This window comes from Gopherus evgoodei, chromosome 8 (assembly GCF_007399415.2).
Source record: "Gopherus evgoodei ecotype Sinaloan lineage chromosome 8, rGopEvg1_v1.p, whole genome shotgun sequence".
Classification (NCBI taxonomy): domain Eukaryota; kingdom Metazoa; phylum Chordata; order Testudines; family Testudinidae; genus Gopherus; species Gopherus evgoodei.
Genome location: NC_044329.1, coordinates 12,358,510 through 12,646,867, shown reverse-complemented (window position 1 = coordinate 12,646,867; position 288,358 = coordinate 12,358,510). Strand labels below are relative to the sequence as shown.

General features: G+C 43.8%; 1 protein-coding gene across 9 annotated transcripts; it reads left to right on the top strand.

The window, feature by feature from the left end:
- Nucleotides 1–83,160: 83,160 nt before the first annotated feature.
- JADE2 (jade family PHD finger 2) lies at nt 83,161–227,989 on the top strand. 9 transcript variants are annotated; one of them, XM_030573631.1, is made up of 13 exons: nt 84,004–84,789; nt 90,886–90,951; nt 96,886–96,943; nt 100,661–100,746; nt 123,931–124,088; nt 161,217–161,386; nt 179,509–179,720; nt 184,617–184,784; nt 186,319–186,435; nt 193,766–194,227; nt 204,733–204,850; nt 210,530–210,658; nt 222,400–227,989. In XM_030573631.1, exons 3-13 carry the CDS (start codon nt 96,886–96,888, stop codon nt 223,284–223,286), a joined length of 2,565 nt encoding a protein of 854 aa, XP_030429491.1. In that variant the 5' UTR covers nt 84,004–84,789; nt 90,886–90,951; the 3' UTR covers nt 223,287–227,989. The 9 variants fall into 9 exon arrangements, with proteins under 9 accessions (XP_030429492.1, XP_030429491.1, XP_030429490.1 ...); XM_030573630.1 differs by having other exon boundaries at nt 90,886–91,018; XM_030573632.1 differs by lacking the exons at nt 84,004–84,789; nt 90,886–90,951 and adding an exon at nt 83,161–83,995.
- Nucleotides 227,990–288,358: the final 60,369 nt, after the last annotated feature.

Here is a 288,358-nt window from a genome sequence, read left to right as displayed (position 1 = left end):
GCAGGATCAAGGCCTTAGGCAGTTGGATGTGATGAAATCACAGTTTGAGATGGCACATCCATGTCTTGTGGGAGCAGGGAGGTTTTGAAATAATAGTCAATGAGTTCAATGTGTCAAACAAATAAAACTTTAGATATTTACAATTAGAAGCTCCCTAAAAAAACCTGACTGATCCATCAGAATGATACTTAGATAATCTGGGCATCATACAAATGCCTACTAGATAGGATTAGATACATAGATTTTAAAATATTTTTGCACTGAGCCTGTAATGAAAGCAATTGAGGGCCAGAGAGTGTAGTTCTTGACAAGTGTCCAGTAAGAGGCAGCATAACCCTCTCATGACTACTCCACTATGGATTCAATACTTAAATTGTTATTGAATTGGTTAGGCACCTGACTGGGAGGTGGGAGACCCTGGTGCAGTTCCTCTGCTCCAATCACTCATTTGTCCACAGGGGGGGGGCTTCAGTAAGAGAGATTAGGGGCTTGTCTACATCAGAAAGTTGCAGCGCTGGTGAGGGAGTTACAGCGCTGCAACTTTGAAGGTGTACACATCTGCAGGGCATCACCAGCGCTGCAACTCCCTGTTTGCAGCGCTGGCCGTACTCCCGTTTTGTCTCAGGTGTAGAGGATCCTGTAGACACTTACCCGCGCTTTTCTTGACCTCCGTGGAAGGAGGAAGCCTCTGTTAATCAAGCTGGTCTCCTTTCCCGGTTTGCTCTCTCGTTCCCCGAACCCCGAGCAAGCAGGTCTCCTTCCCTGCGGTTTGCAGGGTGGCTCCGGGAACGCGAGAGCAAACCGCGGCGAAGCTGGTCTCCTTTCCCGGTTTGCTCTCTCGTTCCCGGAACCCCGAGCAAGCAGGTCTCCTTCCCTGCGGTTTGCAGGGTGGCTCCGGGAACGCGAGAGCAAACCGCGGCGAAGCTGGTCTCCTTTCCCGGTTTGCTCTCTCGTTCCCCGAACCGCCGAGCAAGCGGTTCTCCTTCCCTGCGGTTTGCAGGGTGGCTCCGGGAACGCGAGAGCAAACCGCGGCGAAGCTGGTCTCCTTTCCCGGTTTGCTCTCTCGTTCCCCGAACCGCCGAGCAAGCGGTTCTCCTTCCCTGCGGTTTGCAGGGTGGCTCCGGGAACGCGAGAGTAAACCGCGGCGAAGCTGGTCTCCTTTCCCGGTTTGCTCTCGCGTTCCCGGAACCCCGAGCAAGCAGGTCTCCTTCCCTGCGGTTTGCAGGGTGGCTCCGGGAACGCGAGAGCAAACCGCGGCGAAGCTGGTCTCCTTTCCCGGTTTGCTCTCTCGTTCCCCGAACCACCGAGCAAGCGGTTCTCCTTCCCTGCGGTTTGCAGGGTGGCTCCGGGAATGCGAGAGCAAACCGCGGCGAAGCTGGTCTCCTTTCCCGGTTTGCTCTCTCGTTCCCGGAACCCCGAGCAAGCAGGTCTCCTTCCCTGCGGTTTGCAGGGTGGTTCGGGGAACGCGAGAGCAAACCGCGGCGAAGCTGGTCTCCTTTCCCGGTTTGCTCTCGCGTTCCCGGAACCCCCCTTGAAGCCGCCCAACAGCGCTGCAGTGTGGCCACATCTAACACCACTTGCAGCGCTGGTTGCTGTAAGTGTGGCCACTCTGCAGCGCTGGCCCTATACAGCTGTACTAATACAGCTGTAACAACCAGCGCTGCAAAATTTTAGATGTAGACATGGCCTGAGGAATATAAATCAGTGTATCCTGTAACTCAGTGCTTAGAGCACTTTCTTGAGAGGTGGGAGGCCCCTGTTCAAATCCTTTCTCCCTCTCAGGCAGAGGGGGTAACTGATTGTGGGTCTCTCACATCCCAGGTGAGTGCTCTAACCACTGGGGTAAAAGTTATACAATGGGCATTTGGACCACTACTTCATCCTCTATCAGGTTTTGAATGGGATCCAATCTGGTAGGCAGCCTACTGGATTGGGCCTCACACTCAACGAATGCCTACCTTCTTGTGGTTTGTGAATTGCTCTGTGGAATAGGTGAGATATACAAGTTTGGAAGCCCACTGGGAGGCAACAGTGCACATGCTTCTCTCTCGGCATGAGGCCCAAGGGAATTTTTATTCTGAAAATTTAGGTGCCAAGTGAGTTTAGGCATCTCCAGGGTTTGACAAGAGTTTTGTGGTTTGCAGTGGAGCTTAAAGTTGGGATTTAGGCACCTAAATCTCAGGTTTAGGCACCTAAATACCTTTATGAATCTCACCGTAAACTCCACAACATTTTGACTAGTTAAAGAAAAGTGCTGTGTGAGGAAAAGGAGGAAGGAGCTAGACTCAGAAATAGGCAATTTAAAAAAAGACCTTACTCCCAAACATTCCCACTTCTCAAATTATTGTAAACGTAAAGGACAGAGCACTTCTTTTCAAAACAGAATATATGCTGCACTATGAACTTCAGTCTGACTTCTCTTAGTGAAGATGTGTACTAGAGGTTTGGGGAAGGCTCTTTGAACTGGATGTTATGGAATTTTGAAAAGCTTTAGCAAGTTTGGATACAAGTATTCAAGATGACATTCAAACTTTGGACTATTCCCCCCTACCCTCCAACGTTCCTCTTGCATCTTGAGTCTCTGTCAAATCACAGTTATCGTGAGCAGAGACCCCCCCCAACTTTAAATTATCTGTCATAACAGTTGTAATTTACATCAGAATGTTATGGAAATTGCTATATTCTCCAGAGATTTTCCATCATTCTTCTATGTTTCTGCAGTACTAATAAAGATTTAAAAACAGGCTATCTTCTGTGTTTAGAACTATCCTGCCAATGATAATTAATATTCCAGTTTCCCATGTCTGTGTCAATCTCTTATTTATATTTGTGATAGTATGACATTTCTAAGTCAGATTCTGTGAAAGCTCTAGCCTGTTTCAAAGTAAGAATAAGACTCTTAAAAATAAATTATGTTCTTCTGTGTCCCAGATGGGGCAAATTGTGCCTTTTCCTTCTGACCTTCTGGTTGCTTTTCCAATGTATGCAGCATTCTTTTTGTTGGCCAGTGAAAAGGCCAGTAAAATAAATAAAATACTTTTGTCAATTCCAGCATGGAATTTTACAGTCTGGAATTTGATAATGTCTAATGAATTATTGCTGCCTATAAACACAGCAATGTCAAGAAGAGCTGTTGCATACAGGAGTTGGTGGGCTGGTGAGGCCATAGATTGGAATTCAGTATACCTGGGATTCTACTCTTGATGCAGTCACTAACTTCTGTGATCTTGGGCAAGTCATGTAACTGCTTCATGCCTCAGTTTCCCCATCTGTAAAATGGAGTAATGAATCTTAAACTCATGATGTTAAAGGGATGTTAACTGTGTCTTGTCCAGTTTGAGTGATTGTGACAACTACCATCTTGGATGACACACTGGGCAGGGCCGGCTTTAGGCCAATTCCACCAATTCCCCTGAATTGGGCCCCGCACCTAAGAGGGCCCCGCACCCAGTGAGAATCTCTTCCCTGGCTAGAGGTGCCTTTTTAATTTTTACTCACCTGGTGGCGCTTCGGGTCTTCGGCGGCACTTGAGTGGCAGGTCCTTCAGTGCCACCGAAGATCTGGAGCAAGTGAAGGACCCGCTGCCAAAGACTCGGAGCACCGCCTGGTGAGTACGAGCTCCATGTATTTTTTTACATTTTTTTTTATAGTCATCCCTGCCGGGGCCCCATCTAAACTATTCGAATTGAGCTCCGCACTTCCTAAAGCTAGCCCTGACACTGGGGACCTGTAAAGTTAAAAGCATGAACTACTATATCTTGAGCTAAAGTGCTGTAGCTGGTGCTGTAACATGCTCCTATCTTCTGTGGATTGGACACAGATGGGGACTTGTAAATATGCACACCAGTGAATTACAAACTGCTTCCTCTGATTAAACAAAGTTCATCCTGAGCATATGAATAATTCAAATCTGATGTGATGTCTTCTATCTTGGTCAGTATGTCCACAAAGCCATTCAAAAGTTCCATTAAGGGTTTTTGAAGCCTTACATTAAGTAATGAATGTTTTATTGACTTAATATTTCTTTTGTTTTCATTCAGATCTCATTGGGTATGGAGAGAAGACCATAGGGTTGGGATTGTGGCCAGAGTTCAATCATTCAAGCAGGTGTCTGGTAAATGCTAAGTATTATTATTTGATATTATGGTGGGAGTAGAGTTGGGGGAGTTTAGACTTTGAATACAGCCCTTTTCATATTTCTGGAGGGGCTGCCTTGTCTGTTGTTACTAAACAAAAAAGAAAATAGAAATGCCATCTCTTTTGAATTAATTATGAGTGACACAGCTCTTGCTATTATCTGTTTACACATTACTGACCTTGTGATGTGCTGGTGAGAGATTTTCTTTAATCATCTCTAGCTTTCTGATTATGTCCAACTTCACTTAAAAAGGCTGCTTACTTTACTTCTTGAATGGGTCACTGCACGGCCTATTAAAGTGTTTTTATTGTGCTAGTTTCCCCTGAAACCCATTAACTATTTTGTAAACTGAACATTTGATGCTTGTGCAAGTTGCTTTACTGACATCCTTGGAGCCTGAAACGTATTGTCTACAGAGTTCTTTAAAGTGATCTTGGGGAATTCAGGTATTTGTGGTTAAATGCTGCGGACCTCATGCTGTTCCTAAATGAAATCTAAAGGAGTTTGCCAATGGGAAATTCAGTGGGAGTAAGAGCAGGACGTTTATTCACTGGGGAAGGACAGGAGTAGAGAAGTCATATCAAGGTGAATTTGTTGTTTCTGTTTTTTTGTTTGCACATATGTGCATGTGTGTTTCTCCTTGGGTTGTTCTGTAGTTTAAACAAAGAATGGAAGAGATTGAAAGCATTCAAATTAAGATGAATCTGCATGGCACTTATCGCAGGGCAGTGTCTTGAGGGGACAAATGCAGGGTCTTCTCTGTTTGATTTATGGCCAGTGTCTTTCCCTGAAGTGTCTGTGACATTTCAGGAGGCCACTGAATATCCCTCCTAGGTGCTAAAGGTCAGCAGTGATACAGTCACTACCTCTTTCTGAGAGTTGGGTGCCAGGTGTTCTCAAGCAGGTAAGATCTCTAGTCAAGAAATGGATCCATAATTATGATGATTTCACCAGCTAGCTATCAGGTAACACTGAATCTCCTGGCTTATGGATAGATAATCAAGAAGGTCCTGGTAAAGCAGCTATGGTAATATCTGCAGTCTTCAGACTCCCTCCCTCAGGGTTTCACAGGTTGTGTTTGGACGCACCGTCTGGTTCAACGCCTATACAAAGCTGTGAGGATGGTTAGTAAAGAAAAATGGGATAAAGTATATAGGTTATGCAGATGATACTCAGCTGTATAACTCAATTGTAGATGAGTCAGTGCCTACAGGAGGTTGGGGTTTGGCTGAGGTCTAGCTAGCTGAGGTGTAATCCAGATAGGAGAGATGTTAGTAGGTTAGGAAAAGTTACAGAAAGAATTGGCTATAAATGAATCCTCCCTCAGTTAGTGATGATTGAAGCTGGTATTTATGAAACAGGTTTGCAGTGGAGGGGTTTTGGTAGACTCATTTTGCTGCTGAATGTGGTGAAGTGCTTAGTAAGAAGAGTGTGACTTTTTGGTTTGGATGCATATTGTGCTACACCTATTCGTGGCTGTCATTGGTTCCCATGATGCTTTCAGGAAGGTGTTTTGTTGACTCCTCTATTTTAACCTGCTTTTGCAGCACCACAAACACTGGGTGGAAGGAGCGTGCTTTTGAAATGTTGCTATGATTGTAAATTCTTTGTACATTTAGAAGCTTCTCTGAACAAATTTTACTGTTAATATGGTATACAGCCTCTAGTTCTGTAGTGACCAGAGTTCTTCCTTCACCATGACCTAAAAGTGAAAGTTCTGCTGTTACAGGTGACCTTTGAGAGCCTTGCCTGTGTGTTTATGGCAGGGGTGAGCAAACTTTTTGGGCCAAGGGCAACATCTGGGTGGGGAAATTGTATGCAGGGCCGGGGCAGGGGGTTGAGATGTGGGAAGGAGTGCAGAGTGTGAGAGGGGGTGCATTGTGCAGGAGGGGCTCAGGGATAGAGATTTGGGCACAGGAAGGGTGTGGGGTATATGAGGGGGCTCAGGAAAGGGGGTTGGAGTACAGGAGGGGGCTCAGGGCAGGGATGCAGGAGGGGTGCAGACTGTGGGAGGGGGCTCAGGGTAGAGGGTTGGGGTGCAGGAGGAATGTGGGGTGCTGCAGGGGGCTCAGGGCAAGGGGTTGGGGTGCAGGAGAGGTGCTTGAGAACACAAAGGTGCAGGTAGGGGGCTTAGGGCAGGGAGTTGGGGGGCAGGGTACAGAAAGGGTTTGGGGTCTGGCCCAGCACCGCTTACCTCAAGAGGCTCCGGGGTGGCAGCGGTGCACACCGGAGCCAGGGCAGGCTCCCTTCCTGCCCTATCCCCAGCCCCATGCCACTCCCGGAAGCGCTGTGGCCCCTGGCAGGAGTGCGGGGCAGAGGGATCCACATGTGCTGCCCTTTCCGCACCTCCAGATACCTCCCCCGAAGCTCCCATTGGCCGCGGTTTCCCGTTCCCCGGCAATGGGAGCTGCGGGGGACAGTACCTGGAGGCAACACATGGAGCCCTCAGCCCTCTGCCCCCCCACCCAGGGGCCACAGGGACATGGTGCCAGCAGTAGTTTGTCACCCTGGTTTATGATTTAGCATAATAGAGTTATGGTCCAATCCTGGAGTTCTTGCATAAACAAAACTCCCATTGACTTTAATCAAGGCCTAAACATTGTAGCAGGGTCAGCTGCCTCCAGAGCCCTCCCTCACAGCTAGAGGTCACTCTGCAGGACCCTGCTTCTGTTCCCCTCTCCAAGGCCCCCTAATACTTCACTCAGTCCAGAAGTAATTAAAACATTCCCCTTTTGGGGGCCAATTTATTGAGTCCTTATGCACTGGGCTTCCAGATCCCAACTCCAGTTCAGTGTGTTTCTCCACTAAGCCCACGTCCAGACTACCCTGCTGTATCGGCGGGTTAAAATCGATTGCTCGGGGATCCATATATCGCGTCTAATCTAGACACGATATATCGATCCCCGAGCGCGCTTACATCGATTCCGGAACTCCATCAACCCCAACGGAGTTCCGGAATCGACACTGAGAGCCACGGACATCGATCCCGCGCTGTCTGGACGGATGAGTAATTCGATCTTAGATATTCGACTTCAGCTACGTTATTCACATAGCTGAAGTTGCGTATCTAAGATCGATTTTCCTCCCTTAGTCTGGACGAGCCCTTAGGTAGAGAGTTCCCAGCCCTACTTCCTAGACCTGGGTCACAATTCAGAATCACTCCCAGGCTTTACCTGGTTTGAATTAAGACTCCTGGCTCTGACTTAATTCCCCTACTGTCTAGGTCTTCCTTGTAGGAGCCAGTCCCTCTTCTATTTCCTGCTGCCTTTTTATAGGGAAATCAGTTTTCATCCATCAGGCCCAATCAAGGCTGTTAAAGTGGCACAGGTGGGCTGGAGCAGTGTCTTCAGTAATCAGTGTTGGCTGGCCCCAGGCCTCTAGCTCTTAAGTGGGAAGCCATCCAGTTACAATACTGAATATTGTTCTTCTAATTGAGATTTTAAGGTGAAATCCTGGCTCCACTGAAGTCAATGGAATCATTGCCATTGAGTGGGGCCAGGATTTTACCCATAATGAAGATCTTCCTTTTTTTGGACCACAGTGAGATTTCTCTTGTTCCTTTTATAGTGCTTTTTGACATTCACTCCCTGAAGTAGAGGATGATTAGAAATTATAATTTCATAGTCACTTTTAAAATATTTTCCCCTTGAGGACCTTCTAGAATGACTCCTAGGGGAAATTCTTCATTTAGATTTTGCTATTTATGTATAAACAAATCTGAATGTGGTTAGGCTTTGAATGTTCTGGATTGCTTGCTGTTTTCTTTGTAAAGATGTATGAGTCTAGAGAGAGAACATGACTTTAATTTAAAATGGAGCTAGACTTTACCATCGCAGGGGACTTCTTGTTGTAACTGTCTCCCTCGACACATGTGCATTAGTAATATCAATAGGATCAAAGAGTTCTGATTATTGCAGTTTTACAGCAGGCTGGAACCTAGTTTTCAGTGTCTGACACTGGGTTCCCTCACTCCCTGTTTCATAGCAAGGCCAAAATCCTGTTCACATTTTAGTTTATTATTACTATTTTAATATTTTATTTTATTACTATAGTGCCTATGAGCTTTATTCATGGACCAGGACCCCACTGTGTTATGTGCTATACAAACACAGAACAAAAAGATAAACCCTCCCAGACCAGGTCTAAAGAGTGAGGTGGCTATGAGGAGGAGTTCCTGGCTGCAGGTCTCTGGCACCCCATATGAGGTGCAGCAGGCAATCCAGGGTGTCCCCTTTGAGGGTCAGTTTTTGTTTTCCTAGAAGACTGACCCTCATCTGCACAGCCTCAAGGACTCTCATGCCACTTTGAAGTCCCTGGGCCTCCACACCCCTGCAACTCAATGGAGGCACTTAAGACCCCAGCCCCCTCAGAGAAATTATTGACCTCAGGGTAGGCAGGATGGGTCGCTTAGGAGAAATAGGAACTCAAGAAAGAGACCTCACCCCATCTCTGGCCAGGGGTCTGGCCAGTCTAAACCCTCCCCAGGCTCAAAACTGGCCTTTTGAAGATGCGCCCAGGGGCAAACACACCATTGCAAAGACTGGATCCATCCTGCCCTACCTTTTCGTCTCATCTGCCCCCTTTCTACCATGCGTGGGCCCATAATATGTCAGACCTATGGGTACTCTGCACGGTAAAGAGGGGATATTCACGCCAATTCTCTGTCCTCCGCCCTTCCACCTGCCATTCCCCCTCCCTCTTCAGGGACCTTTCTCATGAGCAAATCCTCACACAGGAGGTGCAATCGCTCCTTTCGCTGGGGGCAGTGGAAGAGGTTCCTCAGGAACAGAAGGGCAAGGGCTTCTATTCCCGGTATTTCCTAATACCGAAAGCCAAAGGCAAGCTCAGGCCCATCCTAGACCTGCAAAAGCTCAACACGTTCATGAAGAAACTGAAATTTCACATGGTCTCCTTGGCCTCCATCATCCCTTCCTTGGATCCACGGGACTGGTATGCTGCCCTCGACTTGAAGGACATGTACTTTCATATAGCAATCACACAGTCCCACAGAAAATACCTCAGGTCTCTGGTGCACAACAACCACTCCCAGTTCACAGTCCTTCTGTTCAGTCTCTCAGTGGTGCCTCGGGTATTTACCAAATGCCTGGCAGTCATGGTTGCGTTTCTGCGCAGGTGCCGGGTTCAAGTGTTCCCATACCTTGATGACTGGCTGATCAAGGGCCGCTCCAGGGCTCAAGTGGAGATGCAAGTTGGATTCATCATTGCAGTGTTCGACGAACTGGGCCTTCTCCTGAGTGTGGGGAAGTCAGCTCTGTCCCCAGTTCAGCGGATAGAGTTCATGGGGCAGTGCTGGTCTAACCCAGGCCAGGGAGTACCTACCGGAATTGAGGTTCCAGGCCCTGGGCGCCATCATTTGGAGTCTCAGGCAGTTCCCCACCATCACAGCAATGAATTGCCTCAAACTCCTGGGACACATGTCCACTTGTACCTATGTGGTGCAACACACCAGGCTCAGACTTCAGTCGCTCCAATCATGGCTAGCCTTAGTGTATCGGCTGGTCAGGGACAGGACAGGGTTGTGACTTCACTTCACCCGATCCTCAACTCTTTTATGTGATGGCTCTATCCACAGCTAGTGTCTGCAGGAGTCCCTTTCATCAGCCGCCAGCCGACTCGTTGCTTACGGACGCATTGGACTTGGGCTGGGGGACGCACCTGGGAGACCTCAGGACACAAGGTCGCTGGTCTCAGATGGAGCTCACTCTCCACATCAACGTCAGGGAGCTGAGAGCAGTATGCCTGGCATGGCAGACTTTCCAAGCCCACTTTAGTAGGAGATGTGTATCAGTGATGACAGACAACCACAGCGATGTTCTATATCAACAAACAGGGGCACGCATGCCCCTCTCCCCTGTGCCAGGAAGCCCTCATGCTGTTGGACGTTTGTATAGAGCAGTCAATACACCTGCAAGCATCGTACCTCCCTGGGGTACAAAATGAGTTAGTGGACTATCTCAGCAGGTTGTTCCATGGCCACAAGTGGTCCCTACGCCCAGACATTGCGAACTCCATTTTCCATCAGCAGGGCTTTCCCCAGGTAGACTCCTTTGCCACAGGGCACAACAGGATGTGTCAGCAGTTCTGCTCCTTCCTGAATCACAGCCTGGAATCCATAGCAGACGCATTCCTCCTTCCCTGGGAAGGCCATCTCCTATACGTGTTCCCACCTGCCCCTCTCATTCACAAGGTGCTCCTCAAGATATAGAGGGATTGGTGGTGATAATTTTGATAGCCCCAGCCTGGTCCCACCAACATTGGTACGTATTGCTACTAGACACATACGTGGAAGCCCCAGTAACTTTGCTGCTCTTCCCAGACTTGATAACTCAGGATCACGGCCATCTCCAGCACCTGAATCTTGAATTGTTGCACCTCACAGCGTGGAAGGTCCATAGCTAAACCCGGTGGAGCTTTTCTGCTCAGACCAGGTTAGACAAGTTCTCCTTGGCAGTAGGAAACCCTCCACCTACCTTGCCAAGTGGAAGAGATTCTGAATCTGGTCAGCACAGCATTGTTCGTCCCCAATGCTCATCCCTATTCCACTCATATTGCACTACCTTCTCCGTCGCAAGCAGCAGGGACTGTCCATGTCGTCAGTAAGAGTTCACTTGGCTGCTATCTCTGCCTTCCATCCAGGCGCAGAGGGCCGGTCAGTCTTCATCAACCCTATAGTCAACCATTTCCTCAAAGGTCTCAAAAGGTATCCACAATTTCGACAGCCAGTCCTGGCCTGGGACCTCGGCCTGGTCCTTTCCAGACTGACGGGGCCACCTTTTGAACTGCTAACGACATGCTTCCTGCTCTACCTCTTGTACAAGGTCTCATTTCAGGTAGTGATAAGCTCAGCCAGGAGGGTGTCTGAGCTCAGGCCCCTAACATCAGAGCTTCCTTACATGATGTTCTATAAGGACATGGTTCAGCTCAGGCCCCACCTGGCTCTCCTCCCAAAGGCTGTCTCCCATTTCCACATGAACCAGGACATCTTCCTCCCAGTGTTCTATCCTAAGCCACACTCAAGCATCTGGGAGCAGAGGCTTCACTTGTTGGATGTCCACAGAGTGTTAGCTTTTTACATCAAGAGAGCAAGGCCGTTCTGAAAGCCTGTGCAACTTTTTGTGGCTGTGGCAGACAGAATGAAAGGTCTTTCAGTCTCTTCTCAACAAATTTTGTTGTGGATCACAGCCTGCATCCAAGAGTGTTACAAACTGGCAGAGATGCCTGCCCGTCCACTCCCTGCGCACTCCACCAGAGTGCAGGCTTCTTCAGCAGTGTTACTAGTGCAGGTTCCCACCCAGGAATATGCAGACAGGTGACGTGGTCTTCCATACACACTTTCACCGCACATTATGTGATTACCCAACAGGCCAGAGACAATATGGCCTTTGGTAGAACCGTGCTCCAATCAGTGGACAACTCCGACCCCACCTCCGTAACTTAAGCTTGGGAGTCACCTGACTGGAATTGACATGAACAAGCACTCGAAGAAAAAATGGTTACTCACCTTCTCGTAACTGTTGTCCTTCGAGATGTGTTGTTCATGTCCATTCCAATACCCACCCTTCTGCCCTGCTGTCGGAGTAGCTGGCAAGAAGGAACTGAAGGGGGTCGGGTCAGCAGGGCACTTTTTTGAGCACCATGAGGGCGTGACTCCAGGGGGCGCCCAGGCTGACCTTACGGATGCTGCTAGGGGAAAAATCTTCCAGCTGTTGTGCATTTGGCACGCACACACATCTGATTGGAATGGACATGAACAACACATCTTGAAGAGCAACAGTTATGAGAAGGTGAGTAACCATTTTTTCATCTACGTGGGCAGCACCATATTAGCCAACATGTACCTCAAGAAGGAAGTGATATCAACAATAGGAAAGGTATCTGCTGCATTCAGTAAACTCCGCAACATATGGACATCAAAGTTTTACAGCACCAGAACAACACTGAGAATTTTAAATTCAAACAATCTCGGCACTAACATATGACTGCGTGCAGGGGTAAGCAAACCCTGCACTAGGCAACGGGGTTAAGGAGCTGCCCTGAGCTCAGCCAGCTCTGCCCCACCAGGCCTGCAAGAGATGCACAGACTGGAGAAGGAGTTAAAAGGGAGAAGAACAGCTCACTTGTAGGTCAGGGAAAAGAAGACACCTTCATCTTGCAGCCCCAGAAGAAAGGACTCAGTGAAGGCAGAATCTCTCTTATCCACAACAGCCTGAAGGTCCTCCCTGAGGGAAGGGAAGACCTGCTTTAGATGGAACCTGAGGGAGACATTTCCCCCTCTCATATGCTAACCCAGTTTATTTTTGTTGATTCCCTGTGTTTTGTTTATGGACCCCTGAAGGAGAGAGACTTGGAACTGACCTGGCTGGAAGGCCAAGGCATGAGAGGAAGCAGCCACTGCCCCAAGAGGGAGAGAGTGACAATGTCGCTTCCGGGCATGAAGCGGTGTCACACAGTGAGCTGACCTCCTTCACGCTTTCCTGTACAGACTGCAAACTGTGGACAATAGCAGGGTGGTAGGAAGTGGCCCAAGAAGGGCAGCCCTAAGGCACTCCTGGGTGTCAGACCCTTTTGTTGCTTTCATAGGACTTTGGGCTGGACCCCAGTGGAGTGGGAAGGCCTGTGTTCCCCTACCAAAAACCTCTCTGTAGGTCAAAGGGCCTAAGCACTGTCCGTGAGGCAATGCTCCCCATGATTTAGTTGGTGTTGGTCCTGCTTGGAGCAGGGGATTGGACTAGATGACCTCCTGAGGTCTCTTCCAACCCTAATAGTCTATGATTCTATGAGTGCAGACCATCACAGGCTGCAAGAGCTGGAGATCTACTAAAATTTTAGAAAAACTAGGCACCTTCAAAAATAAATGCCTCCAGAAAATTCTGGGCATTGATCGGAAAGCCTCTTCATCATCATCAATGATACTTGAAAAATGACCAACCAGCACTTGTTTTTACCAGCATCAGAAGGAAGCCTGGACACGTTTGGGGCATGTACGCTTAATGCCAACACAGTCTCCCACATGAAGCTGTCAAGGGAAACCAACTGGTGTAAGGAAACGAGGGCACCCAAGAGAAACCTTAAGAAGACTTATCAGCAGTAAGGTTAGAATCATCGATCTCAACACCACACAGCAAATGGAGGCAGCAGCAAATGAAAGAGGGGAACGAATGAGACTGGTTTTCTCCCTGTGCACCAAAATTGGCATGGGAACGATGTTAGGAGAAAAAAAAAAGTAACAAAGAACGTGGGAATACTTACAAGATGGGGGACACTATCCTGGGAAGCACTGACTCTGGAAAAGATTTGGGGGTCATGGTTGATACTCAGCTGAACATGAGCTCCCACTGTGATGCAGTGGCCAAAAGAGCTAATGCAATCCTTGAATGCATAAACAAGGGAATATGAGTAGGAATAATGAGATTATTTTACTTCTGTATCTGACGCTTGCGTGAACACTGCTGGATATTGTGTCCATAATTCCAGAAGGGTGTTGATTTATTGGAAAGGGTTCAAAGAAGAGCCAGGAGAATGATTGATTAAAAGATTAGAAAACATGCCTTATAGCAATAGACTCAAGCAGCTCGATCTATTTCACTTAACAAATAGAAGGTTTAGGGGTGACTTGATTACAGACTAACGTATCTGCCTGGGGAACAAATATTTGATAATGGGCTTTTCAATCTAATAGAAAAAGGCATAACAATCCAAGGGCTGGGAGTTGAAGCTCGACAAATTCAGACTGGAAATAAGGTGTACATTTTTAACAATGAGGGTAATTAACCATTGAAACAATTTATCCAGGGTCATGGTGGATTCTCCATCACTGACCATTTTTAAATCGTGACTGGATGTTTTTCTAAAAGATCTGCTCTAGGGATTATTTTAGGAAAGTTCTATGGCCTGTGTTATACAGAAGGTCAGACTGGATGATCACAATGGTCCTTTCTGGTCTTGGCATCTATGAATTGCAAAACACAAAAGGAGTCACTGCATATCTATCACCTTACTGAACTGAACTGTCTTCCCTGCTGACTGCACAGTACAGACCATTTTTACCCTCATTTTTAAAGACAGATAAGAGTGTTTCAACTATATAAATGATCAAAAGAATATTTTACTGTGTGCACAATCAGAACTTGCAGCCTATGAAACATTCCTTCAAACGAATGAAATATCAAGACCCGATGGGTATATCCAACTTCACTGAATAAGCATGTTAGCTGGAGGTTTCTAGTACAAACAGTCTAGTGGTGAGATAGATCCATTAGAAATACCATAATATAAATTTAATAGCTAGATTAGATTAGGACTCTTATTACTGTAATTTAGGGAATCATAACAAATCTTGAAAATTAACATCCTATAAATATGAGTGGGGGGAGGTGAGGGAGAATCTGTTGCTTGATGTTGTTAACAATATTCTTGCGGTCCATGGAGCAAAGGAGAAAAATAGAAGTAATTTTTTTTTTAAACTCAAAATCTTAGATTGTAGAGAATTGCATAAGAAGACAATAAGTCCTTGGAACTCACCAGTTTTACACTCCTAGATGAAGTTTTCATTGCAGTCTTACTCTTCTTTATTGTTTGTGTGTGTGCATTTTATTCCAGTCTTTTTCACATTCTTTTGATTTTCGGTATATCTATTAAAATGATACAGATTCTCTCTGCTAAGTTAAGTGGTTAGGAGCTCTGAGACCTTAGACTGTAATTACACTGCTTCAAATGTCAAGTTCTTCAAAAGCATATTATTTTTCATGATATAAACCTAAGCAGCTTAGGTGATAAAAACCTAAGTAGCTTAATAACTGCATGATGCCATATAATAGACTGGGAATGTCCCCGCACAGGGAATCTGATAGGAGAAATCTGATGGTGACAGCTTTAACAAACACGAGGACAGTTAAAGTGGATATGTGATGAGCTCAGAATAGGTGAGTTGATGATTTTCTATTTATAGACTCACTGAGAGGCTCAGTGACAGGAACTCGAGACAGGGACAATATTTGCTGCTGTATGTAAATTATTCCTTTCTAGACTTGCAAACAAAATGGAATTCATGATTCATATAAAAGCTCTGTTTGAGGGGGAAAAAAACAGTTCTGAGTCTATGAAGCACACAAGTGCCTCCCAAGCAAGAACTCTGCTCTTCGACAAGAGCCTGAAACACGATAGCAACCCTATTTTGTTTAAACAAAAAACCAAAATAAAACAAAAAATGATGCTGTGCCTCCTCCACCTCTCAGCAAAATAGGCCCTTTCACACCATGCAGCCCCATTGCATTGTTATGGGGCCTAAATCAGGGAAGAATTTGACTCACCTTATTTACTGAAAATCCCGCTGTGCTGACCAAGTTTGGAACAAGACTTATTGAAGAACCCAAATGCAATAAGAAGCTTTGTTTCCTCTTCTTAATGGACTGAATGACAGGAGCCAGCAAACAAGAGCTGTAGACAGGGGAATCTGAGTGGGAGTTCTGTGGGAGGAGAAGGGAGGAGGCATGCCTATGTTCCTGAGGAGCAGTGAGTTTTTGTGTGTGTTGTGTGTTTTTTCTGTTTTGTGTGGGGCGCTGGGGGGAGGGGGCAGAAAGATGGGGGAGGTTCCTGTTCCATTTGCAGAGGTTGGTAGGGAACAGTGTGCTGTGAGAGAAGCAGAGCCCTGATTAGGGGGTGGGGCTGCCCTGACTAGGGGTCCTCCTATAAATGCAGCCAAACAATGAGTCAGCAGCACAGGACCTAGCCAACAGATCTAGTTTGTAAGTAGAGTTTGGGGGAGGGGGAGTATGTAGTGTTTGTTTGATTTTTATTTTATTTTGTTTTGCTTGTTTGGGGGTTTTTTGTTCTTCCTTGACAGGACTTTCAGTGGAAAGTCTATGACAGATACAGAGGCAGCAATGGTAGTAATCCAAGGAATGGAAGAGACAATGAAAATGGCTAAGGCCAAGTCTACACTAGAATGTTTACAGCAGCAGCTGCACCACTGTAAGATCTTCCGCGTGGCCACTCTATGCCAAAAGGAGAGAGCTCTCCCATCGACATCATTAAACCACTCCCAACAAGCAGTGGTAGCTATGTCAGTGGGAGAATGTCTGCCGCCAACATAGCGCTGTCCGCACTTGCGCTTCTGCCGATGTAACTTTTGTCACTCACGGGGGTGTTTTCTTTTTCCACACCCTGAGCAACATAAGTTATATTGAAAATAGTGCTAGTCTAGACATAGCCCAGATGTGGAAACTGCAGGATGTACATGATTCTGGAGCGGGTACCTGAAAAGCACTTCATTTGTTTGAAGTGCCACCTGATAGAACTGATGGAAGAGAAGATCCAAGGTTTGGAGATACAGGTGGAAACTATGGCTGAGTTTTGAAGGGGATTTGAGCAGTTGAGGGAGGGAAGGCAAGAGGAGGCTGAAGGGGAAAGTCAAGACTTGTAGATGCAAGCTAGACTGAAGAACTCTGAGGGGAGACTGCTGGGTGAGAAAAGTGGCCAGTAGAAGCACATGCCTACTAAAACCAGGCAGAGAAAAAGACCAGCTAGTGAAGGAGAAATAGTACTCAGGAACAGGTTTGCTGAGTTAGAAAATGAAGAAGGGGCACAGCAGGCAGTAAATTAAGGGGGGAGGGCAAGGAAGAAGAGAAGAGCAGCTAGTCCTACAGGAAGAGGGGAAGAGTCAATGGAGATACACAGAGTTCAGAGCCCCAGGGGGATACAGGATGACTTGCAGAAGATTGCTAGGGGGAATAAAAGACAAGGGGACTTACAGCCAGAAAAAATGGGAGGACTGCCAGAGAATCACATCATTACCAGGAAAAGGCAGGTTTGCGTGATTGGTGACCCCCTACTAAGAAGAACAGATAGGCCTATTACCAGAGCTGATTTGGAGTACAGAAGGATGTACTGTCTACCGGGAGCTAAGATACGGGATGTGGACCTGAGGCTGAAGAGGATCCACATGAGAGAAGGAAAAAATTCACTGACTGTCCTTCATGTAGGAACAAATGATACAGCTAGATTCTCACTGTAACCTATCAAGGGAGATTATGCCAGTCTGGGGAAGATGCTTCAAGAAATGGAGGCTCAGGTGATCTTCAGTGGGATTCTACCTGTCCCTGGAGGAGGAGAATAAAGGCAAAACAGAACTATGATGATCAACAGATGGCTTGGGCAGTGATTGTATAAGGAGGGCTTGGGGATGTTTGACCACTGGATGGCATTCATGGACAGAGGACTGTTCTCAGGGGATGGACTCCACCTGAGAAGGGAGGGAAGAGACTTTTGAGATGGAGGTTGGCACAACTCATTAAAAGAGCTTTAAACTAGGAATTCAGGGGAGATGGTTGGGAGATGCTCATGTAATCTCCATGCCCAATTCTAGCATTGAGCGGGAGGAAAATCAAGTAAGGAAGGTTACAGCAGTGTTTCTCAAACTAGGGTTGCCACTTGTGTAGGGAAAGCCCCTGGCGGGCCTGGCTGGTTTCTTTACCTGCCCCGTCTGCAGGTCCAGCCAATCGTGGGTCCCACTGACCAGGGTTCGCTGCTCTGGGCCAATGGGAGCTGCTGGAAGCGGCGCGGGCCAAGAGACATACTGGCCGCCACTTCCAGCAGCTCCCATTGGCCTGCAGCGGCGAACCACGGCCAATGGGAGCCGCAATTGGCCAGACCTGTGGATGGGGCAGGTAAACAAACCGGCCTGGCCCGCGAGGGGCTTTCCATACACAAGCTGCGACCCCAGTTTGAGAAACACTGGTTACAGCAATGGACAAAGGAACAGCAGTGGGTAATAGAATGGATATTAAGGGGAAAGATAGCTTCATTGGTATCTGCACTAACAGGTAGGCAATACTGCAGTAAAATGACTGTACCCAGTTGGGTGAGGAATGTGGGCAAAGCTAAGCAGAAACAATTAAGATTTTGTACACCAAGCTACTGGAGATTCCCCTGGGATACTGCTTGAGGTATGCTACAGACCCCTACTATCCAATTTGGATATGGATAGAGACCTCTTTAATGTTTTTAAAGAAATAAATACTACTGGGTATTGTGTGATTGGAAGACTTTAATTTCCCAGATATAGATTGGAGGACAAGTGCTACTAATAATAGTAGGATCCAGATTTTCCGGGATGCTGAACCAACAAGAAGTGATGCCATTTTAGATTTGGTATTGGTGATCAGTGAGGATCTCAGAGAAGAACTGGTTGTAGGGGACAACCTTGGTTTGAGTGATCATGAGCTAATTCCATTTAAACTAGATCTGAAACTAGGGTCTTTGATTTCAAAAAAGCAAACTTTAAAAAATGAAGGGAATTAGAGAAGTGGACTAGACTGAAGAACTCAAGAATCTGAATGTGGAGGACGTTTGGAATTAAGTTTGTCAAAGTTGCAGAAACTATCTGAAGCCTGCATCCCAAGCAAGGGAAAAAATTCATAGGGAAGGATTGCAGACCAAGCTAGATGAGCAAGCATCTCAAACAAGCAGGGGCAACTCTAGGGATTTTGCCGCCCCAAGCACGGCTGGCAGGCTGCCTCCGGTGGTTTGCCTGTGGAGGGTCTGCTGGTTCTGCGGCTTCAGTGGACCTCCCGCAGGCACGGGAGGCAATGTAGTTCTATATTGCCTACTTACATGGGGAAGCTTGTATTGAGGTTGTCTGTTTTCCCAAGCAGTTAGTTTACCACCTTTTGTAAGCAGGGGTGGCTCCAGGCACCACCGCAGCAAGTGCGTGCCTTGGGTGGTAAGCCGGGGGAGGAAGGGATAGGGTGCCGGTCGCTGTGAGGGCAGCAATCAGGGAGCCTTGGGCAGTGTTTCTGTGGAAGGTCCGCCAGTCCCACGGTTTCGGCAGCAATTTGGCGGTGGGTACGACAAAAGTGTGGGACTGGCAGATCACCCGCAGAACCACCGCCGAATCCGCGTGACCGGCAGCCCTCCCACAGAAACGCCGCCGAATCCGCGTGACTGGGGCAGACCTCCTGCAGAAACGCCACTAAAGGCTCCCTGACTGCCGTGCTTGGGGCGGCAAAAAACATAGAGCCGCCCCTGTTTGTGAGTATCATAGAGGGGAAACCCTGGTTTTTAAAAAAAAGACACAAAATATCAGACATTGTTATTCTATGGCCAGTTTAGAACCTTTGTCACCAAATATTTCCTGTCTTTCTTTAAATCATAATAGGAAGCAAATTTGTATCTCTGAAGTCAATGGATCCAATTCTGCCTCTACTGAGGTCCTAATCCTGCTTCTATCAGAGTCAAAGTCCAAAGTCCCATTAACTTCAGGGATGCAGGATCAGGCCCTTAGGGCTCAACCCTGCAGATAATGAGCACCCTGAGTTCAATGGGTATAGAAGGTGCTCTACACCTTTCAGGGTTGCACTCTTATTCTGCTCTCATTGAAGTCAATGTGAGTTGCATCCTTATAAGGGCCTGATCCAGCTCCCGTTGAAGCCCATCGGAGCTGGATTGGGCCCTCAGTGATATTACATTGGATTTAATGGATGTGTATGCAGCTTACAAGAAGTTCTTTCCTGGCACTGTAAAATTCAGACATTTTTTTCAGGTGTTTTTGCACAGCATTAAGCTAGCAAGCTGACCTGTATTCCTTTTCTGCATAATGAGACCAGTCACCAGTTTTGTAAGTGGCAGATGGGAAGAACTGCCACATTGAGAAATATTGGCCCTGTTTATAGGGTCGATTTTAAGCACACTGTCCAGCTCCTATTAACCAAAGTGAGAGTTTGTGAGTCTAACATGTATGTGTCTAACATTCTGTGCAGCATGCTTACAGTTATTTATTCCATGATGTGCAGGAAGGAAGGAGACGTGTGCAATCTCCGTTCTTGTTAACAGGAATTGTGCACCTCATTCTCTGTGCATTGTACTGAAAATGAACCAATAAGCCGTGTTCTGAATCAGCAAAAAGATTACCCTATTCAGCTGGGATGAGAACATGCCGGCTATAACCTGGGAGGCAAAAAAAAATCACTGGAAATGATTTTATTAAAAGACAGAATCTGTTTTTGGGGGTTTTCCCAAAATGTTGCTGAGACTGAAAATTCTGAATCATTTTTCCTTCTCCTACTCAGTTGTTAACCTTTGTGTTGCATGCAATTCAGCTGTAACCAGCACTTTCGCTTCAGTGGCAGTTTTTCATCTCTTTACTAGTTTATGGCTAAAACTGTCCTTGTAACAGTAATTTTACAGTTACTCACTGTCCAGTATAATTATTCTGTGCGCTCTTGCTTTCTCTGTCTCTCAAGTTTCCCTAGGGGAAGGGCTTCCTGCTGTGTCACCTTGATAGAGTCAGCCTCAGAATTCCTCTGCTTAGTATAAACATCTTCACTGCAGGTGTAAAATCAGATGACAGCCCCTTTATGAGGCACCTTTTCAAGCTGTAGTGACTCCTTATTCCTAGCTTTAAGTTGGTTGCATCACTGTTGAAACTTTACCAGCTGGTTACTCAACTGGTAAGTGGACAGTAACATATATTGGCTTACACACCCTTAATGGTGAAGATACTTTATATTTCTGTGGTAGGTTCTGTCTGATGATTCCAATGCACGTTGCAAACTCTGAGGAGAATGGGACTGAGCCTTTCTTTTACTCCACAGCATGTCCTGACCCATCTAGCTCCTTTTCAGTGCTGGTCATTACCCTTTCTCTCTTGCCTGGAAGGTTTATGGGGGCTCTGAACCTGTATAAAATGCTTATTTGTCTTTATGTACTGCGAAGAATGCACTCAGGAGCAATACACGGTGAGTGCATGCCTTTTCTCCTTCTGTGGGCAGAATGTATGGAATTTGGAAGTACTGTAAGATATGAAGAACAGTATGACTTACATTGATATATCACATGAACTGTTTTGGCAATATTTATGTCCCTTCCTAGGGATGTGCATACAAAACTAAAACATAATGTTAAAAATACAAAGCTCGTGGTAAAGAGGTTAGAAAACCACCATATGAAAACAATGATGAGCTGCCCTAGGAGAGATGATTCCTGTGACTTCCTCCAACTTTTTTAACATTGTATTTGAAACTCAATAACTGTGCTTGTCATCAAGTATCTGGGGCAGTATAAGAAACTGAATAGACTTTTGTCGAAGTCTTCACTTAAAACCTTGACCTAAGTGGCAGTTTTACCTGAATAAAGGTTGTCTAAAGACTTCAGGATAATAATGATGATGATGAATAATTAACAGCAATAATCAACACCACCAGAAGTGTCTGCACCTGTCCAGCTGTAAGAGAACCACCTAGGCAGAGTGTGACGTTAGCAATGTATGAAGTTACACTCTGTCCATGCTCTATTTACTGTTTGTAAAGAGAGTTCTAAATGAGGATGTAATCCATAGCTAGCTGAAGAGTCACATCAGTGAGGTATGCCAAGTAAAGCAGACATTCCAAGTATCAGGTTTTCTCAAGGAATGTAAGTCCCTCCCACTATCTACTTGACTGCAGTGAAGGTGTTAGAATCATCAAGTGATGTAAAAATCTCCTCCTCCTCAACCGAAATTATGCTGAGCTTTGCAGGGAATAGGACAGGTGGCAATAGCTCCATATCTCTCAGACTCTTCTTTGCCTCATCAACACTTTTCCTTGACTTAATGAGAGACAAGCTGCCACAATCCCAAGTCATCTGCCTTAGCTATTTTGAGACTTTTGGTCCTGATGAGATAAGCCTCACAGACTTTGTGTGAGACTCAGGAAAACAGGACACTATCCTTTCTCAGTAGCTTTTGGGGCTCCCACAAGGGAGGAATAGATTGACCATGAATTTTGGCATCTTCAGGACAGAACGAGAGTCCTGTCTCTGCTGTAGCATTCCCACAAAATGACATTAAAGAAAAGGTAAACCTTTCCCTGCCTTTCGGGGGAAGAGGCCAAAGTGCAGCTGTGATTAAACTATGTAGTAAATCTATGTAATTCTGTAGGGTGTTAGATATCACAGAGGTGAATGTTCTATAAATGCTTAGGCAGACTAGACTAAGTTCAATTATTATTCAGTATAAGAATAGATTTTCCATAGTACTTTGGGATCTATAGTGTAAGTCATGCCATGTCTACTCAGTAAGACTGAACTATGTTTTAATTATGTTGGAGAACTACTGGGTTGTGAACTGGATCCCTTAACACAATAATCTAGATGGGACTGTTTTCTTCTTTTAGCTCCTCTGTTCTTGGCTTCCATATAACCTTCAGTCTAGGAAAGTCTATACTGCAAAGGGAATATATTTACTGCAGTACGTAGAAGCTGACATTTCAGCATATTTACACTTTCCATTTTGTAATGTGAAAACAGAAAATGTTGAGGAGGCTGTTCAGCTGTAGAGGAGACTCTGGACTCTCTTGGCTGAGGTGACACTACAATGTTTTTTTATTACTAATTACCAAATGGCTAATGCAAATTAAGTATTTTTTATTTTAAAGTTTGAGTTCTGCAGAGGTTATATTTGCTTGTATGTAAAAGTGATTTATTTTTTGTGACTTGATGTCCATTTTTGTTTTTTCTTTGTACTTTCAGTTTGCAAAATTTAGGGTCACAAGCTTGGTTTTACTTTGTTTTTTGTTTTTAATAAGTGTAGGGCCGAACTTTCACCAGCTTCCAGGTTTTCACACAGCTTTTGCAGGCTTAATATGTTAGGCATGGAAAAGTGGGGCGCACAAAATGTGGAGGCTTAAGCTGAAAATGTGTCCCATATTGCTCAGAATTCTGTCTCCCGTGTCAAAGTCTGTATCCAAATTCAACACCCAGGGTCCCGTAGTATGGTGGGAAATTAATAATTCAACCCAGATCACGAAAAAAGATAGAGTGCACAGACTGCCTGTAAGTATGCCATTTGGAAATGCGTTAAATTAATTTCCCCAGGGTGAAAACAGTCAGTAATCACCTTCCCATTACCCAGAGATGGGTGTGGGCATGGAGGAAAGGTACGGAGTCAACAGAATACCAACTAGATTTCATGATGTTCTGTTTTAATTGTGTGCAGAGAATGAACCTGCCATTTTCCCAGGAAGAGGCAGATCTTCTAATAAGGAAAGCCTTTTCCTCTTGGTAGAGGAATGTGTGCTAGTGCTGGGTGTGACGTTGCGTTGGCAGACGGAGATGTATGTGTTCAAAGTTTATAGCAGGAATGGCATTCGACTTGGAATTGCAATTAAACCTTTAAGTGACCTCCTAAAACACCAGAAAAAGTCAGTCGCCTTCTAAATTGGTCTTTAACTACTGTTTGACCAAAATTGCCCTAGAAACATGGAGACACTTTAAAGTGAAATGGGATTATTGCTTATTGTAAGAATTTCTTAGTTTTGGATTCATAGTGTATTATTATGTCTTCTGTTTATTCTAATCTGCATGTGATACTCAGTTATATGTGGTTACTGGTGAATATAATAAGCCACAAAACCTTAACCATCCATTGTAAATAAAACTGAAAATAGAACAGATATCTTGTCCTGGATAAAGTTTGTACCCTTTATGGCTAGTATTTGAGTGAACCTTAATAACCTGTCTTCTAACTAGGAGAACCAGATAATACAGGCACCTATAAAATATCTCAGGAGTCAGACTCCTTCTGGCTGCTGAATCCGTTTTTTAAGCCCCTTTCAGGTGTATTAGGCCTTTTCTACATAAGGCTGCATTTTAGCCAGGAGATTCTGATGGGATCAGACATTAAGAAATGGATAAAATGGTATATGGACAAACAAGAGCCAACCAGAACCTTCTCCTATAACGAGAGATGCTCAAACGAGTGCTTTGAGAATCCAGACACCCCCAGACTTTGGGAAGGGAGAACTCAGGATTCAAAGCTGGATCTGGATGTAAATTTCACAGTGAAACCTCTGTCATCAGACTGGGCGGAACTGAACCAAAATTCTGAAAGTGAAGGCATGCTGTTGGCACAGTGTGGAGAAGCTTGTATTGCTACCATTCATGCTGTACTAATTCTGTAGACAAACAACTGACTTCACTCTCAGAGACTGTCAAAATGGCACCTATCCCCAGTGCTGAATGCCCTTTAGACAAAGAGTGCTATACACCAGGACCATTTGGGAAAATATGCATGAGAAGGTATTTCATCAATGCCTGTGGTTTGCGATCTAACATCCATGCAGGTTAAAACATGCATACTGATTAAGTCTTTGATTAATTATCCAGTATCAAAAATATATATATTTAGGGCTTGCAGAATCAGATATTTTCTCCAGATGTGGCTTCAATTTAGTTAAGTAGAGATGAATGGAAATCAAAGTCTCTGATCTTTTGCCTGGCTGAAACTTGCTGATGACATAAGGCCCTAGAAAATTATACATCAGAGAGCAAGTGACCATTCAGAACCTTGATACAGAGGCAGCAAAAATATAAGAAAAAAACTCCCAAGAAGTATAAATACATCATTAGGTCCCTACTGGTGTATATAAATAGCAATCTTCCAAGAAACTTCCTCTTAAAAAACACATTAAACACATTGATTTTATGTTCTAGCTAATGGATGATTTTCAACACATGAACATCCTCCTCGCTTCATGGAACTGGCAGAGAATGTCACCACGGGCAAACCAGATTCTGGCAACTGATAAGGCTGTTTCCATTGTTCTAGCAGTGTAAAGCAGACAAAGCTGACTTCCTGTGGTGAAATCTTCAGGGCATCATAGGGTCAGCATCAGCAACTCTGTACCAGTCTCCTCACAGCCCTGAGGAAGAAGTAAAGAATAGACAGAGAGATGCAAATTCTGGCCGATCCTGGCTACTGTAATGCCTTATGGAGGTGATAGGCAGCTGGGTGTAACATATAGAGCAGTGTCACACAGTTTATACAGACAGCACTCCTGAAATACAGCCAGCTCTGGTGGAGGGCAGCACCAGGAGCCAACAGATGCACAGTGCACTGCACAGCAAAAGGGGAAATGCTTGACTTACATTAAAAGTGCTACAGGGTCTTTATCAGCACAGAGCTGACAGGACCTTGGTTTTTAAGGTCTCCTCAGAAAGATCTCCCACACAGTAAGCAACATGGAGCGCAGTTTATCTGCTCTGGTGGGATGATGGCCTGTGGCAATGATTCTGGGATTTAAAACTGTGGATGGCTCTATGGAAACAAGATATGTTAAATTAGATGATTTGTCCATTAAGCCATTCCCCACCCACTTTAGGTCATAACATTAAGAAAAAGAGAATTTGTTCACAAGGATTCTTCAGTTATAATATAATACTAACAAACTACATCGAGATAATAGGCCCAAATCAAAGCCCTGCACCCAGATGCAGTTGAGATCCTCTTTCTAATGGTTTGAATCCAAACATCCTGACTTTGGGAAAGTCAGACACCCCAATTTGGTAGTGTTCAGACCCGTCTGTATTTAGAGGTACAGTCAAATCCATAAGTTTACTTATTGCATTTTATGAAACATTGTTCTATTGCCAGAACAAGATAGGCTGCAGGGTGCTACTTCCCCAAGCGATGTATATAGTTTGCTACCAAGACATGCATGTTGTGCTTCCTCAGATATTTACAGTGCATATTTTCTTATGTATAACTTCCGTGATGAATGTATTGGAGCGTGGTTCCAAAGTGACGCACAGCTTAAACATTAAATCTAGCTTAGAGAAACTTCCAGAGCCATTGGCCCAAAGTGAGGATTTCCACTCTGCTCCCTGTTGCAACAGGCAGCACATAGGTTGCTGTTCATTTTTATTTGCTTTTATTGCCCCTCAAACAATTCCTCATGGAATTTGTTTGAATTTTACATGTAATTTGCACAGATTTAATATGACCTTACAGTAATCTTTGGAAAGCCAGGGGATCTGATATTTTGACCAAGACATCCCATTCGATGTATTATCTTTGCTGTAATGTAGGTGTGGTTTTAGCCATGAGAACTAGGGAGCTGGGCTATCATATTACACACCTTCACCACTCTAAATTAAATTATTCTGAACCTAACAACTTCTGCTTCAACAAATATGCATCTCAGCAATACCATATGACAGTGGACAAATAATTTTATTTTTTAAAACAGAATTGGCAAACTCCTGAGCCACGCTGAACTCCACATTAGCTCCACTTCGGGCCTTCCATTTTGTTTTATGATCATTTGATACTGCAAATATTTTTCTACGGCCCTAAATATCATTTTACACAGTGGACCAGGTAATTCTTATTAAAAATATGAATATACTTTCCTAGTGGAAATACATTTTTCATTCTTTTTCTGTCTGCATTCAAGCTACTGTACCACGAAAGTCGTAGGGCACTAAATCTCAGCCTCACCAAGTTTGTTTCAGGTTCCTAGTATAAATCACAGTTTCGTTCCATATTGAGACGACTTCCCTCTACAGTAAATTTCTTCAGTTTGGCAGCATCACTCTTATTGAGGCTATTGTAAAATACAAAATATAAAATTTCCTGTGTTGAAAATTTCAAGTTTCCCGTGTTTTTATAACCACTTCATCCATGTCAAAACACTAGGGACTGAATCATATTGAATTTGCTGAACCCAAAATATGAGACAATAGAGCTGTTCAAAACTGTGAGACAGTGGCACACATACAAAGTCACTTGGGATCTACATGATCTGAGCATGAACGACAGGGTCCAGCAGAGGAAGTTTCATTTTCTACAGACTAACTAGTGTTTCTTTTGTTTCCTTACATTGCATTTCTGCTGCAATTTTTCTTTTTGGACCTTCAGAACAGCCACAAGGATGAAAAGCTATAGTGACCAAAACTGTGCCATTTGAAAAAGTCAGTAAAAAGTAAACTTTAAAAAGAAAAAGTGTTGTTTCTAAGAACAGATTAAAGTAACAAGTATCAGGCATGTAGTTTTGTTGTTAGAAATAACATTTTTGCAGTGGAAAGCAATGAGAAACTCCAGCAAACATTGCCCTTTCTGCCCTCCCCTGTTCTGCATCCAGCAGTGAACTGCAGCTTCAGGAATATATATTGCAACTCCACTCCAAAACTAATGCTTCTCCCTAGACTGTATTTTGGGAAACAAAAGATGAACAATGAGAATGATTATGGTAAACACACCTAGCTAGGCAATGTTGCAAGTATAATTTCCAGAGAAAATTTTGTTACGATAGAGCTAAATTTATAATTACAGATTAATCAGAGATAAAAAGCAGATCAGAAAAAGCCCTATATTATCATAGAATGTTGTAGTTACTTGAGAAAAATGCCTGAAAGCAAAAAATTCTAAGATAAAGGGAAAGGGCCTGAAACTTAGCTGCTATAAATCTTTGTAGCTCCACTGAAATCAATGGATCTATGTCAATTTACATCCACTAAGGACCTGGCCCTGTCTTAAAAATACTACTACTACTACTACTACAAGTAAAAAAATAAATTGCAGAGTGCCCACATCACATACATCACAAAAATGTCTTAAGTGGCACCACAGCTGATGTCAAAGACTGAATGGATTGTGGAAACTGAGTGACACTCTCACCTTGAATGTGGTACCTTCAGAACAGAACTGAGGCAAAAATATTAGGGAGCCTGACATTAGAGATAACAGCAATTAGATGCTGCAGTGATGGGCACTATATTAGCGTCGTGTCCAGTATGCGGTACTTCAGCCAAAATACATCCCCTGGTGTTCTATCAAGTGGCTAGTGATTTTACTCTTTAATATGTAGGAACAGCCTTGGAAATGTGCAATGATTTATTTTAAATTAAATGGATGGGGTGCTTGGCTCAAGATGTAACATGCATTCTGAGACCTGTAGTCTGCATTAGAGATGAGTGCCCACAGTGTATTAGATTTTATGCAGATTAGGTATTGCTTAGGCTCTTGGCCAGTTTGACAGTATGGCCCTCAACAGGGCAAAGTTTGGGCACCCCCATTGTAGTATTCCTGCTGCTGATGTGGTATCCATCAGATGCATTAAATACAGTAGGTTCTTGGAATAATATAATAAGCTCATATAGTCTAGTGTTAACATTCCCTGTTGCACTCTCCCATATCAACTTCAAATTTCCTTGGTTAACCTTATGCAGCTCCTGAGCAGAAGGCTGAGTCATTGCACAGGTCATTAGCTTTATCTGTAATAAAAAAGTTTACAGTCTCGAAAAGCCGCAGGCCCATATGGTTTCACATCTGATTTGTTTCAAGTCATTTAGGTAACAAGTTGAAACACTCTCCCTTTGACATATGTTTGGGCACGGGGATGTGTGTGGATTTCCTTACTAAAGGCATCTTCCACCAGCCTTTGAAGACAGTGATACTGTCTTTGATCTACAAGCAAAGAAGGGGCTTAGTGTCATGATGATAATATAACTGTATTTCTTTCACAAATACTTTGACTGTAGGATGTTATTTATAGTTTGTCTAGGAGACTGGGGGCAGAGCCTTGCCATACATTGCTAATCCTGATCAGGCAGAATTGATTATAATTTACAGTACAGTATGTGTACTCTCATTCATACATTTTGTTCCTGCTTAAACTAAGGAAACCTTTTTGTCTTACTAGATAGAAGAACTTTTAAGTCTTAAGTCCATTTGCTTTAAAGGGGGGCTTTGTGAGATGAGTCATGACAGGGATTCAAGGTTTTAATAAAAATGGATCTTTTGCAGGGACTGGGTACTTTTGGGAAAGAGAGGGAGACACTCTCCCGTCGACACAGCGCAGTGTAGCCACCGTGGTAAGTGGTCTAACTACGTTGACTTCAGTAACATTATTCACGTAACTGAAGTTGCGTAAGTTAGATCGATTTACTGCGGTAGTGTAGACCAGAAATGAAGGACTCAACATATCATCCTTTGAATCATTCTTTCCTTTCTACAAATTTCTGAATACAGTGTGTGCATCTTAATGTAGACAGAGAGTTCTGCATGAGTAGAGAGAGAGAATCAGTTTCAAAAGACTGCCCTCGGGATGGTGGAGGACAATTTCTCCCTAAACAGAGGTCTCCTGATTTAGACTTTAAAGAGATTTAACAGCTATGCAACTGTTTGTGGAATATGGATAACTCCTGCCCAATGTTAAAGGCAGCCATAAATATTCATGCATGAAGGAGGGGGCTAAAGCCCAAGTAGCAATCACTGGATTTGTTTGCCTTCTTCATGGAACATATAAGCCTCATTAAGAGGAATGTTATTTAGAGGCTATGCTATTCATGTTTATTCTGTCTGTGACTTTCGAAGGGCTGACAGTGGTTTCTCCAATTCAGTTTTGCCAGACAAATACATTTAACTCTCCCTAAACTTCTCCTCCTTGGCAAACATTCAATTCCAGGCCAGCTCAAACCTTTTTATAACGGGCTGAACCAAAACCTTGGATCAGGGCACTGCAGTGGCTGCATTGGGGAAGCTTATATACCGCCCTCTAGCTGAAGGCACTTGGGAAAATTAACTGACTCTTGATTAAGGCACCTGGGTAGTGAGAACATTACCAAATCTTCCTGTATTTCACTGAAGCTACAGAACCTTTGTCTTGTCAAGTATTTGTTTAAAAGGGACACTTGTCAAGGCTGAAAAGCTTAAAATTAGCCCCTTCAGCTGTGTTGTAGCTCACGGGTGTGTGCCTATGCTCACTGCCCATCCCTTCCCTCTGCCTCTCTGCAACCTTTTGTGAGCTGGCCAAAGTATAAGGATCCTGCCCTTTGAGAGGAGAATGCATTGCTTGCACAATTCAATCCTGTTCCTACTTAAAAAAGATTGGGCTGACAGAGTCTAGGGAGGTGCAGGACGACCTGCATGTGCTCACATCATATGTACAGTTGCCATTGGTTGCACTGGCTTAGTTACTGTTGGGAGGCTGTACTATTTGACAGCCTTCAGTGTGGTGATGCATTTTCTTAGATTCAAGAGGAAAAGTTTTTAAAAAACAGACCAAAGTTGGCTGTTGTTTCGGCATCGTTCCTCATCTGGATGCAGTTATGTTACTAGCCAATACAAGACGAATTACAGATTGTTTAGGTGAGTATAAAATCCTGTTGTTGCTATTGCTATTTTATTTATTTTAATGTCTCTATTGTGGTAGCACCTAAAGGTTTGTTGTAGACTTTGAAATTTGCATTTGGTGAATATATAAGCTTATCGTAGCTTTCTGGGGCAGTGGCTGTATTTTCGTTCTGTGTCTATACAGCAACTAGCTCTCCTGGTCCATGATCAGAGTGCCTAGGAACTACATTAATAATAATAATAATAATTAATAAAAATAGCAATCAGTGATATTCACTATCTTAAATCCTTTATTTTTTTATCCTTCTTACATTTTGTAACTGTACCATCTCCTGTGCATGTTCCTAAACTGACTAACCACAAGGTCATATTGCTATAACCCCCCTCTTTCCTCGCTCCATCCTTTTCCTACTGTTAATCACACTCATTTCATCCCATATAAAATTTAGGTTTGGGGTAGGAACAGTGTCTTTCTGTGACTTCTGAGAAAGGTTTAACACACTTTTAAATGCTGTAAAGTAATAATAATCATTAATTGTACTTTAAATGTGCAAAGGCTGTTGTGGGGGATATTTTTCTGTTAAAGAATCTTTGCAGGTGTTTCATCCTGATTTTACTGGAGACCAGCAGAAACAAAAGCTGGTTGCAAGCACCTGCACACTTTGGGGGTGGGGGTTGAAATTTGGATCCAAATGTTGTAGCTGAAACTTACCTCCTTAGAAGCCAAAAGAAACTAGCCTGTTTAACTTTGGGAGCAGATCCTGGCCTGAAAATTTTATCAGCAGTGTTATTGGGAACATGCGGTAAGGGACTTCACCTTGAAGCAAGTCTAGTTTGTTAAGTTTTAGTTGCTAGAAAGTGTTTTATCTTTATTTCTCTTTTAACCATTTCTGACTTTAATGCCTTATATTTGTGCTCACTTAAAGTCTCTCTCCTTGTAATTAAACAAACTTGTTTTATTCTTTAATCAAAACTAATCCAATATTGTGAAATGTGTGGGTAACCCCATTTAGGGTAGCAGACTGTTGTATATTGATCCCTGTAAGGGGCAACAGACCTATTATATCTGGACTGTCCAGAACACATTTTGGGGGAAATCTGGGACTAGGAGTGCATTAGGGTCACCCTGCAAGTGGTAACCAAGGCTGGTGGAAGCCAGAGCGTGACTGGGGTGTGGCTAGCAGACTGCAGCTGTACACAAACGTGCAGAGTGTTACCTGCAGGCTGGAAGGCTGTCTGTGAGTGGCCCAGGAGGGAGCTACAGCAGCAAGGCACCATGAGGTACTCAAGTTTGTAGTGCAGGGGTGACATATAGCCCCTCACTGGTCTAGATTGCACCCTGCAATGTCATACTGAGCCAGCACCAACCATCTCATTTTATTTGCAAAGTGAAAAAATGTGCTTTTCAGTTTAAGCAGAAAGAACAAATGTAAAATCTCCATCATATACAAAGCAAAGTGTGTGTCTCAAACTCTAGAAGACCCCCCATCTAAAATTGCCTCCAAGCACACTGCCCTCCCAGGAGTCGGGTACAGAGACAGCTGGTTTAAAGGGGGTAATACACATAAACTAAAATTATAACATTGTTTCAGTTACATAGCCATGTGTGTCACACCCCAAACTTTAGGTAAGATCAGCTATAAATCCAGTGTTCTGTCTTTGGCCCTATCTTGAAAACTGAGCAACAATTCTCTGTATCATAACCTGGGCAGGGAGCTATTGAATGTAATGTGTCTGGGAAAAATCTGTTTTCTGCCATTGAACCATTTATCTTGGGTGGAATAATGGGTTGCAATGGAAATGCCAATAAAAGCTTTATATGCATAGCTGCTGATGCAAAGCTATAATGCCTGTTTCGTTTGCTGTCACACAGCATATCAAACAGTTACCGCTTGTCCTTTGATCAACATTTTTTGGTATAAATTGAACCTGCTGACAAATTATATCACCAAAAAGAAGTTCAGCTCTTTGATTAAATAAAAGGAAACAAGCAAAAGCTGAGAGTTTAAAAATGTATGTAAATAGAACAGAATTTCATTTTACATAGATCCCTTCATGCTCAGGATATCTCAAGGTGTCTGAAAAAGTGATGGGTTAGACAATTATGGGAGAGGGTCCTTCTGGAATGGACTGATGTAGTAGCCCCTACATGCTTGAAAGTGGCTCTCACGTAGCCCCCTTTGAGTGGGATGTTAGCCAGAACACTAGGGTTTTAGCCAGTCTTTTTTGTAAGTGCCATTGACTTTTTAACATCTACCTGGGGCAGATGCCAGAGATGGTCATCAGAAGGATGGCACTTCAAACAGTGCTGCACCTTCCAATACTGCACTGTGGTGTCAGCAGTAGGTACAGGGTGAGACTTGAACATATGACCTTGGGATTAGAGCACTGTGACCTTTAATAATACATGTTGAAAGCAAAAACATTTGAGGGATTCGTCCGCGTTTAGCTTTGATTTGGGGGGGTTAATTTGAAGCTGAAACTCAGAGTGAAATTCTGGGCCTGCAAACCCCTCTGCTCAGAATCTCCAAAAAGGTCTGCACAAGCCCCATTTAACTCATACCACTGAGTTTCCCACAGCTTTGCATTTTGCCCAAAAGTGAGAGGGTTACCAACTGCACTGAGCCATCATTAATGGCCTCAAAATGCAAAGTTTTGATACAAATCTGGAACCAAACTTTTCCAAAGTGTGAGGTTGTTCAGGTCCAGGCTTTTCATTCTGTCCATTATGGAGTTAGGGGCCAGCCTTATAGTTTGGATCAAGATCAGATTTCCTCAAAGTTTAGAAATGTTTTGATCTGGAGCTTTGGTCCCTTCTGAGTACTGCGTAAATAAATGTCTCTTTGGAATCAGGACATATGAAAGAGTGTGGGTCCCAAAACACACCTAAGAGGTTGAAAGATTTGCCTCTGTGTAGTAAACAGGAACTGCGAGATTGGATCAGGCTCATGGTCTATCTAGTCCAGTAACTGTCTCTGATAGTGGCCAGCCTCAGATGCTTCAAAGGAAGATTCAAGAAATCCGCGGTAGACAGCTGCACAATAATGTGTCCCCCATGAAGGTCTCATGCTACTCCAAAGTAGTTAGAGATTGGCCTTAAACCTGAACATGAAATTTTATATCCCTTCCAGGTTTTTTTTTAGCAAAAAATATAGTTCTAGATATTCTATTTATCTGTATAAATGTCTAATTCTCTTTGAATCATACTAAGTTCAGGGCTTCAATGATATCTTGTAGCAGTGAGTTCTACATTCTAATAACAATATGTGAAAAAACTATTTCCTCTTACCAATTTTGAATTTGCCTCATAATTCCAGTACACTAATTACATTATCATTCTTCATTTGAACACATTATCCACATTAACAGAAATTATGTTTTGGTTAGTTTAAGGTTATGTGAAGATGTGGCATCAAGGACTTCAATAATGTGAGTAGGTATCTAGGTTCTGGGCAGGCTTGTACAGCCTATGCTGAAGCCCATGCTACCAGATCTAAGCTGCTATTTTTAGCCATGCTAGCATGCCTAAAGCTAGCGCAGGTATGTCTACCCAAGATTCATAACACATTGGATTTCAGTGTAGACATAATCTAAATTAAAGATGGAGGTTTATAATGCACCTTATCAATGGTTCATATACATGATACATCAAAGAAAAGCAGCATAGCTAGGAAAATACCCAGTGAATACAATATGTAAAATAGAGGCAATGAGAGGAATTATGTCATGGAATCATGATTCTACGTCTTGGGCCAATCTGTACTTGTATGCATGCAGCTTTGTATGGGAAATCACTTGGGTGCACATTTTTTCACGTGCAAGGGATAGAATTTGCACTGACAAAATGCCATTTACAGTTTCTGTACAGAAATGGGGCTTGTGCTTCTAGATTGTCCATGTGGGTGACTACACACCAAAAGTTACATATGCACAAAATGGGTCTAGATTATGTATGTGTGCCTTTTGTGTCATCACAATTTGATCACAGCAAACAAAATAAATGAGAAAAGGCAAGACGTGTTCCTAGAAGGACTGATGATAGCTAAATAAAGAAATGAGAATTGGAATAGATGCCAAAGATTGGAAAGTGCCATAGTTGTAGACAAAATACCAGATGAGGAATCAAAATATTTCAGCTGGAGGACTGGAGAGTAGATATGATTTGACAGGAAAGGCCTTCATTCAGTTGTTGAATGAGAATACTAATGCCTAGCACTCATACAATGCTTTACATTTTCAGAGTCTTCAAGTGCAGATTGATCTTTACAACATCCCTGGAAGATTGGCAAGAAAGTATTATTATCCCCATTTTACAGATAGAGGAACTGAGACACAAGGGATCTGATTGGGAAAGAAAGCTACTAGAGTCTCCCCTGGGATAATGATTGGGGTGTGCAAAAAAACCCTGGGATCCGATTTGGATATGGATAGAGACCTCTTTAATGTTTTGAAGTAAATATTAATGAGAATTGTGTGATCATGGGAGACTTTAACTTCCCAGATATACACTGAGGGCAAGTGCTAGTAGTAATAATAGGGCTCAGATTTTCCTGGATGTTGCTGAACCAACAAGAGGGGATGCCATTTTAGATTTGATTTTGGTGAGTAGTGTGGACCTCATAGAAGAAATGGTCGTAGGGGACAACCTTGGTTCGAGCGATCATGAGTTAATTCAGTTCAAACTAAATGGAAGAATAAACAAAAATAGATCTGTGACTAGGGTATTTGATTTCAAAAGGGCTAACTTAAAAAAATTAAGGAAATTAGTTAGGGAAGTGGATTGAACTGAAGAACTTGTGGATCTAAAGGCGAAGGAGGCCTAGATTACTTCAAGTCAAGGTTGCAGAAACTATCAGAAGCCTGCATTCCAAGAAAGGGGGAAAAACTCATAGGCAGGAGTTGTAGATCAAGCTGGATGAGCAAGCATCTCAGAGAGGTGATTAAGAAAAAGCAGAAAGCCAACAAGGAGTGGAAGATGAGAGGGATCAGCAAGGAAGACTACCTTATTGAGGTCAGAACATGTAGGGATAAAGTGAGAAAGGCCAGAAGCCATGTAGAGTTGGACCTTGCAAAGGGAATTAAAATCAACAGTAAAAGGTTCTATAGCCATATAAATAAGAAGAAAACAAAGAAAAAAGAAGTGAGACCGCTAGACACTGAGGATGGAGTGGAGGTTAAGGATAATTTAGGCATTGCCCAATATCTAAACAAATACTTTGCCTCAGTCTTTAATGAGGCTAACGAGGAGCTTAGGGATAATGGTAGGATGACAAATGGAAATGAGGATATGGAGGTGGATATTACCACATCTGAGGTAGAAGCCAAACTCGAACAGCTTAATGGGACTAAATTGGGGGGCCCAGATAATCTTCATCCAAGAATATTAAAGGAACTGGCACATGAAATTGCAAGCCCATTAGCAAGATTTTTTAATGAATCTGTAAACTCAGGGGTTGTACTGTATGACTGGAGAATTGCTAGCATAGTTCTTATTTTTAAAAAAGGGAAAAAAAGTGATCCAGCCTGTTAGTTTGACATCTGTAGTGTGCAAGGTCTTGGAAAAGTTCTTGAAGGAGAAAGTAGTTAAGGACTGTCATAGTATCTTTCCCCAATCTGAATCTTAGAGTCCAGAAGTTGGGGTACTAGCATGAATTCCCCTAAGCTTAATTACCTGCTTAGATCTGATAAGCTGCCACCAATCAGGAATTCGAGTGCCTGATACACTCTGGTCCCCCCAAAACCTTCCCTGGGGACCCCCAAGACCCAGACCCCCTGGATCTTAACACAAGGAAAGTAAACCCCTTTCCTCACCATTGCCTTTGTCAGCCTTCCCCTCCCTGGGTTACCCTGGAAGATTACTGTGATTCAAATCCCTTGAATCACAACACAGAGAAATTAGGTCTCCTGGAGAGAGAGACAGATTCACGCTCCGTGAATCTAAAACAAAGGGATTCCACCCTACCCCTCCCTTCTCCTTCCCTGTTAAGTACAGACTCAATTCCCTTGAGCCTCAACAAGGGGAAAAAAATCAGACAGGTCTTAAAAGCAAAACTTTTAATAAAAAGAAAAAAGTAAAAGGTCTGTCTCTGCAATTTAGATGGTAAAAAGTTACAGGGTCTGTCAGCTTAAGAAATTGGAGAAACAGCCTCCTCCAATAAAAATACAATTTAAAATACTTCCAGCCAAATACACATTTGCACATAAAGGAAAACAAATAAAAAGACTATGCCGCTTTTCTACCTGTATACTTACAAAATTGGAATAGAAGATTAGAGAGCCTGTAGGTACGTGTGGTCACTCTCAGAGCCCAGAGAGAACAAAGCAAAATCCAAAAAACACAAACAAAGGCTTCCCTCCACTGAGATTTGAAAGTATTTTGTCTCCTGATTGGTCCTCTGGTCAGGTGTTTCAGATCACTGTTTGTTAACCCTTTACAGGTGAAAGAGACATTAACCCTTAGCTATCTGTTTATGACAAGGACATTGAGGACAATGGTAATTGGGACAAAATACAACTTGGTTTTACAAAAGGTAGATCATGCCAAACCAACCTGGTCTCCTTCTTTGAGAAGGTAACAGATTTTTTAGACAAAGAAAATGCAGTGGATCTAATTTACCTCGATTTCACTAAGGCATTTGATACGGTTCCACATGGGGAATTATTAGCTAAATTGGAAAAGATGGGGATCAATATGAAAATTGAAAGATGGATAAGTAACTGGTTAAAAGGGAGACTACAATGGGTCATACTGAAACGTGAATTGTCAGGCTGGAAGGAGGTTACTAGTGGAGTTCCTCAGGGATCGGTTTTGGGACCAATCTTATTTAATCTTTTTATTACTGACTTTGGCACAAAAAGTGGGAATGTGCTAATAAAGTTTGCAGATGACATGAAGCTAGGAGATATTGCCAATACAGAGAGGAACTGGGATATCCTATGGGAAGATCTGGATGACCTTGTAAACTGGAGTAATAGTAATAGGATGAAATTTAATAGTGAAAAGTGCAAGATCATGCACTTAGGGATTAATAATAAGAATTTTAGATATACATTGGGGACACATCAGTTGGAAGCAACAGAGGAGGAGAAGGACCTCTGAGTATGGGTTGATCACAGGATGACTATGAGCCGCCAATGTGATATGGCTGTGAAAAAAGCTAATGTGGTTTTGGGATGCATCAAGCGAGGTATTTCCAGTAGAGATAAGGAGGTATTAGTACCGTTATACAAGGCACTGTTGAGACCTCATCTGGAATATTGGGTGCAGTTCTGGTCTCCCATGTTTAAAAAGGATGAATTCAAACTGGAACAGGTACAGAGAAGGACTACGAGGATGATCCGAGGAATGGAAAACCTACCTTATGAGAGGAAACTCAAAGAACTTGGCTTGTTTAGCCTTACCAAAAGAAGGCTGGGGGGAGATATGATTGCACTCTATAAATATTTCAGAGGGATAAATACCAGGGAGGAAGAGGAATTATTTAAGCTCAGTACCAATGTGGACACAAGAACAAATGAATATAAACTGGACACTAGGAAGTTTAGACTAAGGTTTCTAACCATCAGAGGAGTGAAGTTCTGGGATAGCCTTCCAATGGGAGCAATGGAGGCAAAAGACATATCTGACTTCAAGACTAGTCTTGATACATTTATGGGAGGGATGGTATGTTGGGATAGCCTAATTTTGGCAATTAATTGATCTTTGACTATTAACGATAAATATGCCCAATGGCCTGTGATGGGACACTAGATAGGGTGGGATCTGAGTTACTACAGAGAATTCTTTCCTGGATGTCTGGCTGGTGAGTCTTGCCCAGATACTCAGGGTTTAGCTGATCGCCATATTTGGGGCCATGAAGGAATTTTCCTCCAGGGCAGATTGGCAGAGGCCCTGGGTTTTTCGCCTTCCTCTGCAGTGTGAGGCCCGGGTAACTTGCTGGAGGATTCTCTGCACCGTAAAGTCTTTAAACCACAAGTTGAGGACTTTAATAGCTCAGACGTAGGTCAGGGGTTTGTTACAGGAGTGGGCGGGTGAGATTCTATGTCCTGCGTTGTGCAGGAGGTCAGTCTAGAAGATCATAATGGTCCTTTCCGACCTTAAAGTCTATGAGTCTATGATTCTGATCTTACTTCCCTCGGTATCAATAAAAAATAACTCCATTCAAATCACTGGATTAAACTGGTGTAAATGAAATCAGAATAAAATACAGAGGTTATGTGATTTACTTAATATCACAAAGCAGGTAAGCAGAAGAATTGGGAAATAGAACCAAGCAATATAGCCCCCCAACAGGCCAACGGCCTGACCACTAAGGTTGTTCTCCTGCGATCATTTCTATATAGCAATTTTGGTTACAGAGTAACTTCTGATTTTAAAAAACAATAAAAACTGCTAAGAATAACTTTAGGTATAATTATTATGGAGAGATGCAGAGTTAAAGCAGAGATGGGTCTCACCCACATGTTCAGGATCTAAGTGATTGCCATGTTGGGGTTTGGATGGAATTTTCCACCAGGTCAGATTGGCAGAGACCCTGGGGAGGTTTCACCTTCCTCTGCAGCATGCGGCACAGGTCACTTGCTGGTTTGAACAAGGGTAAAAGGTGGATTCTCTGTAACATGATGCCTTTAAATGAAGATTTGAGGAGTTCAATAACTCAGCCAGAGATTATGGGTCTATTACAGGAGTGGGTGGATGAGGTTCTGTGCAGGTCAGACTAGATGATCATGATGGTCCCTTCTAGCCTTAAAGTCTGAGTCTATATGGTATGTTACTGTAACAAGAATTTTAGTAATGAAAAAGTAAATTTGATTTATGCTTAATAATTTTCCCATGTAAAAGCAGCAAAGAATCCTGTGGCACCTTATAGACTAACAGATGTTTTGGAGCATGAGCTTTCGTGGGTGAATACCCACTTCCTCAGATGCATGTAATCATGCATCTGAGGAAGTGGGTATTCACCCACGAAAGCTCATGCTCCAAAACGTCTGTTAGTCTATAAGGTGCCACAGGATTCTTTGCTGCTTTTACAGATCCAGACTAACACGGCTACCCTCTGATACTTGACAATTTTCCCATGGAGCATCTCAGGCAAATTACACGTAACTAAGGGCCAGATTTGTAAAGGTATTTAAGCACTCTGAGATGCAGATAGGTGCCTAGTAGGATTTTCAGAAGCTCCTAGATGTCTAATGTCCATTGATTTCAATAGCGCTTTTGAAGATCTCACTAGGTGTCTATCTTCATCTTTAGACATCTAAATACCTTTAAAAATGTGGTCCTAATGTTCAGTGTAAATTAGTTTATACTGATTTTTCAAAAGTGCACAAAATCTATGATATTTCACTGAAAATAATTTCAGTTTTACTGGCTATAAATAACAGATGGCACAGAGAAGACCAGTGAGGAACAATGTTATAACCCAGTCTTAAAAAAATTAAGGGAACTGTCACAGGGCAAGTGTACTCAGTCACCCTTTGGGAAGGAGTGTTATAGGCTTGTGGCTGAGTCCAAATAACTACCCTTAGCCTCAGAGCAGTATGGTCTAATTGCCAGAGTCAATAAGGCTGCCCTCTTTGGTGAGGCTGCAGGGTCTACGGGCCAGAGGAGAGTGGGCCACCACCCAGGGGTGGGTGGCAGCCAGGGTAGGAGGACCAAGGCCCTCCGTATTTCACCAGGTCCCTGCTCTGTTCATTCCCTCTGGGGCATGTGGCATTGGCCGCTGTCAGAAGAGAGGATACTGGGCTAGGTGGACCTTTGGTCTGACCCAGATGGCCATTCTTATGTTCTAATTCTTCACTGCTGGGCACTGTGGGTGTGCAAGATACCCTTCTGATCCGATATAATTTCACACCCACTTTGTACATGCATAGGGCTGCGGCAATGTATCTGAGAGGAGAGACTGAGGACTTGTCTACACTGAAACGCTAGTGGCTAGGGTGACCAGATGTCCCAATTTTATAGGAACAGTCCCGATTTTTGGGTCTTTTTCTTATATAGGCTCCTATTACCCCCCATCTCCGTCCCGATTTTTCACACTTGCTGTCTGGTCACCCTACTAGTGGCACAGCTGCAGTGCTACAGCTGCCTCACAGTAACATTTCAGTGTAGACACTGCCTACCCCAACAGGAGGGCAAAGCAGGTAGCACAGAGCTGCCTTTTGCTAAAATTAAACCTTGGACCAGGTTCTGCTGTCACATACACTGGTGTAAATCTGGAATAAGCAATGTTCTTCTGGACTCACCCTGGTGTAAGTGAGAGCATCTCTAACACACTTGCACTAGTACAGGGACCCCTGCTCTGCTGTCTATCTACACTCTGCCCTCTAGCTTAACTGATTGACAGAGCATGTAAAACTCCACACCAGGCAGTAAGGCAGCCTCTTCCACAATAAACTGTACAGCTGCACAATTCCTTTAGGCCCTCTGACTATCTCACACTTAGGGCTCAATAAGTGCTTTTGATCCAGATTTTGATAAAGCTGCTACAGCGACGGGGGCTCTGAAAATCAATGCATTTACTCAATACATTTTAACCTGCACGAGTACCTAGCAAGACGGCTTTCATTCCATTTCCCCAGAAAAACAGCTGCATTAGAGAAATATTGTTTGACAAGGTCAGGGTTAGCAACCTTCTTTCCAGCGTACTTTGGGGCCGATGGCTTCCCCCTTTTCTGCCCTAGACTCACCTCTTCACATAGTTGGTAGGACTGGGGTGGTGGTAATAATAATAATTAATGGTAAAGTAGTCCTGATTGCCCCCTCTCTCCACAAGGTTCTCCTCACTGAGTTTTCTCTGAGTTATTCCACTCGGGATGAGGGGATGCCCTGGAAGAAAAAGGGGTTCAGACCCCCAAAAGCAGCTGATTCCCTGAGATCTACATGGACCTCGGGGATCCTCCAGATGCACAGATCCAGCTTTGGGAAGGCCCTGTCCTTCTGCTCTGGCTTCTGGCCTCCAGCCCCTTCCCTTTGTCTCCCTGGCATTGGAGCCAGGTTGGCAGGGAGTCTCCAACTTCAGCTGCCCCTGGACTCCTTACCCTAGATGGGAAGGGAGGTTCACCAGTGCAGCACCAGGCTAGGGGATGATGTATGTACTTCTCATCCTCCCCACCCCCTCAGGATCACCTCTCTTTGCCCTGTCCACACATGCATATTCTGGACCTTGCAGAGAGGCCTCCCTAAATCTCAAAAAGAAGGGAAAAATCTCAGGAAGGTGCTGTGCGGGCAGCTAAGCATCCTCCCAGTGCAGGTGGAATGAGAGCCGTGCCAGGTGAGTGATTGTTCCAGGAACAGGGAGCCTGATTCTCACTCACCTCTGCCTCTTTGCCCCTCTCTGGCAGTGTGAAGGGGCCTTAAAGTAGCTTTAATGTAAATGAGAATCAGGCCCAGGAAAAGCATGGTACAAAGTAAGAAGCCACAGAGTAAAAACTGTTAATCATCTACCTCCGATATTTCCAAAATGACCTAAGCTGGGCTCAGACCCAGGCTCCCACTGATGCTCTCATTTTAAAATATAACATTTTTACTGTCCATATTTTTACTACTTGTGACCCAAGGCACTCTTGATACCAACTGGCAGAGGGCACAGGGGTACAGAGATTCCCTGCGTTCACTGAAAAAGTCATGTAAAGTCTCTAACGAAAGCCTGAGTCTCACTGGTCATGATAATCATTGGGAGATGTTTGTATGGAAAATATGTGAGAAGCTATGTATATAAATTGAGAAGTATGTTCTCTAGGTCTGAGTTAAAACAGGTTACCAACAGGTAATGCACATATTCCTGGCAGGTGTGGGGAAGAGATGCTTATCTCACTCTGGCTGGTCATATGCAAACTGAATATTGTATCACTCACAGTGGACAACTGTTTACAGTCTGAGGAAAAGGTTAATCAATAGATTGTGGGGGCTGGAGGAAAAAACAGAAAACAGCAGGCGCTATCCTGTTTAGGGGTAAGAGAATGAACTTCAGAACGTACAGATGAACTCCCAGATATTCCTTCAGTCTGTGAGGACAAGCTGCCAATGGGTTTGATCTTATGAGAAGGGGTCTCAACAAAACTGGTTGTAAATGCTGGGGAAAGAACTTGGGGTAAGCTATCTAGTGGGAGAGAGGGGATTGTCTCGTTAGTTAAGTTTAGGTTTTAGAAAGCATGCTATAATTTCGTTGTATATGTAGCCATTTCTTTCCAATATTCTTCAATATCACTTGAATCTCTGTTCTTTGATAGTAAACTTATTCTTGTTTTCACTCTGTGTGTGTGTGTGTGTGTGTGTGTGTGTGTGTGTGTGTGTGTGTGTGTGTGTGTGTGTGTGTGTGTGTGTGTGTGTTAAGCAAAGTGGCGATCCTGAGTTAAGTCTGACAAGCTGGTGAGTAGTACAGTATTCTTTTGGGAATAGCAGATCTAAGAGTTCTGGGAATGTTCACTGGAACGGGCTGAGCACCCCAGAGGATCACTTGGAAGATTTGGGGGTTGCTGTTTGCCTGTCACAATCCCGTACAAAGAGAATGAGGCTTGCGGAGGTCTAGAAGGCAGTGCTTGTGCTGCCAGAGGCAGGTGGTTTCAGGGATCTGATCCACAGCAGGAATAGACAAGACTCTCTTACACTAAGGGCAGGTGGTAGTGAGGTGTCTTCCAATCCTGAGTGTCCCTAGGAAGTGTCACAGTGTTCACTTAAGTGCCAGACTGAAAAGAGCTCTGGAGACCAAGTCCCCATCTGTCCAAAGAACAGACACAGCACAGGCAACAACAGTGCAAATCTCCCCAGCATATCTTTTAAAAGAAATCCAATCTTTATTTAAAATTTGCCAATGATGAAGAATCTATACAACCCTTGGTAAATGGTTAATTACGTTCACTGTAAAAAATCTACACCTTATTTTCAGTCTGAACTTGTCTAGCTTCAACTTCCAGCCCTTGAATCTTGATATATCTTTGTCTGCTAGCTTGAAGAGCTCATTATTAAATATTTGTCCCCCAGCAGCTCCCACAGAAATGTCCAGCACCTTTGAGGATTGGGCCTTTGTTGATGGACAACTTTTCTGGCCCAAGTGCATTGCACTTCCTGCATTCCATTAAACTATGCACATTCTAACCTGGCATAGAACTTGGGCTGCTTCAACCCCTAGTCTTGCTGGTGTATGATGAGGGTTTGGAGCTCCTCGGGCTCCCTGGTAGTCTAGATAGCACACAACTGAATAGAAGATGGTGGGACTGGCTCATAGAGCTGGGGTCTTAGTCTAGAAAACTGGTACAGGTGGCTGAAAAGGCAGAGAACCACCATTTCAGGTGTTTCCAGCACCCCGGAGGCAGAAGATCTGCAGGAAAGATGAAGCAGCAAGGATGGAAGTAGAAAAAAAATCAGACTATCAGCCACAGGAGGTTTTATTGTATTGATTGGTTTCTAATGCTCTAAGTGTAGACATTGAATAGAATGTTAAAGTCCTTTGAAATGAAGCTACAAGTATTAGCCCATTATACTTTATCTATGACTTTTCTAACATTAAAACCACTATATTATTATTAATATTATTTTATTATTTTATTTTATATTTGGAGATTTTTATTAGGCTTCCAAATGCTGCTGAAGCTTGATTCATTGGCATTAATGTTGTATTGTTAGTAAAAGAGCTGCTCCTTTGGGGTTTTTAACAGAAGCTTTTTAATGCCAAGAAACAGCCATTGCCCTTGACAGATCATTGAAAGCTGATGAAAGCTCCCTACTGAGGAATATTACATCTATTACAATATAACTTCTGATACTGCTGCAAATAAAATCTAAAGCCCCCTGCAAAAGATATAGGTGAATAATTTCAGAAGCTCAATTGATGGGAGGAAAAAATCCCCTTCAATTAGTTGGGTCAGATTTACTTTCACATAAAAAGCAGCCTTTTCATTCAATGCTCCTTTCATGAGAAATGTCCTAGTTTTAGGGTGCTCATACTCCTGTGAAGTTGAGATTCAGGTTTGAGGAGAAGCAGTCTCATTAACTGATGGAAGTAATGAAAGGCATGGAAACAAGCGCACTGTGGAGCAGATTCTAAATCTCATGTGATTGGGATAGCACATTACAGTGTGTCTAAAAAGAATCTCCTGTTGCATTTTGCACATACATGCCTGGTAGTGGATCATTCAAGAGATACACCAATATGTGCCACTTGTCTGAAACTAGAATTCAGCTCTTGGAACATTTTCTTTTGATTCCCACAAAATACTACAGCCATGTGAATTGTTATTTTGGACTCAATTCTGCTTACCGCATATGAGGAATATTGCTTGCTGCAATGGAATTACTCACATGCTATTCTGAGTAAAGGTTGTAGTCCTGCCATTTATAAGCAAGGTGGCTTCAGCTGGATTTTATATGTAGCAATGCAAAGCCAGGTTTATCAGTCTGATATTATCGAAACAGGCCAATTACAAACCTGCTCTGTATTATTATTATTTACTGAGCAGTGTCTGAGCTAGACTCTGTCCAAACATAGAAAAAGTCACTGTCCCTACCCTTAAGGGCTTCTATTCTATATTAATGTAATAGTTATATGTTGTCCGCCATCTTTCTGTACACTATCCCTACTGTGTTACCATTGCAAGCTGTGCTGTACATACAATCCCTGATTCTCGCATAGCTGCAACCTGCAATCCATTTTCCTTACTGATGCACAACAGACTGAGAAATGTGGTATAAACATTTTCAATCCCACTTATTTAACAATAATCTGGGTTACAGTTGGTTTTAAGAATCAATTAAGGAAATGCCACTTTTTGTGGCTACCCTACTGATATCCTTGTAGCTCTAAAAGCTATGTTGGTTCAGTAGTTTAGTCTTTAATTTTATTCACTTTAGACTGCAACACTTTCAGATATTTTCAGGAGGCTCATGGAAGGAAAGCAATGATTGTGTTTGACACAGTCTAAAAAGTATGAAGAGTAAAAAGTCCTGTGAAAGTAGAATGAATTATATAGTAAGAATAGAAAGGATTAAAGAAATGCTGTCTGTACCTTTAAGCAAAACTGTTGGAATGCTGTAATCCAGGTGTCAGGAATACAGACATTAACATAGAACAATTGCACCGTTTGAGGGCAATTGGTGAAGTATTAGCCTTAAATCGATAACAGTTAGTAAGGAAATAGGATATGCATGCTGTGCCCCAGGTGAATTTTACTGTTTTGCTTTCTTTGTCCCTTTGTCTAATTCCCGCTCTTTTATCTGTATAAATAAGACTGTTTGGGCCTTGCATGGCCGCTCACATATTCTGAATGTTATTGGCAGAGCGCTGTGCTAATAAAACAGAGTGGTCTGACAAATTGTGAGTCCTGATTCTAACTTTGACAATTTGGAGGTTCCACCGAGATGGCAACCGTCTTCACTGGGGCTGTGTGATTCCTGACTGTTTTTGTGGGATGACCGTGGCAGCCGGCACCTGGGCATTTGGCCCAAGCGGTCCCCCACTAGAGCGGAAAGGCGCACAGCCACAGTGAGGTCTACGCCATCGAACCTGTTGGTTCCCACTCTGTTCTGGTAGGGATCCCGGGATCTGACATCAGGAATCTGGTCAGGTAATTATTTCTGTGTTTTGTCCGGACTGAGGACTGTCCTGTCTCTGTGTCTATCTGTCCTCTTGTGGAGTGTTTGAGTCTGGGTGCCGTCTCTGTCTGGGGATCGGCCGACCAAGGGGTTCCTGTCCCTGCGGTCTGAGTGAGTGAAATCTGCACAATTGCAGCCGCACCACACCTTGGGTAAAACCCTTAGTGTGAAAGCAAGGGCAATTGAGGCAGTAGCCTGTGGGCTCCTTTTATGTGTTGCAGCAGGCATCGCTCTGACGAACCTGAATTTCCTTCTTGTGTGATTGGTGTGTGAAAGTCCTCCTGTACTGGTAACCAGACGTCTAAGTCAGGACAGTTCCCTAAATGAACGCCGGCTCATTTTATGTATTTAGGATGGGTCCAGACTCCTGTAAAAAGGGTCCAGACTCCTGTAAATTTTTGGGAAAATGGTCTAGGCTAACTCAGGAGGATCCCAAAACTCAGTGGCCACTGTTAAAATCTTGGAACAAAGTCTGAGTGGACGTCTTAAAGGACAAACTCGGCCAACCTAAAACTAAATTGGCTAAAGGAGAGGTTAATTGTTTCATGCAGTGGTGGGAAGAGGCAAATCATAGGTGGACAAAATCAAAACTGGCTTCTCTCACTTATTCAAATAATAAGTTAAAAGCTTTATTAAAAGCCTCCTCTCCCACCACTAGACCGAGCGCTCCCCTTTACCCCGTTCTCCAAACCCCGGATCGATCCAAACCCCTTCATACTCCCATTTCATTGTAAAAAGGACAAAAAGTCCCTTGTTCTGTTCCCCTTTGTTGTCTGCCTCAGAAACTGATTCTTTATAGTGTCCCACTACCAATTCAGCAAGGTTGGGGGCGGGGGGGGGGCTCCTCAACTAGCCCCCACCCTTTCTGGTCCCTTTCCTTGAACATTTCTTTCAAAATTGTGAAATAACCACAATATCATTCACAAACGGTTCATTGAAAAAAGCAGGATCGGGCCCAGACAAGCAGGCAAGCAACAGAAAAGAAACAGGTTGAAAGCCCTAAGGGAATAGTGTCAGGAGTAAAAAAAAAAAAAAAGTAGTAAGTGCAGGCATGAACCCCTGGAACAATACTTAAAAGGGTGAAATCTAAGGTGATAAAGGTGTCATTTTGGAACATAAACAAGTGCTTTAAGAAAAGAGAGTGAAAAGTTAACTATAGAGGCTGGAGAGAATTAAGCAGTTAAACTTTGTGAAAAATGTTAAAAAGGACCATGTTAAAGAGAGAGAATTCTTGGTTTCTTTGCAGACATTCTGAAGGGAAAATGGGCCCTTTTCCAAAAGAGTGCCTGTAAATAATCCTTATATATATACAGCTATGCAAAAACAAAGCAGTGTAAAAAAAAAATGTTAAGGAAAAGAAAATGTGTATGTATCTATTTGTCTGTGTATGTAAAGTTCTAAGAATCTAAACCAACACATCTGGTTTGTAAAACTACTGTTTTGTAGGTGTAAGATAAATTGATTTTGTTTTTGTTTTTAATGCCACTAAAAATTCATTTGACTCTTTGATTCAAAGTTGCAAAACTGACAGACCTTTTTGCAAGACACAGGTAATTAGTGTTGTTTGGCTTTGGGATTTAGCATTTAACCCTTAAGGGGTAACTTGATTCTTTACAAAAATTAAAATGTTTTTAAATGAAGACCAAGTCATGGCTGCAATAGGGCAGTCAGAATCAGGAGAATAGGTAGAGATTCTGGAGTCTTTTTGTTTGGTTGGTTTGTTTTTTGTAACAATAGCAGATAAGAGCTGTAATGACAGAATAAGAAGTTAACAGTGACCCTCTGAAGCAACAGCAGAGGTGAGGTGCACAAAACAAAAAGAAGCAATGTTAAAAACACTGAGCCTTAAAATGACTATGTGTAATCAGACTGTCACTTTAATAAAAGTACATGAACACTCTGAAAAAAACAAAACAAAATTATACCTTATGTAAAAATTAATATGGCTAATGTTTTTGAAAAGTTATAGTATAGAAAGAATGTGCATTTTCCGTAGGACATGTGCAGCGTATATTGTAGAAAGGGATGTAAAAAAAAAAAGCAAATGAAACATGCTGCTGAATTAAAATCCTATTAGGGCTCCAAAAAGAGCCGCAATAGGCTGTGTTTTCTTTTTCAGATCCCTGTGTGTTAAAACAGAGTCTCTGAGCTCTGCTGATGGCTTTGAATCCAAAAGCCTAGCCTGGGTTGATGCAAATTACCTAACTGATAAAGAAAGGTGAAAACTGCCAGCACAAACGAAGCTGCAAATAAAGAACATACCTGGTCAGCAAACAAACTGCCTACATAAAAGGCATGGTATAACAAGATACCTTTAATAAATTTGATGCTAATGTTACTGTTAATATTAAACATTAAAATAACTTTAATGTTAGTGAGTACCCCTGTAACAACTTGTAGTGTGTATGATTTTTGGAAAAATCCTTTAAAGTAATATGGTAATGATTCTTCTCAGCTATTACCTGTGAATAAACTTAAAGCTTAACACAGCAGGGAAAACATTACAAACTTGGTCTGCTATATAAGAGGCAAAACTTGAGGTACACCACCTCATGAATTTAATAACTAAACAGTGAAATAATTCTTGCATAACCCTTAAAATGTAGAAGCCATTAAAACCTGGCCTGCCTATTTTTAAAACAAAAAAAAACCAAAAAAAAAACACAGGAAAATATGGGGGTAATTCCTCTGTTTTGCCTGCAGTCAGGAAGGGTATTTGTAAAAGAATGAAATCTTTAAGCAATAATCAATGCCACCCCAAAAGGGGTAGAAAACTGTTCTTTTTGTCTTTCAGATAATCCAAAGTACTGTATAATGGACTATGTGTATGTGTTAATTCTTGGGGGAAAAGTGTTTAAAAAGTGCTAGCAACCCACCAGAAGACCTTGGCATTAAATGGCAAACAGTTACCAATCATCTGTTAAAAGGTAAAAAGGTAACATGGCTCCTAAAAAAATAAAAACAAAAATGTGGAAAACTGAACTATTCATATTATACATGCAAATGGGGACATGTTAAAAATTGCCACTGCATAAAAGCATAACAGCTTACCATTGGTATAACATTTTCTGGATGGTCTCCCACAACTACTGGCATACTAATATTACTACCCTAATTGTTTTTGGTTTTACATTGTATGTGTTTAATTGAAATGTTTAAAATGTGCTGGTGCATAAAACAAATGTATGTAAAGCTAAAGCCACAGGCCCAAATCACCTCCCAGTATTTTCTATTACGTGGACTAAATAAGAAGTGACACTGGCGATTAATAATCTTAGTGTCAAAAGGGGGATATGTAGGAGCAGGATTTTATAATATCCCATAAGAATTAAAGTATAATTTGATTTCATCCTGCTAGTCACTATTTTTAAATAGCAGAAAGAAATGACCCCCTGGGACTATAGGATTCTGTTTTCCCATATGCATTACAAATTGGGCCCTCTCTAACTCTTTGTTTTAAGATTTAGGTAGTAAGAGACAGGATTCTCTATTGTGTCTGTGTTAAGTAAATTAGAGAAACATTGAAGGCCTGGGTCTCAATGTAAATTGTCTTAGTTATCAATTGTAAAACTTAGCAAGGTTTAATTTGCAATGTTTTTTTTGTTCAATATAAAATAGTACTGTTTGTATTCTCAAATCTATTTGTGTGAATGAGGAATGTATGCATCAGGAAAAGATAAGGTGTGAAGGCCATTGTTACAGCCAGAGTCAAGGGACGGCTGTTAAACTGTCTGGCATCTCAGAGTGGATACATGCTTCGCAGTGTAAGAATGCACAGACCCCAGTGAACCAACCACCACCTCAGGACCACGCAGAGTCAATTTTTTTGACTCCAGAAGAAGACGTAGAGGAACAGCCTGCAATACCTTACAATCTACGCTCTCGTAAGGGTTGCCAGAAGCAGATGACTACATAAAGCAAGGCCCAAGAAGAAGCAGTAGTGAGCCGAGCGCCTGCTGCCTGGTGGACTTAAAACTGTGAGTGCAGTTCCCTCAGTTGAGGTTGTCAGAACCAGAAGGGCCTTGCCTCCAACATGCAGCTCTGGTAGCGCCTGTTCTTCAGCTGCTGGTATCTTAAGGTCTGGGGTGCACACAATGACAATTCTTTTACCCAGCAGCAAGTGTGGATAGCTCAGACCCTTATTATTTCTAAATGCTGGCACATCCCAGCCCACTCTCAAACTGGTGTTCCTGTCCTGGCTATCCCACTCAATTACCCAGACCTCACTGGAGGACCTTGTCTGTTTAACACAATATGGAACAGTAATGACACCTGGGAAGAGGCTATTGGCAGTTCCTTTACCCCACTTGGGGGAGCAATACACCAGGCAAAAAGGCTCCTAAGTAGTTAAATAATGGCAAATAAAACCAGAGAAAGTTTAAGAGCCCTGGCCAAGGAAACAGAGGCAATCGGACAGGTGGCCCTCCAGAACCGTCAGGCATTGGACATAGTGCTTGCGGCCAAAGGAGGGACCTGTGCTCTCACTGGAAAACAAGGTATGTTTATACAATACCAATAAGGTAATAGATCGCTATAGCCACTTAGAACAAATCACATATCTTCCTCATGAAGAGCTGAGTTCTTTATGGAAGTGGCTAAGTAACCTGTTTAATTTCTCTGGCATAGGAAACTGGTTGTTCAGGGAGCCCTAACTATCCTGTTTGAAATCTTAGTGATTTTTGTATGCTTTCAGTTAATCTGTTGTATCCAGAATTGTGTCACCCAGATGGCTGCCCCAAAACAGAGTGCTAATATAATGATTTTGAATATCACTGATGAACAAAAAGATAAGAAATGGTTAATTTGTGGAACCCAGTAATGGTTGGTCATGGCGTGCGCTTGACCAAAAGGAGGGATTGTGAAAGTAGAATGAATTATATAGTAAGAATAGAAAGGATTAAAGAAATGCTGTCTGTACCTTTAAGCAAAACTGTTGGAATGCTGTAATCCAGGTGTCAGGAATACAGACATTAACATAGAACAATTGCACCGTTTGAGGGCAATTGGTGAAGTATTAGCCTTAAATCGATAACAGTTAGTAAGGAAATAGGATATGCATGCTGTGCCCCAGGTGAATTTTCCTGTTTTGCTTTCTTTGTCCCTTTGTCTAATTCCTGCTCTTTTATCTGTATAAATAAGACTGTTTGGGCCTTGCATGGCCGCTCACATATTCTGAATGTTATTGGCAGAGCGCTGTGCTAATAAAACAGAGTGGTCTGACAAATTGTGAGTCCTGATTCTAACTTTGACAGTCCTAAACTACCAAAAGGATTTGAAAATAAAGGTTGGGTTTTTATTTCTTTTCTGTCGCGACGCCTTTGTTTATTTTGACATTTTTTTAATGACCTTTGCTCCTACAATACATATTGGTGACTCACAGTGAAAGGTCTGCAATAATGTTTCATTGCTATGAAGTCACTCTATAACCACTATTCATTGGCCAGTCTATCACTGTTACAGATATTTTAGAATATGACCAGCAGTGAGCTAGAATCAGTGGAATTATGTGTGACAGAATCTGAATCAAATAAAATGAGCAATGGAAGAGCATAACGAAACACGTACCAGGGGCTTATATACATCCTGCCTACAGTGTTAGAATGTATTGTAGTACATCACAAAGGGTATGTGAAAATTCAGTGGCATACTATGTCATGTGATAGTTGTCGTTAAAATAGATTATTTTCTTCTTCCTCCAGTTCAGATCCTCACAGTTTGCCCTCAGTTACATCTGTGCAGTCCTGTGCTATGATTCGCAGTGACCTTTCACCCTCAATTTAGCTTTGCATCACAAACTGTCTTTCTGACATCTCTTTTTTTGTGTTGTATACATTGTAAGATAATATGGTTTATCAATGTTTATAAGGCGATGTAGATTTACAGTGCTACAGAAATGATTTTTAATAGTTGTGGCCCCAATTTTCCAAAGTACTCATCAGGTCCTGTTGTCTCAATAAGAGCTTTTGGGCATACAGCACTGTTTTGAAAATCTGGCAGTTCATTTAGGTTACCTAACGTGAGATGTTGGATGCTGCCCAATAATAATAATGAGTCCAATCCTGAGGGCTTTTCTCAGTCTTTACTCATTGTAGGGACATCCCACAGGACTAAGTTCTGAGTAAGGAATTTGGGATTTGACCCAACAATAACCCCAGTGACTTTGGTCAGAATTTGATTCCAGGTTTTTAGTTAGAATTGGCATTTAGTGAGCCTCTCACTATGAGGAAGCGTCTCTCATAGCAAACATTGGCACTGGACAATGCAAGAGAGAGTATCTGGAGAATGAACGCTGGCTTAGCAGTGTTACACAACCCCCTCCCAAATCTCATCCATTTCTCAGCTGTTGCCTGCCTTAGATCTTAGTAAAATCATATTTATTTACTTGGCTGCATTGCTTTAATGAAAAAGCCACTTAAAACAAATAGAAGAAAGGACATTTGCAACCAATTATGTTATTGCTGATCAGTCAAATTGCCTTGGAAATTACATGTTAAAGATCATTTTAGGCAGCTGATGAATTAAGTAGTGGTCTGGCACCAATATTCAGTATCAGATTAATAAATCAATTTAGTTTCAGTCAGAATGGCAGAGGGAAATATATATATATATAAATAAAATAATGGCTAGTTACTGGGCCAAAATCTGTGCTCACTTGTATACCATGCTACTCCACTGAAGCCAACAGAGTTGCAACAGTGTGTAAGTCAGTGTGGAATCTGGCTAGCTAGTCTGTAAATATACCCTTGGGCACATTTAAAATCATGGTTTTTAAACCTTTATTTCTCACAACCACAAGGGAAGTTAATACTCCAGCTTCTAATTCAGGGTTGATCAAATTGCCAGCTAGTGATCTGTTTAGGGGAATACTTGCTGTACACTGGCTTCTGGAGAGGATTGTAGCAAAATTGCTGCTTTCTCTTCCATGGCAGATGCACTTCTTTGGTGTTTTATGCACAACGCTTTTTTCTTAATGAGTTCTGACATTTCAGCTTTCATGTTATAGGCTTGTTTTAGAATAAAGGACTTAAAAAACCAGTCTCTTCTGAAAACAAAGTTTGATTTAAATCAATTAAAACAGAGTTTTCAGATTGGTAGAACCTTCTATCACAGAGGGCTAGAACCAAGATTACAAAGACTTTTGAGCTATGGGATCTACGTGTCACTCACTTCTCCACAAAATATCAACCATTTATATTGCCTGTGATCTCATATTTAATTCTTGTTAGTGTTTCTGTGCAGTGTTAAGCAGCCCATGTGCTTTGCACCAGTGGTGACTGCATTCCAATTGTGGGCCCCTGTCTGCTCCTTTTCCACCTCACAAGCATGTTATGAGGCTTAATTAGTTAATGGGACATATGTGTTACCCAGTTTGAGTACAACCTTGAGCCCAGTGGGGTTTCAGACCTGAACTGAGAAAAGAATTTGTCTTACTGTGTGAAAAGTGCTTCAAAATCCTCATAATAAAAAAATGCTACATTTTGGGAGGTGTTATTGGGCCCAATCCTACCATCCCTTTTCAGTCTTTACTCATCATCATTATTAGTAAATATTAATATAACAGTAGCTCCAAAAGGCCCTACTTGGAAGCCTCCACTGTGTTTGGCACTGTGCAAATGCTTGGAAGGGCTTGCCGTCTAAGGACGCACAAAGTCAAGGGGTAGGAGATGGGGATACAATATACAAGCAGTGAAGAATTGACTTAGCTTTATTAGTTACATGGATGGTAGTTTGTTTTTTTTTAATTGAGGGCAGAAGTAGAATGTAAGAAAAGGAAAGAACGTAAACAGGGACAGTCACAGCTCACCATCCCAACCATGCTCCACCCTGGGTTTTGTAGGCATCCCAGCAGAGGAGACTGTTAAGGAAGGATTTAAAGGAGGATAAAGCAGTGGCTGCTGGGATTTTATCAGGAGTTCTTCCCACATATGGGGCAGTGTGGGGGAAAATAGAGAGATGTTTAAGGAAGAAGCTGGTCAGTAAAGGCTGGTAATGCTGGCGGAAGCAAGGCTGTGGTTGATGGCATGGTACGTTAGTGGATCAATTAGGTAGGGGGACTACGTTATGAAGGGGGATAAAGACAAGAAGCTTGTGTTTGATGCAGAGGTGAAGAGAGAACCAGTGGAGGGACTCTTAGAGTGGGCTGATGATGTACTTGAGGGTAGCAGGTTTGCAGTAGTCAAGGCCTGAAAAGAGGATGCTGTAGTAGTCCAGTTGTGATGAGAGCTCTGGCTGTGTATTGTGATAAACTCAGGACAGACAGCTGCAAGGGAGGGGTAGAAATCAGTCTCAGAGGGTTAAAAGGCCCTCCTCCCTATCAACTGGGGGGTAACTACGGGTCAATCAGGTTCAGCTGAGAAGGGGTTACCAAGGTATCAATTAGAATCAGCTGAGAGAGAGCTACATGAGGTTAATTAGGATCAGCTGATCCCAACTAAGGGCTGCCTGAGACCTTTTTAAACCCTCCCCTGGGAGGAGAGGAGAGGAGAGGAGAGGAGCCGAGCCCAGCCCAGCCCAGCCCAGCCCAGGCCAGGCCAGCCCTGCCCTGCCCTGCCCTGCTGCCAGGAGGTTAGGAGCAGCAAGACAGTGAGCCTCACCAGGAGGAGAGGCAGTATTCTCTCCCACAAGGGAGAAAAATACTCTAAAAAGGACTGGTGGAGAAAAGGAAGAGACTTCCCCTGTGTCCCAAAGGGGGCCACATTACCCAAGCCTGTCTCACCAGGGCTAAAAGCAGTGGAGGCTGGGAAGACCGAGAAGGTGCCTTGCCACAGTATACAGAGATGAAAGTCTGGATTTTAGGGATGTTGTGTAAGAAAGAGTTGCAAGATTTAGAAATGTCCTGAACATGTTGATCCAGTGAGAAGGCTGAGTCAAAGATGGCACCAGATTATGGGCCTGAGAGACTGGGAGGATGGTAGTGTTGTCCACCATGACAGAGAAAAATGGGGAAGAGGAGGATTTGCAGGGAAAGATCAAGAGCTGAGTTTTGGCCAAGTTCAGTTCATGCAAGGACCTGTTGAGTCACGTGGAGTGGAAATACAAAGGCAAGGGTCCATGGCACACTGCCCCTTGTGTCCAAACAATCTGCAGGAGTGAAGAGGGTCAAGCCTCTCTGCCCCTGCTTTGTGGGGTCAAACCATGCCAACCCGTGACAGAAGAACTACAAGGTGAATCTCTGAGTTTCCTCTTCTGTATATTGGAGTCACCAGGAGTGCCTCTAGAATTCATTCTTTGGGGGTGGGGGTTTGACACCTTTGGAATAGGCCAATATTCTATCTCCTAAATCCATAGATCCTCCATGATCTATTTAGTTCTCAGCAAAGAATCCTGTGGCACCTTATAGACAAACAGACGTTTTGGAGCATGAGCTTTCGTGGGTGAATACCCACTTCCTCAGATGCATCTGAGGAAGTGGGTATTCACCCACGAAAGCTCATGCTCCAAAACGTCTGTTAGTCTATAAGGTGCCACAGGATTCTTTGCTGCTTTTACAGATCCAGACTAACACGGCTACCCTCTGATACTTAGTTCTCAGGGATGCCTCAGAGGAAAAGACCATCCACACAGAGATCCCTTATCTTTGTTCTGCTGCTCATGTTCCCAATCCCTACGAGAGCTGTGCTTTTAGAGACTTCTCTGGCCGCTTCTGCTCCCCGAATCCCAATCTGGGAAGGAAGGTAGTTTTCCATGACTCAGAGGGGGAACTGTGTCTGTGGGTTTGATTAGGGGGAATCCAGCATACACAGATTATAATTCTTTAAGGGGTACATTAGGGTATTTTCAATTCCCTTTTCTTTCCATTCTGTTTGACATTTCTGTTTGACTTTTTTTTTCCTGATTCCTTTTTTATGAAAGAATATTAATTTTTTATCATTGTTTTTCTCATACCTTCTCTTGTGTAATGAAATATTAACAAAAGTGGGTGGCATTCAGGGTCAAAACAAGAACCCAGACTTTCCAGTTGATCCAGTCCTTTACAGTCTGTAAATGTGTGCAGAAATCTCACACAAACAAGCTTTTTCTTGAGATTTCAAGTGCTACAGTTATGAAAGAAATACTATGAGAAAAGTTTTTCTTGTAGTGTTTCATCCCTTCCGATTCTGGTCAGCACTCAAACCATAAATTGCTGGGGTGTGCAGAAAAAAATAATAATTAAAAATAGATGTGCAGTAAAATGTTACCAAACCACTGAAAAAGGTTCCATTGATCTTGAATTTTGCAGAAAGTCTGGTTCTTATTTTCAAACTGCTTTGCCCATTCTTTACAAAATACGCAATCTAATAATATCTTCCCAGGATACAGAATGATGAGTAGATTTGGAATTCAGATACGGTTCTTCATATCTGTCCTATCAACTGTAAAAGATAATCATCTGTTTGCTCTCCTCCAAATCTTTACATCTAGAAATGGCACAAAGTTAATTTGTTTCCCTTGATTAATTTATTGGTTTTTTTTTCCATTTAGATTTTTGGTTTATTTCTAATCCAAGGAGATGGTGAAGAAGAGATGTGTGTAGCTATGGTGAGGAAATGGGGGATGTAGCTGTAGAGGCATGTTGTATTTATAAACCAAAACTCAGTGGGTGAAACTCTGCTCCAGTTACACCAGGGCACCTTGTAGCTTTGGTATGGTACAACACGGAGAGAAGGTGAAATCCTGACTTCATTGAAATGAATGGCAAAACTCCCATTGACTTTAGTGGGACCAGGATTTCAGTCAGAATGTTTAAATTACTACTGCACTCATCATATGCCTCCAAGAGCAAAGACTGACTCCCATCAAAAATACATCGTTGCCTTGTGATCTTCTCCAAAACTGCCAAGAAATGTATTTCATTTTACTACTCAGACACATTTACACAAGCTGTGGCTTTCTCTCTGGAGAGGATCCTGAATCAAATGGGGGAGGGATAGCTCAGTGGTTTGAGCATTGGCCTGCTAAACCCAGGGTTGTGAGCTCAATCCTTGAGGGGGCCATCTCAAAGTCTCAGTTCCAGCTGTATGACCTCCTGCATGCACTTCCATGTGGGAATTCCTGAGCTCTTCAGGGAATGGGGCTGTAGAGAGGCACTGCAAATATTACCCGCCACCCAAGGTCTGCCCCCTCAACTCTTCAAAGCTCCAACCAACAAGGGGACAAAGAAGGGAAGACAGTGGTTGCAAAGGCAATACTCCCCAATTCCTGTGGACAGCAGAAAATCTGTTTGTGGAATGTGCCTTCCACATGTGGATCCTCTGGGATAATCTGGCAAACAGTTAATGCATAAAGAACTGCAGGAAGGGAATGGCTCTGCCCACTGGAGAGCTGTCTTCTGCTGCAAGTTCTGTGGAAGGCAGCTGTGTGGCCAAATGATCTCTTGAATCTGGTGTCCTCTAATCAGTGAGGTTGTCCATTGTCAATACTTCTGGAGACCCACAAACTCAGAGAAGGAGGTTCTCTTCCTCCCAAATCAGTTAATGGAGTTTCTGGCTAGCACCAATAAGTGTGAGATTAATGCCTAATGTCTGTTGCCACTGGGACAGCCAAAAGCATTGTTAGAGCAATTTCAGCTAAGGCCAATATTTGGGCTAAAAAGGCCTGTGCGATCAAATAAGTCCATTAGACATGACACTGTGTTTTAGTAAGAATACTTGGCAATGTATAATTCTTTTCATGCCTAGATTTCAGTGTTTTGTAATGGTAAGTACCTACCAGTTTAGTGCCACTGGTAGTCATAGTTATTATCCCCATTTTACAGATGATGCAACTGCGGGACAGAGGTGAAATGACTTGCCCAAGGTCACACAATGACTCAATGGCAGAGCCTGGACCCTAGATCAGTGTCCTGTCCATTGAAATATACAGCCTCCAATGTTATAATATTAGAAGTCAACTGAGAGTTCTGTAAGAGAGTTGTCTGCTGCATAATGAGAGTGGCCAGATCACTGAGCTTCAGTGTGCTCTCATGAGGTGACATATTTATACCAGGAGAGGTATCTGAAACAGCCTTTGATTCAAAACTTTTCACACTCCTAACCCAGAAATACTGTATTTGTGTAAGAAGCCAATTGAGTGAGCAATATCTGCTTCTGCAGAGACATCAAGTGCTAGAAGTATTTTGTGGTCAACCTGCTGCTGATCCTGGGCAGGGAAGATACACCTTCCTCAGAAAACTAACAATGAAAGCTTTTGTGGTAACATCTGTTCTTTGAAAATGATAAAGCCGAATCCTCTGCACAAGCAACTGTTCTGCTATCAGGCTGAGTGATCTTTCAAAAGCAATTAACACCATAGCACAGAAAAAAACTGCACCAACCCAACTGGAGTCTTAAACCCTCTTTGTATGATTATCCCAGGTCTTAATCTCATCCCCATCAAATTATAACTGTGAGTTACAGAGAAATTTTCTGGAGATTAGTAATGGGTTAAGGAGACTTTCACCTTCAAATTGCTGATTTGAATCCAACCCAAGTTGGTAGTGATCAACAGTAATTGCCATCAGATGGCCGTTCAATGATAATGTGAATGGAGTTGGGGGTGTTGGCCCAATTCCTAGTGGACAGGAATGCACATTACAAAAACATGACAAGTGGCACTAAACTGAGGCTATGATTGTCATCAACAGTGAGGCCAAGGATGGACTAGTATGGACACTGAACACCCCTCTGCAGGAAGGACCTCCAGCTCAGGGTTAGGATACATTGATTGGACAATGTGTAGAAACTCACAGAGCTCCTGCTTGTGCTGTATGCGTTCTGGGTTTCCACCAAAACTACAAGCATTTGCAAATATATATATATATATATATATATATAATATATATAAAACTGTAAATTTATAGGTCTTTCAGATGTAGTCTGAGGAAGTGGGTTACCAACAAAACACTGAGTTAATATAGCTTCTTTATTTACTGTGTGAGAATCTGAACATCACACTAATTTTCACATCACCTAATATTAAAACCCAGGCGTTTGGGTAAACTGGTAACTTAATGCCCCAGGGATTTAATTACCACTACTCTGTAATCAGAACTAAAATGTGGAGAAAGCTGTAGCTCTCAGCTTCAACAAGAAATGTCACTCTCTGCAAAGCAGTCAATAAAAAAGAAGATATACAGCATACACTCAAATTTTGTGGTCCTTCCCATAGCTGAACTTGCAAGTCTTCTAATACTAACAATTTTATTTCAAAGCTCAGATTTTTTCTTAGCTATTAGCAAACTTCACAGCGTCTTGTCACTATGTTTTAACTTTGCTCTGTCTACAAGTTCAATCTCAACATGTGTGGTATTGAATTAAAAGGAGCTTGCACAGCTGGAAACTGAATTCCTGTTTTTCCAATATTGGCAGAAAGCATTTGTCTGAACTGATCCAAATTGTCCTTGATGATTTAAGCTTTGACTGGTGGCCTTGGAGAAAGAAGTGACAAAAGGCTAAATAGTCTCCTTCCACAAGAAGGCAAACAGAGCTTGTAGATCTTGGCTACAGGGGTCTGTGTCATGTGACATTGTTCTCTTTTTTTCTTGGATGCTTGTCTGCTGGAGCTCCTTAGGGTCAGAACTTGGTAGTTTTAAGGCAAAAGCCAGGAGGGAGTTGATTAGTGAACCAGCATGAGGACTTCAATAGCTCAGACATAGGTTAGGGGGTTATTACAGGAATGGGTGGGTGAGGTTCTGTGGCCTGCATTGTACAGGAGGTCAGAATAGATGATCATAATGGTCCCTTCTGACCTTAAAGTCTATGATTCTACGATCATCCCATGCTGACCCTGCAGATATCCCACAGATAATGCTTGAAGTAGCATGAACTCTATTCTGTCCCATCCACAGCTACTATTCCTCAACCATGGAGCGTGCTATTCTTCAACCCAGGAGCGTGCTGTCAGGGACAGGGGACCAGTAGGGCAGCACACAGGGGGCCAACCCTCCATTTGCACTCTTGTCTCCATAGTTATAGGGTTTCCATTCCTCACAGGGGCCATAAGAAAGAAGGTGAGGATCCACAGTGTTCAGAGAATGTGCTCCAAAATGCCTCCCACCTGACGGAACAAATGGCTATATAGTGCATCTTCTGGAGGGAGTTCCTTGGCCCTTTGCCCATCGTTGTGGGTCTCTCCATAAGTGGGGATGATCCAGCTGTAAATTCTTATGTCTTGCAGTTAGGATCAGAGGGATGACTTGGTTCACTTTTTTTTCCTGTTAATTTCTTAATAAACTAAGAGAGAGAGAGACTTGGGTCCAGTGTTGTCTGCTCTCTCATTGCCAAAGGAAGGGTTAACTGGTTCCCTGTTAAAAACAACCCAAGTTGCAACCCGCCCCTATCTGCCAGAGGAAATAAGAGATGCCCTATTAGCAGGCCTTGTACAAACAAAGCATTGGCCTGGTTAGTGCCAGCTATTACCATCCAGTAGCATTATTTGTTTTTCCATGCTCTTAATCTTATACACTGAAATGAGAGGCTAAAAGGGACATCCTGAATGTTGTGTAATGTTCTGTATGTGTCAAGGTGGAAGACAAACAAACCTGACTTTGAACTTAGGAAAGTTTTCATAGGTCGGGTAGATGCCTGCAGGAGTCTTTCCAGGGAGATTTTGTGCTTTCTCCCTTCATGCCTGCAGCCTGCAATGGGCCTTCGCTGGCAGTTACACCCTTTGAGAAAGACCCTAAGAAGGATGAGATTTGGGTCTTCCTAAGTGTGCTACTCTTTGCTGTCAGTACTGGAGAACCCCCAGAAAAGAGCTGCAGCAGTAATAGAGGGCTGATATCTCACCATGAAAAGGAGGGGTTCTCTAGTCTAGTTCATGCATAGAGAAAGGGGCCTAGTTGTGCTCCAGTGATGAATTAAAGGCTTTAACAATTCTTACTTTGGATCACCATGCTCATCTCTCCCTCACTGTAGCAAACAGCTCCAAATGAAGAGAAACCAGATTGCTTTCGAAACCGTCACTAAGAATCCCCAAACTGTTTCAATTCTTAGCTGTCACAAACGGTGTTTTCCTGGTTGGGAATAGAACAGAGAGGCCAGACTTTGCTCTCCTCAGCAGCAGACTGTGTCATTGCTAAGAACAGCCCCTTCAGTGCATGCAGCCAAGAGGCAGCAAATTCATGTAATGTAAGATGTCGATTCTGTGGTGATGGTTGCATAGCTAGCTAGCAAGTTAAATAGAATCTGGGGTAACTGAAGTCATAAGGTGCTATACTATTTATCTGTCATATTTTCTCCAGGTAGCCCCCCTTCCTAATATTTCTTTTAGTATTTTATAGGTGGTGTTTTTCAAACAGGTTTTTATTTAGCCAATGACAGTCCTGGCCCTAATCACAACAAAACAGGTTACCACTCTTTGGCCTTCATCTTTGGGGCAGCAAGCTGGACCCACATCCCAAGAAAATTTTGCAACTCACAGGCCATCCTGGTCTCCCTCTCCTCCAGCAGGACTAGAACAAGCGGAAACAACACCCAGCCAGACCTCCTTCCCCTGTTCTGCAGGCATGACCAAAGAGTCTGATTTTACCTGCACATGGGTGCTTGAGCCCCCCACTTTTGCCAAGGGCACTGCAGATCATAAGGCCAGCCCTGGCTGGTGTATTTGTATTCTGACTCTATTACCTATTCCAGTTTGGATTTCTGCTGCTTAGACTTGATTATTGTAAACCCCATAGATATGTGATTATTAGCAGCCCAGCCAGACCAGATACAAAGCGTCCTGGAGGATCCCCAGCAGCATCACAGAGGGATAACTTTCCTGACCTTAATGCAAGTATGCATGGAGGGGGAGGAGAGAGGGAGCATGCACATTATGGAAATAACAAAGCAGTATGGGCAGGAGGCAGCCTCTACTCTCCACTGCTGCAGCCCCAGAAAACAGAAAAACTTTTCTACCCTGACTGTGTGAATATCTAGCTGCTGTAACCAACCAGGATATGGGGAGATCTGCAATGGCAAAAGTTTGCCATCCAACAGGACGTATCAGTAACTGGCATCCTAGTCTGTATTAACCCCACGCAAGCAGGTGAGGATGCTTCCAAAAGCAGCAGACTGAAAAAAGCATAGAGCTCTGTTCTTTCCAGTACTGCTCTTGTCCAGGGTTGTCCAGCATACCAGCCTGTTCGCTTGCAGTGAATTTGTAATATAGCAAGACAGTTGGTGCAGCCCTTCATGGCTGGTTTTGCCCGTACCCTTAGGTTCTCTGTTGTTGTCATAAGGCTTTTTCTTCCCCTCCTCCCCCAGGATGAAGAAGCCTCCAGCTGGACTAGGAGGCTTATCTCCTCTGTCTGTCTTGGTGTTAGTCTATTTGCATAAGTACCCGTCACTATCACATGCCATGTTTCCTTTGTGTATTTGTTTGTTTTTCCTCTCAGCAGTTTGGCTTCAGGCACTCAACCCTCCCCGGGGGACCTTACGCCAAGGCAGATGCAGAGACAGTGCCGGATGATATAAACATTAGTCAGGGTTCCCAACCCTTCTTTTAGGTCACTTTTTCTCTTGGAAATGAAATGTGTAACTAATGGGATCTTATTTTCTCCTGATTACAGAGATAAAAGTGAAGTCAAATCTTCCTCCCACAGCTTAGCAGCTGCCACCCTCAGTGCCCTGAGGCTGGGGTGTATGGCCTGGGAAGGTGAATCTAGCTTTCGGGGCATGGATGGAGGTGGGAGGGGAAGCGCTACTGAAATGACACTAAAGTAGGGTGGATAACCCACCGCTCCTTCCCACAAACTGTTAACAAACTCAGCTTTATGTGATCCGAGGAGGGGGGAATCCCAAAGTCCCTTCTGAACCCTGATTTCACATATGACAGCATAGAGTGCTTATTGTTAGGCCACCAGGCTTAGATCCCATGAGTTGTTATGGTAAAGGCACCATAGCTACAGTTCTGCTCAAACTGATGGTGACCCTGGACTCACCTCCCAAAGTAACAGCTAAACTCTCTTTTTTTCTGGTCATTAGGTCTGAAAGGTTTTTTCTCTCCGTAATAAGAAAGTCATTAACATTAAACTTTAGCTACCGGGTATAATTGATTTTAAAATTATAAACCTCCATAAAACGTGTATGTACTGCATATCCAATGTGTTAGAAGTCTGACATGGAAGAATTGCCTCATTGATGGTTGTCGGTCTATCGTATGCAGGGCCGGTGCAACCATTTAGGCGGACTAGGCGGTTGCCTAGAGCGCCGAGATTTGAGGGTGCCAAAAAGCACCCCCAAATTTGTTTTAAATGGTTCAGCAGCCACTGCTGCTGGGACAGAGAGGGAGTCTGAGCTGCCGGCAGCAGCCGGCAATCCAGGGTGTCCCCTGGGTCAGGGCGCCTCCGCGGCAGCCTGCAGACCAGGGTGTCCCCTGGGTCAGGGCGCCTCCGCGGCAGCCCGCAGTCCAGGGTGTCCCCTGGGTCAGGGTGCTGCCGCGGCAGCCCGCAGTCCAGGGTGTCCCTTGGGTCAGGGCACCTCCCCGGCAGCCGGCAGTCCAGGGTGTCCCCTGTGTCAGGGCGCCTCCGCAGCAGCCCACAGTCCAGGGTGTCCCTTGGGTCAGGGCGCCTCCACGGCAGCCGGCACCCCAGGGTGTCCCTTGGGTCAGGGCACCGCCCCGGCAGCCGGCAGCCCAGGGTGTCCCTTGGGTCAGGGCGCCGCCCCGGCAGCCGGTAGCCCAGGGGCGGGGGTCCCCTGGCCCAGGGAAACCCCGGGGTGCCGGCTGCTGCGGAGGCGCACTGACCCTGGGTCAGGGCGCCGCTGCGGCAGCCGGCAGTCCAGGGTGTCCGGAGGGGGCGGCAGGCAGCTCCCGTGGAGCTGCCGCAGTCGTGCCTGCGGGCGGACGGTCGGCTGCTCGCGCGGCTCCGGTGGACCTCCCGCAGACACCACTGTGGCACATCCACCGGAGCCACGGGACTGGGGCAGCGAAATTGCCGTCCGCCTAGGGCGCTCAAAACCCTAGCGCCAGTCCTGATCGTGTGACAAGATTTCCAAAATGTATGTACCCCTACTTCAGGCATTCCTTCGATGGCAGAATTGAGCAGCATGAATGCTGTTACTGTGGTCTATTTCTTACAAGTAGTCTCAGTTTAATATCTGATGTGTCCTCTCTCAGGGCCTCTGTCCTGCCCTGGCAGGGAAATTGACTTGATGATCTAATAGGCCCTTGCCATTTCCCACTGCTGTGATATTTTACAAATATGGGGCACAAGCTAGAATTCCTCATAGTTTTCATGCAGGCCTGACTCAGGTAAGCACCCATTGATTTCATTTTGCCTTCACTGAGGGCTTTGTCACCTTATGGAGTTTGTGATAGCTAAGCAAGGTCTTTAGAATTTGGCCCAGATATATTAACTCTTGAGGTTACGCTATACCCCACTGGCAGAGTGTCTATGTATGTAAACCATCATCATACTATCTAGGTGCCAATTCAGCAGAATAACCACCATTGTGTGCTATCTATACAGAAATTCAGCAGAATAGTAACTTTTTGCTGGTTTTGATAGTGTAATATGTTCACTGCAATAGAGACAGAGTGTCTGGAGAAGAGGGAGGGTTTGGGAGAAAAGATAAGGAGTTCAGTTTTGGTCATGTTTAGATTAAGCTGCTGACATGACATCCAGGAGGAATTGTCGCAGGCGCAGACTGAAATGTGAGTCTGGAGGGAGGGAGATGAGTCGAGAATGAGAAGATGGATATACAGATTTATGAGACATCAGTGTAAAGATGTAGTTGAAGCTATGTCAATGCATGAGACTGCCCAAAAAAGGAGGTAGAGTGAGTAGGGGAGGAGGAGAAGCTGTACGCACTAAAAGAGATGCTAAAGACGTGACCAAAGAGCTAGGAGAAGAACCAGGAGAGGACAGCAGCATCAAAACCAAAGACTTTGACAAAAAGAGATTAACTGACTGTCAGAAGCAGCAGAGATGTCAAGGAGGATGAGGATGGAGCTGGGGCCCTGAAATTTGTTCATGAAGAGGTTGTCCTTGAGGAGAGCCGTTGCAGTGGAGGGGAGAAGATGGAAGCCCAACTGGAGAGAATGCAAGATGGAGTTACAGGATAGCTGCAGACAGGTCAAGCTGTAGACCGTATATTCAGTAAGCTCGGAGAGGAAGGGGAAAGAGAAATGGGACAGTAGTTGTTGTGGTAGGTGAGGTCCTGGGTGTGTTTTTGAGGAGGAAGAGTCAGCGTGCTCATACTGTGAGGAGAAGGCAGCAGGAGAAAGTGAGACATTAAGGAGGAAGATAAGACAGGGAGCTAGGAAGGTCAGGAGGTGGGAGGGAATGGAATAGGTCTCAAAATATTTTCCAGAGATGCGTGTCGTTATCCCTATAGTACAAATGAAGAATCCGAGACAGAGAGGTGAAGTGTTGCCCAAGATGTTGCACTGAGTTAGCGGCAGAGCTAGAAATAGAACTCAGGTCTCTTAACTCCCCAACACCTCTGCCTTCAGGTGCTCAGTACCTCTCAGGATCAGCCCCCAAAGTGGTACATTCAATAATGGATGTTATTGTGTAGAAGCAAAGTTCAACTATAAGAGACTCTCTTAGAAGCATCTTTTCTTCCCATTCCATATGTAACCATGTTCTGCTAAACCAGGGGTTCTCAAACTGGGGGTCGGAACCCCTCAGAGAGTTGCAAGGTTATTACATGCGGGGTTGCGAACTGTCAACCTCCACCCCAAACCCCGCTTTCCCTCCAGCATTTATAATGGTGTTAAATATATAAAAAGTGTTTTTAATTTATAAGGGAGGGGGTCACACTCAGAGGCTTGCTACATGAAAGGGGTCACCAGTAAAAAAGTTTGAGAACACTGATCTCATAAACAGAACTTTATTTTTAAATTCTATGCAGAACTTTTTTTTTTTTTTTTACAGGAAAGACAATACATGTTGATTTAAGAAAATCATCTTAAATTGTGGGTATATTCTATAGAATGTGTTCAGGAGATTAACCCGAAACAAAGAAATGGGACCTGTTCTTTTCTGTTCACCACCACTAGTGCAAGTGAGACAGTATGTGTAAGAATTTAATTCCTTTAGACACGCATCCTGAAAGTATTACACTTACAATTTTCCTTCGCAGAGCCAAATTTTGTTCCTAGTTATACCACTGTAAATCCAGAGTAATAGAAATAAAGCGAGTGGAGTTACTCCAAATTCACACTATGTAAATGAAATTAGCTCATATTCTTCATTAGCCCTATCCTGAAGTATTGTGCAGTGCTGCTGTGCACTATTAAACAGCTGTTGAATTTCACATTGGGGTGACTGCATTTCTGTGGTGAATGAAATGATCCCTATACATAAGGCAGCATTTCCCGCATGCTCTGCATTGAACCAGCTGGCCAACTTTCATTGATATCACTGGGAATTATACGTGCATAATATGAAACTGCAGTGCAGGAAAAAGATCCAGTGTAAATCAGATGGTGATGTACACATGGTCTGTAACTGTAACATTGATTTCAATGGGAAATACCAAGTTTGGAACCAGGTCTGGATCAGAACTTCTTCAGGATTCAGAAGAGTAAGGGATGGAGGTTTTGGACCCATCATTTTGTTTATTGTCAATCTCTAATATTAAATGTTAGTTGTTAGCTGGGTCGCCACATTGCACCGCATAAACATAAATAAAGCTGAACACTAATGGCCTGATCCAATCCCCAATTAAATCAATGGGAGCTGCAAGGTACTTGAAAGTCAGGTCATGCATTTACATGATTAAATATGGGGAATGAAGGATCAGTATCAACTCCCACTGGTTATAACTAAACTCTTGGATCAGCCTATCTCATTTTATTTATGTCCAAACATTTGTTATAATGGAAATAAAGTAACTACAGAGACACTTTCGGACAGGATAATGGTTTTTCACATTGAAAATAAAAGTTTCTACTTCACCATTTACATTCTATAAATGCCTCAGCGTTTATATTGCAACAGGAGAAGATTCAAGTGACATTATCTGATAAATATCACATTAGACAGCTGCAATTTACAATGCATATATTTTTAATGGTGCTTCCAACCTAAATTAAATGCTCCTAAAATATGGTACTTATGGAAAACAAATGTGTGTTCTAGCAATTTTGTTGTTCAGGATACAGTATTTTTTTAAAACAGATAACATCTTTATCCTGTCATACAGTAAATTTTGCATTTGCACTTTTATAAACTTTCCCCTTGGGAACTTATTCACTGAAATGGATATGTCTTCTTTACATCTTCATGCCTCCAGAGAAATAGAATGAAATTGGTTAATGTAAGTTATATACTGAGCATCTAGAGGAAATCCATATACAATATGGAATTTGGACAGTCTTAATGCCTGTATGGTTTATACAACGAGGAGTCCTTGTGGCACTTTAGAGGCTAACAAATTTATTTGGACATAAGCTTTTGTGGGATATAACCCACTTCATCAGATGCATGGAGTGAAAAATACAGTAAGCAGGTATAAATATATAGCACATGAAAAAATGGGAGTTACCTTACCAAGTGGGAGGTCAGTGCTAATGAGGCCAATTCAGTTAGGGTGGACATGGCCCGTTCCCAAGAGTTGACAAGAAGGGGTGAGTATCAACAGAGGGAAAGTATCAGAGGGGTAGCCGTGTTAGTCTGGATCTGTAAAAGCAGCCAAGAATCCTGTGGCACCTTATAGACTAACAGACGTTTTGGAGCATGAGCTTTCGTGGGTATTCACCGACGAAGTGGGTATTCACCCACGAAAGCTCATGCTCCAAAACTTCTGTTAGTCTATAAGGTGCCACAGGATTCTTTGCTGCTTTAACAGAGGGAAAATTATTTTTTGTAGTGACCCAGCCACTCCCAGTCTTTATTCAGGCCTAATTTGATGATGTCCAGTTTGCAAATTAATTCCAGTTCTGCAGTTTCTCATTGACGTCTGTTTTTGAAGGTTTTTTGTTGGAGAATGGCCACTTTTAAGTCTGTTATTGAGCGTCCAGTGAGATTTAAGTGCTCTCCTAGTGGTTTTTGAATGTTAAAATTTTTGATGTCTGATTTGTGTCCATTTATTCTTTTGTGTAGAGACTGTCTGGTTTGGCCAATTTACATGGCAGAGGGGCACTGCTGGCACATAAAATAAATCCTTATTTTTAATTTTAATTTATTATAATTAACACGACCTCCTAGCACTGCTCATTTTGGAGTCTACAAAATTTTTCTTTATTAATGAAACGTCTTAAATGCTGCACTTAGGGCTATGTTTCCCCATCATTGTATTTTAATTGTAAAACTTTTAAATGTCTCCAGAAAAGGAACAGAGGAATAAAAATGGGGTTACAAGGAGAAAGTATATTACAGCAGAATCTACCGTGATGCCTAAAGTATCCATACAAAGCGAAAGGAGATATAACAGGTCTCCAATCACAGCCACAGCACTTAAAGGTGTTCAGCTCTCTGACAATGCTTCTGATTTCCCTAAAACTACTTTTACACCTGCGGTTTCTTTGAAAACTGTAACTCTTGCAATGCAGGGATTGAGGGAAAGGTTTGCTGTATTTGACTTCAAATTAGATTCGCTTTCTAATAGAACTGCACAGGTAGAAAACAGATGTCAATGAAAAGAATTTTGAAAAACTGCAGAAGAAATTCAATGCATTGGAATATGAACAACTTTATACAAAATCCCTTATTAATGCGTGAATGAAAGATTATTCCTTCAGATACAGGAAGACTGACATTTCTGAAAATGATATTAAACACCAATGCTAGGATAGTCTTGAACTAACTGTGGTGGGGAGGAAATTTCTTATTGAATATCTGCTTTCTTCTTACTTTATATCTTATTTTGACCTAGCTTTCTGGTAACTATAGGTATTTGGGATTGCAAATAAAATCTCACAATCCTCTAATCTGCCAAATTTAAGTTTTCCTCTACTGTAATTCTAGTACCTCAGTTTCAGAAAGAGAAAGACTTATGCAACAAAAATGGGAAGGAAAAAGGATTCTTTTATATAATGACCACAGGATCCATCTCTCCCCAGATCTTTCTATGACAACTCATGCTAGAAGATGGGAATTATTATTATAACATAACAGATCTTATTATAATGAGGATGGTGATAAATTTCTCTTTATCCACTGAGGACAGGACAAGGAGTAATGTGCTTAAACTGCAGAAAAGGAGATTTTATGTTAAACATTAGGAAAAACTTAACTGCAGGGGTAGTTAAGCACTGGAACAAATGACCTAGGGAGGTGGTGGAGTCTGTATCATTGGAGTTTTTAAAGAACAGGTTAGACAAACACCTGTCAGGGATGGTCTAGATAATACTTAGTCCTTCCTCTGTATAGTGGACTGGACTCGATGACCTAATTAGTTCCCCTCAAGTCCTACAATTCTGATTCTTGCTTTCTGTTTTTCTTTATCTATTTATTACCCTGCAAACTTACACCTGACTTAAAAAAATAAAAAACACATAGGCAAAAATCCTAAGCTGTACCCAAAGAGTGGGCATTACAAATTGGGAGAGGGATGCACAAGTGGCTTTAAGCCACCATTCTTCCCAATCCAGCTTGCTAACTGTCAATCCAGTTTCCTGATGTAAATTAGAGCAGTTCTTAGGTGGCTCTAACTTCTGCTGGCTGCCAAAGGCCTCATGAAGCAGATACAGCAGGCAGGAATATATTGCCTACACCAACTGCAAGTTGTGCAGTGGCAGAGAAGTTGCTATGCCAGCTCTGTGTCATCGAGGATCTCTACATTTTGATGATCCTCCAATCGCCAGCAACCCTGGCTTTAGGCCACTGTTATAACCTTATTCCCAGATCTGGACCTTAGCGTCCAAAATATGGGGGTTAGCATGAAAACCTCCAAGCTTAGTTACCAGCTTGGACCTGGTACTTGCTGCCACCACCCAAAAAATTAGAGTGTTTTGGGGCACTCTGGTCCCACTGAAAACCCTTCCCTGGGGACCCCAAGACCCAAATCCCTTGAGTCGCACAACAAAGGGAAATAATCCTTTTTCCCTCCCCCCCTCCAGGTGCTCCTGGAGAGATACACAGACACAAGCTCTGCGAATCCAAACAGAGTGACTCCCCCTCTCCGTTCCCGGTCCTGGAACAAAAAGGGCTTTCCTATTCCCCCAGAGGGAATGCAAAATCAGGCTAGCCAATTCAACACACACACAGATCTCCCCGATCTCTTCCTCCCACCAATTCCCTGGTGAGTACAGACTCAATTTCCCTGAAGTAAAGAAAAACTCCAACAGGTCTTAAAAGAAAGCTTTATATAAAAAAGAAAGAAAAAATACAAATGTTCTCTCTGTATTAAGGTGATACAATACAGGGCAATTGCTTAAAAGAATATTGAATAAACAGCCTTATTCAAAAAGAATACAAATCAACGCACTCCAGCACTTATATTCATGCAAATACCAAAGAAAAGAAACCATATAACTTACTATCTGATCTCTTTGTCCTTACACTTAGAAACAGAAGATTAGAAAACAGAACTACTTCTCCAAAGCTCAGAGACAGCAGGCAGACAGAAAACAAAAGACCCCAGACACACAATTCCCTCCACCCAAAGTTGAAAAAATCCGGTTTCCTGATTGGTTCTCTGGTCAGGTGTTTCAGGTGAAAGAGACATTAACCCTTAGCTATCTGTTTATGACACGCCCCCCAAATTGCAGACAGTGGGGAAGCTCACTGGCGGCAATTTCCTTCTAGAACTTGAAAATAAACAGGTTAATACAACACATGCACCTTTACATATAATACTAAGTATATAACTAACAGACTTTTACATTTTAAGAACACTTTTTAACTACTGGATTCTGGGAAACTCTCACGGGAGAGTGCATCAGCAACTTTGTTAGAAGCTCCTGTGATGTGTTGAATTTCAAAATCAAAATCTTGGAGAGCTAAACTCCAACGAAGAAGTTTCTTGTTGTTCCCCTTGGCAGTATGAAGCCACTTTAGTGCAGCATGGTCAGTTTGTAGTTGGAACCGCCGTCCCCAAACATATGGGCGTAGCTTTTCCAGGGCGTACACAATGGCATAGCATTCCTTTTCACTGACTGACCAGTGACTTTCCCTCTCAGACAGTTTCTTGCTGAGGAACACGACAGGATGGAAGTTGTGATCTGTTGCTTCCTGCATGAGCACTGCTCCTATACCACGCTCAGATGCATCTGTGGTTACTAGGAATAGCTTGTCAAAATCCGGGGCCCTGAGTACAGGGTCAGACATGAGCGTTGCCTTAAGTTGGGTAAAGGCCTTTTGACACTCATCAGTCCACTTAACTGCATTTGGCTGGGTCTTTTTGGTCAGGTCGGTCAATGGGGCAGCGATTTGGCTGTAGTGTGGTACAAATCGCCTGTAGTATCCGGCCAAGCCTAAGAAGGATTGGACCTGTTTCTTTGACCTTGGGACAGGCCACTTTTGGATAGCATCCACCTTGGCCTGTAGGGGGTTTATGGTTCCTCGACCCACCTGGTGCCCCAGGTAAGTCACTCTGTTTTGGCCTATTTGACACTTTTTGGCCTTAACAGTTAAGCCTGATGCGCTCAAAGACCTTTTCCAGGTGTAGTAGGTGTTCGGGCCAGGAGTCTGAAAAAATGGCCACATCATCGAGGTAGGCAACTGCAAATTCTCCCAGTCCAGCTAGTAGACCATCTACCAGCCTCTGGAAGGTAGCGGGTGCATTTCAAAGGCCAAAAGGAAGGACATTGAATTCATACACCCCCGCATGGGTGACGAATGCTGACCTCTCCTTGGCAGGTTCATCTAGCGGTACTTGCCAGTACCCCTTGGTTAAGTCTATTGTAGAGATGAACTGGGCACGTCCCAACTTCTCCAATAGCTCATCAGTACGTGGCATTGGATAGTTGTCCGGACGAGTTACAGCATTTAGCTTACGGTAGTCCACGCAAAAGCGTATTTCCCCATCTGGTTTGGGTACCAGAACCACTGGAGATGCCCATGCACTGGTCGATGGGCGGATTATACCCATCTGTAGAATGTTCTGAATCTCCCGTTCTATAGCAGCTTGGGCATGAGGAGACACTCGGTAGGGTGGGGTTCTGATTGGGTGAGCATTACCTGTATCAATGGAGTGGTATGCCCGTTCAGTCCGTCCTGGGGTGGCTGAGAACAATGGGGCGAAGCTAGTGCACAGCTCCTTAATTTGTTGCCGCTGCAGACGTTCCAGGGTGGTTGAGAGGTTCACCTCTTCCACGCCACCGTCTTTTTTCCCGTCGTAGTAGACACCGTCAGGCCACTCAGCATCATCTCCCTGGACTGTAAACTGACAAACCTGTAAGTCTCTGGAATAGAAAGGCTTGAGAGAATTAACATGGTACACTTTAGGCTTTAGTGAGGAATTGGGAAATGCTATGAGGTAGTTTACAGTTCCCAGGCGCTCTTGGACCGTGAATGGCCCTTCCCATGATGCTTCTATCTTATGGGCCTGTTGCGCCTTCAAGACCATAACCTGGTCTCCTACCCTGAAAGAACGTTCTCTGGCATGTTTGTCATACCAGGCCTTTTGCTCTTCCTGAGCATCCTTTAGGTTCTCTCTAGCAAGGGCTAAAGAGTGTTGGAGGGTGCTTTGTAGGTTGCTTACAAAGTCCAGAATGTTAGTTCCTGGAGAAGGCGTAAACCCCTCCCATTGCTACTTCACCAACTGTAATGGCCCCTTAACCTCGTGACCATACACAAGTTCAAATGGTGAAAACCCTAAACTGGGATGTGGTACAGCCCTGTAGGCAAACAGCAACTGCTGCAACACTAGGTCCCAATTATTGGAGAATTCGTTGATGAATTTTCGTATCATGGCCCCCAAAGTTCCATTGAACCTTTCCACCAGGCCATTGGTTTGATGGTGGTACGGGGTGGCAACCAAGTGATTCACCCCATGAGTTTCCCACAGTTTTTCCATGGTCCCTGCCAGGAAATTAGACCCTGAATCTGTAAGGATGTCGGAGGGCCAACCTACCCTGGCAAAGATGTCTGTTAGGGCCAGGCACACAGTGTTAGCCCTGGTGTTGCCTAGAGCTACTGCTTCTGGCCATCGGGTAGCAAAGTCTACTAAAGTCAGTACATACTGCATTCCTCTGGGCGTCTTTTTTGGGAAAGGGCCCAGAATATCCACAGCTTCTCGCTGAAATGGGACCTCAATTATGGGGAGTGGCTGGAGAGGGGCCTTGACCTGGTCTTGAGGCTTACCCACTCTTTGGCATACCTCACAAGACCGGACATACTTGGCAACATCCTTGCCCATCCCCTCCCAGTGGAAGGACTTCCCCAACCGGTCCTTGGTTCGGTTCACCCCAGCATGGCCACTGGGATGATCATGGGCTAAGCTTAAGAGCTTCCCCCGGTACTTAGTTGGAACCACCAACTGTTTTTGCGGCTGCCATTCTTCCCGGTGTCCACCAGAAAGAATTTCCTTGTATAAAAGTCCTTGGTCTATAACAAACCGGGATCGATTAGAAGAGCTGAGAGGCGGTGGGGTGCTCCGTGCCGCCGCCCACGCTTTCTGAAGGCTGTCATCTGCTTCCTGCTCAGCCTGGAACTGTTCCCTTGTGGCTGGGGTCACCAGTTCTTCCTCAGACTGTGGACTTGGGCTTGGTCCCTCTGGAAGCGATGTAGGTGATGGGGTTGTTTCCGTTGCTGGTGAACCGCTCTCCGCTGGTGCACCTGAGGGTATTTCAGGCTCTGGCTGAGCCTTTTGGGTATGGCTGTCTTTTGCTTCTGCCAGTTCTGGCTTGCTGGCGCCCTCTGGCGTTGAGTTTGAAGATGTGGTTGCACTTGCTGGTGCTGGTTGCTGTTCCAGTTCCGGGCCTGGGACTGGAGATGCTGTGGCTGTTTCAGTGGTAGGCATGGAATCCGGGTCCACTGCCTCTGTCTGGGTCTCTGGTAACACAGACGGGGCCTCTGTGGACAGCTTAGGAACAGGAATGGGTCTGGAAGCTTGCCTGGTTTGGCTACGTGTAACCATTCCCACTCTCTTGGCCCGCCTCACCTGGTTGGCCAAGTCTTCCCCCAGTAGCATGGGGATAGGATAATTGTCATAGACTGCAAAAGTCCACATTCCTGACCAGCCTTTGTACTGGACAGGCAGTTGAGCTGTAGGCAAGTCTACAGCTTGTGACATGAAGGGGTAAATTGTAACTTTGGCCTTTGGGTTGATGAATTTGGGGTCAACGAAGGATTGGTGGATAGCTGACACTTGTGCCCCCGTGTCTCTCCACGCAGTAACCTTCTTTCCGCCCACTCTCAAATTTTCCCTTCGCTCCAAGGGTATTTGAGAGGCATCCGGGCCTGGGGATCTTTGGTGTGATGGTGGTGTAATGAATTGCACTCGCATGGTGTTCTTGGGACAGTTGGCCTTGATATGTCCCGGTTCATTACACTTAAAGCATCTTCCATCTGATGGGTCACTGGGCCGAGGTGAGTTACTGGAGACTGGTGAGGTTGAAGGGTAGGGTATCTGTGGCTTTACTTGGGTGGTATGTGGGGTCTTTGGCTGTCCTCGGTTGTAGGGTTTATGGTCTGTGTGCCCCCTGTGGTAATCGTTCCCCTTGACAGTAGCTTTCTTGCTTTCTGCCAGTTCCATCCATTTGGCTCCAATCTCCCCCACCTCAGCGATATCTTTGGGTTTTCCATCTTGTATGTACCGTGTGATGTCTTCAGGAACACCATCCAAGAACTGCTCCATTTGTATGAGGAGGTTCAGTTCTTCCAAGGTTTGAATGTTGTTTCCTGTTAGCCAGGCCTCATAGTTTTTTGCAATGTAGTAGGCGTGTTTGGGAAATGACACCTCTGGTTTCCACTTTTGGGTTCTGAAGCGCCGACGGGCATGATCTGGGGTTATCCCCATCCTGTATCTGGCCTTGGTTTGAAAAAGTTTATAGTCATTCATTTGCTGCTTAGGCATTTCAGCTGCCACCTCTGCTAAAGGTCCACTGAGGTGTGGCCTTAATTCTACCATGTACTGGTCTTCGGGGATGCTGTACCCAAGACAGGCTCTTTCAAAATTTTCCAAGAAGGCCTCGGTGTCATCACCTGCCTTGTAGGTGGGATATTTCCTGTGCTGTGGAGCAATAGTTGGCGCCGGGTTGTTAGGGTTGGCTGGGACATGCAGCCCAGCTTTTGCCAAGTCCAGTTCATGCTTTCTCTGTTTTTCCTTCTCTTCATCTTCTTTTTGTTGTTTTTCCATTTCTCGGTGGTGGGCCAACTCTTCCTCTTCTAGTTTTCTTTTATGTGCTGCCTCTAAGGCTGCCTGTTCTCTTTGGTAGGCTGCCTGTTCTCTTTGGTAGGCTGCCTGTCTGATCTGTTCTTCTCTTTCTTTCATCTCCATGTCTTTTTGTTTTATTTCCAGCTGTCGCCTGTGTTCAGCTTCTCTCAATTGGTCTTCGGCCTCAATTTTTGCCTTAGTAGACATGGTTCCTGTTTTCTTGTGTTGGGGTGCCCTCCGGTGTTTATCTTCTGAACTGCAGGTTCTCTGTTGCCTCCTGAAGTCTGCCTAGCAACAGTGCCTTTAGCTAATCTTCAATGTTAAGTAAACCTGAAAAACCACTTTATTTGCATCTATATAGTGCTGGTATGACTCTCAATGGGAGTGCTATTGTGTGACAAAAGACTGTTAATAGTCTTTAACGACTTCTTGCTTAACTTGCAAGCCACAAACTGCCAGAGAGAGCAGAAAAAAAAAATTCTCTCTGGTTCCCTTTTAAAACCAACTGTTTCTCTCTGCTAAAAAGCCCTTAGCAGAGAAAAGAAAAATATAATTTTCCTACTGGCTTCTGGATTCTGTCTATCTCCCACCGGCTGCCACTCATGTTATAACCTTATTCCCAGATCTGGACCTTAGCGTCCAAAATATGGGGGTTAGCATGAAAACCTCCAAGCTTAGTTACCAGCTTGGACCTGGTATTTGCTGCCACCACCCAAAAAATTAGAGTGTTTTGGGGCACTCTGGTCCCACTGAAAACCCTTCCCTGGGGACCCCAAGACCCAAATCCCTTGAGTCGCACAACAAAGGGAAATAATCCTTTTTCCCTCCCCCCCTCCAGGTGCTCCTGGAGAGATACACAGACACAAGCTCTGCGAATCCAAACAGAGTGACTCCCCCTCTCCGTTCCCGGTCCTGGAACAAAAAGGGCTTTCCTATTCCCCCAGAGGGAATGCAAAATCAGGCTAGCCAATTCAACACACACACAGATCTCCCCGATCTCTTCCTCCCACCAATTCCCTGGTGAGTACAGACTCAATTTCCCTGAAGTAAAGAAAAACTCCAACAGGTCTTAAAAGAAAGCTTTATATAAAAAGAAAGAAAAAATACAAATGTTCTCTCTGTATTAAGGTGATACAATACAGGGCAATTGCTTAAAAGAATATTGAATAAACAGCCTTATTCAAAAAGAATACAAATCAACGCACTCCAGCACTTATATTCATGCAAATACCAAAGAAAAGAAACCATATAACTTACTATCTGATCTCTTTGTCCTTACACTTAGAAACAGAAGATTAGAAAACAGAACTACTTCTCCAAAGCTCAGAGACAGCAGGCAGACAGAAAACAAAAGACCCCAGACACACAATTCCCTCCACCCAAAGTTGAAAAAATCCGGTTTCCTGATTGGTTCTCTGGTCAGGTGTTTCAGGTGAAAGAGACATTAACCCTTAGCTATCTGTTTATGACAGCCACTCTGTGCTGATAATGTGGAGAAAAGCGGACACACTGCAGCTCAGGATCTGAAACTTATTTGTTCATTGCAATGACTGTCAGGAGTTTTGGAACTCTCAAAGAGTAGTAAAGAGGTTGTTTCTGAAATTCTTGAAAGTGATCTGAAAGAGATTTCAGATGCTATATTGTAATTTCATATTCTGTGGAGAATACACGGTGTTGAGCCTGGTGTTAAGACACTGCAGATTGTTTCTCATTTCTCTTCTGCAAGATCTGTCGGCCTCAAGATGTATAGTGGTCTTATTCATGGTGACAAGGATTAGCATATGTAATTGTCGTGAGATAATTTAGATGTATTTTATGTATTTTTTCTTTGATGCTGTTAAATAATTTCTGAAATTAAAAATACATTTTTACTAGATATAAATAGCCAAATTCACCATTGAAGTCAATAGGTTTGAACCTGCTTATGAATGCAGTTAATTTGTTCCAAAGTGTATTAATGGGCACCACACACAATAATGTAGATAACAATCTCATGGTGCTTTTGGGGACCCATCTTTAGTTATTGAATTTAACTTTTAATGCAAATCATATAAAACCTCATAAAGCTAAGCTCTTAATGTAAAAAGATCCTGTTAATACTAAGTATGTGCTCATCATCCAAAGGTGACCTTTTTTTCCCTCTTCTTTCTTTAACATGTTATATCTTCAAATGTATAGGGTGTTCAGAATTTTATGCCATTTATTTCAGTGTTGTGCTGGTCTGTTCAGACTCCTGAGTGTCATGGTGATGGATTTATCTTCTTTCTCTATTGTTCTGCTGTCTTTTTCTTTATCCACATGATGTCCACATTATCACTTGCATTGGAAGTTGTATTGCTGGAGCCCTAAAGCATGTCCTAAATCTGTCCATTGTCATCATCTTACCATTTTTGATTATTTATATTGGTTTGCTCTACTTATGATTTCTGATGTTGCAAGAAACACTTTCCAATGGACTCTGAAGGTATTCTGAAGGCATTTACTTCGAGATGAGTTGATCTTCTTGTCAATTTTTGTTGTAGGTTTCTATGACTTTGCTCCATAGAAGAGGACAGACATACTGCCGGTGTTAAAAATTCATATTTTTTCGTTAGTATCAGTCATGTTACTTTTCCAAATCTTTTCAAGTTTATGAAAGTTGTTTGCTGCTTTTGATAGTTGTTGCTAGACATCTAGCATAATGTCACCATCACTGCACATCTCACTCCCTAGATAGATGGAATAACTTTTTTCTTCTAGTGTTTCTTCATCCACTCTTATGGTTGCGTTTGGGACATTGATAGCCATATATTTTGTCTTCGGGTTGATGAACAAACCAATCTTTTTCCTGCCAAAATCTGGGGTTTTTTCTTCCATTAAACAATGCGTTGAACTAAGCATGCCAAGGTCCTCAGCAAAAATGAGGTCATCCAATTGTGCTTTGTCAATTGTTTATAAAATTCCTCAGTTGCCTTTCGTGATTACTTTCTTCAAGATACAGTTAATGACCAGTGCAAACAATACTGGGGACATAAGACACCCTTGCCTTACTCAGGTTTTCACTGCCAACCATTGGCCAACGTTGAAGGTCCACACTCCATGTGTTTCTTAATACATTCCAGGATGACGTTGCATATGGTTTTCCCAGGCACTGAGAGTAACATGATTCCTCTCCAGTTACTGCAGTTAGTAAGGTCACCCTTCTTTGGCAATTTTACTACGATGCTTCTCTCCCACTGGGTTGGGTTATTTTCTTGGTTCCATATTCTATCCAAAACACAAGGAAAGTCTGTAGGGGGCTTTTTGTTTAGTTATGCGAAAAGAAGTACTCGCACTGTTTTGGTGAATGAAGATGAAAGAAAACGTTGCTGGTTTCTTCCCCCGAGATCATATTTCTTACTTGTTGCAAAAGTGCTTATTTAAGCATCAATCATCTCAGCCTGTGCTGTGTAGACAATTCTGTTTTTTTAGAGGATTTGTACTGTTATTTCTTCTACAATGTTTTTCTTTTTTTACTATTAGAATTATTTCTCCTATCAGCAAAGACCAACTGACAATATTCTGTCAAAGACCTCCATAATTGTCACATAAATGTCATGTCACATATATATGATATTCAGATCACATAACATGACATATGTAAGATTATATATATATTATATATTAAACACAAAAAGCCGCTTCCAGCAGCTCCCATTGTCCTGGAGCGGCGAACCGCAGCCACTAGGAGCCTTGATCGGCCAAACCTACAGAGGCAGCAGGTACACAAACCGGCCTGGCCTGCCAGGGGCTTTCCCTGCAGAAGTGGTAGAACAAGTTTGGGAACCACTGATCTAGGCCATCACTGACAGGTGTTTGTCTAACCTGTTCTTAAAAACCTCCAGTGACAAAGATTCCATAACCGCCCTAGGTACTTTGTTCCAGTGCTTAACTACCCTGACAGTCTAGAAGTTTTTCATAATGTTTAACCTAAATCTCCCTTGCTGCAATTTAAGTCTTTAACTTCTTGTCCTCTCCTCAGTAATTAAGGAGAACAATTCATGAGTCTTCTCTGTGTAACAACTTTTTATGTACTTGAAGACTGTTATCATGTCTCACCTCAATCATCTCTTCTCCAAACTAAACGCAATTTTTTAAAATCTTTCCTTGTACATCATGTTTTCTAGACCTTTAATCATTTTTGTTGCTCTCCTCCGGACTTTCTCCAATTTGTCCACATCTTTTCTGAATTGCGCCCAGATCAGAATACATTAGTCCAGTTGAGGCCTTATCTATGCTGAGTAGAGTGGAAGAATTACTTCTCATGTCTTGCTTACAGCACTCCTGTTTATACATCACAGAATGATGTTTGCTTTTTTTGCAACAGTATTTTGTATTCTACTGTAACTCCTAGATCATTTTCTGCAGTACTCCTTCCTAGGCAGTCATTTCCCATTTTATATTTGTGAAACTGATTATTCCTTCCTAAGTGTAGTACTTTGCATTTGTCCTTATTGAATTTCATCCTATTTATTTCAGACCATTTCTCCAGTTTATCAAAATAATTTTGAATTATAATCCTGCATTCCAAGGTGCTTGCAACCCTTCCCACATTGGTATTGTCCACAAACTTTGTAAGTGTACTCTCTATGCCAGGGGTCAGCAACCTTTCAGAAGAGGTGTTCCGAGTCTTCATTTATTCACTCTAATTTAAGGTTTTGCATGTCAGTAATACATTTTAACGTTTTTAGAAGGTCTCTTTCTGTAAGTCTATAATATATAACTAGTTTACATAAAACAATAGTTTAAATAAGGTTTTTAAAATGTTTAAGAAGCTTTATTTAAAATTAAATTAAAATGCAGGGCGCCCCGGACAAGTGGCCAGGACCCAGGCAGTGTGAGTGCCACTGAAAATCAGCTCGCATGCTGCCTTCAGCACGCATGCCATAGGTTGCCTACTCCTGCTCTATGCCATTATCCAAATCTTTTTTTAACAGAATCGGACTCAGGACAGATCCCTGTAGGACACCACTCAATATGCCCTTCCAGCTTGTGAACCATTGATAACTACTCTCTGAGAATGCTTTTCCACCAGTTGTGCACCCACCCTATAGCAGGTTTATCTTGCCTATATATCTGTAGTTTGTTTGTGAGACTGTCATGTGAGACAGTAACAAAAACCTTATTAAAGTCAAGATATATCACATCTACTGCTTCCCCCCATCCACAAGTTTTGTTAACTGTCAAAGGAGCATATTAGGTTGATTTGACAGATGTTCTTGACAAGCCCATATAGACTATTACTTACCACCTTATTTTCTTCTAGGCGCTTGCAATTGATTGTTTGATTACTTGCTCCATTATCCTTCTGAGTACTGCAATTAAGCTGATTGGTCTGTAATTCCCAGGTTGTCCTTATTCCCTTTATAGATGGGTAATATATTTGCCCTTTTTTGGTCCTCTGGGATCTCTCCTGTCCTCCACAAGTTCTCAAGGATAATCACAAATGGCTCAGAGGTCTCTTCAGCCAGTTCCTTAAGTATTCTAGAATGTATTTCACCAGGCCCTGCCAACTTGAAGACATTTAACTTGTATAAGTAATTCTTAAATTGTTTTCCATTTTTACCCTCAGCTCTTACCTCATTTACACTGATGTTCACTATGTTAGTTGTCCAATCACTGTTAACTTTTTCTGTGAAACTGAAAAAAAAAAGGCATTTGACACTTCAGCCATTGCTGCATTTTCTGTTTATTGTCTTTCTCTCCTCATTGAGTAATGGGCCTACCTTGTTCTTGGTTTTCCTCTTGCCTCTCATGTTTGTTAGACTAGTTTAATCTCATTTTGTCTGTTGGCCCTTTTAATTTTGTCATTACATGCTCGTGTTGTTTTTTTATATTTATCCTTCGTAATTTGACCTCATTTCCATGTTTGGTATGATTCTTTTTTCAGTTCCAGATCCTTGAAGATTTCCTGGTTAAGTTAGGGTGATCTCTTACCATACTTCTTATCTTTCCTATGCACTGGGATAGGTTGATTTTGTGCCCTTAATAATGTCTCTCTAAAAGAACTGTTAATTCTCCTGAACTCTTTTTGATATATGCACTATGATACAGATTATGATACAGGTTTTAATTACATAGTCACATATTAGTTTTTCCATATGATATCTGCCTCATTCAGTGCACAGGATAGACAATGATCAATTAATAAGCAGCTTTTCAATATTTTTTTATCCTCATTGTACATTGTGTAGCTTGAGGTCTTATATACGGCACACTATTCAAATCCTGCTCTGAAAACAGAATTATTTCCTTATGGGCTTTTCTGTGGCACTCATCACTTTAGTATCCAAGTGCTTCACAAACATTAATTAATGTAAGACCCCCTGTTTGGTGAGGGGGTAGTATATCCCCATTGTACGGATGAGGAGTGGAGGCAATTAAGGTAAAATGTATCCACTAATTTAGGGTGCCCAATTTGAGATGCCTAGGCACTTAGCACAGAACACTTAGCATTATATGGCACTTTATATGTTCACAGGAAAGCTTCCACTGACAACTCGGAGTGGTCACCACTTCTGCAAATCTTCTCCAAGGTTCTCAAGTTTGGCCCGTAGGAAAGGAAAAACACATAGTTAGGTACTACCTATGAAAAGTTTGGTTTAAGTGACTTGCTTAACATCACCCAGGAACTCTGTAGCAGAAGCAGAGATAGAATTCAGTTCTCCAGAGTGGCATTCAATTTCCTTAATGATGAGATCCCTCCTTTCTCTTCTACAGTTCCCTGCCTCATTCACTACATACTTTCCAACTCCTGCTACAAGTGAAGCAGGGGTCCTACAAAAAACAGCCTTCTTCACTGCACAGCCCTGCTCCATCCCCAGAGCAGGTGCATCCTGTGCACTGAATGAGGCAGGGGTTGTGGAAAAAAATAGTATGTTATCATGTAATTATAGACTGTATCAAACGCATACACACAAGGGGAACAAACTGAGCTTGCACAAGCAAACTTCAGTTCCAGTCTCACCGGCCTGCTTGTTTGAGTTACTTCTTTTCCTTCTATCTGTTCTGGCTTCTGTCTCCTCTGCATTTGAATCAGATGACTTCTTCCTCTACAATGCCTTGGGTGTGAGCAGGAGGGGGTTGTTGAAAACACAGGAGAGACAGCTCCCTGCTCCTAGTTCCAGTGGCTGGCTCAACTCCAGCCTGGAGTAGCTGGAAACAGTCATGACAAGGAAAGCTTTCCTGAGCCACTATATTGCCTTAGGCTGGACCATGCTCAGTCTCTCTGTGGCTTGGCCATATGATTAGTCTGGTCAGCAGCACTAGGAGCTGTGAGGGCATGGAGCATGCTCAGTGAGGATAGGATCTTAGACTTTAGCTGTTAAAATCAAAGAAATCTCTACTGAGCATTTGCAAACTGCAATTTTACAAGGTTTATAATATGGTCAAATGTGGGTGGATTTTCACGGAGATGGCAAAAGGCACATCCTAGACACAAAGGCTATCCCTGCTCCCACCAGATTTCAGGTCCCTGCTCCAAAGAATGGGGCCATTCAATGAAAAGGTCTCAAGATATTTTTAATATGGGCAAAACTGTGTATTTTCCCCTAACTTTGTTGGCTGTGGCTGAACTGTATTGGCTGAACAAAACAATAGAAATAAGTCACTCAGCATGGAGAATTGCACTGCAAATGGTTACAGTTTGACAAAATTATAAACTGAAAACAGGATCTTATAATGGGAACCTTTATTATAGGAGGTATTGCCAGGCCAGTGTGTAACTATATACATCAAATTCTTGATGAAGTTAATGATCACTAACATGCAGTTTTAGGTCTAATAAATTGAACAGAACCCTTCCTAACAGATTATTTTTGAAAGGGGAAAGTGGACTCTGTCATTAAATATACTACAGTATTCTGCAGCAATGGTGCTACAGCTTACAACAGAGTTACTGTAGTGGTGTTTGACTGTTCCTGTAGATTAGTGAAACTTTTTAGTTTAAAACTATCAGTTCCATATTTTAATAGCAGCTTTTCAAAAAATACCTTAATTTGAATGTTCATCTTTCCCCTTTGGAATTGTAAAGCATCTCTAAACTATTTGACAGGATCTATGCACAATCATAAACAAGATGAAATAATGAGGGAGCAGCCACTGTCTATGAAAAACCTAACCAAACTGCAGTGTATATTTTGAAGAAAGGTCTCCATTAGAGGGGAAAAATCAGCATAAACTGCCTTAAACAACCAGACAGTTTAGGAAGGTTGGGCACCTCCTCCCCCCACTTCCTCCCCTCCACCCAAGATCCCTCACTGCATAGAAATAACTGTTCTTCCCACAGAGTAGGTGTCTAGTTCAAGCAGCCAGCGGTGGGTGTGGCCAGCTAGATACTGGCTCAAGCTCCAGCTGCGGCCACCACCACAGAAAATAGAAAGGCAGAGCAAAAGCAATAGCAACAGCAACAAACGCTTCGAGAACTCAGTAACCCATTGAAGTGCATTTTTTGTGCATGACAAGGTCACACTGAGAACAAGGGAGAGCTGTCTGCCCTCCTTTCTTGGAAAACTGCAAAGTTTTTTTGCATTTTTAACCCTTTATATTTTAGCGGCTGGGGGGCGGAGGAAGTGGGTGTGTTGGAGAAACAGCCCTAAGAAAGCAAACCGATCAGCAACTAGGACGGCGTCTGAATAGAGTGTTTTCTTTTCAACTCCTTCCCCCCTTTGCGACTGCTAAAAAAACAAATCCAGCATTTCACGGCCCCTCCCCCGCAGCCTTCTCCAGAAGTGATCAAAATAATAACAAGGGGGAAAATCCCGTTTCTTGAAGCGGTGGTATTTCAGATACCCTCATCGTCACCCCCCCCCCCAGCTACCCAACGAAGTTTGTTTGTCTAGAGGAATATCCTTCGACTGCATTTTTATCCTGATCTTACCGTCCTCCCCCATCCCCACCCAGCTGGCACTTTCAGGCACTTCTGGGCAATGCAAGCCCCTTTTTGCCCCTCATGAGGGTCTCCTGCAGGATTTTCTGAGTCCCTCTTTCCGCCTTGCCCAGAATCTGTTATTTGCAAGAAACGTCTTTTTGACGCAGGAGAAATGGCAAATTTTAAGTACGTCATTAATATGGCGCCAAAAGATTTTTTTTAAGTATAAGCTTATTTTTTAAGGTTGCAGCAGCAGCAGCAGCCCAGCGTACGCCCGTGCCCGTAGCTCGGAGAAGAGAGGGGGAGTGAAGCGGAGGGGGGAGAGGAGGTAAAGAAGTGTGTGCGTTCCACGGCTGCTGCTGAGGGTGTTGTGGTGTGTGTATGTGTGTGCGTGTACGCGGCTGGGGATCATTGCGAAAGCGACCTGATCAGACTTGTACAGTGTGTGTGAGCAACCCGACCCCGCTGCTTGCCTCTACCCAGAGCAAAAGAGAGATGGGGACCCAACGCATCGGGGGGAGGTGAACAGCAAAGGGGGGCCGGGGGGGAGGGGCAACAAGACAACACATGCACAAACACAACCAGAGATGGGACCCATGTCTGCTGCACCTGGACCTGCTGCTGCCCAGGAAGAAACAACAAACAAGAAAAAAAGAAATTGAAGAAAGATTTTGGGGGAAGTGAAAATCATTCTTGATCATACTAATAATTTAAAAAGTCACTTCTCTGGTCCTCCCACCTGCCCCCCTCCCCAAATAAAAAGGTCAGCAGAAGAATTGGTCGTTGTTGCAAAGAGATCCTAAGGAAGTCTGGGTTAAAAAAGAAACAGAAACACGCATATAGGGCTGGATCGTGCACAGAGCGGCCATCTCGGCTGGAAGCAATTCTTTTGGGTTCGCATCTATGGAGTTACTTTGTATCCACTCCTAAGAGGAGGGTGTCATCTTCGGATCCAGCAGGGGGGTTATTTCCCCCCCCCCTTCGCAATGATACCAGATTGATCGTGCAAAGGGGCTTTCCTGATCGTTTCAATCGCTGGAGCATCCCCCCCGCCCCCTCTCCACACTCCTTTTGTAACCTGAGGGACAGTCTCAACTCTTTGAGGACACTCTCCCGGCAAAGGTAAAGGATGAAGGAGGATTGCATTTTGGATTGCTTTAATTTGCAGCTGATCTTTATTTTGCATCTCTCTGGCTTTTTTTTTCTTTCCATTTCGCTGGGCTGACTGCTAGGAAGGAAGGGGGAAAATGTGCAGCATTTTACCCAGATCGATTGCGCATGTTGGTCACTCATGTTTTAAAGAGTAAAAAGGAAGCAGCAGGAATGTAAACAAGAACTTTTAAAGGGTCGGCGCAGACGGTTTTTTTTTATTTTCCAAATTAATGACTGCGGCAGAGCTCACCCCAAACCGCCTCTGGGTTGGGGAGGGGGAAAACAGCACCGTTTATTGTTGCAACGGGCAAAGCAGCCAGGCATCAGGGTCCACAGGGATCCGGGTGCTTTGAGTCGGGAGGGGGGTGTGAAATGTGCCACAGGAGGCAGCCAGGGCAGCCCAGCAAGGGAGAGACACGAGTTTCATTTTGTTGATACGCAGCACGTTTTGGAGCCTTGCAATTCTTGGAGCTGGTGCACATGATCCGCTCCTCTCACGTGCTGGGGCTGCCAGGTCCCTGCCAAATCGTGCACGGCCCCAAACAATGCAGCGGGGAGCGGAGGGGCGGGCAGCGTTCGCCCCGTTGGCGGGGGTGGCGGAGCCCGGGGCTGAGCTCCCTGGGCGCTCCGGGTTTGCAGCCCTGCTGTAGCGGGTGGGGGAGGGCCAGCGAGCGAGAGACGCGCGCTGCTGGGGGCACGGCGAGGTTTGGGAATGGAAATGTACAGGCAGCGGCCGCGGCAGGCCGGCTGCACGTTGGGGACAGGACTGTAGGGGGCATGGCTGTTGTTTACCTTCTCAAACTCTCACGGCTCCCGGCGGACTCCTCTGGGGGCGTCTCATCCTCTCCTGCTCCATCTCTGCCTGCCCACCCCCGAGCCAGTCTCCGCTCCCTCGCTCATCCCTCCTTCCTTCCTGCTCCCGTGCATTCCCTCACACCCCTCCGCTCTGCTCGCTCCTGCGGTCCGTCCTTCCTCTCGCTTTCTCATCCCCTCCATTCCAGTCTTCTTAGGGAGACTTCTCCGTCCAGCCCCTCTGCTCCGTGCAATGCAGTCCATCCTCCCTGGCTGCCTCTCTTGCATCTCTTTCCTCTCTTCCTGGATTTGTATCCATTCTCTTTCCTATTCTCCTGTACCCCAGCTTCATCCCTCTTGCCTGCAGCTCTCTTGCTGGCTCACATCCCCCCAGTCCCTTCTCCCTCCTGCCTCCTTCTTCCCCATCTCTTGTCTGTCACTGCCCCTCTCCTTCTGGCAGGTCCCCATCTCTCATGCACAGTCTCCCTTGCCAGCAGCCCCTCCTGTTTGTTTTCTGCAAGGGTCACGTCTTTCTTCCAGGAGATTCATTCAGCAGCATTTGAGGGAATCTCTTTAAGCAAAGATGGGAACAAGAAATCCTGACATTGAGCAACAAATATTCCCTCTCATCCCCTCTGCTCTCCTTCACATACAATCCCTCTTCTCACTCCATTTGCTGGGCAGAGACATAGCCTCCAAAATGTCCTTCTCACCTTGGGTTTTTTTCCCCATCTGGGCACATGAATACAGCCCTTCCCCTCCTGCTCTGATACAGTCCCCCTGCCCCCACCCTTCTCTGTATCTCATTATCTCACTGTCATCTTCACTCTTCCATGCTCCATCACTTCTACACATACATGCTCCCACTGGCTTGCCCTAATTCTCACACCCAGTCTCTTATAGCCCTTCTCAGGGCTGCACTACATCTCTACCCTTCCCTGCTAGAGAGAGACCCATAGACTCCCACTGGCCTCATGATGCCCACGCTTTTTGTTCCTGCCAGCATCTCACTGGCCCCCTGGGGTTTACCTGGTTTCATTCTTTTACTGATCTCCTATCTTCCTCTTTCTGTTTCACTGGTTTGTCTACTCCCACCTCCGTTTCATGCTAGGTTTTGCTGACTTGTTCTCCTCTTTCCCCTCCTCTAGGGGGAAGCAAAATGCATCCAAGATAGCATCTTCTGCAATGTTTGTTTTGCAAAGCAAGTACCCTGCTCCCTTGTATCCCATGTGCACATAGAAATAGGAGTGAGCTCTAGGTCTAGTTCCCTCTTGAATGACTGGCCACTGTCTCTGAGGGATCATTTAATGATTAGCACTTGCCTCCTACTTGCACAATCTTGACCATACTTTTTAACAATTTGGTGTCTCTTTGGTGGAGCATCTAATTGGATTTTAATTTTAGGAACTGGGTTTACATTTAATTTGGAGCTAATTACCTTTTCAAATGACAGTGAATCCATCTGTCAACTCCCCTCCTTGAAAGGTGTTTTCAGAGTGAAATAGTGTGAGAAGTTGGGAACTGCTTTTGCAGGGTGCAAAAGCTACTGGATTTTCAGGTTCAGGTGCAATTGTGGAAAGACCCCTGTGTGCCCCTAAGTCCCATTAATCTTTTGAACAGCAAGTGCAAATCTTAAACTACCTGGCAAGATGCTCTTTCCAAATACCAAGCCAATTCGTTTTCTTCCTTTCCCCCACACCAGCTATCCTTACAAATAATGCAATTACTGTTTTAAATCTGGATCCCCCTTACCAATGAGATCTTTGGAAATGAGGATTTGGCTCCACATAAGGTGGTGCTCAGCCTCTCCCTTGGGGTAAAAAGCCTTGGTTTTAGGAACTGTGTTTGACCTTTAAGCGTTTATTAGCCATTGAGGTTAAAGTAATTGTGAGCTAGAACTAAAAATAGTTTGCAAAAAGGTTATGTTTGTTTTTTAGTAGGAAAGATCAGATGGGTTTCTGAAAATCAAGGCTATGTCCAGAAACTGAGTTAAGGGTTATAGGCAGGGAGATGAAATTAATTTAATTCATTTGTGATTCTGCTAATAGAGCATTTGACACCAAGCTCTGAAAGTTGCCTGACATGTGGTCCTCAAACTGCCAGTTCAATAAGATTTGACCCTGTGGGATTTTGGGCATGTTCTGAGGTTCTGAGTGCCCTGAGTTAAGAGTGCCCAGGAACATGCAGGACAGAGCCATTGATTCTGTGCACAGCATGCAGTGCCCATCCTCATTTACTTTTTTCTCTGTATTTGTGCATGTCACAAGGTGGGACTCACCCGTGCAGCACCTCCTGCTGGTCATCCGGGGAATTAGTGTTTCCAGCCTCCAGAGCGCCCTCTGCAGGCCGGTGTCCCATTTGCTGCTGGGCCTGAGTCCCTCTTGTATCCCGGTGCCCCTTTCAGGCCAAGGTGCTGCCCCCTGGCAGTACCCCCACAGATCTGGGTCTCCCCTCCCCGGGGAACCCCCACCCTCTATCCCTACCTCACCTCAGACTATGGCTACTGCCAGTCTTGATCTAGCCCCTGTTCACTGGGGCAGACTGCAGTATAAATGTCACTCATCACCAGCAAGGGGGCTTTGGACCTGCTGCCTCTGCCTACCCTTGGGCTGCCCCTCCGCAACCCCAGTACCCTTTCTGGCCTTTAACAAGTCCTTCAGCCTGGGAGTTTCCAAGCTGGGGCTTCCCCAGCTCCTCTAGTCTTCCACCAGCCCTGCTCCACTTTAGGTACTCTTTCTCAGCTCCCAGGCAGCCAAGCCCTTCTCTCTCAAGAACTAGAAGGAGAATCCTCTCAGCTCCTGGCTTCACTGGCTTTTATAGGGCCAGCTGTAGTCTGATTGGGGCGTGGCCCAGCTGCGGCTGCTTCTCCAATCAGCGAGCCTTTAGCCTGCAGCCCCAGCCCTCTCTCAGGGCTGGCTTCAAGTCCTTTCAGGGCAGGAGCAGGTGACCACCCTGCTACAATGCATAACCGTTCACGCATCTGGGCAGAGTTCCTCTGGGCGGCGTCCACTGGCTCCCTTGACGCCTTCAAGGAGCAGTGGGCGCTGTTGGGGTTCTCTGCTCGGTGTCCCCGTCAGGCTCCCTTCTTATGACCCTTTGACCGCACCCCTGTCCCTGTTCTTTTATTAGTTGTCCCCCGGAATCAGTGGGGTTCTGAGGTCCTGTAGATCCTCCCCTTAGGCTGGGGGGAGATCCTTTAGCAGTCGGCGGGCTGCCGCTCGCCTAGTTCCCAGAAACCCAATAGGTACAGTGCATAACGAATTTTCAGTATGTGACACCCTCTTCGTGCCCAGAGTAACCTCTCTGATGTCCATGATGGATTTAAACATGTAGAGAGAGCTGATTAATGAGAGGATGAAAATAAAAGAAAAGGAAAGTCAAGTCATAAATATGAGTAATAAAGAAAAAAAATCCCCTACTAGATATGGAAAAAATGCAAAGCAGAGGAAATGAGCGGGACTTGTTTTGTTTTAAATTTAAATGAGATTAAAATTTGCTCCAGGAACCAAGACAGCAAGCAGTGCTTACTGCAGAGAAGAACAAGGACGCTTGTCTTTTACTGAGACACTTTAGATGCCCTTTGCTCTAACACATTGAAATTTTTGCAACCCACACAGAAATTAATGGGTCAGATCAGATTCACCACTCCGGATGCAGTGGGGTGCTGTATGACACTACCCATGCCTGTGGGGACGCTGCTGCAGATGGTGCGTTCATCCCCAGAAAAGGGCAGCATTAAAATCCAATTGAGGCTTCTTATTCGAAGCCTGCCCAGGGCCAGGTCCACACTACAGCGTTAAATCGATTTAAACAATGTTAAATCGATTTAACGCTGTAACCGTCCACACTACAAGGCACTTAAAATCGATTTCTGTACTCCAGCTAAACGAAAGGCGTAACCCTAAAATCAATATTACTAAATCGATTTAGGGTTAGTGTGGACGGATATTGAAGTTATTGGTCCTATTCTTTTACTGAGCTACCCAGAGTGCACCGCTCCGGAAATTGATGGTACCCTGGGACCATGGACGCACACCACCGAAGTAATGTGCCCTAGTGTGGACGCGTAAATCGATTTTATAAAACCTGTTTTATAAAATCGATTTTACTAATATCGATTTAAAGCTGTAGTGTGGACGTAGGCTATGAGAGCTAGCAAGCTGGGACCTATCCTGTCTCAGGCCAGCTACAGACACTTTGCAACTATGCTGGCAAGCTCCAGGCTTCCCATCAGAGCAGGTGTTGTGAGTGGTTTCCAGAGGTGGAAAGGTCTGGGGAGGGCTGTGCAAGAGGGGACCAGAGGGCGATATTTTTTCCCTAATTAACATAGCAAGTGTCTTAATTGAAGTGAGAGCAGGCCAGAAGGCAGCACATAGAGTACAAATCCTAGCTTAAAATATATGTAATGAATCACAGCATCTAAAATAGAAGCAGTGAACTACTGGGATGTTAGTAGGGATAGTCAATGGAGCTGATCCATGGTCCCCCTGGCTCTTAACTTCCCTCTCCTTTCCACTGACCAGCCCTCCCTGCATTCACATCCTGTAGACGCTGGCTGTCCCCCTCTTGTTCCTCAGCACCCAGCTGCCCAAGACCCTGATCTCTCTCTTCCTCTTCCCCCTCTCCTAGCCCTCATCTTGTCCCTAATGATAATGGAAGATCCCCTCTGTCTTCTTGTCCCCTTCACAAAGCTGTGTGCATCAGCCTTCCCTTTCCTGTCTCCTAGGAATAACCTCTAGCTGTCTCAAGTCTCTGCTTCTCTGCCCTGACCCTTTTAAAGCACCTCCTAGCTAATGAGGACCTGCCTCCCCAGCCAGACTTTTCCACCAGGACCTAAAAAGCAGGAAATTGACCAGGAGCAGCCTAGATACCAAGGCATTCTCATTTCTCTGAACATTTAAGGTTCCTTGGGTTTCAGGGCCAGGGCAACAGGGAATTGGTGCTAATGCCGGGTGGGTGGTCAGTCAGGGCATGCTTGTTTGCAGCCAGGTCACTGGGTAGGTGGTAGCTCAAGCCTCTTACCTGGGGCTAAGCACATAAGCAGACCATGGCTCAGGCTTCCTGCCCAAGGGCTAAACAGATAAACAGCCAAGGGCTCATTCAACCCCGAGTGAAGGGCTGGGAGTAGGGGGATCTGGGCCTGCCCCTCTCCACCAGGTCCCAGCCCAGGGCCCTAGAAGTGATGGGTGGTCCCGCCACAGAGTTGGCAGGGAAGCGTGGAATAGCTACCTTGTCTCCCAGCAGCACAACTGAGTCAATATCTCATTTCCGTAGGCTACTTCCTACCAGTGGTTCGTGAGGCTGCTCCACGGCTGCTGAGTCCTGGTTCCTCCTCTCCAGGTCAAGAGGCTCACTCTCCGCTTCCTCTCTGGGTCTCCGTCTCATAGTCAGATGTTTCTTTACTCAGGTGTTTCACATTCTCCTCTGCCTGATCTTCTCCCAGGCTGGCTCAGGGGGACCATCGTCTGCCACAGCTGGTTGAGGGTTCTGCTGGCACTTTGGTGCCCTGGGAAGGACATCTGTCTCCTTCCCTGGCCTAACCCCAACTGAGTTGCAAGTGCAGGGCCCTGCTCTTGTACTTTCTGTCTCACCCCCCTATGTCCTGTGTGTGGGGCGGAGCTTGGTTAGCTGAGCTCCCAAGGTGGGTTAATCCCCTCTGTCCTGGAGTGAGGCCACTGCATCACACATGCCTCGATGATTTACCAGCAGAATCAGGGGGATTGGGCCCAGTGTGTATATTTCCTTGCCAGGATTTAATAATGCTCTGTAGAGATTTGTTAACCATGTGAAGCTAATTCAGCCCTGGTGTAAGTGGGAAGCGTAACATCCATTGAAACCTTAGGAGCTGCTCTTAGTCGTGTCAGGGTTGAATTTGACCTGTGGCATTTTTGCACAGCAAATTCTGCTCCTTAACTGAAAAGTTTGTTCTCTTGTTATCATAAAGCCATCTAAATATACCAAATGCAAAAACCGCATTGGAGTTCATGGGAGTTTTGTCTGAATAATGATTGAGTCCTGTAGGATTTGGCTCCAAAAGTGTAAAGGTAAAATGTATGTCACAGTCCGATGAAGATGAATGAGCCTGTGACAGTATAACATCTGAAGCCTCGCTAGCCTCTTCTCTGTATGTTATACCTGTCTAATTGCCTGTCATACAGACCTCAGGGTAAGGAAAATAAACAGTTAACACAAAAGGGAAAACACAGTGACCTGCCCCATTCTTCTAATTCACAAAAATGGAATGGCAGTACCATGGGTTGTTACAAGAAAGTGATTAATTCGGAAAAAAGTTTCCTGAGGCCTTGGCTACACTCACACTTTACAGTGTTGCAACTGGGGTGTGAAAAAACACCCCCCTGAGCGCTGCAAGATACAGCCCTGTAAAGCGTCAGTGTAATCAGGGCAGCAGCGCTGGGAGCGCGGCTCCCAGTGCTGCACGCTACACCCGTAAGGGATGTGGTTTACATGCAGCGCTGGGAGAGCTCTCTCCCAGCGCTGCCGCTCTGACTACACTCACGAAATTCCAAATGTAGCCATACCGTAAGTTACCACTGGGGCCACTGCTCTCTATTTGTATTTCTGTTTCCTTATGTTGGTATCAAACAGGGAAGTGGTTTCTCACAGCTCCCATTGCAATTTAGGAAGAAAACACAGAATTCAATGTGTTTTTCACAACATAAGAAGTTGTTGGAGAGGCGAAGCTAGGAGCACAAGGGAAGGTCTTAGGATAGGCATACCTCCCCTCTCCCCCCAACAAACCAGGGATATATGATGACCAAATAATATTTTACTGTAATTTTCTCTCCAGAGAACATATGTAGATTAATTAGAGTTTAATATAGGGGCTCCAGTCCATTAAAGTGCTTTAGGAATTTGCGAATAGAGTTTGGTATATAATTCTGTCTTTCATTGTAAAGAGTGCCTCTATAGGAGAGACCTTTCCAGTCAAAATTATATTAGCATCTTATTTTATTCATGCTCCTTAGTGAGCTGCTGTAGAGGTGGTCTCAGAAATTGCCTGCTTGGATTGCATTTTTTGGGAAAGTAACTGTATTTTGTATCAGGGCATTGTTAGGCCATGATTCTGTGCTTGAGTATGAACTGTAAAGCTGAAACCAGAGGGGAGTAAAGGCAGATTTTTGTGCTGTGGCCCCCATGGTCCGTGGAACCGCTTGTCACAGACATATGTGAAGTCTTCTAGCATTTCCGCTTCACCTACAATATCCCAGAATGCTTTATTCTAGCACATCACAGATACCAAATGTTACATTGCAACCCCAGGTACCTGTGATGCCACAGAGTGAGAGAGTGCATTTTGGAAAAGGGATGCATTTGCTATGCCAGAGCAGAATCTCTGCCCAGTGAGCTAAGATGTGCCAGTGGATTTCCCAGAGGATATGAAGAGTAAAGGGTTAGTCAAAAAGTATTTCATTTGTGAATGCCCCCCAAAGCCTGGTAAAAGCCTTTCTAATGGTCTTTGCTTCTTTAAAACCAAAATTTTGGGCTAAATATGACCTGACAGTGACCTTTAAGAGCATTATTTTTTCCCCATTTTTTTATGACTTTGATAAAGATCCTCTCTATGGAAAAGGTCAATTAAAGGAGAAATGAAATAAAAACATTAATCAAGATTATTTTTAAAGTGTCACATATGTGTGTGGACTTAAAAAATTACCCAGTAATATGTTTTCAAACCAAATGGGCTGTGAAAACTTCTTTCACAGACCAGGCAAGGCTTGAGTCCAGGCTCTTAAAGGTCTGTGTTTTCTCTGCTAGAGATGATGACATAACTAAAGGAATGCAAGGAATGTAGCTCCCTGCATTGTTACATAGGATGCCTGAGGGGTGGCTCAGTGATCTAATCAGCAGGTTGGGGCCACTGAGATTCCCTGGAATCATATGTTCAAATTCTGGTAGAGTTGACTCAGCTATTTATTCCTCCAAGATTAATGAATTAAGTGCCATCCACTTCACTGCATAGAGGCTTTCAGACAAGTCATTAAGAAAGCAGTGTCCTTTCTGTTCTGCATGGAAATTAAGGACCCTGCAACATTTTTCCTAAGAGCTGTCACTGGTCCAGTGCCCTGGGCCAAAATGTCCTCTCCCTTCACTTGTGCAGTGCATTGTGCATCAGCTGGCTGTCTTCATCCTCCCAAGATCTGGAGGCATTTCAATTGCACTGTATGTCTGTATGGCCAGATTCTGTTCAAATCAATGGAGTTAATCCAGATTTAAAGCAGAATTATGTAGAGCAGAATTTGTTTTAGAGGGTGCAATCCTGGCTTCACTCAAGTCAGTGGCAAAACAATTGATTTATATAGAACCAGAAAGTTTACCCATGCTGTGCAAATCACTTTGGAATGAAAGATGCTGTGTAAATGTAAAACAGTATTAATATACTGATCCTGTAATCGTTCTGTTTTTAGAATTCACATGGATTTTGATGGGAGAGATGTGTGTGGAATGTCTGCATTATTGCCTTAACAGAATAATGTTTGCCCTTCTATAATGGCTCCTATCCAAGGATCTCAAAGCACTTTAGAAACATAAATTAAAGTTAGCCTCCTCACTTCTTGGGGCAGGGCCTTATTTACAGGTGAGAAAAACGAGTTATAGAGAAGTGACTTGTCTAAGGTCACTCAGGAAGTCTGTAGAACAGCTGGGAACAGGACTGAGGGGCCAAATTCAGTGTGGGTGAAATCAGTGGAGTTTCAGCAGAGTATGCCAGGGCAGAAGTTAGTCATAGTCAGCTGACTCCCACACCTGTGCCTTGATCACATAACCATCCTTCTTCCCTTGGGTGAAGGCCTTAGGAGTCAATGATACTATCATGTCTTCCAGGAGAACCTTAGATGGATGACACGTGCCTCGGTGCTCTACTGGAAATTCCATTGGGCGTTACTAGAATCCTTTGGTTTCCATGGCTCTCTATTTCATTCTACTAGCCTATGTTTGTTTCAGTTGTATGAAGAATTAGCCCCAGGAGTCAGTCAATCAGAAGCCCAGTCATTGTGCTCCAAAATCCTGTGTGCCAGTTGGAACCAATAGGAACCTGTTGAAAATGTCCAACTGGAATTTCCACTAAGGATAAGTAAACTGCTGTTAAATCCATCTTTAATATCTTTTTCCCCAAGCAAAATCTAATGGCTTGTAAGTACAAGGCTGGTTTAATAACATCTGTTTCCTCTTGAATCACTCCAAGTATTGATATTGCCATATTCTCAAGGAACATTTTTAATCATGTTTTGACAGCGCAATGTTTTACCACAACACTGATAGTTAAAATGTTTATGTTACTTTGTAGTATTATCCCTTATAATGCTGAGATAAAACATTGCACATGTACTGAGAAATAAAGACATTGCTAGGATTTTATATGTTGAGGTATTGGTGGGTATCTCATATTCTCCGAGGGAAAAGTGGCATGCTATGGCATGCTATCAAGTGTGGTTTGTTGTTAATAGCTACTCTGATTAAATCACACACAAAATACATACAAATGTTTTATTCTCCTTTTCCTTCTAAGATTTTAGGAAAAAGGGGGGTAAATGCAATCTAAGTGCCCCTTAGCCTTCTTAGGAAAAATAAATTACTGAGAGGAATGCCATGAGAGTGTGCATGTGTGCGTGCGTGTGTATATATACGTATATGTACATAACATATGAAATGTCTGCCCACATCCCATAATATATTTTAGATTAGTTAATAAGACATCACTTTTCCTCTGTAGCTCTCAAACCTCTGTGCAGAGGTAGGGAAGTACCGTTATCCATATTTTACAGATTGGGAAACTGAGGCACAGAGAGGCTAATTATTTTAAAGCGTTTCTTAGTCTTGGGTGCTTCAGTTTTTGTGCGTCCAATGTTAGACTCCTAGGACCTGATTGTCAGGACTACTAAGCGTTCACCACTCCCATTGACTTCAGTCAATTCTGTGACTTGTCCGAGGTCACAATGCGAGTCAGCAGCAGAAGAGGGAATATCCCTTGTACCATGCTGATAGCGCCCAGACAGTGGATTGCTAAACTGGGCTGTACAGGAGGCCACCCCTTCAAATCCTCTGGGGAAATTGCAGTTAGCACATGGTGTGGCAGCTCAGCCAAGGCTGAGCACCCAGTTCTTCCCCATCCCCCACAACTAGTAGGTGGAGAGGGGTGAGAGGATGAGGAGTAGGTGGAACCATGGTTTTTTAGGCATTGTTTTCACACTACACCTGTGCTCTGCGAGCTACCCTGCTTCATTTGATATCCAGGTGAAGTTTATTGGCTTGGGTCATGTCTCCTAGAGACCTGTCACATCATGTTATTTCTCAGCAGTGGTGATGTAGGATGATTAACAGACCTGGGAGGGGACTGGTGGTCGGGTGTTCTTGGTGAGGGGTTCAGCTCTCCCGAGCAGGCTTCCCACCTTGATTTGCTGGAGACTGGATTTTGTGACCTTTGAGACATGACGCAAAACTCACTTGTTCTCACAGGCTTTGCCGGGATGGGTCTGGGGTTGAAATGGAGGCCTTGATGAAGGTTATAGCGGTGTTATGGAAAGCTTAGTAGGAGGTCTGTGTTTTGGGAAGTGTATTTCAGGTTTGTATGGAATGCAACTAGGATTTGACAGGCACATGTGAAATCTAAGTTAAACGGATATTGGCTGAGTGGGCAAGTGGGAAGATGAGTCAGAGGGTGACATCCTGGCTCCTCTGAAGTCAAAGGCAAAACTCCTGTTGACTTCAGTGGAGCCCAGATTTCACCTCGGGATCCTATTCAAAGTGCAAAGATCCATTTCTTTCTTAACATTATAGCTCAATCCTGTAGTTCACTGGCCATCTATTGCCATATTTGACAAGCGACTGCTGCTTAATTCAGTACCTCTGTATTCCAGTCTTTAAGGCAGCTTTCCAGGAGTTCTCTATGCTGTAGTGAGGAACATTCTTCACTAGTGCATTTGGATGCCAGACTTGAATGGGCATTAGGCAAATTGCTGTACAGAGCAAAGTGACAAAAATGTGATCACATCCTTACCTCCTACCAGCAGAGAAACTCAGGAGAGAAATTTTGCCATCCTTAAAGTTTTGTGAAGTAGGGACTCGGTGCTGTTTTACATTCTTTAACCCTTCCCCCCCCCCCCCCCCCCCGCTCCTCATACTTCTCAGTCATTAGGGTAAGTATTTGCTAGTGTGACTGGGTTAACATGATGCGTGGATATTCAGAGATAACAGTGATTTGGTACAGTGATGAGTTTCCTGAACAGTAAGTGTAACATTCAATTTCTTTTGTTACAGATGGAAGAGAAACGACGAAAGTACTCAATCAGCAGTGATAACTCAGACACCACTGACAGTAAGACCTTTAATTCTAGGCTTTGAACAAGATAACTGAGCGATTCACCTCCAGCAGGGAAAGCATTTGAATAATTACTTTGCAAGGAGTTGGGAAAGCTGCATTTACTGGGTAGTCTCAGTACAATAAATTGTGCACTGGGATCCATTTTCAAAAATACATTACTGATCTATGACGAGTTGGTATCAATTTAAATGTCTGGCTGTGGGCGTGTCTTATCTGATAAAAGGGTCCTCCTCCGGTGAGCAATTTGGGTGAGAGAGAGAGAGAGACAGCGCTGCAAATTAGCTTTGATTGCAGAACTTCAAATAAAACAAAGCTCTTATTAGATAGGACATTGCAGACTGTCTTCTCACCTTTATTACACTCAGTGTGCATTTAGCTTCAGATGGAATCATGTTGATGGAAAGTAAAGTTCCTATTGGGAAACTATGTATTGAGCACTCCCTGTAGTCTCTGTGAAAATGGAACCCCTTGATTCCCCATCATGAGAGGTGGATTAGATTGGGGAAAAGGCATTAAGGCCTCAGTTCAGCAAGGCATGTAAGATTATACTTAATTATAAGCGTGTTTCACTTCATTCCCTATTCAGCAACTCATTAAAGCACACGCTTAAGTATACGCATGTGAGTAAGTGCTTTGCTGAATTGGGGCCTTAGGGTACAGCCTTGTGAATTGCAGAATGCCCTTCACTCCTACTGGCTTCAGTGCCATTGCCTGCTGCTGGAGAACTATAGTGTCCCAGAAACTCCATTGTAACCCTCAGCTGGTCTCTACAGATTTCTGTTGGTTTCAGACACAAGAACAAATAAGTAGGCCTGGGATTTATTGAGAGCGAGGCACCTCGCAGAATCAGGCTGTTCGAATGTTGAAGACGGGGAGACTCTCAGCCACTGACATTACAGTCATGGCCTGATGGTTCTTTTTCGAGCAGGATTTTGTCCTTATAGTGCGGGTTAGATGAGATAGATGGTGGTTGCAGTTCCCACAGCTGTAGCCAGAGTAAGTGCCCTCCCCTGACCATGGTGGGAATCCCAGGAGGCAGCACCAGTGGGGGAGATTGCAGTATTCAAAGGAATAATTAGGGCTATACACCACGGTGGCAGTAGGGTCCCTTTTTATGTAGTCAATATTTTGTATTGATGCTGGGGGTTACTGTACAATGAACTTACTAAACCCAGTAGCTTTAACTAGGTTCCATGGGCTTCTTGGGATAAGGCATATATTTAATCATGGTTTTAAACAACACGGACTTATCTCTATTGGACTTTGGTATTTATGCAGCAGGTAATATCTCAGCTGTTGACAAATGCTCTCCCGCAGCGTTATTGTAAACAAAACTGTGACCTTTTTTATGCCTTTGCCAGAAAGAGATGGTTGCCTGGTGTATTATCTTCGTTCACATGGTTTTAATACCACACTGTAGTTTGCTTTGAGGCAGGTAAAGTGGGAATTATTGATTTGATCTCTCAGTGCAAACTCTGAGCCAGATCTTGTAACCCCTACTCATTGAGTAAGGTCTACCGGTATGAGTAATGACTGCTAATGTCTCTTTTCTTGTGTCCTAAATATCAACAATCTTAGATTTAGCCAGTCATGTGGGAGAGTTGACTTCAAAGCCAGGGTTCCCCACCAAGGATGCCCTGGGAAGAGACAGCAGGGGCACCCGCTGATAACAGCTGCCACAGGGAGGTATGTAGGTGAAGGCTTCCCTGAGACAGGATAGTGAGAATTTGCAAGTGGCAAGGACAAAAATTTGCTATTGATACAGCTTGTATTTTATTACATTCTTAACAAGTGACATATTATTCTGTGGAGATTTAGGACAGATATTCCTTGCACAGCAGAGTGTTGCTTTCTCATTGTTCTTGCACACTTTGATGTAACTCTAGACCTTACAGGATACAAATGATTGTGACCTTTGAACTAAGGGCTAAATCGTTTGCTGGTGTAAATCAGCGTCGCTCCATTGACTTCACTGACTTACACAGAGAGATTGAATTTGCTGATTGACACCAGCCTTAGATCTTTAAGCTTTTTTGAAAGCTTTGTGTTAGGCCATGTTTCTGCCAGCTTCTTGCATGGTTTGATTTTGTTGATATACAACGTAGACTTGTCCCTGCATGTGCCCATTCAGCCATTGGCTTAACCTGTCAACGGCATTTATTTCTTAGTAAACATAACTGACAGTTACCCTGGACCCAGATATAAAAGATGTATTTAGAGTGGTACATAGAGAGGTGCTGCTGTAGCTAAGATTGAGTTGCCATTATTATTATTATTATTTTATTATTTATTATTTTGTTATATTTAAATGTTTGTGTCATTATTTATTACCCAATATGGACAAGATTTATTATTACTTTTCTTATGCTTGGTGCTGCACAAGACTCAAAATAAAGAGAGTCCTTTAATAATAATGTAAAGACAGTTTTGCCACTGGAAGGTGATGGGAATGTTGTGTTTATTTCCTCAATACAATGTGTAGTGTAACTTTTCACTAGGTGCAGCTGTGGGGTGATGGAGTGCATCTAAGCTTGAGCATTAAATACAGACAGCAGAGGAGTGGGATAGTTCAGTGGTTTGAGCACTGGCCTGTTAAACCCAGCGTTGTAAATTCAATCCCTGGGGGGGCGTTTAGGGATCTGGGGCAAACTCAGTGCTTGGCCCTGCAGGTGAAGGCAGGGAACTGGGCTTGATGACCTGTCAAGGTCCCTTCCAGTTCCATGCGATAGGTATAGCTCCATATATTATTATTATTATTATTATTAAAAGATATGGGTTCTAATTCCGGCTCTTTCATGACAGGATTATCTGGACATCAGTTTTGTCAATACTTTCAGCCTTGGCAGCTGAAGTCTAAGTATAGATTTGGGTGTAACTTTAGGCACCCATGTTTGAACATTTTAGCCCTAAATTCTTACTTTGTCCCCTAAAAAATTGTCTGATTTCGGAGGTGCTGAGCCAAGATAGCTACAGTGTTCAGCCCTGCTGAAAATCAGGCCCCTCTTATTTAGATGCATAAATAGGTGTTTGAGTCTCTAACTTTAGGCTCCTGAGTTTCAAAATACTGGTCTGAACTGCTGTGTGCCTCTGTTTCCCTGTCTCAAAAGGGGAATAATAATGCTTAACCACCTTAGTAAAGCACTTTGGGATCTACAGATGAAAAGTGCTAGAGAAGTATTCTATTTTATCTCCGTGTCAGTCCAAATTCACTCCTACTCCACACAAACCTGATGCTCAGTGTCAGCTATTGGCTTCAGAAATGCCAAATAATGGAACTGAGACTGGACTGACGGGAAGTTAACCGCAGGTCATTTCTAGCTTCTTAATCTTGCTCTACTAGGTTTTTTTCAGTTTATTATTTTTGGTCTTTTGTGGTTTACAGTGGACTTTGAGTTCTCATCAGCAGGAGATTGACAGCCCTGGAGCCTGCAGATCTCTGAGTATCTGCAGAGCAGGGGCAGCACAGACAACAGTAGTGCTAGTTTCCCTCATGCCTCCCCATTCCCATGCCTCCTCCCTCTACCGGGGATCACTGGAGAGGATGAGAAGGGAGTTCATTCACCATGGCCCATTCACTCTTTGGCCTCCCAGCTGAGAGTCCAGCAAGGGGGGTGGAGGGACTGTTGTGACAGTGAGTCTTGTGACACATACGACAAAAAAGCTGTGGTCAGTTTCTTCTGCAGATAACTCTTACCTTGTGTCTCATTTAAGGTCATACGACATCAGTGTCAAGATGCTCCAAAATTCCAAATACAAAATCCAACTGGTCAAGACAGAAGGAGAAGAAGCCCTCTGAGGTTGGTTGTTTTTCTTGTTTCTAATCAGCCCGCGCTTCGGTAATTTCAGTGCTTGCCCAGGTGTAATGGAAACAAGAATAGCGAAGGCTGACAGTAGGCAGAGGTGCTAGAGCCATCTGTCCCTCTCAGAATCCCCATGCCTCTGTCAGTATGCACTCAGCAACAGAGACGCATTGTGCTCTTCCACCTCCCCATTGGCCCTCTGGAGCTGTCACTCTCCATGGATCTCTCCCTGCGCACGTCTATTGAGAATCTTTCATAATGGCATGGAGTTATGGAGTGGGGCATGGGTAGTTGGGAGGTAGCAGAATTGGAGAAGGAGCTGGATAGGACCATGTATATTACTTCCCTCAGGAACCCATAAAAGTAGAGCTTGCCTTGAGTGTATCAGCCAGAAAGCTATCCTGATAATAGCCTGCAAGCATCTCCAGTGCGTCAAGAGCCTGCTCTGCTGTGAGAGTCTCCCCCTGACTTCACTGTGAGTGGGATTGGGTTTTATTACAGTATTTGAATTTGCCTGATGGCTGAGGATTCCCAGTGATCAGCTGCCTGGCCAGTTAGCCTGATCCCTTGCAAAAAGAGGCGTATCTTGCAGAGGGAGGCATATCCATCAAATATTTATATTCCTGTCATATAATTAGCTGCCCCTGTAGACCGTAGAATTTGATGGAGTAAAGTTTGAATTAATTGGTCACATGGGTCATATATATTAGAAGTCTCTGAGGTCAGAGGGAGGTATCCTCAGTTTAGCATGGTGACTCCTCTCTTCTGGATAATTAGGGTGTACTGGGGACTGTTAAATAGGAGCCAATACAGTATTTAACCCAGAGGGGGAAATAAAGTTTCATTATTTTCCTTTTAGTTCCGCTGCGGGGCACCTGTGCATTAGGCTGAGGCAGTTGGCATATGGCCTTTTGCAGTGCCAGCCCCTTGCTCTACTAGCAGGGGATAAAAGGCATTGTCCAGGTTGGGGCTGAAATGGTGCTAGCTGTATCACTTGCTGCTGGCAGGCTTTCAGCACAGTTTCTCTGAGCTGGTTGGAGAGGAGCTAAGTTGTTTTTTTTTCTGAGAACCATGCTGTGATTGTGTTATGATACCATCCTGCAGCATGGAGTGAAGCTGTGTCATGTTTTGCCTAGCATGGGCCTCAGACATAATTCCCATGGGCATAGAAACTATACTAGCAACAGCTGTGTTGTAGCAACAGCAGTGTTTAAAGCTAGTCATTGCTATCTTGGTTTCCTCTGTAGTGTGAACAGAACTTAAAAGCGGTACCAGTCTTCCTTTCCTTTGGACACGGGTCCAGATCCAGAGTTGAGTCGGAGTCTAGAGGGAGTCTACGTTCGTGTGACTGATACCATCTTGCAATTGCCCCCTTGTATATGCTACTCTAACTTAGACTCTCTCTAGATTCCTTTAGACCTACTTAAGTACCATGTGTCTTACAGCCCCCAGCCTTCTGGAGCATCTCTAAATTTAACCCAGTGAGCGCTTGACCCTCTGTAACATCCTCAATTTGCATCAGGCTGGTAGATATTTGGGGGTGGTTCTCAAGGTCCTTCATTCACTTCCCAGACCAGATGCACTGCCCCCTCCTCACCAGGACAGATCTAAACAAATCAGTTGACATAAGTCTCTATAGCCTGAGTGCTTTAGGCCCTGGCTATCTGAGAGACAGGCTATCTCCCCAAGAGTTGCTATGGCCCTTGAGGTCAGTGCAAGGACCCTTCAGATAATCCTAGATTTAAACATCTGGGGGCTGCTGGCAGGGCAGTCTGAGAGGAAGGCTCTTCTCTTTGTGATTCATGTTCCTGACAGTGCCTGAGTTTGTTGCTCTTTTAAAGCCATTGCAAGACATATCTCAACTCTCTTAGGCTTTCTTGGCTGGCAGAGCAGGCTGGTAAAATAGGTTTTCTGTTCTGTATAGGGCCCTTGAAAGATAGGTGACTGGGGACAAAAAAAACCCCAAAGAAGCCACCAAACAAACCAAAAACAAAAAAGAGGAAACTTGCAGCATTGCATCCTCTGTGGGCACAGTAGCCGCATCCTGTAGAGTAGCTGCTTCTGCCTAGTGTGACACATTTTAAAAGGCATCAGATTAGATATTTGTGAATTTCCAGCTTCTAGAAGGTCTAAGATCCACAGTCAACATTGGAACCCACTACCATAGCAATCGTTGAAATCACTCATCACAAACTGAAGGGGAAACACTTGGCCTTTTAGCATGACACTGCAAGGCTGGAAAGCTGTATCCAAATACAGTTCCCCTCTGAAGTGGCACGTGTCAGGAATTTTCCCTTTCCACTAGTAGGAAAGACACATTTATTGTTGCTGCTCTTTAATATAAGTTGAAAAGGCTACATTTAATGGCCAGCTAGAAAGAATATGGTTATTCATGCTGAGCAGTAAGGAAAATAAACCAGTGTTTACAGTGTAACAGTTACAAATGAATTAACTGGAGGTGGGCCTGAACCAAAACCCCAGGTTCAAGCACCCCTGGGCTCTGAGGAAGTTCATAGCAGATGGAATCAAATCCAGCTCTGAGCACCACTGCACTTCGGGAAAATTCAAATCTGGACCCGTATCCAACTCTGCAGCTCAGGCTCATCGGTTAATACGATGTATTGTGGCAGCTTTGTCCCAAAAGATCCCATGCTGCTTCGTGAACTGCCATACAAAGGGGTCCGTTCTCAAACCAGGGAAATGTAGTCGGCTCTGGACTGGAGCAATGTTTAACAGTGCTTTGCCGCACTACCCAACTATTCAGACAGAAAGTGAAGAAACATGTCATATCTAAACTGAAACTGCAGGGGGGATTTTGGGAGGCAGAGTGTAAGCACCCAAGTTGGAAGTTGGCCACTTGACACTTGAGCTAACAACTCATCTTTTACAAAAAGTGTCATGGGAACTTTAACAGCCATTAGTGGTAAAGATCTCAGCTATACATTTCTCATCCAGCATCTCCGGTAGCCCAGTCCACACCCTCCTGGGGCACTTATTCTATATGGATTCTGACCCAGCATTAATCTGAATAGCTTGGCAGATCTATCATGATCACAGTGCAGGGTAGTGTTTGTGGAGGTCTATGTGCTGAGTGTTTGTTTCCAAGATATTAGGCACAGGCTGGGACCAGCCATCGTATGATCTAGTACAGTACATGCCCTGTGTATGTGAGGAGTTTGGAAATGTAAAAAAAAACAACTCAAAACCATCTCACACAGTGCACTGAGGTGCTGTAATCTCTAAGACTGCGTTAAATGTAGGAGAGGTTTTCAGGGAAAGGGAAGCACGGAAGGGAGTTAGCAAAAGTGTGATGAGGTTGCAGACCCCCCACTCCTAAGCAGTCCAGTCCATTGTGGGGAGGCAGGTGTAGCCATTTCCTAATCCAATCCCAGATCCAGATTTAGTTAACGGCCCTTACCTTTATAATGAGCTGAACCAAAACCTCAGTCACCGACAGGCCTGAACTATGGTGTTTGCAGTCTGGCCATGGATAGTTTGAGCCATCTCTTGCTGTTAACCTTTACGGCTTTGGGGGGAACCCCTGCTGTTGAGCAAACTACTGTGAAGAGATCCTGGAAACCAGTGATTTCATGTACCTGGCTAATCTCAAACCTCTTTCAACATCCCTCTGGAAGCTGTGCCTAGGTTGGGGCTGAGGTGCCATCTGCATTCCCTATGACAACAAAGGCATTAGTGTTGCATAGTTATTAGCTAGGTCAGGGTGATGTTTATTATGAAAGACTCTGTGACAAGGGATTAGCCGTACACATCATAAACCCAATGCAAGGCAACTGGAAAAACAAGCTTCTTAGCATGGAAAAGTACTGAGCTGTTTGTAAACATCCGTGGTGCAGGCTATTGCCAGGGAGAACACTGGTATTTATCAGTGCACGTTGCAGAGTCCTGACAGGGCTCTTCTTTGACGTGATACAGACCCTGGGCCTGATTCTCCAGCCACCTGCACCTTGTATAGCCAGTTACACAAAGGCAAAAGTAAGAGCCACCTTCCTCAGCAGAGCAGCTCAGCAGCCGCTCCCAGTGAACTGAAGTAGCCCTGCACTCTGGTAAGGGTAAGATTGAGCAAATCCATGGGGCAGCCCCTCCTTTGGCCAGCTCATGTCCCTCCCACTGCTTGCTGCTATGTGTGAGCTGCTGTGTAAACTGGATTTCATGCTGTGGGTGAGCACTCCACTCATGTCCAGCCCTTGCGCTCAGACAGCAGAGGCACATCGGTTCATTTGTCTGCAGAGACCTGCATTCGCAGTGTCATTAGTATCCTCTTGCCTTGCTCTGTTAAGATTTTTATTACCTTGATTAGAGCTTGGACTTCCTTGAACCCAACACCAGCTTGAGTTAAAGCCAAGTCCTGAGTATGATTTGTGGGTCCCCAAGCCTGCAGAGGGCCTACAAAAGCTGGGGCCCACTAGAGAATGTGGAGATTTATCCCTCTGCTCTTGCTGCTGCAGGAACTGGGTGTGCAGGGGATACCTACTGAATGTAGTAGAAAGTTCTCTCTCACTCTGGAGTGGGAGCTGAAATGGGCCTGGACCACTTGTCTTCAAGCAGCTGCATTTGCTATGTGTGCGTGAAGCCTTATCCCGTGTTGCCTTCCGCTGATGGGTCTGTGGGCCGTTGTCAGGTGGGTTTAGTTACTGGGAATGCCATGCTGTAAGAGAGGCATCTACGAAACTTACCCAGCCAAGCAAACATGGTCATATTTGCTGAGCCTCGTTTGGAACCGCAGAGGCCTCACTGAGAAGTTTTTAAATTGAATCCAACATCTTTGTCAATCTTCCCAAACCAGTGTGGTTACAACAAATTAATGCCATTGTCTTTTGATTTGCTGAGAAGGGTAAAACAAAGATGCCTCCTGTTCCCACTTTAATTTCTGTTGTTCAGTGAACCACTGGCATCCAACAGTTTGAAGAGAAATGAGGCTAGATTAAGGGATACCAGATTGGCTTCCAGACAAACAGATTAAGTCTCTTTTTTTACTAACAGACAGATAATATTAGTGCTTACAGATACACAATAGGCATTGCTACCTTTCTTAGCGCTGCTGCTGCTGCTGAATATTGCCGCCTCATCTCAATTCGGAGTGAACTAGAAAAATGTGACATAATGCAATCGGATAAGAAGGGCGCTGGCTAGAGCAGTGAAGGCAGAAGTGAAGCTGAAATGGACAAGTAAGGGCATTAACTGTCTTTGTGCTGGCTGGATGCTGATGCAAGGAGAATGTGTACAATGGAAAAGCGTCCTTAGAGTTTTCGTTGCTGAAATCACAACATTGTTTTCTCTTTTTCCAAAAGCATTTGTGAATTATGTGCTTGTGAAAGTGAGGAGCCAAGAGCACTGGCTAGAGCCCAGTATAAAATCCTGCAGAACACAATAGGTTAGCCTGGATGACTTAACTGGTCATGTCTGGTTTTACTGTGTATGAAAACCTCCCCAATGCTACTCCATGAGTCCCTTCCTGGGATGCCCTTGCTAGCCTGTTCCTTGGTTCTCACATGCTCGTGACATGCTGCAACCATGTTTTTTCATCCTCAGCTCCCCATTTATTTCTGCTGATGGACTTCACCCCTCACCTGCAATATGCTGCTTTTCCAGGGCTGGCCCCCCACAGCTCTGCCAGTGTGCCTCAGTTCTAACCTACAGCACCCTGTTAAACGACCTCTTGTATCTACCCATGGATGGATTGTGAAGCACTTATACACACATGCATACATGCCTGCCCTCAACTGAGATGAATCAGACTTCCAAAGGATGACGTATTTGTCACTAAATTAGAAGAAGATTGTCAGTTAACTTTGTATTTGGGAAGCCATTGCTCTCTGTGCATTGGCTGTTGGTGTGTCCTATGTAACATCAGTCAAGACGGCAGACAGAACAGAATGTTGTACCCAACACCCAAAAGAAAACCTGATAGATTAGTTTCCAAAACCAAAAAGCATCCCGCTGTCCTTCATGCTGTGAACCATTGCTCCACAACCACAGAAGAAATTATGGCCGTCATTCATAGTGAGGTACATACAGCCAAATGGAATATGTGAACTGTAGAGAAACTGCACAGTAAATCTTCGTTACTGTGGTGGATAGAAAGACATCAATGAAAAGTTCCAAATTATTAGGTCTACAAAGGGGAAGAGAGTCAAATGTGAGATTTCAAAAGTAGGTAATAGCCCTTACATTTCCACCTGTACCATACCCTGTCTCACTAGCTGCGGTATTATGTTTTGTTACATGCACTTGATTTTGAATGATGGTTATAATTTCCCTTGTGTTTCCTGGCAGTGCTTTGCAGCACAAAGGACGTTAGAGTGGCTTTGATGTATTTTTGCTAAAACTTTTTATGACAAAAAAAGTTTCTCTTTATGAGCCAGGTATGAGTGTTGGGCACTATTGCTTTCTACTGTGAGTTCTGCAGCAGTGGCTTACAGTATCCTAAAGATTTCTCTTAGGGATCATCAGTCTGCCCTTGGTTATGGGAACTGAAGGCAGTGGGGTCACATGATGTAACCAAAAGGGGAGGATTTGGAATACAATCCCCACTCAAGCAAAACTCCTGTTGAGCAGGACTTCAGGATTTGGCCTGATGGGAGTCACTTTATGTTTTATTGAGTGAATTGTATGTTTCTTGTGTGTTCTGCTCTCACCCTGGCTGATTTATGGACAGGACATTTGTCACAAAGCTGGATCTCTGCATTAGAATGAGAGCTGGCAAAGAAAGGAAACAATAAATGTATTTAAATGTGAGCCCAATCCTGAACCCAATGGAAGTCTTGCCATTAACTACAGCAGGTGCAAGATCATTCCCATAGGCATTAGACACAGATTATTACTTGGAGAGGCACATTGAAAGCGAAGAGTTTGCAGAGTTTGTCGAAAGTGATTCCCAAATGCTGGGAATCCAAATACTGATATTGGTGGTTCAGGTGACTGGAATTCCAGGATCTCTTTCTGTACTAGAGGGCCCAGTCCTGTGAGATCCTGAGAACTTCCTATGAGGTCACTCAGTGCATAGTTTTTACAGAGAAAGGCTCTCAGAATGTGGCCCATAGCGATGCATCTCCATATAACGGTGCATTTTACTTCCCCATGGACTTCAGGCTGCTACAATCCTTATCGGGTGCAAGTCTCTTTCTAAGAGACTAGAGCTGGGGAAAGAAGTGCTCTATTTGCACTTGCTGATTACCAATAACAGTGGGGGAAAATAGATAACACATAACTTTGGGGCTATTAAATAATAAACATCGTAAGATGGTAGACATTAGAGATGGAATAGACCTACTGATACTGGGCATCCTTCTAGGATGTGTTTGATTAGACACGCTCTGGTCTCACACAGCACCGCATAAGGCAGTGTGCATTCACACAGCACAGAGTTCTTACAAAATAGTCCCTGGAATCGCTGTCGTTTTAAAAGCTAATTAAAACCCGTGCCAGACGTGTGTTTCTTTAGTTTAGATTTAAAGACCAAAACAGATTCAGCCCCTTGGATTTCAGCCAGGAACTGATTTCACACAAGTGGAGACTACTTAATAAAAGGATCTGGATCCAATATTTTAAATTGAAATTTGAGACTAAGCAGATAATTGGCAGCTTCAGCCCTACCATGCAGTTGTTTTAAAAGCATGGCCTTTGACTAAGAATTTAAAGCAGGAGCTGAATGTGAGCGAGGCTGGTTTGGCCACTCTATTAAAGAGTTTTGTAAGTGAGAAAAGATCCTTGAAATCGATACAGAAATTTTGCAGAAAGCTAGTGAAGAGACTTGAAAATGAGGCTGCTAGGCAGAGAAAAATGTGAAGTGTTAAGAAATGGAGCAGAAGTGTTTTGTATTAACTAAACCCTATGAAAGGCAGCACATTCTGGGAATCCTACAAGTATTGAATCGGACCAGTCAAGTGTAGATGTGAAAAAACCATCACCCCCAAGTCTTTCTTGTTTCTCCGTGTTTCAAAGGCGATAAAAGAAAGTCCCAGAGGCAGTGAGACAGTGGCTTGTCAAAGGATAATCAGAGGCCAGTGTGACACCGAAGAACTCTATGTTTGAAATGGGTGTTATAAGAGTTCAGTGGAACTTGTTTCCAGTGAACTCAGATGTAAAGAAACTCCATTTGTAGTGAAATGGAACAAAAGGCCCAGATCGTTACAATGCATCACAGTGCACACACTGCAGTTCTGCTTGTAGTGAATCTGTGCTTACAGCAATAATTGTTTGCACCCATCACAGGCTGTTCAAGTGCTTTACCTGTATTGGTCCAGATTCTCAGCATGTGTTTCATTAACGTCCACAGTTCTTTGCTGATCTATACCAGCTTAACATCTGGCACAGTGAACGCAGGCTATGACATAAGGAAGCATTGTTACCTCCTTATGACAGAGGAGGAAACCGAGGCACTGAGAGATTAAGTGACTCATCCTAAAATGCACTAGAAGCCTGTGGCAGAGTCAGGGATGGAACCTGAGGTCACCTCGACCAGTCTAAACTACGTTGGAGTGAAGTGAAAAAATATTTCCTTGTAAGAGGTGGTGTTAATTTGCTGAAGAGGAAGTGTTACCGGTACATGCTTGAGGGCTAAATCAGTAAGACAAATAGGCCTCAACCCAACATCTCTAGCTGGAGGGGATTGAGTTAACCTTAGTCCATCGGCCTACCTATGTTCAGGTTACTAACCAGCTAGGCCCTCTTGGCCTGCAACCCTTTTCTGGAGTCGGCCTCTCGTCATCAGATGGGGAAGGGTCTCTCCTCTTGGGTCAAGGTCCTCACAAAGGTTAAACCACGACCACCCTTCCTCGAAACAGCATATAATTCCTCTGATCTGGGGTTTCTGCTGCTACCTGGTGAAGTCCTTCCGTGAGGGCCAGGTTCTGCTGAGACTTGACACTCATAGCGCCTTCCTTTTGGAGCCTCTGCCACCTAGGAGCACACTTCCTTGATTTCCTGATGAGTCCCCTTCCCTTAGAAGCCTTTGCTTTCTGCGTTCTGGGGGCTGTTCCTCTCTTCAGGCGCTTCTGTTCTATAGCCCCATCCCACTGCGAATAGCTTCCTTTTATTGTGTCTGGATGCTTCCCTGCCCACCTAATTGTATCCCAGTTATTCAGTAAGTTAATTAGTCCCAGCAAACTTGAGTTGTCTCATTGCCCCTTGTGAAGCCTATCCGAGGTATGCTGAGCCTTCCTGACACCTTCAGAGGTCCAGCTACCCTCTGACAAGTGAGTTCCTCAAATAATAACGCTTGTTATTTGTTATTTGTTTATGATGACACCAGTGGCGTGCTAGGTCCTATCCACATTCATAGACCCCAAGACTAGTCATCATGAATGCAGTCAGTTTGGGCTGTGACGGGCTGAGGGCATAGCTGAGTATGATAGATCTGGCTGAAAATCCTGGCCATGCTAATTAAAAGTGGATTGCTAAGACAACTTGCAGACACTAGAGAGAACAGGATTTGCAGTGGAGCCAGGATGCACAGCACAAACTGCATGGAGCATGTGTGCTGCTGCTACTCATGGGTCCCTCCCATGGTGAGAACTGAACCTGTGAGAGTGTCCCTTCATATGAGAAGTCTGTGGTTGATAGTGTCTGATATTGTCAAAATATCTGGAAGAAGATACACGAGAAAGTGAATCTAATTATGCATCTCGTGATAAGTCATTTAAGTCTGTGATGCCATAATGAATTGGCCTGAAGTAACATCCCATGTAGAGTTAAGTGGTATTGCAGTTATGATCAAACAAACACCTTCCGTAAGTTCCTGGTAGGACAGGAGGCAGGATCCCTGACTCAATGGGTCAATAGTCTGGTTTGGTTTGACAAAGTCAGTGTTCTTCCCTGGATAGAAGTTGTTAGGACTAGTCAGTAATTAGACCTGGTGGGCCAAATCCATCTGTGATGTGACTCCACTGATGTCAGTGCATTTCCACTGTGGATTTATCCAGCTCCTCATCTAACAGCTGAGAGAATGTTTTCAAGGAAACGCCCATTGAGCAGGTGCGGTAGCAGCTCCGGAACACGATTGAGCTTGCTGTTTGCCCTTTTTAAATGGCTGAACAGGGACGAGAGTGGGGAGAGTCTGTGAGCATGTGTCTGCAGAGCTCTCTTTGTAGAGTGGTTAATTTTTTAGATGCTCATTCAAGCCAAGAAACTTCCCATGCATGCCAAATTTGAGGATTGTTGTCTTTTTCAGCGTTTAACCTGCTCTAAGGTGGAGCCAATGGGACATCTCTTTAAAGTGGTCATTACAGGCCTGGGACTAGATTTGAACTTAGAGCTGAAAGGCTCCAAGCCTTGAGCTTCCTAGTATCCATAGCTTTAATTCACAGGTATAAGGAATAAGGAGAGAACATTAACTGCTGTGAGGAAACCAAGAGGTATCTTTTACCAGACAATCCCATCTGACTCTTTATCTTTTGTGATTCAAATCCAGGCAAACAGGCTTGAAGAAAATTAGCACTCTTGTTGAAACAAAGAGTTGAGAAGCCGGAAAATGAGGGTGCTTTACTCATTCAAGCAGAGCTCGGGGTCCGCGTCAGGTGCTCCAGTAAGTGTATGAAGGTTGGGAAATGGGATCCAGCTCTGAAATCAACACAATAAGAAATCTTTCAGTCATAGGAAGACATGACATGAGAAAAGGAACCTGTGTGAAACCAGCAGGTGTCATTAAACCATCACGCTGTTCACAAATGTTTTTCTGCACCTGGCAAAATGCCTTTCCAAGGCTACGCCACGTTTGGCAATGCATCGCCATTGAGTTGACAATACTCAGCACCAACCGTTCAGAGGAACGCTACTGGAACTATGTTCCAGGTCAGCAAGGAAGGATTTAAAAGAAGTATATTTTTCAGACTGCTGACAGATTTACCTCCCTTTTTATATTTCCTATGGCAACATTTTAAATGTCCTTTTATTTTTCCTTTCCCTCGTGTCCTACTATGAGACACTCTTCATCTCTTGCTCTGCAAACCTCCAAAGGCGCCAGGGTTAGCAAACTGTTTGAAATTGGCGTTGGGAGTGTTTTTGTGTGTGTGCTTTTCTGAGCAGTGCATTCTCTGGTGCTTTGAAGTCTCACAGACACAGATTCCTAACTTTTATTTCCTCCAGCTCAGAAGTAAAGAGGGGGCAAAGTGACTGGAGAGACATTGGGGAATTTACTAATTCTTTCTCCCTCTTTAATGGTGGTCCAGGAGTACACAAAGGTTGGCCCACTAGATATTTATCTGACTGAGGATGGATCACTTGATGCTGCTCTGTCCTCCAACACCTGAGCTGTGGACAGAGTCAGGCACCTCAGAGAAGTTGTTTTGAAATGTGAACCACATTTGTGCTTCCTTTTCCTTATTGCTCTTCATGCTCTGCTGGAACATCTCTAAGATACTTGAGTAAGTTGAGTTAAAATGTGAATACTTCATTTTTGACTGTCCAACCTGTTTAACACTAGCAGAGCAATACATGATCAGCTTTTTAGCATTGTCGTTCTGAAACGTGGGGGAATAACCTTTAATCAGCTACTGGAGCCAGAGCATACATTGTAGATCTCAAGGCCTACACTGCACTGGAAATGTGGCAGAGAGGCCAATAGAACGTTTCTCGATGTAGCAAGACAATGGAGATTGACTGAATTCATATATGGTGGGAAAACACCAAGTGAAAGAGATATATATATCAAAGCGTCAGCACCTTGTCTACATATGTGATGCCAGCGCACCAGGGAGTGAAGCAGGGACCTCCAGGGCTAAAAGCACCTGCTGCTACAACTTGAGCTAAATAGTCAAGGCTCCCAAGCTGGGGCTGTAACAGACTCGCAGCCTTTAGAAGTGAGTGCAGAGCGGGAACCCTGTAATACGCCAATCATTGCATTATATGTGCACCACATAAGCTCTGTTTTGAAGACTTCCAGGACACGTGCTGGCCTTCTGTAAAGAGGTGAATTTTACCCCACTGTGTTTTTAAAATCAGCGTGCAGAGAAGATGCTTTGGGGATTGAGTCACAGCTCATCGGTGGTGGGGAGAGGCGTGAAGAATAGTGTGACCTGATGACTAATGTTTTCCTGTTTTGCATCTCTCTTTAAAGTGAATTTAGTGCTGGTCAGTAGTTGCTGGGCTGGTAGCTCTGGAGACTGAAATCCTCGGAAGAAGGAAGGTGATGGGTCAGACTGGCAGAGACCCTGGGGAGTTTTCACCTTAATCTGCAGCTTGGGGCATGGGTCACTTGCTGGTTTGAATTAAATGGTGGGTCCTCTGTAACTTGAAATCTTTAAATCAAAATTTGAGGACTTCAGTAACTCAGCCAGAGTTTAAGAGTCTATAACAGGAGTGGGTGGGTGAGGTTCTGTGGCCTGTGATGTGCTGGAGGGCCGATTAGATGATCACAATCGTCCCTTCTGGCATTAAAGTCTATATATGAGTCTGTGAGTGTGGGCAAAGGCAGTGACAGTTTCCCTGTGCTGCCCCACAATGTGCCCCAATCCTGACCTGCAGGGATCATCGCTCAGGGATGAGAGTCCCCAAAGCCCATTCAGTCCTGAGCCTTCCTGTGGTGGCGGTTGCCAAGAAAAGTTTGGTTCATGTAGTTTTAAGAAAACAGCCATGACGTTATCTGGCTTCTGGGCCTTTAAGATCAGTGAGATGTTCGTTGCAGCTGGAGTGGAGCCTAAATGTAGGAATAGACCGGACAGGCAGCAGGGCTGGCTCCAGGCCACAGCGTGTCAAGCGCGTGCTTAGGGCAGCACGCTGCGGGGGGTGCTCTGCCGGTTGCCCAGAGAGCGGCAGGTAGCTCCGGTAGACCTCCCGCAGGCTTCCCTGGGGAGGGTCCGCTGGTCCCGTGGCTCCGGTGGAGCATCCACAGACACGCCTGCGGGAGGTCCACTGGAGCCATGGGACCACCGGACTCCCCGCAGGGAAGCCTGCGGGAGGCCCACCGGAGCCGCGGGACCAGTGAGCGGCAGAGCACCCCCCGCGGCGTGCTGCCATGCTTGGGGCGGCAAAATTGCTAAAGCCGGCCCTGACAAGCAGGATGCAATTCACCCCAGTGCAGAAGTTGAACACCAGGACTGTGCACTGGCTAAGCCCCATGTCTGAAGTGAGGCATAGGCCTAGGTATGTGCTAGCACTCAGCACAAATGTGAATTTCACCTGCTTTGCTTGGTCCATTTATTGCCATTTTCTTGATGTTTTTTCTTTTCTTTTCCATCTGATTAGTCATTTTCCTTTGGCATGGAAGTGTGACCATTTTACTGGGTATCAGGAGCCATAACAAAAGGTGCCAGTTTTGCTAATGTGGTGTTGTAATGCCTGTCACTAATGTGCATCCCCCTGACTTCCTTTTGATTCTATGTTTATTCTTCAGATCTGTTTAAAATGTTCTCTACCACTTTCCCGAATAGGCAGCAAATAAGAGTGTTGCAAATGGCATATTGAAAGCACAGGATGATTTGATTCTGTCTGTCTCTCTCAGGATCACAGAGCCATGGCAATGCCATACATTTTCATTGGGCTGATATTTAATGATGGTATTTATCATGTTAAAGCAAGTGTCTAGGCAGGGCCAATAATGCAGGGGGAAAAAAAGCCAATGGGAAAAAGAAAGATGCCTGTCTGCTGTAGCACTGCTGAAGAGTCCCAGCCCGAGCTCCCAGGGGCGGTGGAGCCTGTGCATCTCTTGGCACAGCTTCTTTTGGAGTAAGAACATTGATCCAGGTATACAAGCTTTATGCTAGAGGAGGGAGGCACCTGGGGTTCTTTTCTGGGAGAGGTATAGCATTTAGAGCTGGTTACAAGGGAGCAGCTAGGCGGAGGGGCACATGCCTTTCAGCACCTTCTGTGGTCCAGGTGTACCCACCAGACACTGAATGTAGATATCAAAGAACAGAAAGTCAGGACTAGGAGAAATCAGGTCATAAGTTACCTCCTCCTCTGCTCCTTTTGTTATAGGGAGTTAGAAGAACTGGTAAGGAGGTGTTTCCTGCTTCTCCAGATGCACTGATGGAGATGGAGGGGAAGGGGGGGGTCCGCCTAGGAGTTGCTGATCTTGCAGGGGACATGAGGCCGCCAAAAGTGTTTGGCCTCAAGTAGATTCTTGGTTAGCTTGTGCTGAGGCTAGCCCTAAATACAGGCCCCTGGGGTCAAATTTTCAAACACATTTATGTGCCTAAATATGCAGATAGGCACCTAGTGGGATTTTCAAAAGCACTTACACAGGTTAAGTGTAGCAAGTCCCATTGAAATCAATGACAGATGTCTAACCTGCTGGGGTGCTTTTGAATATCCCACTAGGCATCTATCTGCATCTTTAGACACCCGAATACCTTTGAAATTGTGGCCCCAGGTCTTGTCCCCTTTCAGGTGGACAGAGTTCTCCATACATTGAGATCCTGATTGTGCTACTTTCCAGTTCAGTGAGAGGGAGAGAGCTACCATGGCCAGTCCATTACTGAAGTCACTACGTCGCCGTCACAGTCGCCATAGTTGGTCTTGCGGCTCATGTTGGTTATTAAATTAGAGTTATAGCTCTTTAAACCGTTGTTCACATTGTTTGAAAAAGCAATTAACATCTTCCAAGCAGATCAGCGGAACCGGTGTTGCTAAGCAGCAGGCCTTTAAAGACTATTTGTCAATTTTTGCAGAAGGGAGGAAATAGTAAACAGTCCTATTGAGAGAAAATTGCTTGTTTTCTAGTACACAACTTTCCCTCCACCACCAGGTCCTCAGTTCATCAGTGCCTAATTTATCCTTTATTTAGTTTTCATAAATAATTCAGAAGAGTTTGAGTAGAATAATTGAGTCTTTTCCCAACCCTAATCCCAGACAATTCAAAACAAAAAGACATTTAGATTACAATTTGAACATATTAGCTGCTGGTAGATTTCCAGACAACTGATCTGCTTTCCTTTAGAATTTCTGTGGCATTCTATCATTTCTAAAGCGTTCTGCTTTGATAGTTAGTAATTTATGCATTTCCAGTTCTTCATGGAAAAACAGAGGCATCATCATGATAGAGTGTTGGCACACTTGCTGCCTTTGAAAGTGGAGGCTTATCTGTCTTCGAAGAAGGACTAAATAAGCGAAGCGGTAATATTACAAATCCAGCCTGCAATGTGCCTTATCATCTTTGGGGAAATAGATACAATCATACTTATTTGGTTTAAAATTAGAACTAATCTTCTATCCCAACGTGAGTTGACAAGCCTGAAGGGACGAGTTTGGGGAAAGACTTAGTGTAGGAAAACACAGGCCTGTGATTTGTGCAATACACTGGTGAGAAACTGTGCAGAACGCTGATTCGCTCTCCCTTTTCAATGGTAAGGACAGCAGGCTGTGTCCGTAGCATTCAGGAAGGTCTTGCCCTCACAACACTATGCTTCACTTCAACCCCTGAGGATCTTGTGAGCTATTTGTAAAGCTGGTCCTGGCTTTACTCAGACTAGTGACCAAAGTCAGGTAGGCTGCACAGCATAAACTTTCAATGGAGATGCTACCGGGGTGCTGAAGGCACCCAGGCAGTGCAGGAACTGTGACCCCTTCAAGCAACCATGCAGACTGAGAAAGAATTAAATAAATAACCCCAGGTAACAGCTGTAAACTAAGCAAAATGTGTTGTTCTTAGTTTGTATGGTGAGGAGCTGAGCGCCCACGGAACATAGATCCAGTCCACACAGCACACATCAAGATAAAATGAGTCCACTTTCTGTTGCAAGAGGAGCAAGGATTTTTAATGCTTTTTATCGTTGCCTTTGTGCTCCTGTGCCAAAGAAGTCTTCCTGTGGACAGAGAGCACTGGAGCAAAGCGGCACTGCCTAGTGGCAAGCAATACTGATCACCAGTTTTAGGACTTTTTCTTTTCTCCATTCAGCGCCTCTTTTCAGTCCACTGTCTGCAGAAAGCCTCTAGATGCCAGGGGTGGGGTGTTCTTTGTTGCATGGATGACAGATTACATAGCCAAACTCGACTCTGATGGCATTTGGTCCATGAATGATGGGGGAGTATATTTGACGAGTGCTGGATATGGTGGTGATATGGCCATACAAGTAGAGAAACAAACAGATTAGATAGCTCAAGCCAGCTTTGTTTTCTGAACGCTTACTACAGCCATTAAGGTGACACATACAATTGGAGGCTCCATCACTGATTTGTTATGGGGGCTCCAAAGCTTCTGCAGTTTCTAAGACTTAACATGACCTACAGAGACAATGAACAATCCAGCATTTAGTTCTCTGTCCTGCACGCTTATACACATCCATCAGATAAGGCACATTACCTGAATGCTCTTCCCATCTCTGCTACAGACTTGTGTGACTTTGAGCAAGTCACTTTGCATCTCTGTACCTCTGTTCCTTCAATTTGTAGAATGAAGATGATGGACCAGATTCCAGGCTGGTGTAAATCACTTTTGCATACCTCTCTCTGGTCCTGTGCCGAGACCGGAGGATCCAACCCACTGTCTTTAGCATACTACAGTCATGTGATCGCGGCTTTGCAAATAAGAATTAAGATCCCTAGCTAGGTTACTCTTCTAAAACCAGAGCTCTGTAGCTGCCAAAGTCCTCTTTTCAAGAGACAGCAGAATGATCTTTTTGAAGGTGGAGAGTAAAGTTAGGAGCCCAGAGATCCACTAGTCAAGTCATCCTGCTTTCCCTCATACAGTGTAAATCCAAAGTAATTCTCTCATGTCAATGGAGTTAGCCGCTCGGGGGAAAACCGGTGTGAGACAATCAGCCCCTTAGTCTTCACTCTCTGTGATCATACTTTTATTTTTTTAATCGAATCTTTTATTTTTAAAACAGTAAATATTTCTTATAACTTAGCCTAGTTTTTTTAAATCTTGCTGATAATTAAGAGAATAATCAACACAGCACAGTTAAACCCATGATCTCTTGCAACACTAAATATCCGATGATAGGTATCTTCTTTAGTGATGGCGGAGATAATTATTTGGAAAAGTTTCTGTTTCTCTGTAGGGTAAAATTCTCAAGGGAGATGACGATGAGGTATGGAACCTTTTGCTTTTAGGTCACCAGTTTAAATCACGGTCAGATTGGGAGTGATCAACATTGCCAAAATGGCAGCTGTTCACTGGCCTCTGTGCCGGGAGTTGGTGGAGTTAGTATAGTTATTGATAGACAGCTGTCCATATCCTGTTGTCACTATCACAGTTGGCAATCTCAGCTCCCCTGCCCCCACCAATCCTCAATGAATCCCATAACTCTGAGTTCTGATGCTGTGCTTGTCAGTTATGGACAGAAGAAAGGAGGGACGGTCTCCCAAGAGAAGACTAAAAGCCATGCCTGATGCTGCAGGCATTGGAGCTGGGGTTCTGGTAGTTGTGCTTTCCTGGCAGGTTAGTGTAATTGCACAATCATACTTCAATAAAAAAGTAATTGGGAGGAAGAAAACATTCTTGAATTTCTGCACGAGCTGTGTTTTTTCTCAGCAGCGTTTTGTCTTCTGTGCCAGTTTCAGACTCCCGAGCCAGAAAATTCCTGGACGATTTCTCGTTATTTGCATATCATGAAGGAGTGATGTCATATTTGTAATTACTTATACAGCTAAGTCTTTGAAGTCAGTATCATCACCAGGTAGCTGATGTGGATGGGTGGGAAGCACCAGGAGGAAGAGGCTGGAAGTTCTGAGTTGACAACAAGGTCAGGTAGCTGAATGCACACTTCAGGGATCCTACAGCAATCTCAAAGGCAGGCAGTGTCTCTGAGATTGAGACTTCTGGCAAACTTAGCAACTGTTTCAAGGAGAAAAACTTGGCTTTGCATGTCTCTTGCTGTTATCCTCCTTGTTGTCAAATAGAGCTTTGCACTTCACCCGAGACTCCCAAAGGGAGAAATTGCTGAGGGCCCGCACAAGATCATGAGTCCCACGTAAGCCTTTTCAGTGGAGTCTAAGTGGGACATGGTGTTTGGACCTCATGCAGAAGGGTAAGTTTTACCCATCAGTAAGTTATGCCTGTTACCCCTGTGAGTCAGAGTCATTATCCCCATTTTATAGATGGGGAAGCTAAGGCACAGATTTGTCACACCTTACATTTTCAAAAGCGTTTACTTGTTTTGGGTACCTCAATATTTCATTGCCCAAATTGGGCCTCTCAGAGGTACTGAGAATCTGCAACTTTCCCTTGCTCCAGCTGGAGTTATGGGTGCTGTGCTGAGCACCTTAGAGAATAAATCCCAAAGGGTCTCAGGTTGGGCATAAAAAATTGAGAGACCTCCAAATGAGTAAGCCCTTACTGAAAATGTTTGTTTGGCAAGATGCCTTGAGTTGGACACATTAGAAATGCTATAACATTTTAGCCCCATTGAATTTGTAAGTAAACAAATACTAGGATTTTAAATGGATCTCATGTCCTGTTATTAAAACATGTACAATTCAGAGAGGGGAGATCTTCATAGCCACCGAAACAGAATTATCCCTTGTCCTAACAGGCTAGGTGGAAACTCAGAGCAAGGTAAAAGGTTCAGATTGATGCTGAATCTTGCTTGTTTTATATCCTTTGGAGATAGTCACTTGGTGATACTGAATAACGTAAACAGCTTTTAGGTCTGAATGGTGACATTGGGGACTGTAGATCTATCACTAAAAGGGCACATACATACATTATGTTTTAGAAATGCATTAGAGCTGCATTGGCTTTATTTTTTATTTATATTTATTTATAGTTTTTGTATTGCTTGATATTCAGAGATGCAAAACTGTAAGGACTGTGATGTCTTTTTCACATTACTTCTTATGTTTACTTGGCATTTGTCTTAATCTTATTTTAATTTTTCAGCCTAGTAGCATAATAAAATGTTACTGTGGTGTTCTTAACAATTAAATTATATTGGCATATGGAGACTTCAAGGAACTTGACCTTTCTCAAACCCAGCCTAGCTCTGACTATAACATGTAGGCTGTTAATTATGTTTTTATTGGAAGATGTAGCCAGACTGTGTCTGGGCAGTTTAATTTAGCTCTTTATAGATGGGGTCAAAAATGTCTCCAAACAAATGCAGCAGGAAAAAGGTGCTACTGCTGTCCAAAGAGGTAGCAATATAGAAAAGGTTGTTTATGTATTTGTACTTAGCTGTAATTGGGTTATCAGCTGAGGCTCTGAGAATTAAATGAACTGACCTAAATACCAGGTCTCAGTTAGGGGCTAATGTCTATTTTCCTATATAGTATCCCATTTGGTTTCCCAAATACCCTCCAGGGCATTTGATCTTTGTACTGAAAGTGTGAAGCCATCCTGGAATCATTCATTACAGTTCATCCCAAGCAATAGTTAGTTTGAGAATAAGCAGTGAAGAAAACACCTGATCCATCCCAGCCACACATAAGGTAATGCAGAAGTTGCCTGAGACAGACTGATTAGGGATAGCTGGTGTCTGGATGTTATTGCTAGCATTGTGGGTTATTATTTCAGATAATAACTGATGCGGAGAAAAGGAGAAATCATCCATTTTCATTTACAAATGGTTCTTTATTCTCCAAGAGATGGGGTAGCTCTAATCAAATCGTTGCTGTCAGGCAATCCCCTGGACGAAAAACCTTATTTACCATGATCTGTTTTGTGGAATTATTTTTTTCCCCACAGTGTACATCAGGGAAACCTCACTAGGTCCAGAAGCAAAATGGGAAGGGAAGATGAGCAAAATCACTATCCCAGGGCTGGAGAATTCTCCGAGAGGAGGGGCCCAGTTGAGCAGTTTAACGGGTCAGTGAGAATCGGAGTGTATTCGGCTGCAGGCTCTGGCCATGTAGGCAGGCATGTATACCACCATTTAGTTTGATTTTTTTCCTGTTCACTAAACAAGCTGTTTTTTTCCCCAAGACTGTAAACAATATCCATCCTTTTGGGAAGCCAGACAGAATATTAAAGTGTGAAACAGCTTTATAACCTAGTAATTCCTTTGTGTTTCCAGCAAACTGGTATGCTGTTAGTGAGCCCCAAAATGTGCCAGGGATTGGTCTTAACATCTGAGTCATCCAATAACCATTAGCAATTAAGACCAACAGTTACAACCTTGTGAATTTCAGAAGTGTTGCTGACACCTCAAAGAAAACTTTAAGAGGCATTCTGGGCCAAATTCTGGTCTAAATTGGGAGTAAGTTCATTCTCTGCAGAAGAGTCACCCCAGATTTACGCTAGTGGAATGGAGTATAATCTTGGCTCCATTCAGAAATGATTCTGCAAACAATTTTCCATTCTCTTCCTTCACTTTTTATTACCAGCAATACTGAAAACAGATGGCCAGAACCCAGTTGGTGTAAATTGACATACCTCTGTTCAAGCTACACTGATTTACATCAGCTGAATATCTGGCCCATCTTAATCTACTCCTTTGGGATCTCTGAACAATAACGCCACAGAGCATTTGTGATACCCTGTCTAGGGCTTCTGTATTTGTGAGGCAGATCCTGGTCTTAGTTACACCAGTGTAAATCCGGAATACCTCTGTTGGTGCTCTGGATTTATTGTGGTGCAAGTGAAAACAGATATAGCCCTGTGACTCACCTATGGATGTCTTTCTCTCTTGGTATCCTTTCACATTTGCTGTAAAATAAAAAAAGTAGTCCCTCCAAACTAAAAGGAAAATAGCCATACTTCCTAGCATTATGCAGACTGAGGGTTGAGCAGGACAAAGAGGTTTGTTAGGTGGAGGGTTCCTGCTGTCTGTGGAGGAGAGAGTGAGCTGCCTGCAGCCTCTGTCCACAATCATGTCATTTTCAGAAAGGGGTTCAGCCAGTTGGTGAAGTCCTGGCTTCTTCGGTCGGGAGGATGCTGGGGACAGGAAGATCAGCATCTTCCCCTGAAGAACATGAGGACACCAGCCACCTCAAATGTATCTTGTCCACTTCTTGATATCAAATCTTGTGAGTGGATCTTTTGAAATCTCACCCCCAAATAGCAGGAATCTCACAACATTTCCACCAGGGGACAAAATCTTTTCAGCCGCCAAGCCAGAACCCTTTGTACTTACGGAGCCAACCTGGAACCAGAACTCCAGGGGCAGGTTTCAATACTCGTTCTGGTCAGGGAAGATTTCTTAGGTGTCTGGACTCAAGTGTCCATTGTTCCATCCCTATATGTAATGTGGGGCAGGGGTAGTGACTGCCATAGTTATGGATGCAGAAGTCTTGTCATTTGAACTGTCTGTTCTCAGCCGTTTGCAGCTTTCTGAAACATTCACGTTATGGGATGGAATTTCCCAGGCTTAGTCTCTCTCCAAAGAGAGGGAATATTCCTTGGAAGCTTGAGGAAAAAGGGTCACAAAGCTTTTTAGTACCAAAAAAATATTTCCTCTCATTTAAAAAAAATTCATACCATGTTTTTGAAAAAAGCTGTAGGACTGGAGTAGCTGAAGGTAGAAAGTTCCCTCACCGTTTGCCTGCCCCCAGATGTTTCTTTGGGAGTAGCTTGCACCCCAGGTGTTGCCGTCTGGGACTAAAATTGTAGATAGCTTCCGAATGGTTCCTTATACCTTTCCTCTCCACCCACAGGTACCCACACTGAGGGCCAGCTATTCTACCCCTTAGAAAATATTGGTTTTGCCCATTAAGATTTATAATTAACACAGGAGTTTTCCTTTAAGGATGCTGGATGTAGCTCAACCCATGGTTTTCCAGCATGTCCCTGAATCACTGTGTTGCAGAGACAGGCTGTTCAATGGCAATGCTATGTTTGCTTCTGAAACGGGGGCAAGGTCAGTGTCAAAGAATCTGGCTGTTTTTAAGTGCCTCTGCATTTGCCAGGGCTGCTCTGGCTATGTTTTAAGAATGATGAGTTTTAGAAAAAAAGACCCAGAGCATTTTGTATGAGAACTGTGTTGTGACCTGAAAGGAGCAGTTTCTGAAGGCAGATCATAGAAGGGTTTTGCTGATTTCTCTGCATTTGTAGCAGATAATAAAAACTAAAACATGCATGGGAATCAGGTGACTGTGTACATTCACTACAGCCTTATCTGTATTAGCCATTCAAGAAGAAAAAAACATCAACATGTCCCAAGAAGCTGAATGCAGTGAAAACATGGAGTCTTTGATTTTTCTGCTGAGTTCAAAGTAGTTGTTTGTATGAATATGTTTAATCCATTTATCGCCTGGAGGAAAATAGTGCACCCTTTATTTTACCCTTCTTTAATGTTGGCTATCTCTCTCCCAGCATTGATTGAAATATAAAGCCCGGATCTCACATACACGCATCCTACACTGATGTAAAATGGAGTTACTCTTGATTTACACCAGTGTGAGTGAGATGAGAGTCAGGCCTATTATGTTTAGATATCAAGATATTTGCTGCTTGTCTTTTCATCTAGTTGTAATTTGACAAATGGCTAATGTGCCTATTAAGTGACAGGAGGAGAAGAGAGTGAATCCCACAGTGAGATTCCTCAGTCATAAAGGCCAGAGGTGCTGGTCATAAGGGTTTGATATTCTTATCACATGCAGTCCCATCTCTTAGTTACCTGCACCTCCCATGCTGACAATCTGCTCTTCTCTTGGGGAACACACTGAGAGCATTCTGTGGTTTGTTCCCTCTCTCCCCTAAAGTTGTGGGAAGAGAAGCCTGCATTCTCTTCTGCTTGTTGGAATAATAAGAATAGTGGTCCAAGTTCATCCAGGCCACCAAGTTCCAGGATCTCAGCCTACTCCGGGACATTGAGGCCTCCCAGTAGAAAGACCAGAATTCCATGGAGCAGTTTTGTTTCAGTGTCTTTAAGCAGGGATGACTCAGCCATCAGTTGCAGTCAGCCAGGTCTTCCCCTGACTGGGAGCATGAATAACAGGAAAGTGAAATAATGTGAGAGAATCAGGAAGTAAAGAGATACTCTGCATGGGCTCTGGGGTTCAGTCCAGTTCTGTGAGCAGCCACTCCAGTAGCCTGTCCCCTTGACCCCCATGAAAGGGGAGGGGAAGTTGAGCTGAAGACAGGAAGTTTTCTTGAAAGCCCTTGCGTTATAATATGAAGGAAATCAGAAAGTCTGATGATATATCCTAGTGTGTGAACAGGAGTTTACCTGTTCTCCACAGTTACTTCCACTGCTCCAGGCGGGTCCCTGTCTTTTTTCAGGCCTGGCATGACTGTCCCGTTGGGAAATCCGTAAAGAATGCCAGCTTGCAAGGGGAATGCCACTGCCCCAGTGCAATGTCTCATCTCTTCCGAGTCATTTAAGACTGTCTCATTGCTTTTTTCTGTAGGTTTTTCGTACCGATCTGATAACAGCCATGAAAATCCCTGACTCACATCAGTTGAGTCCAGATGAGTACTACATACTTGCCGATCCCTGGAGGCAGGAGTGGGAGAAAGGAGTCCAAGTTCCAGCGGGAGCAGAGGCGATACCTGAACCAGTGATTAGGTAAGTGAGCACAATACTGATTGTGCTGCTAAATGCCTGCTGTCTCTTTTCCTGTCCTTGGAGGGGATACTTATTTACTTGGCATTGTTCTGCCCATCTGTTTATTTGAGGAGCTTCCAAAATAATTTGGGTTTATAGTGCTGTCTAAACTGCAATGTAGAGTAAATAAAGCAGGCAGGCCTGGAACTTGAGCTAGGTGGAAGCGAGCCTTAAGGTGGTAAAAAACCATCAGTCCCAGGATTCAGATCCAGGGGGAGGGGGCAAATGATCAAATGCAGTAGAACCAGGTGATGCTTCCAACTGCAGCAGTGGCCTGTGCTTCTGTGAGGACAGCCAAGACACAATGGAAATGTGCAAGAGGGGACAAGTGAAGGGCAAAATCCCTTAGTAAGCAAGTGATATGTATGCGCGAGAACATATCTGTCTGGGGAGACAGAAATGTGGTTTTATAGGCTGTCAATACCTACCATCATGGTCCTGGAAGGGCACACTCTGGGCTGTACAAGCTTTGCAGCGCACCAGCGGCCATATATGCGAGTGACTTAGTTCGGGTCGGTGTAGAAATCAGGTCTGGGATGGGTGATAGGTTTTAGGCTACGTGACCCAGCATTGCAGCATTCATGTTCAATTTATTGCTCAAAACGAATCCTTCAGTGCGGCCTGGGAATGTGCCGACAGAGGACCGAGGTGTTAACATGGAGCTTTGGGATGGGATATGAACTCAGGCTTCTCCCCCCGGCCAGATGTTATGACAGAGATGTGAGTGCTCTCCCTTGAAGAAAGTCCTCTCTCTTTCTTGGATGGCTGGGCATGAGTGAGAGAAGGACTCTCAGGGGACACCAGCTCTGCATTTGCCCAGGCTGGTGGCATTTTGAAATGACCCAGGGGTTTGGAGAGGGTAAAATAAACATGAAAGTCCACCCACGCATTAACCTGTTCAGTGATTTATGGGCATGCAGGGTCCACTGGGAAACTCAGTGTCGTGCTGGGGTCCCACTGAAGTCAGTGGGAGTTGAGACTTTGTAAGGGCTGCAAGACTTGGCCCGATAACTTTAACCTGCTATCTTTTAGTGCCGTCCACTTTAACACATTGCGCACGGAAGAGGAAAGAACAACGCTGGCTGCTAAATAGACAGACAGCCACCAAAGGCAAGCTGTAACAAATGTATCAGTCATTTCAGTACATATTTTAAAATAGGCAACAATAAAAGATCTGTAACTGCTCAGGTAGGAAAGGGATGTGGAGTTACTGCTGTCATCCATACAGAAGCGGAGCACTAGGCATAGCCAAAGGGCAGCGAGATCATCTGCTGTCTGCACTGAAATTCAGGGACACTTTTTTAAAGCCAGAGACTTAACGCCTGTGATGAGATTACATAATACTTGTTGAACTGCAGTACAAGGGGATCGTGACTCCTAGCTGGTGGGAGTGTCCAAAAGTCCCAGAATTTGGGTCACAAGTCTCTCAGTGCGTCACACAACTACTCCCTTGGGACTCCCTTGGCACATGTTGTAGCCTGCTAAGTGTAGTAAATGTGGCCGAAGGTACTGTTGCAGCATGATGCAAGCAGGGGGAACAATCCAGTGTTTCCCTCTGGCTAGCAAGGGTAAGAGAAATATTAGTAATGGGGGCTAACAGACACCATCAAAAAAAATATCTGGCATGAGGTCTTTCATGGCCTATGCCTACAATTCAGACAAAGCTAAGCAAATTGTATTAAGGATTTGGGGCTGGTTCAGGTAAGTTGCAGGACATGGCCACTGTGCTCACAATCCCCCAGCTCCATTTCTGAAGACTGGACTCTATTTTTTCTATTAAAATTTATTTCAGTTCTTCCCTTTGCCATATGATGATACCCAACTGTCCAGGTAACTCCACCAAAACTTAGGGCAAGTTATCTGCTCTATTCCAGTGTGCTGCTGCCAACAGCGTGTCCACCACTTGAGCTGTTTTCCTTTTCTCTTCTTCCTTTTTAACTTATATGAATCATTTGGATAAGAATATCAAAGATCTTTGGGTTCCATGCCTTTAAAATGGTACAGGTCACCGTGGAGACCCTGTATGTTGTTAATCTTTAAAATGGTACAGGTCACCGTGGAGACCCTGTATGTTGTTAATCTTTAAAAATCAATTTAAAAAATGCTTTCAGGAACTCAGCAGGGGAAGATGACTTCAGATTATATGCAGGAAATTCTGTTTTGCTCCTCAAATGATGGAGGAATTTCAGTAAAGTCAATAACCTTGTCTGAAGCACAGTTTGTCCCTTGGTAACAGCTGCTATTGCAGCTGCCGGTCAAAAGTTATGAAGTAAACTTTTGTACACACATACCCCCCCCCCCTTCCCAAGAGAAAATATAGAAAGAAATGAAACTTTAATGAGAAGTCTGAACACATCAAAAGGGAAGTTGTAAAAGGGACTGTTGAGGTGACTTACTCGTTGAAAAACACCTGTGTGTGGAATATCTTTTTTTAGTTGTCTTTGATAGCTAACCACAGTCTGAACTCGGAAATGTCCAGTTCTTGGACTGAAGGCTAGTTTGGGATTTAGTTCAAGATGAAAAGTGATAGCTTGGCACTACCGCTGCAGTAAGTGCCCATCTAAAACCAGTCTGGGAATTCACATTTTTGCAAAAAGCTTTCGTTTCTAGGCATTTTGTTGGACCTTATTTTGTTTCGTAGCTTTGTGAGCCAAATCTTCCTACCCCTGCCAGGGGACAGGGAAGGCCTGGATTGCAGTGGAACCTGTCCAAATGTGCTGCACGGATGGGAGGCTGCACAGAGGCCCTGGGAAGGACAGTTCCATCATGGCTCTACAGTGGGCCAGGGGATTGGGCTGGGACAGGTGTGTTGCCAAGCATGGCCATCATGCCCACGACCGCCCATATCCACAAATCTAACCCTGCGTCCTGGAGCTGTGGGAGCACTCACACTCTGTCCCTGTGTCATGGGTAGGATCCCGATGCCCCATTTCCACATATAGTTCCCCTGTGCACGGATAACCTGTTTCAGCTGTGCACAGGGACCAGATTTTACCTTGAGTTACAAAGTGGAAGCGGAAACCACAGCTTCCTATATCGCTAAAGCCGGTGCGGCCATGCTGTCCAATGCAGCGCATAGTATTTCAGCAGGATAGCTCGCAGCAGCCTTCATCTTCGGTCCTGAGGGAGCAGATAGAAACAGTCTCTCTGCCTCTCGCTCTCTCTCTCCCTCTCCTCAAATTGAAAACTGCTCAAGAGAGTTCACTTCTACAAGGCCCAATCCACCGTTTCCCTGCTGTCATTTTCACCAGTGCAAAGTGAGTGAAATAAAGTGCTTTCCTTCGGATGTGGTAGCACCGCACACCCACTTTGCACTCCATTGACCCTGAGTAAGCAACTGTGCCCAGTATAGGGTTGTGGTGAATAAGGCCCACAGAGAATAAACAGTGGCACTGTCAGATTTTCTCTTTTAAATCCCACAAGCGTCTTTCATCACACAAAACAGGAAGCAGAGCATATGTATGTGTATGCCCTTCCTCTCCAGAGCTCCAGCTTGCTATAGTCATTGGTCCAGATGTTTTCCTTTTTTTGGTGGATGGGATAGTCACAGTGATGAGACATGGGTTTGAACTGCTAAGCATGGATCTGAGCTGGATCCGCTGTCATCTCCTGGTTTAGAGTAGCACAGGAAGGAACATTACTCGCCTTAACATTTGTCTTCTCTGGGGGCCATTGCTAACTCTTCACATTGCTAACTGCATTTTAAGCATTGAAAAGAAAAATATTTTCAGGACCCACAGTTTTACCTGTCTGAAAACTTATTTCCCCCCAGAATGAGGGCTTAACTTTTTCCCTGTCCATCCCCTTCAGGGGTCGTTAATTTAAAATTGAAATTGCATCAGCTCTTCCTCCCAAATATTTTTATAGTGCCAATCTTATTTCAGTTCTGAGCATAGGAACACTATGTGCATTTGTCAGGGCATGAATCCACAGTTTTGTTTATGTTAGGCCCTACAGTAAATTTTTGCTTTGTTTCTTGAATATTTTTTTCCACTTAATGATTTAAAAAGAAATAACAACAATATCTCAGGGAATCAGGAAGTCAAACCTATTAAGGAAAAAAAAGTCCAATTTTGGTTACGGTAAGTGATATATAGAGCCTAATTGACACCCTTCTGGCTTTTTGAAAACCCTGTGCTCAGGTAAGCAACGTAGGGTGCCTTATTCTCATTTATAATAAGGCCATTGCAACTACTGTAGCAGTGTAAAGGGACCTTAAAACAGGTACAGCTCAACCCTTTACACTGTCAGAGAGGGGTAAAGTGGCCTTTGCATACAGGAGAATTAGGGCTGTAGGTTGATGAATGCTCTGTGTTAACTCACTTGTGCTAATGCTGTCACTTTGACAGTGATTTGTATGTGAAATTCCTAGAGGGGAGGAGAAGCCACACAGAGGTCTGGGAGCTGTGGACTGGTGCGTCATAATATATTTAGCAAATCATACTGCAACCTACAGGAAAACAAATTCCATCTCTGGGGAGCTAGGGAGCATTTAGACCGTGAGCCGATAGATATTTTGTGCAAGGGGGCGAAGGTCACTTCCTACCCAGCGAGTCAATCTGTGGCTCCCAAAAGGATTTTATACCCAGCTTCTGCCATTCTTTTCATCTTTCAGCTGGGATTTGAGAAATGAACTCTTCCTACTTGTGCGTTGCCTCTAGGTCTTGCAGATCCAAAGCTGAAAATTAGATTTGGAAACATTTTATTTTCTGGAGCGCTGAAATGTCAAAGATGTGGGTGAGGTGGAGAGGAAAGGATTTGTTTTAAGGAGCACTTTCCCCAGAAAACAACCATCTGAAATGACTGAAACCAAGAGCCACCTTAAAACAAATGGGTTGCTGAATGTGAGCACTGTTGAGTAGCAGGTGATGGAGGGGGTGGAGGGACTGAGTGTCCATGAGATCACCTGGCAGGCGGTACTTAGCAGGGCTGTTTCCTCTAGCTAGCCACTTCTAGTTGACCAGTACCTGGTAGGGTTTTATTTTGTACAGATGTGTGCCTGAGAATTGGCCAGAGTTTAAAGGGGCCCAGCACAGATATATAATGCCATTTGAAGCTGAATGAAAACAGGGGCAATGAGCAGTTAAAAGCAAGTTTCCTAGCTGGTAGGCACTGGACTGACAGATTGACATGCTTTGCTTACTCAGCTCATGCTAGCATTAACCCACAGCTGTACACCTACAAGAATCAGGTACTAATGCTAATACTTTGCCTTTCTATGGAGCCTATAATCTGAGGGCCTCACAGCTCTTTACAGATCTAGAATTAAACCTCGCCAAACCTGTGTGATGTAAGGATTTATTTCACTGGTGGGTAAACTGAGGCACAGAGGCTAAGTGACTTGCACAATGAGTCAGTGGCACAGCCAGGAATACATTTCAGGAGCTCCAGCTCAGAGTACCCTGTGGTGTGAGAGGCACTGCTTCCTCTATGTAGCTGATCCAGTGAGTTTTCAGGATATGGCTCCCCTGAACACAGGCTGTCATTCTGTTGGTAGGCAGATAGAGTTTGTTCTTGATCAGTAACCACAGTCTTTGACCATATCGACAGGGTTTGAATGTAAGCACTGAGCAAGGTAAAATAACAGAATAAATGGAGGAGCAGCAAAGTTAATAGGAATTGCCCACGATCACACAGTGCATCAGTGGCAGAACTGGGAACAGAGCCCACAAGTCCTGACTCCCAGTCCTCTGCTCTAAATACTAGAAAACACCATCTCATCCTCGTATGCGCCTGTGACCCTGTGAAGCCCCCTCATGTATGAACAATGAGGATAAAGAACTGACCAGTGTGTTTTGTCCCTGTGGATTTGGAAAGAGATGCAACCCACCCACACCTGCCAACATAGAATCATTGAACTGCGAGGGACCTCGAGAGGTCATCTAGTCCTGTCCCTTACTAATTATCTAGACCATCCCTGACAGGTTTTTGTCTAACCTGCTCTTAAAAATCTCCAGTGATGGAGATTCTACAACCTCCCTAGGCAATTTATTCCAATGCTTAACCACCCTGACAGGAAGTTTTTCGTAATATCCAACTAAACCTCCTTTGCTGCAATTTAAGCCCACTGCTTCTTGTCCTATCTTCAGAGGTTAAGAAAAACAATGTTTCTTCCTTCTCCTTGTAACAACCTTTTACATACTTGAAAACTGTTATCGTGTCCCCTTCTCAGGCTTCTCAGGCTTCTCTTCTCCAGACTAAACAAACCCAGTAAATTCCCATTTTTTATGTGTGCAACTGATTGTTCCTTCCTAAGTGGAGTGCTTTGCATTTGTCCTTATTGAATTTCATCCTGTATACTTCAAACCATTTCTCCAGTTTGTTGAGATCATCTTGAATTTTAATCCTAATCTCCAAAGCTCTTGCAACCCCTCCCAGGTTGGTATCGTCTGCAAACTTTATAAGTGTGCTCTCTGTAGGCTATTATCTAAATCATTGATGAAGATATTGAACAGAACTGGACCCAGAAGTGATCCCCGTGGGAACCCACTCGTTAAGCCCTTCGATCATGACTGTGAACCACTAATAACCACTCTGGGAACGGTCTTCCAGCCAGTTTTGCATCCACCTTATAGTAGCTCCATCTGGGTTGCATTTCCCTAGTTCAGTGTTTCACAAATTTGGGATGCCGCTTGTTTAGGGAAAGCCCATGGCAGGCCGGGCCGGTTTGTTTACCTTCCGCGTCTGCAGGTCTGGCTGATCGCGGCTCTCACTGGCCACAGTTTGCCGCGCCAGGCCAATGGGAGCTGCTGGAAGTGGCGGCCAGTACCTCCGTCGGCCCACACTGCTTCCCGCAGCTCCCATTGGCCTGGAGCAGCGAACCGTGGCCAGTGGGAGCCGCGATCAGCCAGACCTGAAGATGGGGCAGGTAAACAAACCGGCCCGGCCCGCCAGGGGCTTTCCCTAAACAAGTGGCCTCCCAGTTTGGGAAACACTGCCCTAGTTATTTATGAGAAGGTCATGCGGGACAGTATCAAAAGCTTTACTAAAATCAAGATATGCCACGTCTACAGGCATGTGGGTCTATCACTGGCCGTGTAGGCTAGATTTATTTTTCTCAGTTTGAGATGCTGTCTGACTTTTGATTTAACAGCAGCTTCCCTTGAGGCTCAGCTGCAGAAGGGGCAGTGGAGGATTCTGCAGCAGCTTGTGTGTCCTTGTAGCAGTGGTGTTGGATTTTTTTTAATACAATCCAATTTGGGTTCCTCTTTTGGAGTCTAATGAAGATGTGCATCCTCTCGGTAAGTGTGGGATTGGAGTTGCAGAGACTCATTTTGTAAAGGGCAGACATGATATAGATCTAGTATTTTCACAAGGGGATACTTTTGTGCCAATTTTCTTGGTATCTGGATGCTCTGGCCTTAAATTTACCCTGATTCTGTTACACTACCTAATATACATAGATTCCTCTGAAAATCAGTATTAAATCCTGAGGCTTTTAGCTGATCAAAAGATAAAAAAATCCAAACTGAAGTGGCCTGTGTCTGCTTAAAAGATTAGAAAAAGTGACCTAGGGGAGAAATAAAGCTTCCTGTTTGCATGAGCATTGCTGGGCCTCTGCAGAGTTCCACTGCAGCCACTTCCTGTTCTGGCTATGATGGCCTGACCTTCCGAAGAATCAGTCCGGATGGTATGCAACTCCCCTTTGCAGGACAAAGGTTCCTCTGCAGCCCTAGTGGCCCAGTGGCTGTTTTGCCTCAGTGAGGACTAAGTGAAACTGAGTAGCAGGATCCGAAATAGAAATTAAAAAATCATAGCACCCTGTTAGGTGAGTTTACACCAAGAGTTGGTCTCAACGGTCAGTCGTGAAGTCCTTACGCACTTCACCCATTCAGACAAAACTTCCATTGGATATGCCTTGTCTCACACTGTTCCCTTTGTTTGCAGTCTCCAGTCTTGTGAGTGTATTGGCTGAGCACAACTTGATTAGTGCAGATATTGTATTAGGAATGTGGATGGGTGTCAGATCATTGGGGAGTGGTATATCAGGCATCATTGACTTCTGGTGTGACATCATGCTTTATCATACCTCTGATACTGTCTTACATGACCTCATAAACAAACTAGGGAAATACAACCTAGATGGAGCTACTATAAGGTAGGTGCATAACAGGTTATCAGTGGTTCACAGTCAAGCTGGAAGGGCTAATCAAGCGGGGTCCTGCAGAGATCAGTTCTGGGTTACAAGGAGGAAGGTGAAAAAATTGTTCTTGTTAACCTCTGAGGATAGGACAAGAAGCAGTGGTCTTAAATTGCAGCAAGAGCAGCCTAGGTTGGAGATTAGGAAAAACTTCATAATTATGAGGGTGGTTAAGCACTGGAATAAATTGCCTAGGCAGGTTGTGGAATCTCCATCATTGGAGATTTTTAAGAACAAGTTATACAAACATCTGTTGGGGATGGTCTGGATAATACTTAGTTCTGCCTTGAGTGCAGGGGACTGGACTAAAAGACCTCTCGAGGTCCCTTCCAGTCCTATGATTCTGTGATTCTATAATACTTCCCTTCCTTGCAGAATTGCGGTGAGGATAAATTAATTAGTATAGGTGAGGTGCTTAGTACTCTGGAAGTAGGGGGTACATAAGATCTCACATAGATCTTGCTGAATTGTGTTAGGGCTGGTAGAGCTTTGCCTTTGCACATCACACCTGAAGAACATCTGAGAAACCCGCAGAAGCCTATGCTGCTTCAGAGAAGCATATTGAAATTAGTGAAAGGCAGGTTGGTTAAGGGTGTTTTCTCTGGATTGACTGTGAGCTGGCCTGAAGTGATTCTGCTGAGAACTCCCATGCACTGTCTTGTTATAGAATCAAAACCATCCTCCCTGATTTCAGGGTTCAGGATGAATGCAATGGATCGTTAATTTAATTAAGAAAGGGTGCTCTTAAAACAGGCCTGGTTTTGTGTGACCTCACATATCCCCACAAAAAGCTTGGGTTTTTTTGGTTCCAATATTTTGTACCCATCCATCCATACTACAATGGAGAGCTATACAATCTGGATCATATTTGATCATAATGATGGTAATATAAAATTCAAACCAAGGTTGAGGTTTTTGCAGCTAAGCCTATGTAGCTTCATTAACAGTTTTATAGATGATATTTGGCTAATTTCTGAGCAGCTGCAGGATCACAGTCACATACTCTGAAGCCCATAGTATTGGCAGATGTGTGCCTACTGCTTGACAGTTGCAAAACCTTTCTCTATTGTCCTTTAATAGACAGATGAAAATGAGTGTATATCTGTTTGCGTTTTTGAAATAATTCTGGAAACATTATCTGGCTTAGATAATTAATTCCAGATGTTTTAATGTTAGTAGCTTGGCTCCAACTATATAGAGAGGCAACCTTTTATATAGAGAAAACATACGCTCTAACTTCTTTGGTTTTACCAGTAGCAATTCCAAAATATAAATTGCTTCATTAAATTGAAATCAGCAAAATGTTAGCAACCTGCCTCCTCTGTTTTAAGAGGTTTGGCATACAGTTTCACTCTCTAGACATCTACCTGGCAGCCTGACAGCACTTTCAGGGGAGCCCAATGTAGAGGTAATGTGGTATAGCAGATAGGGCACTCATCAGAAGAGGCAGGAGACCTGCATTCTCTGCCACTGACCTGCTGTGTGACTTCACTTCTCTGTGCGTTTGTATGCCCTTCCTCCCTTTGTCTGTCTTGTTAATGTAGATGGTAAACTCTAGAGCAGGGACTGTATCATGTTGTATGATTGTGCAGGCTGTAGGGCTCCTATCTCAGTTGGGGCTTCGAGGATTTATCGCTCTACTTTTAAAAAGAAAACAGAATTTTTTTTACAGATGGCCTGTTGGCTAGCGCTGAATGCTGGTAGGATATGGAGGTGACATGTTTAATCTAAGTAGGGCAGGGCTTGGCTAGCTCCCAGGGCAGAGTGTTCTGAATGCAGCTGTTAGAAGAGTCTTACTTTTTTGGAGGACTGAGAAATAGAAGCTCTTTGAGCAAATTCACACTTGGACCAACCGAACAACATGGGATTTTGTTCACAGAGTTACCATATTTAAGTTCTACCCCCATCCCAAACCAAAACAGGGAGACCTAGAAAGCACTTTAGGGTGGTGAGACACTTGTTTACAATGAGGTGTGCAAGGGAGAGTTTGTACACCCACTACCAGCACCTGCTAAAACAAATGACTTTAATATGTGACTGACATAAATAGGAAAGGGAAGACAGTTTGAAGAATAACTAAGAAAGTGGGTGGGTGGGTCAAAAAGCTCATCTCCCCAGAATCACAGGGACAGGATCATCTTCCCAGAATCACAGCTCTTACATTTCCTACATCCCACGTTTTATGAAATCTGCTAAAATGTAGTGGATATGATTAGGCGGCAGAAGAGAGAACTGCTCCAAGGAGACTATCTTAACTATATTTTATATACTGGTAGTTCTTGTATTTATCCTCCATATAATCAGCAGTTACAGTAAATCACAAACTTTGCCATGTCACTTTATGGGTCTTTCTCTTACTAACTCGCTGTGGAAGTTCTTGTTGGGATACTGGGATTTTTAAAGGACTTGAGGAACAGATTGGCTCAAAGGCTGAGTAATGGTATTTAGAGCCTTTCAGCTCTAGGTTACTGGTTAAAGTCTGGCCTAGATCAGCGCCAAAAGCCCTTGTTATCATCCGGTTTTTTGGATGGAGGGCTGTGTGCCAAGGCACTGAGGCCTTAATTCAGTTCCTTGAGACAAAAGGTTCTCTATATAGAATAGTATGAGCTCAACAATGTAAGATAGCTTTTGGCTCCTGTTATCTTACAGGGCAAGGAAGAAGCGAAATGAGGACTCCGCTGTACAGCCCTTCTTATCTAATTGTTCACAAGGATACATGGAATTGCACGTTCACCAAAGTTCTAGTCCGTTGCATGGTTTGATTTTACCACAATGAAGCCAGTTCATTGGCTTTCCTGTTTTCCAGGCGTGAACATTACAGCACACGCTGGATGGATTTTAATGTTTACCTACAGGGGTCTCCATTTTTCTGCAAATCAGAAAAGCCATCTCCATCCTTTCCATCTCTTCTGTGCAACTACAGAGCTGCAACTCTTCCATATTTATTGCAGCTCGGGAGATCGAGGTCTGCATTGTATGAGATTAAAAATGAGAAGAGGTTTTAAGCCCCTACATATGAAGGATCTACCCATCTGTGCATCCTGCACCCATCTACATGGTATCAGAAACTGGGAATGGGCAACAGGAGATGGGTCACTTGATGATTACCTGTTCTGTTCATTTCCTCTGAAGCATCTGACATTGGCTACAGATGGACCTTTGGTCTGACCCAGTATTGCCCTTCGTATATTCAGAGCACCTTCCATTAAGTTAGTGTGAATTTGTTGTAGGGGAATGTTGCAAACTGGCTGTGAGAGGTCCTTTCACACAGCCTCAGGCTATTGCATATTAGATATTTAGCCCTCAACAGACACTGCCTTTGTCCATGTTCTGTTGTTAGGGCTCTTCAAATTCATGGTCCATTTTGGTCAATTTCATGGTCATAAGATTTTTAAAATAATAAATTTCATAATTTCAGCTAGTTAAATGTAAAATCTCACGGTGTTGTAATTGAAGGGATCCTGACCCAAAAAGGAGTTGTGGCGGGGTCACAAGGTTATTATAGGGAGGTTGTGGTACTGCTCCCCTTACTTCTGCGCTGCTTCTGGTGGCAGCTCTGCCTTCAGAGCTGGGCAGTTGGAGAGGTTGGCTGCTGGCCAGGATCCTCACTCTGAAGGCCCAGCTTCTACCAGCAGCAGCACAGAAGGATGGCATGGGGTATGATATTGCGACCCCTACTTCTGCGCTGCTGCCTGGAGAGCTGGGCCTTCAGTCAACAGCTGCTACCCTCTGGCTGCCCAGCTCTGAAGACAGCGCAGAAGTAAGGGTGGCAATACCACAATCCCCCTAAAATAACCCTACAGCCCTCCTGCAACTCCCTTTTGGGTCAGCACCCCCAATCTGAGGAAACGCTGCTCTCCTCTGTGAAAGCTTGATAGTATAGGGTAAAAGCACATAAAAGACCAGATTTCATGGTCCGTAACCCATTTTTCATAGCTGTGAGTTTGGTAAGGCCCTATCTATTGTTCAAGCAAGTCCTTGATAATCTTTACTTGTTCACGCAGTAACTGTTTTCCCTGGGACTAGTTGGTATCAGACCTGAGTGCTTGTTTTCCAGGTCTCTTTTCTGATCTACTTTGAAGTTATTTTCCAGGCACTGAATAAGAGTTGAGATTTAGAGTATGTCTACACTACCCGCCAGATCGGCGGGTAGTGATTGATCTATTGGGAATCGATTTATCGCGTCTAGTGTAGACGTGATAAAATCGATCCCCGATCGCTCCGCCATCCACTCCGGAACTCCACGAGAGGCGGAAGCGGAGTCGACGGGGGAGCAGCAGCTGTCGACTCGCCGCCATTCTTACGGCCTGGTAAATCGACCTAAGAAACGTAGACCTAGCCTAAAATAATTCATTTGTCCGGCTAGTCTTACTCAAATTTAGCCTGAAATATAAATGTGAGAAATACATGAACATCAACACTCTGGACTTTATCTAGTCTGCTGAGTATCAGGCTTTTTTATATGGTGATAAACAGCTCAGAAACTAAATTGGAAAAGCTGTCTGGGTTTAACAAGGTGGCTGTTTAGTGCCTCCTGTTCACTTGTTTTTCTTTTTTTAATACATCAGAGAAGAGTGAATCAGTTTCCGCTTAGAGGATTAGATTGTTCCAAAGGCTGGAAGGACCCATGCTGGTTACAGATTGTTACTAGAGGATATTGTAGAGACAGAAAGGGGAAAGGAGGCATTTTCTTATTGTACCTGTTAGTTGGGATTCAGAAATTCAGTTCCATTTCCATGAAAGGAACAGTTTTAGAATGCACATCTATCAGCAACCTGTGCTAGTATCTGAGGAAGTCCCCCAACTCTAGTCTTTAATGCCAGGTAAAGAAATACAGGCATTTTCTTGCAGGGATTTGCAAACCCAAATTGCAAGACCCTTGATAGTGTCACAAATGCAGAATGAAATGAAGAAACCACTGAAGGGTGAAAACATGGGCTGCAAGCAGAGGGACGCATTTTGTGGTCCTGAATTAAGTCAGTGGGAGTTGTGCTCAAGTAAGGATCGTGGAATTTGGTTCCAATGTACTTGCTGCAAAGCTCAGTAAAGGTATTTCTTACCGTTCCTTGTATAGAGCTATTGGTTAAACTACCAGAAGAAAGCTGTCTTAACTGATCAGGGGCAAATTAGGCCCAGCGCATGCAAACTCTCACTCCCATGAGTAATAATAATAATTAATAGTGCCACTGGCTTCATTAGAACTGCTTGTGTGAGTAAGGATTACTCATGTGAATGAGGGTTGGCTGGTCAGGGGCCTTCCATTGTGCCAGAAATCTATCTACCTAGCCCTTGCCTTCTAGAAACATGTTTGGTGCAATCTCTGAAATGAATATATGCCACAAGAACCAGCAGTTCGGACCAGTTATCAAACTGAAACTGGTGAATCTGCAGGTTAGCTTTCATAATACTTCACCTTTGATCCCCTAGCCTGAGTTGTTGCCATTAGCTGGGGACTGTGTGCGTATGAAGTTCTGTGGATATACTAAGACACTTGCCAGAACTTGAGTATTTTTTGGCTCAAGCAGCCAATCAAGAAATACTACAAATTCTTATTTTTCTGAACGAAACAGTCCTAGGGATGCCAGCTGAATATGTTGTTTTAACTGATTTTCTTTGAAAATAAACAGTTTTCTTGCCAAGAGTGTGCCAGGGCATACTGCACCATTATTTTTCTCCTTGGGACCAGCATCACCAAGAGCTTTGCTGGTGCATCAAAAATGTACTTTGGCCAAAAACACCGAGTATTCTTCCAATCTTTCCCTTGCCTCACGGAATGCTACTTGCACCTTTTAAAAACAGAATAGCCCAGGTTTTGCTGTTAGTCACTCCAATTACAATTCTCCTACCAATTGCTTGTGCTAGAAGTTAAACCAGAGCCTCTAGGGTGCCAAACGTACATCATGGACTGTTGAACTAGTCCAGTGCAAAGCATCTTTGGTTGACTATAGACAAAAATATTAATGTATAGAATTCATTATTAATCTGAGACCTGGCTGCTGAAGACGCTTACTGGCTAATGATGCAGCTAGCCCAGGTGACTTAAGTACCATTTTAAAATCAAACCACTGTCAGCCATTTTAAAATATCTTCTTGGTATATATTTCCTTATTTGAGCTGTGAATGAACCTGTAGCCTTGGGAGTATAGTTGTGTGACTGATGGTTTTATAGCCTTGAATAGCAGTTACAGATAATGGCATATCCAAGTCTGAAAGTATGACTCCAATCACAGTAATATCTAGGCATGAACAGACTAAGGGTCATGTAGTCTCTGAGTGCCACTGCAGTTGTTGGCATTGATACCATTTCATCATTGCCTGTGATTCCATCACTTTCTCTGATGTCACCTGGCCTCTATTCTAACATCTTAAAATCTGCCATAGGCCACAGAAGGGATAAAGTGTAATAAATCCATTATCCTAAATTCATGAGAAGATTGGGCATCTGCTCTGAATGGCCTACTAGATTCTATTTTAGTAAACAGATAACAGCCCTAAGAAAATGAAAATCATCTCTTCAAATTGCAGAATGCTTTTTTTAAGTTCTAGTGTGCTGCAGAAGAATTCCCCCGTGAATAAAGCTGGCAGTAATAACAATATCAGCATCCACTGAAGGCTGCTGGCAGAATTATCTTTCCACTGACTTTCCTAAGCTGATTTATTTATGGGCACTGGACAAGACTAATTTAGTCTGGAATGTAGGTAAAGAGACGATGACTGACTAAAGCCTTTGCTGTAATAAAATTAAGTATTTGCATAAGAGAAGCACTATGCAGGATAATTTATCATTTCTATCTAGCACATTAAAGGGAAACATTCTGGATATAAAAAATAAAATAAAATGCATAGGCTCTTCAGCTGGATGAAGCGTTTGGGTTTTGGAGATGATTAGCCAGGGGAACTCACTCAGTATTTTTTATTAACATGTAGTATCCTCCTGGTGCAGCCCTGGTACTCAAGAGTGATGGAGCCCACTTAGCGCTTCTTCAGAAGTGCCTCTGAGGCTTACCTTATGACTAATGGACCTGTGCTGCTTGGATTGATCATAATTCTCAGCTCTTTGTTGAACTGGGCTCCGTGGTTGAAACCAGACTTCTGAGATTTGGTGCTTGCATCTAATAGCTGGGTAAATAAAGGAATAAACACAGTTCAAGGAGAAACAGAGTTCTGTAAAAGGAGAAAACCGCTTCAGAAAGCTCCTAATATGTCACTGTAAAACAGGATCACGTGGCAAAATATCTAAGGAGGGATGTAGATGGAAACAAAAGGTAAAAGAAAAAGGCCTAGACATCAAGGGGAAATGGGTGAGCAACCCCCCCCCCCACACACACACACGCCCCCGGCAGCAATCAAACACCTTCTCCACCAAGGAATCACATCCTTTTTACTAAAGTAAAGAAACATAATCAGAGCCCCCAGAAGCGAAGTGGGTTCAACCCTGAAGTGTGCCTACCAGATTCTCTGTGGACACTGTCCCGTGAACCAGAAGCTCTACGGATTAATTTGAACAACAGAAGTTTTATAGTTAGGACTCAGCTGCAGGGTGGTAGCAAGTGTGGCCAGTGCCCTGGGTGTGCTGGTACTGACACCCCTCTCCAACCCTTAGTGAGTCTTCATGGAGTTTAACTGAGTCCTGTGCCCCACTGACAAAAGTATGGCACTCAGGGTTGTGCTACCATCTCTCCGGGTGTTGCTGGAACCATTCCCCAGGCTCTGGAGCAAGGGAGGCTTAGAGAGTTGAGACTGTCTTCTCCCTCGGGTGGAACCCTCCAGACTATGGAGTTTCGGGGCTAGCAGGTTGCCACTTCTCTTTTCCTGGTGTATCTGGCTTGTGGCACGTGACTGCCAAGGGGTATGGAAGCTTTCCCTGGCCAACACTCTGTGGTAGGGCATAGCCTTTCCCTGCTGCCTTCTTGACGGCAGCTAGCTTGGGGTGAACCCTTGTGTGAGCCTCTAGTTCCTCACATCAGCTGGGATTCTTCCCTTCTACTCAGTACAGACATGAAGTGACTGCTCCCGCTGCTGGGAAATGAATCACTTTCCTTCCCTTAAAATGTGCTTATCAGGTCTCTGTGCACATGAGTGCAGCCCCAGGCATGAACACTATTTCCCAGGCTTTAGTTGCCATGGTTGCCCTGCTTCTCCCATTGTGGCTCAGCCAGTGCTGGCTATTTGGGCACAGGTGCCTGTGACAGGCCATCCTGTGAGGTCCTAGGGAGCCAGTCATCTTCCCAGTTACTGCTTCTGGGCTACTGCGAGAGCTGCTGCTTTAAGCCTCATGACAGTGCTGGTGGTCAGGCTTCCCAAGTGCACCCAATAAACTGGCTGGAGCCCAGCTCAGGGTTGAGCATTGAATAGTGATCAGTGAATCATCAGGGTTATGGACAGCCACAAGGGGATAAAGGAACAATTGTATGCCATACCTGCTCCACCTGTCCCTGGCCCTTAGCTAAAAGGGATATTTCAGGTCCCAGTTATTTAACCTGACGTCACGATCATTGCTGCATCCTGCTGACTTCACCCTCCTTCCAGCAAAAGAGTTTTCTGGTCTTTGTATGTGATCAGGAATGATCACAGTAGCGTGTCAAGACACGTGACAAATCAGATTGGCCTCTGGATATAAGGAGTATTGGTCAGTCATCAAGTAGGAGCATCAGTGACCTAAATATTGGAGCACCGGGCCAAGAGATGTGGGTTCTGTTCTGAGCTCTGCCATTGGTTCACTGCGTGGGCAAGTCACTTCACTTCTCTGTGCTTCTCTTGTTCCAAGTATAAAGCAGCAACAGCGATTCTCTCCCACATTTGTAATGCGCTTTGAGAGCTATAGGTGACAAAGAATTATATAAGGGCGAATTATAATTATTATCATCACCTGCCATCTCTGTTGGCTCCAGTGTTGCATCTAACAGGTGGGACTTTTCTGTGTGATTTGAGATAAAGAGCTGATAAATATAACCACAGATGAGAGAAAGAGAGAGAAAAAGTTCAACTTTGAACTGTGACTGAAGTTGGGCAGCTTGGGTCTCATCCACTGAACCATCAAGCCATCACTTTCTCGCCTGTTTCCTTTGTCCTCCTCTTAGTCCCCCTGTTAGAAGAGACAGGTTTCTTCCCTCTTTCTACACAGGGTTATTCACATGATAAAAATACCATATTCAAGATGTAATCCAGAGATCCACCAGTCCGTGTGTATAAGAGGTGGGAATTTAGGTACCAGTAGCTCTAGTCATTTCAGGGAGTTTGCCCAAGTTAAAAGGGAAGCTATAATAGGCCCGTTGCACCACACCCTGAGCAGAACCCTCAGAGGTTTCCTGTTCTAATATCACTTATTAACATTTCCCCGAGATGAGTCATCTCTGTCTATCATCCGTCATGTCACTACAACTGGAGGCACAAACTCACTGCTTTAAATGGAAAAAATGTATCGGCCCAGTCCGAAGCATATCAGGCAGCAACAGTAATGTAGTGTGTGATCTGCTGGCCATGTGATTACCCTGAGCAGTGTGATAAACTCAGGACAGACAGCTACAAGGGAGGGGTAGAAACCAATATCAGAGGGTTAAAAGGCCCTCCTCCCTATCAACTGGGGGGTAACTATGGGTCAATCAGGTTCAGCTGAGAAGGGGTTGCCAAGGTATCAATGAGAATCAGCTGAGAGGGAGCTACCTGAAGTTAATTAGGATCAGCTGATTCCAACTAAGGGCTGTTTGAGATCTTTTTAAACCCTCCCCGGGAGGAAGGAGAGGGTGTCATGGTATAACCCCCACTCTGAACCTTAGCATCCAAAAGATGGGGTACTAGCATGAATCCCCCTAAGCTTAATTACCAGCTTAGATCTTGTAGTGCTGCCACCAACCAGGACTTGCAGTGCCTGGTACGCTCTGGTCCCCCCAAAACCTTCCCAGAGGACCCCCAAGACCCAGACCCCCTGGATCTTACACAAGGAAAGTAAACCCTTTCCCCCACCATTGCCTCTCCTAGGCTTTCCCTCCCTGGGTTACCCTGGAAGATCACTGTGATTCAAACTCCTTGAATCTTAAAACAGAGAGGAATGCACCTTCCTCCCTCCTTTTTTTCCCCTCCCCAAGAGGTAATACAGATTCAAGCTCTGTGAATCTAAAACCAGAGGAATTCCACCTTCCCCCCTCCCTCCTTTCTCCCACCAATTCCCTGGTGAGTACAGACTCAGTTCCCTTGAGCCTCAACAAGGGGAAAAAATCAATCAGATCTTAAAAAAGAAAAACTTTTAATAAAAGAAAGAAAAAAGTAAAAGTTGTCTCTGTAATTTAGATGGTAAATGTTACAGGGTCTTTCAGCTATAGACACTAGAGAGAAGCCTTCCCCCCAGCACAAATACAAATTAAAATCCTTCCAGCAAAATACACATTTGTAAATAAAGAAAACAATCAAAAAGACTAAACTGCCTTTCTACTTGTACTTACTACTTCAACAGAAAATTAGAGAGCCTGTAGGTATGTCTGGTCACTCTCAGAACCCAGAGAGAACAACAGACAAACAAACAACACAAAACAAAGACTTCCCTCCACCGAGATTTGAAAGTATCTTGTCTTCTGATTGGTCCTCTGGTCAGGTGGTCCAGGTTCACTGCTTGTAACTCTTTACAGGTAAAAGAGACATTAACCCTTAACTATCTGTTTATGACAGAGGGGGAGAGAAGAAGCAAGTCTTACCAGGAGGAGAGGCAGTATTCTCTCCCACAAGGGAGAGATATACTCTAAAAAGGACTGGTGGAGGAAAGGAACAGACTTCCCCTGTGTCCCAAAGGGGACCAGATTACCCAAGCCTGTCTCATCAGGACTAAAAGCAGCAGAGGCTGGGGAGACCAAGAAGGTGCCTTGCCACAGCAGACACATTATATATGTGGACTTGCAGAGCCAGTGACTAACTACATCTTCCTTTCAAGGGTGACACTAGAACTGGGAGCTCATAGCATATGAGCTGCTCTAAGTCTAGTACATCAGCCTACGTTCATAAAAGTTCAGGGGCTCAGGTCTGAGGTTGTTCAACTATATGGAAGCTGGGAAACTTCTCTCCCTTGATCTCCCCCAACAACCATCTTTCCTCCTGCCCCTCCTCCTGCTAAGGGTGTGTGTGGGAGCAGGGCTTCTTGAAAGGAGGCAGGTGGGAGCTGGCTGCAAGAGCTTTGTTCAGGTGAAGGGGCTGACTCAGTTCCAAGCTTGGTGAGCCAAATGTCAGGTCTGTGTTCCTGAATCTCTCCATGAACTGATGCCTTCAGGGTGGATGCTCTACTTTGGAGCTCTATTAGATGACCTCTGCTGGTAGCCTGCCCCATAACTCCTGAGCCCTCCTGGATTGGAAGAGGTAATGTTTTCTTAGGATTCTATGAGTCTGAGGAAAGAATGCTGATTTTAAATGTTCTTGTGCTCTGTGAAGATGCCAAACGGACGTCCGTGGGGATCAAAGTCTGCTCCACTCATGCCTGAACCCTAGTACTGGGAGTCTACCTTCAGGAGTGAGAGAGTATTTCAGCATCTATGGGATGTTCAGCCCTTAGCATCTCTGCTGGAGACCACTAATAGCAGTGCTAACTGTGGGGGAGGTTTTGTGATGTGGACATGAGACCCCCCCCCCACCATCTCATTTCACATAAGTGGCCATCAGAGTTTGTCTGTTGGTTGTAACTGACCTGGGCTGGTTTGAACCAGTGATCTAGAACTAAAAAGCTCTGTAACCCACAAGGTGTAATCAGAGGCATCCATCATGCTGTGTTGGAAACTTTCCCTTTGCACAGGTGCAAAGTACTTTGGCACAAATCTTGACCCTAGGGTTTGTATTTTCTGGATTGTTTGTGTGCATAATTTTCACCAGCCAGTATCACAGTTAAACATGGAGGTGGAGAAATTGTGCTTGCAAATGACCAGTTAGACATCTGAGCCCTGACATTTTGCCAGACATTCACCTACTTGGCAGGTCCTGTTCAAACAATCACTGCAATTGGGCATGTAAAATGTGCACACATATTTTTGCATTCACATTTCTGAATCTCTTAGCTTAGATGGTAGTACTGCTTTTTCAGGAGATCCTTCCCTCCTTACTCAGTTCTCACTCAGAAAAAAACTTCCATGGAAGTGAGTGGGTTTTTACTGGAGTAAGGACTGCAAGATCTAGGTTTCAACTCCCTTCCCCCCGCACCCCCCCTCTAAAGGATCCATGTCTGAGATAAATAAAACAATCATGTTGTTTTAATGGAGTAATGATTTTCTTTAATGCATCTGTATTTTACTTAGTCACTTTTAGGCATTCACATTTATTTCTTTATTGTTTTCATTCTCCTTTGTGACATTATTTATCCTCTGCCCACGCTCCTTTTTTGGCCCATTTTTAAATGATTCCCCTTTGGAGGTATGGATCACCCAGTCCTTGTGACATTTTCCACCCCTTCCCAAGAGTTATGATCGATCCTTCCTGTTCGCTTAGTATCCTCTGCCCATCACACAGAGCCTGTAACGCTCCAAAATGTTATGTTGTTCATGCATCTCATCTCCGCATTGCAGGTTCATCGCTACGTAACATTGCTTTCATCTCTCATTGTTCCCTATGTTAAACTTCAGGAAGCTCATTTCTGGGCTTCTTAGAGCACATTATTCCTGCATCCTGCTGACATCCTCCTTATTTGCTTAGTCATTAAGCCCTGTTTTAGTGACAGTGCAAAGGTGCACCAGTGTAGTGAAAATTCCTGGGCACCGTGCCTCTATGTGGGTGTGGTCACCGCCTCCAGGAGCCAAGGGGGAACACAACCTTTCTGCCATCCTTAAAGAGGAAAGGACAGTATCTCTGGTGAGTGTAAACTGGGGAAAGGGCTATGGCTCCACCCCATTTGAAGAGGCTGTTGCCAGCAGCAGCGCCTGGCCTGGTGAGTCCTGGAGCTCCCTGGGCTAGGACTGCCTAGTCCCTGCACAGAGAACACAAAGTGGGAGGAAGGCTCTTTTCTCACTGTAGTGTGTGGGATAAATTCAGTGACATGCATGGAGCTCCATTGACACCAGGGGGGTTTGCATAGAAGCAGACTGGACTTCCATCATAGGCTTTGTTGGGAAGCAGTAGTGCTTTGTTTTCTGTTATAGAAGCTATCATCACAGTGGTTTGTCACAATGGTCCATTCAGTCCAGGGTAACTAGGGTTAGTGTAGCCTGAAACTAAATAATGGCTCCCCCCTTCATAGGATCTCTCAACCTGCTATGTTAAAACCCCGAGGGAGGATAGGGACCAAAATAGGAAACCCACTAAAAACTCTGTGGGGCAGGAAAACTCCAGACAATGCTTGAAATTCCTGCTGTGCTGCAGAACAAGGGTTTTGGAAAGTTGCTTTTTTACCATCCAACTCTTCTGTTGTTTGGATTAAAGAAACCTATCAGAGTTGTAAGACAGTGCCAACGATCTGAGTCTATTAGCTGCCTGCTCCATAAATGGCACAGTAATGAACTCATAGCCTGGAGTTTGCTGTTTACCTGGCTACGGTTTAAACAGAAAACAACCCAATAGAAACCCTTCAATACAGATAAAAGGAAACAGCAACACAGGCAATTAAAGTAATTAAGAGCTTGGCCTTCACTTTCTATCTCAAAACAAAATCAATACAGGGCCAGAGCTAGTGCTGTGTGTCCCCTATGCAGACAGCTGGTGTGGGGCTCTTCCCAAGCCAGGATAGGGGTAAGGGCACAGAATAGCAGTGTTCTTGCCTCTGTCCACTGGCCCATGCTCCTGGGGAAGATGAATGGCTATTTTGCCAACGTCTGGAAAGCAAGCTCCCTATATGTCATCTACCCCTAACATCAGCTGTAAATCCGTCCTCCCTCCTCAAAAACACCTCCTGCCAAATGGTAGTGCATTAACAGACCATACGTATCCCTCTTTCAGAGCACTATTGACATAATTCTGGTATGCAAGCATTCAAGAGTCATGAGTCAGAACCCAAGCATTACTTTTGAGGTTCTTTTGCATTTCCTTCTGGTTTCTGAGTCATTAGGCTTTGCATTTTCAATATCTTCTCTGCAGCCACGAGACCTGGAAAGTTTATTTTTGGCTTTTAAAACTAAAGCTGAGATTTTTTCTTAATCACTGGATTCCAGGAGCTGGGACTTGAAGAAAAACACCAAATGTTGTGGAGCTCACAGTAAAACCATGACATTGGTCACACTTGCTGCAGACATTCTCATTTTTTTAACTTCAAGTACCATTCAGGATTGCACCTTGTATTTAACTCTTTCTGGTATCTGAAAGTAAAGCCTTAATCTAAGGTGTATGAAGCAGAATGTCTCTTCCCAATAATTGTGGAGATATAACAAGGGGTTGTTATTAAATACATTGAGGGGGTCTTTCATACTACTTCTCTCCTCCCCACATTCACATGCCTGCTGTAACTCAGGGTTGCTTAATTTGCTAATGGATTTGTAAAACCAGACTTGGCAGGGGCTGACTTTGGAGCAGTACAAAATACTCCAGGCTAATAAGAATGGCCTCTTGTGTTTTTTCCTCTTTCTAGAAAACAGAGATGCATTTCCACTGCAGTGTGTTTGGGCAGCATAAAATCACTTCCCAAGTGAAACAAGGTTATGGCCCGACGCCAGCAAAACCTCCGCCTGCCTGTGTAGATCTTCCAGGTTTATAAGTAAGTTAGTGGAAATGTGAATGAAGCCGAGTGGCAGCAGTGTAATCATTTGCGTTTGCCTGATTAATTGCACTGCAAAGTACTATTAGGGCCATCGGCAAGGGAAGTTGATTAGCTTTGGGTTCGGTCCCCAAATGGACACATTAACACAACAGAGATAACCATGGCAACATATCTGGCATTTATGTGCAGGCAGCTTGGGCATCTGAATCAGAGAAGTATAAGACAAAATGGCTGCTTGGTAAAAGTCCGCACATATTTTTAGGAAGCTGTTTTTCTCTTGCATTTTGTTCCTTCTCTCATTCAAGAAACAAGCATCAGAACCGCAGCAGGGACAGCATATGAGGAGGGATTTTTCAAAAGGAAGATAGTTTGCGGAGTACAAAGAAATGTTGTTTGTGAAAGACCAGGCAGGACTTAAAAGGCAGGCTCTGCTGGCTGCTTTCAGGAATTTAAGCACTCAGAGCAAGGGTCTTTTTTAAATTAAATATTTATTGTTATATACTAAGACTTGTCCTTCCTGCATGTGGCTGGAGAATTTGCTCTGTGATCCTGATAAGGAGGATGTTCCATCACCTTGCTAGGCAAACTTCGGCAACTTAAATTAACTCTTCATTTTCTTACTCTATGAGCATATTTACCTTGTTCTTTAGATATATGGCTTTCAGGTCACCAATTTCCCTTTAGATTATAGTGAAAGCGGGGCCTGAATGGCCATTTTTTTTTCATATTGTTATAAATCAAGGATGCAGGTTTTTCTAAAGGATCACATTATTAAATTGTAGACTTTCTTGCTTTCATTGCACTGCCTCGCTCCAAGCAATGTCTCTGAAGTACCTGATCCCGTGTGTGGGTTTGCATATGGCAAAGGGAGATGTGTTGACTTTTAGGAATACTGTTTTACACCAGTGCAAGTGAATGCAGCCTATACAATTATATTAGCAGACACAGTTTTGAAGGTGCAAATACAGTTTCCCTGGCCATTACTGAACCATGTTTGAACAAGTGTTCTAGATTAGTGAAGGACCTGATTTAGATCAAACTTCTGCACGTGGTTTTCAAAGGGCCATTCTGAATACAGATGAGCCAGGCAAGCTGCATATAAACTGTGTGAACAGGCACTCTGTTTAAACTGGGATTATTAAAGCCAGCTCTCTCAGTGCAGACAAGGCCTGAGTGAAATGAATTTTGATCCCTCAGCTCGTTATACCCAAGAAACATTATCTCGAAAATCCATGACTTAATTCAACATATTTGACAGCCTCCATTTAGGAGAAGCCTAGGACTAAGTCCACATGTAGACATAACTGCCTGTTGCTGGAGTGTGATCAGTGAATCAGGGTGTAGTGATTGCTGTGACAAAGTGGGCACCTGGATTGTTACTTGGCCTCAAGACACAGGGCGTTTCAGCATCCAGTTCTGTCAGCTGCATCAGTGTCATTGTAAGTAGCTGTTGGTGCAGGACATAGATAAATGGCAGGGATGGTTGCACTGGGAAACAATGCAGCATTTCCTTCCCAAAATGCAGCATAACGGGAAAGTGTTTGATTCACCACCTTCTGTCTTCATTTACATGAGTGCAAAGCACTGATTTAGCAGCATTTTTTAATCATTCTGCACAGGTGTAAACTACTGCAGAAGGTCCTGGACAGTGGAGCATCTGGCCTCTAGTGCATTGCTGTCTCAGAGAATCTAAAACTTAACTTCAGTAAATGTGAACCAAGCATTCAACCATCTGTAACTGTAGCTGTTTTTCTTTGGTGCCAGACTGGAGGGGTAGATTTCAACCAAAGCCTCACAGAAATGCTATTATTACAACTGATTGGAAAATGTGCAGCATCCTTTTGTGCGTCGTCTCATATCAAGCAATATAGATCATAATTCAAGTGGCAACACTGAGTGTGTCCCGATAATCCAGAGTAAGGACGTTTTGCTTCCCAAGGCTGAGAAGCGCAGGTGCAGTGTTGTACTTCAGAAGATCTAGGATCGGGGTGGATTCTGTTCTCATACCAGTGCAAATAAATTGTAATGCCATGGACATCAGAAGAGTTACACTGGCATAAAACCAGCATAAGTGAAATTAGATTCAGGCCCCCAGTATTTACCCTGTCTCTGTACATATCATAGAGCAGGAACTAACTACACTGCTAAAGTAGCTGTTGAGTCCAGGGTGAGCTCAGCTACCAGTTACTGGATCCGTTTAATCTCACTGTAAGACCTTGGTAGTAGAGTTTGTCTTCATGAGACTAATATGAACAGCTTCACACCAATTACCTGGACACTGCCAAATTCTGCACACTTCAGGAGACTTCATTGGGAATGAAATAGGCTTTCCTTTTGCATAGCTATGCCAGCCTCAGAGTCGATTTACTGCATTGTCAGCCAGGTTTTAAAAAAGCTCAACATCCAACAGCTCTTATTGTCCTCAATGGGAGCTGATGGGCCCTGAACACTTTTGAAAATCCTGGCCTTACTGTGCAGCATATCAGTTTTAGAATCATAGAAGGGTAGGACTGGAAGGGACCTGAATTGATCATCTAGTTCAGTCCCCTGCACTCAGTATTATCACTCAGTACACTCAGGACTAAGTATTATCTAGACCATCCCCAACAGGTGTTTGTTCTTAAAAATCTCCAATGATGGAGATTCCACAGCCTCCCTAAGCAATTTATTCTAGTACTTATCCACCCTGATCGTTAGGAAGTTTTTCCTAATGTCCAACCTAAACTGCCCTTGCTGCAATTTAAGCCCATTGCTTCTTGTCTTATCCTCAGAGGTTAACGAGAACAATTTTTCACCTCCTCTTTGAATACTTTTTGTATATTTGAAAACTGTTATGTCCCCTCTCAGTCTTCTCTTCTCCAAACTAAACAAACCCAGTTTTTCAGTCTTTCCTCATAGGTCATGTTTTCTAGACCTTTAATGATTTTTGTTGCTCTTCGCTGGACTTTTGCCAGTTTGTCCACATCTTTCTTGAAATGTTGCGCCCAGAACTGGACACTCCCAATGACACCATATCAGTGTGGAGTAGAGCGGAAGAATTACTTCTTGTGTCTTACTTGCAGTACTGCTACTACATCCCAGAATGATATTTGCTTTTTTTGCAACAGTGCTACACCTGACTGGTATTTAGCTTGTGATCCACTATAACTTCTAGATCCCTTTCCACAATACTTCTTCCTAGGCAGTTCTTTCCCATTTTGTATGTGTGCAGTTGATTGTTCCTTCCTAAGTGGAGTGCTTTGCATTTATAGAGCAAGGCTTTGGGCATTAGCAGTTCCTATTCCTGACTTTGCCACTTGTGTGATCTTGGTTCAGTTATTTGACTTCTCAGGGCCTCAATCGGTAGGATATTGCTTACCTATTTCAAAGGAGTGTTGTGAAGCTTAGTTATTAAACATTTGTAAAGCCTTTTGGAATCTATATAAGTGCTATATATAGTAGGTACAAAGAATCACTTTTATTAGGGTGCTGGAGTCCTGCCGAAAAGGGGAAAATTCTAAACTAACAAAGTTTAGTGGTTCTGTTTACAAGAGACACTTTGTATTAATATATATTCAATCATAGACTATCAGAGTTGGAAGGGACCTCAGGAGGTCATCTAGTCCAACCCCGTGCTCAATCCCCAGACAGATATTTGCCCCAGATCCCTAAATAGCCCCTGAAGAATTGAACTCACAACCCTGGGTTTAGCAGGCCAAGGCACAAACCACTGAGCTATCCCTTCCTTTCTCCCTTATGTTGCTCTTAGTAGTGGTGAGTAACCTGCAGTTGAACAGGAACCATGGAAAGAATATCATACTGTAATAAACAAATACAGTAATGCTTTTGTTATTTTCCCCAATATGAAATTGAGTTAGACATCATAAGACACTTTCCATAATACCAGTGGCTTGTTTTAAACATACTTATTAAGGATCAATAACAATGCATCATGCATTGTGTCGGTTACATCTTTCCATATTAATAAATATGTTTTTAGTAATCAGTTAGCATGTAAGGAGCAAACAGTGGCTGTTCCATAAAATCCAGTTCATTTTGAAATTAAGAAAATTAACTGTAATGTTTATGTTGAAATGTTGGAGAAACCTTAATTTAGGGTTGTACCATTGATTAGCAACTATACATTAGCAACTATAGACTCCAATCCTCACCTTTGGTATTCTGGGGATCTCAAAGCCATGAGTTAAATACAGTCTTGCATTTTCAAGTTCTCAGTATGTAGCTAACACAGCAATTACAGGTCTGTCGCATCTTATGTGCATTTAACATGTGCGATTTCAACTTAACGCGGTTGGCAAAAACAAAAAAAAAGAGAAAAATAACAATTTAAATACTGTTTCTGTAGTGCAGGCAATTCTGTCCGCCGTTCAACTCAATGTAATTTTGACTATACACAGTTTTCGCTTTACGCACAACTGCGGAATGGAACCCCTGCGTAAGATGAGACAGACCTGTACCACTGTTAGCCAGATTGGAAAACTGGATGAAGGCTTAGACCTGGTCTACGCTAGGGTGGTGGTGGGAATCGATCTAAGTTATGCAACTTCAACTACGTGAATAGCATAGCTGAAGTCGACGTACTTGGATCTACTTATCGCTGTGTCTTCACTGCAGTAAGTCGACGGCTGACGCTCTCCCGTCAACTCTGCCTGCGCCTCTCGCCCTGGTGGAGTACCAGAGTCAACAGGAAAGCACTCGGCAGTCTATTTATCGCATCGAAACTAGACGCGATAAATCGATCCCTGCATGATCGATCACTGCCCGTCGATGCAGTGGGTAACGTAGACAAGCCCTTACTTCTTTCCGGTATCTCAACATTGGATTAAACAATGTTGTATTTTAAATTCCTTTCTGCAGAGGGATAATGATATACAGGACTTATGCATATCAGTGCTCCATTAACAGGGCAGTATCATATTTACTGATAATGCATAAAGGATCCCCCAGCCACCATCAGTCTGCACTTGCATCTCTACCAGACTTAGTAAGTTCTAATGACTGTCAATACAGTAAATTGCCTAGGCGTGCTGTCCCTTTGGTATTCACGCAGAGCATTAATCTTTGTACTTTTATGCCGGGCTATAAATAAACTCTTCGTTCTGCTGAGGTTCAAAGATCAACATTTTGCGCATCACCAACTGGACACGTTTCAAAGTGTCACCTGTTGCAGCTGGCTGTTCAGTAAGCAAGTTACATAACTTGGATTAATAAAGGCTTACCGCCTGACTGCACAGTATAGTTCCTTGTATCTGTTCAATCATCTCTTTGCACCAGTGAAACAGAAATATTCATTGCAGTTGGATATTTTTTCCAAAAGAGCATTAGGCTTTCCTTGAAGAGCGACTGTGCTGAGCTTTCCTGGTGACTTAGCATAGGACTGCTGCTTTGCATTGCTAACCGGAAAGCTAGTTTAATAGATAAAGTTAATGTCAGTTCTGGCTGGTCCCGAGCAAGATGCATTGGTGATGGTGACTCCTATGTTCCAGGTGACTGGGTGCTTCTTAACTCAAAGCACTGACACTTGCTAGTGATCTTCATAAGTCTAAGCTTTATTGCTTATGCCTGCATTGTATGAATACTCATACAGAATTTACTAAAGACCCGAAGCCCTATCCTAGATTGCACTGGGCTCAGTGTAAAAACTGGGAGGGAATCTCTGAGGGCTAGTCTTTGTTTAGTTTCCGAAGTCCTAGCCAGAAATCTGGAGGGTCATTACAGTGGCGTCTTTCACTGTCTGACTGACAGTGGTTGTATTTCCTAGTGCATTGCTCCTTGAAGTCACCCTTTGGATTTTTCTTAGAACTTAGCTTGCCTTTTGTTCCTGTAGCACATAATAATACTTGGCAATTGTATAGCACTCCTCATCCATAGCTCCCAAAGCGTTTTATATAGGGGCTTACAGGTCTGTAGTCTCAGTTCACAGATGAGGAAACCAAGGCACAGAGAGATTAGGTGGCTTGCACAAGGTGATGCAGTAGGTCAGTGGACAAGACAAAGAACCCAGGTGTCCTGATTCTCATTCACTGAGCCACATATTCTCATCTTTTACTCCTGCATCTGAAGTGTGATGTTCTGATAGCAGTGACCAATTTGGCTAGTGAATAGGCAGTGGCTAGGACACTAGCCTGGGACTTGAGAGACCTAGGTTCAGTTCCTTGCTTTGCCACAGGATTTCTGTGTGATTTGGGCAAGTCACTTTGTTTCTCTGTGACTCAGTTCCCCGTCTGTATAATGGGGATAATAGCTGGGGTGCAATGAGGGTAAATACATTGAAGTATCTCCTGTGATGAATTCTTTGACAGCCTCATTTTAAAATCAGTTGTAAGCACAGATAGCAGGTTTGATTGTCTTCTCATTTACACCAGTGTAACTCTTTGACTTCTGTGAAGCTATTCCCAGTTCACAGCGGTGTAAGTGAGGGGAGAATCAGGCCCTCGAGTTTGGCATGACCCGAAATATCCCAGCCACAGACAGTTTTTTAAAGGCTGTAATACCGTAAAGTTTGTTGCTTTGTGCTTGTTTGTTTCCTTGCAGCATGTTTGTATATTGACATTTGTGTCATGATGTGATATTTCAAGGAGGAAATGTGATCTGTGCAAATATTGCTGCAAGCTTCAGCTCCTGAGTTTGCAGAGAGCTGTCAGAGCTGGCACCGTGCTTTGCTTTTCAGTCCTAGCTCTTCCTGTGATTGCATGTCATTATGTGTGACACTGTTGTCATGCACATGGCAAGTGGGACACGTGATGCTATAAAGTTGCTGAAGAATGCGGGAGAATTGACAGCAAGTGCCTGCTCATTTCCCATCCAGGAAGTTAATGGCAGATGAGGCAGCTTTGCTTCGCTTCGCTTCTCTTCATCCTGGGTCTTATTACACAGTGTCCAGAACCAATCCATAAGTGTAATATGTGATTCCTTTCATTCCAAAGCATCCCAAAATGCCCCATTCACTATATACATACAGGAGGGCAGCTACCTTCTGTGGTATCATCTACAAGGATTCCTGTGCCATCAGGGTAGTAGAAAGCTTCCTCACAGCACATTACATGGCAGTGTAATCGCATTTGGTTGGGACATCCCTGCTCTTACAAATGGTCTTCTTGGAGCTTGAACGTCTACACAGAGCAGACAGGACCTCGGTTTGTTTTATCCAGGAGCAAAACCTGATATTTTTTGCACTGCTCTAAATTAGAAGTAACTCTCTCTGATGCTAGTGGCGTTACAAGCACAGTCAGAATCTGGCCCTCAGTAAACACTATAATACTCAACGGGCCTGATTCTCTTCTCGTTTACACTGATGTAATTCAAGAGTTAACTTCACTGAAGTCAAAAGAATCCTGCTGTATTTAGGGGAGAGCCTGGCACAGTTTATCTAGCTGGGAAGGATGAAGAAGTGAAATGACCCTTTTACAACGTGATTCTGTAGCTTCAAAGAGTCTCAGGCTCAGATTTTGATCTTAGTGACTCCAGGAACACTGGACTAACTCCACTGCAGTAGCTGATGTATATTGAGATGCAGGGCAGAATGCATTATTGGTGGAAATCGGCCTGTGCTGATTTAAATCAATGCAAGATGTAGCCCATCTTCTGACCGTTAATGTTTCCAGTCAGATGCTTGAGAACTCTGTCCAAGGCCCATCAAAGTCTGTAGGAGCCTTTCCATGAACTTTGCTGTGAATTAGACTGGGCCCTGAATCACAGTGCCTCCCCAAGACAAAATCCATTTGTGTGGGAGGGGGAGCAAGGAGGAATTCCATTGAGTTTCTGCTTGGTAGCCCATCATACTATGAAAAGTTCATCCTGAGGTATCTCAGAAGTGTGTAGCTGTAGTGTTGTACATCCCTATGTAGGGCTTGTGTCGGTTCAGTGGGACTGCTTGTGGAGTAGGGTACTACTCAGTGTGTCTAGAGAGTGGAAGCACTGAACCCGTAGCCTTCCTCCACTGGCAGAGAGTGGGGCCACCTTGACATCTCTGAGGCTTGGGAGAAAATAGACTTGAGAAGAGTCTTCCTCATGTGATGGGCAATTCTGGGACACTGTGTTTGGGAAGTGGGAGGTCAGTGTCTGGTGGCTGAGCTGAAGTTTCCAACTCATCTCACCTAAGACAAAGCATTAACCTCACACTCATTCAGAGGGCGGAAAAAGAGCTCCACCCTTTAATTCTCCCCAAGGGAGGAACAGCTTCAAAATGCAGAACGAGGACTTGCAGGCAGATCCTGATCTGCTGTATTGCAGGGCGAAAGGGGTCACTCAGTGTGAAAGAGATTGGTATCTGGCTGTCAGTATTTCTTAACTGGGGATTTTAATGTATCATCCCATATCATCCAGTCTGAACTCAGATTGCTCTCCCACAATTACAGTTGATCAAATATTGCTGTATGGCAAAGCTCCAGAAAAGACTTGTCAGTTCAGTGCCTTCTGCTAGATAGTATTGGATCCCTGGGGTGCACTTATGCGACTTGCCAGGGCAGTTGTTGAACTGCACACGCTCCTTACTGAGCACTGTGCAGGAGGCGTGAGCATGTGATCACAAAGGATCATTGTACAAAACTAAGGGATGGCTTTGTTTTTGCAGAGGACCCCCTATACAAAATAAGATAGGCCTGGCCCCATCACCTTCTTTGATTAGCCCCCTCACACACACTTCCCAGCCTGTTGGTGGTACTGTGGCTGGTGAGGTAGGGTGTGTGTGATTGGGAATGTGCAGAGAGCCCTATCAGACTTAAAACCCCGTGTCTGCCTGTCCATCTGTGTAAGCTGGTAACCTACCTAGGCACAAAACCAACAGGGAGTCCGGTGGCACTTTAAAGACTAACAGATTGTTGTTTTTGTGGATACAGATTAACACAGCTACCCCCTGATACTTGACTACCTAGGCACAGAGTCTCTCCTTTCTGTCTGGGGTAGATGAGCATCAGTTCGTTATTATGGAAACAGTACCTCACTGAGAGAGAGGCAGGATTCCTGAGCTCCTTGAAAAAGCAGCTTTATCCTTAACAACCACATTCTTCTGCTTCTAGCTTCACAGTCTAAGAATAACAAGAGTTTCATTGGCTTCTCGTCCCCATCTGATAGCCCTCAAAGTAAATGACTATAATAGCTGTCATAGCTTGGCTTACCACATCTCAGCGGAGGCTGGAGTAGCCTACTTTTCACTTGTGCTTTTTCACATTAGATTTCCCAGCTCTGTACAGAGCAGTATATATAAAAATCCAGACCAGCTATTTCTTTCCTGAAGTGGCACTTCGTCCACGTGATTATTCTCAGTGATCCCTTCAGGGAGCTCTGAGGGGGAAAAAACCCTCTGATATCACAGGGACCAATGTGAGGAGATTGATGCAGACAGATTTAGCCGGAGGTAGGGTTATTTGTTTGACTTCGGAATCAAAACATGTGGGAGGTTGCTGCCAACAGATGTGTAGTAATGCTCGCAAGACAGAAAGAAATAAAAGCACCACATGAAGAGAAAAAATGGCTTTGTGGTGTCAGAGGAAAGTATTTAATTCCTCGAAAGATAGATTGTTCCCAAAGAGACCTAGGCCCAAAGCTTTCGTATTGGTCATTCCTGATGGCTCTCTTGAAATCTGGGATTCTGCTGAATGCAGGGTAAAAGAGGCAAGAATAGAGAGTGTGGAGAACAGATGAATTCTTATTAATAACCATCATCTATTTTTAAAAAGAATAAAAAATGCCATTAAAAATTGCATTTGATGTCACGTTTATTACTCCTGAAGTCAGTAATATTATGAAGCCAACTTAGCAGAAGGGGAAACTTGGGCAGAAAGTGCTTGAGGCCACAGAGACAGCAAGTAGGAGAGGGAGGTTTGGAACTGAGGAGTTCCTGGATCCTGGGCTTGTGTTCAGACCACTGAGCTGCTTTGTAAAACAAATTCAGCAGCTCCATGTTTACATCTGTTGAGACTGGTGTGGAAGCTCCTAAGGTGCAGGAGAACAGCCTGTTGTATGGACAGCTCCTAAGGCTGTAGGATAGGGTGGTAGAGGGAGGTAAACCAGCAAACTCTCTCAGGCTGCGTGGGGAAAACACATTAAATGATTGACAGTGTCCCAAAGAGCTAACAGCTGCTCTCTTTTGTATCATTGTCATATTACCTAGGGCTGACTCCTCCTTGTTTTTTTAGAGCTAAAGGATTCTCTTAAGGGAGCAGTAAAAATAAATGAAAGACTGATGGGGCCACCCCCCTTTCAGCATTAAGAAGAAGCCTTGTTGTGGAGAGCCTAATGCTGATCAGTGCACTGGGTGGTTTTTCTTGTGCCAGAGGCAACGTCAGACTTGGTAGTGTGCCTAGTAGGTTCCAGTGTAACGCAGACCTGCCCGAGCTGGGCTGGAGGAATAAGGTGAGCGCTAACCTGAGTCCCATGAATATTTGTGCTAATTCAAATCATTTCATGATCAAACTTGCAAATAAAACTGTTGCAAGTTCAGGGCTCTGCAAAGTCTGCGATAAGTTCTGCTCAGACTAAAGTGAGGGAGCGTGATTTCTGGGAGAAAAGGAATGTCTGGAATGGCTGTTAAGTCCTTCCTGGACATAGCTGTGTGCAGGGATATGTCAGGCAAGTAATGGCATCCCAGGGTGGGCAGCTTTCCTGTGCAAAACTAGGTGATTGGGGGCATCATTAAAAAGAGAGGGAAGGTCGACTAAATTTAGAGTAGTGTGGTTTAGAGGTTAAAGCAGGCATTGGGAATCAGGACTCCTGTATTCTATCCACAGGTCTTCCACTGTCTCATTGTGTGGACAAGTTTGGACCAATCAGTCTGGTCCATGATCTGTAAACTGGGGATATTGTGAGGCTCTGTTCATCCATGGTTGTAAAACACTCAGGGCTCTCTAGATGAAAGGCTCTTCAGAGCTGCAAACTACTGTTGTTTGGTAAGATGCTTGTTTAACACTTTTCTACATCCGAAGGCCAGGATTTAGGGAGCATAATGGCACAATAAGGCATTCACAGAGCTGGACTCCTGAAAGTGTAGCAGGCACAAGAAGGCAGGACCCCAGCCCTCAGTTGGCAGGCTTTCTTGGAAAGGAAAGTGCTGTTGAGAAAAGGAAAGTTCCCAGATGACTGCAGCATTTTCAGTGGTTGCTGTGAATGCTTAACTAGCCGCATTCTAAACACCCAGGTGAGTCCTCTGAGCAGCAGGCTTGCATGCTGTGGCTGGAAGCCGGTCTCAGTCTCAGAAAGCCTGGCAGCCACAAAGCCAGGTACGCAGGGGGATTTACTTAATGATCTTACTGAACTGGGCCTAAACCTCTCTGCCTAGTTTCTAGCTAAAACTTGGGATCTTTGTGCACTTTCAGTGGTTACAGCAACCTAGAGGGAGTTTGGAAAACTCCTCGCTAAATTCCAAACTCCTCGTGTGTATCCCCCAAGCTCAAATTCAGTCCCTCAGGTTGAGTAGCCCAGCAAACACAAACAATTCAGAGCTGCTTCCTGTGCCAGTAAATAGTGTGGGCCAAGTTTATTCCTTGGGTAACTTCACTGGGCTCCAGTGAAGCCCATTGACTTTCATGGGGTTACATCTGCAATACATTTGACCCATCATATGTTTCCCAAAGTTAAATGGAAAATTTCCCAAACAGCAGACACATGGTTTCACCCGTGCTTTGACTATAAGCTCAGTTTATCTTCATTCTTTCAGTGTACAGTCCTGGACCTGAACAAATAAACCCGATTGTAGGGCTCTGCTTCGAGGTACTTCAATCTTTATATAAGTTTTAAAACTCACTTACAAATATTCAATCTGTCTCAGCCAGAAGTATGCATTGGGCTCCATTGCTAATCCATGGGATTCATGTTCAGATACCTTATGCAGTAATGTTTTCCACTTCCGCTGTCGATCACTATCTGCCAGAGAAGACCAGTGGGCCTGATCTTGTATTAAGCTGGTGCCTAGGGGACACAACCAAGACTGGGTCCCCACTGTATTATGTGCTCCATATACACATTGTAAGAGAGAGCTCCTACCCCAAACATTTGAAAGTATAAATAGACAAGGCAAAGGGTGAGCGAAGGGAAGGATTATTATTCCTACTTTACAAATGGGAAGCAGAGAGAATAAGGGTTTATCTACACAAACAATGAGTTTATAGCAGGCTGGGGAGTAACTCTACCCCGCACTAGCCTGCCGTGCACCGTCTTTGTGGACCCTGCTGACGCACACTAACAGTTTCAAAGAGAATTATATCAAAGTGCATTAACAACTTGGTAATAAGCGTCAGCAGGGTCTGCGTGGACAGTTAGCTCATGGCAGGCTAGATTCACACCCCACCTTGCTGCAAACTAAATGTTTGTCTAGACAAGCCCAAAGTGACTTGCCCAAGGAGTCTGTGTTAGAGCTGGGATCTGCACCTTGCTTCAAGAGTTCCAGCTCAGTGACTTAACCTTCCACTCATAGATCAATTTCAAATGCCTTCACCGCTCATGAAGCAAGTAAGCATTGTTATCCCTATTTACCGATTGGGAAACAAAAGGTAGAGAGAGTAAGAGGCATGCCCAAGCTCGTGCAACAAGTTAGCAGCAGAACCAGAAATACAGCCCAGACCTCCTGAATCCTAGTGCCTTGCTCTAACCACTAGGCAAAGCACCACGCTTGTGGAGAGTGCCTTACTGTACATTCTGAAAAGCATAGCATCTCCAGTACCTAAAAACCAAGCTCCAATAGTTTGTTTTGGTGCAGTGTCCTGTTTACCCTGGCACATCCTTCTCTTTCTCATCTGATGGCAGTCATCTCACCCCACCCAGATTGCAAGCTGCACAAAGTATTTTTTTACAGCAGCAGCATCTGACTCTTTAAACACCTTCCTTGACCCACTGCTTTAAGCAGCTAAATTGTTATCCTGGAGGTTCTTTACTCCTTTTTATTTTAAGGAAATGAAAATTAGTAATGTGCAATTGCTCGCTGGTGGTTTCTTTACCTCTGTTTGGGCTGTCTTGTCTACCATCTGCTTCTCAGTTAGAGGCAATGCCAAGGTATATGGAGGGAAAGTCAATCTGTGCCCTTTTCGTGCTGTTACAGCTCCTGGGACATGCTTAAAAAGATGCAGGGCACACATCCTTCTGCATTAATCACTTCTTATGTGAATATATCAGTTAAAAACAACACCTGCAATGGCAACGATCCCTCTGGGTTGACACATAACCAAGAAGGTTTAGCATCCTGTCGAAATAGCCAGCATCTCTCAGGGTCTCCCACTATGCCACATGTTCCTTTTAGTGGAGTGCAACTGCGGCTCCTGGTGCAATGATAAACCACTGCCTACACCACTGAATGTAAGTCCATTAAAGGGTAGAAAAAGAGATTGAACTTCGCATGGTGCCCGCACAGTACAAGCTTTCACTGCAAAGGCGCATTCTGTCCTGAGAGTGTCTGCAATGTGGGTCACTTGAATGTTGAGATTTGCTGCAAGGTCAGGGGTGAAACACACGGTGTTTCGCCTTTGTGCTGAACATTCACTGTCCTTCTCATTTGTGAAGCCGTTGCAACATAAATAGGGACCCTGGTGTTTACAAAGGCTACATCTAGTGTCAGCCCTTGAGCATTTTTCCTCCTGTAAGTTAGGCCTGGTCTACACAGATTGTGTCACAGTATAACTGTGTCAGTTAGCTTGGTGACTTTTTCACTTTTTATCGAAATCGTTCTACCAGTGGAACCCCAAGTGTGGTTGCAGTTATAACAATATAAAAGTGCTTATGCCAGTGGAGCTTACTCCCATCTCATGCAAGAATACGCTATACCAGTATATGGACTTTTATACCGGTGTAACTATGGCCACGCTAGGTGGGGTTCACCCTAACTTGATGGGTGTCGTTAGAGCAGTACAACGTTTGTATGTAGGCTGGATCTTCATCTTTTTAAATGTGTTTTGTTAGTGTCCAAAAAATCATGGAGATTTCATAAACCACTTGTGATTTGAGGGCCTCAATTTTGAGGGCCCAATTTGAGACACCAGATTTTCACAGGGTGGTTGCTCAGCACTGTCTGAGCATCATGCCTTCTGCATGGCTCAGGTCAGGCCTCCAGATTTGAAGCACCCAAAATCACTAGTCACTTTTGAAAATTTAGGCGTATGTGTAAGAGCCCTGATCCTGCCAACACTTATGCACGTGCTTAACTTGAAGCATGGGCGTAGCCCCGTTGACTTTGGTGGGACTGCTTAAAGTTAAGCACATACATAAGTGTTGGCAAGATCAGGGCTTTAGGAATAAATAGTTTGTAGTCAGGTTTCTAATGATAAATTCTTTAGGTACTGCAGCTCTTTCTTATGCTCTCCTTTTCTTCTCCTAGGATTACGCCCCTGCTAGAGGAGTCTCCTCCACAGGTTTCCCCAAGCAGTCTGTCTGTCTCTGAGATTTCGGAAGTCCACAGGACGTGCTCACAGGGAGTGATCCGCTACGACCTGGATGAGATTGACGCTTGCTGGCTGGAGCTTGTGAACATGGAGTTCAGGGAGATGGGTAGGTGTTGCTGTTATTTCTCTACTTGCCGGGGAGCACACAGAGTTGGTATTATGCCTTATTAATTATGAAAACAAAAAAGATTGAGGCCTTCCATGCTGCTTTCACCCAGTAGAGCAGGGGTTCTCAAATTGGGGGTCGTGGCTTATGAGCCTCAAAGGGTCATGAGATAGTTATGTGGGGGTTGTGAGCTGTCAGCCCCCGAGACTGCCAACACAAAAAGTTTGAGAACCACTGCAGTAGAGCAAGGAGGTTGATTTACAGAACAGAATCCAGACTCCTGACTCCCACTTCTGCACTTTAACTCCATTCCCATCTCTAGCTTCATCTCCATTACTGCTCCCCAAAGCACTGTACTGCAGAAGTGCCCCATGGCCAGGAGAGGAAAAGGAAAGGTATGACACTGACATCTACTCCTCTTCCCTTGATTCTCTTCAAAATCACAAAGGCCATGCTCAACTGTCTTCTTGCCAAACTGACAAATGGAGGCAGAGGAAAGAAACGGCATTATTTCGGTCAAAATATGTACAGTTGAGGAATACGGGTCATGGGGTGCCTCTCCTTTTCCAGTTGTCTGTGCATGGCACAGCGTGATACTGCTAGCATAACTTTATATGCTTTATATCACTGCACATTTTAATCCATTTCAGTTAGACAGAAGTAAGTGGGATTGGGAGTTAGCCCATTAGTGTTCATGATGTTCAGCTGGGCAAACGTATTAGCACTGCTCCAAGAATCAGTTTGGTTGAGTTAAATCTGACTTTCTTTATTATTTCTTTAAAGGATCAGGTTACAAATACAGTGTCTTAAAAGCTTGTTAGTTGTGAAACTGCCACATTCATTGTTAACTTGCAAGACTGAGATGAGAACGCTGGTTTCACAGCTTGGGGAGGAAAGGAGACTGAGGTGCTAGCATGGCACCACAAGCAAACTGGGTCTCTTGCTTAACCAGAAGTTGCTTGTTATCTTTAACTTGCATCTTCCAAATGTTAATATTTTGGATTAGATAGATTTTTTTACCAATAGAAATGCAATAAGATATATATTGAATTTAAAAGCCAGAGATTAGGAAAGGGAGCTGCTTGTTGCAATAGTACACAGTGTAGATATTGCTGTAGTATCTTATTTTTACATTGCCAAAGAGTCCTGGAATGGAGCCCCTTTTGAAATCACAACCCAAACAATCCTACATTGTAGGAGTTTCTGTAGAGATGATGAAATATACTCCCCGCATCCCTAAGGAGTGAGCCTGCTGCCTCTGCCACACCTCCAATCCTTGATGAACCAGACATGGGAGAATTGGACTTGCTTGCATGGAGATGAAGAGTGATCCAGTAGGGCACTGATCTGGGAATCAGGAGATTGACACTGCCACTGACCATCTCTGTGACCTTGGGCAAGCTGCTTCACTTGGCTTCTGTGCATCTTTGTGTCCTCTCTGACCCTTTGTCTGTCTTGTTTATTCAGAGAGTAAGCTCTTTGGGGCAAGGACTGTCTCCTACTGTGTGTTTGCACAACACCTAGCACAGTGGGGCCCTGATCTCACATAGAGCCTCTAAGTGCTGCTGAACTACCAACGATAAACAGTAGTTTTGAATCCATAGATTTCCAATCACAGTAGTGCAAAGAAACCAGGAGCCCATCAGGCCGAATCAGCAATCTGTTTTTGTTTGTAAAAAGAGCCCAGTAACTACTGTCTTAGCCTTTAATATTCTGGGGAAGGGCAGAGATTTGAAAATAGTATCCAGTGATTTCCATGAGATCCACTGAGAATGTAGCTCTGGTATAAGGATTCTGCTGTTTTTCCCCTCTGCCTCAGGTCTGCATTAGAACTATGCCTAGGACATTTTTTCCAGTGACTTGAAAGAGAAACATGGCATAAATATAATACATCCTCCAACACAGTGTGGGCGGAAAAGTCTGGCAGGTGAAAAGTGTCGTCTTGAGGTTAATGCTCAGGATGGCAATTCACGAGTTCTGCTGTTTGCTACTGACTTACTGTGTGACCACGGCTAAATCACTTAAACTCTCTGTGCTTGAGTTTCCCAAACTGTAAAGTGGGGATGGTAATGCTTACCTACTCGCAGAAGAGTTCCAATGAAATATACTGGTGCTTTGTGATCCCCAGCTTGAGGGCACTATAGAAGTACAAAATACTATTATCAGTCTGAAGTGATGGGTTTATATGCTCATGGAATAAAACAAAACTAAACCATTGAAATAAGCAGGACTTCAAGCTTCTGTAACAAATTTCCAGAATCCGAACAACAGTAACACTTTGCATGTGTGCTTCATTTTTTCATCAGTAGGTCTCAAAGTGAGAAGAGATGTATCAAAGGAGGGTAAGCAATTTTATCTCCATTTTACAGATGGGTCAGGTCACACAGCAAGTCCGTGGCAGAGTAGAATTAGAACCCAGGTCCCTTCATCTCCCAGTTGAATGCCTAGTCCAGTAGATAGCAATGTGCATAAGCTGGCCTGGAGACAATCTGTCTTTTAGATCTGCAATGTTAGTAGTCCCAGTGATTCATAATATACTGGGATTTCTAAACAAGCTGTGTTATACTTCAGAATTGCCAACTCAGTCTTACTGGAGAATCGTAGCCTGTCCTCAAATTCAGAGAGCGTGGCTGAAGTCAGAAGATGTCCCTCAGCATAAGGAGGTTTGCAAAAGTTTAAAACTACATCTAGCCTTGCAGAAAAATTTCTGTCACCTGAAGTGTTATTAGGCTGTGCACAGGATGTGTCACATACAAAGAATTTAATGACAAATAAAAAGGCAGCATGATCCAAGACTGACTTTTAGGGAATCACAGAAGGTAGAGATGGAAAATACCTATTAGATCATCAGGTCTGTTCCTCTGCTGGTGCAATATTGTTCCATATAGTGTATTCCCTAATTCCTTTTCCAGTCCTGTCTTAGATGATGCAAGAGATGAGATTTGATCACTGAGATCAAATAAATCTTCCCAGTAGCAAATAGCTATATGCAGTTACCTGGGCACTTTCTGAGGGTACGTCAATACTACCCGCTGGATCGGCGGGTAGTGATCGATCTATCGGGGATCGATTTGTCACGTCTACATGTGATAAATCGATCCTCGATCACTCGCCTGTCGACTTCTGAACTCCAGCTCGGCAAGAGGCAGAAGCAAAGCTGACGGGGGAGCAGCGGCCGTCGATCCCGCGCCACGAGGACACCAAGTACGTGATTCTAAGTCATTCTAAGATATGTCGACTTCAGCTGCGCTATTCTCGTAGCTGAAGTTGTGTATCTTAGATCGATTTCACACACACACAGACACACACACACATACACACAGACCAGGCATGAGACAAGTAAGCAGCTTGACTGAGAAACAAAAGATTATCAGTTTAAATGTAAAGTCTAGTAATTGATCACATAAAAAGCTTTGTCCGTTAAAAAAACCTTCCTTTGTCATGAGCACATGCCAATAACCGGCTACTGTATCCTGTTGAAATATACTGTTTTAAAAGCTCCTAGCTGATAAAGATGAGTTCAACATTTAGGTGTGCCCGAACAATTTATTTGTTGCGGCTGCAATGTGAGATAATAAAGAAAGTGGATCTAAAGTAATTTGGATCAGACACTGACCAGATTTATGGGTATAGGACATTATAGACAGCACAAGACCTTTCCTTTTAGGGAGAAGCCCTGCTGTAAGTCTTTGGTTTTTTATTAAGATTTCATGCCACACGTTGTGATCTCCATTAAATTCAAACCTATTGTAGGATTGTGGCTAGAGAGACATCAAAGCCTCGGACTGAAAAATCCCCTTGCTGTGATAGGCACTTCATACACACGAAATCCTAGAGAAATTGCTAAAAATGTTGATGCCTGTATCAGTCTTGCTGAAGGCAGAATGACCATTTCTAAGTATTCCTCGACTTAGTCCGTACAGTATATGCTGCTTATATAAGTTCACAGTGGGTTCTGCACTCAGGGCTCTGTCGTAGGTACTTGAGGTGTTCTTGTTGTTTTATAGGGATAGCAAGAACCACCTGGGTCAGATTTACTCCTGGTGTAGCAGGGATGGGGTAGGAATTCATCATAATATGTGTAAGATATGTCTGTGTGATGATTAGAACATCTCAAGTCAAGTGAGGTGAAGTCCATCTTAAGTGGACATTGTTGGAACAAACTGAGGTCGGTGGAGTTACACTGGGGTGAAGTCTGCCCAGCTGGCCAAATTCAGCCGTTCAGTATGAGAGTGTGCATCCACTATTGATTCTACACACTTTATACCTGGGGGATCAAAAAGGGCTCTTTGCTGGAGGTTCAGATGACACCCCAAGAACCCACCCTCCACTGATTTGTTCTAATACGAGAACCCGGAAAGCCTGCAGCCCGTGTAAGCCCTGAGAACCGCCACTCTCCCCACGTGAGAGCAGGAGCCCTGTTGATATATATGGGAGGGACTGACGGCAAGACATTCTCTTTGAAGAGAACTTGATGTTAGAACCCACTCCCCTTCCTGTGACCAATTCTTGAAGCGTGGGATGTTCCTTCAGGAGTCACACGGGTCAACAGCAATACCTGGCATTACAGCTAGAGCCTTTTGTTACAAAAAGGCTAATGATTTTCAGTCACTTCCAATGTGAGCTGCAGTCAAACTAGTGACCTGGAAGTGAAAGGCACTGTAGCCAATTACCACTCCATTAAGCCATCCAGTCTCTTATGAGCCTTCTCTTATCAACATAATATGCATACCTGTATTACAGTTGGCTTTCATGGGTCACCTTGGTTTACTCAGCCAGCCTTTGTGTGAGTGTAATGACTCTGACACACCTCAGTCAGCTGGTGCAGAGCCCAAACTCAGCTCATAACTTCTCTCAGCAGATTTCCAATCCGTTGCACAATCCCCAGTATGGATTAATTAATCATTTGTTATCCCTTTGGGAGGGGCAGCAGAGATTAAAGTGAGTGTGTGTTTACTGAGCCACAGCTCTGCCTACAAGTGGTCTGATTCCCCTGATCACTGCACTTGTACTAACGGTAACAGCTGATTAGAGGCACTACCAATAACTTCCTCACATTAGGCAAACACCTTTTCCTTTGGAAATAGAACCATTGCACAGCAGATGGAATGGAGCGTAAGGCTTTAGAGAGAGGTTCCCAGATGGCATTCAAACTGGGGGCATGAAACAAAACAATTGATTGGTCAGAGCCTATTCACTGAGCTTTCACTGGTGCACTGAAGTGAGCCTGCTACCTCATTTTTATGATTCACTAGATATGATTTTAATCATCAGTATTTTTAAGGGATATTATTGTCTTTTTGGATCTAAATCTGATTCTTGTAAGATCCAGAAAGAAATATACTGTAGCCAGTCTTACACTCCTAACTAGGATATAGCTATATTGTTCTCTTTCTGAACCCTAAACAGTATGGAAATCAAGTTAATCATCTCAGAAGGAAGAAAACTGACTTGAGGGTTCAAACTTGTGTTTAAGTGGTATAGACTTGATACTTGGGCTTGGCTACACTGGCACTTTACAGCACTGCAACTTTCTCGCTCAGGGGTGTGAAAAAATACCCCCCTGAGCGCAGCAAGTTACAGCGCTGTAAAGCGCCAGTGTAAACAGTGCCCCCGCGCTGGGAGTGCGGCGCCCAGCACTGTAAGCTAATCCCCACGGGGAGATGGAGTACCTGCAGCGCTGGGAGAGTTCTCTCCCAGCACTGGCGCCGTGACCACACTTGCACTTCAAAGCGCTGCCGTGGTCAGTGTAGCCATACCCTCTGACCACTAAGCCACTGCTCTATGTAAGAGTTGTAGTTTGTGAGGCATTAGCTATGTGCTATATCTGATTAAAGTGCCATTGTCCCAGGGGACGCCACTGTCTTACAGAGGGTGCAACAGCAGCCGACAGGCCAGCGGTTAATTCTCATTCACGTCAGGCCTTTCATTGAGGATCTTACAACCTTTCAGAAACCTTAGGTCTGAGTCTCCACTCACCTAAGTTTTACGCTAGAGTAATTCCATTGACTTCAGTGGAGCTGCTCCTGATTTACACTGGTGTGAGGGAGTGGAGAATCAACCCCAGTGGGTCTCAGGACAGCCCTGTGAAATAGCTATGATTTATTATCCCCCTTTAGAGGGGCGGGGGTTACACTCTGGGATAGTGATGGAGTCAGAAATAAAACCCTGGTCTCCTGATATACACTTCCCTTTACTAACCCCATCCTAGTGCTTCTGTCATTGGCTGTCTCCTGGGTCTTTTTCAGATCTTGCTTACCCTGGTTCTATACTGGTGTAACTCCATTGACTTCTCTGGTCTTAATCCTGATTTACACTTGGATGAGTGAGAGTAGTATTAAGGCCTCTTTTTTTGTTTGTTTTTTTGCTCATACCATTTGGGAGTGGGATTCTTCTGCATTGTAGGATGAAGATACCAAGGGGCCTTCTGTCCCCACAGTGCAGTATGTTTCACATATGCCGCTCCCAGTGGGGTATGTGGAGCCCTGTCGTTTTTGTTGTGGGTTCCATTTCCTTTAAATGACTGACTGACTTCCCCCTTTTAATTGCCTCCCCACCATCCTGCTGCCATAAGGGATTGTTAATGTACAAAGGCTTTGACTGGAATCTTCTGCTAGTCATCTACTTTTAATGGCCATAATGGACTATTTACCCCTGTGTAATCCATATGCAGAGCTCCCACGTTGTGTGGTTTCACAAAGATGTTCAGCTCTGCAGCTGAATCCAGGCTTGCGGTAGTTATTGTTAATGAGTTGAGAAAGCTTATCTCCATTAATAATTCAGGCTCTGTTTGTTTGGATTTTTGTTTTAGAGAAATCTTGCCAGTTTGGGGCTGTTTTATAACATATCTGTACGGCAGCCCACAAAAAGCATTCATGGGTACTGTGTGCGTGAATGAGAACAGGAGCTCACTACACAATCATTTTAAAGGTGGACTTGTTTGATGATAATAGAAGAACCAGCAAATCCTCCACCACTTCTCGTTGTATTAACAATTTACAAGTGAAGGACATTTAGTACACAAAGTGGATGCATATCTACAGCGTGGAAGTATCTTGAGAACAGATGCTTGTCTCAGTTACAGCAGTGTCAGTCCGGATTAACTCCGTTGGTGTAAATGAGAACAAAATGTGGCTTTTTGTTATTTACTATTCACGGCCAGCAGAGCAAATGCCATTTTGCAAATGGATTTGACTTCTTTTTTCATTTCAGTCTTTGGGATGGATTCTTAACGACGATGATGATGCTAGGCACCTAAAGGCCCCGACTGAGTTTGTGGTCCCATTGTGCTAGGCACTGTACAAACACATAGTAAGAGACTGTCCCTGCCCTAAAGAGCTTGCAATCTAAATAAAGAAGGCAGGCACAATGTGGAAGGAGAAACGAACACACAGAATATAAATGACCTGGAGAATGGCAGAACCAGGATTAGAATCCAGGTGGCCTCACTCTAGTGCTTTATCCACTAGTCAAAACAGTTTCCACTTATGCTGTTCTACCCAGATCCAATTAGTGAAGACCTGCATGGGCTTATCTGAGAGCAGAAATGAGCCCATAGACCTTTATTGGGCTGATTGTTTTATTTCTGGGCTGCCCATGAAAAAAGTTAGAAGGAAGAATCAGAGAGTCAGATTCCGATACTCTTATTCCAGTTCAGGAGCATTTTACTCCGTGAGTAGTCTCATTAGCTACAGCCAGATTACTCAGGGAGTAATGTATAACTGCATATGAGTGAGGGTATCAGAATCTGTCCCAGAAATGGCAAAAGTTAGACAGTGGGTCTCAAGGGAAGAAGAAGAAGAAGAAGGAAAAAAAAAAAGAAAGAAAGATACTTAAAATAATAATCCAAATTAATTTTGTGTGAAAATAGCCTTAGCCTTCAAGCTTATCTCACCAAAGCTTGCTAGGGAAGCTAGAAGTATTTGCAGGTAGTTTTCCATAACCATTTGCAGAGGTGAAACACTGTGACCCCCTGAAAATGAAAGCATTAGATGATTTAACTCCATACGGAGACAGAGCTTGCAGGAGCACCCCTCTACTGTTACCTTACAAATAGGTTAGTAGGATCTGTGGTCAGTAGTGGAAATGTAGGTTTTAGCGCTCTTGATTTTATTTGTTTTCAGCATAATCAGTTTTTCTGTGTAGTTGTTTATTATTTACATAAACTCTTTAAAATAAATGCATCAGTTTCAAACAATATTCTGAGCCTGGCTGGTGGAAGGGGTGTAGCTTTAATCAGAAGTGCCCCAGGACAGCTCTGCGAGTGAAAAGCATTATTGCAGAAAGACAGCAGATTATTAAGTGGCTTCTAAAACACTTTGTCATCATCTGAAATTTGAGCAATAATTGATGTCAGTGGGTGGCATAAAGGGTGATAATTGGTTCCTGTAAATCTTTTAAGTGCATTAGCAGGATATGATTATAACAAAATACCTAGAAGTTTTGCTGCATGTGTTTAGCTCATATGCAGATTGTATGCTTTTTATTTATTTTATTGGTCACATTGTTTATTAATATTTATAAATGGTTAACATATGATGATGAGATATCATAAGCATGTTGTAGAACATGGGTAGTTTGGGTTGTAGATATTTGTAAACATGTAAGTAGAAGATCTTATTGACTGTTGTAAGCCATAGTTATGAGCAATCTGTTCACCTGGTGGAGTCTATAACAATTGATTAATCAGTTATTAAAACATTTATTAATAATTAACCCTTTATAAAATGATACCTTAATATAGAATGTGAGTATTTTATTTGTTGATGTGTTTGTGCCGTGCATCACAGCAGGACCTGAGCACTTCTCAGCATCCCTGGGAGGGAAGGGAGTATTGTTACTCCCCTTTTTACAAACGGGGAGCTGAGGCACATAGAGCTTATATGACCTTCCTACAGTCACATGTTAATTTTGTGGCAGAGCCAGGAACAGAACCTACACCTCTTGACACCAATGAGTGACGATCATGTGGACACTGGGCTGAGTTTTCAAAGCTGCCTAGGGGATTTAGATGCACAGCTCCCATTGCAATTAATAGGAGCTATGTATCTAAATCCCCTCTAGTGCTTCGAAAATCTTAGTCTACATCATCACCATTATGCAGTCGGATCACTTAGTAACTAGAATACTCTTCACCGAACATCTACAGAAATGTATTTTGATAAGAAAATAACCCTATGAATACATAGCACTTAGCACTCTGCATCTTCAGATTGCTCTAATTCTCAGAACATCACTGTGGGGTAACTAAGGATCATTATCTCAGCTTTACAAATGGAGACACTAAAGCAGACAGTTTTCTGAGTATTTGGCCCAAGGCCATAGAAGGAAACAGTGTTAAAACTGGGATTTGATCTCATGAATCCCTGGCTTCCAGTCCTATGCGTGAATACTCCCCTTGCTGGCTCGTAAAGGAGTCTATGCTCTTGCATTTCTAATTTGTCAAAGATTATAATAGACCCAGGAGCAGCGATTGACTTTAGACAGTTTTGCAAAACTTATTTGAAGAAAAATGGGGGTGGGACAGTGATCTATTTATTTCGAGAGAGAGATGCCAAGGTTTATTGTTTGTGAATCAACTAATGGCACAGCCTGTTGTCTTGAAGATTAAGAACATAAGAATGGCCGTACTGGGTCAGACCAATGGTCCATCTAGCCTAGAATCCTGTCTTCCAGGAGTGGCCAGTGTCAGATGCTTCAGAAGGAGTGAACAGAACAGAGCAATTTATCGAGTGATTCATTCCCTGTCGTCCAGTCCCAGCTTCCGGCAGTTAGAGGTGTAGGGACACCCAGAGAGCATGATGTTGTGTCGCTGACCTTCTTGGCTAATAGTCATTCATGGGCCTGTCTTCCATGAACTTATCTAATGCTTTTTTGAACCCAGTTATACTTTTGGCCTTTACAGCATCCCTTGGCAACAAGTTCCACAGGTTGTGTGTTGCGTAAAGAAATGTTTCCTTATATTAGTTTTAAATGTGCTGCCTATTAATTTCATTGGATGATCCCTGATTCATGTGTTATGTGAAGGGATAAATAACCCTTCCTTATTCACTTTCTCCACACCATTCATGATTTTATAGACCTCTTATATCCCCCCTTAATTGTCTCTTTTGCAAACTGAACAGTCCCAGTCTTTTCAGTCTCTCCTCGTATGGAAGCTTAAAAGCTGTTCCATATCCCTAATCATTTTTGATGTCCTTCTCTGTACTTTTTCAAATTCTAATATATCTTTTCTGACCTGCACGCAATATTCAAGGTGTGGATGTACCGTGGATTTATATAGTGACATTACGATATTTTCTGTCTTATTACCTATCCCTTTCCTAATTGTTCCTAACATTCTGTTAGCTTTTTGACTGTTTGTTTGTTCATAGCTGTTTTGTTTCCAAATATACGCCACAGGGTAAAAGGATTTATTGTTTTAGTAAATTGATTTCAGTAGAGTGCAATTTTGTTGGCAATAAGTCTCAGTTTTGCAAAAGGTGGCTCCTCCTAAATATTTTTGCCCCAGCATACCAAGTAAATTCAAACTAGAATACAGAAAGGTAGAGAATGTATTTCAGCAAAAGAATGTCACTACTTCACATGGCGTGTATAAGGGAATTCGTCTAATAGTTACACCGGTGTCTGGGAAGCCTGAAGTTCTGAGTTCTATTCCAGCCTATGCTACTGACTTCCTGTGTGACGTAGATGAGTTACTTTACCTCTTAGACTCAGTTCCCATACCTGTATAATTGAGCAAATAATATTTACCTACCCTATTTACACACCCTTAATTAGTGTGTGTAAAACACTTTGAGAACTTCAGCTGAAAGGTGCTACATCGCTGTAAGTGCAAAGTATTGTTATTACAGGATTTATGGTGGCTGTTGTTAGTCGTCACTTCAAGGGGCTCTCATCCCATGAGCCATTAGTACCTTTCTCCCACTTTCTTCAGAATCTGACAAGGAGGCTATGGCTGACCTCACAGTGAAGAGGTAGAGTCAGTGCTACTTGTGGGTTGGCCTGTAGGGAAATGTATGTCTAGTCTCTCCACAGAAATGGGCTGTGTCATCTGAGTCAGAAATGTGGTAACCTGCAGCACTGGGGCCTCCAGGATTTGACGGGAATGAGGCAAAAGGTTAATTCTAATAGAGGAACATGATGGGATCCTTAGGAATCTGTCAGTGGTGTACATGACCCCACAGTTATGTGGATAGGGAGAAAATGAGTCTTTGTAGAATAGTTCCCCGTCACACGCCCAGAAGGCACATATACAAGGAATAGCCTCCTGTTAGGAGCCAGGTCCAAATAACAGGTATGTGTTGTCCTTTTCTAAGTCATATCTGGAGACCTCCTGGAGTGACTTATAGTCTGACAACTCCTCCACCTCTTCCGCTTCCTTCCTTCTCCTCTATGGGATGCTTAGTTTGGTTGGATACATGATGCCATTTCTCCTCCTGGCCTGTGCAGTGGTGTCCCAGTCTGGGAAGGAAGAGACTATCAGCTTCACCTTTGATCGTGGACTGCCAGAGGAGGACATGGAAACTGTACTTTTCAACTTGCATAGGTTCTACAGCATCATCCCATCAGGAGGATGAGGTTCCTGTCACCACAGATAGGGAAGGAGTATGGCCTCTAAGGGACATTGGTCCATCTAATCGAAGCACCAAACACTCCCCAAGATTCTGGGGATCTTTCCACAAGTTAATCCACACATATACCAGAGGAGGGGAGGGCAGAATGTCTTGCCAGTTCCTATAGTAAGCTGGCAGTTGAAGTGTCCTGCTGGCGATGGGACCATGTAGGCATGGTAAGGGCTTGTATTTTGCTGGGAGCATGAGATTAGGGCAGCACTGGAGGCCTCATGTAAGATAATGGAGGGGGGGAGATGGTGCCTCGCTGTCCCTCACTGAATCCTCAGAGCCCCAAATCCAGGAAGTTCCTGTAAAGGGAAAGATGGGGCCTATCCTCATCTCCTGTCACTTCCACACATGCAGTGCATTCTGGCCATTTATGCAGGCTCCCTCCCGCCCACAGGTGTATTTTAATAGGATGACTTGCCCCTGTATCTCTTACTCTCAGACAGTCAGCTAATGGCTGGGAATGGGTGACCCTAACAACCTATTCAGGTTCATTTCAGTTCATATAAACACCCAGAAGTTCTAGTTTGCTCATATGAAAAGCGTTGAACTTACTTGGTGTATAAATGGGCCTAGTTAGAAATTCCATGAGGACACTCATCAGAAATGACCATCCCCAGCACCCTCAGCATTCAGATATCTGAGAAAGGGATCTGGATGACCTCATGGAAAGAGTAATAGACATGGAGCCTTTTACTTTTTGGCTAGTGTTTTGAATAGGACCCCAGTCTAGCAGTGTTTACAGGGGCATGAATATTAAACACTCACTTCCAGACATGGTCCCTCTAGGTCAGGGTCAAGGTTCATAGAACAGTGTACGTTCTGCCAGTAGGTCTTAACTGAATAAAAACCTGTTTCTCTTGAGCTTCGTTTGGAATCCATAAACCCAATTCTGATCTCAGTAATTATGTGCGTAAATATGGAATAACTCCATGGACTTCATTGGACTTATTCAGTGTCACCAAGATCAGAAACTTTTTCCTTTTTCATCATGCCATGTTGAAAATAACAGTATCAGTATTGTATACAGCATGGGATATTTTGGTTGGGTTTCTCTGCCAAAAAGACAATTTTATGAATGGAGCTTAATAGGGACAACTTTATATGATGCAGAAGAAGATAAACAGGGCATAAATGAAAAAGAACTTCACCTTCAGGCCCCAATGTTTAGTGATTCATAAGCCATTAATTTCTTTGTACACATCAAGTACAATTGTCATTTCAGTAGACTCCATGGTATTCTGAATAGAGCTTGGCAAACTAATTCCACATGTAACTACATCTATATTGAATTACTCTTGGGGGAATTCTGTGCCACTGCATGTGCACAGAATTCATGTCCCCTGCATATTTCTTTGCTTCCCCGCAGAAAAATGACTTTCTGACAGGGAACCAAAGGGAAGCTGCAAGAGCAGTTATGCACCACTTCCTAGCAGTGCAGGTACATCATTTCAGGCACCCAGAACAGCCAGAGGAGAGGTACATCACCACGGGGCTGGGGACATCCCAGCCATTGGCTCCTACCCTGAGAAAGGATCAGCTTCTAGTCCCAGTTGAGCTGGAGGCAGGAGAGGATGGAACTTGCTCTTCCCCTGCAAGGAGTGGCTGGGGCTGTATCAAACCCATCCCCAGAAACCTCCCCAAACTGCAGGAAGGTCATCAGCCTCCCCTGCTTCCTCTCCCCCTTGCTCAGCTGCAGGGGGAGGGGTCACTGTATGGGGAGCTGCTCCTCCATTCACCCAGCCCCATGCATCCAGACCTCCTATACCCAGAAACCCCTGCCAAGCCTCACCCCGTGCATCCAGAACCCTCCTAACCCTCCATACCCAAACCCCACCCCACTGAACCTCAGTCCCTGCATCTGGAGCCCCCCTGCACCCAGGCTCCCTGCCTCCAGGCCCCTACCCTACACCAGACCACCCCCACTGAGCTCCCTGCACTCAGACCCCAACACTAATGAGCTCGCCCTGAGCCCCCACATCCAGACCCCATGCCACTGACCCCCAGCTGGCTGCACTCAGACTCCCACCCCACCAAGCCCCACTCCCAAAGCACCTAGACTCCCCTGCTGAGATCCCCACACCCAGACCACTACTGAGCCCCAACAACCTTCATCTGGAAGCCACTGCAGTGTCCCATTGCACCTGCACCTGGAGCCCCCCCAACGAACCTCTGTGCATCCAGATCCCCCCACACCTAGACCCCCCCACTGAGCTGCCTGCACCCAGATTGTCCCACATAGAACCCTCTCACCCCACACCTGGATTCCCCCACGCTGAGCCCCTTCATACTTGGATCCTGCCTGGTTGAGCCTGTCTGCCCCACACCTAGTGCAGAGGGGCAGGGCCAGGGTGTTTCCGGGGCAGGGCCAGGCTTTGTGTTGTATTAGGGTTGGGTGGAGCCTCGCTGCTGAATCCATGTCCCAGGAGTGGGTGCTGGGGGAGCTGCAGGGTGATCTCCCACTTTCGTGCGGCCAGTGGTCCCCACTGCCATGCTGCAGTCTCTCCATTTATTTATTGACAAATAAAACTTGCAGAATTTTAAAATATTGTGCACAGAATTTTTAATTTTTTGGCACAATATGCACTCAGGAGTACCAAAATGTGTTTGTTTATGCATGATTCATAGATATGCCATCTAAAAAATGAAACATTTAAAAAAGTGAGGAGCGAGTGCTGATTCATTACAGGTGTTGTAAATTCCACATGCCGTTCAAAGGCTGAATTCTGCTTCTGGGTGCATGTCCAAAGCTCCATTGAAGTCAGACTCGCTTTCAAAGCTAAGTAGGACATTTGGTTTTTAAGCAGTGAGGTGGGAGAGGTTTGACATTGACACGACCTTTCCTGTGGGTTAGGCTGGCAGTGACAGGGTATCACTATCAATTAAAAATGTACAACCTTGCATGAGAAGTTTGTTTCCACTTGGAGTGTAATGGGTACTCTCCAGGTGCCAATGTGATCCTGACTCCAGAGTTTGGGTCAGTTTTAGGTTTCCTATGGAAACCACCTTCCCTCTTTCCCCTTCTTCATGAATAGCAAACACTTAATCATACTCTTCATAGTCATTTCTTAGCTGCTCAGAGGCTGCTCTAGACACAGCAAGCCTGCTCTGTCAGGTGTGATATGCAGAAAACTCTTCTGCTTCTGTCCCTAAGGAACAGAAAGAGATTTTAATAGTGACTTTCATTTCCGAAAGAGTGAAAAACAGAGGCCGAAATATTTGCTCCAATAACAAAGTTGTTGAAATGGTCTGTTCCTAAAGGGACCTTGCCAAAGTAAAATTAATGAGCCAGGTTTTCACACAACCCACTCTCCCTGCACTGGAGGAATCGGCTGCACCATCCTTAAGGATGGCACATTCTCTTTTGGCGATTCCCTGTGGTGGTGCAACTCCCAACCCAAGGTATTGGCTACATCTAAGCTCTGAAGCATGAGGTGTTGTGAACCAGATTGCCAATGAAGGGTGCTTGAAATGGTTACATGATTGCAGCTCTCCAAATACCTGTGAGGCACCATGTGCCATATTTGGGCTCGGAAAGGATCACGCATCCATCCAGTGGGCTTGCTCGCAATAAAACAGGTAGCGTCAGGCTTCTTTGCATGTTGTGGCATAACAGCTCAAGTGCTTGAAAGGGCCCCGATAGGGAATGGGATTGACTGGCTTAGATTGACACAGACGTGTAGAATGCCAATCCAGAAGTTTGCATAGACTTGTCAAGCCAAAGTAAACGATGCCAGTGGAAGAGCGTGGGAGAAGAACTTAAAAAGCCAGACAATGGCCTGTTTGTTTGCCCACTTCTCCCTACATGTGCCCTTAATACCTGAGAGGTTTTTTTTCCAGCATGTTATTGGGTCATTAGGACTTGGTGCAAAAGGAACACATCCTGCAGGCCTTATCAGCAAAACTCCTCTGGAAGCCATTGGGAGTTTTGCCTGAGGACATGGGGCTGAATCCTGGTCATGTTGATATTCCTGGAAGCTTTGCCACTGGGTTCAGTGGGCTCAAAAATTAGCCCTGGGTGAGAACTTCAGAATTTGGTTCCATGTTAGTTCAGCATACAAAAACTGTGCACCATGTAGCCACTTAACTTTTTATTATGAATTTATCTTTGTCTTTTTCCCTTTAGTGTTTAAAAATCAAGAATTGTTCCCCTGCTGCCCAGCAGCAGGGAAGGTAGAAAACCTCTATAACGAGTACTCTGCAGTAATCTACAGTAATGGTCCCAACCACTGTAGCTACTCAGTTGTAAACTGAAGTGGCTAGTTACTATAATTGTCGAAAATTGCAGTGTTTTGTTTTGTATTTTTAAATAAAGGAATCCTGGTATTCTGAAGCATCACAAGTCAAATTCCTCTGTTGCCTTTGTACATATGACAGATCCCTCCTCTGATCACTATTATATATTAAATAAGCTAGCCCACTAGAGTTCAAAGCTTAAATTGCTATTGTAGCCCTTCAATGTTTAGTTGGAAATCACCTTCTCCATACCACTAACAAATATTCCTGACTTATGTGTGTTGGTTTTGTTAAAATTCTGTGCTCTCGTGCCTCATGGAAAACATCACATAGACTCTATGGATGTTTTTTTAATTTTGCTTTTTCTTCTTTCCTTCATTACCTGAAGTGACCAAATGCTATTTGTAACATCCTAGTTGTTGTGCAGATCGCTATGATCTTACAATCAGGTGAGGGGAGAAACAACAGGAGAAGATGAATTCCTAAGCAAAAAAAAAATCTGCATTTCATGGAAATATCCTTAGCATTCTATGGGGGAGCAGCAGGATCGTTTGCAAATAAGGGAAGGTGAACCACAGTTATTGTGTACTTAGACTTTCCATGGAGATAAAGGGCTGTGTCTTGCCATCGATCAGTGAGCTGAACTCTTATTGACTTCTGTGCAATGGCAGGAAGTGGCTTAGGAAGAAGCACCTGAAGTGGAAGATGGTGAGAGACTGAATTCATTGGAACGCAGTTCAGCAATGGCAGCATTTCATTGTCAACAAGCTACTGGGGTAGCATCCCCATGGCAGCAGTGATTATGGATATGTCACAGCCACTATGGAAAAGTGGTATCATCCCCATATTAGGGATTGTCACTGAGGATAAGCCTCTGGTGAAAGCGTCCTCGCCACTAGTTGTCACTAGAGGTGCTAGTACAATGAGAATAAAAAGTGTGACAACAAATACAAGCCCAAACCTCCCCTGTAACTGACCTCCTGACTGTATTTGTACTGACCAGAAACAAAGAACGATGTTACCCTCAATTTCAACCTTTGTCTCCAAATTTACAGTTCTGTTTAACTAGCCTCTAAAGCAGGGGTGGGCAAACTTTTTGGCCCAAGGGCCATATCAGGGTTGCACAACTGTATGGAGGGACGGGTAAGGAAGGCTGTGCCTCCCCAAACAGCCTGGCGCCCGCCCCCTATTGGCCCCCTCCCAGTTCCTACCCCCTGACTGCCACCTTCAGAACCCCCAACCCATCCAACCCCCTCCGCTCCTTGTTCCCTGACTGCCCCGACCCCTATCCACACTCCTGCACCCTGACAGCGCCCCCAGGATTCCCACCCCCTATCCAATCGCCCTCTGTGCCTCATCCCCTAACCACCCCCTCCCGGACTCCCCACCCCTAATTGGCCCCCGGGATCCCACCCCCTTATCCAGCCCCCCCTGCTCCCTATCCCCTGACTGCCCTCCCGACCCCTATCCACATCCCCACCCCCTGACAGACCCTCCAGGACTTCCACTCCCAACCCTCCCTGTTCCCCATCCCCAGACCGTCCCCCCAGAACCTCCCCCCCCATCCAACCACCCCCTCCTCCCTGACTGCCCCCCCAGGACCACCGCTTACCAGCAGCAGGAGCCCACAGCCATGATACCTGGCCAGAGCCAGCTGTGCTCACAACGGCATGGCTGTGGGGAGAAGGGATGCTGGGGGAGGGGCCAGGGACTAGGCCATCCAGCCAGGAGCTCAGGGGCCGGGCAGGATGGTCCCGTGGGCCAGATGTGGCCCGCAGGCCATAGTTTGCCCACATCTGCACTAAAGGGTCAATTTTCACAGTCTTAAGAAATAAAGCATTGACTTTGCAATGCCAAAGCTTGTCTGAGCCCTTCCTGCAGCAAGCATCTTTGCAAGACTTGTCTCCTTGAACATTTAAACTGTCAGACCTAATTATCCGCATTGGTTCAGCTGGATGGAGTTTTTTCCTCTTTGCCAGCAGCAATATTTTGAAACATAAACCGTATCCACAGTTAAAAGCAGCAGTTTTCTGAATCACAGATCTTATCATCGTCATGAATTCACCTCTTAAGTTAAAGCCCAAAGTGTCTCCTTTGTGAAATACGGCTTTGTGCAAAGACTCTCCAAAGGGAGGGCTCTGCCTGCTTCACCCCAGCAGGCAAAATGTCCTAGGGACAGCAGGGCTGGTATCCCTTTGTTTTTAAGAAGCAAGATTGGTTTAATTGGGAAGCATCAGTGTCATTACTCTGCCTCTTGCCTTTCAGAAAAGCCACAGCTGGATGAGATCACCTTGGAGAGAGTGCTGGAGGAGCTGGAGACGATGTGCTACGAGAACATGAACATTGCCATTGAGACGGAGGAAGGCCTGGGCATTGAGTACGACGAGGACGTGGTATGCGACGTGTGCCGGTCCCCAGAGGGAGAGGATGGCAACGAGATGGTTTTCTGTGACAAGTGCAATGTCTGCGTGCACCAGGTGAACGACGTCTCATCATGCGTGGGCCAGCGCTTTCAGCCTGATGCGCGTATCTGACCTTTGATTAGCTAGAACAAACACAGGCTTGACATTGAAAGTCTGAAATAGCAAAGCATGGTACTGGCTTGGGCAGCCTCTGCCATTCCTGCTGTGACCAGAGAGCTTCACCCCACTTCTGCACCTCTGATAAACTTTCTGGGGTCCCTCCTCTGAAAGGATTGTGCACGGGGCGGAATTCTTTGGTCCTTACTCGGGGTTAGGGTGTACAGCCCTGCATCGGGGCAGTACACCCAAGAGGCCTTGTGCCTTAACGGGAATGCAGAGCACAAAGCAACACAAAGGAATGGGCACAGCCGATATTGCTCACCTTATGCCAGCGGTTCTCAAGCAGGGGTACATGTACCCCTTGGGGTACAGAGAGGTCTTTCAGGAGGATGTCAGCTCATCTAGATATTTGCATAGTTTTACAACAGTCTACATAGAAATCACTAGTGAAGTCAGTGCAAACTAAAATTTCACTCAGACAGTGACTTGTTTATACTGCTCTATATACTATATTAGAGCGGGGCTGCGGGATGGGTTTAGGGAGGTTGCAAGTGCAGGGCTGGCATTAGGAGTGGCAGGCAGGGACCCCGTGGAGCTAAGATACAAGCTGAAGCCCAAGCCCCACTGCCCGGGGCTGAAATCAGACTCCTGAAGCGGGTACAGTAGTCTGGAGAGACTGAGAACCACTGCCTTATGGAATGCAAACCAGGCTGCTATGGAAGGGGCAGATCATTGTGCATTCTCCTCCTCACCTCCCTGCCCATTTACAAGCACTCTGGCACTCTCTGCTCTTCTCCACAGAGTAGGGAGGGAACAGAGGGACTGTAGTTCTGCCTACTCCTTACCTGGGACATGCATTAGGAGGAAAGGTTCCTTGCACTCACTGCCCCACACATTGCCTATGGGCCAAACAGCAGCTGGCTCTCAGCTTTGACTTAGTAAGTCTCCCTTGGAATCCTGCAGGGCTTTGTCTGAGTAAAGACGACGGAAAACACAAGTAAAGATGTCATGGTTTGGTTGTGATGCAGCAAACCTCACAACATGGTACACAGTGCACGTCCCTAGGTTCATAGTGGGACACACTTTGCCTCATGACACCGTGCCTGGCACATCCAGAGACCAAAGGAGGGGTTCGTAGACTCTCTGCTCATCTAATATTTGTCTGTCTTCTTACCTTTCCCTGCCCTGTGTTTGTCTGTACCCACTGCTATTTATCATAGGCTGTGCCTTTCCCTAACTTTATTCTGCAGTCTCGTCTTCTTGTTTTGTCTGCTACCGCCTATTCTTTGCTATTTTTTCACCCCAACCTTTCCATTTAATGTGCCAGCTCTTTCTCTCTCTCCATTAAACTGCTCCCATGGGAGCTTTAATGACCATGAGTGCCCAGAATATAGATGTCGCTACCGAGGATCTCTTTTATGCATCACATGAGGTATGCTTATTGCAGAACTGGACAGAGCATTAGTCTGTGCATTGCAAGCAACCCCCCTGCATTGGCCAGAAGGAATGACCAGTAGGTTTCTCCTCACATCTCTCTTCTAGGGCGCTGATCTTATAGCATTGCACTTTGTGTATAAGCAGCCACCCAGATTCAGTAACATTCTCTCACGTGGCAGGGTTTATAGCCCAGCCTGTTGTCGGAATGCAGGATTGGATTGGATTGGATTGGATTGGATTTTTTTTTTTTTTTGCCTGAATATTTGTTTTGTAGAATTGAGTGTTAACGCTCCAAGTACTTGCTGCAAGGAAGGAAGAAATATGATAGTATCTTGTGCACTCATTTGTATGTCTGTGTGCATGCCATTTTGTGCAGGAGGGTGAGTGTGTGAGTGGGTGTGTGTATGCTCACATGCTCTAGAGAAGCCAATTTTCCTATTAAAAAAAAAGCCAAATTGAGTAAAATTTTCAGAAGCGCCTAAATGACTTAACAACCTAAGTCCCATTGAGTTTCTATGGAACTTAGGCTCTTAAATCACATTGGTGCTTTTGAAAATTTTACCCACTGTCACTTCAAGGGAAAGAAAATCACTTAGGTCCACAAAGATCAGGTCAGCCATCAGATATAGATATTGATTAGCTGAGTTTGAGGCATCCGGTGTAAACAAAGGATACTTCTTTAGATTCGATTATATACAGTATTTGAAGGTGTCTTTCTTTAAATGGGTCTGGTGCTGAACTTTGCTGGCAGTATTTGTATCAGAGCTTCCGGGAAGTGGGGGAGCTTTCAAGATACTTGTTGTTGATGTCGGAGGATGTTTTGGATAGTTTTCATCAGTGAATCAGATTCTGCAGAATATCAAGATGATTCAGAATTTTCATTACAAACCTATGTGGAAAATCCAGGCATGGAGACAGCACACCTTTCCCGTGCAACACAGGCATGGAGACAGCACACCTTTCCCGTGCAGCACAGGCATGGAAACAGCACACCTTCCCCATGCAACACAGGTGTGGAGGTAGCACGACTTCCCTGTGCAACACAGGCATGGAGACAGCACACCTTCCGTGTTTAACATAGGCAGGGAGACAGTGCACCTTCCCCGTATAACGCAGGTGTGGAGGCAGCACAACTTCCCTGTGCAACACAAGCGCGGAGGCTGTGCACCTTCCCCATATAACACAGGCGTGGAGGAAGCATATCTTCCCCATTTAACACAGGCATAGAGGCAGCGCGACTTCCCCATGCAACACAGGTGTGGAGGCAGCATGACTTCATCGTGCAACACAGGCGTGGAGGCTGTGTGCCTTCCCCACATAACACAGGCATGGAGGCCAATGTCAGGGAGGATTTTGCTCTTCAGTGTATGTGCCACGGCCACCTGAAAGCAGAATGTGGCAGCTAAGTAGCATTTACTCATGCGAGTAGTCATAGGGGCTTCATAGGTCCAGTGGGTCTACTCACATGGGCGGGAGCTTCTTCCACAGGTAGGGGCTGCAGAATTAGACACTAGTGGCCTGATCCCATGCCACTGAAGACAAGTTGAGCCTTTCCATAGACTTCAGTGGCCTTTGAATCAGGTCTTAAATTATCAGCTAAGTCTCCTGCCAGACCTTTACACTAACTCTAAGCTAATTTCTGGCCAGTGTATACATCAGGGTAGCGGGCCCTGTGAGTCTATTCCTTACCTAATGCCCTGTCCCACTGCATCCCCCATCACACATTTCTAACCTCTATTTGAATTCTCACACAGTGCTAACGGGCCATGATTTCGCCACTTCCACAAGAGAACATGGTTACACCCCCCAGTAATGAAGGAGTTGTCATGTCGAGTAGGCTGTGTTTCCTCTGGAAAAAGCAGCATCTGGTTCCTGCTGCATGGCCCGTCACATCAGGCAGGCAGGCTGAGCAGATAACCTGTCTCGCCCCTGTGTATCTTACCTACGAAGTGCTGATCCCGCCTGCAAAGCGGGTCGTCATCATTTTCTGTGCGCCATCAGATTTTATGAACCCTCTAAAAATGAGAGACAGAGACTTTGATAAGATGGGAAGATGGAATGAGCTGATCTTGGTCTGTGCACATCAGAGTGCTTTTGTACATTTCCCACTCAGGCTGATCTCAGGTGGAGATCTTGAAGAAGTGCTGATGTCCACTTTGCAAGGGAAATATATTTTCATTTGAAGATTTTGCAGTTAGCTCCTTTTCATACCTCCAACAAGAGCCAGTGTGCAGCTCATAAATGGCTATTCCATGTAAGAACACACTGTGCTGTGACGTTGCTTCTGTGCCATTTGCAGAAATGGCAATGTCAGGAGGATGAACATTAAAGGCAGTTGAGTGGGAATTCCTCTCTCTTTAAGAGTTTATTTTTCTAACTTTACCTCTGGCCAATGAAATCCATGCTCTTCAAACACTGTGCTTCCAGGATGAATGAGCATGGAAGTGAGAAAGAGGGTATTGGATTTTCTTAAAAGGCACTGAAGTAATTGGAATGATTGACATACTAACCTACAAGCCAACTACACCTCTCAACCCACCAGAAGGGAAAGCACAATATCCAGGACACCTTGTGAATTCTGATGCTGCTCGAATTAGAGCTTGGCTGTATCTTTCTGTTAAGTATATGCAACTCACTGAATGGCAGAGGTTCCGGTGGAGGACCTGCAAAAGCCATGGTCTAGCTTATCGGGGGAGGGGGTCAGGTTGTCTTAGCACAGCATCACCTACTGTCGTGTGGGAGATCAGTGAAGTGAATGCTGCCAGTCCTAGCATAGTTGGTTTTATATTACCTTTAAACTTTAAAATGTCGTATTCAGGGGACTGCTAATGAGATAGAGCACCTTCCACCTCTAGGTCACTGATCTGAATAGGACCCAGATTTGGAAGGACTGAAAGCTATTGCTATTCTGGTAGCTGTTCGGTAGCCTGTGTGACATGAGCGTATGGTCTCAGTCTAGTGCCTGATGGGCAGATGTCCACATTTCAGAGTCTGCTGTCTTCACTTTCCCCCTCCATTGATGATCTCAGCAGAGAAATCAAGGCCTGGGAGAGAACTAGTCTCTCAAGAACATATTAGCAGAGCAGCACTGTGAAGCCTGCACTGCTGCTGCCTGGCATGATGCAAACATGCTTGGGTATTCAGGCCTTTAACTAAACTACATGGCATATTTCTAGGGGCAGAGCATCAATACAAATCCGATAGATAGATTGATTGATTGATTGATTGAACCCAGTTGTCGCTGATTGATTCATGTCTGCTTTTAATTGTTATGACAATATCCAGATGCCATGACATTAAGCCAGCCATATAAAAATACGCAAGTAAATGAATAAATACATGAGTATATTGGTGGGGTGCCCTTCCAGAGGAGTGTGTGGTATAGCTAATGCAATGTTTCTTGTGTTTGTGTAGGCTTGCTATGGAATCCTAAAAGTTCCCATTGGGAACTGGCTTTGTCGAACCTGTGCCCTTGGAGTTCAGCCAAAGTGTCTACTTTGCCCGAAGAGAGGGGGAGCTTTGAAACCCACCCGGAGTGGGACAAAATGGGTCCACGTTAGCTGTGCCTTATGGATCCCAGAAGTAAGACTTTATTCAATGTATTCTCCAGATGTGGGTGGGATGTGGATTGTAGTTTGTCTTAGCATGCCCAGTACAGTCAACAACCCTATACTATAATCACTTGATTCAAGTGTTCAGTGGTAAGGGGCAGGTAACTTGGGCTGGCATTTTCAAAGGAGCCAGTAGAGTTAGACACCCAAATTCCTTTGAAACTACCTAAACCTCCTTATACATAAACCTTTGGAAATCAGAGCCCTGGTGATTTCCAGCATTGATCCCAGAACTTTCACTCATGTTCTGTGTAGCAGTTCCAAGCTGTGCTCGTGAAGTCTGGGCAATATAAGTGCAAGATGCCAAGGCATGGGAGTGAACCAACAGCTGGTACCTACCATCCTGCTGTCTGTACCTACCCTTTCTGCTTTGTATCCCCTGGGGAATGTCATTCTTGTTTATATCACAACTTCAGTGTTAATCTCTCTGCATTACTGAGCAATCCTTTACCAGGAGGACTATGTAGGGTTTTTTTTATTACAGTGAACTGATAGATGACTTAGGTGCATGTACAATGCATGCATGCATGGCACTCTGCACTCTGACTGCATGCAGCACATGTGTTCCTGCACGGGAAGTTATTTGGAGGGTGTGTTTTCGAGCAATGGCTTAGTGGTATTTCCTGGTCCGTCAGCATGGTGTGCCAATAGAACAGCATGGAGGCACACATGTACCAGCATCCGCATTTAGTAGAGAAATAAAAGAGTAATGTGGAGTAAGAGTACAATGTAAGTGGATACATAAGGAACAATACGGCAATGGGTATGTGGAATTCTTCAAACAAGAGTTCAGGCTAAATCACTTTGGTCTCAAGTGTAAGCCCTGTTCCATGGCCGTCCGGGGCACGAGGATGCATAAAGAGCTCCCTTATTCATCTGCGTGGCTCACCCACATGTCAGAGTCTATGTGGGAAGAGGAGCAGCCACTGCCCAGCTGCCATGCCACCTACTGCACAGGTGTGTGGGGAGTGGGTGGTCAGGGGCGGGGAATAGATGGCACTTCAGATCCACATGCCCCTAGCACACCAGCTGAGGCCCAGGAGCCAGTGCAGGGGGAAGTTAGCTGCCCCAGCACAAAGGCTGCCTCAGTTACTTGCCCCCTGGAGAAAGGGAGCAGCAACAGATTGTGACCCTCCTGTGGCAGCTCAGATACATACTGCCCTTCGCGCAGGCTGGATTGTTAGGGGACAGTTCAGCCCTGTTGCGCTCTTCCAGGGAGAGCAGACATGCACAGCCTCTAGCTGGGTTCTATCACACCAGTTCACCATCGATAACAACACACCAGAGAGGAGTCGGCTCAGAGGTGGTATTTGGCCTTACCCTCCGTGTTCCTGCCATTTCATTCATCTTCATAGCTGAGTTTTTTCACATGATGGGTGATGGTAGAGACGGCTTTTAGAAAATCCTCTTATTCCAGCCATCTCAGGGAATCAAGCTCTGCATTATCCCAGGGAAGATCCTTGATGGTAACTGGTACAAACACATGTACTTTATGTCACGGCTAGGTTAGCATCGGATGCCCAGAAAAAATGGAACCCATTACAAAGATCTCGCATATCCCAGCAAGCAGATGGGCTTTGTCCTGCAGTCTCTGTAAGGAGTGCACTGGAACATGTATTCAGGTACGTAACGCTGCTTAATGAAGCCCAGGGCCAGGTTTTGCTCTTGAGAGCCCTTAGAGCCTTGTGCATGCACTGGAGGGCAGGATTTGTTTGTTAGTTTGAGAACAAGTTTTCCTAGTCACTGACAGGTAAGTAACAGCTGGGAGCACAAGAGCCAATCAATTGCCACCAGTTATTGTTTGTAATGTTTTAGTACGTGAAATGCTGCAAATCTAAATAAACCTTGTTCATTCACCATGATGCCGATGCTATAGTGACTCTGTAGTTACAAGGACTGACAATGACATTGCTCTAAAGTCAGAAGCCAGTTGTATTAATATTTCACATGCCAGTGGGGCTAGGAATGAAACCTTTGGAAAGCTAAGCCAGAAAGCTTAGCTTTCCAGTGCACTTGATTTGAGCCCTACCAACTCACGAAATAGAATACTTAGAATTTATACACCCTTGCTTGTACCTATTCTGTAACACAGTGGATCACAACAAATATCCTATTCCCTACCCTTCCCACAACAGTGCTATATGGAAGGACTATATGCTTTCATTTTGTCCTGTGGAAAAACACCGCTGTTACAGCAAGTTCTGCTAGGTCAGGCACTGACCCCAGGAGATCCCAGGAGATCCTGCTCTGACTGTCGTGGTGAATCCTTTGTCAGCAGGTGCAGAGGGCTGTGACTGCAGCAGAACAGATGTGGTTCTTCTGTGCATGGTGGGGGACCAGGGTTTGTGGAACCTTGCCAAGGGGACGGCACCACTGCAGTCCTCAGAGCCCAGTCCCACATGGCTCCCTCCGCTTCCCCTTGGTTTGGTGGGGGGAGGGGGAGCCAGGGGAAGAGCAGGAGGGCTGGTGGATTTGCTGCTGCACAGCATCATTAGCTATTGCTTCCTCCAGTGCTGAGGTGGGATTTGGACCTTAAACATCAGACATAGCAACGATATAGAAGAGACAGAGTAACTAGCTGGCTGAGGAACAGTGATATGTCTTATGGACAGAAAGAGCTGCAAGCCTCCGTGGTGTTTATGCAACTGCAATGGTTTTAATACTTTAAAGGGAGCTATTTAAAAGCAATCCTTTTAGCTTGAAATGAGATCTCACCATATTTCTTTAAATCTCCAGCATTGACTCACTTCTTTTGTGATGGCTCTGGGTGGATCTGCTTATTCACCCTGCCAGATGGAGATATTGTGTCATAATGGCAACTGCTTTCAAAGAACGGAAGGGCAGCGAAAGGAGTCAAATAGACTTGGCAGCATCAAAAAGAATTCAGATTCTCTGAGACTTCATCCTCTTAGCACAGGCATCACACGTTAGCTGTGAGAACCTTTGGATTGAACGGATTTGAATTAAAGGTCACCTGAAATGGAACACAGAGTTTTATTGTCTCGTGTGCTGACAACTCACAGTTTCTAAGTCTCCATAAGATTTCCACTGGAGTGTTTGTCAGTGCCACCATAGCTCTTGCAGAACAGCTCTGCTGAAAGGAAAAGAAATGTGCAGACGGTGCCTTTATTGAAGGGTTTAAGGGATGAATAAGCAGCAGATTCACACGTAGAGGTAAATAAGCGTTGTATCCTCCGCTTTCATCAGAGGAACAAAGGCCTGTGTTTGCAAAGCCCTTATGTTTATGTAACGTATTTTTGATCAGTGCCTGTTTATACAGGTGAAATCTAACCATCTTTGTCACCACTATCATTTTGTGACAGCTTTAAAGAGAGAAAATCTTTTTGTTAGAGTACTTAGGCCGAGGTCTTCTAAGGTGCCTAGCTCCCATTAATTGAAATGAAGATCTGGACCGTAGCACTAGCTCCTGAGGATGGGAATGAGATAGTTACGGTGTGCGCAAGTCAGTTACAGCTGCAGCATTAGAAGAAGCTCATTTCAGAGGCTTCTGGAGTTAGCTTTTCTTAGTGGCCAGTTTGACTGGGTTTCACTGACCTGGCAGAGTAAGACACTGGAAGATGAACTGTGCCTGGAGAACAACTCCTTCATCTCGAACAAGCCGGGGTAGGGGGGGCCTTCTCTGTTTCATTGCTCTTCTCTCCTGATGTGTGGAAACAGGATCCCATTTTAATAAATGGAGACTTCTTGTCCACAGATGTGTACATAGTTACTGCTGTTGCATGTGTAAATGGAGCAAACGTTCATGCAGATTGTAAGCTAATCACCTAACTAGCCATGTGCACCCCTGTCTGTGGAATTTGCATGTGCCACCAGGCTCCATACTTCTAGAGAATTTGCCCCACACAAGCTGGCAGTTGAATCCTCAGTCTAATATTAGCTAACAAAGGGAATGGTTTGGGAGGAACTGATATTGCTTCATGCACAGCACTATCTTTTCCTTGTTTTTACTTTTAAAAAATTGTGGGCCAAATCAAATCAGCATAGCTCCATAAAGCCAATGCCAGTTCACACTAGCTGAGGATACAGTCCTGTCTGAGCAGTTTTCCAACTTTCTGGTCGGGGGAAATCATGACTTCATAGTGGTTCTTGTGGCTAGACATGAGAATGTGCCAAAAGAGTGCTGTATCCTCTTGGCATTTTCTTGTTTATGTTGCTGAACCAAAGAACAAAGTATAAGGAAACATACTGATTATATATCCCGAAGGTACTGCAATTCCTGAGAACGCTGTGCACTCCAACTTGTAAGATGGACTCAAGCCCCCACGGCAGGTCAAAACAGACTGGTGAAGCATTGGCAGGGATTGTCAGTGCTCCTCTGTGAGAGGGCCTGTTGCCAGTTCTCCATAGATTGGCAGCAGTTCGGCCTTCTGAGACATCATCTCTTGATACTACTGTCCTTTAACCTTCCTTCTTTGGGAAAGTGATTTTGAAGGTTACAGGAAAGCGGCTGTGGTGTCATCTGCCATTTAGATAGTTCCTTAACTCTTTTCAGTTTGGTTTTGGTTTGGTATAGAATAAAAACCTCACTGATTTCATTAGTAAGTGGTAGTTGCTGGCCGTGGACAAAGATCAGGTTCCAAGAGACAGACCTGCTGCATGGATAAGAGGCCAATGTCTTTGCAGATTCTGCACCAAGCCAAACCCAGAATGCTAGGGAGAAATAAAGACCATTTGATCACTAAAGATTAACATCCATTTACTGAAGAACCACAGCTATTTGTGGAAATGTATTTCCCAAAGTCTGCAGTAGATACATCAGTTAGTCCTGTTCTGGTCAAATAGGGAACCATTCAGTGCCGAAAACTTAAAAAACAGTTTTTGGGGGAAATGGAATGAGTCCGATGTTTACTGTCCAAGATCCTAGCTGTGATGTTCTTCCCTCTGCGTCAGTACTGAACCAGTGCCCCAGCATTGTGCTAGGGCAGTTGTGATGCTGGAGAAGCACTCTTCCAGATGAGACCTAAAGCTGAAGTCCAGACCACTTGTGGTCACTGAAGATCCCGTGGAGCGTTTTGTAAGAACACAGCCATGTCAAAACTGTTGCCCTGACCGTATTTCAACTTTAGTAATTACATTCTCTCTCCCTAAATGCCCCCCTCAAGTTCTGCTGGATACTACATATTCATCACCTTCTGCCCTAACTCTGTTGTGTAGCATTGCTGTGAGCTGTTAAACATCTGTAGCATTCCATGGCTAGAGGTAGCTGGAGTTCATTGGGAAATGAAATATTTCCTATCTCTCTATTCCACAAGAGTTGTCTGAAGACATATTAGTAGGTCAAAATCATCTCTGGTGCAACTCCATTGGCTTCTCTGGACTTACATCTAGGGATGGACTTGGCCCATTGCCTCCAAAGTGCTTGGAGATACTTGGATGAAAGGTGCTATACCAGGGGTGGCCAAACTTACTGACCCTCTGAGCCGCATACGATAATCTTCAGAGGCTCGAGAGCCAGGGCACCACCTGCCAGGACTTGGGTCTTCTGCCCTGTGGCAGGGTGGTGCAGCTAGAGTCTTCAGACCTGTGGGAAGCACCGGCCTGGGCTTGGCCTTCAGCAAGAGTGGGGCTGAAGCCCCTAGAGCCCCCTCCCTGCTGGGCAGAATTCCCCAGCCCCGCCATCCCGCTGCAGGGCAGAAACCCCGAGTCCCCTGTCCTTCCAGTCTGATAGGTGGAGAGTGGCGGGGGGGAGGGGCGGGAGCTCCGCGAGCCACACTCTAACTGCAGTTTGGTCACCCCTGTGCTATACAGTAACATTATTTTCACTATGTTCTGTTACTGTCATAAGTATTGTGAGATCCAGTGTGCTACCCTAGCCTCCAGTGCCTGAGTTCATTCAGCTTGTCAGACTGCTGCCTCATTCCACTGGCATTCTGGGCTTGTGAATGATTTGATGGATCAATATGGTTTTTTATTGTCAGTTTATGCAAGGCCCTTTGGTAGCTGCTGTGGAACAGGTACCTTTCATTGTTGCCCTGTCAGCCGAGCTTGCTAATTATTTTCTGTTTGCATTTGGGGCACAGTCTCTGACAAATGCTGCTTGCCATCTGTCAAAGGAGAAATCCAGGACGAGTGTCATTCAATTTGTTTTATTTCTAAGGTAGTACAGATAATCTTTCCCATGTAAAGGGCGCTCTGTAGGCTGTTGTTTTGGCAAAAGCCACAGACACTTGAGTAATGATATTAATACTGTTTGTGACGTAAACAGTAAGGGAGGAAGGCAGCGCTGATGCGTCCATTTTTTTTTAGTTTGAATGGTTCGCTAGAGCCAGTTCTGGGTGGCCCACTTTTGTTACAGTGCTGTAGCCGTTGATGCACATAACAGCACAAACGATCTTCCCAATGATTTGGTTTAAAGTGCCCCCAGATGTTGCTCCAATATAGATACAATTGACTACATTAGTGGCTAGTTAGCTCAATGTCGTAAAATAACCATTTTGGCAACCAGACAAGAAAACTCAATCAAGGTAACTTACAGCTGGCAAAGGTGTCCAACCTTAAAGTTACATTAGAGTCAGGAAGGTGCCTCCATCGAATGACATTGTATCACTTTGCTGAATATATTCGGTCCCAGTGACTTACACAGCAAGTGTATGCGGTGTAAGAACTGAAGGAAGATATGCTGGCTCTACTAAAAAAATCTGGGGTCTGATGATCAAACTGGTATCTCTTCCCCTCGTAGCATTGGCAGAAATAAAGATTCTCTATCCGGAACATTGCTGGCACTTCTGTCAGTGTATTAGGCAAAAAGACTCCCACTCGCTCTGCAGTAGCAACAGTGGTAGCCATCAAAACATTACCATTTACCAATGGCTACCACACAGTGTTATCTGGTGTACTGGTGTTGTTTCTCAGTGTAGGTATAGGGAAATAATACCCTGGTGTCTTAATTAGCAGTGCTGTGTGGTAACTGTGGGTAAATACTCACTTTTTAGTGGAATTTGCTTATTTTGAAACACATTAACACAATTAGAAATCAGGTATCCACATATTTAAATCTGTTAAGAGGGGGAGACATAGATTCAAACATGGTTTGGATTGTGGTTCAAATGGGCCCAGTAATCTCAATCTAATCCCTAGTGGGCATTTGTCCATATCCCATGATGTCCAAACTCAGAGCTAGATAAGTTCCGTGGTCTCTTTCCGCCCTGAATGTGACCACAGGTACTGTGGCACAACTGGCAGCCCCTCTTCATCAGAGATATCTGCATAGGATTAATAGCAGGCGTGCAAAAGGTCAGGATGGAGGTGATCCAAAGCTGACTGAAGTCACTGCAAATCTTCCATTGATTTTAATGGGCTTTGGGAGAGCTGTGTGAGAGGTTAACTTGGACACCACTTGCCTGCTCTATGCCTGGGTCTAGTTAGTCTCTTGCTTTCATAAGCACCAGCAAATTTATAAACAAAGTCAAGGGGAAATATCTAAAAACAGCAATGTTGAAAGCTCCTGTGCTCTGTAACTTAATAACAGGGCAGGAAGCCAAGACCGATGGGACAAAGAGAAAATACAGTACCGTTTTTGCAGTTTAAATGTAACTGGAATTTGTATTTTTGAAAATTAAAACTTACCCAAAACCTCACCAAAAATGTGCAACATCCTGTATTTCTGTCATCAGCCTTCAGGAAATATCAGACATTTTAATGTGGTCATTCGTGCTGGAAGTGCTCACTCTGCCCCCGCCCCCCGAATAATGTTATATAAACTGCTAAATGTGGTGTCTACAGTAATAAGCCCCTCAGAATGGCTCGTTATTGCCGTTTAACTGTTCATTAGCAGCTGAAATAGACTGATTTCTTATGGATTATGGTTTGAATAATTACCTGACACTCTGAGCCATTAAAAATAGTTAATGACTAGAGGAAGGCTGGGGAGGAGAATGTGCTGAAATGTGTACAGCCCACATGTTAGCTGGGAAATGGATTGGCTTCAATGGAAACTCATAATTTAGGTTTTGCTGCCTGTAGAATCCAGACAGAATAATTTAACTATGAGGGAATTTAGCAAAATTGTTTAAAATTTATTTATTTAATTTAAAATAACTTTGGACAGCAAGTTAATCCCGGTATCATTTTTTTAATGTTCATTTTCACATTATCTGTTCTGAATAAGCTCGGGTTCCGTTTTCTTTTCTTCTTTTTTTCCTCTTCTTTTTTTCTAAAGCTAACTAGAGGGAGTGGAATTTCAATAGGAGCTGCTTACTTATTAATGAGTGTTAGAAGCTCCCTAGATTCCTGTTTTACTCATGGACTGTGACTCCCCTCTCTAGACTTCAGATAAAATTAGCAAGACCATTTTTAGAGTTAAAGAAAAGGAAACTAAGGTAATTTAGAGAGAGAAATTACAATAAGAAATAAATTAATTCTCTGTCGGGAGAGGCTCATTTACCCAGCTACAGTCATTTGTCTATAGTATTGGACCATAGTGTTGACAAGAACAGTATTGCCTATTTTATTGGATGAACAATCAGAAGCTTATTTTTATAATAACCAACAGAGAGACCTGGTTTATGTGGGGGGCATCAGAAGGGCCGTAGGGATGAGACTGAAAGGAACCAAGTAGAGGTAGCAGTTTAATGTAGATTCTTGTGCTTGAAATTATGGCGACCAGCCGTACGCACATGAGATTTGGGAAATATACTCATTTCTCAGTATGGGTGTCTGCTCTTTGTACAGTGTCAAGTTCTTATTGCTTTTCTCTGTCAAGCAGCTGGGTGCCCTGGAGTAATGTGCAGAGTCACTTATTGCATTACATACGGTAGGATGATCCCTTTTATAGTCGGGCCAGGCTCACACATCTCGTCGTCCTGTTGTAATGACCAAGTGCCGCTGTAGTCTTGTGTACAGTGATTTAACAGGGGTAAGCACGTTTCCTCAGTGTGCCATGATGGGCGGTGAGTGAAATAACCTGGGTTCTCTACTTTGTCTTTCCTCCAGTGTTCCATGCCCGCCTGCATCACTGCATTCCACGTCACTTGCGCTTTTGACCACAATCTGGACATGCGGACTATTTTAGCGGAGAACGATGAAGTGAAATTCAAATCCTTCTGCCTTGAGCACAGCAGTGGGGCCACCAAACCTCCGGACGAGGCACGAGCAGAGGCAGACCAAGCCCAGCTGGACTTGGAAAAGGTCACGCTGCGAAAACAGAAGCTCCAGCAGTTGGAAGAGGACTTCTATGAACTTGTAAAGCCCTCTGAGGTAGCCGAGAACCTGGACCTAACTGAGTCGCTGGTGGATTTCGTTTATCAGTACTGGAAGCTGAAGAGGAAAGCGAATTGCAACAAGCCACTGCTGACACCAAAAACAGATGAAGTGGACAACTTGGCTCAGCAAGAGCAGGATGTGTTGTACCGACGCTTAAAGCTCTTCACACATCTCAGGCAAGACTTAGAGAGGGTGAGTACAACTTCCTGTTTAAGGACCTACTCTGTTGTTCTACCAGGGTTTCTTTAATATGGGCCAGTGTCTGCTGGAAGAAGCTGTCTTCATGTCTGTTGACCTTGTTAGACCTCACTTACACTTCTGCTCTGATCTGCCTGTTTGTTATCAGTGACTCGAATTCTGCATAATGCAGCTCATTAGCAACCCTCCAGTCATCCCACTTCTTATGTTCCCTATGTTTAAGTTTAGATGTTCCTTTTAAAATATGAACAGAAGTTGTATAGGCTTCTCGGTCCAGTCCATTTCCTAGTGCACATGTGCATTCATCACAAAACCACCTGCACAATTGAGACAGTTCTTGGCAGTCTCAGCAGAGAGGTCAAAGACTGTCTGTGCCTAGAGTCCCGACTCTCCTCGCTCCTCCAGATAAGGTCCCCCCAGAACAGAGGAGAGGCATGCTGGCCGTGCCGTGCAGCCGAAAACCAACACTGCAGCTATCTGTTTTGGAGATGAAAGTCCCAATCCTGCTCTTTGGTCTCCAGGGGCGCAGGATTGGACCCAAAATAGAGGTTGTCCAGGGTTGGCAATTCGGCACCTTTCACCAGCATGACATTCACATTAAAAACAGAAATGGAATTTATGTATTGTCTAAAAACAAAACAATATGGACAGATAAAATGGTAGAAGTGAACTGCAGGGCTGGTGGGTCTGAGTGTTTCATGGCTTGGTCCAGCTGTCTCCATAGGGGGAAATGGGCCACCTCCTCTGGGAGATCTCTGAATGGACAGAGCCTTATGACACATGCCACCTGGAGTGTATCACACTAAACTCCGCAGAGGCAGGTCCACTGCATGTCAGACCATTCCAGCTCCCCTTCACAGGCTGGTGGGCCCATTGTTTGACCTGTGTGTTCTGTATCTGACATGAGTTTGTGGAGGGGAAGGAAAACCCTGAGGGCTTCTGCCTGTTGGCTTTTTAAGGAAGAGTCAATGTCAGCTAAGTTATAATAACAAACTATTGTGACTGATCTCTTGCACTCAACGCTGCCTGCTCTCCCCTGGTGCATCTGCTGCTGGCTTGGCTTGTGCATGCAGGCAGCTAAGGGAAATTTATAAGAGACCTGCTTTCTGAAGCACCAGGCTGTTAGCACTCTTAAATTCTTGTAAATTTTATTTTAATGACTGCATACAGGCACGGAGCTGACAGAAGTAGTAGGGTCATCAGCGACAGTATAAGCAAGAGGGCAAGGTGCCGGGAAGAAGCAGTACAAAATGTGTAGAGAAATGTCACAAAATTGGCAGTGGGGAGAGAGAGGAATGCCAAAGCACTGAATGGCTATTGAAAACCACTGTAGCAGGAAGGAATAGTGCACAGGAAATAGAGTCATAGATTTATGGGAAAGGCCTATTAGAGCATGAGGTCCATGCCCTGAAAATACAGAATATAGGCCTTCATGGAGGACATCTTAGATGCAATGCAGCTTACACAGCTGTGCCAAATTTAAGGCATGGGTTATGGGAAGCTTATATGGTACTGAAGGGAAGCTGGACAGAGCTAGAGGGAAACTAGGACTTTGTTTCTTTTGCTACATACTTTCCCTCCTTTCCATATTCCACACTTCTCCTTGCTGGTGTGTAGAAGGACTGCCCACCTACAAAGTGCTACCCCCTCTTCTCCTTCAGTCAGTGCTATCCACTCCACCTGAATCACTCAGCAGAGGAAACAGCTGATTTCAGCTGCGGATTAAACAGAGAGCACAGAACACTTGTGGGCCAGCCCTCAGCTGAAGTTTGGCCTGGTCTTTCAGGAGTGAGAGAGAGAAAGGAGCAAGTTGGCAGAGTGGCACAGTAAGTCCTGAGCACTTAAGGGGAGCAGGTGGGATAGGAGGGAAGCAGGAAAAAGCATATTTTAGCTTGTGCTTTGATATTGCCATCTCTCTCAAGCTAAATAGGGATGGAGCTGGTCAGTCCTTGGATGGAAGACCTCCAAGGAAATTCCAGTGTGCAGCAGAAGGTGGTGGTGCTTATTTGGTAGGTGATGCTTCTCGGAGTGGGGCATGGTTGGGAGTGATGTCTTCCTTGTAAATCCCTTTATCTACCTCACAAGACTGTTGTGAGACTTAGTTAGTGTTTGTTTAGTACTTTGAGCTCCTCAGAAGAAAGGCCCAATAGAAGAGAAGATGATTATTTATTATTATTTTTAGGACAGGGAATGTGTTAGCCTTGAGCTAACCCCGCTCCCACCACGTCCATTCTGGCTTGGTGCATCAGGTGTAGCTCCATTACTAAGAATGGGATTTTAAATCAGGCACATTCAAAACATCTCAGGAAATACTCTCTGGATGCTATTGCTTTCCAGGAACATTGGGCCTACAGATAAATCTTTGCCTAACTGATGTGAAAGCCCGATCATCCAGAAACATATTACAGTTTAACGCAGCCTAAACTGAGCCACTTGCTTGTGGAATTGAGACGCCAGCTTTGATCACCCTGGTCTTTCTCTCTGCCTTTATGTGACTCACTTACAGACCCTTCTCCAGTTGGAAGCTCTGCTGGATGCTGAGCTGTCGTTTGAATCATGTGTCTTTTCTACGGAAATATCAATTCTTCTGTCTCCTTACGAATATTGTCAAAGTACATCTTCACCTACACTCTTCGTTCCTCCCTTTGTTGTTCATGCCTGAACTGCCACGATGTTTAGATAAGTGTAACACACTTTCTGCTGGGCTCCCCGTACACACCATGAACAGGATGTGGCTGGTACAAAATCCTGCTGCTAAGGCCTACACTGGCATGAGGCAGGGCAACTTTAGGTGCCAGTCAGATTCCTTAATATCATAGCAGGGCAGTAGCACTAATGGAGTTGAGTTGGAGATGAGATTTCTGTTTAACAGCTTGTTTGTCTGCATGCTCTGAACTCCACATAAATATGGAGATTGTCTTGAAAACTGTTGTGCCTCTTCAGGATCTGAGGTAGGTTTAGTGGTGCAAATTTGAAATCATTTGGCTATGGGGTTTCTGAGAGACAGAGATCCTAAAAAAAGGACCTGAGAATAACATTTTCTACTTGTAATGTTTTTTGCACACACCCGTGGCTCAAACTAGTGCACTGATCTGCCCCAAACTGATATCACCCAGTCGAGTTCAGTCTTCACTGGTGCCTAACACCTACTGCTGCTTCAGAGAATTAAGATTTAAAAAGCTACTAGAGGTCCAAGTTAGCTTTGCAAAGTGGTTTGAGACTTAGGCTATGTGCTACAGACTCTGCATGTGCCATGAGACTGATGCCATGGTGAGCAAAGGTGTGCACAGGCATGCTTGTTCTCAGATGACATAGGTAGAGATGTTCTTATGGATGAGGTTGTTAGACCATGTCCTTTTTGTAATGGAGATCCATACAGAAGAATAGAGAGATAGACAAGAAAAGGGAGAGTGGGCTAGAGAACCTTGGGATGTAGACTACATGACCTAATAGATATTTGCCATCACTTAACAGCTATGATTCTAGCACTTTTCAATTTCCTTTTCAGCAAATTTCCTCTACTGAAATGTCCACTTCTCTGTTCCCGGAATTCTAACAGGACTTTGTTTTTAACCTCCTCCAAGTATTGAATCAGCTTCAACCAAAAGCTCTACACTTCCAAGGGGATCAGGTCGGCATCAGAGATTGGCCGGGGGAGGCAAGAGGGGTGTTGTTTAGTAGTATAAATAGCAATCTCTAAGCAAAGGCGAATAATGTTTTCTTTCAAAACTTAAGAATCATAGAGGAAAGACACTGCCAAACATTTTGATACACAGGTTGCCAAAGGCAGTTGTTTTCCTCATAAAGAAATTTCAGTTTGATGTTTGCTTCAATCCAGAACAAAAAGAAGGGCACATATTTAAATATACAATATATAAATCACTTCTTTATATTATTAAAAAAAAAAAAAAAAGACCAGCTTTCCCTTCTACAAAGTAGGTGCTTTCCAGTTGTCCTGAGGTAACACCAATGCCCCGAGATGTTTTATAACTTTGTAGCTTACAAAGCAAGGGACTGGCAGTAAAGCCCATCTCATCTCAATACCAGAAAGATGCAGTCATATTGGAGGAAGTTCAGATAAGAGCCACAGAACTGATGGAACAGCTGATTAAAGAGCTTAATATGTATAGCATGGCTAAGCAGTGAAAAAAAGAGTACTGGAGGACCATCTACAATCTGGGAAGGACACAAACATGCCAAGGGAGGGAATAATTATTTTGGGGACTGCAAAGGGATATCACTAGAAATAACAGAATCAAATTTAGAAAGGAAATAGGCTGAATATTGGGAAAATTTCCTGGCAGTGAGATCAATTACGCTGAGGAATAGTTTTCCCAAGAGAAATAATGGATGCCTCGCTGACTGGGACAAACAGTTAGAAAATGAACTGTGGGTAGCAATCATGCACTTGCAACGGGCTGGACTAGATAATTTAATAGGTCTTCTCCATTTCTGTGGTTCTGTTATCTCCCTCTATCCCTATTTAACAATTTATTTTTAATATTGAAAAAAACATCATGCCATTAGCAAACGGCCGTGATTGTCCTCCTGCATTCAGAGCCTTTGAAAAGCATAATAATTGTTTGAGCACAGGGGCTCTACGTCTGTAATTACCTCACTTTCAAGTGGTTGTTTTGTTTGTCTAGGCTGTTATTTACAATTCAGATCCTGGAAGCTCGCTGTCACTATGAAAATTCATGGACATTAATTCATTGGTAAAGAGCGAGCAAATGGAGAGCATGGGGCAAATGTAAATACATGATGTCTCCCCGTTACCATGGGCAAGGAAGCTTTCAGAAGCAGCCTGTGACACACTGTGCTGTTGGTAGCCAATTAGAGAAGGTGGGGGGAGGGGAAAGGTCAGGTTTGATGTGTCACTATTAGAGACACAAAGGCTCCTGAACACTTTCAGTCTAGGTAATCTGTGAATCATACTCAAGGTTTGCTAAGTGATGTGGCTAGAGCAGAAAGAAAGAAAGAAAGAAAGAGTATTGAAAAGTTCCTTATGGCCAATTCACTCCTAGGAACTGACCTTTGCCTCCTAGGTTATTGCCTTCCTCTTGAGGCCCCGTCTGGCTGTGGCTTGTGGAAAGTCAGGAGGCTGAGTAAACACTCACTGTCAAGTGAGATTAGATTCCATTAGCATTTTCTGTTTTACAGCAGAGACAATACATTTCCTCCAAAAAATAGTGACCCTCCCCTCCGCAAGACACAGCCATGGAGACAGCATCAGACTGTCACTCCAACCACAGATACTTCGGGCTGACAAAAACTGCAGTGCTTACATTCAGCACAAGACAAATGTTAGCTGGTATCACTTGGCAACAGCACCATCTTTCCAGGCTGCCGAGGGAATTTTGATCAGTAACCTCTGCATGTGCATCTGACATTTAACCAGCGGCACAGAAGTTCAGATGAGCAGCTTACACATTAGGGACCAAATCCTGCCCTCACCAGTGGAGCAATGAAAAACAGAGGATGCCTGCTGCATTTTTTGCTCCAGGGATGCTGCTGGTCAGGGCTGGCTGAGAGGTGTCCTTTGCTGAGCAGGAATAACATGTGCACCCGTTGTTTGCTAGTTAGCAGTTTATGGCAACTGGTACAGGGATGAGCATGCCACCTGACTCTCAGACCCAGCCCTTGTGGGGACCTGAGCTGTGTTTTAGGTGGGGCAAGCTTTCTGCATCTCTCATTGTACATAGCAGCAGAGGGCAGGATTGAACCTGGCACCTGTAAAGATGTCAGAGCAAATTCAACTTTGAGTTCCCCACATGCACGTCCATTGAGCTGAGCCATTGTAAATGGATAGGTCTTGAGTGGGCTGAGACAGAATATTAATGAGAGCAGAGCTTGGCTCATCAGCTACTGGAAATCCAGGAAATCAGGTGGGCTCAGGACGGAATCAGAGCTGCATCTCTGTTTACCTTACTCAGTGTCACAGACAGTGCGTGACAAAAGGCTTGAACCATAAACAAAGTCTTGTGGGAGGAGAACAGTTATTTTTTACTCTGCACTGCATTGGAAGAGCAAACAGAGGAGTGCTGCAGTTCTTCAGCTTGGGAACTGAGCCTGAATTCAGGTGTCAGTCCTGAGTGCTGGAGTCCTGGACATGCACCAGCATGATGACTGTAAGGAAGTAACTTGACACTTGGGCTACTTTTTCCTCCCTCTCCCCTCAGTCTGTGGCTGCCTTTGTTTGTGCAGGTTTTTACTTTCCCTTTGAAATTCCTGAAGTGTACAGTACTTAGCGTTTCTCTAGAGAGGGATGGGGAGGTTACAAGTATTGGAACTTCAGGAGAGTGACAATCCTAGAAGCTTGGGGGCAGTTTTGACCTCTTGGTGACTAGGCTTATTTCTGAAGCTTTGTCATTTGCACAAAGAAAGTTTCTCTTGTTTTGAACAAAGTTCTCCAAAATACACTGGCAACTAAAGGCAAATATTTGACTTCTATGAATAAACAACATATAGGATGGTGCAGTGAGCAAGATCTAGAGTATATTGGCATAACTTTTGAGATGGGTTCCCCCCGGGATGCCACCTGGAACTGGGGTACCACTGAGCCTACCTGACCCACCAACCTGGGCTCCCTTTAGGCTGTACTGCTGTGACAGGACCTCAAGTGCCCTTCAGCACACATGCAGGTGGGGACACACCCAGCTGCAGCTACATACAGATGCTGAGATCAGCTCTGCATAGGAAGGCTTCAGGTAAACAGGGAGGGATAGCTCAGTGGTTTGAGCATTGGCCTGCTAAACCCAGGGCTGTGAGCTCAATCCTTGAGGAGGGCCATTTGGGGATTGGTCCTGCTTTGAGCAGGGGGTTAGACTACATGATCTCTTGAGGTCCCTTCCAACCCTAATATTCTATGAATTACCCATCTACTCAAGTGCACCCACCCCTCTGGAGGTTAAACCCAAAATTATAGTGCCTTGCACTGCACAGAAATTCGCTCCTTCCTCAATGTGGAGAGTGAATATACAGCTTTTTGCCCCATGTTATAACTCCCATACATGGGTTTGTGATAAAGCAGAAAGAAATGTATTAACTACAAAAGATAGATTTTAAGTGATCATAAGGGAGAGCTAACAGATCAAAGCAGATAACCTAGCAAATAAACAAAAATGGAGTCTGAACTTAATATACTAAAGAGATTGGCTGTGAGTAGCAAATTCTCACCTTAAATATTGATTCAAGCAGACTGCTGGCTCTTCAGGGGAAAGCTGCATTTGCATGCAGCGTAAAAACCCCAGGTGTTTCTTTCACAGGCTAAAATTTCCTTTTAGACTGGGTCAGCACTTCCCCCTACTTCAGTCCTTGTTCCTCAGTTGTTTCCAAGAGTCTTCTTTGGGCGAGGAGTCAGTGGAGAACCACAATGATGTCAATCCTCTGCCTTAAATAGCTTTTGCATATGGCAGGAACCCTTTGTATCCAAGCTTGGTTCCCACACCCGGTCAGTGGAAAAACACTGGTATTCCAAGATGGTGTCAAGTACTAGGTGACTTGGTCACATGTCCCTATAAGGTCACAGCAGTCGTGAGCTGAAGGCTTCTTACAGTGTCCTCAGGAAGGCTTCCTGGTGGGAGATTAGCTTCTTCTAAGATCTGTTTTTCTCCCTAATGATCCATTGACTTGAATGGGCCCTTCCCAGCCAGCTATCTAGTCTCACAGTCTTTTGCCTAGTGGGCGTTCCACAGGTGTAAACACATTTGTACTAGATACATAGACAACATTCCTAACTTCAGATACAAAAATGATACATGCATACAAATAGGATAATCATATGCAGTAAATCATAACCTTTCCAATGCTATCTCACATGACCTATCTTGCATAAAATACATCATGATTATGCCATGTGCCTATCATAATAATATTGTTATGAAGAATATGGGGAGTAGTGTCAAATCTATCAAAGACAGTGGAACTATGCCAGCATACACCAGCTGAGGTTCTAGCCCAATATTAGTTCAGTACTTCAGTGTATTTCCTACGTTGTGTCCTTGAGTCTGTTTTAGATTAACAGTCAATTTTATGAGGCATCCCTGATTTTAGTAGCTCATTATCCTAGCTATGCAAACAGTTTTACATGCACAGTTCTTAAGTAAATGCATATTTTGCTCCTATTATTGTAATGGTGGGTAACTTCCTCACTGCGTAATCCTGCAGCCCAAACTCATGCAGAACTCCTCTTGATTTCAATAGAACTAGGGTGCCCATATTTCCCAAAGGAAAAATGGGACACTCCCTGGGGCTAACCTGAGCCCTCCCTCCTCCCCTGCACAGGGCTGGCCCGAGTCACTCGCCCAGGGCAATCCCCCAGCCTGCACAGGCTGGTGGCACTGCTTGCTCAAGCCCTGTCTGCCCCCAGTCTGAGCCCTGCCCCCCCCCAGGGGCTGGCCTTACCGCTCCCCACCCCCGAAGGGAAGTTGGCAAAAACAAACAGGACAAATGCCCACTTTTGCTAAAAAAGTCAGGATGGCCAGGACAGCGCTTCAAAAAGGGACTGTCCCAGCAAAAACAGGACATAAATAGAACATATGAATCAGAACTGCAGGAGTGAACCCAGGGGAAAACATACCAGATAATCTTTTGATTTGTACAATGTTTATAGCACATATGATCCAGATCCTCAGCTGGTATAAACAGGCATAGCCCTACTACAGTCGATGGAGCTACACTGGTTTGCACTAGCTGACAACCTGGCCTGTTAGTTGGATACACTCCTCACTTTTTGCCTGCCAAGCCTTTACTGTGGTCCTTATATATCCACATATAATAAAATCTTTTGCACTTCTATTGCATTTTTCATCCACAGATCACAGAGCACTTTACAGACATTAACTCTTTCATTATGTCTGTCACAATAGCCATCGCGTTAAATTAAGCAAATCTGTTGACCACAGTGGTTGTAAAGGTAATTCCCAAAACCAAAACTGGGTAAATTGATAAAGCAAGTTACCCCGCCCCGCCTTGCCCTGCTCCCACCCCCACGGATGTTAGTTACTGAATCCTTTCATTCAGATCAGCAGCATGGCTTAAAGATTATGCCACAGCAAGTACTGAAAGTTAATCTTGAGTAAGTGTACCAGGATTTGGGTCCAGGTGGTCGACTGGAACTTCCTAGTTCCTACATCTTTTGGACACTCTGGACTGAAGCACGGGGAAGCTCTAAGAGCTTTCTCCTGAATTCAAGTTACTGAACTTTGACTTCAGTGGTAAAGGTAAAGATCAAACTTCCTGTTATTTTATGTTCAGCAGAAGGTGGCAAAGAAAATCCCAAATAAACCAAAGCCTGAAAAATTGTGTACAAAATGTGGATAAAATAGAGTCTGTAAATGTGTTATAGATTAAAGCAAAGGGTCTGGCAAGCATTCAGTGACCAGCATGTCTGTTCACTGTGCACACCTTTCTGTTTGGGGTCTTCACTTGCCCAAGAGTGGAGGGAAGAATCCAATGGCGGATAGTGGCATAACTGCCCCACAGCTTGGGTACAAAAGGAGCAGCAATGTGTGTCTGTTTCCTGGTCATCAGCAGCAATCAGTGTGGGGATCTTTGCATAGGAGTCATTACTGGGTCCATATCTTGGCCATGCCCTCTGAACGTCCATGGTTCTCATCAGAGAAAGCCTGCAGAGCAACCTCTCCATGGATGCTGGAGGCACAGCCTAATAGGAGCAGAGAATCCACTGCCCCAGAGCATGGGTGGGAGGAAGAAAACCCAGGAAAGTCCCTTCCCCCTAACATTCTCCATGCAGGGGACTGCTATGATATGGCTGCCTGTTCACAACGGGAGCAGATGATGCTGCCAGAAGTGTTCCAGACCTCAGAGGGGACAAATAGGGATTGGTTGTGGAGATAGCCATGGCCTCTTTTGCTCTTGCAAGCTGGCTAGTGTCTGGAGGGCTATACTGGGAGAGCACATGCTACACGTGTTCTGTGGGTGTAGGATCTGCCACTGGTGAGCAGGCTGCCCCTGTGTCCCTGGATGCATTGTGCCTTCTGGCCTCTGCACGCATAATGACTCCAGCTACAGCCACTTACACAGTGCTCCTGGCCCTCTCCCTCCTGCAAGGTTTTGGCTCCCAGAGCCAGAACTGAAGCCTTTTACCTCTGTCCCTGTTCTCTGAATATCTCTTTTGCTAGACCAGGAGCCTGTTGATGGCTCCTATTCTGCAGGCCTGACTTACTCAAAACCACTTGGGCATATCCGAATCACAGCATCATGCATCCAAGCATAAGGTGAACAGACAAATGAGGATAAAAAGAAGAGTGTCTTTGTACAGCACCTAACATGGTGGGGTCCTGGGGCATGGTTAAGGGTTTCTAGGCACTACGATAAAACAGTCATAATAATACTTGGGATTTCTCTGAGCAACAGAGAAGGGACAGCATCTAGAGAGCCACCTTCGGTCAGCTGACTCTTCAGTAGCACTGCCAAGCAGCTGGGTTTTTTCTCAGAGTCCACTCAGAAAGTGGAAACTCTTTCTTGTGTTTCTTCAGGTTAGAAATCTCTGCTACATGGTGACGAGGCGGGAGAAAATGAAACACTCCATTTGCAAACTTCAGGAGCAGATCTTTCATCTCCAGATGCAACTGATCAAGAAGGATCTTTATCCAGGTAGGTACTTCTGCTAATGGCTTGGGAGTACCTGTAATCACAGATGCTTCCAGTTCCATCATATAATATGAAACACTCATATCCAAACCTGCACAGGTAGAAGCAAAAGCATCACCAGATTAGATCTTTCCTTTCTTTTTTTATGTTGATAAACATGTGGTTGAGCTATCTTGTGGAAAATAAAGCAAATTATAGACACTTGGGAGCTTATGCTCTGCCCAGAGTAGGCTTGTGATAGAGCACAGGACTTGGGGTGAGGACCTGGGTTCAAGCCTCTGTTCCACCACAGACTCACTCTGCCACCCTGGACAAGTCATCTAGGCCTCAGTTCTGCCCTCTCATAAAAGTCAGTAAGAGTTTCACCCTTTAAGTGAGGGCAGAATTGGGATCTTATCTTCTCTGAGTCTCAGGAAATATCTGCACTAGAGTTGGCGGGGTACATTCCAATTCAAGAAGACATACCCAGGCTAGCTCTGATCGAGCTATGTGCTAAGAACAGAGTATAGCGGTGGTAGCGTGAGGGGGATAGCCACCCCGAGTCTGATCCCATCTGAGACCATAGGTGTGTGCTCAGGGCAGCTAGCCCCTCCTGGTGCTTTCACTGCAACTGCTATGCTCCTGTTTTTAGCACACTAGCTTGATATCTGCTCATGCTGGAATTTACATCTCCAGTGAATACACACTCTCAGTTTCCCCAACTGCAAAATGCGGGGAGGGAGGAAGAGAATGATACCTCCTCCTCCTTCCTCACTTGCTTTGAAATCAACAGGTGATAAAGCACTGTGCATTTTGAGTATTCTGATTATTACCGTTTTATTAAGACAAGGGAAGAGTAAATTTCCTACCCTGACTCTGCTGACAGGCTGAGATGGTGGTTTTCACTGACCCTATACAAAATAGATCTGTATCACCTCTGGGTAGTAAACGCTAATCATTTTGCTGGATAGTTAAATTAGGACATCAGTCTGGCCTGCAGTGAGATGCTGTGGCTGGAGCACATTGTTCCTTTCCAATTCCTCCTCATCCTGTTTGGATGGTGATTACAAATGCTGGGTGCAAAGCTAGAGAGGTTGGTGTTTTTAGTTGTGGCATCTGGCTCATTGGCATGTTTTAGTAGCAGTTGCATTGACTTCTTTTCAGTTGCCTCTGGCTCTGTTAAGAATCAAAGGTGAAGCTGCCGATGGAATGTCTTTTGCTCCTAGATGCCGTCTCATTTTAACACTGATTGTCTGTAATTCCTCGGCTATATGTATCTATTAGTGGAGAACATCATGCACACAGTACGGGAAGCATTTGGCTGCATTTCATTAAATAGCGAATATAGAATTAATTTCTTTCTTTTTTTCTTTGATTATTTTTTTTTAAACATGCAGTGGTTGACCCCACATCTCATAAATTCCTCTTCCCTTTTTTCAATGGCAGTACAAGACTCAAAAACCAAGGCTGCATAACAGTTCTTCCAGAAACAGCATCTGGCTCTTTGGCAGACTCCTCCGCCAGTTGTTGTGTTTGTGGCTTTGGAGTTGCTTCTGAAGCCATCACGTGTTTGGGGTTTCGTAGGAACTGTCTGGACTGCACTTTCCCTTACCAAAGTTTCCTTTGACTCAAGTTTTGAGCCTGAGAAATGTAGTGTTGAAAAGTTTGTGACTTTGATTCCGTGCAAATTTTTCTTGGTAGCCTGACTCAGGCTGCTCTGTAGTGCAGAGAAGAAGGTCCAGTAATCATGTACAGTATGGCCTAGTCAGAGATGGGTCCAAGCCACAAAAAGTCTGATACTGGGTGAGGCTGACCAGCCATGACGCTGATTATGTTCAGTGGAAATTACAGGTGTTCAGCGCTTCTCAGAATAGGACCTACCTTTTGGAGCCAGATCAAAACTATCCCAGAGTTGTGGGGAAGTTGTGCCCTGAGTCTTTGATTGGGGCCTGTTTTACATCGAGGGCCTGATTAGTAGAGGTACTGAGTGTTGAGCACTTGCTGATCCCATGGGACAGACTGATAACCTTTATTGAAAGATACCTTAACTCCATAAGTGATCACATGGCAATTAGTGAAGCTACTTGTTGACATTGTGAATAAGAGTAGAAGAATCATAGGGTTAGAAGGGACCACAAAGGTCATCTAGTCCAGTGGTTCTCAACTAGGGGTAAACGTACCCTTCAGGGTACCCAGAGGTCTTCCAGTGGGTACATCAACTCATCTAGATATTTACCTAGTTTTGCAACAGGCTACATAAAAAGCATCAGCGAAGTCAGTACAAACTAACATTTCATATACACAATGACTTGTTTATACTGCTCTATATACTATTCACTGAAATATAAGTACACTATTTATATTCCAGTTTATTTTATAATTACATAGTAAAAATGAGAACATAGGCAGTTTTTCAGGAATAGTGTGCTGTGACACTTTTGTATTTTTATGTCTGATTTTGTAAGCAAGTAATTTTTAAGTGAGGCAAAACTTGGGGGTACGCAAGACAAATCAGACTCCTGAAGGGGGTACAGTAGTTGGAGAAACACTGATCTAGTCTAACCCTATGCCAAGATGCAGGATTTGTCATGTCTAAACCATCCAAGAGAGATGGCTCTCCAGCCTCCTTTTGAAAACCTCCAGCTTTCCCGACCTCCCTTGATAGTCTGTTCCACTGTCCTACTGTTCTTACAGTTAGGAAGTTTTTCTAGAGATTTAATCCAGCTTCTTGACTTTATTTTGAGTTGTGGGTCATAAGCATCCCTCTGAAGTTAGGTGCTTATCTACAGAGCGCAGGGTATTCTGACCAGAAGGGTTGCTTTGAACCTTTACCTACTTTGAAAGTAACAAGATTTCCATGGGACAGCATTTGAAGTCCAGAAATAAGAACTGCTCTGAATGACTTGAAGGAATGAGGAATTTTACTGCTGTAAAATTGTAAGTGTTCAAGCTTGTATCTGAGCAGTATTTATTGTTTGGTTTAAATAAATGGGAATAACTTTCAAATGGACACTTCATCATGATTTTATTTCCATGGGGGAAATTAAGCCAGTCTGAACAGTAAGCCATGAGATGCCGATCTCCACAGCTTTGTTCAGCTAAGGAGAATGAAGGATAGTGCCAAAATGAAGCTCTAATAAGTGAGTTGAATAAATCAGTGATAATAGCTTCCCTCAAGAGAGGTCAAGTGCTTCCCCATGTAGCTAGGATGGTTCGTAGTACAGAGAGGATTGGAGTTCAAAGTTGTTAGTTCTGAGACCATTTATTTGCATATTCTCCTACTACACAGGTTGGCACACGGTAGCTCAGACATCTGTATGCTTCCCTGAGACCTCCCAGGCTAAGCTTTGTTTCTGACAGTAGGACAGCCTTTTGTAGTGTTACGAGCCAGATCAGTAGAGTTGCTTCATGTGACAGTAACTACTCTCCATTTCATTGTGGTGCAAGAGAGGCACCGTTTTAGGGTCCAATCCTGTAAAATGCTGTTGGCCTCCATAAATTGCTGAGCTGCTGTCAACCACAGGGGCAGTGGAGGATTATCAGCCCTTGGTAGGACCAGCCTCTTGGAAAAATTGTTGTTGAATTTTATGGCACGAAATGATTTGAAAGTGGAGGAGAACATTTGTCTCCTAATATTTCCTCACCAGTATTTCCTCCCCTCTGACACTTGATTTCATTGGCCGACATATCAATAACTTTTGGGGAGGAAGCAAGAAATCCGTATCACTCTTCTCGATTGAATGCAGTTCTTAATTATTATGGTGCATGGCAATTAATCAACACAACCTGGTGGAGATACCCCATAGGCACGTTTGGCATGCTGTATTTTTGGAAGGGTCTCCTACTAAAACTCATAACTGCATCTGTATTTTCCTTTCATTGATGAACGATCATTTAGGCAGGAGGTTCTTATTAAAACTGTTGGGAATTGCCCAGGTAAAACTACCCCTCTTCTATCTCACATATATATCTTGCATGAAATGTAAAGTTGACTCCTGACTGGGAAATGAGGCTGTTATTTTGACAGGCTCCTTTTGAAAAGGTAACATTCATATTTCTGTTTAGAACCATTGTGATGTCTAAACAAAGTCATATTTTTATTTGTAAGTCAAGTGAAAAATGTGTCTGTTTGTAACTTCCCCAGTCTTCTGGAGTTACTTGGACTGTAGTATCTCGGCCTCGTGGCTGAGGGGTGAAAACATTATCTAAGTTATATCAGTGTTTATTTGTTTATTCTTTCTTTCTTTCTTTCTGTCTTTCTTTCTGTCTTTCAGTAAGTCCATTGCTCATGAAAGATCCTGGATTGGCAATCCTGGAAATGTAAATCTTCTCTTAATCCAGACCCTCAGATATTCTCAGGCAGCTGTAATGCAAATTCCACCACTATATTTCAACCTAGAGAGACTACCTCTAGGGAGAGAGGAGACTTCAGCCTCCATGGCCTCTCTGCTAAGGCTGCTAACAAATCTGATGGTGGTTTATATGAAGCTGATACCTTCCACCGATCACTGCATAGATCTCTTAGAATTATTGCTCAGTTGTCATTTTACAGCCATCACATAGTAATAACTTTTGGTCAGTGCCAACTTGGGTCAGCTTCAAGCTGATGATCAGATTACGGAAAGCTAGAAATCATATTTACAATTCCTTCAGCCATCCAGGCTCCTACTTTTGCTTTTAGGGCCCTGTTCTTTCCCCACTGCCGGTAGTAGGAGATTTAGCATGAGCTTCTGCAGGTGAAGATTATATATATAAAAAGCTTTGAGTATTTCACTTAGTAATTGTTCTTTTCAGAGGGTACATCTTAATCCTGTTCCCCCAAGAAGAATAAATCCAGTACATATGCAAAACCATTTAGTTTATATTGATTTTTAGTTGAATGTCCAAATAGCTGTGATTTATCTTCCTGCTTTTCAGTAGGCAGTTTTCAATAGCCACGTCTCTCCCACTGGGTTTACTTGGCTTTTTTGCAGTGTTTAGGTATTAGAGTTTTGTTTTTTCATTGTTATACAGTGTAAGCAAGGGTAGTTGTTATATCCAAAAGATCAAATCAAGACAGGTCTGCTTAAAAATGCTCCCAATAAGATCTTTGTCAAACTTGTTTTGCGACCTTATACCAGCTGTGGAAGAGTAGGTTGATAAGCACTTTGCATTTGCCTGTAGTTTACATTGCAAATTTGCATTATACAACAAGCTGTAAAGTTTGGAACTGCCTCAGTCTTTTGGGGTGTTCATATGTAGGGGTTTGGTTTATAAACACTGCATTCTCAGGACTGAAATCTTGGTGCCCAAAGCCCTTGATCCAGCAAAGCACTTAAGCAAGTGCTTAATTTTAAGTAAATGAGCAATCCAGTGATTTCAGTGGAACCACGTGTGTTTAAAGTTCAGTTTCTGCTTAAGTGCTTTGCTGGATCAAAGCCCAAATTTCTTCTTTATACAGTCTCTGAGACTGAAAACCTTTCCTTAATCTTGAGCTCTGTAGTGTCCACTTGCCCAAAATGGCAGTACACCGATCTCCTGTGCAACTCTTGACCCAGATTTGCACTAGAGCTTGGTATTGTTTCACAGAAGGTGATTAGCAAGGATTCTTCCAGCTCTTAATTTCATCCTTATCTCTGTGCTCCTGAATGCTCCAAAGTGTTCATCATCAAGTTCCCTGGTTACGTGAGCTCACATTTCTTTTTATTTGAAAAAAAAAAACAGAACAAACTGGGAAGAGAACGAAGGGAAAGAAAAGTGACCCCAAAAGAAAAGGAAGAGATGGTAGAAAAAGTAGTCCTGAGAAGAAAGAAAAAAGGAAACCAGGGAACGACTCAGTCTTGGGACAGCTGGGTAAGTCTGACTATGAGAACGCAGCACTGCAATATACTGAGTGCAGAGGCCAAAGTCACAGACTTAAAGGAATTCCAAAGGCTTCCCTTATTAATTTATTTTGGGGGTGGGGGAGTGTTAAATGTAGTGCTTAATGCCACAGATAGCCCTAGAGACTAGGCTCTCTTGCTTAGCCACAGTGGAGTTACATCACGGGCATTAACTGTGTCAGCTTCCTTATACTGATTCTGCCCTGTTCTGGAGGGACCGAAGTACACTAACCCTCACCCTGACACTGTAGATGGGGTCCTTTGTCTGTAGACTGTCAGCTAGTGGCACAAAAGCTTATGAAGTACTCAGCTATGAGGCTGAAGGGTTGAACTTCAGCTGGAAAAATGCATTTGAATATTGCAATGAGAAATAGTGATTTTACTTTCTGGTAATGTAATCTGACTTCTCCACTCTAGTATAGTGTTCATTCTCTGCATAGTCTGCAACATACATCCTGCTGCTGCATGTGAGTAAACTGCATGGGCCATGTGTTTTAGTTCAGTGCATGCTGCTCTGTTCTTCTGTGCACCCTCCATCACAGGAATTAGTTCAGCCAAGTGGCTGCTGCTGGCAGTCCCAGACCAGCCAGGAGATGGATGCAAAATGGCACTGCTTTCTCAGCACTATTTCCAGTCTTTTTCCATGGCAGAAGCATAAAGGGCCTGATTCTGCCCCCATTACTGTGATTCTGTGCATTATGTTGATATGTAACACATCTCCAAGCCCCCCATCAAATATGACCCTCTGCTACATAGCAGGGGGAAAGACCTAAAGAGAAAGGGCTTTTTCAACAATTCCCTTAGCAACCACAAATGATTTCTTGTAGAATTTGATCTCTTTTCTACTTTCTGATGTTGATTAAGTGACAGTTTTAATTCTAACCCCCCTTGTGTCAGATTACTGTGCCCAGGTGCAGAAGCTTGACTTGAGCACCAGCAAGCAAGGGATTAATTCTATGTTCAGCTCTCCCACAGGTGTAATGGCCTACCACTGGAACTGACAGCCTAATCAGCAGTTCAGAGGAAAGCCAGGGAACACTATAAAAATAACTCCCTGGGCCTGGGAGGGGGAAAGAACTTCTGGGGGAGGGGTTTGGAGTGGGGGCAAGGGCTTTCACCTGTCTTTCTTCTCCCTTTTCTGTTAATATAAAATCCTGTTTTGTTTCTTCTTACAATTTGTTAAGTCTGAAACTGAAGCTTCAGAGGAAGAATTTTACTTAATGAAGGACATTCTCTGTTACTATTTAGATCAGCTGTCCTGTTCTGCTAGCTTAGAATGACCCAAAAGTCCTTCCCTTGAGAGAGCTCCCATGATGCCTTGACATGTTGTGAAAAGCCCCCTGTAAATTTTAGTTATTGTCTGCAACACTCATTTTTTTCCCCCCTTAAGCATATCCTACACCTACAGCAGCAACTGATTTAAATCAAATAATTAATTCTGTGCTGATACCTGGCAGAAATGTGTTCTTACTCCTTGTAAAATGGAGATACTGGGCCACGTGTCCTGCCATCATTTAAAAAAAAAAAGTGTTGAAATCTTTAAAACAATGCATGATACAAACCTCCTCACAAGAATAACAACTGTAGACATGAATTGCTTCCTCCACAACACAGTCCCACTGACCTCTCCGTAATGCATCTGTATTTTCCTTTTAAAAAAGAGAAAAAAAAATCCACATCCAAAATCTGCTCTTCTCTCATCCATTTTATAAGCAAGACTAATGTTTTTTGTTATTTCTTTACAATTTATTGAGAGAGTATTAACAAGTTCACAAACCCTTGCCATGTAAATATCTGAAACCAGACAATCATTACAACAGGGAGCTTTTCGTTAGAGACATTTTGCAGGAATATACTCAGCAGATCTTTCTATTTAACAGGGTGTTACCATAATACACAGTGAGCATCATTACAACTGCTCACATGAGTGAGACCAGATTTTAATGTAGAATTCCAGTGGGTTTCAGTCATAGCAATTAGAACAATGCAGAAGTGTCCCTTCCCATACATTTTAAAGGTACTTATCTGTCTACTTTTAAAAATTCTGAGTAGTGGTGACCTCCAGCTCTTCTCTTGAGAGACTATTCCACATGCAGGCAAAGCTCAGTACTAGGAAGCTTTTCAACGAAATTCTTCCCTCTTTTACTTCTAGTTAGTCCTCTTTGTGCTACTCCAAATAATTCACTCCTTTCAAGTATGGCTCTAATGCCTGCGCCCTTCTGTTATCACTTAATCATACACATTTAGCTGCTTTAAACATTCCTCATCAGTCAATCCCTCCAACCCGCTGATCGTTCTTGCTCCAGTTTAGCCAGTCTCTTTTGTACCTAATGAATGCAGTCTACCCGGTGTCCAGTGGGAAAATCCATCTACAGCAGCAATGGCAGGATATGACTCAAGGCAAAAGAACTCTATAGCATGGACTTTACTAGGCGTGATTTTGAAGATCAGTAGGTCCATGTTGCACGGACCTGGTTTTTTACAGCACAGACTTATCACACTTTCACTTTTCTCCAAGAAATTAAATAGCATAATCCAGTAATTGTCTCCAGGTGCAAATCTCGTTCTCTATAAGGATTTACCAAATTCTTAGGATCAGATAAAATTAGTCCAGTCCGTTGCAGTAATATGAACATGAAAAGTAACAGCTTAAGAATAGGAGTGTCTACAGTGTTATTTCAGAGCTGCTGGGAATAGATTAAAATCGCTCTCTGTTTAATGACATCACATGTGATATAGACATTTATCACTGCCTGTCTTTAGAAATTTGGCTAAATCATAAGTAAATACTCATAACAACAGCAGACCAAATCCTGAGGTTCTTACGCAGTCCTTAGCCCAATTTTTTACTGACTTCAATGAGAGGTTAGACTAAGTGAAGACTTCAGCCCAGCATTTGAAACCTCAAAGTCAATATGAAATGCTGTCAGCACTGTTCCTGTTTTGATGTGTGTGCAATGGCTGTACAACTGCATGTTAAAGTCAATCAGCCTTTTTAAATTTGAGGAAGGATTCTGTACTAATATTTGCTTAGTCCAAGCTCAGAGGTACTTCTGCGATAGCATCTGAGCCACAGGCAGTCAAAATGAATGATCCAAGGCAGATATTTATTTGAGGAAGCTAATACTATATCTAATATAGAGCAGTTGACATATACTACACATTAAACCTTGGGTCTTACCTTATGACTTAATGGATTGCTTACCAGCATGACCAGTTGGTCTCTCCTCTATACTCTGCCCCATAGCAAGAGAACTAAGGGGCCACTCCAGTATAAGAATACTGAATACATCTACAGCACTCAAAGGAAACTTTTCTTCATGCAATATATAATCAGCCTTCAAAATGCACTGCCACGGATGGGGGAGTCGGATAATATATGAAAAGAGTTCTCATTTTTATGACCATTAATAACTTTTATAGTTATGCATCTCTGGTGAGGAATATCGTACACATGCTTCAGGGTACTCATGGAGCATCTGAAGGATCAGGCAGGAGTTTTTTTCCCACTCTGTCCGTCATTTCCAAAAATGATGAGAGATCTCATGGGGGATGGGGTTTGACTTCTGAAGCATTGGATGCTAGCTAGTAACAGAGGCCAGATGATCTGAGCTGTGTGGCAAATCCTACTCATCCTATTGTATATCTCGGGTAGGTGGTATGCTCTTTGGGGCAAGGCCCATGTCTTTGTGTCTGTGCTATGAAACATACTTTTGGGGCTCTCTAGAATTATTAATCATAAGCATGATCACCAGTTTTCACTTATTCTGGTTCTGATAATGTTACATTCACACTGGTGGGATCCTAACCAGCTATCAGTGCCCATATAGTTGAAGAAGAAAATTAGAATAACTGTTTAAGAAGCTAAAACATAGTATGTAGAACCAGTGATGTTGTTTGTGTTTTCCCAGCAAAGGGGAAGGCAAGAATCCAGCCAAAGACCTTCCTTACCTAACTACCCATATAAAGATTATGCCAGGAGGGTGTTTCTACCCCAGCCCTCATGTAAGTGTTCTGTCTAGGGCTCTCATCAACCCAAAGCAGCAGCCTGTAGAAATAGAGTTCTCATAGCTGAATTCATCCAGCCCTTCATCTGCTGCCCATTCTTCAGAGTTTCCCACATGTGTTAGCACTATAGCTGAAAGAACTGTAATAATCCTGTGTGGCCAGATACCAGGGTGTTTCAGTCCTGTTCTCCCCAATCACCCAGCCTTCACAATCCTCTCAGCCTTGCTGGTTAAGTTCTGTGTGTAGTTTGTCTTGAACACCATATAATCTGCCCTAACACACTGTAGGTCTTTGTCCCCCCTTCTAGTGGCTATACCACACATAGAGAAATATAATTTGGCTGTTGGGCCTAGTCCTTTATGCAGTCAATGCTCATGCTTTTTGATCCAAACATCCAAGGTTCAGTCCTCATAGAAGTCCGATCTGGGGGCAATGTTCTAAGTGGTGGACAGTGTAGGTGACATAACCTTATTCCCAGATTCTGGACCTTAGCGTCCAAAATTTGGGGGTTAGCATGAAAACCTCCAAGCTTAGTTACCAGCTTGGACCTGGTACTGCTGCCACCACCCAAAAAATTAGAGTGTTTTGGGGCACTCTGGTCCCCCTGAAAAAACCTTCCCTGGGGACCACAAGACCCAAATCCCTTGAGTCTCACAACAAAGGGAGATAATCCTGATTCCCTTCCCCCCTCCAGGTGCTCCTGGAGAGATACACAGACACAAGCTCTGTGAAACTACGCAGAGTGAGTCCCCCTCTCCGTTCCCAATCCTGGAACAAAAGCACTTTCCTCTTCACCCAGAGGAAATGCCAAATCAGGCTAGCAATCCAACACACAGCTCTCCCCTGATTTCTTCCTCCCACCAATTCCCTGGTGAGTACAGACTTAATTTCCCTGAAGTAAAGAAAAACTCCAACAGGTCTTAAAAGAAAGCTTTATATAAAAAGAAAGAAAAAATACAAATGTTCTCTCTGTATTAAGATGATACAACACAGGGTCAATTGCTTAAAAGAATATTGAATAAACAGCCTTATTCAAAAAGAATACAAATCAAAGCACTTCAGCACTTACATTCATGCAAATACCAAAGAAAAGAAACCATAGAACTTACTATCTGATCTCTTTGTCCTTACACTTAGAAACAGAAGACTAGAAAATAGAACTACTTCTCCAAAGCTCAGAGACAGCAGGCAAGCAGACAAAAGACTCAGAGACACAATTCCCTCCACCCCAAGTTGAAAAAATCCAGTTTCCTGATTGGTTCTCTGGTCAGGTGTTTCAGGTGAAAGAGACATTAACCCTTAGCTATCTGTTTATGACACGCCCCCCAAATTGCAGACAGTGGGGAAGCTCACTGGCGGCAATTTCCTTCTAGAACTTGAAAATAAACAGATTAATACAACACATGCACCTTTACATATACTACTAAGTATATAACTAACAGACTTTTACATTTTAAGAACACTTTTTAACTACTGGATTCTGGGAAACTCTCACGGGAGAGTGCATCAGCAACTTTGTTAGAAGCTCCTGTGATGTGTTGAATTTCAAAATCAAAATTTTGGAGAGCTAAACTCCAACGAAGAAGTTTCTTGTTGTTCCCCTTGGCAGTATGAAGCCACTTTAGTGCAGCATGGTCAGTTTGTAGTTGGAACCGCCGTCCCCAAACATATGGGCGTAGCTTTTCCAGGGCGTACACAATGGCATAGCATTCCTTTTCACTGACTGACCAGTGACTTTCCCTCTCAGACAGTTTCTTGCTGAGAAACACGACAGGATGGAAGTTGTGATCTGTTGCTTCCTGCATGAGCACTGCTCCTATACCACGCTCAGATGCATCCGTGGTTACTAGGAATGGCTTGTCAAAGTCCGGGGCCCTGAGCACAGGGTCCGACATGAGCGTTGCCTTAAGCTGGGTAAAGGCTTTTTGACACTCATCAGTCCACTTAACGGCATTTGGCTGGGTCTTTTTGGTTAGGTCGGTCAATGGGGCAGCGATTTGGCTGTAGTGTGGTACAAATCGCCTGTAGTATCCGGCCAAGCCTAAGAAGGATTGGACCTGTTTCTTTGACCTTGGGACAGGCCACTTTTGGATAGCATCCACCTTGGCCTGTAGGGGGTTTATGGTTCCTCGACCCACCTGGTGCCCCAGATAAGTCACTCTGTTTTGGCCTATTTGACACTTTTTGGCCTTAACAGTTAGTCCTGCCTGCCTGATGCGCTCAAAGACCTTTTCCAGGTGGAGTAGGTGTTCGGGCCAGGAGTCTGAAAAAATGGCCACATCATCGAGGTAGGCAACTGCAAATTCTCCCAGTCCAGCTAGTAGACCATCTACCAGCCTCTGGAAGGTGGCGGGTGCATTTCGAAGGCCGAAAGGAAGGACATTGAATTCATACACCCCCGCATGGGTGACGAATGCTGACCTCTCCTTGGCAGGTTCATCTAGCGGTACTTGCCAGTACCCCTTGGTTAAGTCTATTGTAGAGATGAACTGGGCACGTCCCAACTTTTCCAATAGCTCATCAGTACGTGGCATCGGATAGTTGTCCGGACGAGTTACAGCATTTAGCTTACGGTAGTCCACGCAAAAGCGTATTTCCCCATCTGGTTTGGGTACCAGAACCACTGGAGATGCCCATGCACTGGTAGATGGGCGGATTATACCCATCTGTAGCATGTTCTGGATCTCCCGTTCTATAGCAGCTTGGGCATGAGGAGACACCCGGTAGGGTGGGGTTCTGATTGGGTGAGCATTACCTGTATCAATGGAGTGGTATGCCCGTTCAGTCCGTCCTGGGGTGGCTGAGAATAATGGGGCGAAGCTAGTGCACAGCTGCTTGATTTGTTGCCGCTGCAGACGTTCCAGGGTGGTTGAGAGGTTTTCCTCTTCCACGCCACCGTCTTTTTTTCCGTCGTAGTAGACACCGTCAGGCCACTCAGCATCATCTCCCTGGACTGTAAACTGACAAACCTGTAAGTCTCTGGAATAGAAAGGCTTGAGAGAATTAACATGGTACACTTTAGGCTTTAGTGAGGAATTGGGAAATGCTATGAGGTAGTTTACAGCTCCCAGGCGCTCTTGGACCGTGAATGGCCCTTCCCATGATGCTTCCATCTTATGGGCCTGTTGCGCCTTCAAGACCATAACCTGGTCTCCTACCTTGAAGGAACGTTCTCTGGCATGTCTGTCATACCAGGCCTTTTGCTCTTCTTGAGCATCCTTTAGGTTCTCTCTAGCAAGGGCTAAAGAGTGTCGGAGGGTGCTTTGTAGGTTGCTTACAAAGTCCAGAATGTTAGTTCCTGGAGAAGGCGTAAACCCCTCCCATTGCTGCTTCACCAACTGTAATGGCCCCTTAACCTCGTGACCATACACAAGTTCAAATGGTGAAAACCCTAAACTGGGATGTGGTACAGCCCTGAAGGCAAACAGCAACTGCTGCAACACTAGGTCCCAATTATTGGAGAATTCGTTGATGAATTTTCTTATCATGGCCCCCAAAGTTCCATTGAACCTTTCCACCAAGCCATTGGTTTGATGGTGGTACGGGGTGGCAACCAAGTGATTCACCCCATGAGTTTCCCACAGTTTTTCCATGGTCCCTGCCAGGAAATTAGACCCTGAATCTGTAAGGATGTCAGAGGGCCAACCTACCCTGGCAAAGATGTCTGTTAGGGCCAGGCACACAGTGTTAGCCCTGGTGTTGCCTAGAGCTACTGCTTCTGGCCATCGGGTAGCAAAGTCCACTAAAGTCAGTACGTACTGCTTTCCTCTGGGCGTCTTTTTTGGAAAAGGGCCCAGAATATCCACAGCTACTCGCTGAAATGGGACCTCAATTATGGGGAGTGGCTGGAGAGGGGCCTTGACCTGGTCTTGAGGCTTTCCCACTCTTTGGCATACCTCACAAGACCGGACATACTTGGCAACGTCCTTGCCCATCCCCTCCCAGTGGAAGGACTTCCCCAACCGGTCCTTGGTTCGGTTCACCCCAGCATGGCCACTGGGATGATCATGGGCTAAGCTTAAGAGCTTCTCCCGGTACTTAGTTGGAACCACCAACTGTTTTTGCGGCTGCCATTCTTCCCGGTGTCCACCAGAAAGAATTTCCTTGTATAAAAGTCCTTGGTCTATAACAAACCGGGATCGATTAGAAGAGCTGAGAGGCGGTGGGGTGCTCCGTGCCGCCGCCCACGCTTTCTGAAGGCTGTCATCTGCTTCCTGCTCAGCCTGGAACTGTTCCCTTGAGGCTGGGGTCACCAGTTCTTCCTCAGACTGTGGACTTGGGCTTGGTCCCTCTGGAAGCGATGTAGGTGATGGGGTTGTTTCCGTTGCTGGTGAACCGCTCTCCGCTGGTGCACCTGAGGGTATTTCAGGCTCTGGCTGAGCCTTTTGGGTATGGCTGTTTTTTGCTTCTGCCAGTTTTGGCTCGCTGATGCCCTCTGGCGTTGAGTTTGAAGATGTGGTTGCACTTGCTGGTGCTGGTTGCTGTTCCAGTTCCGGGCCTGGGACTGGAGGTGCTGTGGCTGTTTCAGTGGTAGGCATGGAATCCGGGTCCACTACCTCTGTTTGGGTCTCTGGTAACACAGACGGGGCCTCTGTGGACGGCTCAGGAACAGGAATGGGTCTGGAAGCTTGCCTGGTTTGGCTACGGGTAACCATTCCCACTCTCTTGGCCCGCCTCACCTGGTTGGCCAAGTCTTCCCCCAGTAGCATGGGGATAGGATAATTGTCATAGACTGCAAAAGTCCACATTCCTGACCAGCCTTTGTACTGGACAGGCAGTTGAGCTGTAGGCAAGTCTACAGCTTGTGACATGAAGGGGTAAATTGTAACTTTGGCCTTTGGGTTGATGAATTTGGGGTCAACGAAGGATTGGTGGATAGCTGACACTTGTGCCCCCGTGTCTCTCCACGCAGTAACCTTCTTTCCGCCCACTCTCAAATTTTCCCTTCGCTCCAAGGGTATTTGAGAGGCATCCGGGCCTGGGGATCTTTGGTGTGATGGTGGTGTAATGAATTGCACTCGCATGGTGTTCTTGGGACAGTTGGCCTTGATATGTCCCGGTTCATTACACTTAAAGCATCTTCCATCTGATGGGTCACTGGGCCGAGGTGAGTTACTGGAGACTGGTGAGGTTGAAGAGTAGGGTATCTGTGGCTTTACTTGGGTGGTATGGAGGGTCTTTGGCTGTCCTCGGTTGTAGGGTTTATGGTCTGTGTGCCCCCTGGGGTAATCGTTCCCCTTGACAGTAGCTTTTTTGCTTTCTGCCAGTTCCATCCATTTGGCTCCAATCTCCCCCGCCTCAGCGATAGTTTTGGGATTTCTATCTTGTATGTACCGTGTGATGTCTTCAGGAACACCATCCAAGAACTGCTCCATTTGTATGAGGAGGTTCACTTCTTCCAAGGTTTGAATGTTGTTTCCTGTTAACCAGGCCTCATAGTTTTTTGCAATGTAGTAGGCGTGTTTGGGAAATGACACCTCTGGTTTCCACTTTTGGGTTCTGAAGCGCCGACGGGCATGATCTGGGGTTATCCCCATCCTGTATCTGGCCTTGGTTTGAAAAAGTTTATAGTCATTCATTTGCTGCTTAGGCATTTCAGCTGCCACCTCTGCTAAAGGTCCACTGAGGTGTGGCCTTAATTCTACCATGTACTGGTCTTCGGGGATGCTGTACCCAAGACAGGCTCTTTCAAAATTTTCCAAGAAGGCCTCGGTGTCATCACCTGCCTTGTAGGTGGGAAATTTCCTGTGCTGTGGAGTAATAATTGGCGCCGGGTTGTTAGGGTTGGCTGGCACATGCAGCCCAGCTTTTGCCATCTCCAGTTCATGTTTTCTCTGTTTTTCCTTCTCTTCATTCTCTTTTTGTTGTTTTTCCATTTCTTTTTGTTGTTTTTCCATTTCTTTTTGGTGCTTTTCCATTTCTTTTTGGTGCTTTTCCATTTCTCGGCGGTGGGCCACCTCTTCTTCTTCTAGTTTTCTTTTGTGTGCTGCCTCTTGGGCTGCCTGTTCTCTTTGGAAGGCTGCCAGTTTGAGGCTTTCTTCCTTTTCTTTTATCTCCATCTCTTTTTGTTTTATTTCTAGTTCCTGTTTGTGTTTTTCCATCTCTCGCCTGTGTTCAGCTTCCTTGAATTGGTCTTCGGCCTCCATTTTTGTCCTGGTAGACATGGTTCCTGTTTTCTTGTGTTGGGGTGCCCTCCGGTGTTTCTCTTTTGAACTGCAGGCTCTGTTCCCTCCTGGAGTCTGCCTAGCAACAGTACTTTTTTTTTCCTTTCTCTCTCTCTAGCTAATGTTCAATGAAGGGAAACCAGAAAAACCACTTTATTTGCATGCATATAAGTGCTGGTACTTTGCCTCCTAATGGGAGGGCTATTGCATGACAAAAGACCCTTAACAGTCTTCTCGCTTAACATGCAAACCACAAACTGCTAGAGAGAGCAGAAAAAAAAATTCTCTCTGGTTCCCTTTTAAAACCAAACTGTTTCTCTCTGCTAAAAAGCCCTTAGCAGAGAAAAGAAAAATATAATATTCCTACTGGCTTCTGGATTCTGTCTATATCCCACTCGCTGCTACACCATATCATAACCTTATTCCCAGATTCTGGACCTTAGCGTCCAAAATTTGGGGGTTAGCATGAAAACCTCCAAGCTTAGTTACCAGCTTGGACCTGGTACTGCTGCCACCACCCAAAAAATTAGAGTGTTTTGGGGCACTCTGGTCCCCCTGAAAAAACCTTCCCTGGGGACCACAAGACCCAAATCCCTTGAGTCTCACAACAAAGGGAGATAATCCTGATTCCCTTCCCCCCTCCAGGTGCTCCTGGAGAGATACACAGACACAAGCTCTGTGAAACTACGCAGAGTGAGTCCCCCTCTCCGTTCCCAATCCTGGAACAAAAGCACTTTCCTCTTCACCCAGAGGAAATGCCAAATCAGGCTAGCAATCCAACACACAGCTCTCCCCTGATTTCTTCCTCCCACCAATTCCCTGGTGAGTACAGACTTAATTTCCCTGAAGTAAAGAAAAACTCCAACAGGTCTTAAAAGAAAGCTTTATATAAAAAGAAAGAAAAAATACAAATGTTCTCTCTGTATTAAGATGATACAACACAGGGTCAATTGCTTAAAAGAATATTGAATAAACAGCCTTATTCAAAAAGAATACAAATCAAAGCACTTCAGCACTTACATTCATGCAAATACCAAAGAAAAGAAACCATAGAACTTACTATCTGATCTCTTTGTCCTTACACTTAGAAACAGAAGACTAGAAAATAGAACTACTTCTCCAAAGCTCAGAGACAGCAGGCAAGCAGACAAAAGACTCAGAGACACAATTCCCTCCACCCCAAGTTGAAAAAATCCAGTTTCCTGATTGGTTCTCTGGTCAGGTGTTTCAGGTGAAAGAGACATTAACCCTTAGCTATCTGTTTATGACAGTAGGTCACTGTCATGTAAGGTATAAGAATACCTCAAATTGACCATTATTACCTGAAGTAAAGTATGCTTGCCATTTACTCACACATTACTTGCTGTATGGTGCATTACAATAGACACTGGAGCCCCTCCATGTTTGCCGAATACCAAAGAACTGTTCCAGGTTCCTTACTGCAGTTTATAGTTTTGATACTGCATAGATGCCTCTTACAATCAAAGCACAAACTGAATGATTCTGATTTCTAAGACAGTTGTCCTTTTTATTTTTACAGGTTTGTCAACTTCCTTTCCCATAGATGGAACCTTCTTCAATAGCTGGTTGGCCCAGTCAGTTCAGATTACCACTGAGAACATGGCAATGAGTGAGTGGTCCTTGAACAATGGCCACCATGAAGACAACACTCCAGGCCTTTCAGAGGAGCTTTTACAAGATGAAGAGACCTTGTTAAGTTTTATGATGGATCATTCCTTGAAGTCACCATTCAAGCATAGTGATGCAACAAAGAAAGTTAAAAACAAAATGAGAATGAACACTAAGAAAAAACTGTCAAGAAATGACTTGAACACAATCTTCAAGAGTCACCAAGAGGAGGATTCAAATCAGTGGACTAACAACACAAATAACTTATCAGATGATACCACAGAGCCCTTCACCCATGATGCAAGACCTAGCAAATCAGAGAAAGGAATGGCGAAACTTCACATGGACCGCAAAGGGGCCAGTGAAATAAAAAAGACAGCTAAGAAGGGATCTTCACATCCTGTTCTAGAAGCAAATGGTTCTCATGCCTCATTGTGTCTGAGAAGCTCCTTAAGCAATGAGGAGGAGACAGTGAATTGTACTCAGTGTGAGTCCAGTTCTCTGACTAAAGTGCCTGACTCGGTAGGTAGTCCGAAAACGGTAGTGAGGTTCAAATTACCAAAGGAAAGCAGAGGGACTAGGAGGTCACAGATCCAGAAGCCTGACACTGTTAACGGGCCTCCAGTCAGTGAAAAGGCAAAGGTCATCTTGCATCATTTTGACAATGAGACTGATGGCTACTTTTCTGATGCAGAAATGAGCGACTCCGACATGGAATCCGGAAGTGGCAGAGTGCAACATAACCAATTAGATTCAGGAAATGAGGATATTGTCAGAATGAGTATTTTGGCATCGTAACTCCACCAGATTTACCAACTGTGACAATTCTATGAAGCCTAAACCCAGTAACAACTGCCATGTTCAATTTTTGCCTGGTATCATAACAAAGGGTTTTTTTAATTTGTATATATAGTTTAAAATTCAGCACTGTTGTCTTTCTCTTCTCTATATGCCTGAGATACAGCGTAACCATCACCAACATAGATTACTGTAACAATAGTTGTCCCTTCTTAGTTAACTTGCATATCCCAATTAAAAGAAATGCAAGCGTGCATATTAAGGTACTTGTGCTTGCAGGCAATGAGCAAGACTTCCTAGATTCTTAATAAAGAAGTTTAATTTGGCCAGTATCCGTTGTTTCTGCAGGGATGATAGTTTTATGGGCATTATTTAAAGACAGATTTTATGCTCTGCCTGGGATTTTCGCCCTGTATGTCAGGGTATTGGGGTACTATGAGAACCACCTACACACACAACTTACTGAAAAAGTCACTATCTGTCCGTATGTGCGCACGCACACAAGGAAGTAAAATAAGCGTTACTAAAACAAAAAAATTTAAAAAAAAAAAAGCACAAAGAGCTTATTTGAAGACAGCACTTATGAGTGGAGGAAAACAACATTCTATTTATATTTTATTAAATCCTTTGTTTTTTCTCACCTTCCAGTTTGATCAGAATCCGTCCCAGGGCCAAGAACCAAGATTTAGCCCTGCCACTACATCTGTCAGAGATAGTCGGCAGCACTGTAAACAGTCATCAAAGGCTTTCAATAGATAGAAGAGATGCATATCTGTGTTAGAGCTGCAGCGCTATCTACAAATATTCCTCCTGATTAGCTCTGGGTATTTATTGATGTAATGTAAACCTTGGAGGTCCTTTGAATCCTTTAAGGTTATTTGAAAATTTTAAGTGATTTACTCAGGTTAATTCATTAGCCTTTACCAAAACATTTAGGCCAAAATGGAGCAGGATGGAGAGGGGGAAAATGTCTTCAAAAACAGGAGGGTTGTAAAATATCAGATCAGTTTATCAAAAGAGCTGATGCCAGCACTTCATCTTTAATGGTTGAAATTACATTCAGCTGTGCTGGGAGCTGTACATTCGAGCCCTGTGTGGGACTATTTTTAATTCTGGTTCCATCCTGCCCTGCAACACCCACTCCCACTTGCTTCTGCTATTATGGCAGTGGGACCCTCGAGATCCGAGTCCCACTGCAAGGTTCAGTACTAGTCCCGCGCAGGGCTCTATTGTACATGTAAACTCACCATGCACAAGAGTGGACAATTGGCCCTCAGTCTAAATGCAATGTCATTTCCAGGAAAATAAATGATTTGCCTTTATCATTTTTTTGTTCTACTAAATACTGTAACTAAAACAATAAATGTATCCCTCTCCATCCTTTTTTTTATTCTTTGAATCCTAGTTACAAGCTGTTGACTTGATGTAGGAGGGTGATTCACAAAAGCTGACATTATAAATATTATAATAATTTAATGCATAAAATGTCCCCTATAAGCCTTAAATGTTGTTTAAAAGCCCATGTTACCTGTGAGTCAGGCGAATTTCCATGTTTGCACTTGAATGAACCATTATTTCAGTTTTGGCTTCAAAGGTCACAGTTAAATCGTACTACATGTTTTATTGGAGTGACCCCAGTGTGAGCTCAGGGAACAAAAAACAAACAAACAAAAAAGGAATTCACTGAAACTTTTTTCTGTTGTTTTTTAAAAATAAAAACCTGGGACACTTCTGCAACTGGTAAAACCCATCACTTTAAACAAAAAAACAGATGAATCAGTCAAATAATTTTGTGTATGCCAAAGAATATTTTGACTGTAAAGCAGCACAGCCAGAAACCGGAAACATGTCATTTGGAAAAATTGGAAGTTATTTAGCAACAAAGGACTAGAGACACATTCATGACACAAAACTGAGGTATTTAGCTTCCAAGCTTGCTGACGGGGATGCTTCTGTCACTGAGGCTGCATCCTGCTGTTTTGATTTCTGATGCTTTTTACTCATTTGACTCTGAGCTTTCTTTAAATTCTGTGACTCCGAAAATTGACTATCTTGGTGTTTTTAAATCTTCAAAAGTCCTTATCAAATTATTATCAGATTGCAGTGAAATTAATTAGATTGGCTAATTCCAAAAAATCAACTCTAAAACCAAATGTATCTGGGTGTTTTCCTCATTTGATAAATTTTATAGAAATTATTATCAAAAAAGAAGAGAAAAAAAGGAACCACCTGAAAACTTTGTTATAAATTAGCATAATCCTCTGAGGTTGGAAACTAAAGTCTGCTCATTAATTAAGGCTCAGAATGTTCAGATAATGTTAAATACAGTAAATAGGACTTAGTTTATCTTATCAGGCTTGCTAGCTTTAGCTACCGTATCCTAGTATAAGAGTCATAACAATAATCAATATGCTGCCTTTTAATGAATCTTGCTTCCGTGTGCTTCACTTCAACTATGGTAAAAAAAAAAAAACAGACACAAATCTCACTGTACACAGCTTCACTCATTAGCTTCTGCATTCCTTGCTTGCTCAGTACAGGAGAGCAAAATGGGATAGACTTTAAAGAACAACCAAATGAAAGTGGCACCATATTTCTGTTGATTCCGATGCAGCACTGTGATACACTCCATTGTTACTGTGATCAGGAAGTAGTTCAAAACCAAAAAAAAAAAAGTTCAAAACAGCCACAAGACTCTAGGCATTGTGATTTGTGATCAGGGAATAAAATTGCACACATAAGGGCCAAATTTGGCCTGTTTGTATGTAAAATAAGAACAAGAGAATGAGAGGAAACTAACAGAGAAGAGCTTGTCAGAATAACTGGGAGAGAAGAATCCAGAAGAGTATTACCAGGCAGTGGCAGAACATGTCTGGTGTACACACTCTAGTAGAGCACTCGGTACTGTATGTAGATGCTGAATCCATTGTCTTTTGGCTTGAGTTAACTTTTGATATTTTGTATAATTGCTGTGGGATTTATTTGAGTGGATTCTTCGATTTATTAGAACCAGTAATAATAATCCCTAGAGTGTCCTGGTTTAACAGAAGAGCCCTAGAGTTAATTTGAGGGCTAAGGCATGTTCCCAGCTGCACCCATACTGCCCCATTGATGTCCATGTACAGGTGCCCATACAGTATTCTACTCCATACATTTAGTGGGGGCCACACTAAAATAGACTTACAGAGGCTGTTTTGCTCAAAATGTCTAGGAAATCTCCAGACCTCCACTGGCCGCCTGTTACTTCCCAGGTCATGAGAATTGACAGCAGGCTGGCTGGCTAACAAGGAAAGAGGTTATCAGGGAAGAGGTGGTGGCTTCCAGCAGGGGAAAGGTAGGACAGAGATGTTCACTGTGGGCAGGAGGCCAGATCTAACCCCACCTCCAATCAGGACCAAGGCCATTTCACAGCCATTCCAGTGGCCCCACGAAAGCCCTGGAAACTTAGCTACTATATTCAGTCATTAGACACCTGGTTCCTAAGAAACACTCCACACGCCCTTTGTTCCTATGCCACCTACTTATTTCATAACAGAAATGTTAATAATTAAGGAAAGAAAAATGTACAAGGAAAATATTTTTGATGTTTTGTAAATGTATTTTGAAATGATTAGAAAGAAAAAAATATAATGGTTTATTTTATTAAACAAATGTCTTTAAGATGATATATAACTGCAGGAGTTGATATTTGCACTGTAAAAGGGACATGTTTCCTTTGAAAAGCACCACCACACTTGTGGGTTAATGTGATGATGCACGTAGGCTCTGATCAACGCTCATTTCTAATTCATAGAGAACAACCCAAATTAGAGTTAAAGCATTGGTGCCCGGTGGCGTTTCCTGAAGACAATTCTGAGTTCCCACATTCATTTTTCACCCCATATAATTTTGCTCTTCTGGATAAGCTGTATTTGGGATATTTTGCACCTTTATTTATTTTTATTTTTAAATGTCTAATATTTGGATGATACTTTCCCTCAAAGCACAATAGAGAATTAGCCATTTCAACACAAGGGCGAGAGAACAGATTTCTCTCACTTTTTGTATTGTTAATATTTTCATGAACTCATCCTTGTGTTATCCACATCAGCCTAAGGACTGGCAACTCGTCATAAAGGAGCTTCTCTGTCTATTGCCAGGGCAGTGTGTTAATTTTGGTTGTTCTTTAAGGAAATTCCCATGTACTTTGCTCCATTCCACACACGAAACAGACCCGCTTCACATCAGTTACAGGAAACGATATGAATGTCGCGGGAGGAGAAATCCTTCTGTTTTCTTTGTTTCAAAGAACGTGATGTGCCATTTGTTAATATAAAAGAGAAATATTGAAATATATTGAAAAGAGCAATTTTAAATTATTTTTGGCTTATGTTGCAATATTTATTTTCTCGTATTAGAAATTCCTTTGTAGAGAAAAAATGTATTTTTCATTAATGCAAAAACCTATTTCTCCTTTTTGTACATTTTCCATGTTAGTTAATCCTTAAAGCAATATAATGTATCAAATTTGTTCCGTGTGAGACTGTATTATGCATGCTGTTTGTGTTGCCTTGCAATAGCTCTGTCTGCCATTCTTTTCATCATGTTTAGATTTAGTGTATGCTTTAATACACATTGGGACCATGGCCCATTGCTTATGAAGAAAACTTTGCATTCCTCAATGTGTTGGCAAATGCAGTCAATAAAGCAGTGTTTTATGTGTACATTTTTGTTTGAGTATTATGTAGTCAACAGGTTCCAGGGTAGCAAATTCACCTTGGTATCAAAGGACTCGTGTCTTCCAAGTGTCCCCCTACCTTAGTAACTAGAAGGATTTGATTTGTACTACACCTATGATGTTCATTTGTTTCTGTTAGGGTTAGTAAACTGTTAGTTCCCTAATGGTATATTTCTGTAACTGCCCGTCACTTTCAATGAGCAATAGATTGCCATCACCCAACATAAGTTAACCATTACAGAGCGCAACAGGAATGGCTTACTTGTCAGCTCTGTAATTTATTGCTCTGGGGGAGGAGTTGCAAAAGGCTTCATCGATGTTTTAAGGAAGTGTGGGATCTGTTTGTATTCATTGTGAATTAACAGGGTATTCAAGGTTGCTGCTTTTCCTGGAGGGGAGCGAGGGAGGAGGGAACATTCTGAATGCTGACATTCTATCCCCTTTTGTGATTATTTTTCCATTGACAACAGTAAAATACTTTATTTACTATAGTGTCTTGCATACAAACATCTGCAAAGCATTTGGGGATATAGTAACAGAAGCAGGAGACAGTATTTAAGAGGCAGTGGAAAGGAGATGCCAGATGAGATTTGAGAAGAGACAGAGAGTAGTAAGATGGGGGTATCTGAGGAAATAGTTCTGACTGACAGGAGTTGCAAAGAAGAAGGTTCTCAAACCAAGGATAATGTCACACTCAGGGAACAATGTCATCTTCCATTTGCTATTTATAGCTATAGCTATAGAAACCAAGGCATAAAACTTAAGAATTTCTAAAATGATGATTTTCCCTTGCATTCTATTTGGGTTTCAAATAATAGTAATATGACAACTTCCAACAAGAAAAAAATGCTGTGGTAGCTGAGCACCTCTAAAAATTAGGCCCCACCTGCCTTCTGCTGGGCATTCCAAAACGGAGACATCCAAAATTAGTGAACACTTAAAATGTTGGTCATTCCAAATGGATGTGCTGCCATGACGGCAACAGGTTTGCGTTCTGGGAGACCAGTAATCTAGAGCTAAAAGCCTCACCATGCCCCTAGTGAGTTCAAATCTTATCACATCCCAGCTGATCTCAATTATCAGTGTAGTACCTAGGAAAAGTGGTCTCAGAAATCTAGACACACACCCCCCAAACCAGGTATGGCTTTGAGCAAAATCAAGACCTGTAACTGGACACCCGGGTAAGCTATGAAGAACAGGGACAATATACTCCATATATCTATCAATGCTATGTGTGTGCCCAGCCATATTCTGGTCAGCTATAACTTCCACATGGAATTGCAATCATCTAGTCTTCAGCCCATGAAGACATGGATAACTGACCTGATGGCCTTCTCTAAGAGGAAATATAACCTACCCATCAAATACATGTGAATAAAGACACACCTGGCCAACACCTGGGACCTGGGAGTGTCTCCATAGTGCAAAATATTGACACCCCCCCAGATGGGCAAATCCCCATCAGCAGAGAGGCAGACACCGCTGCCGGTCAGACTCAGATCACAGTGATGGCTTGTAAGGCTGTTGTTTAGGGAGATAATATTTAGGAACCACCATACTGAGGACAAAAAAATATTGTAATGTTCTGCCAGCCAGCACTGGAGAGACCCACTGGCTGTAAACCAATATCCTTTAGACAAGTCTGAACTCAACCTGGTCAGACTAATGACACAGAACCAGTTTCATTTGTTTCAAGAAAGTTCTTTGACACACTGTGCCAGTCAGAGGTGAGGAACACGTCAGCTCTCATAGGCAAAAGCAATTTTTAAAAATGGACAAACAGATTTGTACAGTGGTCTGATATAACACCAGCATGGATTCATATTACTCAGCTGGGATTACAGAGTGATATAAATGCAGTTATGATATAACAGTGTTACAAAGTGACCATTAGCCAGCATAAAAATTTGCATCCCAGCATGGACTTGAAAAATGCCTGCATGTGTTTCTACATACCACTGGGATGCAAGAGTTCAGTTCTGAGACACTGATTTGAAAGGTGTAAACTTCAAAGTACCGCAAAGAATTGTGCCAAATGGAAAAGGGGAGGTGGAGGTGGGAGGGGCCATAAGAGTAATAGGACAAAGCTGTGTGATGTACAGGAATTTGACTAGCATCCTACTAAATAGTTTGTGAGCCCTCTTGTGGCCCCTCATGACTTCTGTTTCATAAGCCACCTGAATCCTGCCAGAGCAGCAGCGTATACCTGTAGCTAGGCCTTGCATGTTATAGATGTTTAGGAAACACTACAGTTATTTGCACCCTTCTGTGCTTGTGTGGTTCTTTCATATTAACCTATGTAGTGTAAGGAACAGAAGACACAAGTGCAGCAAAGCAAAATATAGACTGATTGTCAGCAAAATGTCCAAACGGTAAGAGCTGTTCAATTGCCAAATAGTCTTCCACGGGAAGTGATGGAAGCTCCTTCACTTGGGCCGCTGAAAATTAAATTTAACATAACCTTCAAGAATATCCTGTAGGGCACAGTCATGCACTGAGTATAGAAAGGACACTTCATTTAGTAGATCTTCTCCATCCCTGATTTGTATGATCCTTTGGGCGTTTGTTCCAACCCAATGAAAGTGCACGCTATTAGTGCAAATGTAACTGCTAACTTTTTCACATGTTGAATGCACACCATGTATAAACCACTACCTTTTCATTCTACATTGTATTTAACAAGATGTTTCTTGTGGGAGGAGGCAGTATTTACTTAAACATTTTAAAAATTAACTTTACCACTTAACTGAAAATATGTCACTGGAAGTAAATGGTGGGTTTCAAACTGGGATAATGGCTTGATTTTCGTCTGAGTAAATGATCTAAATATTGTAAGTTGATGTGGCTAGGTGCCAGGACCCTCCCTGGGAGATGGCTAGACTCTGTTATCTTCTGCCCATTGAATATTATCTGTCAATTATTCACCACAGCTTTTTTTCACCCCATGTTACTTTTGTTTACGTTTCTGCATTTGAAAAAGGGACTGTTTCTGTGTTACCAGAAAGACCTTAAAGCCGAGTTAATAGATTTGTTTTGCTCAATTTTTTGTTAAAGTGATTAGTTAAGCAAATACCATTATGTTTTTTTCCTGTGCTGTCTTTAGATAATATATTTGATCACAAAGACAGAAGAAGGCTTTAATGCATTAAACTGTAGACCCAAATTTGGGCCTTTTTTGTTTATGAAAATGTGGGGGAGAGTAAACGGGGTAGAGACAGGAGTCCGACTCTAAAATATCACATGATTTTTTTTTGTTAAAAGCAAAAGATCAGGTTATTGCAAACTAAGGATTTTATTACTTTACTATTTTATTGCTCACCATTGCCTGAGGCAGCTCTGATATGAACTTTCAAACTCAAACGCAATCGACTTTACAACAAGCCACTTGGCGTGCCACTGTGATACACTCTGTTAGCATCTAGCACCAACCCCTTTGTGTAGACTCCTTTTAGAATTATTTTTCTTTAAGAAGTTCGTCACCTGTCCTATACCAGGGAATATTAAAGAATTAGATTTCATAACAAAAGGCTCAAGGATAGACCATAAAGCGCCAAATGCTGGGTAGCCAGTTTTAACTGTTTTCTTTCTTTCTGCTAGCAAGACTCTGAATAATGACACAATAATTCCTTGGAACTGATGTTCTAGTTTGAGCAGCAGCAGTGTTTGCTGAGCATTGTCCCTGAAAGCATAAAGGAAATATTGCCATCTGTATTGAGAAGCCTCTCACCTGGCACCAGTACGAGCGAATCAATTGTTTGTTCAAATCACATTCTGGAAAAATTCATTGGAGATAATCTTCCCACTGTCCGGCAAGAATTCAACTTGGCCAGATAAACTATATCTTGGTCCTTAAAGTACAGTGCAGGTTTCCCTATCTACACCTTTCTCCAACTGCAAAATTCGCTACCAGCCGCCAATAAATGTACCCAAATCATCTGCTGGTTCTAACCCATTTCCTGGGAACTGGAAATAGCTTTGCCAGGATTCACTGTGACAATTGAGGCCGTCATTGATGTGATTCCACTGAACATTTTAATAGTTTCACCTGCCTCATCTAAATGGCCAAAAGAAAAACCATCTCCTGTGGCTACTGAAAAGGATACACCCCACCACACTGGAAAGAAACAGAAAGACGATGACAGGCGATTGACCCAAACACTGCAACCACTCTACTAGAGTCATGGAATTTAGCATGCCATCAAAGATGGATCAAGACAGTTGAAGCTTTGGACTTTATTCACTGTAGCCATAATGCTTAAGTATTACCGCATCATGCTTGGGGCTGAAAGCCCAGTGAAACACTGAAACTCTGCAGTCTCAACTGATGCAATTGCACGAACATTTCTGAATGCAAAAGCGCCAGGGGACGAGTCTATTAAGTGCAAAGTGCACAGTCAGCTCACTACCCATCTCATCCCGCCTATCAGTGCTTTCACTGTTTACTCAGTTTTTCTAAGCCTTCTAGCATTTTTGTTGCTCTTCTCTGGATTCTCTCCAATTTGTCCACAGCTTTCCTAAAATATGGTGCCCGTAATTGGGCACAGTAGTCCCGTGCTGAGTAGAGTGGGACAATTACCTCTGATGCCTTACATATGACACTTCTGTTAATATAGCCCAGAATATCAGCCTTTTTTTGCAACAGCATCACACTTTTGACCCATATTCAGTTTGAGATCCACTATAACCCCCAGTGCCTTTTCGGCAGTACCACCACTTAGGCAGTTATTCCCCATTTTGTAGCTGTACATTTGACTCTTCTTCGAGTGCTTGCTCATGTTGAGTCCATTCTAGGTGTGTGCATACGCCAGGGTCAGTCGGCAGACTCAGGCCTCGACGGCTCTGCTCTGGAGGCTGGAAGGGCAATGGTCGGAGTCAGACAGGGAGTTCAGTCCCTCATCAAGGAGAGGTGATTCACTGCTGACCCTTGAAGCCAGAGCAGCACCTGCAGTGATGAAATGGCAGCAGGGATTGTGGCCTGCTCAATACTGGAAACTATGGGGCATGCCCCTGATGCTGGTCCCATATTCCCACCAGTCCTCCCTGGCTACCTCGGACAAACTGCCCCCGCACTGCCGGAACTGGAGTGGGAACACGGTACTGAATCCGACACGGGGGCAGCGCATCGGACTCCAGGACCTAAGGAGTCGTCCCTGCAGAAGGAAGGGGAATCCGTCCCTCCTCTGGTGGTGCACTTGCCATTGTCTCTGGACAAAGTGGTAACAGGTCCCTCCCAAACGGACAGCTCCCCTAACAACTTCAAGGAAACAGCAGGCCCTCCTTAAGAGGCTGGTCACAGAGGAGTCCGACAACCAAACATTATACCCTCCTTCAACCTGGCCTGTAACCAGGCTGCTTGTCCACCCAGGGGGCCTTAAGATTGTCAAATTGCTGTGGCAGACCCCATCTTCCAGTCTGCCTACTTCTAAAAAGGCAGAAAAGAAGTATCACGTCCCAGCGAAAGGGTTCGAATGTCTGTACGCACACCTGCCAGCAGCGTCACTGGTCATGTCCGCTGTTAATGAAAGGGACAGGCAGGGCCAAGTCAGTGGCACACCGAAAAACAAAGAGGCCAAGAGACTGGACTTATTTGGCAGAAAGATGTATTCGATGGCAAGCCTGCAATTTCGAGTATCTAACCCCTGTTAGGCAGGTACAATTTTAATCCATGGGACTCCCTTAACAAATTCAAGGAGGTTCTCCCGCAGGACCAAGCCCAGGAGTTCACTGCTTTAGTGGACGAAGGCACAGGGGGGCCCTTCAAATGGTCTTGGACACTACTGACTCAATGGCCAAGGTGGTCACCTCTGTGGTGGCCATGAGGTGCAACTCCTGCTGCAGTCTTATCCAAGTTATGCCAGGAAATGCAGACCACTATACAGGACCTCCCATTTGAGGGGGCAGGTCTCTTCTCCGAGCTCACGTACTTGAGACTCCATAGCCTTAAAGACTCCCAGGCCACCCTCTGCTCCTTGAGCCTCTATCCTCCTCAGCAGGCCAGGAAGCCATTCCGCCCTCCACCTCCACAGTCTAGGTTCTATGGGACTCCCCGGCTGGGCGCCTACAGGAGAAAAGATAGAGACAAGGGGGTCTAAGCAACATCCATCACCTTCCCATTCATCTGCTCAGCTTCGCCCTTCCAAGGAGGCCAGAAGCAGTCATTTTGAGGTTGCGCTCAAGGACTATGCCCCAGTCACCTCCCAGGATCCACCCTCCCACTCTTTCCTTGACCACCTCTGCCTCTTCCAATTGGCCTGATCTCAGCTGATCTCGAACCTTTGGGTGCTCAAAGTAATAGCCTCAACAAACCCTGCAGTTCATTTGTAACTGTTGTTCTTCGAGATGTGTTGCTCATGTCCATTCCATTACCCACCCTCTTGCCCCTCTGTCACAATTGCAGTCAAAAAGGGACTGAAAGAGTGTAGGGTCGGCAATGCTGAAAATACCAACACATGAGTGCGGCACTCAAGAGGATGCTACAGCCAACCCTACGGATACCAGTCAGGCAAAAATCTCCAACAACTGCGCACATGGGCGTGCACACAGCTAGAATGGAATGGATGTGAGAAACACATCTCAAAGAACAAGAGTTACAAAAAGGTAGGCAACTGGGTTTTTTTTCCCTTCCTAAGTGAAGTACTTTTCACTTGTCTTTATTGAATGTCATCTTCTTGAATTCAGACTAAGTCATCAATTTGTCAAGATAATTTTGAATTCTAATCTTCTCCTCCAAAGTGCCAGCATAAGCATACACTCCACTCCATTGTCTAAGTCATTGATGAAAATATGAATAGTGCTGGACCCAGGACAGAACCCTGCAGGAATCCACTATATATGTCCCCACCCAGTTTGACAGCAAACTCTTGATAGCTACTCTTTATGTGTGGTCTTTCAACCAGTTTTGTTCTCAGCTTCATGTAATTTCAACTCAACCACATTTCCTTAGTGTGTTTATGAGAACGTCATTTGGGACTGTGCCAAATGCGTTACTAAAATCACTCATGTTTTCCTTTCCTTAAAATAACTTTAATTGTTACCAGTTTTTCAGTGCTGGGACACACCACACTAAGGCGTCTGTACTACCTGCTGGATCGGCGGATAGTGTTCGATGAATTGGGGATTGATTTACCACGTCTCATCTGGACGCGATAAATTGATCCGCTAATCGACACCCGAACTCTACCTCAGCAGGAGAAGTAAGCGGACTTGATGGGGGCGCCGCGGCAGTCAACTCGCAGCTGTGAGGACAGCCAGGTAAATCGAACTAAGATACTTTGACTTCAGCTACACTAGCTGAAGTTGCGTATCTTAGTTTCAACCCATCCCCCACGCCCCGCTAGTGTAGCCTAGGCCTAAATGTCTCATCGCTGAAATAGAAATAGCATTTCTCATCTGCTTCACAGGGGACTGTGATATTCAGATCAAGTTTTTAACAGCACTTTGAAAATATTCATTACCAAGTAATATTATTATATTTCGAAAACTGAACATTGAGAAAAATATCCAGAAAACTCATCTACCTATATGACCTTTATTTTCCTGCATGAGTGCTGTGCTGAATGAATTTGGTACTACAATCCTATATAGCCATGTCTTCTTCCATTCAATGGTTAACTTTTGACAAGGCACAGAAGAGTAAATAATGATGTTGAGATGTATCAACACACACAGTGTTAGACATGTCATCTTTCAGATAAGGTCCAGTGCTTGTAGACAAGGCTCAGCCAAAAATATTTCCGTTTGTAGATACATTGAGAAGGAATCGCTTTGGTTTTAGACCCAGGAATTGTCTTCCTTATGGTGGAAAATAGTAAAATCCCAGCTTCCCTTTGTGGGAGCCACTAACTAAGAATACAAGGAAACTAGTTTGCTTCATGAGATACCATCCCGATCACACTGGAAAGAGAAACAAACTACAATGAGATGGCAAAGCACGGTTAGGTTAAACATTCACAGGAGAGATCACCGCAAAGAAAAAAATGATATGGAAATCAGAAAAATCATGAATGTAAGAATGCAACTCAAAAACCTCTTCCACTGCCCCCTTTCACACGCAACAGCCGATAGAATAAATAATCTGTTGTATACAAATGCATTAAATATGTATAAGACAAAAATATCGCTCATACTCTCTGCTCATAGTCTTTACATTAGCCTCTGTAAGTACTGAAGAAGGGAACTCCTGACTTTCACCTCTAAAAATACGAGGCTTTAGCATTTTGATTAGAGAAAGTTGTCCTTGGGGGTAAATAATAGGACTTACATATCTTCTTAGCCACTAGATCAGAGGGTAATAGCATCAAAACATTTGAGCAGGTCTGAGTCCATTTATTGGAGGACAATGTTGAATATGCACATTACATCCTGCCCTCAAAGTCAGTGAAACCAAGCTCTGATATTGAAGCACGTAACTTCTTGCCAAGGCTTTTTCAAGTTGGCAGGGCTCTTGATCCCAATCCATTAAAGTCTTGTGAAAGCCCTTTTGAAGGAAAGCCCACCCAAAATGTATGGGAGGATTTAGGATTTATCCTAGTTACTTTTCAACCTGATATTCTATTAAAACCTTGAATGAGAGATGGAATGAATGTTTTTTTAGAACGAGACATGTGGGATGGGCACCACGGTGTTGCTGTTCAGCAGTAAATGAGGAAGGGAGGGAATAAAGGGTGGATAATCAGACTACACCCCAATTCAGTGAGAACATTTGAGAGAAAGCCTTTACCTCAGGCAACAGAGAGTGTAACCAAGCAGAAAGGGCTCCGCTCTTTATTTCTGAATCCCTTCACTAAAGCCATATACCAGTAAACAAAGAAAAAGACACCTTCTAAAATAAATGTTCTGCTGTTTTTAATATTCACATGCAAATCAAACAGCTGAAGAGTCTATCATCATAATTTGAGTTGGTCGGGGCCAGAGAAAATAACAATAAAACTGCATTTTGCCAGACTGGGATGAAATATTGGGCATTCCCGCTGCAAACATGAATAATGGTCACAGGACAACTGCCATGCTACTTGAATGTTGTTGTTTAAGTGATAAATGACCATCTAGCAGCAGTTATATGGTGCCACTAGCAGCAAGAAGCCAACCTCACACATGCAAAAGCTAATCAGCCAGCCCCTCCATTTACTATATAGCGTTCAATCAAATCTCAGGAAGATTAGCAGAGTGTGAGGCCTGTGGTTATCTAGGAAAAATTCCCACTTGCCATTATCCTCAGCTCACACAAGGTCAGTGCCCCATTAAAAATAGCTCAAGGAAACCCCAGTGATTTAGATAGTTGTTATGTCTGTAGAAACACAGCAAGCCTTAATGCACCTTCAGTAAACCAAATGGTCACTCCAATTGCTGTTTAATATATTTACTGAGGAAGAATCAAAGACAAACATGACTGTATCCTCAAAAATCTTCAAAGCCTGTCCTGTTTTCACTCATTTCATAACGGCAAATCAGACTGACACAGCTCTGTGAGAGCGGCCATTTTACTCCTAATCCCCCCACCAGGAAGGTCAGTCTACTGATGTAGTTCGTGACAAAGGAAGTGAGACTCAGGGCACAAACGCATGAAAAAGACTGAACGCTTTCACAGTGGTTTGAAGGACAAACTCATGATGAGAACTCACTTAAAAGACAAAGGCAAGCCAGCCACTCTGGAAGATCATTCTCCACCCTCGTCACCCCAACATCATTCATGTCATCATCTCTAGAGTTTGGATGAGGGTTTCCTAATGCTTACCATTATAATTAAAAATGTTTTACTTGTCAAGCAATGTTATGGAGAAGCTATTCTTCTGCAAAAAACAAAAACAAAAAAAACACCAAGCAGGTAGCATTGCCACACTGTTCAATACGTGGGAATTCGTCTGTGGACGGTAGCCCAGTAGATTTTGTGCTGATTCCTCTGATCAAGAGTGAACAGGAAAGAGTCATTTTAGTTCAGTACTTCAGCGCAATTGTAAAATAAATATTAATCTGTCCCTCTATGTTTTATGTAAGAATTGTTAATGCCGGCATAAATATTAAAGGAGCAAATACGGCTGCGTGTCAGTAAATCATCAGTGAAGGATATGAAGATGAATTAATTTAGCCTCGACTTATCTTGAAGAAGTGCAGTAAGATCTCTTTCTGTTGTGTTTGATTAAATACTAATGGCATAACTTAATTTTCTCTAACCATTAAAAACCATTGGTACAGTACTTCTACATAAATGTCTCTAATTTGATGAGCATGTATTTAATATTTAGTCGTCCAAGGATAATACATTTAGAGGAGCTATTTTGTCTACTAAAAATAGTTTCTTCCTTCTGGATTTCCATGTTGGGCTGTGAAATTATGTATGTGTCTGCTGTGATTGCAACAGATAAATGTAAACCAAACAAACAAATAAACCTCCAAACAAGGGAAAAATCCCTTTCCAGCCAAAGAGAAGACCCTGACTGGAGCAGATGTATTTCATAAGCATTCTTGTGCTAATCCAGCCAATTCTGCTAGTAGCTACTGGAAGAAATATTGTTATGAATACATAGTAGGGTTTAATGATACCTCTGAATGTAACCTCTTGCCAAGGCTTTTCATCTCCTCTCACCAAACTTGTTCTCTATCACTGGAATGCAGAGGTTAAATATAGAACTCAGCGTCGGATGGGGACAATTTAAATTACACACGTCGGGAGTTTACTAGGAAATAAATAATGATGACACAGGAATGAATTTTGGAAGAAGCTCACAATCTTTGCAGGCAATGCCTTTCACTCCATACCAACACCTCCTTACAACATGGGTTATCCACAGGCCTGGAGACCCATGTGTCAGGGAAACCTGCCAGTGCCTATGTTTGGAAATGTAATCATCTTCAGCTGGAAAACAGCATCCTTTGCTTTTCACTGCTGTTTGTGCAAAGTGATTCAGCAAATTCACTCTTGTCAGTTATGCTGATCACCTGCAAGAAGGCCTGCAGCGATCTCTCAGGAGGAATTAGCCTTGGACTTTATTCATAAAGTGGCGAGAGGAAACATGTAAATGGCAAACAATTAAAGCTGGATTAAAAGAAAATGGCATCCAGGAGTACAAGACATCCCATAAACAGTTTAATTACTTAACAGAGCTGGAGGCATTTGCAAAGAAGCCAACACAACTGACAGTTGAAAGTGCCAAGGCTCCAGATGCCGCTATTGGAAAAATAACTTCTCTACCTTGGCTGCTGGGTTCTATGATTGCCATCCAATCAGGAGGAAAAGGAGGTCATAGAATGGCCCCAGTACATTCAGCAGCCTCATGCCACCTTTGCCTTGTTGGGTGAATTAACAGTCATGTATGGCCCAAATATTGTAGAGAAATAGGGAGCATCATCAGAAAGAGCCACATAGAGGCGGATTCTGGTCTCAGTTACATTGACGCAATTCAGGAGTAACTCCGCTGATTTCATAACATAAAATGATGCTGAGGTAACAGTATCTTGGATGAGTACTTGGGAAAGAAATGCTACTATGAAATGGTTGCTCCAATTAAAAAGCAAGAATGCTAGACCATATTTCCTCATGCACAGTCCTGAGCAAATAACAAGGAACAACTTTCTCTGACTTTCACTTCCGAACACAAAGATCAAAGCACTTCTGGATTCTTAGCCTACTCCCTGGCAGATATCATAGCGGTGACATCTGTTGTGTAAATGGGTAGCTAGACCAGACGATTGGTTCCCCTAGACCAAACACACACAAGCCAACTACACCCAACCACTTTTTCAATGGAGGAAAAATATTCTTTCAGGTACCAAACAATTAACCTGAATATTTGGGAACTAGGTCATTATGGTGCAGTATATAGCTATGAAACTGATCCATTTTCCTCTTCCTTTATATTTTGACGAAGTCTCTGAGTGCAGAGTTCGGGAGCCATTTAATTCTCAAGGTTGCTTCTCACTTTTTACATAGAAGACACACACTATGCTTTCTCATGGAGATTTTACTTTTGTTCTTTCATGTTAATTTCCTCGGTCTAAAATTTAAAAAAAAGGAAACCAACAAGAAGAAATTTAAATCAGTTTAGATTGAAAGAACAGGTTTGTATATGGAAGCATAAGTCATCTAATTACCCACTAATTAGATATAGAACCTGAGGCTGTAGCTCTTGCTCATGTGAATCATCCTGTCTAAGTATATGGGAACTATTTGCATAAATAAGGTCTAAGTATGTGAATAAGGGCTGTAAGGTTTGGCCCATGGTGGGTATTTCAACTCAGGACCATTTCTGCTTAATATAAAGTGCACACTTTTTCAAAAGGGCAATGCGTGTTAAATATTTAGATTTAATGAAGATGTAATCATTAACCAGATGTGCTTGTCTTTTCAGCAATAAATTATAATACTATTACCAACTACACAGGAAACTGGCACTATAAAAAGGGCAATGGTTAAAATATTGCTGCTGTGAATCAGCCATTAGCAGCCTTGCCACTAGATTGAAATTGTCTGATCAATAAGATGGAATTTTCCTTGCAAGTCAAGTAACAAAATAGCACCTATTCATACAGTTGTGACTTTTGCCAAAAGATGATATACAAGATAACTGCTCTCAAAGCTTTCTTGAGGAAATCTATGTGGAAACAAGTGAGAGGTTGATCCAAGAGTACCCAAGCAATTTGTTACTACTCATTAAGGATTATCCACCTTGCAGTGCTCGTTGCTAGTACCCCACAAGCAGTGCTCAGCTGTATTAGAGCAGGATGTAGAGCCAAGAACCATGGTCAGATCTGATTTGTTTGCCCATCATAGTATAGGTTTTATGTTTCTACCAAATTCTTGTGGTATCTCAAAAATGGTTACAGTGGTGATAAAAGTAGGCTTTCAAATCAGATACCAGAAAGTATCCGGACATGCCACACGGTAGCTGATAGCATTCCACTGTGAATGGAGCAAAATTTTCTCACCCATCTACACAGAATTTTGGGATGCATCACTGAATGTGATGTGCTAAAAATGGTGAGGAATATCGTACATGGTTCCTTCAAGAAATTTGGCATGGTACCCATCCCTGCACCTCAGTTTGTGATTAGAAAATGTTTGCCTACAAGGGCTTTGAGACAAGGTAATTTAGACGTGAAATGTGCTTAACTAATCTACTGTTTTCTATTAATCTTTGGAACAACTAGGACTGTAGTGAATAAAAAGACCACATTAAGGGCAGTGGTGTCCTCACGTGTGGCTTCTGCAGCTGCTCCACTTCTTCCACTGCTGAGATCAGACACAGGACAGGCAGAGGATGCAGATAAATGGGCAATAGCTTGACAAAAGAGGCTGACCCTCTGGCTAATTATACAGGTATTTTCTACTGCCAGTCTGGAAATTAGTTACACTGAAAGAGCAGCCTCTGAGGGTACATCTACACTACGTGATTATTCCAATTTTACAGAAACCGTTTTTTTAAAACAGATTGTATAAAGTCGAGTGCACGCGGCCACACTAAGCACATTAATTCAGCGGTGTGCGTCCATGTACCGAGGCTAGCGTCAATTTCTGGAGCGTTGCACTGTGGGTAGTTATCCTGTAGCTATCTCATAATTCCCGCAGTCTTCCCCCCCATTGGAATTCTGGGTTGAGATCCCAATGCATGATGGTGCAAAAACAGTGTCGAGGGTGATTCTGGGTAAATGTCGTCACTCAATCCTTCCTCATTGAAAGCATCGGCAGACAATCATTTTGCACCCTCTTTCCTCTGGATTGCCCTGGCAGACGCCATAGCGTGGCAACCATGGAGCCTGTTTTGCCTTTTTCACTGTCACCATATGTGTACTGGATGCTGCTGACAGACCCGGTACTGCAGTGCTACACAGCAGCATTCATTTGCCTTTGCAAGGTAGCAGAGACGATTACCATCCCTACTGCACCGTCTGCCATTGTAAATTGGTGAAGAGATGATAGTTATCAGTCATTTTGCACTGTTTGCAATTGGAAATTGCGATGACGGTTATCAATCCTTTTGACCTTCTGCTGCTGTCATGGGTGCTCCTGGCTGGCCTTGCTGAGGTCGGCCGGGAGCGCATGGACAAAAATGGGAATGACTCTCCGGGTCACTCCCTTCTTTATGTTTTGTCTAAAAATAGAGTCAGTCCTGCCTAGAATATGAGGCAAGTGTACTAGAGAACCAGAGAGCACAGCTGCTCTGTGTCAGAGCCCCAGAGATCCCACAGAAATGATGAGCTGCATGCTATTCTAGGGGGTGCCCCTGCAACAACCCCACCCATTGCTTCCCTCCTCCCCCAACCCTCCTGGGCTACCGTGGCAGTGTCCCCCCATTTGTGTGATGAAGTAATAAAGAATGCAGGAATAAGAAACACTGACTTTTTAGTGAGATAAAATGAGGGGGAGCAGCCTCCAGCTGCTATGATAGTCCAGGGCGTACAGAATCTTTTCTTTAGGCATGAAAGGGGGGGGCGCTGATGGAGATCAGCCTCCAGCTGCTATGATGAGGACGGTTACCAAGCCTTTTGTACCATCTGCTGGGAATGATCAGGAGTCATTCCCATTTTTACCCAGGCACACCCAGCCGACCTCATCAAGGCCAGCCAGGAGCACTCACAGGATGATGAGGATGGTTTTCCACCATTGTGCACCATCTGCCATCAGGAAAGGAAGGGGAGGGGATGCTGCTGTTCAGCGCCGCAGCACCGCGTCTACCAGCAGCATGCAGTAGACATACGGTGACATTGAAAAAAGGCGAGAAACAATTTTTTTCCCTTCTCTTTCACGAGTGGGAGGTGGGGTGAATAGACGAGATATACCCTGAACCACCCCAGACAATGTTTTTGACCCTTCAGGCACTGGGAGCTCAGCCAAGAATGCAAATGCTTTTCGGAGACTGTGAGGACTGTGGGATAGCTGGAGTCCTCAGTCCCCCCTCCCTCCCTCCATGAGCGTCCTTTTGCTTCTTTGGCTTTCCGTTACGCTTGTCACGCAGCACTGTGCTGAGTCCCTGCTGTGGTCTCTATCATAGGCTGGAGATTTTTTCAAATGCTTTGTCATTTCGTCTTCTGTAACGGAGCTCTGATAGAACAGATTTCTCTCCCCATATAGCGATCAGATCCAGTATCTCCTGTACGGTCCATGCTGGAGCTCTCTTTGGATTTGGGACTGCATCACCACCCATGCTGATCAGAGCTCCATGTTGGGCAAACAGGAAATGAAATTCAAAAGTTTGCGAGGCTTTTCCTGTCAACCTGGCGAGTGCATCTGAGTTCAGATTGCTTTCCAGAGCGGTCAGAATGGTGCACTGTGGGATACCGCCCGGAGGCCAATACCGTCGAATTGCGGCCACACTAACCCTAATCCGACATGGCAATACCGATTTCAGCACTACTCCCCTCATCGGTTTAAAGAGCCCTTTATATTGATATAAAGGGCTTCATTGCGTGCACGGGTGCAGGGTTAATTCGGTTTAATGCTGCTAAATTCAGTTTAAACGCGTAGTGTAGACCAGGCCTAAAACTCCCAGAAGAAGCTGACGCTGCCACAGGAAGAGTTTAAGGCTTTTCCATGCTGCTATCTGTAAACCTTCTTCATGTTTCCATTCACTTTTCAGTCTCCTCTGTGTGTGTTTATTTTTCGTCTCCTTTATTCTCCTCCATTTCCTTGTGTCCTCAGCTTCTGACTCCATACCTTTCCACTTCTTCTCTTCATTGCGATACATTGCATGCGCCTTTCTGCTCAGTAGAGGCTGAGGAGCATGTGCAGGCCAAGAAGATGGTTGGATGTGATTCTTTGGAGTTAGAGATGGGGTCAAACCAAAACTCCACACCTGGAAAGCAACAGAATCTGCTCAAACTCTGGATCCACATAAGTGTTCACATTCCTGAAGGCTGAACCCACCTTCATACACTTATGTGGAAGGGATCATCAATGGCTCAGGACTACCTACAAGGTAAGAAGCTTACAAAGTTGCAAACAGTGCATTAAAAATGTCCAAAAAAGCCCATAAAAAGGCATTTGCTTTCTCAGATACCACAAATAATGTTAGCTACTGCACAAAGGGAATGGCAGAGAAGGGTAACAATACCTATCCTTATGAACCCAGCAGGACTAATAATGCAATTCCAAAGGAGAGAAATCTGTAATTTTTGCTGCTCCTTGCCTTTATACCTGAGGGAATACAGCAAAGCTCAGAGGATAAAACAGAACAGCAGAGATACAAATCCTTTCCACTAAAAGTTGCCTGCTGATCATTTCAATCCAGGTAATGGTCTGGAAGCTATGACTGAACAAATGAGCCATCCATTACACATAGCACTCAGTGATTCTTATCCAGTCCAGTTCAGTGGGGATTAATGGTTGTTACCAGAGGCCATCCATGATAATCTGCTGCCCTAGGCAAAGCGTCAGTCTGCTGCCCCTCTCCTCATAGGCCCCGGGCAGCAAATTTGGCCCAGTGGCCCCTCTATCGTAAAGGAGGGGCAGCCAAGCCAAATTTGAGTGAGAGGCTGTGACACAGAGGCCTATTGGAGGTTCACTACTCTGTGTCAGCAACTCTTGTCAGGCCTGGCAGACTCTTAACACATTGTTGTCATAATGTTTATCTATAGAGAAAATCATGCAAGGTATCAAATGAAAGCTGGTAATACACTGGTCATTAATATCATTCTGAAATGTAGATATTGGCACTATATGAGGAATTATGGATATTTACTGATATTATGCTTTAAAATCTATCCCCAAACAAAGGGAGAAACAGGTTTTCTGTCAGACAGAAGGGAAGGTAGTTAGCTTCATGCCTCTAATGTAAAGTAAATATGTGAAATCAACACAAAGGAAGCCCGATTTCCATGTAAGTCAACAGGAAAAGCCAGATTGACTGGGGGATGTGAAATCAGCAGAGAGACCAAGGCCACAGGTTTCAGAGTAGCAGCCGTGTTAGTCTGTATCTGCAAAAAGAACAGGAGTATTTGTGGCACCTTAGAGACTAACACATTTATTTGAGCGTAAGCTTTCATGGGCAACAGCCCACTTCATCAGATGCATACAGTGGAAAATACTGTGGGAAGATATATATATACACAGAGAACATGAAGCAGTGGGTGTTACCATACACACTATAAGGAGGGTATCAGAGGAGTAGCTGTGTTAGTCTGGATCTGTAAAAGCAGCAAAGAATCCTGTGGCACCTTATAGACTAACAGACGTTTTGGAGCATGAGCTCTCGTGGGTGAATACCCTCTTCATCGGATGCATGTAGTGGAAATTTCCAGGGGCAGGTGTATATATATATATATATATATATATGCAAGCAAGAAGCAGGCTAGAGATGATGAGGTTAGTTCAATCAGGGAGGATGAGGCCCTCTTCTAACAGTTGAGGTGTAAAAACCAAGGGAGGAGAAACTGGTTTTGTAGTTGGCAAGCCATTCACAGTCTTTGTTTAATCCTGAGCTGATGGTGTCAAATTTGCAGATGAACTGAAGCTCAGCAGTTTCTCTTTGAAGTCTGGTCCTGAAGTTTTTTTGCTGCAGGATGGCTACCTTAAGATCTACTATTGTGCGGCCAGGGAGGTTGAAGTGTTCTCCTACAGGTTTTTGTATATTGCCATTCCTAATGTCTCATTTGTGTCCATTTATCCTTTTCCGTAGAGACTGTCCAGTTTGGCCGATGTACATAGCAGAAGGGCATTGGTGGCATATGATGGCATATATCACATTGGTGGGCATGCAGGTGAATGAACCGGTGATGGTGTGGCTGACCTGGTTAGGTACTATAAGGAGAGTGATCAGTTAAGGTGAGCTATTACCATCGAGAGAAAAAAAGAACTGTTTGTAGTGGTAATGAAGGCCACAGGGGCTGTCTTGTCTCTGGGGTCAAAACAATGAGTTTTAGGGAAATATAAGGTGAAGAAAAAAGACATTTTGGTATCCATTCCTTGAAGAAATCCCTTGCAGGGCGTAGAGGAATAATGAAAATTTGGACCAGGTATGACTGAATACCAGCAAGCTCTGCAGGAAATGTTTTAGGTAGGAGACTATTTTAGATAAGATTAACTTTCCAGAGTTAAATTCTAGCCTTGTAGAAATGTGGTATCTTTCTGCATTTTTGATCATTTTCTGTTGCTATTGTCTTTGCTTAGTATCACTTAAATCCCTTTTCTTTATTCATAAACGTATTCCTGGTTTTGCTATAATTTCTTCCCCGTGTTGTAATATTAAAGTGCAACTCCTCACCAAGGTAGCAGGCTGGAATACATACTGTCTTCTGGAGACAGTGGCGTTGGCCATTTTTGAGAGTGTCCAGTGACGGAGGCTGGATACTGCACAGGAAAGCTCTTCTGGGGGCTCAAGGACTAGGGTACATCAAATGTTACGTGCAAGGCAAAGTAAAAGCCTTGCAGAGCTTTAGAGGAGATTGGTTGGCTAACAGACAGGGAGCTGTCACCCAGTTTAGCTCCAAGAAGTCTCTCTTTTGCTAAGGCAAAGGGTTAACAAAATCACCCATAGTTCTGAGTGGCCCCAAAAAAGTGTCACAGTGGCATTGCAACCTGGTGCAAGGAGTGACAACACCACTCACATATCTGCAGCCCTAGGCATCTGCCCCCTTTGCCTACAACTAGAGTGGTCCCTGGTTGTTACTCCCCCAGGAGATGTCTTGTGGCCTATGTGAAAGGAGTTGGTGATCTCAGGCCACTTGCTAGGGCTTCACTTGGTAGAAAACACCATCAGAACTGGCGCAGTGCTAACTAGTGCCATCACAGAGAGTCTGAGCAGGAATGCAGATGGCTGAATGGGCCATGTACACTAACCTACTCTCTCAAGAGTACTAGAGCAGAGGTATGGATGAAAGAGAAGTTTAGTTTCTATTGTACTGTCACTTTGGTTTTAATGCCTTCAGTTTGGCGTCTAGTTCTTTACGGGCATGGATCTGAGGGAGTGCCTCATACCTGCTACACATTTACATTTCACCAACAACAAACAGGAATGATCCATGAGCTGATGGTGTTCCTTTAAGACACTGGGATGCTGAGGGAAGGTCAAATAAGGGTCAGTGGAATTTTCTTGTATCCTTGTGTCTGTGTTGATCAGTGCAGCAAGGAAGTGGCTGAAATTTGCTGAGCTTTAAAAGAGTTCTGTTACTCCTCTGAGTTTGATCTAAAATGGCTTTTACCAACCCTCTGTGTGTCCATTTGTGTGACTACAACTGTGAACCCTGCTTATATAAATACACCATCAGGAGGTAGCGCTAGGAACAGATGAGCTCAAAAACACAAGCCTATAACAAATAAGAGAAAGGAACTCCATGATAGCTCAGGCAGTGGAGGGAAGTATTATAAAAGAAGCAGAGAATGACAGACAGCAGGGGCACGCATGCACCCAGATAAACAGTAAATGCCTTGTCAGCATCAGCATCCAGTAAACCATAATAAAATTGGACCTTACAGGAATATGTAAAGTTTTTCACCCAAACATCTGAAAATGCTTTACAAACATTAATTAACATCTCTTGCTCCCTGTGAAGCGGGAAAATATTATTATGCCAATTTTACAGAGTTATTTTCTAAATCTAGAATGAGCAATTTTGGTTTTAAAATTTGGCAAAATCAGTTCTCTCATCCTTCACCGAAATTTTAAATATGATGAATAACAGACAGAAGCCAAAATTTTCAAAGATGAGTAGTGATTTTTGGAAGCCCAGCTTGAATGGGCCTGATTTTCAGAAAGTGTGGAAAATTTGCAGGCATCTTTATGATATAGTACGTTGGGCAGCCAGATTCACTAGTCACTTTTGAAAATCTTGGGCAATGCATTTAGATAGTCTAAATATGAATTTCCATTTGAATTTAAAATCTTTTCCAGCAGCAGCAGCACCTATTCACGCAGTAGTTGCACATACAAAGTGGGGAGTGATTTAAGGGTATCTGAAAAATTTGCCCTGCAAGTCTATTTATGTAATATTCTCAAGCACTAGCAGCAGTTTCAAATGTCCTGGTTAAGCTTCACTTTATTTACAATACATAAAAGCAGAATATACAGACTGAGTCACTCAATGCATATACAAATTTCTCTGTCTCTCACATATGCACATAACCGTTATATCAAACACAGAGTGGCCGGGTTTTAAATTTGCACATTCAAGCCCTCTTGTAATCCACCTGAGAGTGGAATAAAATTAATAATTTGAAACAAGAGGTGACAAAGTGGTGCTCTGGTTCCTTCCCTCCTAATCTGCCCCAGCACAATGCTCAGCATCCCAGGCTACAGAAGCGTCGGTGTATGGCTCTCTGCATGGCAGCTATTCAACTCCGCAGCAGCTGATCCAGCAGTCACTTGTTTCCATTCCTTTCCCTGCTGCCATGAGTCAGGAGGAACAGAGGCAGGGTGGGATGAAGTAGATGATGACAAATAGCTTTTTGTATGGAGCACTGGATCTGAACTGCAGGGAAGGCATGCAAAGAGCTAGCCCATGACTCTGGGCAGCTTGATGGGTTTGCGATAGAGAGCAGCAGTCATGGGTCACTGGTATCCCAGAGCCTCAGTCTGGAATGAGTGTGCAACCCACATGCCAAAAAAATTTGGCCACTCATGATTAAAGAATATCAGAATACTACTCTGCATGCTTTCCAGGAGGCTAGTTAATGGTTGATTAATATTTTCTATAAACTGACTAATGCCAGACTCCAAACAATTACTAGATTAGGGGTGGGGCTCTCTTGAATCTTTTATCTGTGGTTCCAGAATGCAGGATGAAGCTGGACTCCCCTGTGAGGTAGTGTATCCTTTTGGGTCTGCCTGTTTGTTTTTGTCATATTGAGCTCATATTTACTCACATGGCAAAAAGCATGTATTAGTCACTGTTGTCCCTTCTTGGCTTTAGTTCACCACAGTGTAGAATGCTTCTGATCTGTATCTTTAATACTGGGTCACTGTTTAATGTCTCATTAATAATACTTGCTCACCAAATCTGGACAAGAATTGTAAGATCCCATCGTTACAGGGCAGAATGGCATCCAGGGTTATTTTAGTTTATTACAGATTTGTCATGTTTTGTTGGTCATTTATACAGTTAGGCCAAAACCAAAACCTCTGATCTGAATACTCCCAAATTTTGGGGAAGTTTGTATCCAAATCCAAAACGGAATTTCTCAACCATCGCTCTAAAGGGCCAAACTGAAACTTCTGATCAGAACATTGCTTAGGAAAGTGCAGCTTCAATCTTCATAACTCATTCCATAATGGGCTGAACGAACCAACCCCCTACCCCCACCCCCGGTCTAAACAATCCACATACAATTCTAGATCCAAACATCACAGCTTGGCCCCATCTTGACACTAATTTTAAGATTCTAATACAATTGTGATTTAAGACATCTCCTATTGAAAGTAACCTGAGGAGAGCACCTGCTATCTATGCTAAAAGTTTTGAAGCAGAAAATACCTCTGGTGACATGGACTGTTTTCACCTGGATAAGTGATGATAGTGTTATTCCTCTTTCTGCCTTGGGGAAACAGCATTTGTTTCAGTTTGGCTGATGTCCTGCACGCATTATTTGTGATACTTGGAATTCAGCATGACAGTCTCCATTCCTGCTGAACTCCACTGGCCTCTTCCTAACACAACTCTTCTCTTCCCCTTGGAAGATTAATTGTAGCTATCATAAACCTAGTCCCAGATTTGGACTTTAGCGTCCAAAATATGGGGGTTAGCATGAAAACCTCCAAGCTTAGTTACCAGCTTGGACCTGGTAAAGCTGCCACCACCCAAAAAATTAGTGTTTTGGGGCACTCTGGTCCCCACAAAAACCTTCCCTGGGGACCCCAAGACCCAAATCCCTTGAGTCTCACAACAAAGGGAAATAAACCTTTTCCCTTCCCCCCTCCAGGTGTTCCTGGAGAGATACACAGAAGCAAACTCCGTGAATCTAAACAGAGGGATTCCACCCTCCCCGTTCCCAGCCTTGGAAAACAGAAGTACCGAGAGTTAATCTCTCTTTCCCCCTCACCCAGAGGGAATGCAAAGTCAGGCTAGTAAATCTAACACACACAGATTTCCCCCTGACTTCTTCCTCCCACCAATTCCCTGGAGTCCCCCACTAAAGAAAAACTCCAACAGGTCTTAAAAAGAAAGCTTTATATAAAAAGAAAGAAAACTACATAAAAATGGTCTCTCTGTATTAAGGTGACACATACAGGGTCAATTGCTTAAAAGAAATATGAATAAACAGCCTTATTCAAAAAAGAATACAATTCAAAGCACTCCAGCAACTATAGACATGTAAATACAAAAAAAAACATATAAATCACTATCTGATCTTTTGTACTCACAACTTGGAAACAGAAGATTAGAAAGCAGGAAATAGAAATCCCCTCATAGCCGAGAGAGAGTTAGACCGAAGACCAAGAACAAAGGACTCCCACACAAACTTCCCTCCACCCAGAGTTGAAAAAATCCTGTTTCCTGATTGGTCCTCTGGTCAGGTGCTTCAGATACTTCTTTCCAGGTGAAAGAGACGTTAACCCTTAGCTATCTGTTTATAACAGTAGCTATGCCATCTCTTTGGCAATAAATGAAAACCAGAACAAAACTACAAATAGGTCCTTTTTTCTTGGAACACAAATGAACCTCAATGAACAATATCTGCTATTTTGTTGGAGGTTTCCAAAGATGATGTGTATTAGTTTATATGATGAAGCATCTATGTAGAAATCTCCCACAGAAAACTGAGATCCTGCCCAATTGTGGTCATTAAAGATGCATTAGATGGCACTTTTCTTAAGAATAGAGTTGTTAGCCTCAATGTTCTAACTAAATTCCTATGCTGTTATTTATTTTCTCCCTAATACAAGTTTCCCTTGCAGCTTCAACTGTTTTCAATGCTACAGTTGTATTTCAGTTGCCCTTCTAATTGAGCCCTGGAAAAAGGAATTTCCCTGAGTGAGGACTGTACGACTTGGTGTCATTACAATCATATAAAGCTCAGCAAAAATATATATCCCTAAGTGATAAGGGAGTGAGATAAAATCATTATACTATGAGCAACCCTACAATAGCAACCAATGAGCATAGCTCATTATTTGATGATCACCACAATGTGCACAGCTAAATACTGATGAGCAGCCCTGCAACTTTGAACCACACATGTGCACACTCACTCTTATCATCAACCCTGCAATAAGAAATTAGTGACCACAGTTCAACAGTGAGGTGCTGTGCTGGCCAGTCTGCTCCCATGGGAGTTTCACCATTGGCTTCAATGGCAGGAGAGTTAGGACGCCTCTGAGGGCTTTTGAAAATCCCCATCACACACACACTATGCAAAGCCCAACTATTAACCTTTGTGCACAAATAATCCTAATGGTCAGCTTTACAATAACACACCAATGTGCACAGCCTAAATTTCACGAGCAATCCGACAATTAACTACATTGCATGGTCCAGGCTATCAGTAACTCTGTAATAACAAACCACTATCCATCTCTGATGAAAACAAGCTGGGGAGGAAAGAGGTTTCAGTTTCAAACTTTCTCCGGGGCAGTTTCCTTTTTGTACTTTCTAGTCAGCCTTTAAACCTTTCACATGGGGCTTTGGCTCAAATGTGCTTTTGTAATTTGATAAGATTAAACGCGATACATGTTATGTTTAAAATAAGCTTAAATTGTGTTATGTAGTTTAAAGTTGCTCAAAGGTAATGGAGATGTGACATGCAAATTTTCTCTTCTGTGTTTTAAGTAGGAGACACAGTTCTGCTTGCACAGTTTATGGTCTCTTACTTAATATTTATATGTTGAATAATTCCTAATTTAATCTTATTTTTGTGATACAACTCTATAGCTTATTTTTGTGATACAACTCTACAGATATGATGTGGCAGGATTACTGCCTTTGAAGCATCTGTAACAACAGAAGGGTGAAAGCCCTCAACATGAGAATAGGATTCTCCCAAGGCAAATATGCACTGAGAACTCAGCATTGCCTTAAGCAGAGAAGAAAAATAATGGGTTGACTCCCATCTGCAAGGGGGAAAAAGGTTGTCTCTGTTTTTTTTTATTGCTCTGGGGTTCATGTAGCTTGGCCTCTGTAGGATAGAGAAATAACACAAACACACCTGTAGGGGTTAGAACCGTAGGCAAAAAATTACACAGTGAAATTCAGCTTCGAAACCACCGTATAATACACCTTGGGATTGAAATACATGTATATTACTGGGAAGGAGAAATGCTGAATGAGACCTAGAGATGACAGTAGCCAGCAAATAAGCTGTGAATTTGCAATGTAGCTTAAAAAAAGCCCAATTAAATATTGGCCTGTATACACAAAAGCATAAAATTAGGAGCAAGGTCCCTCTCTACATGTTTCTAGTACATCTGCACCTAAAAGGCTGCATTAGGTTCTGGGTATTACAAGAAAGTTATTGGCAAATTAGAGAGAGTTTCAGAGAAAAACAGCATGAGGTAGACTCAGGACAAAATATGAAAAGAGCTGAATATACAGTTTGGCTAAGAGATGACTGAGGGAAGCTTGATATGAGCACTTGCATGATATGCAGAGAGTTGAAAGGCGTAAACACCATGATGAAGAGGGATTCTTTACAGTGGTACAGTACATGGAGTAGTGGGAAAACGTCCCAGTGCCAGGACAGCCACCTGTGGAACTGTCTCTCAAGGGGAGTGGTAAATGATAGATTATTTGGTGTATTTAAAAAGAGGACTGGACGAAAAACTAAAAATGGCACTGTTCTGCATTTACAGAAAGATGGAGTGAATGAGCTAACAGATCCTGTTTCTGGGGCATTTGTAAGCAAAGCTGTTGTTTTACTTCTGAACGTAGAATGAAGATGCCCAATACAAAGGGAAACTGAGTCAGCCTTTTGCGTTGTTTAGTTTCTCCTGCTCTGGCTGACCAGAGCTCATTTTCCTCCTTTCCATCCCCCGAGGCAGTATAGGCAGTGTGTGATGGAAAGACAGTGAAGACTTTGTTGTCCAAGGGAAGCCAGGCCAACAATCTACAGTTCAATCTCTGAATATGTCCAGTTTGTTTCTTCAAAACCATGTGTAATTTTTATCAACAAGATGGAGGGCCTGACTGTCAGCTAGCAGCAATGGGGCGACATCAATTTACACCAGCCAAGGATTTGACCCCAAGTCTTGTATCCAACAATGGAATCTGGGAATGGGGAAAAGACTATAGCTGAGCTAGGCTCCTGGCAAGCGCACTCCTTTTCTCCCTCACAACAAGGGCTGATTAAAGCAGGAGCCTCACACTCAGTGGGGACCTTGAAGAGATCATGAGGCAGAGGGAGAGGTAAAGTAAGAGGCAGAGACAGATCAATGCAGAGCTGTTTGCCAACAGCCAAACTACAGTGCAAGTGGGCAGGGCTGCTTTCCCTCTGGGTGCTCTCTGCAAGTCAGGGCTCAGGGCTCTGTGGGCAACAGACACTGCCACTGGCCCTGCTGATGACCCCTGTTCTGTAGATAAACAGAGGGCTCCAGCCTCGAGGGCTGTGAGTCAGCTCCTTTCATCAGCACTAAATTCATATGAAAAATTAAAAACAACTCCCCCAGATTTCTGAGTGTGAACAAACCACGCTATTGATTCCTCCCAGCCGTGTGTGCTGCTGCCCTGCACAGCATGTGAGCTGTGACAGAAGCACTTTCGGTGCCCATCATGTCTTCTTGGTCTCAAAATCTTGCCTTTCTTTCTGCCACTTTATCCTTTCAATACAGAGGCTGCGGGCTTTGATGGAGGGTCATTTCTTTCCTTCTTGGTACTGCTTTGCCTTGTACAATGCTATTGTGTCATTTGACACTCATTTCTTACACTATAACTTGGCTAGTTACAGAACAACCCATGGCGTTGTCTCTTCATTGCCTTTTCATTTTTATGTACCCACTGGATTGCTACAGGCACGTCTTCTAAGCTGTAATGTCCCGGACAACTAACCCAGTAGGCCCTATTCTGCCATTCATTGCTTGTTTTAATGCTATTCGCTGTTTTTTATTGACTCTTTTAACTCTTTTAAGTTTTACTGCAGAGTGAAGAAAAAATCCTCTTTTCCTTACTTGGACCAAAAGGAAATACAGGCTGGGTTGGGGTTTAAAAGTACTTGCAGTGCAGAAGATGTCACCTGTAAGTCAGTCTGGGCTGAAGTCCACCGAGTCTACAAAGTTTCACCTGCCGCCAGGCTGCGTTTAGCCTTGGACTGGGGAATGACTGCAATTCAAACTGGGTTTCATGTAGATGTAGCTAGGTACTGAAATATCTTACCTGCTCACTGCTGGGCCTTGACACCAGGACCCTGCCACCCAGAAGTGTCAGTGCAACAACCACTTACAGCTAAAGGCAAATCTCTGTTGGCTGTGAGTGATATCAGACTTGCTAAACCACTGGTGATTTGAAGCATCAAGAAGGGACGTCTGCAGGTTATGAATATAGTAAAAGGCGACCAAGACAACGTTAACATACTAAACAGAGATGATCAGATGTGTGCTCAGTCCTAAAGCAGAAGGCTTCAGCAGAAAAGCCAAATGGGTCATGACAATCTTCTAGGAGAAATGTCACTTCAGCCAGTGAAAGTGCACGGGGAAGGCTTTCAGGAGGATAGTGGCAGGATTTACACATATGGGATTTGAAAAAAAAAATCTTGGCATAAGATCCAGGCTTCTCCAAGTTCAGGTGTCACTTCCATTTTAGAAAGCAAAAGATTTGTGCTGGGCTATGTGGCGATCTATTGACAAGTTGGTCTGCTCAGACCCTATGCTGGATACTGCACGCCTAGGCCAACAGCAACTGAGAGCAGAGCAGGCCAGAGGCCAGCCCCTGGAGAGAGAAGGTCTGAGATATTGTTTCCTCTAATGGTCACTGTGGTTTAATGGTTTGGGCCTATACCTAAAATTTTGGTCAGCCTAGCTATGCTGTTCAGAGGTGTGAAAAATTCACACTCCTGAGAGATGTGGGTAAGCTGATATAAGCCCCGATATAGACCTAGGTAGGTAGATAGAAAAATTATTCCATCAACCTACCTACCGCTTCTCGAGGGGCTGGATTTATTACAGTGATGGAAAACCTCTTCCATTTCTGTGGCAAGTATCTACACTGCAGTGCTACAGCAGGGTAGCTGCAGCTGTATTGCGGTAGCACTCGCAATGCAGACAAACACTGGAGATACCTTCAACCCTCTTCTGCTGCAGGGAGAGCAGCTGGGACACAGGTTCTGTTTTAATTTACTGTGTTCTAGATCAGAATAATTGCAGTGACTTCAGTAGAGAGATTCCAGATTTTCACCAGTAGAGCTGAGATCAGAACCTGGTCCAGAACCTTTTGTATCAATGCTGGGAATCTCTGTTCAGCATCTGTACCTAGGTGGGGTATGCTGTCTATGCACTATATAGTCTCTGGCTATACACTTTCTATAAGTGGTTTGTGTATACACACCATCCATGCCAATGTTCTGTCTATGGCAATACAAAGAGGATCCTTAGAAATCAGAGAACCCATGCATGGGGAAAGTAGTGCATGTTACCTGATTTTGAGATCACTTAAACAGGTTTAAAGCAGGAATAACTTCATTGAAATCAATAGATTTAAATGAGTGTAAAATTGGGGTAAGTGAATAGGGATTTTACTAGGAAGAAAGGAAGAAGGGAACTGAGGAAAAATTCTTAGTCCTTGTTAAAACTTCCCACTGACATAAAGTTGTCATTGTGCACATAAGTGAGAATGAACTTTTTCATAGCTCAGTACTATTATTAACATTGATAACTAAGTGTCCTAATATATGTTAAACTAATAACCACACTGAAAGCACGAACAATTTAATATCATGATCGTGCAAAGCGCTTCCTTTCCAATTTGCCATCTTGACCAAAATTATAATTAACAGCCATGACTGTCGTTTTAAAATGGGCCGTCATATTTCACTTACATTTTTCATCATAGTTTCCTAGGAAATTGAATTACCCTGAGAGGAGCCTAGTGGCATTGATGCATCTCTATTAGTACACAACACAGAATTGTAGATTGTGAGGGGGACAGTCCATCTAGATGTTCTATTTATCTAAGTTTAAATGTAATTAGGTTGCTTTGGAACATATTTTTACCACTTTCCCTCTTGCTTTTCCTCTGGGCCCTTGAATCTTTTGATGCCGCTACCTTAAAAGCTAAAATTTTAAAAGTAGCCTGCTGAGAGAAAATTGGACTTGAAAACAAGTTTCTCACAGCTGCTGTCTGTCATTTCCTGTCCATGAGTCAGCAGCAAATGGCTGTGTAAACACTGCTACTTCTCTAAGGTATGTCTACACTATCCGCCAGGTCGACGGGTAGTGATCGATCTATCAGGGATTGATTTATCGTGTCTAGTGAATTTCCATTGTTTAGTTAGAAAAATAATATGGGTTAGAACTTAAAGATGCAGAGGAAGAGGTGACAGGGCATTACTGATGTCTTTCCACTGGGATGTTCAAGGTTTAAAGATGACCTGCAATGGGGGTAAATAATGGGTTAATGCCTTTTTTGATTTCTTTATGATGAATTAGGAAGACCTAAACTTTTCTTTAAAAAATATATTTTCCCGCTTGTTTTTACATTAGAAATTTATGACCCGTCTAGCCCACAAAATTCCATGGTGGCTGGAGAATGGATGAAACTATTACACCACAGCAGGGTGACCAGACAGCAAATGTGAAAAATTGGGACGGGGGTAGGGGATAATAGGAGCCTATATAAGAAAAAGCCCCAAATAGCGGGACTGGCCCTATAAAATCGGGACATCTGGTCACACTACACCACAGAAGCTAGGAGAATAAGAGCTGAGAAAGGACTTTTAGAGCAGGGAAGGGACTTTTAGTCAGGCTGTTTAAAACAGTTTGTTTGTTTTTGGTAAAAACCCATTTGACTTCTATGATTAATGAACATTCTGGAAAAAGCATGTGTTTGCTGATGATTAAAGAGCCCTTCCTGCTTGATGAAGGTGTTGGAGAGCACAATAACATCTGATAGATTCTCCAGCAAAACCAGGGAAGATCAGAATCATGGTCCCTGATTCTCTAAGGTGAAAAACAAGCAGAAAAAGACCTCTTGTTTAAACAAACAGAAAATCCTTCTTTGTACTTATAACGAACCAAAAAAGGCCCCGAGGACAGTTTTTCAAGTCCTTTGGATCCTTTCAAGGCACTGTTAGTGGGATGTAAAAACAAACCTTCAATGACCATATGGTCATACTTTCTTGTTCTGATTTTATTGCTGAAAAACAGAGTCTCATCAAGCACATGAACATCCACATGCTCAGTCTTGGATTTCTCTCTCCACTAGCCCCAGGCACTTGGTGGTTTTATTACAGACTGTAAGATCTCAGGTTTAAATGCAAAACATTTTTTGCCAGGGAAACAAATTGATACCTTTACACAGTGGACTGCTATCAGGTTCAGTTCCACACACAAGTTCCCAATATCCTGTTCATGTTTTCAGAGTTTGGTTCTGAGCTGAGTACGACTATAGATAGAAATTGCCGTTTGGATCATATCTGGTCTATTATCCCTTCTCTGAAAGTAGCTAGTGCCAGTTACTTCAAAGACAAGCACAAGAAACCCAATAGCAGACAATTATGAAATAACTTCCTGAAAGGGGATGTTTCTTCCTAATCCTCATCAGTTTATTGCTTGGTTATGCCCTGAAGCATGAGAGTTTAAATCCTTAATTGTTATACTTCTAGTGTATACACATGAGCTGTCTGCTGTGTCCCCAATGCCTGGAGATGCTAAAGAACATTCACATATTATATGTTGTTGCACCTAATTTTCTAGGTTACACTTGTTTCCAATTAGTCAGAGTCTGTCAGTCTCTAAAATGAAAGATGTTTTATCTGGATTGAAACTACTGTGTTGACCAGGGTCTCTCCTTAGAAACCTTTTGTGCATTTAATAAATAAGGGTCAATATTTTGTTAAGGAAATCCAAGTGGGTGCTTAATGATCCTTCTGAACACAACACAGCTTTAGTTATTTGAGATCTGAGGATAGTGGGCTAGATGGACCTTTGATCTGACCCAATACGGCCATTCTTATGTTCTTGTGTATGAGATGTTCCTAAGCAGTGCAGGACCTGTGTGATAAGGGTGTGTCACACAGGAGTGCTGGTAAGAGACACCTTTTTGTTCCCTGTCCCAGTCACATGGCATGCGTCAGTGTTTATAAAGATTCTTCCCTTGGCAGGGGTCAGTATCCAGTGACTACAGTGGCTACCGTTAAAACCTGTAACTTGATAACATGGCGCTATGGTAGCTTACAGACTGTTAACAGCAGCACTTGAAAATCGGCAGCAGAATTCCTGCCTTTGACCATTAGTTTCAGAATGCTAACCCCAGCAATTACTTCATTGCATCTCATTTTAGGGAGTGTCATCACCTCAGAGAAAAGGGAAAGGTGTGGTCTCATTCACTTTGTCATGGTGTGAGACCAAAACCAGCCACTCCCAGTCTCCAGGAGGTTTAAGCTAACTTCACTCTGAGCAAGGACAGAAGGACGAGCAGCAGATGCTGAAGTATCTTTCCCACAGAATAGGTCTGCCCCAGTAATGTTACATTCTCACTTGGAATTGATTGATCTGCCCAATTCCCAGTCCCAACACAGTTCTTGCCATCTTCTATTTACCTCCATTGCCCTACAACAGTGTCCCCTCTCCATCCCCATCCCCTCCTAGCCCGGTTGGCAACTGGGTGCTACCACAGTAAAAGGGCTGGTTCTTATAGACAAGTTGCAGCCAGTAAACTGATGCAAGCGAAACCAATATTAGCTGGTTGTCAGCTGATATAAACATGTCCACACCGGGGTTTGAACAAGCTTAATTTACCGTGTTTTAAGCTGATTTTAATTAAACTAATGCAGTTGCTGTGGATAGCCCTGGTCTATGGCTAATAACTAAAGTGGCTGTGAGCTAAAATATTTAGTTAATCAGAGTATGAAAAAAATGCCCTGGTGTTCCCCTCCCCTATTCCTATCTACATCTTCTTTTCCCTCTGTTCTATCACAGTGAGAGAATAATTTCTTGAGATGCAGTGAGGATGGCATCTATTTCCTGTCCAAGTTACTTCCCACTCTTGCTGAATGCATCTGTGCAAATGGGCTGCATGGCAGAATTACGCCCTGTCTCGGCAAACTGCCAAAGGAGCAGAACTTTAGGGTTGCCAACTTTCTCCTTGACAAAACTGAAGAAACACCCTTGCCCCGCCTCCTGCTCCGCCCTTTTTCCAAGGCCCCACCCCTCCACTCACTCCATTCCACACCCTCACTCACATGCTCATTTTCATCAAGCTAGCTCAAGGGGTGGGGGGGTAGACTCCAGAGTGGGGCCAGAGATGAGGAGTTTGGGGTACAGGAGGGGGCTCCAGATTGGGTGGGGGGGAACGAAGAGTTTCTGAGTATAGAAGGGGGCTCTGGGCTAAGACAGGGGGTTGAAGTGTGGGGTGTGTGTGAGGGCTCTGGCTGACGGTGCAGACTCTGGGGTGCGGCTGGAGATGAGGGGTTTGGGATGTAGGAGTGTGGTCCGGGCTGGGACCAAGGTATCTGGAGCTGGGAGAGGGATAGGGTGACCAGATGTCCTGATTGTATAGGGACAGCCCAGATTTTTGGGTCTTTTTCTTATATAGGTTCCTATTACCCCCCACCCTGTGTCCTGATTTTTCACATTTGCTGTCTGGGCACCCTAGAGAGGGATCAAGCCTGGGTCAGGGGGTTGGGGTGCAGGAGGGGCTGAGGGCTCTGGCTGGGGGTGTGAGCTCTGGAGTGGGGCTAGGGTGAGGGTTTTGGGGTGCAAGAGGATGCTCTGGCTGGGATTGAGGGGTTCAGAGGGGCAGCAGGAGGATCGGGGCTGGGGTTAACCGGGTTGGGGTGCAGAAGGGGGTGGGGTGCAGGCTCCAGGAGGCGCTTATCTCAAGCAGCTCCTGGAAGCAGCAGCGTGTCCTACGCCTAGCAGCCAGAGGGGGAACATGCTGCTGCTTCCGGGAGCCGCATGGAGCCATGGCAGGCAGGGAGCCTGCATTAGCTCTGTTGCGCCACTGACAGGACTTTTAATGGCCCGGTTAGCTGTGCTAACCGAAGCCGCCAGGGTCCCTTTTCATCCGGGGTTCCTGTCAAAAACCAGACACCTGACAAACCTACTTTTGGGGTGCCTCTACCCAGGGAAATTTCATAAGTACGTTTCTGTATTGGTGCAACTACACTAAGTGTTGGCAACAGTGCATTGCAGTGTCTAGGGCTTAGCGAGTGTAATGAGATGGCTTTATTGGTGAAAGACTGTGAATTACTTGTCTTTAATCAAATACAACTGGATAGTAAGTGTACAACAGACCTCATTTAGGAGAAGGCAAAGAATTGGCCTACTTACAGCCTCAGAAAACTTCTGGCTGGTATTTCATCTATGAAATATTCTGGCAAACAACGATTCACCGCAACCATAGATGGTCACAAGACACCCTCTGAGAACCATTCTCTGAAATGACTCCCTATATATACTGCTCTAAGTTGTTCCAGCTAGTAATGGCCCCCAAAGGGTTATCATACCAGCCAGGAATCACAGGAGTTCAGCTATGCTCCACCCCCCCAGGCATACCTCTCGCATGCCCCTGTACCAGGACTATAGGTGGTGGCATAATGCCAGTCTAGCCAGCTTATGCTCGCAAGAGATTTCCCCTGTGCTAGGAGAATCTTCAGCTGCCTAGCTGGGGTTACTGTAACAGTCTCTCTCCCTGCCATTAGGGCAGCACAAAGGAGTCATAGCATTGGTCAGGTGAGTCACCATCCTTTGGCTTCTGAAATCCTTTCTGCCAGTCTCAAGCAGAACCTGAAAAAGCGTCCATCCAACAGAATCAGAAATATGTGCACTCTTGCCCAATGTGGGCTCAGCCCATCTGCCTGCTTCATGTGTAGAACTAGTGATTCAGGCCTAGCATGAGAATTGCAGTACAGTTACTCAGAACATAAATGTAGACCTTCACTAGGTCGCAAAGGGCATGAACCAACACCTGAGATCTGAACTTGGGGAACTTTGGATCTGAATCTCGTGCTAGATGTGAACACTGCAGCTGCTTACATCTGCAATGAGCCAAGCCAAGACCCCCATCTGAACCCTCCTCTAGAATGGTTGGGAAATTAGATACATAGTAGGATCTGAAGATACCCTTGCAAGGCCCAATCTCTGCTCCTTGCAGACGCTGCAGACTATAAGCTTAAAGACAGCTCAAATCTGTGCTTGTAGCTAAAGGCCTGAGCATCCCTGGGACACAGGCACATGAAGTCACATCCTTTTCTCTCCTGTGCCTAGGCCATATTGGCAAAGGAGCCTCTGCCTACCTGCAGATCCCCTACACAAGGGAGATCTTCAGGGCCAAATCCAGCAGATTTAGGGCTACTTTGTGCCAGGCTACTGCCATAGACAGGCTGGATCAGGGCTCAGGTTTGCATAGATCATGGGGGTAATACCGCCTCCTCTGCTGGAGTGGTTTTTTTTTAAATGTTGTTTCTTTGAAGAAAAAGTTACTAGAGCACCAGTCGAGCCATACCCAATGCAAGCCCAGGGTCTTCAGAATAAGGAAAAGCTGCAACGTTCAGTGTGGTACTCAGCATCCTGTTCACACTGCCGTGACTATTTGTTTCCTCTCCCTGTTAGTTATTGACAATAGTGCTGGGCCAATATCAGTCTGTCTTTCCTTCCACCCGCAGAGTCTCATCCCCGGGAGTTCTGAAGGCTGTGCAGTCTGCCTGACAGACGGGAGCTAATCAACAGTTTGTTTTTGTAACAGACGCACGAGCCCACGTTGGACACAACAACAGAAACGACATTCAATCAGCCCCTGGTTGCTGGCTCACTCGGGGCTGAGTCAGCTCCACACCCTCTTTCCCAGAGGTTTATAGCTCCCCACACAGGGCTCCCCTCTTCCTTTCATGCCTAAAGCCGTTTTCAAATTTGTGTTTGGTTAGGTGGTGCCCTGGAAGGTTTTTGAGTGCGTAGGTGGTACTCTGAGCCCCCGAGTAAGGAGGTGTCCCAAGTTTGACCAAAAGTGACTGGTTATCGAATCCTCTGTCTGCTTCTTGAGCTGTCCTCTATGAGTATTAATACATAAACTACTATGTATGTCGCACCTTTCATTTGAAGACCTTCGAGTCCTTTACAAACACTGATAAACTAAGTCTTGTGACATCCCTGCGAAAGGTGGCTATGGATTATTGTTCCCATTACGATAATTGCCCAAGGTTGCATAGCCAAACCCAAAGCTCCCAGCTCTAACCACTAGACCACATTCTCTCCCTGGATATGACCGTTAGCTACCCAACAGAAATTAGATTTTGTCACACTCAACAGTACTGGCACAGGCTTGGCACAAGCCAAACTCCCACTGCAGTGAACAGGGGCTTTTGCTCTCATAGGGACTTAAGATTGGATTCTATGGCATGGACTCTATGGCTGAAAACACTGTTTGGGAAATGACTGTATTTCCAACACTCGTGCTATTCAGACTGGTGTCATCAGTCTCTCTGGCGGTGAGCTAGGTAGTCGATAGGCTATTTTGGGTTCCCTGAGGTGTGCAAACACCTCGGCCAACTTTCATTATGAAAGCAATTGATTTCAAGTGGAAACCAATGGACAAAGTCCACGAGAGCAGGGCCTAAAGCTTGGATGTGTTTTGATCTGGAGTTTTGGTTGGGATCTAGGGATTTGGAGATACCGGTGAAGTGCAGATCATCTTCTGAACTTCCCCAAATCTCTGGCAGTGTTTGGCTGTGGACTGCTGTCTGAACCCATAGAGAGAAATGAAGTTTGCATACAGGTTCCTACCCTCTTCATACTGAAATCACTATTGAAGATACCTAATCTGATGCCTACACAAAATTAAATGGCTAATAAAGGCAAGAAGGAGGGACTTTGGGGGATAGATTATATATCCAAAGTAGTGTAAAAGCAACTGTATTATCAAGATGTGGCCAACCAACCCCTTGACCACTTTACTTGTATGTTGTACCCCCTTTTTGCTTTATCCTTGTCTTTTAGACTAAAGGTGAGATCCACAAAGGGACTGAGGCACCTAAACCCCAGCTCACGGAGGCACCCCCAGCTGGAAAATAATCAGACACGACTGTGCCTAGTTAGGCTCAGACCTTTAAAAAGGGCACCTGCTGGGCTAGCGCTCCCACCTTCCCACGTCGTGTTTCAGTGCATGCATTCAGAGATAGCTGGAAAACCCCTCCAGAGGTCTAAAAGATTCATCCATCCATCCTGGAGGTCCCTTTGTGGATCCAGGCCTAAGCTCTCTGGGGCAGGGACCATGTCTTTCTATGTGTCTGACAGCCTAATACATGGCTGTCACTACATAAACAAATAATAAATATTAATAAAGATGCAAATTGTAGGCACTCAGCTCTGGAAGGTTGGATCTGACCCATCTCTAGCAGAAACCGTGCAATGCTATGGTTTTAGCTGAGTCTTGCTTAGAGATTTTGGGTCATTCCAATCTGAAACTCAGAGGGTGCAAACCCCAGGCACAGGGAAACCTGGGGGAAAGTTTTGCCCAAGCCCTTTGGAGATGGAAGCCGCTGAGCACTGCATAGCTCTGACTGTGACCAACTTTCCTGCAGTTTAATTAGGAATTTGCATCTCCTAAGCATATGATTTTGTGGTGTTTACAGGTCCTCTCTCCATGTGTGAGTGCAAATGTCAACATCTCTCTGGTAATGTGTGCATTGACCTGAGCTGCAGTAACAGGACTGATGGCCTTAGATCCACCTCAGAGGTCTCTGATTTTTGGCCTGGTCAGCAACTTTCTGTGACTCAGCTGAGTTTAAGCTAAAGGAAAACCCAAGATTGAAACAGACCCAAATTTGGGGCTGGTCCAGAATCTGAACTTGAATCCATCTCCAGATTTCACAGGTGGCCCCACTTCTATAATAAGCTTGTCCCAAAGCCTCTGATCCCCTCTCTCATAGTCTCTTGATTTGGGGCTCCCCTATATATTACCATGCAGGTATGGACTTGGGCCGATCTCTCCTTTAATCCTTGGCACAGCTCTGGATTTCAGCAGGGGTCAGAGGAGAGAGGTGGAGGGACACCCTTCTGAACTTGATGGCTCCCCATGATAAGCACTCAGCAACGGGCACTCACCATCCCTGATCCAGGAAGGTTTTCTGACAAGGGCACAGTTAAATTGCAACCTACATCAGAGCAATGCAGCCCGGTCTGGGGATAGATTATACCTTCTCTAGCCTTGTAATTCTCAGGGGGACGTGCAGCAAAACAATCAGCAGAGGGCAGAGGTTTTTGAGAGCTGCATTTTAAAAGGGGAACGTTTTAGTCTGGCTGGTGCACCAGGCACAGTTTTGGAGGAAGCTCAGAATCTCTGGCGCTGCAGAAGAATAGCTGCTTGCTAAATCTGTTGGAGAAGCAGGTAGAGTGGGGTTGTTATACTGGCACGTGTCCCTACTCTTAGCTCATTACCTCTTTGACACTCATTCTACCCACGTTGGCCCAGGGCCCAGAACCAAAAGTAATTTTCCAAACCCAGCCCTCTGAATGAGCAACACAGAGAGCACTACAGTTCCTTCTTAACCAAGATTAACAGCAATTAGAGCTCCCTGCTTTAACCATGTGCTCAATCCTCTTCCTCCAACCCCCTCTCTCTCTATTCACTGCTACTGCAGGCAGCGCTTATGGCATGTTCACCTGGGGGAGGAGAGGGGGAAGAAGGAGGGGGAGCTGATCTCTCCCCGAAGCAGATAGCATCATCTTCCCTGAGAACAGAATGACTCATCTCTGCAACTCGCTCAGCCGCCGGCAGCATGAAACACAGGATCCCATTTCTCTGCCTACAGGAGCCAGCCAAAATGGGCATGTTTAATTTACAGTCCGCTCCCCAGCGTGCCCTATCCCTCGCACCTCCCTTCTGACACTTCTTTTTTGTGATCAGCCGCTTTGCTTGCAAACATTGGATTTTGCATCACACTTTTGCATTTGCCCTGGGCTGGCTGGTTTGAGACGAGTTGGCCCGTGCATTTTGTGACTGTGAGTTGCCGCCACTGCACCAGTCATCAGAAAGGACAACACACAGGACAAACGCTGGCTTGTTTTGTAACATAAAAGGCGGGGGGGTTGGAGCGGAGGGGGACACACGGAAGTGTTTACTGCATATGCACCAATCTTTGTGCTGTATTGGCTGAATCTGCTGTGCAAAGATGAGGCTGAAGGATATTATTTTCCTGAAGCGGGGGGACGTGAATCATTTTCCAGTGAAACACCCCACCCCCACCCCTGCATTCAGTCACCCACATGCAGCCAGACCTGGGAGGATGAGTCAGCGGCATGCTAAAGGGAAATAGAGCTGTCTCAACTGCAGTTTTCACTGAGCAGCTGGTGAAGTCTGCAAATCCAGAGGCAATGGCCAGTTGCTAATTTTTGCACTGCCAGGCAGGAGCGTCAAGCTGAAAGCATTTGCCTTGGCATGAGAAGTTCAAGCTGGCCCCATGTTGCTGAGCCAGAAAATAAGTCACCAAATGATGGCTGGCACCAAAAGGGCCAAATCTGCCACTCCAGCCTATGCCAGGCAGCACCAGCAGCTGTGGCTTGTTATTTCCTGAACCAACATGACACTTGCAGTGGGAGGCAGTACAGCGAGCCACCCACAAACCGGCGCACACAGGGCTGATTCCCCTGTGGGAGGCATCATCGGGCAGACTGTTCAGACCCAAACAGGAAATGCCATGTTTAATGAGGAGCTGACGATAACCTCACACTTTTCAGCACTTTGCAGGGTGAGCTTACTCAGGAGTGGAGCGAGAAAGTTCTGTGTGTCCATACAGAAACACCCTCTTCTTGTCCCTCTATGTGATCCTGGCTGCTGTTGGTAAGAGATCCACCTTCTGTGCAGCTTTCCTATGCGTCGCGGCCTTGGCTCACTGTCCTTTTTTCTCCCTCATCTGAAAATCTCTCTGCTCTCCCTTCTGGGTTCCTCTGAAAGTCTCTCCTCTCTGCTACTGGTTATTATTGAATGCTACAAAACGATGATATTCATCCTTTCTTCCAAGTGGCCCTTACGGGAGGACACGTTGGGTATGACTGACTGGAGTTGCCAGCACTGCCTCATCTGAGAGGTGCTGTGATCACTGAAACACTCCCCATGCTGCCTGATGCATGCTTTGAGCTGAAAGTGTGGAGCTGCCGGATCTCCTCCCTGCCCCGGACAGCCAGGACAGAGAGCAGAGCTGGACAAAGAATGTAATGATATCTTGGAGACCTACAAAATCATTGTGACACAAGAACCTGCAACTTTTGAGTGCTGGGCTTGCGCTAACGTGATGCTCATGTGTTGTACGACTGCAAATGTTGCAATACCATGTTACTCTGCAATGATTTATGGCTCCTTGAGACTCATTTGGTGACATGTTGCACTACATATAAAAGATGCTCTATAACAGTAAGCTATGTCATGTATACACATTCACACACACGTGTTTGCTCTTGGCCAGGTAGGTGAAGCCTTACAAGTTCATCTATATTTTGTTTTAAGCAGTTTAGCAAAATATGTTTAACCTACCCTAAGCTCCGTCTCACACTTAGTGCCATGGGAGCCACTGTCCCTGATAATGTCATGGTAACCCGTCCATGCGCAGAGTGCTACTTCTCCTAGAAACCCTAGAAGCATTAGGATAGGCAATCAGCCTGGATAGCAGCACTGAGTGTCTGGAGCAATTGCTGATATAACCTTCACATGAGCTTAATTTCTAGGAAACTTACAAAGCACATACTTAGAATGTTCAGATAATGTATTTGGAAACTGCTGTTGCACATGACATAGTAAATACAATGTTACACCAGAGTCCAGTTTTTAAAAGGAAAAGCATGTGCTGATTTACAAGTGGAGCTCCCAAATGTACATTCTGGTAACAGTCTATCGAGATCCACAGATAACTGGGCATTCATCAAAGGAAGCTACAGAAAATGGCCTTTGACCCCCACCCCACTCACATAAACCTTTATGGCCCCAGTTCAAATCCAGCACAGGCTAATGCAGATGGCTAGTTGCAAAAAGAGTTTGGTGAGACAGTGGCTACAGCCCCTCTGCTTGTGGTGATACAGCTCAGAATTAGGGGCAGGCTGGTCCATGGGATAAAGCACTTGAGTCACAATTGGAAGACATGGTTTCCATGAATTGTTCTACCATTGACTCACCATGTGGCTTTGGGAAAGTATTTTAATCTCTCCGAGCCTCAGTTTCTCCATCTGTAGGGAGGAATTATGATATCCTCACAGAACCCGATCTATATTTTTCCCTGTCAGTGCTTCACCCCCACTCTGACCCCAAGGCCATTCCCCTACTCTGCCCCTTCCCCCCAGGTCATGTCATCTCTCTGCCTCTTCCTGCCCCTGCTCCCCACTCCCCTCCCTAGGCCCTGTCCTCACTCTGCCTCTTCCCACCCCTCTACTCTGCCCCCCTTCTCTGAAGCCCCTGTCTGCCCACCAGTCTCTGCTTTCCACCCCCTCCCAAGTGTGTCCAGCCAGCCGCCAGATAACTGATCGGGAGCTCTGCCGAACAGCTGATTGGTGGCCCAGCCAAACAGTGGTGGCCGGTGGGTGCTGAACACCCTCTGTTTTTTTCCATGGGTGCTTGAACTTTGGAGCACCTACAGAGTCGGCGTCTCCTCTTACCCTCCTTTTTTAAAGGACTGCTTGGATAATGAACACCAGGTGCTATATCAGTATGTAACAGGCTCAAACAAGAGATCGACTTTATGTGAATAGTACGACAAGCACTGGTTAAACTCATAAGGAAGTCATTTCCTGAAAAGTCCCTTGCTCAGATCAGTCATGAAAAGTGGATTCTGGAATGTGATCACTATTAAAACTGCTTAAATAGTTAAAGAAATTGATAGATACCAACATGATGTCCTTGGAATCAGTGAGAGTAGATGGACAAGTTTGAAGAAACTACACTTTAGAGAAACAAATAAGACCATCATCTACTCTGGGAAAGTGGATGATAGACATGATGCGGGTGTAGCAATTCTAATGTCAAATGAACCAGAACACGCACTGAATGGGAATCATTCAATGAAAGAATTAGAGCTAGTGTGCAGAGTAGATTTTTAAACAGTCATACAATGACATTCACCAACCAATGAAAAGCCAGACACGGAAAAAGGTGCTTTCTGTGATTTGTTACAGATATGTTAACCAAGGTTCCAAAACATGGTATCATAGTGACTATGCTTGATTTTAATGCAAAGGTTGGAAGCAACAATGATGGGCTGGATAAAGTTATGAGCAAGTGTAACAGGGTTTGGATATAAACCAAGATCATGATTGATTAGTAGAAATCTGCAGCGTGAATCTTGATAGGTGGAACAATATTTCCTCTTCAAGAAATCCATAAAGTGTCATGGAATTCTTCAGACGGTACCACTAAGAATCAAATGGATGACTTCTGCATTTCACAGAAGTTTTGCAGCTCACTGGTTGATGTATGTGCCTACAGGGGAGCAGATGTGAGTAGTGCCCAAAGTCTTTGTATTGCTAAATTGAAGATCAAGTTAAAGTAGATGAAGAAGGTTGAAAGAAGACAACATATCAGCAACCCATGCTTAAAGCATCCAGACACAAAAAATGCTTTTAATCTTGAACTGAACAGCAGGTTCAGTGTTCCAATGCAGTCAACTAAAGAAAACCAGGTCAATGATGTTCTGTGAGGAACCTCAGAGAGCGCTATCTAGAAAGTGCAAACACAATCCTAATAACAAAATATAGACAGGAAGAATGGATTAGTGATGCTACTTGGGCAGCAGTGGAAAAGCAAAACCACCTGAATGCTAAGAGGTGAAGAGGCAAGGAAGTGGCAAGAAAAATACAGAGTTCTAGGTAGAGAGGTAAAAAGACGTGCTAGAAGGGCACAGATTGATATCAAATATTGAGGGGCTGAAGATGTTAGCCAAAGAGGTGACCTTACAACCTTGTATCAGACAATCAAACAGTTAACCGGAACCTTTAGCAGAACTGGGGGCCCTATTAAAAACTCAAATGGAAAGACTCTTAATACAGGCGAACAACAAAGGAAAAGATGGGCAGAAAAATTTGCGTTTAAATAGATCAAGCCCAGGCAAACAACTTGAAATATGTGATTAAGACCTACCACAATAGCTTGATATTGATTTAGGAGATATCACAATGGAAGAAGTTAGAAAAGCCATTGGTAAACTCAAAAATGGGAAAGCAGCTGGAGAAGATAACATTACTGGAGAAATGCTTAAAGCAAGTGATGAAACAGCTCTCCAGACTTTCCTGGTGTTTTTGGATAAAATATGGAATGAAGACAAGAACCCAACTCAGTGGAAGAGAGGGCTTATAATACAATTGCCAAGGAAGATGACCTTACCAACTGCAATAAGTGGAAAGGAATCATATTACTTTCAGTGCCTGGGAAAATCATATATAAGATCATCCTGGAACAGATCAAAAATCAAATAAATCTCCAATTTAGAAAGGTACAGCAGGTTTGAGACCATTAAGATCACGTGGTGAGACCTAATTGTTGTTTTCAGACATATTATAGAACAACATGTGGAGTGGCAAGCACCTCTTGTGATAAATTTTATAGATTTCCAGAAGGCTTTTGATAGTGCACATAGAGACATTATTTGGAAAATTATGGCATATTATAGAATATCAGCAAAAATAATTAGAGTAGTCTAGGATCTGTATGATAATGCTAAATGGGCAGTCAAAGATGGTGATAACATCAGTCAATGATTTGCAGTGACAGCTTGAGTAAGGCAAGAGTGAATTATGTTCCCACTATTGTTTGCACTGGTCATTGACTATGTCGTGAAGAAAGTAACAGCAGAAGGCAACCAAGGAATTTTATGGACAAATGATATAGAACAACTGAATGACCTGATTTTTGCTGATGACATTGTCCTATTTAGTTTAACACATTGCATAATAGAAGTCACAGTCTCTGTCAGATACAGCAAAACAAATTGGTTTGTTTATCAATAACAAGGGGAAGACAAAATATGTGGCCATCGATTTCCCAAAAGCAAGTATGAGAGTAGATGGAGAAACACTAGAAGTAAGTCATTTTACCCAGATCTGCTCTAGGAATTATTCTGGGGAAGTTGTATGGCCTCTGTTATGCAGGAGGTCAGGCTAGATGATCACAATGGTTGCATCTGGCCTTGGAATCTGTGAATCTATGAATTTATCTAAGGAGTGAGATGTGCAGTGATGTTGACACAATGCTAGATGTCAAGCAATGACTGTCAAAAGTAGCAAACAACTTTCATAATCTTGAAAAGATCTGGAAAAGTAGCATAATGGCACTGATACAATAATATGAATTTTTAGCACTAACATCATGTCGGTCCTCCTTTATGGAGCAGAGTCATAGTAGTTATTTACCCTGTCACATAACACACTAACTAGGGGTCACCCAATGAAATTAATAGCAAATTTAAAACAAACATAAAAAGTACTCCTGCACACAATGCACATTCAGCTTGTGGAATTTGTTGCCAGGGGATGTTGTGAAGTCCAAAAGTAGAACTTGGTTCAAAAAAAAATTTGACAAATTCATGGGGGATAGGTCCATCGATGGTTATTAATCAAGATGGCCAGGGACACCACCCTGAGTGTCCCTAAACCTCTGGCTGCTAGAACCTGGGGCTGGACTACACTGAATCACTTGATAAGGTGCCCTGTTCTGTTCACTCCCTCTGACATATCTGGAACTGGACACTGTTGGAAGAGATGGGCTAGATGGACCATTGGTCTGACTGAATATGGCCATTCTTACGGACATATTTAGGCTATGCTTTAAGGATGTCACCAACTTGTCTTCCATGTCAAGTGATAATACGTGCACTATTTGACAAGAGAAAAGGAGGATGACATAGAGAAACTACATGGAACAATAGAGAAAGAAGCAAAATCCATCAACTTGACACTCAAAAGTCTGAACAGGCCAGAACAAGACCGAAAAAAGTGATGGAAACAAGTGGATGGCCTACGCACCTCAGAGTGTGGGAGGCTAAATACATACTAACTTTATCGACTGTTACTTTGAAGACTGACAGCACAGCCATACATTGTAACTTTCCCATCTTCATCTACAAAGAGCAGAATTTGTACAAGTTAAACATTCATCATTTATAGACTCCTTAGTCAGTGTCTATTAAAAAAATTATAATAATTTCAAGGAAATGAAAGGAAGCAGCTAGGAAGGGTCAATAATCATTGAGGTCCAGGTCAGGGCACAGTGCTATGCAAGGACAATACTGTGAAGCCTTAGCCCTGTAAGTATAGTTTGCAGAGCTGTTTTTAATACTTCAGTGTAATGCATACTGAGCTGTTTTCTTGGAGTTATGGGAATTTAAGTACTGAGTACCCCATTGACCAGCTTCCTCCCATTTATTACATTAACCATGTGGTTAGCTTAGTATCTAAAGAAATATCACTATAGACTTTCTTCTAGATCAACTAAGGAGCAGGGAATGCTTGTCAAGTCATTGGCCTTGTCATAAACAGATAGTTAAGGGTTAATGTCTCTTTTACCTGTAAAGGGTTAAGAAGCCCAGTAAACCTGGCTGACACCTGACCAGAGAACCAATAGGGGGACAAGATACTTTCAAATCTTGGTGGAGGGAAGTCTTTGTGCTTTTTGTTTTGCGGTTGTTCGCTCTCAGGACTGAGAGGGACGGGACATCAATCCAGGCTCTCCAAATCTTTCTGAATCAGTCTCTCATGTTTCAAACTTGTAAGTAATTAGCCAGGCAAGGTGTGTTAGTCTTATGTTTGTTTTCTCAACTTGTAAATGTTTCTTTTTGCTGGAAGGATTTTACCTCTGTTTGCCATAACTTTGAACCTAAGGCTAGTGGGGGCCCCTCTGGTCTATAGAAATCTGATTACCCTGTAAAGTATTTTCCATCCTGATTTTACAGAGATAATTTTTATCTTTTCTTTCTTTAATTAAAAGCTTTCTTTTTAAGAACCTGATTGATTTTTCCTTGTTTTAAGATCCAAGGGGCTTGGATCTGGACTCACCAGGGTTTGGTGGGGGGATAGGAGGGGGATGGTAAATTTCTCCTTGTTTTAAGATCCAAGGGGTTTGGATCTGTGTTCACCAGGGAATTGGTAAAGTCCCTCAAGGCAACCCAGGGAGGGGACGAAGTTTTGGGGGGACAGAGAGTGCCCCAGACACTGGAATTCTGGGTGGTGGCAGTGTATACCAGATCTAAGCTAGTAATTAAGCTTAGAAGTGTCCATGCAGATCCCCACATTTGTATCCATAAGTTCAGAGTGGGGAAAGAAAACCTTGACAGGCCTCATGTGACTTAGCTCTTCTACATGTCTTGTCATTGTTGTTCTTGAACCCAGGAACTTTGAGTTCACCCTGGAAGCCAGGAGGATGTATCTTTTAATCCATGCAATATTTCACTCCACTTTGACTGCAATGTACAATTTGTGTACTAAGATGCCATCTTCTGGAAGCTGACAGTTGCAAATGAATAACCTGTCTCAACTAGGATCTCACCACAGGAGGATGAACAAAAATCTGCAAACTGGATATAATCGAGATGATCTGACTATGGAAACAACCTTACAGAGGAAATTGGACCAGTCTGGAGTCTGTGAACACCTTCAGGAAATACTGCAAAGCCTTCCACTTTGATAAAACTTTTCCACCATAGCCAGAATGGCATCACAACATCCACCTGCCTTCCATCACCAAATCCAAAAATGCCTGCAAACTGGCATTTCTGTAACCCAGAAAAGGAGAACAACAGAGTTCTTGAGGGCCACTAAGAACTTTGCTACTGCAATCTAATTAACATGGGAGGAACTCAGGTGCTATGGTGATACGTGGCAGTACAAATCCCTAAGATAGCTAGTATATCTTCTCTTGCAATGCATTCGTCTCTCTGATCATGAATTTTATAGGACACAGGGTATAAAACCGTTCCTTATCATATTAATATTTCCCAACCTTACCTTTTTGTAACATGCCTGAAAAATCAACAGCTGGCTTAGTATTAATTTATATGTCACCTTTTGCATTTCAGTTGTGTTGATACAGCATCTCAATGAAATCCCCCTTCATAGTCGTTTCTTTGTCAAAAACACTTTTCTTTCCTTCACATCATCAGAGCATTGAAATATAATACAGCCCTAGCCACCCATGTACTGTTTATAATAGATATGTGGAGGTGCCACATTGTGACAATTTTAGACTTTGTGAATTTTATTGATGGTCACATTTCACCCAGGTTTCTATGCGCACTGCCGTTAACCATTATTACAACAAGCTGTGCACCAAGCCATTTGAGAAGGGTGTCATTTAAATTTGCGGGTTCTTGTTGCTTGCAAATGCAATTTGGCTGCATGGGAGTTACTTATAAAATGTGATTTATGAAGTGAAATCATGCAAACAAATACAAAGTGGTATCTTTTTCAGAGACAGATTACACTACAGGATCTGCCTGCTGGGTAGGAAGACTGAGTTAATGGGATTTTTAACTTCATGCTATTGAAAGGGAAAGAAAATCCAGATAGCATATCACTTTACATAGTACATATACCACAGAATTCACAGAGTCCTTGTAGACATTGGGCTAGGTCCTCATCTGATATAAATCGATTCGATCAGCTCCATCGATTGACACCCTCTAGCTGGGGGTCTGGCCCAACACCAGTAGAGCCCTGCATCATTAGTAGCATGCCCCCATGTAAACAGGTGGGACGTAAACAGAAAAACAGTAAAATAATGGTTAACTATATATGAGAATCCTGTGTATATTCCACACAATATTAGATTTCCGTAGGGTGGTACCAGGGACTGACTTACCTTGAACTAATGAACCAGAAATCAGACTGCTCTACCACGGTCTGGCCCCATTGAAATAAAAAAGACTCTTTCTATTGTCTTCCAAGGGCGCGGGGCAAGCCCTCAATGACTAGCTAGGGCTGAACGTATATAGGCACATATACAGTACAAGTAAAGCTGTCTGGAAAATGGAAACCAAAATGTGACCAATGTCTTGCTTTTCATCGAAAGTTTGAAATGTATAAACTTTTCTGATACACTTTAAATAGAAGCAATTATTGGGGTACAGTACCTAGCCTCGATGCATGGGCATTAGTCCTACTGTGCAAATGGGGGTTATGCATGTATGAAAGGGTAAGGAGTAGACCAGTTTATTGAAGAAAAGATTTTCCTCAGCTGGCTGAATAAAATGACCATGGTATAGGGCAAAAAAGTAGCCATACAACCTTGAGTGCTGTGATTTCGCTGCTGTTACAGGCCCAGCAGAGCCAGGTGAGATCACTGTTAGTCTCACATGTGTCAAAATATGGGCAGTTCTGACTGTAACGCTAACCACTGTTAACATGCATATTACTTTAGAGCACAACTCCTTGTATAGAAGCCTGCATGTAATTAACAATAGTTCAAACTTCTCAATAAAATATGTTTAAATAATTACTGAAGACTAAAATAACAGGAAAAGCCTAGAATTCATAAGTGTATGGTATGCTTGGTGAATGTAAGGTTCCTGTTCATTCACAGTTACACAATTATGCTTATCTTACCTCTATATGACGTGAAGATATCGCATCACGGTGTCACTCAACCAACTTTACTACATATATATTTTAAGATTGTTACTTTAAAAATTCTAATACTCCAAAATGTTATGTACTTTCCTCACCGAATCATAGAAATTAAAGATGGGAAAAGAAACATATTTGGTTGCATTTAAGCCACTCTTTGCCCAGAGAAGGATAGTTCCAAAAATATATTTGAAAGTGCTTTAGCCTGTCTAGTTTTAAATGTCCCAATAGCTGGAGCATCCATCACTTGTCTTGGGAGATCACTGCACCATGACATTTTTCATCCTCCTCATAGGAAATTTTTGTCTTGTCTCCCCTTAGTCATCACTTAGCCAGGCTGTAACTATTGGTTCAGATCTGCTCCCTGTTACACTGCTGTCAATTGATTTACACCACATTTAAATAGATATAATTGAAAGCAGAATCTAATTCAACTCCCATTTTGAAGTAAATGGTTTAACTCTCACTGACTTCTCTGGTGCAAGATCAAGCCCATAATTTTGAACCCTATTTTCTGGCTCCTTGATAACCTTTGCTGCGCTTCTCCAAGTCTTGCAGTTTGTTAAAGCTTTTGGTAGTGAGATAACTAGAACTGGGAGGAGGAGGGTGGGAGAAACGGGGAGTTGTTTTCCACTCCCCACAGTCATACAGAGTGAGAATATTACTGTACCCCAGCTATTTCATAATGCAGTGAGTTGGTGTATGCTGCCCAGTATTGCATTTGCTCTTCTTTTGCCACCATATCACGCTCCAAACTGATGCCTGGCTTTGATGTCCTCCTCTCAGCCCTAGGGTAACTTTTATTAACACTGCCTTCCAGTGTTCTCCGCAACTGAGTTTCAGGTATCTTGCCTCAGCTGTACTGAATGTGTTGTGCTGTAGCCCATTTTCCAGAATTGCTGATTACACACAAAATAACTACATTAAAGAAACACAAAGGTTACAAAGTCAAGCACTGAAAAGTAAGACATGCCAGAATGAAGGTTTCTTGTACACATACTGGTTTTTCCCCATGGATCCTGCCTCATTCACTGCATAGACTGGTCAATGATAAGTCAATAAGCAGCTATTCAGTACTTTGTTTTCTCCTCATTGTTACATGTGTGAGCTTTGGCTTTTCTTATGGGTCACTATTCAAAACCCACTGTTAATACAGAATGATTAATTTCCTCACTGCCTTTTCTATGGTGCTCATTATTATAGCATATAAGGCCCAGATTTTTAAAGGCATTTAGGCATTGGTCCGCTTAATATTTCCTGCCTAAGTGACTTAGGCAGCTAAGTCCCATTTTCAAAAGTGACTTAGGCACTTACGAACCCAAATCCTAGAGACTTAGGTTCCTAACCCCCAGGTCCTCAAAGGTATTTAGGTGCCTAACTCCCACTGAAATCAACAGCAACCTTAATTCTGGCATCTCCGAATATTTGAGCGCCTGACTTCAAGATATTAATAATGTTATTTTAACAGCGTTTGTTGTGTATAATTTCCTAAGATTTTAAAAAAGCAAAGTGAAAAACCATACATTCCATCACGTGGCTTCATTTTGCACCTACGTGTGTTAGTAGCAGTGTTGGAACCTTTAGATCCACCACACAACCCTCTGCCACTTCATCTATAGAGTAACTGATAGCAGTAGTAAGCTAATGTACGCTCTGTGGACCAGCACTATAGAGGGAGGTAACATACACTTCACCAGTGGGTTTCATAGATACTTGCTGACAGCAGAGGCATGATGAGACTCAGGAAGCCTGAGTTCTGTTCCAAGCTGGAGGAGCATGTTGTCTAGTGAGCACAAAATCTAGCTGCTAAAATCTAAGAATATTGCAATTTGTCAAATACTTATAACTTAGCCAAATATGGGTGGATTTTTACAGGCACTACAAGAGGCTAATCTTTGACACAAAAGGCTACCGAGATGCCCAATTTCAAGTCCCTATGCCAAAGCATGTGGGTACTAGAGCATTTTTTTAAAAGGTTGCCAGATTTTTTTAAACTGCAAAATAACATTTTCCCTAGACTGATTGTCAGAAATGGCAGAACTACTAAAACTTTACAAAAAAATTTCAGGCTGAAACAGACACCGGCATGGAAAATTTGAGCCCAAATGGTTAAAATCTGCCAAAGTTATAAGCAACTGAAAACTGGTTCTTACAATGGAAAATGTCAGGTTACCTTAATAATGGACAGTGCTACTAGCCTTGTCAATAACAAATCAAAGCTTTCTTTTTCCTGTTTGGCTCCATCATCGTGCCTGATTCTTATAGGGATGACATTCATCCTCCATTTATACATTAAAGTGATAGATTATTAATTTATTATTATTTTTAGTAGTAGTAGTATTGTTGTTGTATAGCTTTATTTAACCACCTTTCACAAACCTCTAAGCACTTTACAGAAGCTCTATCCATTTAGGGTTCACTTCACTCGCTGCTGAAATCCAGCCACCTCTGTGGTAAAATGCGGATACCATTATAACGGGCCCAGCAACACTACACCAGTTTATTGCCAGGAAGTGAAGAATACTTTATCCAATTAAAGTGATGGGCAAATATTGTCTTCTTTTTCTCGAAGCAGGTGAAATGTCATCATCCATGTGGGAATTTGGCCAAGGCACTTGTGAAAAGTGCGGTGGGATCTTTAATGACCCAAAGTGGTCAGGACCTTTATGATTCACTATATTGTGCCTTAGACATGGCACTGACAATAGCAAAGTGCCTGTAACCCATGATGAGACACTGGTCCAGTATAAAGTGCTCCCTCCAACTCCACTTTTTGCAGTAATGTGGGTTACTCCTTGGAGGTCACTTCTGCTGATGATAACCAAGTCCAAACCTTCTGAGCTTATGACAGCTAATAACGTATAAGGAAAGAATCCTACTATAAAGCTACATGATTGAGAATGGTGGGAAAGGGCACATTCATCACATGAGTAAAAACAACAAGAATTCTAGGCAGTGTGTAAATGCACTGACAACTGATGGCTTTTAAAGGGTCTTTTCTCTCTCTTTTCTGGTGCTATAGGTGACCCCCGGGCAGCCGGCAATGGCGTGATCCATTAACCTGAGTCTCCACGTTTTAAAGAGCTTTCCATTCTAATGGCTCAGCAATTCTTTAACACGTTTCTGATTCAGTCACTCTGAGTCATCCAGTGACTTATTTCAGTCTCAGGACAAAGGGCTGTTTCTCTCCTTAGACAATTTCATCTGGGTCTGTTGCAAGGAGTGATGTTGTCCTTTCAGGCTCAGCTGTAGCTTATAGAGCTTTAAGCTGATTCATGTCAACACAGTCCAAATTGTTTGGGTGATTCTGATAAACCCTCTTCCCCCCCCAACACACACACACAGCATCAGCACCAAGAACTAGAATCTTGCTGTCAGCTCTCTTGGTGTGGGGGGTGGGGAGCACTATACATCTCCATGCAATGTCTACTCTGGCCAGCTCATGACCAGCCTTGAAGGACTCCAGAAGAAGTAGAGGTTGGGTGGGGGGATGGTCAGCCACTTTAATGGTACTATCCCCATCTCCTGAACTGCAAGAAGCCCTTGGGGAGTCTGGGGATTAGGGTATAGGGAGGAAGTGGGCTGGGGGTGGGACTAGATGTTTGTTGTGCCCCCACCAACACCAGGAGAAATCTACAAAAACACTACCACAGTCTGAGGCTGATTCCTCAGGGGCTTTGTGGGTAGCAGCAGGAAGCAGAAGCTACAGCCATGTGGCATCACTGGAACTGCACTACCAGGGGCCTGGGAGCAGGTGCTGGAGGTGCAAGGCCTCTAAGCAGATGGTCCTGCACCTCCAGCTGATGTTGGGGATATGCGCATTCTAGAGAGAAAATTCCCTGGCCATTCCAGAGGGCTCAAAGCCCAGTCCTTAATGGGAGAATCTGGGATAAGATCCATTAGGTGAACGTCCCTGTTTTCTTTCTCCTTGTCCCCTCTTGTGGCTGCTTCCACAGAAGTGGGTGATCTGGCACCCTCAGCTAGAAAGCGCGTCAGCAGCACAACATGGAATCCTTGAGCAGACAGTGGAATAGAGAGACTTAGGCTTTGTCTACACTGGCATTTCGTTGGCAAAACTTTTGTCGTTCAGAGGTGTTAAAAAACCCACACCACAGAATGACAAAAGTTTTACCAATGAAAAGCACCGGTGTGAACAGCGCTTTGTTGGCAGGAGCGCTCTCAGGAGCGGCCACTCCTGGGGGGTGGTAATTTTTTGACCGCAGGAGAGCGCTCTCCTGAAAACAAACAGCAGCTACACTCTGCACCTTTTAGCGGCATGACTGTGGTGGCACAGCTGTGTCGCTAAAAGCCTTGTTGTGTAGATGAAGCCTTAGACACCTCCTTGCCTCTAGCCACAGAAAAAGAATAACATTGCATCTAGCTCGGTTGTCAATAAAATACAGCTTGATATGACCTCCCATCTTTCAGTCCGGTGCTTGGTGCTTACATGTCAGGACTGAGGTTGAGTCAGGCTGATGGCTGGATGGCCTAGCGGTGAAACTCTGCTTTGCTGGACTGCAGCCTGGGGTTGGGCTCCAGTTTCCTAGACTTGATTTCTCACCCTGGACCCAGTCATCTCTGCAGGTCTACTCCATGATGACTTTCTGACATGTTAAAGAGCAAGATTGTCAGGCATGGGAAGGCCTGGGTGAAGCAAAGATAGGGACTCTTGTGAGGCTATTTACTAGGGTTCCCCTCAAAAGGGTCAGTGTGCGACCTTTTGCCCCAAGCTTGCTTCAAACTTCTTGGTCAGGGCAGAGCCGGTGTGTGCGTTTATGGAGAGAGTTTGGACTGCGCAGAGCAGTAAACCAAAGCTTCCTGTTACACAGGATGGGGAGGGAAGCTGTAATGTGCCCATGCTAGAGGCAGAGGAGGCAGGAGAGACATCCTGGTTCCCCAAGAGGCTCAAGTATTTATCACAGCAAAGCTCCATCAGCATGAAGCAGTTCATACTCCACATGGTGCTGTAATATAAGCAGGCAACATCACACTGGTATTTCAACCTGTCCCCATGACTCTGAGGTCTCCTGCAGCTGTAGGTTTGACAGCACCATCTGAGTCAGCCCTGGATAGGAGATGGAGATTAATATGGAGGGAAAGAGGGGGCTCCCCAGGTCCCCATCGTCTGCCAGGGACACAGACAAAATGCAAAGAAGATTTGAGTACAGCAACTAAAATTTGCATAATTAACGTGCCCTTTTGTGTCCAAATGTTTTTGCAGAGGAAACATTAAAGTCATAATAATCCAAAAAAATGTTCTGGATTAGCAAATCTGCTTGGATGATTTTTGCAAAACAAGCTCTTAGCCTTTCTAAAGACGGCCTTGGATCTAAAGGGGTGTTGATCTTGCCTTTTAATCCATGTGCTCTGACTTTTTGTTAATTCTTGTGAAAAGGGTTGTGTACATGAGCAGCAAGGGTTTTGTTCACAAAAAATATCCTTGAAAACCATTTACAATTATTTTCAGTGCTTTGACTGTTGGCTGAAGTAAAGGTCAGCCAGAGTCAGGGGAAAGTACCTACATTAGTCAGCACTTAGCGAAAAACATGAGGAGCGTGTTAGTTTTTAAAGACTGCTGCCACCTAGAGATGAGAAGCAATAGGAACACCCCATAGAACACTAAATAGATAGGTGAGGTAGCAGAGATTTAAATGTAAGACCTTCTGCCTTAAAAAATCCTATGAAGAAATGCCCAAGCTGCAGAGTTCACATCCAAATTTTCCATTGCTTCAGGGCAATTTGAAGCTGGGATTTTGGTTCAGCCATTATAAAGAGAGAGTTCAGTGAGGACTCCTCTCAGGCACAATGGAGAGATATTTCTTTTCTGGGATTCTGTCAAGACAGATGTTGTCCAAACTTTTTGCACAGGACAGGGCAAGTCTGAGACAGACTCAGGCAAAGAGGCTTCATTCAGCTCAGATTCCAGGGAAGAAAACCTGCACAGTCTCGCAAGGCTGTTTGTGTAGCTTTTCTTACTGTGGAACATGGTTTCAATTCTCTCTCTTTCCTGGAGCACTGTGGGGGAAGTGCGGGGGAGATTCTATTATGATAGAGCCTATTGTTGTTGGGTTTGTTTTCAAAACTACACTGGTTCTGACCTGTCTTCTAACAATGCATCTATTTCAGTATACTATAATAGGTGGATTTTTTTTTTTTAAAAAGCGTGGGCATGTTCCAAACGGCTGAAATTAAACCTTTTCTGTATTTTCTTTGATTAATGCTTAATGACCCTCTTCTAGGTTTGGTCCTATTCCTGAAGAAAACCCTAGACTACCACAGGAGGGATATTTGCTACTGCACCTTTTAGGTTCTAGAGACCTGACCTTTTGGGGCCTTGGAAGTTGAACGTTAAGTACATTTCTGACGTTGGAGCTGAGCTTCCAGCCTGAAGGACTGTTGACACTTATTGGGATATACAGTGCCTTGCTTTAAAGGCCTTCTGTTTCTCTTTATTTCTATAGTCCTTTTAGAATGTCCTGCACACGCAATGCGGTTGAGGTTTGAGATGGTTAAAATGTCAACGTTTATGAAAGAAGGAGGCAAAGAGAAAAAAAATAAGTTGAAAAAGAAACAGCATCACAGTGCAGCCTGGTCATAGGCCATCTGTTGCCAAAACACATTTTTCTTTGGAATGGTTGAGTCTTTTGGATTAATTTGATTGCCTAATCTGCAGGCTCTTTTGGGCCACTAATTCTTACTGACAAGTCATAGCTGCTCCCTCTCCTTAGCTAGCTATCTTTGATTTTATTAACCTCTTGAGAGCTAGCTCCTGGTTTGCAGTCAGGATGCCACATGGTTGATCAATGTGCTGTAAAATTCAGTGGCCTATACTCACAGGTCCATACGGGCTACACATGCCACTAAGCTGGCAGAGGCTGTGGCTCCATATGGACCTTGGAGCAGGCTAGAACAGGCCTACATCATTGACAGGCTACCTCATTTTTTACAATAGCCTGTTAGTAAGGGGGTTGGTTTATGTTTGGGGCTATTAGGGCCCCTGGATATTTCTGAATGTAACAGAGAAAAAGAAGAAGTCAGGTAGTATTTACTGTGGAACCACAGTGCAACTCATCACACATTTATCATGCTAGTGCTCAGGCATACATGGTGCCCTATAGACAAAGAGCCAGCATCCTGCTCCATGGAGCCTACAGGGTGTCAAGAAACTCCCAGGGGAATTGAGGGTGGTCAGAACCTTAAGTCTTTACATTAACTATGACACAGGGAGGACTAACAAAGGGAATGGGATATCCGGGAAGGATAAAGCACTACAATAATCCGCGATCAGGAGATACACTTTGCTACATGCATCATGTGAGTTCTAGACATGGGTACAGTCGAGTACGTTAATATCGCGCGCACACACACACACGCGGTCAAAGTTAGTTGGGGGCATGTACGGTCTGATCAAGTGGCTTGATGTGGATGCTGCTGCAATAAAGGAAAAGGTTGAGGGGGGAGGCAAAATCTCATACTGTAATTTCACAGGCTTTGGCTTATTGAAAAAAACTGTTCTAAAATGTTAAGTCAGTTTGTATCAACAGTTTCTAAGCCCTTTGGCTGAATGTAGGCTCAGAAGTCGCCAGCAGTGGCCAACTGTTACTTACCAATATGTGTGCACTTTATTACTTCATGTGACTTATTACTAATATTACTTCATATGACATTTAAACTTCTTTTCATTCAAATTCCACAGTGACTGACCTGTATTGATCACTCTGTTTACACAAAAATCTTCCTTTTTACAAATGGCATTCACACGAATGAAAAGCTCTCTTTTAACTATGAACACAGCAAACTATTACCACTGAAATATCTGGAAGTATCTGCTGGGCACAAGAATCAAAATGATAAAAATGCCCAATTTCTTGGCATTTATGTTTTTTCAAGTAAAATTGTCTCTCTTATTTAGACCATTTTATATTTCAAATCCTCACTGACATCAAATGCTCTAGAAGCTTTTTGATCTGGACTCCCTTTTGCAGCTGGACTTCCCTCCACAATGTGAATGAAAGGTGCTAAGGAAAGGAGCCAGGGATATATCACCTACTGTACTGGGACTTCAATGCCTTTATTACATATTAGATAAATGATTCAGTTCCAGGATGAAAATGAAAGGCCTTGTCCTGCAGCCTTCGTGTGCTCAGAACTTAGTAAGTTGCCTTGCACACCTGTATTACTGAACAAACACTAATATGACAACAAAGCTATCAAAGGGGTGATTCTGCAGAATTAAGGGCCTAGCCTTGCAAGACGCTGAGCCCAACTCCCATCGATGTCCCTGGGACTGGAAGATGCACAAGATCACTCCTTAAATGCATAACACACAATTGTGCAGTTTCCCATTGGTACAGACTAAACTACAAGCCCAGTCCTCAACTCCTCCTTTTGCGGAACTCCTGATGAAGTCATGGGAGCTCTGCAGGTACAGAGCTTGCTGCAAGATCAGGCAATATACCTGGGACTGCAAATAACAGCCACATGCTATCCAATATTCAGTTACTTTGAGATTCATCCCATGTGCAGAGAGACCACAAGAGGCCCTGTGAACCACCTGAGCCCTTAACACAGTTACTATTTCTGAGGAAAACATTACATGGAAATGGAGGGGGTGGGGGAGAAGAGACATTAGGAATAATATTAATTATGGTGGCTCTTGGTAGCTATGCCATAATCTGGGCTGCATTCAAACATGGGTTTAAAGTGGGGCATAACTTTCAGATTTTCTCTAACAGTAGGCAGCCTATTGGGGTAACATGTCACACAAGGATAACTTTTGTGCCGTTTGACTTTTCTGTGTACTTTATTTGGTTTCGCTTTATAAAATTAAATAGGAAAGCCTTTGAAATTATGCTCTGGCTGAAATTTGTCCTTGGCAGGCTCAAACATTTCATTGTTAACCGATATTTGTCTATTTACACAGTATTTGGTAGACAGGAGCAAACCTGAATAACTCTGGTGCAACTTATCCTTCAAAAAAAATCAAATTGGATTTTGGGTCATTTTTTAGCTGCTGTTATTCTTGGCTGAAAGTTGATGCGCCAACAGTTGTCAATGAATACAATCGTCTCATCATCAGCTACAGTCTGTCTAACTGTATACTACCCTGTAGAAGTTTTATGTATAGCTGCTTCCAACATAACTTGTCACCTCCACTCTTGAACTTAAAAAAAATTAGAAAATATACACAAAATAACCCATTATAAAAGTAGTTAAGGGGTTTGCTACACACCACCTATCTGATGCAAACCCACAAAAGTGAGGAAATAAGTTAAGCCACCTAATACTGCATGCCCTCTTCTCACACAGACACCTTCTTTACCATTAATACAAAGACCATAACTCTCAGATCACACACCTTAACCTTAACTCTGCCCATATGAGGACACTCCTTTTATCAAACTTCTTCCCAAAACAACACACTATGCCACCAAACATCCACAGATAACAGTTTTTGGCATGGGTAGTTTGGGAACAAGGGGGATACAAAAGGGCAGGTTGAGGGAGAGAGAGTTAAGGTTGCAGTGCATGAGCTGTGGGTTACAGCCATGGTGTAATGGTTAGGGATAGGCTGGTGCATGGAGGAGTAGAAGATGAGTACGGGTAGGTGGCTGAATTTTTAATTGTCTCACTTTTGTGGGTTTGTGTCTGGTGTGCTGTGTATGTAACAATACTACCTGCTTCATGACAAAGCTTGTAAAATAATTTTGTATTTACTAGTTTTCAGCTATGTGACTAAGCTGGATCATGATTTATGCCTAGATCTCATTTCAGACAGGCAGTTAATGATTAATTAATGCTTGAGACGGTCCAGGAACTCCCAAACTTTCCCTCCAGATTTTTCCTCTTTGCCTCCCTTCTTGGGCAAACTTCCCTCCCTGTTCCCATGATAGTCTTCTGTATTCCTCCTACCCTGACGTCCTTGATCTTCTTGCCAAGTGAAGCCAGACTGTCTGCTTGCCCCAGCAGGCTGCTGGTTGGTACAGTTCAGCTACATGCTACACCACAGCCTATTTCTTTGACTCTCACTTGCAGCTACTTATAGGCACCCTTTGGCAACAGGATCTGTATGTCAGAGATTCTGCCGTGACGTGCCCTGGCAAAAGTGTTTCACGGATGGTGAAAGTGGGCATAACTGCCCTGAAGTCACCAGAGTTGGATTTGCTTAAGTCAGTGGTGAATTTGGTCTTATTAATTCAAAAAGAAAGCCACATTCATAGCACTGTTTTTTATTTCTTCCAAATTAAAAAACAAACCAACAAACCAAAATTCCCAACATGTGGCAAAGTTGTTTTAAAGGTTGTTTTGCAAAAGGCTCTGAGGTGTCAGAGGCAGAGAGTTATTGTGATTAATTTTAATGATACAAAGAAAATCCAGTTGTTAAAATCACCTGAAAAAATAAATGTCTAATCAGTGCTCCAAGACATTGTTCTTGTAGGAAATACCGTAGTCGTTTATGTAACGATGTCTGTGTCAGGATCTATGTCCAAGACACAAACTTTAAGGTCACTCAAATGGTCTTTTATTAAATACATTGAAATACATTTCCAGCTGTTATGGGGTCTCAGGAAATTTCTATTACAGCCATTTTAGAAGGCTGCACTGTTAGGGCTGATGGGTGTAAAGATAGATGTGATTTTTAGAATCGGTCATTAGTGCATTTTTTTCTTTTTATTCTAAAGTGAGAGTGAATTTAGAGCTGAAAGCAAGAGGCCCTAACAATGGCCAGACCTAGCCCTTGTGTACAGTGGACAATGCTTATGTTTCTCTTTTAGCATCATTTTTCATCCGTTAAAACAGGCATCTCTAGTCTAAACAGCTAGTGAATTTTACACACACTCACTCTTAATTGGTAAATGGTATAATAAAAACCATTGTTTCAAAATTATTTTTCCAAGGTTCAATATAGTAATTCATAACAAAAGATGCAATATGTAAATCTAAGCATTAAGAACTACATAAAGGAACTCAACTGCCCTCTGATGTGGTGAGATGTTCAATTTCTTTATTCTAAATTTTGGCAAATGTTGTGAATCTATTTCCTTCCCAATAAACAACTGTTTTCAACAGTTGTAGAGGCCAATAACACATTCAAATGAACTCCTTTTACCCACTGAAATTTGTAAGACAATCTAGTAGATGACGCAGGTCACGCAAGGACTTCAATAACATCTCCATGGAGCTTATCTCATGAGTTCATGTTTACAGTGACATAAATAGAAATGGTGCTGTGGTCACATGGATAAGGATCTGTTACACATTCTTAGCATAATAGAAGTAGCCAAACAACTTACGGCAGCCCAGGGAACTTTAATTGACCAAGCTGACGACACATTATTTTTCCCCAAAGTAGTAGCAATCAGCATGTGTAAACTCTTTGCTTTATCCTGTATTGATTCTGTCAAAGCCTAAACAGGGTTTTCGGTTTGACAAAACTACCTGTCACAAGTACTTCGCCACCATGACTTTAAATGTTAGGCTCATTATGAAGAAAAAATCTCGCCCAGATAGCCTCATAATCACGTCACTAGAGGACTGGGAATTAAGTGAGCCAAGTGCCCTCCAAGGTTTGGGAAATGAAGTCTAGACAGAAAGATGTGTAGGGTCGAGAGGAAAACAAAAACTAAACACAAGTCAAAGAGGAAATTTCCTCTACAGGCAAATTTTCAGATTTGTCCACTGATTGTGTCTCTCTCCGTTTTGGGGTGTCCAATTTGAAGCCTCTCAGGCCTTGCTGTCAGAGAACGAGCAGGTACAAAGTTAGGGCCACATAGGATCTTAGGTAGGGGATGACAAGGAGAGATGATAAAAGGACACATTTCTGCTATTTTTTCTTGCATAATTTATCCATTTTTATAGAAATATTTGGAATTTTTTGACCAGCTCTAATGATGAGTTTATATCTGATACTGATAACAAAAAAAGTGCTTGTGAGAAATCAAACCAAATTATTTGCACGTTTGCTCCTGTTCTGTCTAATTGGTGTTTCCCTAGCAGCATCTTAGTTTCAAGTTGCATTCTATTTTTTGCTGTAACTGCATATGAGAGCTGTTCCTGTAATAACTCCTATAGTTATTTATTGGCCAGACCAAAACTCTTTTCCGTATGGCAAATTCCCTGATTTTTAGCCTCCAGCTCCTTACTTCACCATGAGCCCAGGACTTTCACTAAGCGACAGCCTCCGTACTTTGATAACATTACTTCTCAGTATTTATTCTCCTCTAAAAATCTTTTTCAAATAGATCAGCGTCATTTTAATTAGAAGAGTTGGGGAGATAAGTAGAACATAGTTAGTGCAGGGATCATTCAGGTTCAAATCCAGTATGGACCCAAACACTAAAACTGATGGGGAGAGGATGTTCAGAATCCAAATCCAGATCCAAATTCTGTGGCTGATGTTTACATGCATATTGGGATAAACCCACATCCGAAAAACCAGACTTCTGAGGGATCAAAATCTGATTTTAAATTTTGCAGTCCATGCTCATGTCTAATGATCCACCAGTTGATTTGTGTCCTCAGTTTTGTCCGTGGAGAACACTGGCCCCCATAACTAAAATACTGCAAAATTAGCAAAATTCGGTATTTTAGCCTTACTAAGGAGGTTACTCCTAGAATAGCTGAGGAATTTCAATGTAATGCTGAAAACACATGGAGCACCCCTGTGTGCGTACGAGCATGCAGTGGTTTGTTGCTCAGTTACTGTCTCTAGCCAATTCTATCTCCCTGTTTGTTTCATAAGCACCAACATTTCAAAACACTGACTCTGTGAATATCCTACAAGCAGACTGAGGCAGTGCTCCTTGAGGAGTTCTAGTCACAGGTACTATTCCCTTCTCCATTGACAATAATGCATTTTTCAATCCAACCAATTTCCCCCGTACTTTTATTTTATAACTCTCCAACCCACTTAACTTCTGATGTGCAACTTTGCCGAATGCTTTCTGAAGATCATATATCAAGTGCCTCCCCTTTGCCTCCCCTTTGTCAGCCCAGAGAATCCAAGTTACTGAGGCATGACCTCCCATCTAGCCTATTCACTACTTGAGGACTATGCCATGTTGAAAGGGCACTGACTGATCTATTCTTTCTTGTGAAGGTTTCAACAAGCCCCAATTTTTAAACGTAATTAGGAGCCCAGTTCAAATCTCCTCCAGCATCCCATAATCCTGCTGAAGTGTGACCTCATTTGCAAGGGTAACTCTCCATGCTATTTCCCATCCTATTGACATGATTTCACATTCAAAGAGTGTGGTGGTGGGTTTTTGTTTTTAAGATTAGGTCCCCCCCCCCAACCACATCCCTTCCCTGTTTGGTCTGAAAATCCTTGGCCAGCTCCCATGTTCCTTTCCCAAACCAGGTGGGTGTCACTGTGCTGGCTTTGTTAACATGGTGATTACATTTACTTCTAGGCTTGCCTGTACTCAAGTATAATGAAAATGCTAAGATTAAGTCTTAATGAAGAGAAACTGTAAACCCGAAGTGGCTCTGAAGTTCCTGATAGTGCACACGTGTTCCAAAATATTGACAAAGGTTTATTTACTCTTTGACTAGCATAAGTACTGCTCCTATTATTTCATTAAATCATTCTGCAATTAAAGGAACACTTTGGGGGGAAAAAAAACCCTACTTAACTGCAGACAGGATGATAGGCATCAGACTGTATCAACAATCGGTATTTGCATCCAAGAGCCCTGACAATATCCCTTCACTTTTTTTTTTTTTTTTAAAGTGACTGCAAGTAAAGTTCTGACTGTTTAAATTGA

Bases quoted from the DNA above. Each gene is read 5' to 3' on its own strand.
- JADE2 (XM_030573632.1), top strand. From the start codon at position 96,886: ATGGAAGAGAAACGACGAAAGTACTCAATCAGCAGTGATAACTCAGAC. The intron at 179,721-184,616 runs GTGAACGACGTC...GTGTTTGTGTAG, and splicing joins GCAATGTCTGCGTGCACCAG to GCTTGCTATGGAATCCTAAA. The intron at 210,659-222,399 runs GTAAGTCTGACT...TTATTTTTACAG, and splicing joins CTCAGTCTTGGGACAGCTGG to GTTTGTCAACTTCCTTTCCC.